The 288,358-nt window shown below is 43.5% G+C and overlaps 1 protein-coding gene across 9 annotated transcripts; it reads left to right on the top strand.

Moving 5' to 3' along the window:
• Positions 1-162,682: 162,682 nt before the first annotated feature.
• thrap3a (thyroid hormone receptor associated protein 3a) lies at positions 162,683-275,157 on the top strand. 9 transcript variants are annotated; one of them, XM_072548586.1, is made up of 12 exons: positions 162,683-162,813; positions 174,567-174,603; positions 237,069-237,246; positions 252,817-253,779; positions 255,851-256,519; positions 257,766-257,938; positions 260,019-260,127; positions 261,741-261,825; positions 266,322-266,518; positions 269,239-269,434; positions 270,406-270,555; positions 272,369-275,157. In XM_072548586.1, exons 3-12 carry the CDS (start codon positions 237,110-237,112, stop codon positions 272,612-272,614), a joined length of 2,925 nt encoding a protein of 974 aa, XP_072404687.1. In that variant the 5' UTR covers positions 162,683-162,813; positions 174,567-174,603; positions 237,069-237,109; the 3' UTR covers positions 272,615-275,157. The 9 variants fall into 9 exon arrangements, with proteins under 9 accessions (XP_072404687.1, XP_072404686.1, XP_072404689.1 ...); XM_072548585.1 differs by having other exon boundaries at positions 252,817-253,794; positions 266,325-266,518; XM_072548579.1 differs by having other exon boundaries at positions 162,684-162,813; positions 252,817-253,794.
• Positions 275,158-288,358: the final 13,201 nt, after the last annotated feature.

The following is a 288,358-nucleotide window of genomic DNA, read 5'->3' as shown; positions in this document are numbered from 1 at the left end:
CATGATAGATTTCTTGAACAGTACGTAATGGAACTGACAAGGGAGCAAGCTATCCTAGATCTGGTCCTGTGTAATGAGACAGGAATAATTAATGATCTTATAGTTAGGGATCCTGTTGGAAGGAGTGATCACTGTATGGTTGGATTTAGAATACAGATGGAGAGTGTGAAGATAAAATCCAATACCAGGGTCCTGTGCTTGAACAAGGGGGACTACAATAGAATGAGGGATGACTTGGATAAAGTAGACTGGAAACAAAGATTTTATGGTGGGACAGTTGACGAGCAGTGGAGGACTTTCAAAGAATCTTTTCAAAGTGCTCAGCCAAAGTATATTCCAGTGAAAAGGAAGGACTGTAAGAAAAGGGGTAATCTGCCGTGGGTGTCTAAGGAAATAAGAGAGGCTATCAAATTGAAAGAGAAAGCATACAAAGTGGCCAAAAAGAGCATGAAAAAAGAAGATTGGGAAAACTTTGAAGGTCAATAGAAAGCCACAAAAAGAGCTATAAAGAAACGTCAGATAGAACATGAGAAAAAAACTAGCGCAGAATATAAAGACAGATAGCAAACGTTTCTATCAGTATATGAAATGACAAAGAGTGGCTAAAGTAAATGTTAGTCCTTTTGAGAATGAGAAGGGGCATTTAGTTCTGGGATATGATGAAATGGCCGTGGCATTGAACAGGTATTTTGTGTCAGTCTTCACAGTGGAGGACTCTAATAACATGTCAGTAAGTGACAGAGAGGCGAAGGTAGGTGAGGACCTGGAAATAGTCATTATTACGGAAGAACTAGTGTTGGGCAAGCTAATGGAGCTAAAGGATAGATAAGTCTCCTGGCCCTGATGGAATGCATCCCAGGGGACTAAAAGAAATGGCAGGTGCACTGGCAGTAATTTTCCAAAATTTGCTGAACTCTGGGGCAGTTCCAGCAGACTGAAAAACAGCAAATGTGACATCGCTGTTTAAAAATGGAGGTAGACAAAAGATGGGGAATTATAGCCTGGTTAGCTTAACCTCTGTAGTGGGGAAGATGCTGGAGTCTATTATCAAGAAAGAAATAGCAAGGCATCTCGATAAAAATTGTCCCATTGGGCAGATGCAGCATGGGTTCAAGAAGGGCAGGTCGTGCTTAATTAATCTTTTGGAATTCTATGAAGCCATTACGAGTAAGGTGGACAACAGGGACCCAGTGGATGTGGTGTACCTAGATTTCCAAAAGGCATTCAACAAGGTGCTGCACAAAAGGCTGCTGCATAAAATAAGGATGCATGGTGTTATGGGTAAAGGGTTAGCACGGATAGAAGATTATTTGACTAACAGGAAGCAACGAATGGAGATAAGTGAGTTATTCTGATTGTCAATCAGTAACTTGTGGTGTGTGTCAGGGATCAGTGTTGGGACTGCAATTATTCACAATTTCTATAGATGAGTTGGAGTTGGGGGCCATGTGTAGTGTGTCAAAATTTGTAGATGACACTAAGATGAGTGGCAAAGTGTGAGAGGATAGTGAAACTTTGCAAAGGGATATACATAATTTGAGTGGGCAAAGGTCTGGCAGATGGAATACAATGTTAGTAAATGTGAAGTCGTCCAATTTAATAGGAATAACAGTAAAAAGAATTATTACTTGAATGGTAATAAGTTGCAGCATGCTCTGTGAGGGGGAACCTGTGTCCTTGTGCATGAATCACAGAAGGTTGGTCTGCAGGTATAACAGGTAATTAGGAAGGCAAATGGAATTTTGTCCTTCATTGCTAAAGGGATTGAGTTTAAAAGCAAGGGGGTCATGTTCCAGCTGTACAGGGTGCTGGTGAGGCCACACCTGGAGTACTGTGTGCAGTTTTGGTCTCCTTACTTGAGAAAGGATGTACTGGCACTGGAGAGGGTGCAGAGGAGGTTCACTGGGTTGATTCAGGAGTTGAGAGGGTTGGTTCATGAGGAGAGACTGAATAGACTGGGATTATATTCATTGGCATTTAGAATAAATATCTTATAGAAAAATATAAAATTATGAAGGGAATGGATAAGATAGAAGTGGATAGGATGTTACCACTGGTGGGTGAAACTAGGACAAGAGGGCATAGCCTCAAAAGTAGGAGGAGCAGATTTAGGACTGAATTGAGAAGGAACTTCTTCACCCAGAGGGTTATAAATCTGTGGAATTCCCTGCTCAGGGGAGTAGTTGATGCGAGTTCAGTAAACATTTTTAAAGCTAAGGTAGATTATTTTTGAACACTACGGGAATTAAGGGATACAGTGAGAGGGCGGGTAAGTGGAGCTGAAGCCATGAAAAGATCAGCCATGATCATACTGAGTGGCTGAGGAGGCTCGATGGGCCAGATGGCTTACTCCTGCTCCAAGTTCTTAAATTCTTATAATCAAAATAACTGACTTATAAACCATAAATATTGAATTCCCCAGTGAGACTGCTGCATTTCTGCTTCACCACAAGAATCATTCCTGGAGATAATTTTTTATGTCTGTTTAAGATTACTGACAGCACAAAAGCCTTTCCTACATGTAGCTCTGTTTCTTGCTGAAGTGCTTCCAGAGGTTAGTCATGGCTCACATCAACTTTAGCCTCCCAGTCTGCCTCGATCCCCTGCAATATGCCTACCAGCGTAACAGCTCGACTGCAGACACTGGCCCTGCACACATCCCTGCAATATCTGGATAACTACAACATCAGGCTTCTACTCATTGACTGTAGCTCTGCCTTCAACACCATTATCCCCTCCAGAATGACCTCAAAACTCTGATACCTTGGTCTCAGTTCCATCCTCTGCAACTGGATCCTCAGCTTTCTGACCCACAGACCACAATCAGTGAAGATAGACAACTGCACCTCCTCCACAATAGCACTCAACACTGGCACCCCACAAGGATGGGTACTCAACCCTCTACTGTACTCCCTGTACACCCATGACTGTGTAGCCAAATTCCAAATGAATGCCATCTCCAAGTTGGGAGGCAACACCATCTGGTAGGACAGCTACCTAACAATGGTGAAAGTGAGGACTGCAGATGCTGGAGATCAGAGTCAAGATTACAGGGTACTGGAAAAGCACAGCAGGTCAGGTAATATCCAAGGAGCAGGAAAATCAATGTTTAATTCACCTGGAACATCTCTGTCACCTCTCTCCCCTTCCTGGAACTCTCCATCTTCATCAATGGTGACCGACTCAACAATGACATTTTTTACAAACTGGACTCCCACTGCTACCTGAACTACACCTCCTCCCACACTGCCTTCTGCAAAAATGCCATCCCGTATTCCCAATTCCTCCACCTCTGCCGTATCTGCTCCCAGGAGGACCAGTTCCACCACAGAACACACCAGATGGCCTCCTTCTTTAAAGACTGCAATTTCCCCTCCCATGTGGTTGATGATGCCCTCCAACACATCTCATCCATGTCCCACACCTCTGCCCTCGAACCCCACTCCTCCAACCGTAACAAGGACAGAACCCCCCGATCCTCACCTTCCACCCCACCAACCTCCGCATACATTGCATCATCCTCCGCCATTTCTGCCACCTACAAACAGACCCCACAACCAAAGGTATATTTACATCCCCACCCCATCTGCTTTCTGTAAAGACCATTCCCCCTGCAACGACCTGGTCAGGCTCCCTAACAACCCACCCTCCCCTCCCGGCACCTTCACCTGCCCCCGCAGGAACTGCAAAACCTGCGCCCACACCTCCCTCCTCACCTCCATCCAAAGCCCCAAAGGAATCTTCCACATCGAAAGTTTCACCTGTACTTCCAGACATCATTTATTGTGTCCGTTGCTCCGGATGTGGTCTCCTCTACACTGGGGAGACTAGATGCCTTCTCGCAGAGCGCTTCAGAGAACATCTCTGGGATACCCGCACCAATCAACCCCACCGCCCCATAGACGAACATTTCAACTCCCCCTCCCACTCTGCCAAGGACAGACAGGTCCTGGGCCTCCTCCATCGCCACTCCCTTACCACCCGATGCTTGGAGGAAGAATGCCCCCATCTTCCGCCTCTGGACCCTTCAACCCCATGCCATCAGTGCAGATTTCACCAATTTCCTCATTTCCCCTCCCCCTACCTTATCCCAATTCCAACCTTCCAGCTCGGCACCAACCTCATGACCTGTGCCATCTGTCCATCTTCCTTCCCACCTATCCGCTCCACCTGCCTCTCTGACCTATCACCTTTACCCCCACCTCCATCCACCTATTGCACTCTCAGCAACTTTCTTCCCAGCCCCAATCCCCTCTCATTTATCTCTTCATTCCCTAGGCTCCCAGCCTCATTCTTGATAAAGGGCTTTTGCCCGAAATATCAATTTTCCTGCTCCTCAGATGCTGCCCGACTTGCTGTGCTTTTCCAGCACCACTCTAATCTTGACTCTGAAACTCTCTAACAATGATGAGTCAGTATACAGGAATGAAATGAGTGCTTGGTGTCGTGATGCAATGTTAACAACCTCTCTCTCAATGACAACAATAAATCAAAGCAAATCTTTTCTCACCTTCTTGGATCAGCCGGGCCTGGTGTTGGGAGCCAGTGCTTCCACCGCACAATGCCCTGGTGTTTTGGCCTGTCAGAACACAAAGCGACAAGAAATCATCAGCTGTTACTGGTGCCAGAGCCACATCAATTCTTATGTGGTTGCCTGGCCACCCCATATCAAAACCCCTCTCAAAATGGAGTGCCCTTGAAGAGATTGAGTCTGCCCAATGTAAAGTGCACACCATCGAAGTCAATGGAGAATATGTCCCATTTACCACTGGGAGCTCAATGAACTGTAGCTCAGTGATAGAACTGCCCATCTCTGGAAAAGAAGCTTGTAGGTTCAAGTCCCATTCCTAAGACTTTGGTGAAGACTCTCAGGCTAACAGTAATGACAGCTGCATTGTAAAGTGATTTTTTTTTCGGATGTAATATTAAACAAAGGATCCATACATCTCTTAAATAAGTTTAAAGGATCCTTTGGCATGATTCTGAAGAAGAATTGAAGAATGTTCCCATTGTCCAGACCAATTTTATCCTCAATCAGTTGTGTTTTACCATATTGAGTCAGAGATGTACACCATGGAAACAGACCCTTTGGTCCAAATCAACCATGCTGACCAGATATCCTAAACTGATCTAGTCCCATTTGTCAGCATTTGGCCCATTTCCCTCTAAACTCTTTCTACTCATGTACCCATCCTTTAGCGTGCCTTTTAAATGCTGTAATTGTACAAGTTTCCACCACTTTCTGTCGCAGCTATTTCCATACCCACCACTCTCTGCATGGAAAATATGCACCTCTTTTACATCTTTCCCTTCTCACCTTAAACCTATGCCCTCTAGTTTTAGACTTCCCTACCCTGGAATAAAGACCTTGGCTATTTACTGTATCCATGCCCCTCATTCTTATAAACCTCTGTGGAATCACCTCTCAGCTCCCGCACTCCAGGGAAACCAGCCTCAGCGTATTCAGCCTCTCTCAATAGCTCAAACCCTCCAACCCTGGCAACATGTTTGCAAATCTTTTCTGAACCCTTTTAAGTTTAACAACATCCTTCCTAAAGCAGAGAGACCAGAATTGAGCACTGTTTTCCAAAAATGGCCTAACCAACGTCCTGAACCACCACAACATGACCTCCTAATTCCTACACTCAGTGCATTGACCAATAAAGACAAGCATACCAATCATCTTCTTCACTACCCTGTCTACCTCTTTGCTATCAAAGCAACTACACTTCAAAAAGTACTTTGTTGTTTACAACATGTTTTGACTATCCTGAGCATGTGAAATGAAATGAATGAATGCAAATCTTTTCTTTCTTCTAAGGTCTAAGGAGCAAATGAGGAGCCTCAGGAGTCGTTCTGCGCTCAGTCTCAATATGTGAGTCTCAGTCTGACCAACAGCTTTTGCTAAATCTTGTATCTGGACAGTTCATCCTTTCAGTAGTTGAAACATGTGTTGAAGTGATACCTTCCTTCTACGTAGAACATAGAGTAGAACACAGTACAGGCCCTTCGGCCCTCAATGTTGTGTTGGCCTTTTATCCTACTCTAAGATCAGACTAGCCTACATACCCTTCATTGTATTATCTTCCATGTGCTGATCCAAGAGTTACTTGAATGCCCCCAATGTATCTGACTCTGCCACCACTGCTGACAGTGCATTCCACACACCCACCACTCTCTGTGTAAAGCCACTAACTCTGACATTTCTCCTAAACCTTCCAATTACCTTAAAACTATGCCCCCCTCATGATAGATATTTCCACCATTGGAAAAAATCTCTGGATATCCACTCTATACCTGTGCATGAACGAGTCTCACTCCGTCCTGAACACTTGGCAGAACATGGCAGAATTGTCTTGTACTTTCTTCCATTTAACATCTCTGTAGGTGATTTCGTGTCAACCCTGAGGGGTGCAGTTCGGAGTGACCATAGGACAATATTTGTGTTTATCTTGGTATCTCAGCATTTCATAGGCGTTCGCTTGGCAGTCTGAATGTGTCTGTCCACAAACCTACATCCCCTTAGGTAACATAGGCTGAAGAGGTGGAACACATACTATTTAGCAAATTGCTTAAAGACTCTGGAAGCAAATCCAGTTCCATTGTGACATACTATCTCAGGAATCACTTGCTCAGCAAACAGATCATGTCATGCTAAGATAATTGTCATCACTTTCAACTCTCTTACATTTCAGATAGAAGGGAGAGTCTTTCTGAAAAAAAATCTGGATGATAATTGACAACATTATTCATTTCCCAACTAACAAACAAGTTTAACGCTTTCTCTTTTGGCAATAAAATATATCGTTGACACTTTCTATTGACTAGTGCCTTTGACAAGATATTAAATGTTCATCCACACTTTTGTTTAAATTTCTCAAATACTTTTATGACAACATCTGCCTCCCGATACATTATGCAGTTGTGCACTTGTTGTGGATGTAGGCTGAGCTGAAGGGTTCATTTCCAGATGTTTCGTCACCCGACTAGGTAACACCTTCAGTGGGCCTCAGGCAAAGCACTGCTGATAATCCCTGCTTTCTATTTTTATGTTTGGGTTTCTTTGGGTCGGTGATGTCATTTCCTGTGTTGAGGTCACTTCCTGTTCTTTTTCACAGGCAGTGGCAGATAGGGTCTAACTCGGTGTGTTTGTAGTGGCTTTCTAAATGCTGGGATTTCACGGAGTCTGTTTCTTTCAGCTCTTCATGTTGCTGTATGTTGACGTATTGCTCCTCAGCATCTGATATCCATAGTGGTTCAGTAAATTGCGGAACTTTAGATGTGCAATTTCATAACCATTAGCTCCTTAGCTGTTTCTAAATAACATAACAATAGAAAAGCAGATACATGGGAACACTGCCACCTAAAAATTCCCTTCCAAGCCGCTCAACATCAGCTTGTTGAAATATACTGTTCTTTCAGTGTCCCTGGGTGAAAATCTTAGAACTTCACACTAAAGGCATTGTGGGGTTTCCACACAACATGGACTGCAACGGTTCAAGAAGGCAAGTCATCACCAGCTTCTCAAGAGCAAATAGAAATGGGTAATAAATGCTGAACCCTCACATTCAATGAATTGTAAATGAAATGGCCCAGTGATAGGTCTAACAATCAAGTTACAGTGATGCAGGTCTAACTGGTCATTAATCAGATGGACCTGTGGAACCAACCTACCATTGAAGTTGGCTCAGATTTAATTTGGCATCTTGGGGTCATCTCAAAGCCATAGAGGTACTGCTCATGTTGCATTCTCAGTTGGTTGTACATAATGGGCAAGTATACCTTGGATGAAGTGGCTAGTCAATATCCCAACATTAAAGAGCAATCCTTGCTGTCCCAAAGTGACTACATCATCTCTCACACCAACTCCCTGCAGCCTATAATAATTTGGCATCAATGAAAGATAGGTTTGGTGTCTGGGTCCACGCTGAAGAATAAAAATGATTGAGGGGGAATTCATTCCCCAGAGATCTATTACAATTTGCTCACTGTTGCAGCCTCACCAGTGTGGGCTGGTCTGGAACTCAGAACACAGACAGTGAAGGGATTATACTGTAGCCTCAAGGCATTGACAGAGCAAAGGGAGCTGGAACAAATCTAAGTAACACAGGATTGCTTACATGAATTAGTATTCCAGTGTTATAACAAATTACAAATGATCCAATATTGGGGTGATCAGTAAATTGATGATTTGTGGCTTTGGGAAATGGCTAATAAGAAACTATTAAGGTGCAAGGACACGATCACATACAGGGGGTCAGATGCTATCTCTTCATGATACTATTCAGCAACACGGCAATGTGCCATGATATTGTATCATAATCTGTACATTGAGTTTTAAAATAATGAGGGAATTCATGGACGATGGGGGGTGTAGTTTAGATGATAATTATAAATGAGACCAGTCTGTTAGAGAGGTATGAGGACTTTGAGATTATCTATCGGAAGGGCGTGGTGAAACTTGAAAGGGTTCAGAAAAGATTTACAAGAACTTTGCCAGGGTCAGAGGGTTTGAGGTATAGGCAGAGGCTGAATAGGCTGGAGCTGTATTCCCTGGAGCAGCGGAGGCCGAGAGGCGACCTTTATAGAGGCTTATAAAATCATGAGGGGCATGAATAAGGTAAATAGACAAGGTCTTTTCCCGAGGATGGGGGAGTCCAGAACTAGAGGGCATAGGTTTAGTGTGAGAGGGGAAAGATATAAAAGAGACCTCAGGGTTTAACTTTTTCCACACAAAAGATGGTGAGTGTATGGAATGAGCTGCCAGATGAAATGGTGGAGGCTAGTACAATTTAAACATTTAAAAGGCATTTGGATGGGTATATGAATTGGAAGCGTTTCGAAGGATATGGACCAAGTGCTGGCAAGTGGGACTAGATTAATTTAGGATATCTGGTCAGGATGGGCAAGTTGGACCAAAGGGTCTGTTTCCATACTGTACATCTCTATGACTCTGTATTACAGACCCACAAAATTTAATGCAGCCCAAACACAATTTGTTGTAAATATGGGCAACTCTCTCTTCTGTGTGAAAAACACTCAAAAAGCAAAGCTACTTACTGTGAATCCCTGGGGAGGTTAGTGACTGATACACTGACATCAGAGACCAGAGAGGATAACACCACTGCCTTTATGATGTAAAGAACTACAATGAGACTACATCAAGTGACTCAATAAAATAAGATGGGAGCCTTGATACGAAAGCAGCGCAGTGGCTCAGTGGTTTGTACTGCTGCCTCTCAGTGCCAGGGACCCAGGTTTGATACCAGCCTTGGGCAAATATCTAGGTGGGATTTGCACATTCTCCCCATGTCTGAGAGGGTTTCTTCCCATGGTCCAAAGATGTGCAGGGTAGATGGATTGGCCATGCTAAATTGCCCAAATTATCCAGGGATGTGCAGTCTAGATAAGTTAGCCATGAGAAATATAGGGATGGGGGTGGATCTTGGTGGAATACTCTTTGGAGGGTCAATGTGGATTTGATGGGCCAAATAAACTGCTTCCACACTGCAGGGTTTCTAATTTTCTACGACTTCTTGCCCAATGTTGAAAGTATCTTTATGATGTTTCCAAGGCCATTTTCCTTTGTGTTAGCTGTCTCCTATCTCCAGTTGTTTGACATCCATTTCCCTGGAATGTTGGGCCTTTCTCACCATCCAAGCTCTTTATAAACATCAGGCTTACGTCTGGCTGAGCAACTAGAAAGTGCTTCAGGTTGCTAGCAGCAAAATGCTGTCTCATGTGTCTCCTTCTTAAGGGAATGCCACCATTGAGGTAGCATGGATCAGAATGTGAAGATAGTAGACAATGGCGTTTCCCAAAGGTCAACACTGGGGCCATTACTTTGTTTTATTCATTCATGGGACGAGGGCCTCACTGACTAGGCCAATATTTATTGCCCATCCTTCATTGCCCAGTTGAGAGTCAACCACATTGCAGTGGCTCTGGAGTCATGTGTAGGCCAGACGAGATAAGAACGGCAGTTTTCTTCCCTGAAGGATATTCGTGGACCATCGACAGTGGGTTCATTAGACACTTAATTCTAGATTTCTTTTTCAATTGAATTCAAATTCCACTATCTGCAATGGCAGGATTTGAACCCTGGATCCCAGAATATTACCTGGATCTCTGGATTAATAGTCCAGTGATAATGCCACTAAGCTGTTGCGCTTCTCCCCACCCCCCCCCACCCCCCAATCCCTACATATAGTATATGTATTGTGTATCTGTATTCTATTATCATATAGAGTAGAATTTCAAAATTCACTGATATGTCAAGATTGGAGATGGGACAGACAGTGACATTGATACAAGTCAACTGCAAAAGGGCACAGGTTGATTGGATGGAGGGGCAGACAAGAGGCAATGACGCCATTCTAAAGAGTGTGCATAGACAGGGAGACCCTGAGCGCTAATGGGTATGCAACTTTAAAGATGGCAGGACATAGAGTCATTTGGGGGTACAGCATGGAAACAAATTCTTCGGTCCAAATCATCCAGGCTGACCAGATATTCTGAATTAATCTCATCCCATTTGCCAGCATTTGGCCCATATCTCTCTAAACTCTTCTTATTCATATACCCTGTAATAACATCAGGTGGCATCATAAAAATAAAGCCTTAATGGCCAATCAAGGCCTTCTGAATGTCCCCTCAAGTTGCTATTCCACGGAAAAGAATCTATGTTTAAAGGTTATAGATGGCATTAAAAACAATTTAGGTGGTGACATACTTTGAGCAAAGTTATTAAAGCATTTAGGACCCTGGGCTTCATGAAGGAGGTATTGAATACAAGAGAAAGGAAATTTAGCTGACTCTGTCTAAAGCCAGACAATGTCCAGCTCTGGTCGTTGAACTTCAAGGATTTGAAGGATATGAGCAAAGTTCCCTCTAAACTGGATGGCCACATGGCTGCACAGTTGCTGGAAGCTCAAAAAATGAGTTTGTTCTCCTTAACTTAAAGACAGAGGGAGTTCAGACTGAGGTGTACAAATTACAGCAGGTTTAGAGAAGATAGACAAAGAAATGCTGTTCCCAATCACCAAAGGTTCAAGAACTGAGGAAAATAGATTTAAGGTTTCGGGCAAAAGATGGGATGTGAGGAAGAATGTTTTACATAACTGTTGATAACAACCTGGTGCTCATTGTCTGTGAAGGTGATCAATAATTTCAGAAGGAAAATGGATGGGTGCTTGAGAGAAATAAACCTGCAGACTATGGAGATACAGGGTAGGGAAGCCATGCTTGGAAGAATTAGACCAGCTCTACTGATAATCATCATGGACTGCATGGGCTTCTGTTGTGCCACAAATGACTTGATCCTGAGTCTAAATATTTGAGCCAGACCTGAATCCATCTTTCCACCAAGGGTTGCCTTGTACAAATGCCCTGCATCTTCAGCGATTAATAATTAAAGTCTTGGGCATTGCACAAAAAAGCCAAGAGAAGTAACATTGGGCAACCAAAAGATAATTGTAATTATTTTTTAACTTCTTGTTAACAGTTTTGCTGGTTGTAAAAATATTGAACATGTGGCAAAGAAGCTGTTTGATGGCCAGACAAGAATCATCCAATCAGGTAACAGAGTTGAGAGTGTGGCTTTGGAAGAGCACAGCAGATCAGGCAGCATCCGTGGAGCAGGAGAATTGGCATTTCAGGAATGAAGGGCTCTTGCCTGAAATGTTGATTCTCCTGCGCCTCTGATGCTGCCTGACCTGCTGTGCTTTTCCAGTATCCCACTGTCGACTCTGATCTCCAGCATCTGCAGTCCTCACTTTCTCCCAATCAGGTAACAGTCCAATCAATTCACTGCACACAATGTGGTCTCCTCTACATTGGGGAAACGAAGTGTGGACTGGGTGACCGCTTTACAGAACACCTATGCTCTATCTGGAAAAATGACCCTGACGCGCCAGCCTGTTCCCTGGTTAATCTCTCCATCTCAGGCTTACTGAAGTGTTCCAGCGAAGCTCAGTGCAAGCTGGAAAAACAGCACCTCACTTTGCATTTAGGAATCCTGTAGCCTTCAGGTTTCAATATTGAGTTCAATAATTTTAGAGCCTGAATACTTTCCTCTATGTCCTTTTCACTGCTCCACATCCCAGGTTCTGTCATGACATGAGTGACTTCCAACACAGCCGACCCACATGCCCACCCACTCATCGCCTCCTGCGTCACCTCATTCACTCCTCTTCTTCCCTGGCAACAATCCTCCGGTTCCTCTCTCTTTCTCTCTCACACTAGCTTCCATCTCCACCTATCCACTCACTCCTTCCCCCCTCCCCCCCCCCCCCACCCACTGTCATCAAGATAAATACCATTTCTTTCCCAGAAACTATCAGTTACTGTTGAAAAGTCACAACACTAGAAGCATCAACTCTGCTTTCTCTCCACAGATCTTGCCAGACTCGCTGAGTTTCTCCAACAATTTCTGCGTTTGAGTTTTCCACCAAAACAAAATCAAAAACCGAAGTTGCTGGAAAAACTCAGCCGGTCTGGTAGTATCTGTGAAGAGAACTCAGAGTTAAAGTCTCAGATCCGGTGACCCTTTCTCAGTTCTGAAACATTAACTTTGATTTCTCTGCGCAGATGCTACCAGACCTGCTGAGTTTTTTCCAGCAACTTATGTTTTGATTTCTGTTTTAAAGCATCCGCAGTTCTTTCGGCTTTGATGTTAAAGAAAGTGCTTGCTTGTGATGGAGCATAGAAAGGCGGAGCTCCATCAGGATGGACACATTGAACAGCCAATGGCAGTTGTGTAAAAGCATGGCAGCGAAAAGGGTCATGTGATAAAACGTCTTGGGATATATCCAAGCGGATTACACAACCCGCGTGCCACCGTGTTGCCTTGGGTCCCTGAACTGCGCACGTCCCTAAAACATTTCGTATAAATTACAGCAAAGAGCTATTCTTTACACCGTGCAGAATAAATCATGGTGAACGGACTCGCAGTGAATCTCAATATCATTCCTTAGATGGCGTACACCATGCAATCGAACAGAATGTCTGACCTTCACTCCAAAAACCCCTAGAGCCCACTGTAAATTCTCAAAGTCACATCACAAGCAGACTAAATACCTCCTATTACATTAATACAAAAACACACACAGGCACAGTGAAAAAGTTCAAACATGAAACATAATCTTGGTGACCTTTATAATTCACTGGGGATTCATTTTTAGATCTAATGGTGACATTTGAACCCCAGGTCTGTTCTGTTCTCACTGTTCAGATGCACATAATGACTACTTGCCTATTTGTTTTGCAAAACCTGATCACTTGGCACCAGTTTCGTATTGCATTACGCTTAAGGGTTATGGTTGCTTTTTGATTTCTTCTGTCTGGAGAAAGGATGAAGCAGATCTTATCTGTTGGGTCTGACCAAAAATAACATGGACTGAAAAGACATTAGACAGCACCCCTCGATGTTTATATTTAATATATTACAGAAACTGGGTAAGTAATCTATAACTGTTTGGTACTTAAATCCTTCCATAGGCTATCATGAGGTCGGGTCAGATGAGATAACCACGTTGTTCTGTGTTCAGAATCCAAAATGGTCACTCAATATTAAAAGACCTTCAGGCTAACTTTATGGACTCTTGAGTAATGCTGAAAAAAAAGACAGATTTTGTCAATTTTTGTCTTGTACTCATCACGACAATTTACAAGTCAGAAGTGTAGCGCTGGAAAAGCACAACAGGTCAGGCAGCGTCTGATTCAAACAGAAATCACTTTGAATTGGTATTCTTGCCACTTGCCCTGATGACTGCAAGATAAAAGGCTTCAACCAATGTGTTTTTTTTAAGCATCACTCAAGTTCTGTAGCATTGAATGACTATTTCTGCTTCTGGAAACTTCTTTCAGTGATGTGTTGCAGCCAGGGTTTCACGATCAAATTCACGTTTTAAAGTTAATGGCATTTGAGTGGGGTTCCTACAGGAGAAGTAAGAATCTTGGTTAATCAGAACTGTGGTTTCACAGTTCCACCTGGAGATTATCTTTCTCTGTAGCTGTAGTACTGTATTCTGCATTCTGTTCTATTACCCTGATGTACTTATGTAAGGTATGATTTGTCTGGTTAGCACGCAAAACAATACTTTTCATTGTATCTTGGTACATGTGACAATTACAAATCAAATCAAAAGTTCTCTAGTGGCCTCACAATACAGCTACTGAATAGATTAACTGACCACCCCAAGGCAATAATCCAACTGGAGAAGGTGAAAAATGATCTATGCTCACTCATCACTAACAAGGTCATTTCCTGATTTTGAAAGATGCTTCCAAATCAATTTGCTTCGCTTGCACTAATTACATTGTCTGTAATTAACTTTGGAAAATAGAGAATTAAGTTGCTGCTAAGTTATACGTCATTGGTCAAATGCTAACTAATAGAATCATTTTAACCCAATTCACTACTTGGACAAGGAAACATTCCCACAAGATACCTTAAAAAACCTCATCCAATATTGATCTCAATTGAGAGTAGAATTGGGCAGAGTGTAGAATTAGTATGGCACTCAGTCCTGATGAGCAGAAGTATGGCGGTAGAGTAAGAGGTCATTTGGCCCCTCAGGTCTGTGCTGGCTCTTTGATAGTGCTATTCAATCAAGTGATAACATTAGCTTGTGACAGAGGCAATGCTACAATCCTAAGGGACTTTAATCTTCAAATAGACTACACAAATAAAACTGGCTAAAGTTCAGAAATGCATTTGGAACAGCTTCCCAGAACAGTATAGGTTGAGGGGTGACTTTATAAAGGTTCATAAAATCTCGAGGGGCATAAAGTGAATGGCAAAGTCTTTTCCCTAGAGTGGGGGATTTCAAGACTAAGGGGCACATTTTTAAGGTGAGAGGGGAAAGATTTAAAAAAGACAGGAGTGGCAATATTTTTAAACAGAGAGTGGTTTGTGTGGGGAATGAACTTCCATAGAAGTGGATGCCGGTATTGTAACATTGTTTAAAAGACATTTGGATAAGTACATGAATATGAAATCTTTGGATGGATATGGGCCAAGAGCAGGCAGGTGGGACGAGTTTAGTTTGGAATCATGGTCAACATGGACTGGTTAGACCAAAGAGTCTGTTTTCGTGCTATATGACTCTATAATATGTCATAGAACCAATCCGGGAACAGGTTATTTAAGATCTGGCATTTTGTAATGAGATTAGACATCTCATAGTAAGGGATCTTTGTGGAAGAGTGATTATGATATGTAAGAATTTGACATTGATTTGAGAGTAACAAGTCCAAACTAAAGCATTCGTCTTAAATAAAGGCAAGTACATAGGTGTGAAGTGAAGGTGGATTGGGAAATTAGATTGAAATTTATGACAGTAGATGGGGCGGCACGATGGCACAGTGGTTAGCGCTGCTGCCTCTCAGCACCAGAGACCAGAGTTCAATTCCCGACTCAGGCGACTGACTGTGTGGAGTTTGCACATTCTCCCCGTGTCTGTGGGGGTTTCCTCCGGGTGCTCCGGTTTCCTCCCACAGTCCAATGATGTGCATGTTAGGTGAATTGGCCATCCTAAATTACCCATAGTGTTAGGTGAAGGGGTAAACGTACAGGAAGGAGTCTGGGTGGGTTGCTCTGCGGCGGGTCGGTGTGGACTTGTTGGGCCAAAGGGCCTGTTTCCACACTAAGTAAACTAATCTAATAAACAATGGCAAGTATTTAAAGAAAAAAAAACCCTATAAACCAATAAGAAAGATAAATTATAAGAGCTTCTACAAGTGTGTAACATATACGAGAAAAATGAAGGTGGATCCCTTAGAAGCTGAGATGAGAAAATTACGATGGGTATTTCAGAAATTGCAGGTGGTCAACACATTTTTTTTTATTAGTTTCATGTTGAAAGATATAAACTAAAGAATGTGAAACCAAGGTTCATAATGGAGGAACTAAAAGGAATTAATATACTGTAGTTGAAGAAACGGTCTGGGGGAAACCCGTGGAGGTGGTGGTCCATGGCTAATGATGATCATAAAATCATAGAATTCCTACAGTATGGAAGCAGGCCATTCAGCCCACACCTTTGAAGAACATCCAACCTAGCCCCACATCCTATAACTGTAACGTTGCATTGCACGTGAGTAATCCACCTCGCCTGCACACCGTGGGCAATTTAGCATGGCCAGCCCGCCTCACCTGCTAATCTTTGGATGCTGGGAGGACACCAGAGCACCTGGAAGAAACCTACGCAGACACCGGGAGAATGTACAAACTCTGCACAGGCTGGCACCCAAGGGTGGAATTGAACCCAGATCCTTAGTGCTGTGAGGCAGCAGTGTTAACCACTATGCTGCTGTCTCACCCCCCAGACTATTAGCGTTGACAATTCATGAGATTCTAGAACTGTTCCAAATTTCCAAAATAAACACAGTTACCCAACAAAGGAGGGAGAGAGGGAAAAGACACTATTGGCCTGATATTATTTGTTTGTCAAATGCTGGAACGTATCATGAAATATCGGGTGTCAGAGCGATTAGATAATGACAATAGAATTAGCCTAAATCAACATGGTCTTATGAAAGGGAATTCATGTTCGATAAATCTATGAGATTCTCTTTGAGGACGTAGTTAGCAGGAGGGATGAATAGGAACTAGTAGATTTGATGGATCATTGCTCAGAGGAGCATCCTTTGATGGTCTGATGTTCGTGTGGTTTTCAGTATATTGCTCCCACACATGGCCAGTTGATAACGCTGTGGAAAGTTAGCCAGATTTACAAACCTGAGTGCCCACTCCCTCTAGTAAATCAAAGACAGATTAACCTCATTGTGCCCACTGGCAAAACAATCTTTAACCACACTGTATTAGTCACTTGTGGACCCCTTGAATCTCAGATCCTCTGAAAGTAGCCAGAGGGAAGGAGGTTGACACCTACAAGGTAAATATCATACATTAAGTAGATTGGCCATGCTAAATTGTCCAGTGCCCAGGGATGTGTAGGCTAGGTGGATAATTCATGGGAAATCATCGGGTCATGAGGGTAAGGAAGGGGCTGAGATGCTCTTCAGAGGGTCGGTGCAGACTCAATGGGCTGAATGCAGTTGTCACATCTACTTCCACCCCCACTGACGCCACTCACCTGTACACTGCCGACACGCCTCCCATGGATCCCACTGTCACCACCCACCACCCACCGCCCCCCCCAGAACCCCGGAGTGAGCATCACTAATGACGTCACCCCGGTCCCCCCACTACCACACCCACTCCAGTTGCAGTCTCACCCCCCACTCCCAGCTCCAGCCCTACACCAGGTCCTAGCTCCCAGCCCTGCCGAGTTTTCACCATCCCTCCAGACCTCTCCCCCACTGAGGACAAAGGTCAGTCCTCAGCAAAGGCCTCACCTTCTTTCCCTCCATTCACGCATCAACAAATTCAACACGTGTTATGACATCGAACACTTCTGTTACTGCCTCCGCCTCCAAGCTTATTTTTTCAATCAAGACTCCCACCCACTCTCCGAGGACCCCTTCGTCCACCTCTAACACACTCCATCTACCTGGACACCCCATGCTGGTCTGTTACCCGCCCTTGACCTCTTCATTTCCAACTGCTGCTGATACATTGACCACCTCAACCTGTCCACTCCCTTCACTCACTCTAACCTCTCACCCTCACAATGCACAGCCCTCCACTCCCTCTGCTCCAACCCCAACCTCACCACCAAACCAGTGGATAAAGTGGATGCAGTGGAAGTTTGGCACAATGACCTCTACACCGCTAAAACCAGGCTCCAACTTGAAGACACCTCCTCCCACCGCCCCCTTGAACATGACCTCACCCCCCCATCACCAAGCCATCATCTTCAAGACCATACACAACCTCATCACCCCAGGGGATCTCCTACCTACAGCTTCCATCCTGAGAGATCGGGAACCCCGCACTGCCCGGTTCTACCTGCTACCCACGATCCACAAGCCTGACCACCCTGGCTGACCCATTGTCTCAGCCTGCTCCTGGCCCACCCCGAATTCATCTCCACCCACATAGATACTGTCCTATCCCCCCTAGTCTAGGAACTTCTCGCACACGCTTGGGAGACCACCCATGCCCTCCACCTCCTCCAAGACTTCCATTTCCCTGGCTCCCAACACCTCATCTTCACCATGGATATCCAGTCCCTCTACACCTCCATCTGCCATGACCAGGGCCTCCAAGCCCTCCATTTCTTCATCTCCCGATGTCCCCAACAGTACTCTTCCACTGACACTCTTATTCGTTTGGCTGAACTGGTCCTCACTCTCAACAATTTCTCCTTCGAACCCTCCCACTTCCTCCAGACCAAAGGGGTAGCCATGGGTCCCAGCTATGCCTGTCTCTTTGTCGGCTACGTGGAACAGTCTATCTTCTGGAGTTACACCGGCACCGCTCCTCACCTTTTTCTCCGCTACACAGATTGGCACCACCTTGTGCTCCCGCGAGGAGGTTGAATAGTTTATCAACTTGACCAACAATTCCACCCTAATCTTAAATTAACCTGGACCATCTCTGACACCTCTCTCCCCTCCCTGCACCTCTCCATCTCCATCAATGGTGACCGACTCAACACTGACATTTTTTACAAACCCACCGATTCCCATAGCTACCTGGATTACACCTCCTCCCACCCTGCCTCCTGCAAAAATGCCATCCCTTATTCCCAATTCCTCCACCTCTGCCGTATCTGCTCCCAGGAGGACCAGTTCCACCACAGAACACACCAGATGGCCTCCTTTTCTAAAGGCCGCAATTTCCCCTCCTACGTGGTTGATGATGCCCTCCAACACACCTCATCCACGTCCCACACCTCTGCCCTTGAATTCCAGCCCTCCAACCACAACAAGGACAGAACCTCCCCTGGTCCTCACCTTTCATCCCACCAACCTCCGCATACATCGCATCCGCCGACATTTCCACCACCTACAAACAGACCCCATCACCAGAGATATATTTCCCGCCCCATCCTTATTCACTGTCTGCAAAGACTGTTCCCACCGTGACTACCTAGTCAGGTCCACACCCCCCGACAACCCACCCTCCCATCCTGGCATCTTCCCCTGCCACCGCAGGAATTGCAAAACCTACGCCCACACCTCCTCCCTCACCTTCATCCAAGGCCCCAAAGGAGCCTTACACATCCAAAGATTCCCCTGCACATTCACCAATATCATTTATTGTATCCGTTGCTCCCGATGTGGTTCCCTTTACATTGGGGAGACTGGATGCCTTCTCGCTGAGCGCTTTAGGGAACATCTCTGGGACACCCGCACCAATCAACCCCAGCACCCCGTGGCCAAACATTTCAACTTCCCCTCCCATTCGGCCAAGGACATGCAGGTCCTGGGCCTCCTCCATCACCATTCCCTCACCATCCGACGCCTGGAGGAAGAACGCCTCATCTTCCGCCTCGGGACCCTTCAGCCCCAGGGCATCAATGTGGATTTCATCAGTTTCCTCATTTCCCTTCCCCCCCCCCTACCTTATCTGAGTTCCAACCTTCCAGCTCAGCACCGCCCTCATGACCTGTCCATCTTCCTTCCCACCAATCCGCTCCACCCTGCCCTCCGACCTATCACCTCTACCCCCACCTCCCTCCACCTATTACACTCTCAGCTACCTTCTCCCCAGCACCACCCCCCTCTCATTTATCTCTCCACCCCCGAGACTCCTAGCCTCATTCCTGATAAAGGGCTTTTGCCCAAAATGTCGATTTTCCTGCTCCTCAGATGCTGCCTGACCTGCTGTGTTTTTCTAGCACCACTCTGATCTTAACTGAATGGCCTCTTTCCTGACTGTCAGGATTCTGCGATCCTCAGGCTCACTGATAACTGGCCTTGCTTCATCAGGTTGTAAGGATCAAATGTCAAGATGCTGAGCCTCCTGAGACACTAAGGTTTGGACATGTTGAGGAAGCTAGCCTTCTGCTTATAGGCCCCGTATTTCAGCTTGGATCCTGTGAACGGTATTGTTCTCCTTGTCTTCCCCTACCCCCACCCCAATCCAGGCTGTGTGAAGAGGAAACTATTGCTGCAAGTCATCTTGGCCCTCATCTTAGGCTCGGAAAGTGAAACAGTGAAAGCAGCACCCATGCCGATCTGACAGTTCACAGACACAGCTCTAAAGCAGTGGACAGGAACACAACCTCCGACATTGTGGAAGTAACCTCTCAGTATGACTGCTGTGAACAAAGCCTCTCATACAAGCAGACAAGAAACCAGCTGGAAAGGTTTCAGTATTGATTGGCAGATTTCCCTGTCAGCTCCAAGTATTGCTGCTGTGTTCCTGTTTACTGTCACTGATGAGTCCCAGGAAGGCCGGGAACCCTGTTTGAGTACAGAAACATTCTAAAAAGCGTTTTAATATAATTGTAATTGATCAACCAGCCTACGGAAACTGACAACCTGTCTGTTTTGAGGGAGTTGACCCTGCAGTTAAATACACTCAGAGCCTGGCCATATTGTGGTTAATGGTCCCACCTTCACACTAAAGCATCGCCCAGTGGAATAAGTAACCTCCTTAATCTTCCCACCAAAATCTATAATCCGTGTACTTTCATTAAATTATATTGCTATTTGCAAGGCCATTCCTTAATATCCTTTAATATTTTATTGCTGTCTGCATCAGTGTTTCTTAAACCCTGCAAAATGGATATCCTCACTGAACGTGTGAACAGTGAGGAACTGTGGGCCCAGTATAGCTCCTTACCAACTGGCCATCAATCTGAGTAACTACCCTCAATCCCTGCTGTCAGTTTCCTCTATTTAGCAAATTTACAATCCCATTTGCTTCCTATTCCTTGGTGCTAGTCATGCAATGCCTGAACAAAAAACATTTGAAAAGCAAAATAATCACATCTATCAAATTGAATTGATAAATCTGCAAGGAAATCACAAAGTTTAGGTGAGCCTGACTTCCCTTTTGGAACTCTGCCCTTTTGTATTTCTGTTCATGTGAAGATGCCCTGACTGCTTCTGCCACTGACATTCAGCTAATTGGTCTGTTGTTCTCTGAGCTTGATCTATCTCCTGTAAGTGTAAGAAACACAATTATTATCTACCAGTCCTCTGACACTATTCCCTTTTCAAATGATTGTTTATAAGTCTATCTTTTTGTTCATTGAGTTTAATATGTCACCATCCAGACCAAGGACTTAATCCTCTCTCTGTGTGACTAGTTTATCAATGATCCCTCCAATTTTCCAAGATGAATGCCTTTCTGATCTAGTTTTTTAGTGCCTTGCCCACGCTATTTGACAACTTTATAAATATTTCAGCAAACTATTCGATATTGTTGGTGTTAAGTTGTCACTATGTCTGTTACCTTAAACCTATGCCCTCCAGGTATAGACTTCCATGCCCTGGATAAAAGACCTTGGTTATTTACCTTATCACTGCTTCGCATGATTTTATAAACCTTGATAAAAGTGACCTCTCAGCCTCTGATGTTCTAGGGAATAAAGTCCCAGCTTCTCCATATAACTCAAACACTGCAGTCTTGACTGTAGTGATTGTAATGAGGTCAGCCAAGTGGACCTCATAAAATACGAGTTCCCGATTGGGGCTGTTAATCTGGTCCAATCAGGGAACCCTGGCTGACAGTCATAAACAGGAATGTGGGAAAAAAAATAAGCACTACCGCAGTTAGGCGGTAGTGTGGGGGTTATATAAAAAAATAAACAAGTGTTACACAGCATTGCCAAAAAAAACCAGGAGTGTTATGGGCACTAAAAAAAACAGGAATGTCTGATCACACAGCATTGCCTTTTGTGAAGGGCACTGCTTGTCACTGGCCACTCGGGTATTTGCCTATCTTGAGAGTTGGATCAGTGTGTGACTGTGCACGTGCAAGGACTCTCCTTGAAGGGGACTGTCCCTGTTGCTGCTTGGGGCCTGCCTCACTGCTGCTGCGTGGGACTTGTCTTGGGGCCCCTCCCCAGGACCTCCACCACTGCTGCTGCTGTTGCCTGAGGAGAGGCCTACCTCCACTGCTGCTGCTGCCAGAGGCCTGCCTCCACCACCACTGCCTGGGACTCAATTTTGGGGCTGCCTGGAACTTGCTTTGGGGACCCTCCCCAACAGGTCTGCCCCACTTCACTACGACCGAGGGCCTACTTGGGACTCGCCTGAGGCCTGCCTCCACCGCTGTTGTCGCCTGAGGCAGGTCTCCACAGTCATTGCCTGGGACTCTCCCAGCAACCTCCGCCACTGCTGCTGCCAGAGGCCTGACTCCACCAGCAGCAGCAGCAGAGGATGGCGAGCCCGAAGGTCGCGGGGCCCAGCCGCACCTACGCCAGGGTAGCCGCTGCCTTAGGCTCGGCTGTCCCAGCCCCGGCTGCAAACCACACCCCCTTCAGGCACCTCACTAAATGCCTGGGGGTCAAGGCCTATCCCCACCCCAACATGACCATCGAGGCCTGCAGCAAGGCCATGGCTAGTGTGGTCGGCCCACTGGCCATCGTCGCTGCGGCCCAGATGTATGGGAAGGCCGTATTTTTCCTTAGGACCGAGCAGGCGGTCCACCTGGCCGTGGAGAGGGGGCTCACTGTGGGTGGGACACATTTGCCCGTCGACCCTCTGGAGGTTACGGCCCAGAGGGTCGTGATCTCCAACGTCCCGCCCTTCATTGCCAGCGAGCTCCTTCTCCCCCACCTCACCACCTTGGGGGAGATCCGGTCAGGGATCCAACCGCTCCTGCTCGGTCTGAAGGACCCCGCCCTCCGGCACATCTACTCCTTCCGACGCCAGGTGTTTATTTGCCTGGCCCGGGAGGAGGTCACCGAGGGCTCCTTTACCCTCCTTCACGAGGGCGCGGCCTACCGCGCCTTCTGGACGGCAGACGGCGTGCGGTGCCACCTGTGCCGCGAGGTGGGGCACATCAGGAGAAACTGCCCCACCCAGAAGGCCGCCCAGCCCTCGCCAACGGCTGACGGTGGTGCCGCCGCGCCCACTCCCCCTCCCCCAAAGTCAACACCACAGGCCCCGGCACCGGAGCCTGAGCCGGAGGCTTCCGATCCTCCAGCCTCCGGCAGGGAGGGGGGTGAGCGTCCAGCCGGCCGGAAGGCGCTCAGGAAGGCGCGACGCGTCAGGCCCGCCCACGGGGAGACCACCCTATCCCCATCCCCGACACCCAGCCCACGACCTGCCCCGCCCCGGCACGACGATGCCCCTGCGGCCGTGCCAGCGTCGCCCTGGCGCGGGAACCCTGACCCCCAAACCCCTGAACCCGTACCCGACCCTGACCCCACATCTACCCCCCCCCCCGATGGAGAAACCCCTGGGGCTGCGACGCCTGCCCCAGGCACTGCAACACCTGGCCCCGGGGACCCCGAGCCCGAGCCCGAGCCCGAGCCCGAGCCCGAGCCCAGCCCCGCCCAGCCACACCCTGGCACTAACCTGGGGGGGACCACCGCTGCCCAATCTCCTGCAGCGACCGTGTCTCCGGGCCCCGGAGAGGGAACTGGGCCCCTGCCCCGCCCGCCATCACCTGATAAACCAGGGGCGGGGCAGGAAGTGACACGGTTGACCCTCCCCACCCTGGCCACACCCCCTGCCTTCCCCCAGCCAATCGTATTCCGGGAAAGGCTGGGGGGAGGGGCCTCAGGCCCCATGACCACCAAGGCGGGCGGGGAGGGAGAGGCCCATAAATCCCCCCCTGTCTCTCTGGGGAAGAGGGGCTGGCCCTTGGAGGGGAGAGACAGTCCTGCAGCGCGCCGGCGGCGCTGCCCCTCTCCAGGGGACGGGCCCACGGGACCCTCCAACGATCCCGCACCGCGGCCTGACCTGCCCAACAACAACGACGAGGGCTGCGGTGTGGGCGTCGACAAAGGACCCTTTACCGGGTCGCGGAGGGGAGGTAGGTGTTATCCCCGCTCCTCCCTCCCAGACTGTTTTTCCGGGAGCCTTGGCCCTGGGGGACGATCTTTTCCTGGGGGATGACCTTTTCCCCGAGGAGCCAGGCGTCCCGGTGTCGGGAGGAGAGCGGGGCCCCGAGCCTCCGCCGCCCGACGACCCGAACTCGGGGCGTTCCGGGACGGGGTGCGCCGAGGAAGGTACCGCCGGTGACCCTGGGGGTGGGGTCGCCGGGGGTTCGAGGCCTGTTGGCGGCGCCGGACCAGCCCCCATCCTCTCGGTGGGGGAGGGGTCGGCGACCGAGGGCGACCTCCCGGAGGAGGGTTCGGGATCTGTGGCGGACACCGGGGACGACGTGGACTCCGTCTGCAGTGACGTTTTTGAGTCCCAGGTGCCCCCCGCCGATCTCCCCCTCATCCCCCTCAAGGAACTCCGGGAATTTGTCGAGGAAACTCGAGGTCGCCGGGATAGAGCCCAACTGGCTTTCGACCGCTGGGGCTCTTACGAAAAAGTTTATTGGTCGGCCCACGCTGCTCGCCAGGCGCCTGGGCTCGACGTCAACGAGCGAAAGCGAGTCAGTAACTTCCTGGGGGCACTCCTGGTGAGGGCGAGGGACTCCTGTGCCCCTCCCTCGTCCTCTCAGTAATTGTATTTGTTTTTAAACTGTATTGGTGGTGGTAGCACAACGCTTCCGACATGGAGACGACTATAGCCAGCCTCAACATCAACGGCAGCAGGGAGTCACAGCGCAGATTCCAGACCCTCTCGGTCCTTCGGGACGGGAGGTATGCGGTGTGCTTCCTGCAAGAAACCCACACTACCCCGGGAGACGAAGCCACCTGGCTCCTGGAGTGGCGAGGGGGGGTCTACATGAGTCACCTCACCCGCAGATCTGGCGGGGTGGCTATCCTGTTGGCCCCGCATTTTCAGCCGGAGATCTTGGGGGTCAGGGAGCCGGTGCCAGGCCGTTTGCTTCACCTGACGGTTCGGCTGGGGGGCGCGGTGCTTCACTTGGTGAACGTATACGCTCCCCTGACCGGGCCGAGGCAAGCGAGCTTCTTTCAAGAACTGTCCGCTCATCTCGCTTCCATCGACGAGAACCAGTGTGTCGTCCTCGGGGGAGATTTTAACTGCGTCCTCGAGGGCAGGGACCACGGCGGTGCCCGCACTGGCTGTGCGTCGGGGAAGAGGTTGGGGGACTTGGTCAAGTCCTTCGACCTGGTGGACGTCTGGCGGAATCTCCATCCCGACTCCATCGCCTTCACCTTCGTGAGGCCTGGGGTCGGAGCGTCCAGAATCGACCGCCTGTACGTTTCGCGGGCGTACGCCTCCTGTTTTCCAAAGGCCTCCACGCGGCAGGTGTCGTGCACGGACCATCACCTGGTGTGGGCGGAACTCCTTCTGTTCGGTGCCAGGCTTGGCTCCGCGTACTGGCACTTTAACAACCTGCTGCTGGAGGACGAGCGGTTCCGGGACTCGTTTCGTCGTTTCTGGGCCGGCTGGAGAAGGAAGCGGGGAAGCTTCCCCTCCCTGAGGCTATGGTGGGACGTGGGCAAGGCTCACGTCCGCGTCTTCTGTCAGGAGTACGCGAGGGGGTCGACCAAGAGGCGGAAATCCAGGATCGTGGAGTTGGAGAGGGAGATGCTCGACCTGGAGTCACGCCTCGGTCAGCCCGACGCGGACCCGGCCCTGCGCGGGGTGTACGAAGTGAAGAAGGCCGCGCTCCGGGACCTGCAGCTCGTCGGGGCCCGGGGCGCGTACGTGAGGTCGCAGATCCAGCTCCTCCAGGACCTGGACCGCGGCTCCCCCTTCTTCTACTCGCTGGAAAAAAGGCGCGGCACCCGTCAGCAGCTCCTCGTGCTGCTGGCCGACGACGGGTCCCTCGTCTCGGATCCGGAGGGCGTCAGGGCCCACGTCCGAAACTATTACACGGCTCTGTTCTCTCCGGATCCGTCCAGCGAGGACGCTCGCAGAGTTCTGTGGGAGGACCTGCCGCAGCTCGGCCCGGAGGACGCCGGAAGGCTCGACGCTCCTGTCACTTTAGAGGAGCTGACCGGCGCTCTCGACCAGCTCTCGAGGGGCAAAACCCCGGGGCTGGACGGGCTGACTGTGGAGTTCTTCAGGGCGTTCTGGGACGTCCTGGGGAACGACTACGCACAGGTCCTGGGGGAGTGTCTAACTGCCGGACAGCTGCCCCTTTCTTGGCGCAGGGCGGTCATCGTCCTGCTGCCGAAGAAAGGGGACCTTCGTTCCTTAAAGAACTGGCGTCCGGTCTCCCTCCTCAGCACGGATTACAAAATCTTCGCCAGGGTGTTGTCTTCTCGCCTGGCCTCTGTGCTGGCCCACATGATTCACCCGGACCAGTCCTACACGGTCCCGGGCCGGAGGATACACGACAACGTCCACCTGGTCCGGTACCTGATCCATTTCTGTCGACGGGCTGGTCTGCCGAGCGCCTTCCTGTCTCTCGACCAGGAGAAGGCGTTCGACAGGGTCGATCACGAGTACCTGCTCGGGACTCTGCGGGCGTTTGGGTTCGGGACGCGGTTCGTCGCCCGGATCCGACTTTTGTACGCCGCCGCAGAGTGTCTGGTTAAAGTTAACGGGTCCCTGACGGCGCCCCTTCGCTTCGGGAGAGGAGTGCGTCAAGGCTGCCCCCTGTCCGGCCAGCTGTATTCCCTGTGCGTGGAGCCTTTCCTGCGCCTCTTGCGGAGGAGGTTGTCGGGGCTGGTTCTGCACGGCGCGGGCACGGGGGTGGTCCTCTCGGCCTACGCCGACGACGTGCTCCTCACTTTCACCGACCCGGCTGACCTGGGGAGGATGCGCGAGTGCCAGGCCGTGTACTCGGCGGCGTCTTCCGCCAGGATCAACTGGGCCAAGTGTTCCGGACTACTGGTCGGTCCGTGGCGGGTGGACTCTCTGCCGGAGGAGTTACGGGGGTTCAGCTGGAGTACCACCCATCTCCTCTACCTGGGGGTCTACCTCAGCCCGGCTGAGGAATCCTGGCCGGCCAACTGGCAGGAGCTGGAGGCCAAAGTCTCGGCTCGCCTAGGCCGCTGGACAGGACTGCTCCGAGTGCTATCTTACAGGAGTCGAGTGCTGGTCATAAACCAGCTGGTGGCCGCCATGCTGTGGTACCGGCTGGTCACTTTGGTCCCTCCTCCTGGCTTTGTCGCTGACATCCAGAGAACGTTGGTCGACTTCTTCTGGGACAAAAAGATGCACTGGGTCGCCGCGCAGGTTCTGAGTCTCCCTATTGAGGAGGGCGGTCAGTCGCTGGTGTGCGTCCGCACCCAGGTCGCGACGATCCGCCTTCAGACCTTGCGGCGATACCTTTACGTCGAGCCTCCTCCTAGGTGGTGCGCCCTGGCGACGTATTTTTTCCGCCAGGTGCGTAACCTCAACTACGACACGCAGCTCTTGTTCGTCGACCGTGACGGTTTGGAGGTCGCCCTCAAGGTGCTGCCTGTCTTTTACCAGGACCTGATCACTGTCTGGAACATGGTCGAATTGCGTCGCGCCTACCCTCCGGCTGGAGTAGCGGCTGTCGTCAGGGAGCCGTTGCTCAGGGATCCGCACCTCCGTACTCGCGGGTTCGAGTGGCTGTCGGAGGGGAGGGCCGTGGCGGCGAGGGCGATCAGGGTCGGGGACGTGCTGGGTGCCGGGGGCCTGGGCTGGATGCTGCCGCAGGACATAGCGAGCAGGGCAGCGGTTGACGTCCGGTACGTGGCCACCGCCATACGACGCCTTAAAACGGCGGTGCTCAGACCCGACGTAGTGCACCAGTTGGAGGACGCTCAGGTGTGCGGTGGGATCCCGTCCGCGCTCACCCCGGCCCGGACGGAATTTCACATTGGCCCCAAGGTCCCGTACTTCCCGCGAGAGCCTGTGCCCCACAACCTGAGCCGCCTCCGGAATGTTAATTTTGTTACTTTCAGGGATATAAAAAGGTGGGCCCTGTATTGACTGCTGCTGCACACCGTCCACCTCTTCTCCCTCATCCACTGTCCGGACACGCCTTGGCGTGCCCATTTGCCACCGGGCGGTGGGGATCCCCAGTGGAGGGCTCTCTACGCGGGAGTCCTCCCCTTTCTCTCGGGGATCTGGGGTGGAGGGTGCTGCATGCAGCAGTCCCCTGCAACCGCAGATTGCGGTGGTTCACGGACTCCCAGCCCAACTGCTTGTTCTGTGGCGCTGTGGAGTCCGTGGACCATGTATATATTGGGTGTGGGCGTTTGCACTCCCTTGTTTTTGATTTTCTTAAAAACCTCCTTCTCTGCTTTTGGTTGCACTTCAGTCCCACGCTCCTGATCTTCGGGCAGCCGCTAGGGAGGAGGGAGGGCAGGTCTGAAGACCTCTTTGTGGGTCTGCTCCTGGGTCTGGCCAAACTGGCCATCAACAGGTCCAGGCAGCGGGCCCTGGAGGGGGTCGTTAGGGCCGACTGCCTGCCCCTCTTCCGCAGTTACGTTAGGGCCCGGGTGTCCTTTGGAGATGGGAGAAGGAGCACGCGGTGTCCACCAACACCCTGGAGTTGCTCAGGGAGAGGTGGGTACCACAGGGAGTGGAGTGTATTATTTCCCCCTCCAACTCTATTTTGATTTAATCCCTTTCCTTTACTGTTTTGATCACACAGCATTGCCCTGTGGTTTGAAGGGCAGTGCTTGTCACTGGCCACTCGGGTGTTTTCCTATCTTCCTGGTGGTGGAAATTGAATAAAGATTCATACACCTTGTGTCTCTCACTGTGTCTCTCACCTGCACACACACACCATGGGTGCTGGGGAAAAAATAAACACTACCACAGTTAGGCGGTAATGTGGGGGTTAATAGGGGGAAAAAAAATTTAAGTAAAAAAACAAAAAAAGCAGGAATGTCCTTACTGTGAGCTGGGAGGCTCATGGGTCATCCTGAAAGCTCTCACTACGAGAACCGGAGTGTGGGTAGGTCATCCTCTGACCCTGAAGGTTGGTAGGCTGTCCTGAACGCCAGAGGTTAGAGGCCACCCTGAGGCTAGTCACCCCAAGAGCCAGATGGTGAGTAGGCCATTCTCAGCGCTGTCCTGAACGCCAGAGGTTAGAGGCCACCCTGCGGCCAGTCACCCCAAGAGCCAGGTGGTGAGTAGGCCATTCTCAGCGCTGTCGCCCCGAGAAGGGTTAATCAGGATGGGCTGTTCTAGAGATAGTCGAAAGGTGTGTCAGAGCAGCTGAGAGCCAGAAGGTGTGTAGGGGCAGGCTGAGGTCCAGAAGGCTTGTGGGCTACCCTGCACACTGTCGTCCCAGGGAAGGGGACGGGCTGCCCTAGAGGTGGCCTGAAGGTGTGCCAGGATAGCCCACTGGCTGGATGGTGCATCAGGTTGAGTGAGAGCCCAATGATACGTAGGGGCAGACCAAGAGCCAGAGGCAGGTAGCTGTCCTCAGTGCTGTCAACCCGGGCAGGTACCGGGGCGGGCTGCCCCAAAGGTGGTCGAAAGGTGCTGAGGGTGGTTAGTGAAGCCGAAAGGTGAGTAGGTCGTCCTGACCGCTGTCACCCTGGGCGGGTACTGGGGCGGGCTGTCCTAGAGGTGGTCAAAAGGTGTGGTAGGGTGGACAGAGAGCCAGAAGGTGGGTAAGGGCGGGCTGCCTTAGAGTGGCCGGAAGGTGGGAGGGATGGGGGCTTGCGGGGTCTGTATTGTCTGCACTGTTTATGTAACTGGATTAGCTTTTTATGTACAAATGTCATTGTCACTGTCTTGTCATATGTGAAACTGAGATTTGAGGTTTGTCCTCTTCTCCCTGTAAACTGGTTGCAGGGTAGGGTTTGGGGTCTGGCTTTGCTGCTCCTCTCCCTTGTAAAACTGCTGTTGTATACAGCTGTAAATGTTAACTGTTTTTTTGTAAACTGTGTTTTGTAATTTGTTTAATAAAATATTATAAACAGGAATGTCAGAGGTTCTGTTCACTCTGAGAGCCAGTTCTGAGCTAGCTAGGTCAGTGTCATGTACTATGCACATGTCAATAAAGGGTGACTTGCTGACAGGATACCAGCGTTTGTGGAATTATTTCAGGAAGCACTCCACCACAGTCTCTGAAATTACCCCGTGAGCTTAATTATTTTCATCCCTTTCTGTTTTGCATCCCCCAGTTGTACCTCTTACTTTATATTGCCCTTCCTGGTTCTCTCCACAAAATCTGATTTGATTTAATTTATTATTGTCACATGTACCGAAGTACAGTGAAATGTTTTGTTTTGTGTTTAGATCATAACATACAAAGACACAAATTTGTTTGGTGATTGAAGAGAGCGAGGGATACAAAGTTACGGCTGTGAAGAGGGTGTTCAAAAAGCAAGATTAATGATCGATTTGCAATTTGAGAGGTCCATTCAGAAATCTATTATCAGCAAGGATGAAGTTGTTCTTGAACCTGTTGGTACATGTGTTTAAGCTTTTGGATGGTCTGCCCGAAGGAAGAGGTTGGAAGAGATTCTAAGGTGGGTGGGACGGCCCTTTGATGACGTTGGCTTCTTTCCTGAGGCAGGGAGAAGTGTGGATGGTGTCCATAGATGGTTGTCTTGCGTGATGGACAGGGCTGGGTTCACAACGCTCTGTAGTTTCTGACAGTTCTAGGCAGAGCAGTTGCCGTACCAAGGCGTGGTGAGTCCAGGTAGAATGGTGTATCTATAAAAGTTGGTGAAGGTCCATATGGTCATGCCCAATTTGCTCACCCCCCTGAGGGTGAAAAGGCGTTGTTGTGCTTTCTTCACCGTCACATCAACGTGGGTGGTCCAGGCCAGATTGTTGGCAATTGTTATTCCTAGGAACTTGACACTCTCGTCCATCTCCACCTCCGCTCCATTGATGTAAACTGCACTGTGTCATCTTCCTTGCTTTCTGAATCAGCTCTTTAGTTTTTCTGACATTGAGGGAGATTGTCACCCAGCACTCTTAACTCTTTACTGTTTTCTGTTTTATCATTGTTTGATATCCGGCCTACAACAGTGGTGTCATCAGTGAACTTGTAGTTGAAGTTTGGATGAAATTTGGCCACACATCATGAGTGTACGGGGAGTACAGAAGGGGGCAGGGTACGTATCCTTATGGGACACCAGTGTTGGGGATTATCGTGGAGGAGGTATTGTTGCCTACTCGCATCGATTATGGTCTGCGGGTAAAGAAGTCAAGGATCCAGCTGCAGAGGACACAGCAGGGGCCTATGTCTTGAAGTTTGGAGATTAGTTGAGTTGGGGCTTAAGTGTTGAAAGCAAAGCTGTAGTCACTAAGTAGAAATCGCTGCAGGATTAGAGTTCGGGAGTGGGTTGGTCTGGCCCCCACAGGGGCCACGTCACTGCGGGGGCTGGTTTCCTTACAAGTCAGGTCTCTGTGGGGTCAGAGTTCAGGCCTTGGTTTCAGGTATCCTCATGGTTGGGAAAGTTGGGACTGCAGGAAGCCGGTCGGTTCACTCTAGGTCTGCGAATCCAGCATCGGTAATACTCAGATCTCGACATGTGTCTTCAAACCTGAGAGTAGATGTAAGAAAACGTTGTTAGTAATTGTTAGAGGTTTAGAATCCAAGTGTAAGAGCACGGAACGATTGTAATGAATGTGAGAATAAGATCTGCTGTAGAGAGCTCACAAATTGTCGTGCGTCAGCACCATCTTGAATTTGAACACTTCACATTTCTCTGGATTTAATTTTATTTACCAGTTGTCTGCGTATCAGCACTCCCTGTCCTTTTAAGATAGTTCACAAAAACATACTCCTAAGTTTTGCAACATTCTCAAAATTTTGAAACTGGATCATCGGGGAGAGGGGCGTTGGTTGAACTGTGCAGCAGATTAATGAATGAGAATGGAAGGGAGGCCTGTATTGCTATATCGCCTACCCTTCACCCAGGCAGAGGCTGGCACCAAGCGGCCACCAGTATCAAAAGATGGCAGCTGAAGATTCAAGGCACCTCCCTGACCCCGGGGGTCACAGTGAAGGGACTGGGAAGAGGGGGGAATGGGTCCTGGGAGGGAGACAGAGGAGAGGGGGATGATTTTGAAAATAGAAAGGTTGCAGTTTGAGTGACCTTTGTTCTACTTCTATCCTAATTTTTCTTTTTTTGGCTTACCTGACTACGTCCGACTACAACTCCCACCCAGACCTCCAACACCCCCAGACCATGGCCCAACAGTATCCCTCATAATCCCCCAGGCACAATAACCCCTTCAGCGCAGACCTGACACCCCCGTCAATTTGAGACTGGACAACCTATTGGATCTGACCCCTTCCCAGCACTGAAGCTAACATCCCCGCGACACAGCATTGAACACCATCCTTCCCACTCCCTCCCTTCCCCCGCTCTCCAGACCTGATGCCCCTTCCCCTCTCCAAACCTGATACCCTGCTGCTCCGCTCTGGACTCAAACCTTTGGAACCCTGGTAGCCTTTCCCTCTCTGAAATAACTGCACTGGAACTGGACCTCCCCATCCTGCACTCAGGACCCAACCTCTCATTCCCTGACTGGAAACCACTCTGCTCCTGCCTCAAGCACTGTGGGACCTGATAGCTCTTCCCCCAATCCCCTCAACTCCAACGCCCTCCCCCTCCATCCCATAATTCACTTGATTCCTACCCACCTGAGACCCTATCCCATAATCCACTTGGCTCCTACCCACTTGGCAATCTACTTGTCTAGAATGCTATTCCATTATTCATCTGACACTCTAACCTCACACTTCTTCCTCCAGCTCCTTTCAGTCATACATTCACCTTCCCAATCTGTCTCACCCAATGATATTGAATAGCTAGCCATCCCAGAATGGCGACCCAAGAAGGTCTTTCCTTTCTAATGTAGCCCCTGGTTTTTGAAACAGAGTCAACATTTCAGATCCAGTGATCCTCTTTCAGTTCTGTTCCGATGAAGGGTCACTGGACTCAAATCGTTAACTCTGATTTCTCTCTACAGAGGCTGCCAGAGCTGCTGAGTGTGTCCAGCAATTTTCGATTTTGTTTTTGATTTCTAGCATTCACAGTTCTTTCGTTTCCTTGTTATTTTAAAATTTAGTTTCTAGTTCCTGAGCCTTTTTTGAGAGAACTCCTCGTTGTTGTTTTTTTCAATAACGTGGGTGCTGAGCTGAATCATAGCTTCTGGACTGTCATCCCTATATCAAGTTTCTTTCCAGTTGCTCAGAGATATCCTTTGACCCAGTAGCAGGTTACTAAGCAACCTTCTGGATTCTGATTCGTGATTACAGAGGTCGCTACCTTCCTGTGAAGTTGTCATGACCAGCTGGGGAGGGGTGAACCAGCTCCCCTCTGTTAAACTGCTTGGGGCGGACAAAGCAAATACCAATGTTCTGTCCAGCACCAGGTTACACCTTTCCCAGTTAAAAGGTCATGAAATAGTTCACTTGATATTCCAAAATAATAAGCAGCCAATTGCAAGTTTTCCTCAGGTGAAAGAAAGCTGTTTTATTATCTGTTAATATCAGAGTTAAAAGGAATCCATGTCAAGTGTGCACATACACACACACTCACACTCACAGACATACACACACTCACAGACACTCCAACACACACACACACACATACACTCACAGACACTCCAACACACACACTCACAGATACCCCAACACACACACTCACAGACATACCCACACACACACTCACAGACACCCCAACACACACACATACTCACAGACACCCCAACACACAAACAGAGACATACCCACACACGCACAGACACTCCAACACACACACATACACTCACAGACACTCCAACACACACACTCAGACACCCCAACACACACACACTCACAGACATACCCACACACACACTCACAGACACCCCAACACACACACATACACTCACAGACACCCCAACACACAAACAGAGACATACCCACACACGCACTCACAGACACCCCAACACACACACACACACTCACAGACACCCCAACACACACACACACATACCCACACACGCACAGACACCCCAACACACACTCACAGACACCCCCACACACACTCACAGACACTCCAACACACACACATACACTCACAGACGCCCCAACACACACACAGAGACATACCCACACACGCACAGACACTCCAACACACACATACATACACTCACAGACACTCCAACACATACACAGACTGACAGACATACCCACACACACACTCAGACACCCAACACACACACAAACTCACAGACATACCCACTCACATGCACTCACAGACACCCACTGACATACCAACACACTCACAGACACACACCCACACCAACACACACACTCCCACTCATACACACTCACTCACACACACACACTCACTTACACTCACAGACACACTAACATACACATTCACTTATGTACACACATGCACAGATACACACATATACACACTGACTCTCTCACACACACACTCAGACATACCCACACACACATTCACAGACACTCCAACACACAGACACTCAAACACACACACAGACTGACAGACATACCAACACACACTTAGACACCCAACACACACAGACTCACAGACATACCCACACACCTGAACTCACAGACACCCACTGACATACCAACACACTCACAGACACACCCACACCAACACACTCACTCCCACTCATACACACTCACTCCCACTCATACACACTCACTCCCAATCATACACTCACTCACACACATTCACACTCACAGACACGCTAACATACGCACTCACTTATGTACACACGTGCACAGATACACACACATACACACGGACTCTCTCACACACACACTCACTCTCACATGCACACACATGTGCACACACATGCACTCACTTACACACAACGCTAAAAAGGAATAGTGTTGAGAACAGAAAAAAAAGTTCAAAAGGAAGATGAAAGAGCTACATAGTGTAAAATCCTTTGGGTGTCTGTGAGGGCTGGAGTTTTAACCTGGGACCAGAGTTGCTTGTTTGATGTCTTGCATCCTGAGCTGAGGTGAATATTTCAGTTGACCTTTGCGTTCTCGTTATTCTGATGCTTCTTTTTTTAATTAGCTCTGGCACAGGGCATGTTTCCTTCTTGAGGGGCTGAGAGAGCACTTTCTCCAGCTGGCTCTAGTCAAATTCCACCTCCCCTTCTCTGATGAAAGCAGTTCCCTGAAATACAGCCAGGCTGCATATTCCAAAGTCCGAGCTCATTGGTTTGAAGTTTGACAACTGAAAACCTCTCCAACATGTAAAACATATCTTACAGGCGCAGAGCAAAACAGGAGTTGAGAGTTTCTTGCCAGCTAGCTGGCTGGAGTTGTTAGCAGCGCCTTTTGATTAAAAAATTGTTAATTTCAGTTCAAATAATTTTGCTTATTGGTTTCTCAAAGCTTGAGCCAATCTGTGTGGTCAGCTGATTGCTGGAGCCATTTTAAAACAGCATGTTTTTTATTACCATTTTAGTCCAGAATATCAAAAACAAATGATAGAACTTGAAAATCAATCGTCCTTTTTTTTTGAAAAGTTATGCTTATTGTGGCATATTTATCTAATCCTCTCTGGCTACAACCTTCCTGTTCTGCTTCTGCCCAAGAGTGGAATGCCTCCTGCTTTGAGGTTCCCATCCACCCTCCCTCAGATGTCGCAAGTGCATTGTAGCTGTTGGGTAGGGCTAGTGTCTAATGGACATCCTTCTCTACTTCCTTAATGATAGTCACTATTAGAAGGATTACTGAGCGGTGCAGAAGTTATTCTATGAGCCAAACAGGTCCAGAGCAAGTCTATTTGAGTAAATAGCTTCCCAAGAGATGTTAAGTTAGATAATTACCTGCTTTGAGGGTGTAGGTTCATTGATGGGCTGCAATGATTCAAGAAGGTGGCTCACCATCGTTTTCTCACAGGGGATAGGAAAATTAATGTTGATTAAACAGTTCACGAGAAATAACAAAATAATAAGCAGTCATTTGAAAGGTTTCTTCGGGTTAAAAAAAGGCTGTTTATTTATATTGTTAATACCCAGAAATAAAAAAAGACTCAAAGTCAACTGCAAGATTTACCAGGATTTTTCCGGGACTGGAGGGTTTGAACTATAGGGAGAGGCTGAATAAGCTGGGGCAATTTTCCTTGCAGCATCAGAGCTTGAGGCGCGACCTTATAGAGGTTTACAAAATCATGAGGGGCATGGAGAGGGTGAATAGTCAGCGTCTTTTCCCTGGGGGTGGGGAAGTCCAGAACTAGGAGGCATAGGTTTAGGATGAGATGGGAAAGGTATAAAAGGGACATAAGGGGCAACCTTTTCACACAAGAGGGTATATGTGCATGGAATGAGCTGCCAGGGGAAGTGGTGGAGGCTGGTACAATTACAACATTTAAAAGGCATCTGGATAGGTACATGAATAGGAAGGGTTTAGCAGGATATAGGCCAAGTACTGACAAACGGGACTAGATTGATTAAGGACATCTGGTCAGCATGGATGAGATGGACTGAAAGGTCCATTCCCATGCTGCATAATTCTATGACTCCATCTGGGATCATACCCACATTTTGACTGCTGTAAATAAAGGGCAAGATGAGATTAGTGCTCACTTCACCTCAGTTTTCTTTCCCACTGTTGTCATGTCTTTGCTTACTCTGCTTTCTGGTAATAGCAAGGAGGAACAACACATTAAGTAACAACTGGTGACAATGTTCGATCAGGCAGTATGAGCTGATGGACCTCTATACTTGATAACAAATGAATAAGGTCAGTGTATGTAGGGTGCCGAGCCAAGTAGCAGCATACACAGTGAGTTAGCTGTCAGGCACAGAGCAGCAGGAAGGTGGAAATCATAACTGTTTCAGAATGAGGAAATGCTCCCCACAAGCATCAGAATCAATCATTTACATCAACAATTTGGAATTAAAACCATAATTTCTAAACTTGCAAATTAGAATAATCAACACTGAGGTGAACTGCAACAAATTACAAGAAAAATTAACATGTTTTAAGAATCCTGTTAACTAGACGTTAACATAGGTGAGTGCTTCGTCTTTCACCTTGGTAAGAAAATTAACTAAGTTATATATTACTTGAAAAATAAGAATTAAATGGGTTGAGTAGTGATTTTCAAAAGTTTATATAATAATCAACATATAGAGCAGCTAACAAACAGAGTTTTTAAATTGTGCTTTTAAGGAAATATTAAACAGACAGAAGAGATGGTAAAGGGGACAAGGGAATGGAGATTCTTCAGTATGCACAGGACTCCTTTCAATCTCAATGTTTGAAATGGGAAGCCCAACAAAGCAAGACTCATCTTTGGAATTTGTATTAGGGAAGCAAAAGTGTATTAGGTGAAACAAAATAGGGGATATCTTGGCAATAGTGATCATAACATAATGTGATTCATGATGATGGAGATATAGTTATGATGACATGAACCATGTTAATAAATTAGAAAAAGTTGGTTTTGTGGGACTGACAATATAATATGGAAGAATAAAATGGCAACGATATTGACAAACAATAATGTTGACCAACAATTGGAAATATGGGACTGAACCTTACCAGAAATCAGCTAAGTGTCAATTTGGTGAGTTTCATTGAGGCTTATCACTGTAATTCCTGCATGCTTTCTCACTCCATCTTCTCAAATTATTCTCATGGGGTATGAGGCCCCTATCACACCACCCATCATATTCTCCAACTCAGAATTACTGTTAGGACCTCCCAGGGTTGCTAGCACCAGCACTATCTTTAAAACCCAGCCATGCACCTGGTCAGGCATTAGTCAATCCTTGGTTCACTGCATCTTTCATTCTATTTACACTAGACATGTTGGACAGAGGCAAATTAACATCCTACTTGGTCCATGGAGATCTGGAAGTCCTGCTGGATGGTTGGGGGATTGGGTACATGTAGTCAGTGCCAATGGATCATGCTCTGAGGTTTGGCAGGCTGGAGTGGGCAGGGTATCAGCTCCAATTTTGTCATGTCTAATGTTGACCTGTCTGTCCACAAGCACGTCCCATGAGCTTGCTAGTGATATCCAGAAACAGCCTTGTCCTCCGGTTGAACAGAGCTGGGCCAGGGGTGACTCCTGTCTGAGTCTCAGCTAGTTCTGGTCTTTGTCTGTGTGTTCTCCTTCTTGAAGTTTGGCTTCTTCAGAGTTGGTCTCTCTCTCTCTCTCTCTCTCTCTCTCTCTCTCTCTCTCTCTCGGTTCTCCTGTTGTAAACCTTCCTTTCATCAGTCTTCTTTTCCATCCACTGGAATTTGATTGCTCAGTCACTGTGCACTATAAACTGATTCATTACCTGGGCCCATCCTGCAGAATGGATCATTGTTAATGCCTCTTGTATCTCGTCTCTGTTCTACATAATAGGACACAATGGGTCCACCTCCTGCTGAAGACATCCCAGCTTGGAATGTGATGAGTTCTCTTGTGATCCTGATAGAATACAATACCTAGGAAATACCACATTTAGGACAGTTAGTTTCTAATGAGCTCATTGCCTATCAGGGATGTGATCAGTAGCCTCTATTAATGAGGTAAACTCCTTACTGGGTATCACTAGTTTCTATGTAGTGAGTGGGAGAACAGGAAACTACATACCAATGAGGCAAGATGATACAATAATGACGATGTTCATGCCTGCAAATAATCTTTCACCATTCATGAGCAAGAATCTTGTCTGACTGTTCAACACTTGTTTGGAAGATTGCACTTATTGCTCTATACAGCGGGAAGCTAATCTCAGGTGATTCTCACAAATTCCTCGCCACTGCTCATGTTAGAATCATACAGCACAGAAACGGACCCTTCATTCCAATCAGTCCACGTTGACCGTAATCCTAAACTAAAATGTTCCTACCTGCTTGCAACTGGCCCATATCCCTCCATACGTCTTACTCATGTACTTAACTAAATGTCTTTTAAACATTGTAACTTTACCCACATCCACCACTTTGCCTGGAAGTTCATTCCACACACGAACCGTTCTCTGTGTAAAGACGTTGCCCTTCATGTCTTTTTAAAATCTTCCTCCTCTCACCTTAAAAAATATGCCCCTAGTCTTGAAATCCCTTACTCAAGGGAAAAGACACTTGTCATTCACCTTATCACCCTCATGACCTTATAAACCTCTAAGGTAACCCCTCAACCTCTGTCGGAGAAATTTGCCCCAATAGGTTAGAGATCTGTTTTCTCTTCCAGCAATATTGCTTGCAATAAACTGTTGGTCAATTTCACTTAGAGTTGTGTTTTGAGATCTCTAAACTATTGGGCAAGTTTCTCCGACAACCTCCTACACTCCAGTCAAAAAAGCTCTATGTCTATCCAGCCTCTCCTTATAACTCAAATCCTCCATTCCCTGCAATGTGCTGGGCTGGGAAGATTCCAGCCTTGGTTTTCAACTGAGTGCAGAAAAAATATACACTGTTCAAACTAAGCCCAAATAGGGTGCTATGAATAAATAAAGACAGATTAAGTGCTTGGTAAGCACATTAAGTGCATAGACAGCATAAGAAATCAGGTGGAAAGTCAAACAAAACAGCAAGATAAAGAATGCTGAAGGTAAATCACCAAGGAATGTAAAACAGGACTATATATAACAGCACATTCACTTAAGTATCGATGAACAAGATTCACTCATTTTTTTTTCTCAGGAATATTAATTTCAGCATCTGTTTTGAGTTCAATTATATACCTAAGGGCTTTTCCATGACAGCACAGTTACTGTAGAGATGGCCAGTTACGTTCTGAAGAGGCAGCATATCTAAATTGTTAACGTCTACATTTTGGCTGGCTCCTGTCTTCTGATCTAGATCTCAGATGGGCTGTGACATATTATCACCCACAAACAACCAACACCCCTCCAATCTCTCCAGCTATTTTTCCTGCTAATATTAACATCCAGTATAACCTTCTCGATAACAGGCACTAATCTCAAATCAGTACTCTACCCACAGTTGCTCCCTGCATTCGGTAGATTCAAAAACAGACGACCATGAAACGGGGTGGATTCACAATTTAATAATATTAAGCATGAGATTACATAGTGGACTAAATTATTTTTACACTTAGCAATCATTTCATTTTTTTGCCATATATATCCCCCAGTGAACCTGAAAGAATCTCTTACTGCTTAATTTGGCTTCATACTCAAAATACTCCACACTGGGCAACAGCATAGATTTGGCTTAGAGATCTCCCAGTATCTTGTTGTTTTGACAATCCTATTTCTGCTTTGGAATGAGCAACGTGAGGTTCCATTATTTACCATATGGTTCAGATACAATGCGATAGTACTGTCAAAAATCATTCACTGAGCAGTCTGTCAGTCGTGAGCAATTTTGGATAATTTATGGGTAGTCCAATCAAACTTGCAGCTCACTCCAAAGTATGGGTTTTATTGATGGGGTTGTCACACTTCTCTCCTGAACTCCGAATTTCCAATCACCATTCACTCTTGTGTTAATAAAGGTGGGAAATAAAAGCCTATAATTGTTACGCACCTTCCACGATATCAGGATATCTCAAAACTGCTTTAAAACCAATGAAACATTTTTAAAATAAAACTTAGTCACCAATGTAAAGTAGGAATCATCACTCTTTCTGATGAAGGCTCATGCCTGAAACCTCGACTCTCCTGCTCCTTGGATGCTGCCTAACCGGCGGTGCTTTTCCAGCAACACACTTTTCGACAGGAATCACAGCAGCCAATGTACACTAAGTAAGCACCCACAAACAGCAGTGAGATAAAGGGGCCAAAGACTTGTCTCAGTGATGTGAGTTGGTCTGGACGCCGAGAGGAAGCTTTTACTATTACCAAAGAGAGCTGACAGTTTTTAGAGCTTCAGGAGGTTTTTTTTCCCTCAGATGGGGTCGGGCTATGACCCATGGAGTCTTCCAAAACATTTGTGGGATTACGTCCAGGCTGCCTATGGAAAAGGTTTGGGAATTTTTCTGAAATTGGGGTTTATTAGGGTCATCGATGAAAATCAAAAGAGGCAATAACCTTATTCCAAGATTTATTAAGTCACCTTTCCAATTCTCTCTGGAATAATTTGGACTAGCTCCTTAAGCTGTCAACCAGGAGAGGGATGGCTTTACTGGTGTTAGCTGGTTGGGATCTTACATATAAATATAAAACATAGGAGCAACATGGCAGGGGTTATAATATAGGCAGATAGGTGACAAGTGGAGATCCTGCCCTTTTAGCATTTCTACCTCAATTAAGTTCATATTGACTAATGCATGGCCTTCTTCCCCCACTATTAATTGAGACACTTTATGTGTCCTGCTCCCGGTATTCACCCAGCAGTGGGCAGAGGACCCGCAAGGTGGAAAGATGGTAAAGTAAATCCTGTTGGGGCGGCTTGGGTGCTTCGAAAAAAGAGACTCTGCCCCATTCAAAGGGACTCACTGTCATGTCAAGGGACTTGACATTGGGAAAGAGCAGTTTGGCACCGACAGTCAATCCCTGTACTTGACCCCCAGTCCCCTCACAATTCCCTTCCATCATCACTCATCTATGGTCCCTGGATAGGAGCCTAACAAAGAGGACCAAAAGGAATCTGGGACCTCCTGAGGGCAGGAAAAGGAAATGGAGTCGAACGATCAGGCCCATGACCTATACCTTAACCTGTCCCGCATTCTCCTGGACAATACTACTCTGACCAACATATGGGGCAGTTCCACTCATTTCCCTCTCTCTAGGCCCCTCCTTCCCTCCCCACCTGAACAGGCAGACTCACACCCACCCTGTAACGGCAACCACCCACTAGTTGGCAGTTTGGGCAGTTTTGTTGGTATCATCCCTATTCCTTGATTGGGCCTAACAACCAATTTGGTTTGGAGTGTTTGATGAAAACCACTGGCGAGTCTTAACAAGGAAAGGCTCTTGTTTTAAACAAGATTTAGATTACTTCATGATGACAGTCAGGGTCGCATTACATTAGTGAGATCGCCATTCTTCCAAGGATGATGAAGGTGGTTCTAGATCCTTCCGGATCCAGAACCGTTCTACCCTTGCCCCACCCAAATCCTTGTGCCATCATCAAATTGGGTGGAACTTCATGCAGTCTCCAACTTTAACCCTTTCAGAAACATTACCTTATATAAAACAAACTTTTCAATCACTTTCAAGCACCTTCTTTCAGGACCTCAGGATGACCCTGAGTGGGGCTGGTGCCAGTCTTGATGGTCTTTGGCAATGCCCACCTCCACAACTGGGCATGAGTTCTTCCTCCAGAAACCAGCCAGTGGGTCTGACCCTCTTGATGGACTAGCACTCAGATATACTGAGAGAGCCAACCGTCCACCTGTACAGCCTCTGAGATGGATCACATCTTGCTCTGGGGAGTGTCACAGCTGATAGTATATGATGGTAAAGATGAGATGCAAGAGTAAGCTACTCAGCTCATTGAGAGAGCTCCAACATCCAATAAGATCATGGATAGTGCCACAGAATAATACAGTGTGGAAACAGGCCCTTCAGCCCAAACTGGTCCATACTGACCATGGTGACCACTCGGCTAGTTCCAACTGCCCATATTTGGCGCATATCCCTCTAAGCCCTTCCCATCCATGTACCCATCTAGATGTTTTATCGATGTTGCTATTGTGCTTGCCTCAACCACTTTCTCTGGCAGCCCATTCCATTTACGCCCCAGTCTCTGCGTGAAGAAGTTGCCCCTCGGGTCCTTCTTAAACCTTTGTCCTCTCACCTTAATGATCCAATAAAGGCTGTAACTCCATGCCCCCCACTTTCCACTCAAATGTCAGTCCAAACCAAACTTGAAAATATTTTATGTCCCAGCCTGCACTGCTCACAAGGGAAGATAATTCCAAAGACTAACTACCCTCATAGTGAAATGTATTCAGGCTAGATGGGAAAGCAGAGACCACAAGCAGGTCAGTCATAATCTTATCATAGCAGACTCAAGGGGCTGAGTGGCATCCTCCAGCTCCTCATTCATCTGTTCACATGCAGGTCCATCAGCTTCCTGATCCACCATCACCTCTTGATGCATTAAGACTCTCTTTGCACTTCATAGAATCCCTACAGTATGGAAGCAGGCCATTTGGCCCATCGAACCCCACCTCCGAAGAGCTTCCGACCCAATCTCTGTCGCCCCTGCAAGTCCCACGGCTAACCAACCCAGCCTGCACATCCCTGAACATTCTAGGCAATTTAGCATGACCAATCCACCTAACCTGCACATCTTTGGACTGTGATAGGAAGCCCATGCAGACATGGGGAGAATGTGCTAACTCCACACAGACAGTCACCCAAGGGTGGAATCGAACCTGGATCTCTGATGCTGAGAGGCAGCAGAGCTAACCACTGAGCCACCGTGCTGCCCCACTTGAACCTTAGCAATTAATGTTCTACACAAGGGGTGTGGGACTTTAGCCCCATGTACATACACTCGTACAGGGTGAACTAGAAGCACTATGCAATGGAAGCCAGGCACTACATATTGCATTCAGAAAGCACTCAGTTCCACGTCCGTCTTGATGATCATGTTGTGGAGAATGTTGAATCAGCCCCAACCTTTCCATTGACCATCATGTTGCGTACGTAAAAATGGGTCAGTGTGGAATTAGTCTGAGTAAGGCCGAACATCTCATTAACTGACTCACTCCTTTCCTCCTTCAGCACCTATTGTCGCTGTAAAAAAAACAGGTCACTGATATCAAGCATGTCTCTGGACTCCTTTCTGTTTGTTTACTGAGACAGTCTGACATACCAACTCGTCTAGTGAGCTCCGGCCTTGACAGCTTTATCTCAATTCGGCTCCAGAGTGTAATTAGGAACAGCTGGTGCCATCAGTGAATTTCAAGGTTTTTGTTTCCTTTCCTATTTTTCTATGTTTTCAGTCAATTTTCCTAGAATTCTGGTTTTAACTGTTCTGATTTTTCTCAGAATTCAAGATGTTTGGTTTTCAATGGCTTGTCCAATTCCAGAACAGTTCTTAACCTCTGGTTTTACTAACTGTTCTAGGAGTGTGTACAATTCAGTAACATGTCTAAACTGAGGCCTTGCCAGCCTCCTGTCTCCATTAAGGCCAATCATAAAACCTGTGTTCTTTAAACATAAAAGTCAGTGCTCCATCCTTCAGTATTGTCTAATGATGCCTCCATTAAGCTCCTGGAGATGGTTTTCTACATTAAAGGCACAATAAATATGAAAGTTCTTGTTATAGCAGTTAACACCTTTGTTGCTGGTGTTACTGTAGGGCATCCATTGCTAAGAGAGAATGTGATTTGCACATTGCAGTGGTGTTTCTGAGAATGATTTATTTTTGAGGAGAAGTCACTGAATCTTGCTGCATGTAACAGTTGCCTTCATCCTTTCCTAGCTCCTCATTCCTAGTTTATCACAATGTGCAGGCTTCATGTGATGCATTGCACAATTGTAGTTCTCTCTGGTCATGAACAATCTCATTTACAATTTATACAGCCACCACAAATCACAGGACCATTGTACATTTATACAATTAGACAAACTAATAAAGCACCAACTTGCACTTTTATAGTGTCTTGCACAGCTGCAGAATGTCTCAAAATACTGAACAATAAAATATGCTTTTGTAGTGTCGGCACTGCAGTACTGTATTCAGAGTCACAGAGATGTACCACACAGAAACAGACCTTTCGGTCTAACTCAATCATGCCGACCAGATATCAATCTAATCTAGTCCCATTTGCCAGCATTTGGCCATATTCCTCTCAAACCTTCCTATTCATATACCCATCCTGATACTTTTTTAAATACTGTAGTTGTACCAGCCTCCACCACTTTCTCTGGCAGCTCATTCCATACATGTACCACCTTCTGCATGAAAAGGCTACCCCTTTGGCCCCTTTTAAATTTTTCCGCTCTCACTCTGAACCTATGCCTTCTAGTTCTGGACTCCCCTGCCCTGGGAAAAAGGCTTTGGGTATTCACCCCAGGGAAAATACCTTGTCTTGGTGGAAGACAAACTTCAATATGACTGAGAAAAGGTCAAGTTGAAGTTTTTCTCTTGTCACTTATTAGGACAATTCACTGGAATGCCAAATTTCAAACAATCTCAACAATTTTGGCTCAAAGGTAGAAGACAGAGGGTGGTGGTGGAGGGTTGTTTTTCAGACTGGAGGCCTGTGACCAGTGGAGTGCCACAAGAATCGGTGCTGGGCCCTCTACTTTTTGTCATTTACATAAATGATTTGGATGTGAGCATAAGAGGTACAGTTAGTAAGTTTGTAGATGACGCCAAAATTGGAGGTGTAGTGGACAGCGAAGAAGGTTACCTCAGATTACAATTGAATCTTGATCAGATGGGTCAATGGGCAGATGAAGTTTAATTTAGATAAATGTGAGGTGCTGAATCTTGAGAAAGCAAAACTTAGCAGGACTTATACACTTAATGGTAAGGTCTTAGGGAGTGTTGCTGAACTTTGGAGTGCGGGTTCATAGCTCCTTGAAAGTGGAGTCGCAGGTAGATAGGATAGTGAAGAAGGCTTTCCTTTTTTGGTTAGAGTATTGAGTACAGCAGTTGGGAGGTCATGCTAGGGCTGTACAGGACATTGGTTAGGCCACTTTTGGAATATTGCATGCAATTCTGGTCTCCTTCCTATCGGAAAGATGCGAAACTTGAAAGGGTTCAGAAAAGATTTACAAGGATGTTGCCAGGATTGGAAGATTTGAGCTATAGGGAGAGGTTGAACAGGCTGGGGCTGTTTTCCCTAGAGCGTCGGAGGCTGAGGGGGGACCTTATAGAGGTTTATAAAATCATGAGGGGCATGGATAGGATAAATAGACAAAATCTCTTCACTGGGATGGGGTCATCCAGAACTGGAGGGCATAGGTTTAGGGTGAGAGGGGAAAGATATAAAAGAGACCTAAGGGGCAACTTTTTCACGCAGAGGGTGGGAAAATTATGGTATGTAAGCAGGCCATTCAGCTCAAAAAGTCCACACCAATCCTCCAAAGAGCATTCCACCCAGACCCATCATCCCTGTAAACCTGCATTGCCCATTACTAATCCACCTACCCTACAAATCCCTGAACACTTTGGGCAATTTAGCATGGCCAATCCACCTGACCATCTTTGGAGTGTGGGAGGAAACTGGAGCACCCGGAGGAAACTCACGCAGACACGTGGAGAATGTGCAAACTCCACACAGTCGCCCGAGGCTGGAATCGAACCTGGGTTCCCAGCACTGTCAGATAGCGATGCTAACCACAGAGCCACAGTACTGCCCACCCTAGCACAGCTAAACAAACCACATTATGAGTTCAGTATCATAGAAAGGAAGCTCAGAGGGTAGAGACAATACATGACATGGAGTCAGATGAGAAGGAGGGATGGAGTCCAAGGGAAAGGACAGGAAGTGAAGTGATGGCGAGGGAGGTTCCAGGTGGCTGTTGGTACTACCTGTGAGATCTCGGAGTTTGAATCCCTTAGCCCCTGACAATATGGGAAACAGTTTCTCGTTAACGCATTGAATGAGACAAAGAGTAAAATAGAATGGGGACCAGGGCAGCTTTGAGTGAGTGTGAGGTAGTAATGATGGAGAAAAAGGTTGAGAGTGTACGTGTGGCAGTGTTTGGCACTGAGTGTGAATCTCAGGCAGAGGAACATTGTGTGTGTCTAAAGACAACTGTGATCCGGGTGGAAATTCGAAACGTGGAAGATGGAACTTTAGCTGGAAACCAGAGCTGGTGAGAGTCATTGAGAACAGAGATGTGGCTGTGAAAGGAAACCTTAGCAACACCTTATCAAACACTAGGAGGGAGATCAAAAACAACAAAGTTGAACAAGCTGATAGATTAAAATGGAAATCTGGTTGAAGATAAAGCAGACACTCACCAAGTTGGGAATACTTGCATGAGAAGTGGTAGTGAATTAGACAGTCGATAAAAAGCAAAACAGTGTGAAAACTGGAAATCTGAAAGAAAAACATCTACTTCTACTCCCCTTCTGTCTACAGCATAAAAATGACCATTGTCCAACATCTTTCAGTTCTGAAGGAGTCACATCAGACTTGAAACATGAGCTCTGTTTTTCTCTCTCCACAGATGCTGATGAAACTGTGGAGTTTCTGTTTCTAGTTCAAATGTCTAAAATCCACAGTATTTTGCTTTATCCTCAGACCGGTGGTTTGTGGGTTCATCTGTGGACGGAAACCTGAAGGGTTTACACCTGAAGCTTCGACCCTCCTGTCCCTCAGATGCGGCCCGACCGGCTGTGCTTTTCCAGCACCATGCTCTCCACACTGATCTCTAGCATCTGCAGTCCTCGCTTTCTCCTAAATCTGTGTGAACCAACGTAGTAAGGATTAGAGTTAAGGTATATGGATGACATTGGGCTAGATCAGCCACCATCACCTTGAAAGAATGCCTCACCACAAATTTTCATGTCTCTACTGTTTCTCTGACAACTCAATTGTTTCCCAAAGACTTTAGCATGCGATCTGTTTGCCTTTGAGCATCTGATTTAGTTAGTGAGTTACCTTACACAGCAGAAGGCATGGTATATAAAAATAGGTCGGCCCCAATTCTAATTAAATGCTGATTTACCAGGGGAATCATTAACTATGGGAATGGCAAATAGATTCACACATTGATTGATGGACAAGTGCTTGGAGAGTTGCTGAACTTCAGTGTTTAAAATAGAATTTTAAAATCTATTTTAAAACCCATTAATCACTGCTAAGGTTTCTGCAGCTGTAGAAAGGGATCTCTCGCACCTTGTATCACAAGAGAGGTTGACTGCGGTCATTACTGGAAATTCAGGTACTGAAACCAGCAGGCCATGAAATCCTTAACTCAAACTCTGTACAAGTCCAGGGTACATCAAAAGATCACAAGTGCTTATCTGTCATCCTCAGATTCCCAACACAAAGTCTCCATTTTCTCAAACAGGGAGGCATGAGAAAAAGAACCCTCAGCCAACATCTTTAAAGTAAATTAACTGGTCATTTATCTCACCGGTGTGAACTAACTTTGTGGAAATTAACATTTCCTACATTAGCACAGTGACTGATATAGAGTGACGTTAACAGAGCAAGTTCAATTCCTATCACCGGCTGAGATTACTATGAAGGACTCTCGTTTTCAACCTCTCCTCTCGCTAGAGGTCTAGTGACCCTCAGGTTAAACCACCACCAGCCATCTCTCTCTAATGCGAGAGCAGCCCTATGGTGGTAAGACTGAGGCAACTTTAGATTTCCAAAGTATTGACTGTCACGTGTTTCAAAGATTGATGTCAACCTCCAAGGAACCTCAACCTCTCACTTAAACAGTGGCACCCTCAAACTACTAACAGTGGATGGATTAAACCCTAAATTTTCCAGATCACAATCCTTTACCAAACTGGATGGGATACACAGCAAAAGAATCCCAAGAGCTCACTACATTCAGGACCCTGTTTGGAGAGGACAGTTTCCAATGGATTCCATTTGTTCTCTCAGTTAGCCAGAGCCTATTCCAGCAGCACATGAAAAGGGCTAGAAAGTGTGTACCCAGTTGGTTGTGTTTGCATTGCTAACAATATCACGGTCATGGGTCAGAGAAAGGCCAAGCATGACCACAACCTTCAGTTTCTATAACAGAAGCACAACAACACAGTTTGGTATTTAATAGCACCGTATTAATGGCCATTGTCAGCCAGATAAACCTCCTTGAGTCCATTTACTCCACCCATGGAGATCATCCTGATTCAAACAAAATTGATGATGTCAAACATTATGCCAATCCCACAGGACAGAGAAGCTCAGCTCCCTTGCATTTTGGATTCCCATATCATTCCAGTTTGACCAATAAGTATCTCTGCTGAAAGATTTGCCCAAGAAGGATGTTCTACGTTTGGCAGGATGACCACCAATGCATCTTCAATTCACTGGTACTGTCTGCAAAAGTTCGCTTTTTGTAACACCACTTCCCTAGAAAGGTCAGGATTCTTGAAGTGGATGCATCTCAAAAAGGCCGAGATGTATTTTTTTTTAACAAGATGAGAATCTTATTGCTTTTGGTTTGTAAACCCTGTCATCTGCATAAACCAAATGTTCCACAATAGAGGGTGAAACACTTGTGCTAGTATGATGTTTCACGTTTACTTATTTAGCAATAAGTTCACTGTTGAAACAAATCATAATCCATGTTAGTGCCCTGCTGCAAAACACCCCAAGTGCGCTGTCATGTTTGCAACATCTACAGGACTTTCCAGTGAGATATAAGCCAGGTACCAGGATGATTATGAGCTGAGCAGATTATCTAACATCCATAACAGCCAAGATACTCCTCATGATCTACACATTGACACTCGACAATCCAAAGCTGAATGAATGATTTATTTATGAATGGATGATGAATGATTAATGAATTGTCACATATATCGAGGGAGATAAAGTGAAAAGTGTTCTGTCTCCACAATCTGGTGGCACCTTGAGGTACAAGGAAACTCTAGTTAAGTATAGTGTCATAGAGATGTACAGCATGGAAACAGGACCGAAGGGCCCCAGGACTTCTGCAAGGCCTACCACAGCCAGGAGTTGAAGGCATCCTTTATGTAGATAGACCAACAAGGGGCGAGGTCACATTGGATTTGGTACTGGGGAATGAACCTGGCCAGGTGTTAGATTTGGAGGGAGGTGAGCATTTTGGTGATAGTGACCACAATTCGGTTACATTTATTTTAGCGATGGAAAGAGATAGGTGTATGGGTCGAGAGTGTGGTGCTGGAAAAGCACAGCAGGTCAGGCAGCATCTGAGGAGAGGGAGAATCGATGTTTCAGGCATAAGCCCTTCATCAGGAAACCTGATACCTGATGAAGAGATTATGCCTGAAACGTCGATTCTTCTGCTCCTTAGATGCTGCCTGACCTATTGTGCTTTTCCAACACCACACTCTTGACTCTGATCTCCAGCATCTGCAGTCCTCAGTTTCTCCTCGGGCCAGGTTAATACCAAAGGGCAAGGGTAAAGCTGAGGTAAAGGCAATTATGATGCGATTAGGCAAGATTTAGAATGCATAGGATGGGCAAGGAAACTGCAGGGGATGGGCACAATTGAAAGGCAGAGCTTGTTCAAGGAATAGCTATTGCAGGTCCTTGATAAATATGTACCTGTCAGGCAGGGAGGAAGTGGTCGAGCGAGGGAGCCATGATTTACTAAAGAAGTTCTATCTCATGTCAGGAGGAAGAAAAAGGCTTATGCAAAGATGAGAAGTGAAGGCTCACTTAGGATGCTTGAGGGTTACAAGTTAGCCAGGAAGGACCTAAAGAGAGAGTGATGAAGACCCAGGAGGGGACATGAAAAGATGATCACAGATAAGATCAAGGAAAACCCTAAAGCTTTCTAAAGGTATATCAGGAATAAAAGAATGACTACAACAAGATTAGGGCCTGTCAAGGACAGTCGTGGGAAGATGCGCGTGGAGTCTAAAGAGATAGGAGAGGTGCTAAATAAATATTTCTCATCAGTATTCACACAGGAAAAAGATAAGGAGAATATTGAGAAACAGGCAATTGGACTAGATGGGTTTGAGGTTCATAAAGAAGCAGGTGTTAGCAATTCTGCAAAATGTGAAAATAGATAAGTCCCCTTGCCCGGATGGGATTTATCCGAGGATTCTCTGAGAAGCAAGAGAGGAGATTGCATCACCTTTGGCTTTGATCTTTATGTTGTCATTGTCTACAGGAATAGAGCCAGAAAACGGGAGGATAGCAAATGTTGTTCCCTTGTTCAAGAAGGGGAGTAGAGACAACCCTGGTAATTATAGACCAGTGAGGCTTACTTCTGTTGTGGGCAAAGTGTCGGAAAGGGTTAGAAGAGATAGGATTTATAATCATCTAGAAAGGAATACGTTCATTAGGGATAGTCAACACAGAGTAGGTTGTGCCTCACAATCTTATTGAGTTATTTGAGATGGTGACCAAACAGGTGGAGGAGGGTAAAGTGGTTGATGTGATGTATATGGATTTCAGTAAAGCATTTGATAACATTCCCCAAGGTAGGGTATTGTAGAAAATTGGAGGAATGGGATTGAGGGTGATTTGGCGGTTTGGATCAGAAATCGGATGGTTGAAAGAAGACAGAGGGTGGTGGTTGATGGGAAATGTCCATCCTGGAGTTCAGTAACTATTGGTGTACCTCAAGGATCTGTTTTGGGGCCACTACTGTTTGTCATTTTTATAAATGACCTGGATGACGGTATAGAAGGAGGGGCTAGTAAATTTGCAGATAACACTAAAGCCAGTGGAGTTGTGGGCAGTGCGGAAGGATATTGTAGGTTATAGAGGGACATACATAAGCTGCAGACTGGGCTGAGAGGTGACAAATGGAGTTGAATATGGAAAAGTGTGAGGTGGTTCATTTTGGAAGGAGTAACAGGAACAAGGAGTACTGGGCCCATGTTAAGACTCTTGATAGTCTGGATGAGCAGAGTCATCTTGGCATCCATGTGCATAGATCCTTGAAAGTTGCCACCTAGGTTGATAGGGTTGTTAAGAGGGCATATGGTGTGTTAGCTTTTATTGGTAGAGGGATTGAGCTTTGGAGCAATGAGGCCATGTTGCAGCTGTATGAAACTCTGGTGTGACCACACTTAGAGTATTGTGTACAGTTCTGGTGATTGCATTATAGGAAGGATGTGGAAGCTTTGGAAAGGGTTGAGAGGAGATTTACTCAGATGTTGCCTGGAATGGAGGGAAGGTCTTATGAGGAAAGGCTGATGAACTTGAGGCAGTTTTTATTAGAGAAAAGAAGGTTAAGAGGTGACTTATTAAAGACATCCAAGATGATCAGAGGATTAGATAGGGTGGATAGTGAGAGCCTTCTTCCTCAGATAGTGATGGCTAGCATAAGGGGACATAGCTTTAAATTGAGGGGTGATAGATATAGAACAGAATCAGAGGGAAGTTCTTTAGTCAGAGAATAGTAGGGGCATGGAACACCCTGCCTGCAACAGTGATAGACTTGCCAACTTTAAGGGCATTTAAATGGTCACTGGATAAACATATGGATGATAATGGAATGGTGTAGGTTAGATGGGCTTTAGATTGGTTTCACAGGATGGCACAACATCGAGGGCCAAAGGGCCTGTATTGCACTGTACTGTTGAATATTTAGATTAATCTGTTTCACTTTGGTCAGAGTCAAGGTGAACAGTTATAATTAGCAACTGTCAAAGATAAGCAACTACAAGAGCAAGAGACAATTGTTCAGGGATGATCTTACAATATTAAAGAAGTGTCCGAGAAGACTTGTTCATTTTGGTCAAAGATTGAACTTGGCATATCATGACAAGCCATTATCAAGGGCAAACAAGTCCTAATACCATGAACCTTACACCAGGAAATCATGTCCATGTTATATCTCAGACATGAGGATGTTGATTGTACAAGAATCAGGAATCTGCCTGATCAGAAGATGAATCAACTCATGAATGTATGTGTGACAATGACAAACATATTGATTCCAGTGGTGAAGGGAGCCTTTATACCCAGACAATGTTTTAATCACTTCTTAGACAAAAGTAGGAATTGATTTATTCACAGTGCATAGAGAGAACTACATCCTGTGGTGGTTTACTTCTCTCCATTTCCCGTTGTTCAACATCCTAGCAGCACGGTGAGTGCTGACACCATGACAGCTATTTTCAGCCTATTCAGTGTCCTGTATCAGAGAGTGTGTGACAACTACTAGTTTACACTGGCAAGGTCTTTCAAATCATGTGTACTAAATGGGCTGAGACATCGGCATCCCATTATCCACACTCTTTGAAACAAAATACTGATAGAACTGGACAGATCCTAGGACACTGTAACAAAAACAAATAACTAATAACAGAACCTCACAGAACTAGAACAGAATCTTACTGAAATCAAATCAAAATATTATTATCTGGAGTGACAGTGTAGCTCAGCAATGTTCAATTGTTCGAGCAGGACAGATCGTGTATACTATCTAATCAGTGACCACCAAGTGTTGAGCAATGACAGAAGATTTTCACATTGCATTGTTGCATTTTTGTACAACATTAACCTCAGAAGCCAAGTGTGAGCAAACTTGTCCAACAACCAATTGTCTCCCTTGGCTGAGAGACAGGAGACTCTTCTTCAAAGGAGAATGATTGAAAGAATATAAGAACTCAGAGCAGGAGTTCTGGCTCATCGAGCCTGCTCTGGCTGATCTTTTCATGGACCCAGCTCCACTTACCCACCCTCTCACCGTAACCCTTAATTCCTTTGGTGTTCAAACATTTATTTTTACCTTAAAAGCATTCAGCGAAGTAACCTCAGCTGCTTCACTGGGCAGGGAATTCCACAGATTCACAACCCACTGAGAGAAGAGGTTCTTCCTCAACCCAGTCCTTAATCTGGTCCTCTTTAGTTTGAGGTTATAACCCCTAGTTCTCGTTTCATCCGCCAGTGGAAACAACTTCCCGGTTTTTATTTTATCTAATCCCTTCATAATTATGTATGTTTCAATAAGATCTGCCCTTGTTCTTCCACATTCCAATGAGGAGAGTCCCAGTCTCTCCAACTCCGGAATCAACCGAGTGAACCTCCTCTGAAATGAAAGGGATACACAGCAGCTCTATGCAGGCGGGTAGAGATCCACCAAAACTGCTTACTGGGCAAAATCAAAAGTGATTTAGAAACACAAATACTTGGATATCAGCAAATGTTTCTCGAATATGCAGCCAGCCTCGATCATACTGTCATTGCTGACCATGGTGCTACATTGTGAAGGAACAGAAACCAGCATTCCAACCACGAGTGATGAACGTGAGGATGATCATACTGGCCAGTGGTAATGTGGAGTGACTACATCTAGTAACAACACAACCATGTCATCAAACAAGTACAACAGAGAACAACAGGTACCTTTCCAAATGGGCATACAATCTCCGGGAGAAGGTGGGATATCAACCTTCTGAAGCATTATATTCAAGTTTGAAATGTTAATCCTGTAAACTCTGTTCAGGGTGTTAACATAACAAGTTGATGGCATGTGCCTATGTATAACCATATATATTTGACTGGAATTCAGATAATCATAGAGCTGTACAGCATGGAAACAGACCTTTAGGTCCAACTCGCCCATGCTGGCCAGATATCCCAAATTAATCTTGTTTGTCTCATTTGGCAGCATTTGGCACATATCCACTGAAACCTTTCATATACCCATCCACATTTATTTTATCTTTGGAAACAGGGAGGTGAGATTTGTCTCACAGTCTATCCGCATACCTTTAAGAGACATGCTCATAATATCATCACTGCTTCATGCCATATGACCTGAGAGTAAAAGGATATCGTGACCCACCTTACCTCAGATCCCTTTAAGCATATCAATCTACACTTGCTGTGTTTTGGAACATAATAGCAGAACATTAGCCTCTTATGTAGTCAAGTGCCTAATGTTTGTTAATAAAATAATCTGATGATAAAATTCTTTGCCAATGAAAATAATAAAAATTAAAAGCTTGTAAATAATAGTTAGTTGTAAAAACTGTTTACTGGATTCAATAATTACACCCCGTTTCTAATGTTACAGCAGATAACATGAGTCAAAGAGAATGGCACTGGAAAAGCACAACAGGTCAGGCAGCATCCAAGGAGCAGGAGAATTAACGTTTTGGGATAGGCCATTCATCACATTCTTGATGAAGGGTTATGCCCGAAACATTGACTCTCCTGCTCCTCGGATGTTGCCTGACCTGTTGTGCTTTTCCAGCACCACTGTCTTCAACCCTGATCTCCAGCATCTGCAGTGCTCACTTTCTCCTATCAGATAACATGAATATTCCTGTATCAGGTAATTCACCCTATGGGAGGCAAATCCACATGAATATAGACTGCAGCAACCCAATACGATAGCTCACCAACACCTTCTTGATATTTTTAATCAACATGCTCAGTAATGCTATGACACTTGCTGGAGCAGGTGGGATGTGAACCTGAGTTTCCTGGCTCAGGGTAAGGGACATTGCCACTGCACCACAATAGCTCTGTCACCACCAGCATTAGGAATGACCCTCAGTTGCTAACCCAGCCAATGACCTCATCCCATGAGAGAATAAATAACATCTGTGCTTCCATTAGTTATCGCCAAGACAACAAACACCTGTATTTATGAAGTTCCTTTAACAAGATTAAACATCCCCAGGTTTCTCACAAAGCATAATTAAACAATTAGGAAAGAGATATTAAGGATGGGTGACCCTTATTTGGTTAAAGTGGTCAGGTTTGGAAAGTGGTTTATCGAAGGAGATAGAAAGAGGGCATTACTATACTTATGGCCTTTGATATGGCTCTGGTGGTCTTTTGATAAGGTATTGCACAGGAGTTTTATAAATGAAGTTAGACCTTATGGGATTGAAAGAGATATACTTGCATGGACTGAGAATTGCTTAATTGACAGAAGCAAAGAGTAAGAAGAGTATATAAAATTGAGAAGCATAATATAGGGATCATAGATTTAAGGTGAGGGGGGAATGTTTAAAGGAGATGTGTGAAGCAAATATTTTACACAGAGGATTGTTGGTGCCAGGAGCACACTGTCAGGGGAGATGGGAGAAGCAGTCATAGATAAAAGCAAATAGCAATGTTTAAGAAGCATTCCGATAGGCAGGGGATAGGGGGATATGGAAGAGTTCTTGTGGTGCAGTTGTAGGAGGCTTAGGTTCAAGTACAACCTGTTCCAGAGGTGCATTGTAATGTCCCTGATAGGTTGATTAAAATAACTAGATAAAGGGTAATATATCCAAGTTTGTTGATGAACGAAAAAAACACTATTAGAGGGATGAAGACCATGTGCAGGCTAATGGGATTAGATTAGAATCATATCATGGTTGGCACAGACATGGCGGGTCAAAGGTACTATTCTTGTGCTGTAATGTTCTATAATCCCTCAGGATGTCAGGCTGTTATGAATGGGATACCACAAGGATCAGTGCTAGATCCACAACTGTTCACAATCTCTCAATAATTTGGATGAAGGGACCAGCTATAATGTTTTCAGATTTACTGATGACATCAAGCACCTAGGTACAGCAAGCAATCTGGAAGGCAGTGATATATGATGGCGAAGGGATTTGAGTAAAGATGCTTTGGTGCAGTAATACTCCAAGTGAGGTCTGACCAGTATGTACACAGTCTTCACCCACTTATCCAAAGGACCATGTACTTACCATTAGAGGAGTACAGCAGAGATTCACCAGATGAATCTCTGGGATGGTGAGATTGTTTTACAAGGAAAGATTTGGGGAAAACTGATTGTGTATTCCATAGAGTCTCAACAATGAAAGGTGACCTTATTAAACTAACAGAATCCTCATAGGGTTTCCCCTGGATGGTGAGTCTGGAATCAATGGGATTTAATCTCAGTAGAAGGGGCAGGTCATTTAAGATTGAGATGAGATGGGATTTCTTCACTGAGGTGCTGATGAATCTCTAGAATTCTATACCTAGAAGGCTGATGAAGCTCAATCATTGACAAGAGAGTAAAGAGATCAAGGAATATGAAGATAGAGAGGGAAAGTGGCATTGGGAGAGGTGACCAGCCCTGATCGAATTAAATGGTGAATTAGACTTGATGGATTGTATTGTCTCCTCCTGTCCCCATATTGCTAGACAGCTGAAGGCATGTCCACCAAGCTGGATTCAAGTTAGTGGATTGTATATAGATGATGTAGAAATGGTACTTTATATAAGTGCTCTTTAGACATTCGGCTTGGGGGAGAAGAATTAAGTTTAAAACAAATTGTTCGAGCCTTTTGAGTCACTTGAGCAGTGCAAGATCACTTCAGGCCACTGCACACTTGGTCTGGACGATCTTGCAGTACTTGCTTGGCACAGTTGCTAAGCAACAGAACAGGAAAGGAACATTGCATTGTCCGTCTCTGTTTAAAACACTCATAGCAACCGAGCAAGTGGAAAGTATTCACTCAAATTGTCTCTGTGTCCCTCCCAGAGATTTCACAGCTTCAAACCACTGTAGTTACAGAACACTAAACAGTGAAACCTTATATTCTGGCTGACTTTGAGCAGTGACCCCTCCATCCCCAGCTGACACCCAGAATTTATGCAGTGCAGCGTAATGACTTTCAGACACTGTTGCTTCTATTGTTAATGTAATAGAGCAATTGCAACCACTACAAACACTTACTCCATTCTTTAACTATAATACATAAAGTCTTGTCAACCCAAGTTCAGCAGAATTTCTTGCCTTCAACTGAGTGGAATAGAAAGTGAATCAGGAATCAGAATACTAAAATAATAACCGCTATTTATTCAGTGTCTGGCACAATTCTGCAAAGTTTCAGGATAAAACCAAACATTTGTTTTTTGTAAAAGGACCCAATCCAATTCAAACCAAACACAGGAGATTAAAAATATATGACTGTTTCAAGTCATCTGATGACACTATGGATCGTGGACAGACTTACCCAGACATCTGAAACTTCCTGGCCAGGAGTCCACTAAATCCCTTGAAGGCTCATTGCAAGAATGTTAGTGGACATGGATCAGAATCAAAGCTGGGTGGAACATGACCTGTATCTAAGAACACTGCCTGATAGGTTTTTATAGCTCTTTTTGTGTAGGTTACTCAATAACAGGCCTTCTTCACTTGTCAGCTGAGAATGATTTAAAAAGGCAAGCTGCCTAGACAAGGAGATTCCATCTTGAAGCATTCCAGAAGAAAACAGCCTTCTGAGTGAGGGAGGGTGACAGAGAGAGAGAGGAAGGAAGAATAAGACACAGCCAAAAGAACTGTTGCTGTAAATCAGAAACAGCAATTGCTGGAAAAGCTCAGCAGGTCTGGCAGCATCTGTGGAGAGAGATCAGATTTAACTCTTCAGTTCTGAGGAAGGGTCACCGGATCAGAAACGTTAACTCTGATTTCTCTCCACGGTCGCTGCCAGACCTGCTAAGCTTTCGAGCAATTGCTGTTTTTGTTTGAAATAGCTAGAGACTGCTGTAAAGGAGCTGGCTAAAAAGGCCATGCTTGAAGCACCAGGAGTCAGGAATCATCTCTCTCTCAAAATCTGAGAAACCCAGCTACTTTTGCAACTGGGGAAGTCATCACTGCTGCTGGATCTGACTAAAGAGTTAACCTCTTTCCTTCAGTAACGAGGAACTCAAACAAAGGGCCCCAACCTTATTCCACGAAGATGTTCGGCTGATAAGTATTCTTTTATCTTCTCAATAGTTCTTTTAACCTCAATACCTATAGTTTCTTGTTAAAAACTGTCTCTTTATCCTCTGGGAGTCATCAACAGTACCTTGTAAGACATTAGCCTATAAGCTGGCTAAGCCAAAACATGACTGGTGTTCTGCTTTCTCCTGAATCATTACAAAAATAAAAGGAGGCGACATGATCTGGATTAGTTCACAGTTCACTGACCGTATGGTGTTTGTGGTGGTCTTTCAATGACCATTAATGTGGGATGAATTGATGGCCTGGTCTTGTTTGTCCTGATTATAAGGCAGGATGCTATGACACATAAACTGCCAAGCCCATTGGAACTCAGCTGGGCAACACATAAATTTGGTGAGTCCACCTCAATTTCCTTATTGAAGTGTGGTTAGGAGAGCCTCTGGTGCTGCCCTGGGTTCCAATTGGCTTTCGTCCTGCACCACAGTGAGATTGCAAGAAACCACATGCTCATAGCGTGAGAAAGAGACAGGCATATCCAGGGAAGGAAAGAGCGACCCACTCTGGGATATCATGCTGGACACATTCACCTCACAGAGGGAGGAGTTCACATCTCCCCCAGATGCAGAGTGTTATGAAGGTGGAATACTGTGCTGTTAAGAGAGCTAAAAGCTATCAGAACTACCTGACACAGCACCAAGTTTTCTGAACAAGATATGGTCGAACAGCGAGCTTAGCTCAGTTGCCTGGAGATGACAAAACAAATTCAAATTTGGCCAATCAGTTTAAGTTATGCCCCAAAATACCAAACTCCAATCAAGTTTGACTTTAGTATATTGACAGTATTAAAAACCAGAGAAACAATCTGATGCTTTGGGATATAAGACTGGGAAAAAATTGAACAGCTGGGGGGAGAACTGCGAAGCCATCAGCATGTACAAACCACCCAAAGCACAGCTCTTTTAAAGGTACCTTTATCTATCAATGACCTGTAAAACAGAAATCCCTAAGAAAAAGAAATCTAGAGAGGAAGATACAAAGGGAAGATTTGACAGCTGCCTGGTTTGAAATTTGAATTTTTGGTAAATCTTAATCAGGGGCTTTATCGGACTAGTATTATAGCAGGGAAAGTAAATGATACCTTAGAGGAAGGAGTTGTAAATAGTTGTTAGTTAATTGATAATTGATAGTCACAAGTGAGGTACTGGAAGACTGGAGGTTGGCTAACATGGTGTCACTGTTTAAGAGAGGTGCTAAGGACAAGCCAGGGAATTATATACTGGTGAGCCTGACATCGGTGGTGAGCAAGTTGTTGAAGAGAATCCTGAGGGACAGGATGTACATGTATTTGGAAAGGCAAGGACTGATTAGGGATAGTCAACACGGCTTTGTGCATTGGAAATCATGTCTCACAAACTTTATTGAGTTTTTTGAAGACATACCAAAGAGGATTGATGAGGGCAGAGTGGTAAATGTGATCTATATGGACTTCAGTAAGGCGTTTGACAAGGTTCCCCACGGGAGACTGGTGAGCAAGGTTAAATCTCATGGAATACCGGGAGAACTAGCTATTTGGATACAGAACTGGCTCAAAGGTAGAAGACAGAGGATGGTGTGTTGAGGGTTGTTTTTCAGACTGGAGGCCTGTGACCAGTGGAGTGCCACAGGATGAGTGCTGGGTCCTCTACTTTTCATCATTTATATAAATGATTTGGATGCTTGCATAAGAGGTATAGTTAGTAAGTTTGCAGATGACACCAAATTTGGAGGTGTAGTTGACAGCGAAGTTGGTTACCTTGGATTACAACAGGATATTGATCAGATGGGCCAATGGGCTGAGAAGTAGCAGATGGAGTTTAATTTAGATAAATGTGAGGTGCTGCATTTTGGGAAAGTAAATCTTAGCAGGACTTATGCACATAATGGTTAGATCCTAGAGTGTGTTGCTGAACAAAGAGACCTTAGAGTGCAGGTTCATAGCTCCTTGAAAGTGAAGTCACGGGTAGATAGGATAGTGAAGAAGGCGTTTGGTATGCTTTCCTTTATTGGTCAGAGTATTGAGTACAGGAGTCGGGAGGTCATGTTGCGGCTGTACAGGACATTGGTTAGGCCACTTTTGGAATATTGCATGCAATTCTGGTCTCCTTCCTATCGGAAAGATGTTGCGAAACTTGAAAGGGTTCAGAAAAGATTTACAAGGATGTTGCCAGGATTGGAAGATTTGAGCTATAGGGAGACGCTGAACGGGCTGGGGCTGTTTTCCCTGGAGCATCGGAGGCTGAGGCGGGACCTTATAGAGGTTTATAAAATCATGAGGGGCATGGATAGGGTAAATAGGCAAAGTCTCTTCACTGGGATGGGGGCGTCCAGAACTGGAGGACATAGGTTTAGGGTGAGAGGGGAAAGATATAAAAGAAACCTAAGGGGCAACCTTTTCATACAGAGGGTGGGATGTGTATGGAATGAGCTGCCAGAGGAAGTGGAGGAGGCTGGTACAATTGCAACATTTAAAAGGCGTTTGGATGGGTATATGAAAAGGAAGGGTTTGGAGGGAACTGGGCCGGGTGCTGGCAGGTGGGACTAGATTGGGTTGCGATATCTGGTCAGCATGAACATCTCTGTAAGCTATCCATAGCCTTCTTAAACAGTCTAACTGTAAAGTTTGACTCTTTGTCCCACTGAATCTCTTTGGGTAGCCATACTGTGTGAAGAAAGCACAGTGGCTCAGTGGTTCGCACTGCTGCCTCACAGCACCAGGGACGATTCTTGCTTCAGGTGACTGTCTGTGTGGAGTTTGTACATTCTCCCTGTGTCTGCGTGGGTTTCCTCCGGGTGCTCTGGTTTCCTCCCACAGTCCAAAGATGTGCAGGTTAGGTGAATTGGCCATGCTAAATTGCCTAAAGTGTTAGGAGCATTAGTCAGGGGTAAATGTAGGGTAGGGGAATTGCTCTGGGTGGGTTATTCTTCAGAGGGTCCGTGTGGACCTGTTGGACTGAAGTGCCTGTTTCTATACTGTAGGGAATCTAATCTAACTCCTCTACTGCCCTTTTTGCCTTGATACTCCATAATGGAATTGATTCCAGAAATCTGGTAGACACATCCATTATGGTTAACAAACAGTGGTTCCAACTGGGGGCTTGTTGTCAGGATTTGAACTGATTTCGACAGATTTGAATAGATTTGGGGGTACAAAACATCCCAACTGATTTAAACATTTGCAGGTTAGTGTCCTAGATCTTTAAATAAAACATAGGGGAGACAATTTCTTTAATTTTGGTGACTCGTGGTTGATTAAATTAAACGTGAGAGAAATAGCTCTTAAAATTGATGATGATTCTCAAATTTGCCAAGGACGTTTTGAAGGAAAGAGAAAGACCATACTTGTGGAATTAGCAAATAAGTTAGATTTGGGTTTAACCAAGGACATTAGTCAAGCTGAAATTGTGAGGGAATTACTCAAATACTTTGGTGTATCAGAGAAACAGACAAATGCAGTCGAGGTAGAAAACTTAAATTACAATTGAGGGAGAAGAAAGAGAGAGAGAGGAAAAAGAGAGAGAGAGGGAAGGTTCTCAGGTGAGCAAAGAGACAGAGAAGGGAGGGAGAGCCAAAAAGAGCAAATTAGTCAGCAAAGTCAACAGGATGGAGATTAAAAGAGAAGGTAGTGATATATAGAAATATGTCAAAACTCTGCCACATTTACATGAGAAAGGTGTTGAAGCCTTCTTTATTTCATTTGAAAAATTAGTTAGGCAGATGGAGTGGTCAAAGGATTTATGGTAAATGCTAGTTCAGACTAAACTGGTCGGCAGAGCTAGTGAGGTATTTGCCACACTGTCAGATGAGGGGTCAAGCAATTATGAAGAGGTTAAACAGGCTATTTTAAATGCTTATGAATTGGCATATAGACAACGGTTCAGAAACCCAAAGTAGGAACCAGGTCAGACTTATGTTGAGTTCAAAATAACTAAACATAGTCATTTTGATAGATGGGGGTGTGCCTTAAAGATAGATCAGACCTTTGAGGCTCTAAGAGGGATTATTCTGCTGGAGGAGTTTAAAAACTCACTTCCAGAGATGCTAAGAATTCACGTGGAGGAACAGAAAGTTCAGGAAGTGAAAAGGGCAGCAGAATTAGCAGATGAATACATTTTGGTGCATAAGACAAACTTTTGTCCTGTGAGGGATAGAAGTTGGGAGAAGGGGTTATCCTACACTACGAAACCAAGAGTAGAGAACACTGGTCAGAGTATACCACGGGTTAAAAAAGAAGCCCAAGAGGGTAGAAAGAAGGTGAAAGGCCTCAGCTGTTTCCACTGGACACGTAAAGTCACAGTGCTGGTCGTTAAAGAAAGGCACTGTGGGAAAAGATGTGGTAAAAGAAGCTAAGCCAGTGGCATTAATGAAGGTAGTAAAGGAGACCCCAATAAGAGCCTAGGCAGGGGCTGGGGATGGAGTTAGTACCTGATCTCTACAAAGAATTTGCCTCTGTGGGTAAAGTTTACTCAGAAAGAATATGAGGAAAAGGACAAGAGGTTATAATTTTGAGAGATACAGGATCTAACCAGGCACTGATACTAAGAGATGAGCGAATATGCACTTTTTCTGACCTGTTACTCGAGAGTGCGGTAATTTGTGGGATAAATGGACAGAAGTTCAGCATTCCCCAAGAAAGATCAGGTTGGAGTGCCAGCTCAAGACTGGGGAAGTAACAGTGGGAGTGATTGACAGTGTGTCAGTTCCAGGAATTTAGTTTGTTCTTTGGAATGACTTGGCAGGATCCAAGGTGGGAGTGACACTCCTTGTTGTGGAAAAGCCCAAGGAAGACCAAGAAACTGAAGAGTTAAAACAGAACTATTCTGATATTTTCTCAGACTGTGTGGTAACCAGATCCCACTACCATAAGTCACAGCATGAAGCAAAAACTTAAGAGAAATATGAAGGAATTGAGGTCAGTTAGCGGATACTCTGTTTAACATAATGGCGCAGGAAAACCCTGAACAGGCAGACGGTCTGGCAGAAGTGTTTAGTCCTGAAAGGCTAAAAAACTTGCAACAGCAAAACAAGACGATAAGAGATATATATGTGAATGCACACTCTGAAAAGGAGGCAGAGAATATACCGGAGGGTTATTAGCTAAAAGATAGAATCCTAAGATGGAAATGGAGACCACGGAAGGTTAGTGCAGAGGAGAAATGGGCAGAAGTGCACCAGATTCTGTTGGGGTAGCATACAGACAGGAGGTGTTAGGACATCACATGAACTACCTCTAAGAGGTCACTTGGGCATACAAAAAACTCAGGCTCAGGTACAAAAACATGTTCATCGGCCCGGAATGCACAAGGATGTGGTTAACTTTTGCCGCATGTGTCATAAATGCCAAATGGTAGGTAAGCCACAGGCGTGAACAAACCAGCACCTTTGTTGCCAGTTCCCGCATTTGAACAACCATTCATGCGGGTTATAGTTGATTGTGTAGGTCCCCTCCCAAGAACTAAAAGTGAGAACCAGTACTTGCTAATCATAATGCATGTGTTGACCAGATTTCCAGAGGCCATTCCATTTCGGAGTATCAAAGCAAAAAGGGTAGTAAAGGAGTTAGTAATTTTCTTCACATGGTATGAGCTACCCAGAAAGGTTCAGTTAGACTAAGGGTCAAACTTTATAGCTAGGCTGTTTAAGGAGGTTATGGAGTATACATCACTTTAAATCCAGTGCGCATCATCCTGAATCCTGGATAAGCCCCCCCAAGCTGTTACAACACAGATAAACTCCCTGCTTAATCTAAACCAGCAACACAGAAAAGATTTATCTTCTGCAGTAATCTGTGCAACTTCGAGAGGCCAAGAATGATTTAAAGTAAAAATTAACAACTTTATTTCTTAAAGTATAACAGAGAATAATTAACTAACAACTATTTATTTTCCGTTCTATAATGCTAGTCTGATAAAACGCCCCATTAAGATTTACCAAAGATTCAAATTTCAAAACCAGACATCTGCTAAATCTTCCCTTTGTATCTTCCTGTGTAGAATTTCTTCTTCTTAGGGATTTCTGTTTCACAGGTCATTGATAGATAAAGGTACCTTTAAGAGAGCTGTGTTTTGGGTGGTCTGTACATGCTGCTGGCTTCGCAGTTCTCCTCCCAACTGTTCAATTTTTCCCGGTCTTATACCTCAAAGCATCAGATTGTTTCATTGGTTTTTAATACTGTCAATATACTAAAGTCAAACTTGATTGGAGTTTGGTATTTTGGGTATTTTGGGGCATAATTTAAACTAATTGGCCAAATTTGAATTTGTTTTGTCATCTCCAGGCAACTGAGCTAATCTTGCTGTTCGACCATATCTTGTTCAGAAAACTTGGTGCTGTGTCGGGTAGTTCTGTTAGCTTTTAACTCTCTTAAAGGTGCAGTACCCCTTACACCTTTATAACAAAAGAGACATCAAAATCACATCTCCACAGGGTAGGGTGGGACATAGCACTGCCCCAGCATGTGGCTCTCAAAGCCTGGCAGTGATGTCTGAAAAATATTTAATGACCTCTCATGGATGGTCAAGGAGAGTGAAAGAAGCATTGGAGTACTGTATCTCAAACAGGCACAACCTACCCCTTACACTGCTCAGTATACTGCACCCATATCTCTTACCCACAGCATTCCTAACACTCAGGCCTTAAGCCTACCATTCTTTATCTACACCCCACCCACACACACACATACACATCCACCCACCCACATGCACACACACACATATACACAAACAACATATACCCACCTACACACAACCTTGCAAAACTACAGTAACAGTATTCAATATGACAGGCACATTATATAATTACACTCATACACAGACACTGACATTCTACAGGACAAGTGGATGGCAGCATGGGTGAAACCTTATATAGAACGTTGGCAGAGTTGGTCCATCAGGTCATGGGCACAAATACTGAAAGCTGCTGATTAGAATAATCCCTGGAATATAGGAAATTGGTTGTGGTTGTTGGAGATCAGTCATCTCAGCTCCAGGGCATCTCTGCAGGAGCTCCTCAGGGTAATGTCTGAGGCCCAACCACCTTCAACTGCTTCATCAATGACCTTCCCTCCATCATAAGGACAGACATGGGGATGCTCGCTGATGATTGCACAATGTTTAGTACCATTCGCTACTCCTCAGATACTGAAGCAGTCCATGTTCAGAAGCAGCAAAATCTGAACCATATCCAAGTTTGGGCTGACAAGTGACAAGAAGCATTCATTCCACACAAGTGCAAGACAATGATCATCTCCAACAAAAAAAAAGTTTAACCATCTCCTCTTGATGTTCAATGATATTGCCAATGCTGAATCCTTCACTATCAACTTCCTAGGACATACCATTGACTAGTAACTGAACTGACCTGGGTATGTGAATACAATGGTTACAAGGGCAGGTCATGGGTTAGGAATGTCATGACAAGTAACACCTCACCAAAGGCCTGTCTTTCCAAAAGCCTGTCCACCAACAAGTCAGAAGTCTGATGGGATGAGGACAACTCCAACAATACTCAAGAAGCTTGACACGAACCAGGATGAAGCATCCTACTTGTTTGGCACCATGTACAGTCATAGAGATGGACAGCACGGAAACAGACCATTCGGTCCAACCTTCCCATGCTGACCAGATATCCTAAACTCATCTATTTGCCTGTACTTGGCCCATATCTCTCTAAACCCTTCCTAGTCATATACCCATCCAGCTGTCTTTTAAATGTTGTAATTGTACCAACCTCCACCACTCCCTCTGACAGCTCATTCCATACACGCACCATCCTTTGTGTCAACAAATTACTACTTGGATCCCTTTTAAATATTTACCCTCTCACCTTAAAACTACACTCTCCTACCCTGGGGAAAAGACTTTGTTTATTTACCCTATCCATGCCCCTCATAATTTTATAAACATTTCAGGGAAAACAGCTCCAGCCTATTCAGCCTCTCCCTGTAGTCCAAACCCTCCAACCTTGGCAACATCCTTGGATAAACATTTTGAAATCTTTCAAATTTCACAACATCCTTCCAATTGCAGGGAGACCAGAATTGCACACAATATTCCAAAAGTGGCTTAACCAATGTCCTGTACAGCTGCAACATGACCTCCCAACTCCTATACTCAATGCTCTGACCAATGAAGGAAAGCATACCAAACACCTTCATCTCCCTGTAACTCGACTTTCAAGGAACTATGTGTTCAGCAACACTCCCTAGGATCTAACCATTAAATATATAAGTCCTGCTCTGATTTGCTTTTCCAAAATGCAGCATCTTGCATTTATCTAAATTAAACTCCATCTGCCACTCCTTGGCACATTGGCCCATCTGATCAAGATCCTGTTGTACTCTGAGGTAACCTTCTTTGCTGTCCACTACACCTCCAATTTTGGTGTCATCTGCAAACTTACTAACTGTACCTCCTATGTGTACATTCAAATCATTTATATAAATGACAAAAAGCAGTGGACTCAGCACCGATCCTTGTGGCACTCCACTGGTCACAGACCTCCAGTCTGAAAAGCAACCTTCCACTATCACCCTCTGTCTTCTACCTTCCAGCCAGTTCTGTATCCAATTGGCTAGTTCTCCCTGTATGCCATGTGATCTAACTTTGCTAACCAGTCGACCATGAGGAAGTTTGTCGAATGCCCTACTGAAGTCCATATAGATCATGTCCACCACTTTGCCCTCATCAATCCTCTTTGTTAGTTCTTCAAAAAGCTCAATCAAGACATGACTTCCCATGCACAAACCCATGTTGACTATCCATTAGCAGTCCTTCCCTTTCCAATTTCTAATTCCTATGCCTCAGGATTCCCTCCAACAACTTGCCCACCATCAATGTCAGGCTCACCGGTCTATAGTTCCAGGCTTTTCCTTACCCCCTTTCTTAAATAGACGCAAAACGTTAGCCAATCTCTAGTCTTCTGACACCTCACCTGTGACTATTGACGATCCAAATATCCCAGCAATCACTTTCCTATCTTCCCACAGAGTTCAAGGGTACACCTGATCACATCCTGGGGATTTATCCACCTTTATGTATTTTAAGATATCCAGCACCTCCTCCTCCCCTGTAATTTGTACATTTTTCAAGATATCACCACCATTTTCCCCACATTCTATATCTTCCATGTTCTTCGCCACAGTAAACACTGATGCAAAAAATTCATTTATATCCACCATTTTCAATATTCACTCCCTCCTCCATAGATACACAGTGGCAACAATATGCACCATTTACAAGATGCACTGTAATAATTCACCAAGACTCTTTCGATGGCAGCTTCCAAACCTGTAACCCCTACCATGTAAAAAGACAAGGACAGCAGATAGATAGGAAGACCACTTCCTGCAAAATCCCCTCCAAGCCACTCAGCATCTTGATTAGAGTAGTGCTGGAAAAGCACAGCAAGTCAGGCAGCATCCGAGGAGCAGGTAAAAGCATTCCTGCTCCTAGGATGCTGCCTGATCTGCTGTGCTTTTACAGCACCACTTTAATCTTGACTCTGATCTCCAGCATCTGCAGTACCCACTTCTGCCATCTTGACTTGGAACAACATTGTCATGCCTGTACCTCCCTTTCTCACAGTGGGATGGCTGTCCCTGCATCCCAAGGATTGCAGTGGTTCAAGAATGAAGCTCACCATCAGGGCAACTCAAGATGGCCAATACTGGCCTAGCAAGCAATACCCTAGTCCCACGAACCAATACAAAAAAGATATTGCCCGCATATTGGCATTGACCCATTTTGGCAGTTGGTCCTCCTAGCTGTCAAAGGTCTCATATCCTGACAGGGTCAGAGTTTTTAGACACATACAGAGTCACACAGATGAGATTCCCCTGTCCAGTGAAGGCATGTGACCTTATAGGACATGGACAATGGTGGTTTCACACTACCAACACCAGCTAGACCTTCACAGCACTGCCTGGTGATTTTCACCCCCTTCGCTTTCCTAAGGCTTGTTTCAAATCATTCAGCTGTCTTGTACCATTGTATGGTGAGAATAATAATGATGAGCAAATTTACTCAGTTTATCCATTAACCTTACCGAAAGATATTGACATAAACACAATGGGAGGGAATTTCATTTGGGTGGAGGGGAACTCTAAACATACGATATCAGCTCAGCCAGCCTATGAATACTGCTCCGGATCATCCTCTACTTCAGCAAGTTACTGAAATGGGATTTAGTAAGAGATTGAGTCATCATCACACATTTCTCACTATAACCCAGTGAACACCAACCTGTTAACACCCTGCGCTATGGGTCGGTGCAGAAAAACGATACAGTTTCCTGTTTTGTCAGCTTTCTCGTCCAGCACCCCAATCCTTCACAGCCTTCTCACATTTAAAATTAAATTCCATTGTCAGCTTTTGTTCAATCTTTGACAGCATTGTCCAATAGAAAAACTCGCCAGGCTAACTTAACATTTAACTTGTTTGTGATTCATATGAACAGTGTTGTTGTGAAGGATTGCTAGGATTTTAATTACCTTTCATTGTCCTCAGGATACTGGTTCAGATGCCATATCTAAGAACTGGTGTGTCCACAGCAGCATTCTTTCCCCAGTGAGTGCTATATTTAAATCAATCTCAGCCTGTATTACATAAAGGATTGCCCAGTGGTGGTATAGCTTGAAATCCTAAAACATCCCCACTACTTTGATGTACTTTCCAAGAAACTTTAAAAAGACTGACATTTGAATAGGACCTTTTTTGACCTCAAGAATTTTCCAGGATATTTTAATGTCAATGAAGTACCTCTGAAGTGTTTCCTCATTCATTCCTGATGAAGGGCTCCGGCCTGAAACATCAATTTTCCTGCTCCGGGGATGCTGCCTGACCTGCTGTGTTTTTCCAGCACCACTCGAATCTTACCTCTGAAGCGTTGTCAGGTAAGGAAATGCAGCAGACAATTTGCATACAGCAAGCTCTCACAAACATATTGTGACAAGGGTCAGACCAGGGGCTTGAAGTGACGCTGGTTAATGGATGAATCAAGTCAAAGGCACCAGGAGGAATTCTCCGGCCCCTCCATGAAACAGTGCCATGGATTGCATACCCACCTGAGTGGGCCAAAAAGCCTTAACCGAACATCTCATCTCAACCCAGATAATATTCAACTACCTATAAAAGGTACAGACAAAAAGCTGGCACGTTCAATATGTGAGCTCCCCTACCATTTCTCAGCTGCTCCTTCATGTGCTCCCTCTATGCTCTAGCAGGGCAGATTTCTAGAGCCATTACTGTCTGAAGTGAGTTCAGATGCACTTGGATATTGACAGTTTTAGTGACATAGGACACAGGCTTTATCAGGTTTTCTCTTTGACAAAGAGTTGGGAGGAGTTTTTTGCAGGAGGCAGGGTAGGATGAGGTATAATCAAAGTTGTTGTAGGAGACAGTAGGTTTGAAATAAATGTTGGTGCTAAGTCGGTTACCAGAAATGGAGAGGTCCAGGAAGGGGCAAAGTAACAAGGACCAGAGTTTAAATGAGAGCACAACAGGAATAGAGATCTTATCCCAGAGATTAATTGGCTTCTAAATGCTACTTGCTGATATGGTGAGTGATGACTCTCTGCCTGTCCTGAGGAAGGGTCACTTAACCCGAAAGGTTAACTCTGATTTCTTTCCACAGATGCTACCAAACCTGCTGTGCTTTTCCAGCAATTTCTGATTTTATTTTTGATTTACAGCTTCCACGGTTCTTTTGTTATTAATGTAGTAACTATCAATCCACTTTGTAATAATGTAATCTGAGCCTCACCTAGATCTGATCCAACTCTCTATTGATTGTGGCTCACGATGGCCAAATGGGAAGGCCAACAGTCACTGAACTTTCCATTCTTTTATTGCGGAGAAAAGATCACACAGTGCACATGAGAGGAATCATTCGCTTGGTGAAACTAGTTTCCGCAAAATTGACAACCAACTGACAAACGACCCATCACTTGTCCTCATATATCTCATCGGAAATGCTTCAGCACATCAAGGGCTAGCTCCTGCAGATAGCTTCATGCTGTTGGAAACTGCTCCAAGAAACATTCATGGAGTACCCAACTCTCTCTGCTGTACACCAATCCCACCCCCTTTGACTGTCTGTGCCAAGGCCACTTTTCCAGCCTCCTCCTTCACTTTCCCAATGTCAACAGGAGACCATCAGCAGCTATAGAGTGTGGCACAATTATCTCACTGGACACGAGCACTCTGAGGAACCAGTGCTACAGAGGTCTCACCTGTACAGATATCTGCATTTCACTCTGCTGACTTTAGAATGGGGGCACAAGGTGGACATCTTGGTGCGTGGGGGGAGCAGTAGATGGTAGATGGTAGAAGTTGCTGTTGGCAGTCCCCATTAAAAAATGGAGAATGGCTGAAGCCACACTCACCCTGCCAGAGTTATTGAGTCTCCAGGGCCATATTGGGCACCTGATAGAATTTTCACAGTCAGTGAAGGGCTGAGGGCATTTATTCACAACAGGAATGCAGCAAAGTCTCAGGAATATGAGCACAAGATCTCCTTCTTTGACAGAGTGTTCATCATCACATTCACATACAACAGTCTCCCGAATGGATACAGAAGCAGTGAACGCATTGATTGATACAGTCCAGACCATTGACTGCAGTGATGCTGTCTGAATGCATTCATAGACTAATCAGGTATTTTCCCATATTGACTAGCACGTTATTCCATGCCAGTAAAACCTGGGTCCCAGAATTAGGTGCATCACAAAATTCCTCTTCCTTATAATATTCACAGGGAAATGACAATCCAGACCAAGAGCATGTTAAAGATAAGAATTACAATCGGAAAATCTGTGCTTATCTTTAGAGTCTATTTGATATGTACACAATTAAGGTCACATTCAAATGAGGTCACATATCATCAAGCTTTGGTCAGACATTATTCCCAGTAGGAACACAAGTTGCCCTGCAGAATTAAATGGACGATCAGGCGATTGTGATGGTCCCCACCAGCAATAATATTCCATTTCTGGTTGACAAGCTGACTGGTGCAGTTGCCACCCCCACACTGATTGATGATGTCACTTCCACCCCCATCATGGCCACTCCCACAGCCACTTACGCCCCTCACAATTCCTCATGCATCACACGTGACATCATTTCCGCCCCTCACATCATCGCTGATGTCACACGCTCGGTGACCTCCGCCACCCCTACTGCTGTGTCTGCCACCACTTCTGCCCCCACCAACGCCACTCACCTGCATTCTGCTGACACGCCCCCCCACAGACCCCACTGTCACTATCCCCACCCCCCAGAACCCTGAGGGGAACACCGCCCCTGCTCATGACTCCACCCCCATTCCCCCCACCATCACACCCACTCCAGTTACCGGCTCCGCCCCCACTCCCAGCTCCACACCCACACCAGATCCCAGCTCCCAGCCCTGCCGAGTTTTCACCATCCCTCCAGACCTCCCACTCACTGAGGACGAACGATCAGTCCTCAGCAAAGGACTCACCTTCATCCCCCTCCGTCCACGCTTCAATGAATTTAAGACACGCCGTGACATCGAACAATTCTTCCGTCGCCTCCACCTCTGAGCTTACTTTCACAATCAGGACTCCCGCCCACCTTCCGAGGACCCCTTCGCCCACCTCCAACACACTGCATCCACCTGGACACCCCGCACTGGCCTATTACCTGCCCTCGACCTCTTCATTTCCAACTGCCGCCGGGACATTAACCGCCTCAACCTGTCGTCCCCCCTCCCCCACTCCAACCTCTCACCCTCACAATGCACAGCCCTCCAATCCCTCTGCTCCAACCCCAACCTCACCATTAAGCTAGCGGATAAAGGGGACGCAGTGGTAGTCTGGCGCACTGACCTCTACACCGCTGAAGCCAAACGCCAACTCGTGGACACCTCTTCCTACCATCCCCTCGACCATGACCCCACCCCCCATCACCAAACCATCAGCGCCAGACCATACAGAACCTCATCACCTCAGGAGATCTCCCACCCACAGCTTCCAACCTCATAGTCCGGGAACCCCGCACTGCCCGGTTCTACCCCCTTCCCATGATCCACAAGCCTGACCACCCTGGCCGACCCATTGTCTCAGCATGCTCCTGCCCCACTGAACTCATCTCTACCTACCTCGACACTCTCCCATCCCCCCTAGTCCAGGAACTCCCCACATACGTTCGAGACACCACCCACGCCCTCCACCTCCTCCAAGACTTCCGTTTCCCTGGCCCCCAATGCCTCATCTTCACCATGGATATCCAATCCCTCTACACCTCCCTCCGCCATGACCAGGGCCTCCAAGCCCTCCATTTTTCCTCTCCAGACGTCCCCAACAGTACCCTTCCACCGACACTCTCATTCGTTTGGCTGAACTGGTCCTCACCCTTAACAATTTCTCCTTCGAATCCTCCCACTTCCTCCAGACCAAAGGGGTGGCCATGGGCACACGTATGGGCCCCAGCTATGCCTGTCTCTTTGTTGGCTACGTAGAACAATCGATCTTCCATAATTACACCGGCACCACTCCCCACCTCTTCCTCCACTATATTGATGACTGCGTTGGCACCACCTCATGCTCCCGCAAGGAGGTTGAGCAATTCATCAACTTCACCAACACATTCCACCCTGACCTTAAATTTACCTGGACCATCTCTGACACCTCTCTCCCCTTCCTGGACCTCTCCATCTCCATTAATGATGACCGACTTGACACTGACATTTTTTACAAACCCACCGACTCCCACAGCTACCTGGATTACACCGCTTCCCACCCTACCTCTTGCAAAAGTGCCATCCCATATTCCCAATTCCTCCACCTCTGCCGTATCTGCTCCCAGGAGGACCAGTTCCACCACAGAACACACCAGATGGCCTCCTTCTTTAGAGACCACAATTTCCCTTCCCACGTGGTTAAAGATGCCCTCCAACGCATCTCGTCCACATCCCTCACCTCCACCCTCATCCCCTCCCCCACTCACCCATTGTACTCTATGCTACTTTTTCCCCACCCCCACCCTCCTCTAGCTTATCCCTCCACCCTTCAGGCTCTCTGCCTTTATTCCTGATGAAGGGCTTTTGCCCAAAACGTCGATTTTGCTGCTCCTCGGATGCTGCCTGAACTGCTGTGCTCTTCCAGCACCACTAATCCAGAATCTGATTTACCTGCACAGATCCCAGGTACAGGCATGACCACATTTTAGGGTTCCAGTTTCGAACTGGTGCACACGGTTTCGAATGAACCACAAACAACCCTCTCCTAAAAACCCCTGCTCCACAAAATCAGTAAATGAGAAATATGAGTCCCCACTCAGGGCTGTGTTGTGTATATCGGATTGCCGAATTCCAAAGGGTCACGTGTAGAGTTTGCTTCACAGAGTCCAATTTCAAATATGAACAGAAGTTGTCAACAATAAGTTCACAGTCATGTTTAATCATCCTCTAGGAGCTCTGGAATTAAACCCTGGAGCCCGTGGTCTCTTGCATAAGTCACAACCTGTTGTTTATTGAGCACAGATGCCAGTTAGTTGCCAGCTACCTCAGTCTTGCAGCCAATGGGGACATCTTTGGAAGGAGCTGAGTGGTTCAGGAGTGACGTGAGCTGCCCAGGAGACTGCTGTCACATCAAACGAAACACAAGCCCGTGAGGCCATCCCTCCAAGCAGCCACACATGTTCATCAATGTCAGATTTCCAGCAAATTAGGCGTTTCTCCTTGGAGTATTGCAAGTGCAACCATAAATACGTTTAAAATTAGTGGAGTAGACAACAGGCTTATTTGGTAGCAGAGTCAAAAAGAGTGGCTCTGAAAAAGCACAGCAGGTCAGGCATGACTGACTTGACACTGACATTTTTTACAAACACACCCACTCCCACAGCTACCTGGATTACACCTCTTCCCACCCTACCTCCTGCAAAAATGCTATCCTGTAATCCCAATTCTTCCGCCTCCGCTGTATCTGCTCCCAGGAGGACCAGTTCCACCACAGAACAAACCAGATGGCCTCCTTCTTTAGAGACCGCAATTTCCCTTCCCACGTGGTTAAAGATGCCCTCCACAGCATTTCATCCCCATCCCGCCCATTTGCCCTCAAACCCCACCCCTCCAACCATAGCAAGGTGCTCACCTTCCACCCTACTAACATTCGCATAAACCACATCATCTGACGACATTTCCGCCACCTCCAAACAGACCCCACCACCAGGGATATGTTTCCCTCCCCACCCATTTTCGCTTTTCACAAAGACCATTCTCTCCGTGACTACCTGGTCAGGTCCATGCCCCCTAACAACCCACCCTCCCTTCCTGGCACCTTCCTCTGCCACCACAGGAATTGCAGAACCTGCGCCCACACCTCCTTCGTCACCTCCGTCCAAGGCCCCAAAGGAGCCTTCCACATCCATCAAAGTTTTACCTGCACATTCACCAATATCATTTATTGTATCCCAATGCAGTCTCCTCTACATTGGGGAGACTGGACGCCTCCTGGCAGAGCGCTTTAGGGAACATCTCCGGGACACCCGCACCAATCAACCCCACCGCCCTCTGGCCCAATATTTCAACTCCCCCTCCCACTCTGCCGAGGACATGCAGGTCCTGGGCATCCTCCACCGCCGCTCCCTCACTACCCGACGCCTGGTGGAAGAACTCCTCATCTTCCGCCTCGGAACACTTCAAACTCTGGGCATCAATGTGGACCTCACCAGTTTCCTCATTTCCCTTTCCCCCACCTCACCCCAGCTCCAAACTTCCAGCTCAGCACCATCCCCATGACCTGTCCTATCTGCCTATCTTCCTTTCCACCTATCCACTCCACCCTCCTCTCTGACCTATCACCTCCATCCCCACCCCCAATTCACCTATTGTACTCTATGCTACATTCTCCCCAGCCCCACCCTCCTCTCATTTATCTCTCCACCCTGCAGGCACCCTGCCTCTATTTCTGATGAAGGACTTTTGCCTGAAACGTCGATTTTCCTGCTCCTCGGATGCTGCCTGACCTGCTGTGCTTTTTCAGCACCACTCTAATCTAGACTTTGGTTTCCAGCATCTGCAGCCCTTGTTTATAACCACATTCCTGATGGAGGGCTTACTCTCCTGCTCCTCGGATGCTGCCTGACCTGCTGTGTTTTTCCAGCTTTTTGACTCTGATCTCTAGCATCTACAGTCCTCACTTTCTCCTTATTTGGTAGCAGGATGTTTACGTATGTAAGATAAACATAAATACAATTTATAAAGTTATAAGCTATATTATGAATATATATCCAATATAAGGGATATACACAGAATGATTCCATTATAGAATGATACAGCACAGAAAGAGGCTATTTGTTCCATTAAGCTTCCCTCTGCTCCGTGGAAAGGTTGGTCACTTGGTACCACACCCTGTTCATTTTCCATGGCCCTATGAATGTTTTCTTTTGAATATGTAGCATTTTCCTTTCTGGAAGTTCTAGCACTCTGAGTGCACTCCAGACCACAACTTTATTTTAATGAACAGGGTCATCACTGGCCAGGCTAGAATTAATGGCCCGTTCCCTAAATACCCTGAAGAAGGTGACAGTGAGCTTTTAGAATGGCTGCACTCCATGTATATTGTGTAAAAAAATTGCATTTTCATGTTACCACTGGTTATTTTTCAAAAGTCCCCTGGTTATCAACTGGAAATGCTGCCTTTTTCATTAGAACGCAGAACAGTACAGCACAGGAATAGGTTCTTCGGCCCACGATATGGTGCCAAACATGACACCAGATTGGACTCATCCCTTCTGCCTTCCCTTGGTCCATATCCCTCCATTCCTTGCATATTCATGTGCTTATCTAAAAGTCCCTTAAATGCCCCAATCATTCGACCATAACTTGAAAACCTCTTTCAAATCTCTTCTAAGCTTTCTCTACTGTAAGGAGGCCCACCCCATCTTCTCCACTGGCTCCTTGGAACTGAAGTCTCTTATCTTTATGGTCCTGTATCCTCTTCAAGGTCTTAAAGTTGAAGTCAAAATTGAACTCAACATTGGTGAGGCAGCAATTATTGGAGCCATCCCTAACTGCTTGGGGTCAACCACATGGCTGTGGGTTTGGAGTCACGTTTTGGCAAGGATGGCAGATTTCCCTCCCTAAAGGAGGGTGGTGAACCATGAGGGGTTTTCCTGACAGTCAACAATGATTTCATGATTATTGATAGACTCTTAATTCCAGATTTTTCTTTCAGTTTGTAGAATTCAAATTTGACTATCTGCCATGGTAAGATTTGAACCCAGGTCCCCAAAGCATCATCTGGATTAATAGTCAAGTGATAATACTATTATGCCAATTGCCAGCTGTACTATGCTACCAGGTAAGGGTTGTGTTTAAGATAGTTAGCTGCTCCCAATCTTTTCTAAAACTTTGACTGTCTTTATCTCAGTTTCTCCAGAACAACCTTGGAGCTAAAATCCATCATCCCTGGAACTTTTACAAAGAATGTCCCCTTCACCCAGAAGGATCCTCACTGCTTTCATGAAATGTGGTGACCAGATCTGAAACAGGATACAATGATCAAAATGTTTTGGTCTAATCGGAGTTTTGTAAAGTTCACATAATTCCCCAGCTGTCTCATTAAAGCTGAAGATCTTGTATGTTTTATTAATTTTGTTTTCAGTATATACTGCCATCTTTAAAGACCTATGCCTCAGCATTCTGTGTCCCTGTGATTTAGGATCATGCAGTTTAATCTGCATTCTCTCTATCTCTTTTGCCAAAATGCATCATCTCATACTTCTCTGAATTAAACTCCATGTATCCGATATTTTGCTTGCCTGTAGTGTTATTGCTCTCAATTTGCATCATCCTCATTGTTTTCCACACCTCCAAGCTTTAGTATCACTGACAAATTGTGCCATTTTCCTCGGTTTTCTGATATACAAGTCATAAACATTAAAGACAGAGCAGGTGAATCACATTGATCCTTGGGAAACACAAATATCCTCCATTCTCTAGTTTGGAAAACAATAGTTTACCATGACTTGGTGAACCATCACCCACCTCCTCGTGAGTATAATCTTATTATAGAATCCCTACAGTGTGGATGCAGGCGATTCAACCCATCAAATCTACACCGACTCTCCAAAGGGTATCCCATCCAAATCCACCCTCCCTACCCTATAACCCTGTGTTTACCATGACTAACCCACCTTACTTACACATCCATGGACACTATGGGCAATTTAGCATGGCCAATCCACCTAACCCTCCACATCTTTGGACTGCGGGAGGAATCCGGAGCACCCAGAGGAAACACATGTAGACATGGGGAGAATGTGCAAAGTCCATACAGACAGTTACCTGAGGCTGGAATTGAATACGGTCCGTGGCACTGTGACGCAGCAGTGCTAACCATTGAGCCAGCGTACCACCCCAACTATGTCCCCATTGTATTGTGCCCACCCCTAAATCAGTAGTATATTTTATTGAAATGTATAGCATATTGAGATGAGTAAGTCTTACATTCATGAAGTATGGGTTATTGCAGTACTCCAGGAACGTTGTTGGACAGAACAAGATTCTGTGCATCTATAAGTCTTGTGCTCCTCTGCACAAACTGGTAAATATTGGTCTGGTATATAAACTTGGGAGATGATTAGGTTGAATCTTTCTGTGAGGCACGGTTTCTGCATGGATGAACTGCTGCCCTGCAACAAGATGTGAGAGCAAACATGTGAGTCTGTTCTTCAGATTTGCCAAAATTAAGTTAAGGCTCTGCAAAGAATCGCAGTGAAGGCAATAAACAGGATATCTCAAAAACAACTCACATATGTTAAGAACAGCTGTGTTCACAAAACGCTCAGTCCTAACACGGTCCACATCACCGTCACTTCACTACAGAGATATCATTATGTGTAATGTAATAAGGTCAGGGCAGGTGAACTGGTTCCTCTCTTTGACCCACTCCTGGATTGGTCATTACAGAGTTTGAAGGTTTTAAGGGGATGAGATGTTGTTAATTCAGTAAGTATTTAACTAGATGTAATTTGATGTAAAAAAATATGCCAACTAGATTCCTCAAGTTAAATAAGAAGCTTGTTTTATGACCAAAACTCACTCAGTTGAAGAAATCCAAAATTATTAATAGGTAAAAGTATATCCGACTTCCACAAAGTACACAAACACACAAAAATACACATTTCAGGGTCACAGATAAATGAAAGTGAAAACTCATTAGTTAAATAGGAATACAGTCAACTGGCAGTAGGAGTATACTTAAGAAGGAAATCAGGAGGGCAAAAAGGGGACATGAGATAGCTTTGGCAAATAGAGTTAAGGAGAATCCAAAGGGTTTTTAACAAACACATTAAGGACAAAAGGGTAACTAGGGAGCGAATAGTGCCCCTCGAAGATCAGCAAGGCAGCCTATGTGTTGAGCCGCAGGAGAGGCGGGAGATACTATATGAGTATTTTGCATCAGTGTTCACTGTGGAGAAGGACATAGAAGATATAGAACATGGGGAAATAGATGATGACATCTTGAAAAATGTCCATATTACACACGAGGTGGTGCTGCATGTCTTGAAACACATAAGAATGGATAAATCCCCAGGACCTAATCAGGTGTTCCCTAGAACTCTGTGGGAAGCTAGGGAAATGATTGCTAGGGATAGTTGTATCATCGATAGTCACAGTTGAGGTGCCTGAAGACTGGAGGTTGACTAACGTGGTGCCACTGTTTAAGAGAGGTTGTAAGAGGGGTTGTAAGAAAAAGCCAGGGAACTATAGACCGGTGACTCTAACATCAGTGGTGAGCAAGTTTTTGCATGGAATGTTGAGGGACAAGATTTACATGTGTTTGGAAAGGCAAGGACTGCTTAGTGATAGTCAGCATGGCTGTGCATGGGAAATCATGTCTCACAAACTTGATTGAGCTTTTTGAAGAAGTAACAAAAAGGTTTGATGAGGGCAGAGCGGTGGATATGTTCTAAATGGACTTCAGTAAGGCGTTTGCCAAAGTTCCCCATGGGAGACTGGTTAGCAAGGTTAGATCACATAGAATACAGGGAGAACTAGCCTATTGGATACAGAACTGGCTGGAAGGTAGACGACAGAAGGAGTTGGTGGAGGGTTGTTTTTTTAGACTGGAGGCCTGTGACCAGTGGAGTGCCACAAGGACCGGTGCTGGGTCCACTGCTTTTTGTCATTTATATAAATGATTTGGATGTACACATAGGAGGTACAGTTAGTAAATTTGCAGATGACACCAAAATTGGAGGTGTATTGGACAGCAAAGAAAGTTACCTCAGAATACAACGGGATCTTGATCAGATGAGCCAATGTGCTGAGGAATTGCAGATAGAGTTTAATTTTGATAAATGCGAGTTGCTGCATTTTGGAAAAGCAAATCAGAGCAGGACTTATAAATTTAATGGTTAGATCTTAGGGAGTGTTGCTGAACAAAGAGACCTTGGAGTGCAGGTTCATAGCTCCTTGAAAGTGGAGTCGCAGGTAGATAGGATAGTGAAGAAGGCATTTGGTATGCTTTCCTTTATTGCTCAAAGTATTGAGTACAGGAGTTGGGAGGTGATGTTGCAGCTGTACAGGACGTTAGTTAGGCCACTTTTGGAATATTGCATGCAATTCTGATCCCCTTCCTATCGGAAGGATGTTGTGAAACGTGGAAGGGTTCAGTAAAGATTTACAAGGATATTGCCAGATTGGAGGATTTGAGCTCTAGGGAAAGGCTGAATAGGCTGGAGCTGTTTTCCCTGGAGCATCAGAGGCTGAGGGGAGGCGGGGGGGTGACCTTGCAGACCTTTATAAAATCATGAGGGGCATGGATAGGATAAATAGACAAGGTCTTTTTCTTGAGGTGGGGGAATCCAGAACTAGAGGGCATAGGTTCACGGTGAGAGGGGAAAGATACAAAAGGGACTGAAGGGGCAACTTTTTCATGCAGAGGGTGGTACGTGTATGGAATGAGCTGCCAGAGGAAGTGGTGAAGGCTGGTACAGTTGCAGTATTTAAGAGGCATCTGGATGGGAATATGAATAGGAAGGGTTTGGAGGGATATGGGCCAAGTGCTGGCAAATGGGACTACATTAGGTTAGGATACCTGGTCGGATGAGCCAAACCAAAAGGTCTGTTTCCGTACTGTTCATCTCTATGACTCTATGACTTTATGCTCCTTTCATGATCCAAGGTGCCAGTTTAAAGATATGGCCAAGTGACTTAAGTGGGGCTGAGTTGACAACTTCCATTGATAAAAATCTCTTGGTTTCAGCAGGGTGGTTGCAGCAAACAGGGTGCAGTTTTTGAGAGAGATTTCAGAGGGAGAAGGATAAGCCTGTCACCTCTTTGATCCTTTAACCCTGCTGGGATGTTCCAAGATGGCTGTGATCAGGGGAGAGCCATGATATTTCTGCAGATCACAACTGAGCCTGTCTCTTCTGCACTTGGCAGCCAAGAGTGCTACTGTAGCTGAACGGGTTTTAAACTGAAAAGTTATATTTCCCACATACTGTAATAATTCCATCAGGTGGTTGAGTTGTCCCTACCCATCCCCTTCAAAACCCCCAGCCCTCAATCTCAGAAAACATCTTACGTTCCTTAACAAGGTAGATTTGTATTATCTTCCAATCAAGGTCAAAAAGTGCGGCGCTGGAAAAGCACAGCTGGTCAGGCAGCATCTGAGGAGCAGGAGAGTCGACGTTTTGGGCATAAGCTCTTCATCAGGATGAAAGGCTTATGCTCAAAACACTGACTCTCCTGCTCCTCAGAAGCTGCCTGACCTGCTGTGCTTTTCCAGTGCCGCACTTTTTGACTCTGATCTTCAGCATCTGCAATCCTCACTTTCTCCTTCCAAACACAGTGCCAGGGAATGTTTTGTTCAGGTGTTGTCTGACGAGTCCTGAGTTAGTATCTGTTAAAGTCTCCATATTGCTCTTGGAGTAATTCTTGAAGTTGTGGGCGGCACGGTGGCACAGTGGTTAGCACTGCTGCCTCACAGCGCTAGAGACCCGGGTTCAATTCCCGCCTCAGGCGACTGACTGTGTGGAGTTTGCACATTCTCCCCGTGTCTGCGTGGGTTTCCTCCCACAGTCACAAAGATGTGCAGGTTAGGTAGATTGGCCATGCTAAATTGCCCGTAGTCTTAGGTAAGAGGTAGATGTAGGGGTATGGGTGGGTTGCGCTTCGGCGGGGCAGTGTGGACTTGTTGGGCCAAAGGGCCTGTTTCCACACTGTAAGTAATCTAATCTAGTCAGTGTGAAAGTTTCCAGAGTCAAAATGAATGTCTCTTTATAGCCCACTTGGGAAACTTCCAGAGATTAACTTGACAAGTTCCAGAAAAGGTCTGGCAGGAGACCGTACAATTTTATATTTAAAAAATATTAATATGTGAAGCCCGTTGATTAAATTAACAATTTGTATTTAATAGCATATGGAGTCATACATCATGGAAAGTGACCCTTCGGTCCAACCAATCCATGCTGACCATGTTTTCCAAACTAAACTGCTCCCACTTGCCTGTATTTAGGCCCATATCCTTCTAAATCTTTCTCAATCATGTATCTGACCAATTGTCTTATAAATGTTAAAAACCACACAACACCAGGTTATTGTCCACCAGGTTTATTTGAAAGTGCAAGCGCTCAGATCACTGCTCTTTCATCAGGTAGCTAGTGGGATAGGATCATAGGACACAGAATCAAAGTGAGAGATCAAAGTGTCATACAACTGATGTAATGTATTGAACAAACCCTAGATTACTGTTAAGTCTTTAATCATGTCGAATGGGTTGCAGGTTTTGAGTCAGTAATATGTAAATCCCAGAATTTCTTTCAAGTCACTGTGTTGGATAATTTAAGATTTTATTTGTATATTTAAAAAAAAGTGAAATCTCAGCTCAGACAATGCATTCAAGGTGTGAGGTTAGAGTCAAGATTAGAGTGGTGCTGGAAAAGCACAGCAGGTCAGGCAGCATCCGAGGAACAGGAAAATCGACGTTTCAGGCAAAAGCCCTTCATCAAGAATGAGGCAGGGAGCCTCCAGGGTGGAGAGATAAATGGGAGGGAGGTGGGACTAGGGAGAAGGTAGCTAAGAGTACAATAGGTGGATGGGGGTGGGGGTGAGGATGAAGGTGATAGATCGGAGATGAGGGTGGAGCGGATCGGTGGGAAGGAAGATTGTCAGGTAGGACAGGTCATGAGGATGTGCTGAGCTAGAAGGTTGGAACTGGGATAAGAGGGGGGGGGAGGGGAAATGAGGAAACTAGTGAAGTCAACATTGATGCCCTGGGGTTGAAGTGTTCTGAGGCGGAAGATGAGGCGTTCTTCCTCCAGGCGTTGGGTGGTGAGGGAGTGGCGATGGAGGAGGCCCAGGACCTGCATGTCCTCAGCAGAGTGGGAGGGGGAGTTGAAATGTTGGGCCACGGGGCGGTGGGGTTGATTGGTATGGGTGCCCCAGAGATGTTCCTTAAAGTGCTCTGTGAGAAGGTGTCCAGTCTCCCCAATGTAAAGGAGACCACATCGGGAGCAACGGATACAATAAATGACATTGGTGGATGTGCAGGTGAAATATTGATGGATGTGGAAGGCTCCTTTGGGGCCTTGGATGGAGGTGAGGGGGGAGGTGTGGCTGGGGAAGGTGCCGGGAGGGGAGGGTAGGTTGTTGGGGGGCGTGGGCCTGACCAGGTAATCACGGAGGGAATGGTCTTTGCAGAAAGCGGATAGGGGTGGGGAGGGAAATATATCCCTGGTGGTGGCGGTAATGATGGTGAACAATGCAGTTTATGCAAAAGGTTTGTAGGGTGGAAGGTGAGCACCAGGGGGGTTCTGTCCTTGTTACAGTTGGAGGGGTGGGGTTTGAGGGCGGATGTGCGGGATGTGGATGAGATGCGTTGGAGGGCATCTTCAACCACGTGGGAAGGGAAAATATGGTCTTTAAAGAAGGAGGCCATCTGGTGTGTTCTGTGGTGAAATTGGTCCTCCTGGGAGCAGATATGGCGGAGGTGGAGGAATTAGGAATACAGGATGGTATTTTTGCAGGAGGCAAAGTGGGAGGAGGTATAATCCAGGTAGCTGTGGGAATCGGTGAGTGTGTTTAAAAAAAATGTCAGTGTTAACTTGGTCATCATTGTTGGAGATGGAGAGGTCCAGGAAGGGGAGGGAGGTGTCAGAGATGTTCCAGATGAATTTAAGGTCGGGGCGGAATGTGTTGGTGAAGTTGATGGAGGGGGTGGTGGGGGAGGGGGGAGAGAGAGGAGGAGAGAGAGAGAGAGAGTGTGTGTATGTGACTGTGATGGTGTGTGTGTTTTTGAGAGAGGGTCTGTGAGTGTGTCATCAGTTGTATAACACTTACACCTTTTGCTATAAATTCTGTGTCCTATGATCCTGCCCCACTAGCTACCTGATGAAGGAGCAATGCTCCAAAAGTGTGTACTTTCAAATGAACCTGTTGGACTATAACCTGGTGTTGTGTGATTTTTATCTTCTGTCCACTCCAGTCGAACACCGGCAGCTTCACATCATGACTTTTAAATGTTATAACTGACCTGCACCTATACTTCCTCTGGCAGTTCATCCCAATCTTCTAAAAACAAGCAGTCAGAAACTTTCTGAGACAGATGACAGGCTATTAGCAATCAAACCCTTCTTCCTACCTTGAAATAAGGCAGAAACTGAGGAAATCCTACATACAGCAGAAAGATAAATAATTAGTTATCAATTAACCAGGACTGAGGCCTTGGAGTGCAGGTTCATAGCTCCTTGAAAGTGGAGTCGCAGGTAGGATAGTGAAGAAGGCATTTGGTATGCATTCCTTTATTGGTCAGAATATTAAGTATAGGAGTTGGGAGGTCATGTTGCGACTGTACAGGACATTGGTTAGGCCACTGTTGGAATATTGGGTGCAATTGTGGTCTCCTTCATATCGGAAAGATGAGGGGCACGGATAGTGTTAATAGGCAAAGTCTTTTCCCTGGGGTCAGGGAGTCCAGAACTAGAGGGCATAGATTTAGGGTGAGAGGGGAAAGATATAAAAGAGACCAAAGGGGCAACATTTTCACTCAGAGGGTGGTACGTGTATTGAATGAGCTGCCAGAGGAAGTGGTAGACGCTGGTACAATTGTAATATTTAAGAGGCATTTGAATGGGTATATGAATAGGAAGGGTTTGGAGGGATATGGGCTGGGTGCTGGCAGGTGGGACTAGATTGGGTTGGGATATCTGGTTGGCATGGACGGATTAGACCGAAGGGTCTGTTTCTGTGCTGTACATCACTATGACTCTATGACTCTATGATGGAACTCCTGCCTGTTTTTCAAAAATGCCTTGGGATTGTTAACATACACATAAGAAGCCAAACTATGCCTCAGATTAAAAGAACTTATAAGTCGACTGAGTATTCAACATACTGAGTTATCTTTCAGATGGAGCTTTCAACTATAATGCTGAGATTCCAACTGATTATTCCAACAGCCTGAATACTCAATGTGGGAACACCAAAATAGGAAGGATCTGGGGTCTGCATACACTCTCTTCAAAGGATCATAATTTGGAGATATCGGTGTTGGACTGGGGTGTACAAAGTTAAAAATCACACAACACCAGGTTATAGTCCAACAGGTTTAATTGGAAGCACTAGCTTTCGGAGCACTGCTCCTTCATCAGGTGGTTGTGGAGTACACAATTGTAAGACACAGAATTTATAGCAAAAGTTTACAGTGTGATGTAACTAAAATGTATAATTTCAATGTATAATTTCAGCTACATCTCACTGTAAACTTTTGCTATAAATTCTGTGTCTAACAATTGTATCCTCCATAACCACCTGATGAAGGAACGGTGCTTCAAAAAACGAGTGCTTTGAATTAAACCTGCTGGACTATAACCTGGTGTTTTGTGATTTTTAACTTCGAAGGATCAGTCATCATAGAGAAGGAACTGAGATAGAATCATGTAATTTTTATTTTTGCTTAAAATGTTCTTTTCCTAAGAGAATCGCCGATGTTTAATGTACAAAGTAATTAAGCTGTGAAATGAGTAATTTATTAACTGCAGCTGAAACCCATAGCTCAAGGCTTTCCCATCTTTGTATATTGTTAAACTGAAGCCCCACAGATGTTGTATGCTTTTGGACTGAGAGGCCTATATGTGGTGATAAACACGTTTTTAGCTGGCAAGGGTTATACAGCTTACATCACTAGTTTTAAGAATTATAAATAAAAGTATCCAAGCAATGAACTGTTGTTTCTCAGCCTTTAATCAAGTCCTTGAGAAGCTAAATAAATATAGAAGGTTTAATATCTGATGTATAAAATAAGAAAGCACTCAACAGGAAAGTACACTTTACACTGAGGTAAACCTAGTTCTAAAATGATATGCAATCCCACAGTTACATTTATCACAAAGTGCTATCTTTAAACAAATGGCAAAAAAAAGGCTAAAATGGATTGCAGTTTGACCCATTGGAATACTACACGTAAGAGCGAATTAAATCAAGTTTAATTGATTGAACATTACAGGGTGGGATGGGGTTCGGCCTATTGAATGTTACAGGAATGTCTTGTTGCAGTTACACAGGGCCTTGGAGAGGCCACACCTTGAGTATTCTGCACGGTTTTCGTCTCCTAGTCACCATAGAGATGTACAGCATGGAAACAGTCCAACATATCCACGTCGACCAGATATCCCACACCAATCTAGTCCCATTTGCCAGCACTTGGCCCATATCCATCCAAACCCTTCCTATTCATATACCCACCCAGATGCCTTTTAAATGTTGTATTTGTACCAGCCTCCACCACTTCCTCTGGCAGCTTATTCAATACACACATCACCTCTGTGTTAAAAAGTTGCCCCTTAGGTCCCCTTTTCCCCTCTCACCCTAAACCTCTGCCCTCTAGTTCTGAACAGCCCCACTCCAGGGAAAAGACCTTGTCTACTTACCCTATCCATGCCCCTCATGATTTTATAAACCTTTATGAGGTCACCCCTCAGCATTTGACGCTCAAGGGAAAATAGCCCTAGCCTATTCAACATCTCCCTATAGCTCAAATCCTCCAATCTTCACAAGATCTGTGTAAATCTTTGCTGAACCCTTTCAAGTTTCACAACATCCTTCCAATAGGAAGGAGAGGAGAATTGCATTCAACATTCCAAAAGTGGTCTAACCAATGTCCTGTACAGCCACAACATGACCTCCCAACTCCTATTCTCAATGCACTCCTAGTCTGAGGAAGGACATTCTTATGATTGAGGGAGACTAGTGGAGATTCACCAGACTGATTCCCGGGATGGAAGGACTAACATATGAGGAAAGACTGGATTGACTGGGCTTGTACTCACTGGAATTTAGAAGAATGAGGGGGAGTCTTAAAGAAAATCCTATGGGACTGGACAGGCTAGATGTAGGAAGAGTGTCCCCGATGTCAGGGAAGCCCTGAACTAGGGAGTCACAGTCTAAAAATAAGGGGTAAAGCCATTCAGGACTGAGATGAGGAACCTGTGGAATTCTCTCCCACAGGAAGCTGTCAGGGCCGGTTTATTCAGATATTCAGGAGGGAGCTGGACACAGCCCTTGCATCTAAAGGGATTAAGGGGTATGGAGAGAAAGTGCGGGTGGGATACTGAGATTGCATGAACAGCAAAGATCATATTGAATGGTGGTGCAGGCTTGAAGGGCCAAATGGTCTACTCCTGCATTTATTTTCTGTGTTTCTACATTCCCTTATTGGAGGAGAGATGGTCTCGATGACTGGGTAGTCCAGAGCCAGGAGGATGACAAGTCTAAGGACATGGAGTAGGTCATTTATGCCTGAAATGAGGAGAAACTTTATCACCCAGAGTGTGGCGAGCTTGTGAAGAGCCAGAATCGATCGTCCTTGACGCCATTTTCTCCAAATGAACATGGAGGGGCATTACAACAGACTGAGGACATCCTGGGACACTGTTACTGAACTATGCCAACGGCTGGAGCCTGTGCCAAAAGGAGTGGGTTCCCGTCCTATCCCAATCCTATCTCAAGGTGACTCAGATGCTATTCCTTCCAAGGAAACACTGGGGATCTGTGTGGGATCTCTTTGTAGTCCACCTATCAAAGCTGTTCCCACACTGCTTCATCACATTTCCGGAGGACAGGGTGGCGGCGAGGTCAATGCTGCAACCGGGCCGTAGGACTTGACTACACACCTGGTTTCCCCCAATCGACGGGCCATTATAGACTGTACTCCCATTGGGCTAAGGGGACCATTTCATAATGCAACTGAGTTCATCTATAGAAAAGGGTCCCATTCTATCAATGTGCAAATGATTTCTGCTCAATGCTTCCACCTTTTAGCACTTTGGGAGCTGCCTTAATGCCTATACCTTGAGAGCATTTATGTTCCTGCTGTGTAGAGTAAAGAATCTCTACAGTGTGGAAGTGGGACATTTGGCCCAATGAGTCCACACCAATCCTCTAGACAGCATCCCCCCCCAGACCCACCCCTATAACCTTCCATTTCCCATGGCTGCACACTACTGGTAATTTACCTCGGCCAATCAACCTAACCTGCACATCTTTGAACTGTGGGAGGAAACAGCAGCAGCCAGCAGAAACCCATGCAGACACGGGGAGTATGTGCAAACTCCACACAGACAGTCACTGGAGGATGGAATTGAACCCGGGTCCCTGGTGATATGAGGCAGCAGTGCTAACCACTGAGACACCTTGGATAATGGGCTAGATGCCTTACAAGGATAATTACTGAGGGACAAGAGGTACTTTTCATGACCGTGGTTGATGACTCCATTACATATCCCACTGACTGAGGTGCACTATAGATATATTCTGCCAATTGGTCAACAAGTGCCATGGTGGAGCAGATGAATGGTTTGCAGAAGATGAGGTTCCACTGTGTGGATCAGTCTGAGGGAGCTTTACAGTACACGCCAAATAGATGTGTTTCACAGCCCGAGCATGCTGTGCCCGGTACAACTGCAGCAGGGAACGAGGGAATGGAATGGACACAGAAGAGCAGGGAGAGAGGGAGTAGTCATTTTCTTGCTCATCTGAGGAGGAGGAAGAGGACAGTGAGCAGAACGAAGATCACCTTGAGCATGATAGAATGCAGCAATACCAGGCACATTAGGATCTGACTGACTCCCCGTTTCAGTAGACACCATCAATGGGATCACTTGTCGTGCACAGAATTCTGAAGCCATCTGAAGGATTCCTGAAATCAAATGATAGAATGAGGATAAGCCTTTGGCTATTTCTGTTGGATATGTGGAAGATATTTATAAGTGAGTGAAAGTGCATAACATATTGGACCTAAAAATACAACTAGATATTTCAGTATACCCGTGCATGTGGATCTGTACAATTACAGCCTGATCTTTAATCCCTGTTTCTAATTTATAACTCCTTCTTAAAAGTTTTCAGGATGGTGAAATTAGTGGACGTTTGATCCAAGCAAACTGGTCTGTGTACACAGGGGTTCTAGGGATGTTCACTGTTTGTTAGGTACAAATATGGACAGTGGGTAGAATTTCTCAAACCAAAACATCATTGAATGGGGTATCAATGAAAAGGAAACCAATAATTTAAATGGATTTAAGACAAATTGTTGTATCCCTGGGTGAGGCAGGAGTGGAAGAGTGGGAGAGAGGAGAGAGAGAGAGAGAGAAGGGATTGGATAACATGGTGAAGGGCTGGGTGGATACTAATTGATCTGAAAAGGATACTTGTTGGCCTTATGTTCTTATAATAGTTTATAATCATAAAAGATTAACCAGCCTTTTATATGGAAAATCCTAGTCTGTGGCTATTTTGGTGATTGAGGCCTTCCTTTTATTTTCACAGGTACTGTAAGGTCACAGTTTCTGATCAGGTATTAAGAGATCTCCTGCCAGGACCTGTAACGTTAGTCTTCAGGCGGTCAGAGGGACTGAACAAAGATCGAATCCTTTCACTGATGTAAGGATGAATTGAATAATCTGTGTTTTGATTGATCACGTGGCTTTACTGAATATTTATTGGAGAATCAGTGAACTCAAATTAAGACCAGACTAAATGAATTATCATTTAGAATGTCTGTTACTTGATATTTTCTCAGGTTACTGGCAAAAGGCAGGAAAATGGACCGGACAGTTAGCAGACCAGCCATGATTGCACTGAATGGCACAGAAGACTCAGTGGGCCGAATGGTGTACTTCTACATCTAATGGTGTTAGATGAGAGCTGGGTTCAGTGATCAGTCCTTGACTGTGCTGGGGCTTGTTATACAAGCAATCTGTTTTGACTCCAAGAGGTAAATGCAGGTGGATATTTTGAAGTGTGCCCTCGGCTTCACTGTATGGGATGGTCCCATGTTGAACAATGATGAGGTACTGGGCCATAGTGGGCATTGAGGTAAGTGCAGCAGTGACTTAGAAAATTGTCTCAAAGTTGAAGGCAAATAAGATGAGAACGTGGGTGAAGTTGGATAAGCTCTGTGGCGATATGTCTAGGAATGTGAGGGTGAATGTCCAAAAGGTCTACTGTGCTACCTATGTGCCACGACAGGGTTTGGTTTATGGCTGTTGTGCCACAATTTGATAGTGAAGGGTAACACCAGAACACCAGTGGAAGGGTGCATTGCTGGGATTCAAAGATGGCTTCAGTTTCAGGCAACTGGACATGCTGGTAGTGACAGATACTTCCACCTGTGATGAATGGGAAAATCCAGCTAGCTCTGAACAAGAGGGTCATGGTACTTCGGTACTGAGACATATTTGGGACAAAACTGGAAAAAACCCAGTCAGCTTCATAGAGAGAAACCCTCCGTGGAACCGTACAAAACTGACATTTAGCTGTTTTCTGGTAAAATTCGGTCCAACAATATAATAGAGACACAGTAAGCAGAACAGTTATTAGCCACAAGATAACCAAGGAATTTATCATCATGGTATAAACAGAGATTCTACAGAGTTTGGAAACTTTTAGGATACAAGGTATTAATAGAACATTAACACACATTGCCATCTTTTAAAATTCTTTCATGAGATGTGGCCTGCACTAGCAAGGCCAACCTTTGCGGGCCATCCCTCCAACTGAAGAAATTGCTCCGTCATTTCAGATAGTATTGAGAATCAACCACATCGATGTGAGTATGGGGTCTGATGACGGCCAGACCTGGGAAGGATGGCAAGTTTCCCTCCCTATTTACACATGAACACTCAAACATATCAGTCAGGAGCAGCAGTCGGCCACTGGCCCCTCGAGACTGCTTTGACATTTAAGCTGATCGCAGCTAATCTATTTGTGGCCAACATTTCTTCCTAACTCAATAATATTTGATACCCTTGTTTGGTGGACTGGATCAGTTCTTATAACAATAGATATTAAGATTGCCAGCTTTATATTCTATGTTAAAAACCACATAACACCGGGTTATAGTCCAACAGGTTTATTTGGAAGCATTAGCTTTCAAAGTGCTGCTCCTTCATCAGATGAAAGCTAGTGATTCCAAATAAACCTGTTGGACTATAACCTGGTGTTGTGTGACTTTTAATTTTGTACACCCCAGTCCAACATCAGCATCTCCAAATCATTTATATTCGATAGTTACTAATTGAGGTTCTACCAGCTACACTGATGGGATTTGAACTTGATTAGCCTGGGTCTCTCAATTGCTAGCCCTGTGACATCACAACACTACCATCCATCCCATAATGCAACAGTTTTAATAAAACATCCCAAAGTGCATCACCAGAGAAGCATAAAACAATCAGAGAGTGAACAAGACAGTGGGATTCTATGATGATAGAGCATGAGATAAAATAAGATTCTCTTGATCAATGAGGTAGGTTTTAACGAGTGCCTTAAAGGAGGAAACTGAGAGGCCATGAGGTATCAGGAGGGAATTTTAGACCTCAGGACCCAGGCAAATGAAATCACAGCTCCTAACATTGGAGCAATTAGAATTAGGAATGTTCAAGTGGGCAGAATTAGATGAGCTTAGTTATCTTGAAGGCTGTGGAGTTGCTGGGGATTGCAGAGATGGACAGAACTGAGGGCGTGGAGGGATTTGAAAATAAGAATGAGAATTTTACATTCAAGAAACCGATGGAGGTCAGTGAACACAGGGCTGATAGGGACTACACATGAAGGACTTGATAGCATGGTTCTGGGTGGCTTCAAGATTATGGAGGTTAGAATGTAGGAGATCAGCCCAGAGCCTAAAGATAGTAAATCCTGAATGAGGTATACAGGGAACAGGATTTGGCGGGGTGGTAGGGAGTGCAGAAAACAATGTCTTCAGCCTTCCCAACATTTAATTGGGGGGGTAATTGATCCTCATCCAATTCTAAACGTCAGGTATAGACTGATTAATTTTGTCAAAGAAGAATCCCTACAGTGTGGAAACAGACCATTTGGCCAATCGACTCTCCAAAGAGTAACCTACCCAGACTCATACGCTATTACTCTACATGTCCCCTGACTAATATATCTAGCACTATAGGCAATTTTAGCACAGCCAATTCACCTAACCCACATACCTTGGGATAGTGGGAAGAAACCTATGCAGACACAGGGAGAATGTGCAAACTCCACTCAGACAGTCACAAGGCTGGATTTGAACAAAGGTCCCTGTTACTATGAGGCAGCAGCACTAACCACTGAGCCATTGTGGGTGAGCAGAGGGAGAGACTCATGGAGTAGAGCTGGTATCACCAGCTGACATGAGAACTCGAAATTCCACTGTCCTGAATTTGACAGGCTACATGTTCAACAGCCAGTGAGCAGAGTTCCCAAATTAAATACTGGAAAGATGGAAGCCATGGGAGTTAGATTTAACATGCAGGAGTTTCAGGGGCAATGGAGCAATTAGAAAATGCTGAAGTCAACAGTCATGTAGAGGAGCTGGTGTTGGACTGGGGTGGGTAAAGTTAAAGCTCACACAACGCCAGGTTATAGTCCAACAGGTTTATTTGGAAGCACTCGCTTTCAGAGCGCTGCTCCTTCATCAGGTAGCTGTGGAGCAGGATCATAAGATACATAAATTCTCTTCTCATCCTGCTCCTTCAACCTCCTGATGAAGGAGCAGTGCTCTGAAAGCTAGTGCTTCCAAATCAACCTGTTGGACCATAACCTGGCATTGTGTGATTTTTAACTCTGAACTCAACAGTGCATGGGGAAGGCAGCACCAACCTGTCTGTTGGGCTGCATGTGACTATACCCCTTCAGGAGTGGCAGCTTGGCAATTTCTGGAGGATATTTGGTCAATTACAATCATATTAAAACACTTTTTAGAACTTTTGTGTGTGCAAACAGGTTTCCCGGCCTTCCTGGGACTCATCAGTGACAGTAAACAGGAACACAGCAGCAATACTTGGAGCTGACAGGGAAATCTGCCAATCAATACTGAAACCCTCACAGCTGGTTTCTTGTCTGCTTGTATGAGAGGCTTTGTTCACAGCAGTCATACTGAGAGGTTACTTCCACAATGTCAGAGGTTGTGTTCCTGTCCACTGCTTTAGAGCTGTGTCTGTGAACTGTCAGATCGGCATGGGTGCTGCTTTCACTGTTTCACTTTCCGAGCCTAAGATGACTTGCAGCAGAAGCAGCAATAGCCTCCTCTCCACACAGCCCGGATTGGGGTGGGAGTAGGGGAAGACAAGGAGAACGAAACAGTTCACAGGATGTGAACCTCTCAGTGGTAATTTGTGCAATTATATCACAGTCCTCTGATTTCTATACTTACATTGTTCTTCTTTAGTGTAGTGTACTCTAGTACAGATGTACTCACTTAAAACCACACGTACATCTTCCAGCTCCATCCACAATTTATAGTTAGGTCCATAGTGGGGCCCATTTTTTCCCTGGTTATCCTCTTGCACCTAGTATAATTGGATTTCCCTTTATTTTAGCCATCAGTGTATTTCATACCCCCTCTTTGTTATGTTAGTTATTTTTTAAATAACCCCTTATAATTTCTGTATGTTCCTAGGGCTTCTGGTGTTCTTAGCCCTCGCAATGTATCATAAACTTCTCAGTTCTGCTTTATCCAATCCTGTACATTCCTTGATTGCCAGGCTTCACTGGAATTATTGGTCCCACACTTCCACTCTCACCTTTTTGCAAGCCTTCCAATGTTTAGCTCAGTTGGCTGGACAGTCAGCTTACAAAGCAATGTGATGCTTCCTGCGTGGGTTCAATCCCATGTTGGCTAAGGTTACAATGAAGTACTCTCCTCCTCAATCTCTGTAGGATTGAGCAAAACTCCCCATCTTCTACAGTACTGAACTTTTCTAACATCAAAAATACTGGACAAAAGCCTGAGCTCAGGCTGTAACAAATATATACAGGGCTGGGATGATTTCAACCTGGAACCATTATTCAGCCTGAAAATCTAATTTACGCCTTCAATCTAAGAGAACAATCAACAGACCTAACCCTCTAGACTGAAATTAACGTTTTCACTTTGGGCTACGCCAACCCAGACATTATGGAACCTATACATTAACCAGACATTTAAACGTCAATCAATATTCATTCAGTGAGATATCGGGCTTTCAACCTCAATTAAAATACAGTTACACCTGTTAGGAAGCCATTTGACCTTAAAGGCAACACCAGTAACACAATGACATTTGGTGTAAAAGATAAGACTCCCGTAACCTATATAATTGCAGGCCCCAAACTCACCAAAAGGGCTTTCCCTACTGCTATCTCCAGAAGAGGGAAAAGAACAGCAATTCCAAGACCTACCTGTATAGGCCTGTTCCACATCAGGGGAATTAATGGTAGCCAACCACGACCAGCAGACCTGAGAACCGACAACCTCCGAAAATCAGAAGGCCTCAGACACACCCTGAGGTGAAAACTGGTTTGCAAAAACCACCACAAAGTAAGGAAAACCAAGTCTATGAGTCTAAGTACTTACCCGATAAATCCAAAACGCATCCTACCGCATCAGCGGACTCAACCCAGAGTGAAGGCCTGCACCATCCAAAGTCTTCATTGAGGAACTGGATACGGCAAGCAGGAGCAGTCACCTGTACTTCAAAATCGCGGTTTTCTCCCCCCAGTAGTGAGCTTAAACTCCCGAAACCCCAAAGCATCCAGCCTAGGTAGCAAGGAAGGGAAGGTTGGGGTGACAGTGCAGGGACCTCAAACATAGGAAGCCTGATTAAAGTTTCTGTGATTAATACTTTTTTTTTAGTTTCTGACCGTGTTTAACCTGTTTTTAATTTGATAGCACATTTAATTACTGATCTTTGTATAATTGCATTAATTTCACTGTTTTATTGCATTTGCCTTTGTTTCTTGTATTATACTTACCTTTTTTGTATTTAATAAACATGGAGATTCTTTTGTTCTGAAACACCTGTCAACTGCTTTTTTCATTTCACGGATTTTGCCCGAAACGTCGATTCTCCTGCTCCTCGGATGCTGCCAAACCTGCTGTGCTTTTCCAGCACCCCACTTTTTGACTCTGATCTCTAGCATTTTCAGTCTTCACTTTCTCCTACATTCCCTAAATAAGTCCAGTGTCAGAACCAGGCATCTGGGAGTGATTCAAACCAATCAGCAAATTATGATCACAAACCAGAACTCTACACTTCTCCTCTTGCCTGAAGTGTGGTGGCCCTCAGGGTAATTCACCACCAGTTGTCTGTCTGTCTCTCTCTCTCCCTCTAATGAAAGAGCAGCCTTATGGCCTGGTAAGACTATGGTGACACAATCCATTCTCCCGTCAAATTAGTTAAAACCAACAGCACTAGCAACCACACCCCACGTTGCGTGCCCCCTAACCCAAAAGGATATTGGTCTCATTGTGGTTCAATGCCACAGTTTGGACTTGTACAGGTCTTACCACCCCCAGAAGTGGACCCATTGCCTCAGGCATCTATAGCCCTACCTACTTCATCTCTTCTCTCTTCACTTGCATTAAGCAAGGGGAGTCATCTTGCAGTTATAAGCCTTGGTTTTTTCAATTGTGTATCTAGCTCTCTGGATTCTTGTTGCAAGACCTAATCCTAGTCCTTTATATCAATGTGAAAAATGTCCTCTGTCTGTTAACACTTCCCCTTCAGGATGCCCTGCAGTTGTTCAGTAGCATCGAGGTAAAAACAATGACTGCAGATGCTGGAAACCAGATTCTGGAGTAGTGGTGCTGGAAGACCACAACAGTTCAGGCAGCATCTGAGAAGCAGCGAAATCAACGTTTCAGGCAAAAGCCCTTCCCTGATGAAAGGCTTTTGCCCGAAACGTCGATTTCGCTGCTCCTCGGATGCTGCCTGAACTGCTGTGCTCTTCCAGCACCACTAATCCAGAACAGTGTTCAGTAGCGTCATTGACCCTGACCCTAGGAGCCATGTCTGATGCTGCAGAAACACTAGGTATAAAGGACTCTTCCCTAAATTTAACCCAGGGGAAGAATTTATTGTTTTGTTTTGAAAAGCTCAAAATCTTACCTTTTGTTAATGCAACTTTAACGTGGACAAAAACAACTTAGCCAGTGCTTACCAATCAGCTCACTGCTTTGTCCTGATTTTACTTCCATCAGCTTTTTAAAATTCTGTCACAGTTCCTGTCTGGGTTTATTTGCTACTCCAGCTGAGCTCGATCCAAGCCTCATCCCTCAGGGTTTTATCAAGTTTCTTTTTATTTCAAAAATATACATTATTCATAAAAAATCTTTACACACAAACATAGTCGCTAGAACAGTTTGGTTTTGCACAGTCTTTGCAAATGGAGTAATAAACGAACATTAAAGTTTGACTTTCCCAACCGTTCCACAAACCTTACTTATGCAAGATAATATTTACATGTATTTGAGGCACTAGGAGGGTCCTATAACTTAATGGACCCCCATTGTTCCTTGACTGAAAGACCTCAGACAGGGGTCTTTCCCCACTGCACCTTTGCTGCAGCTGCCCCCAGCTTTAGTGTGTCCCTCATCACGTGGTCCAGGACCTTGGAATGTGCCAGTCTGTAACACTCTGTTGGGGTCAACTCCTTGTTTGGGAAGATTACCACGTTTCGGGCAGACCAAAGAGCATCTTTCATCGAGTTAATGGTCCTCCAGGTACAATCAATGTTTGTCTTGGACTGTGTCCAAGGAACAGATCATAGAGCACAGAGTCCTGCATCATAGAGCTGCTCAGGAAGGACCTTAACAAAAACCATTGCATCTTCCTCCAGACTTCCTTTGCAAAGGCACATTCCAGCAGGAGTTGTGTGACAGTCTCAATCTCATGAAACACAGAGTTAAAATGTAAGTTGAGCGAGATTACTCGTAGACAAAGATGAGAGTGGTCCTAAGGGAAGAGTACTAAACTGGGCCAAGGCCAATTATATCAAAATTAGGCAGGATCTGGGAAATGTGGATTGGACACAGCTATTTGAAGGGAAGTCCACATTTGATATGTGGGAGGCTTTCAAAGATAGGTTAAAAATAGTGCAGGATAGGCATGTCGGGTTGAAAGCAAAGGAAAGGAAAGGCAAGATTCGTGAACTGCGGATGACAGGAGAAATCGTACGAATAGCCAAGAGGAAAAGGGAAGCATACATAAGGTCCAGGCAGTTAAGAACAGAATGGGTCCTGGAGGAATATCAGAAGAGTAGAACTAGTCTTAAACAAGTAATCAAGCGGGCTAAAAGGGGTCATGAAATAGCTTCAGCGGGCAGAATTAAGGAGAATCCCAAAGTCCTTTATTCTTATATAAGAAGCAGGTAGCTAGAGAAAGGATTGGTCCACTAAAGGATAATAAAGGAAGGCTGTATGTCGAACCTGAGAGAATGGGTGAGATTCTGAATGATTACTTTGCGTCAGTGTTCACTGAGGAGAGGGACATGATGAATGTTGAGATTAGAGATAGAAGTTTGATTACTTTGGATCACATTGACATAAGTAAGGAAGATGTGATGGGTAGGCAAGAGGTGATTAAGGTGGACAAATCCCTGGGACCAGGTGGGATCTATCTTAGGTTGCTGAAGGCGGCAAGAGACGAAATAGCTGAGGCCTGAAGATATCTTTGTAGCATCCTTAAACACAGGTGAGGTGCCAGAGGACTGGAGGGTTGCTCATTTTGTTTCCCTATACAAGACAGATATTCCGGGTAACTACAAACCAGTGAGCCTGACGTCACTGGTGGGAAAGTTGCTGGAGAAGGTACTGAGGGATAAAATCTATTTATATTTGGAAAAGAAAGAGCTCATAGGCAACCCGGTTTTGTGCTAAGGAGATCGTGTCTTAACAACTTAATAGAGTTATTTGAGGAAGTGACCAAGTTGATAGATGAAGGAATGGCTGTAGATGTCATATACATGGACTTAAGTAAGGCATTTAATAAGGTTCCCCATGGTAAACTAATAGAGAAAGTGAAGTCATATGGTTTTCAGGGTGTTCTAGCTAGGTGGATAAAGAACTGGTTAAGCAACAGGAGAGAGAAAGTAGTAGTTGAAAGATGTTCCTCAAAATGGAGAGAGATGACCAGTGGTGTTCCACAGGGGTCAGTGTTGGGGCCACTGCTGTTTGTGATATACATAAATGATCTGGAAGAGGGCACTGTTGGTATGATCAGCAAGTTTGCAGATGACACAAAGATTGGTGGAGTAGCAGAAAGCATAAGGGACTGTCAAAGAATACAGGAGAATATAGATAGACTGGAGAGTTGGGCAGAGAAGTGACAGATGGAGTTTAATCCAGGCAAATGTGAGGTGATGCATTTTGGGAAGTCTAATTCTTGAACAAATTATACAGTGAACGGAAGAGCCTCGGGAAACATTGATGAGCAGAGAGATCTGGGAGTTCAAGGTTCATTGTACCCTGAAGGTTGCTGCACGGGTGGGTAGAGTGGTCAAGAAGACATATAGTATGCTTGCCTTCATCGGACGAGGTATTGTGTATAAGAGCTGGCAGGTCATGTTAAAATTGTACACAACATTGGTTTGGCCGCATTTGGAATACTGTGTACAGTTCTGGTCGCCACATTACCTAAAGGATGGGGATGCTTCGGAGAGGGTGCAGACAAGGTTTACAAGGATGTTGCCTGGTATGGAAGGTGTTAGCTATGAAGAGAGGTTGGGTAGGTTAGGTTTATTTTCATTAGAAAAAAGGAGATTGAGGGTGAACCTGATTGAGGTCTACAAAATCATGAAGGGTATAGACAGGGTAGATAGAGATAAGCTTTTTCCCAGGGTGAAGGATTCAATAACGAGAGGTCACACTTTCAAGGTGAGAGGTGAAAGGTTTAAGGGGGATACATGCGGCAAGTATTTTACACAGAGGGTGGTAGGTGCCTGGAACGCGTTGCCAGCAGAGGTGGTAGAGGCAGGCACGGTAGATTCATTTAAGATGCTTCTGGACAGATGCATGAGTAGGTGGGGAGCAGAGGGATACAGATGCTTAGGAATTGGGCGACAGGTTTAGACAGTACATTTGGATTGGCTCAGGCTTGGAGGGCCAAAGGGCCTGTTCCAGGGCTGTAAATTTTCTTTGTTCTTTGTTCTTTGAGAAATTAGGAAGACAAATGGTATATTAGCTTTAGTTACAGAAATAATGGTGTATAAGAGAAATAAAGTATTCCCCTCAAGATATTTTAAGAAGGTAGCCTAGTCCCAAATTTTTTCTTATTTTAAAGGCAGATGTGAAGTGGGTGTTCCACGTGTGATGCAGCTGGTCAAACCAATCAGCTTTAAGCAAAACAGAATTTATTTAAACACAGAAGGATGTTGTGAAACTTGAAAGGGTTCAGAAAAGAAAAAGATTTACAAGGATGTTGTCAGGGTTGGAGGATTTGAGCTATAAGGAGAGGTTGAACAGGCTGGGGCTGTTTTCCCTGGAGCATCAGAGGCTGAGGGGTGACCTTATAGAGCTTTATAAAATCATGAGGGGCATGGATTGGGTAAATAGGCAAAGTCTTATCCCTGGGGTCGGGGAGTTCAGAACTAGAGAGCATAGGTTTAGGGTGAGAGGGGAAAGTTATAAAAGAGACCTAAGGGGCAATGTTTTCATGCAGAGGGTGGTACATGTATGGAATGAGCTTCCAGAGGAAGTGGAGGAGGCGAGTACAATTGCAACATTTAAATGGCATCTGGGTGGGTATATGAATAGGAAAGGTTTAGAGGGAATTGGGCCAGGTGCTGGCAAGTGGGACTAGATTAAGTTGGGATATCTGGTCGGCATGGGCAAGTTGGACCAAAGGGTCTGTTACCATGCTGTACACCTCTATGACACTATGACTACTGTTGAAAGACAAACAAAAGAAAGCCGAATTAAGAATAAATTAACTACTGGAAAACTCACCTGACCCGAGACAGCTACTTAACTAATGAAGTGTTCTAATCCAGTAACATCCCATAAACACACACCTTGGCAAGAAGGTAAACTCAAACACAGATTCTTACAGGCAGGAGGGAGCAAGTTCCAGAGAAAGTTTTCAGCGAACATGAGACGAATTCTTTACTGAAGTTTACAACTCCCTTAGACTCACACATCTTGTGACTGCTACAGCTAAAACCAACTAGAAAGCACCTGAACTTGGAGAACTGGCCACTCCCCTTCCATTGTTAAACTAGACTCTTCAGCATCTCTGCCTTTATGACCTCTCTTCAAAAACAAAACAAGGACAAAATAACCTTTTTAAAGTGACAGCATCGTCACAAATTATACAGATCATTAGTGGTGCACTGCTGGGGTACTATGTGCAGTTTTGGCTCCTTAACAATTGACAAATGTGGCTGCACAAGGTAAAGTTAAATTCCTCTATAACTCAGCCCATTCACATCTGTATAAATGTCTCCAGCTCTACCACCATCAGAGATCTATCCCCTCTGCCAATCTTGGTCTTTTCTCATCCCCAATTTTAATTGCTCTACAACTGATTGCTTTGGAGAAAATGAGGACTGCAGATGCTGGAGAGTCCAAGTTGAAAAGTGTGTTTTTGTATCAAATTGTATCTGATAATGTCCTTGCGACACACTTGGCATGTTTTATTAGATTAGATTAGATTAGATTACTTACAGTGTGGAAACAGGCCCTTCGGCCCAACAAGTCCACACCCCCCCGCCGAAGCGTAACCCACCCATACCCCTACATCTACATCTCACCCTTACCTAACACTACGGGCAATTTAGCATGGCCAATTCACCTGACCTGCACATCTTTGGACTGTGGGAGGAAACCGGAGCACCCGGAGGAAACCCACGCAGACACGGGGAGAACGTGCAAACTCCACACAGTCAGTCACCTGAGGCGGGAATTGAACCCGGGTCTCCGGCGCTGCGAGGCAGCAGTGCTAACCACTGTGCCACCATGCCGCCCATGGTGATATATAAATGCAAGTAGTAGTTATTGTTGTTGTTTAGGAAAAGAATCCTTGAATCTTAACCCCATCTGGCCTGTATGTGACTCTTCACTGAGTGATATAAGTAAGTAACATCACCATAGTCCTACCAGACCATAGGCTGCTCTCACAATACTGAGAGAAAGCTGATGGTAGTCACCATGCCTCAGGTGAGGGAGAGGTTGAGAAGGAAAGTCCTTCACAGTAACCTCAGCCAGTGCAGGAATTGAACCCACACTGTTGGCATTACAAATCAGTAATCCAGCCAATTTAGCTAACCAATCCCCTGACTAATATTGACCAGCTACAAAGGCCAGGAGCTTTACCATCCAGACTGCAGTATTGCAGGAAGAACATCTACCATGATCATAGTTAATGGTGGAGCAGGCTGGAATGGCTAAGTGGCCTACTCCTGCTCCGGGTTTCTGTGTTTCAGGAAGAAAAGTCCACCACTACTGTCTCAGGAAATGGGTGAATCTCAGGAAATGACCGCACCACATTCCAGTAACGGATCGGAATAAAACCCCAATCCATTTGTAGACAGTTTCTTCATGGGAACATGAGGAATAGAAGCCAGAGTAGACCATTTGACCCCTTGAGCCTTTTAAACAGATCATGGGTGGTCTTCCTATGTTGTCCCTACCTCTTTTATATATCCAATATTGAGGAATCTATCAATTTGTCTTGAACATACTCAAAACACTTTTGCAGTGACAAATTCCCAACTATCCTCCAGCCTCTGGGTGAAGAACTTCCACCTCATCTCAGACCGAAACAGATGGTGTTCCCTAGTCCTGGACTCATGCCTGCCCCAGGTATAGCAAACATCCTGCCTGCAACAATCCTGTCCAGCATCTGCAGTCCTCACTTTTTCCCAACAATTCTGTGTGGTTCTATAAGTATTAGGAACACAGGACTAGGATTAGGCTATTCAGCCTCTCAAGCCTGGTAGGAACATGGGATCAAAAGTAGCCAATTTGGTCCCTTGAGCCCATTAGGAACACAGCAACTGGAGTAGGCCAGTCAGCTCCTCAAGCCTGTTCCATTATTCAGTGAGGTTATGGCTAATCTGTGGTCTTTGGCCTATATCCCCTAATAACTTGGCTTAACAAAAAATGATTCCAGATTTAAAACTAACAAGTTTGTAAGTTTGCTTGTTGAGCTGGAAGGTTCGTTTTCAGACAGTTTATCACCATACTAGGTAACATTATCAGTGAGCCTCTGGTGAAGCACTGGTGGTATGGCCCACTTTCTATTTATGTGTTTTGGTTCCTTGGGTTGGTGATGTCATTTCTTGGGGTGATGTCATTTCCTGTTCTTTTTCTCAGCGGGTAGTAAATGCGATCCAAGTCAATGTGTTTGTTGATAGAGTTTTGGTTGGAATGCCATGCTTCTAGGAATTCTCGTGTGTGTCTCTCTTTGGCTTGCCCTCGGGTGGGTGTGTTACCCCAGTCGAAGTGGTGTCCTTCCTCATCTGTGTGTGAGGATACTAGTGAGAGAGGGTCATGTCTTTTTGTGGCTAGTTGATGTTCATGTATCCTGGTGGCTCGTTTTCAGATGAGGAAGGACACCACTTCAACTGGGTCAACACGTCCATCCTAAGACAAGTCAAACAGAGACACACGTGAGAATTCCTAGAAGCATAGCACTCCCACCGAAACTCTATCAACAAACACATTGACTTCGATCCCTTTTACCACCCCCTGAGAAAAAGAACAGGAAATGATGTCACCAGAGGAAATGGCATCACCAACCCAAGGAAACCAAAACACATGAATAAAAAGCGGGCTACACCAGCAGTGCTTCACCAGAGGCTCATTGATGATGTTAAAAACTTCGAGGAGAAAGTGAGGACTGCAGATGCTGGAGATCAGAGCTGAAAATGTGTTGCTGGAAAAGCGCAGCAGGTCAGGCAGCATCCAAGGAACAGGAGAATCGACGTTTCGGGCATAAGCCCTTCTTCAGGAAACTCCTGAAGAAGGGCTTATGCCCGAAATGTCGATTCTCCTGTTCCTTGGATGCTGCCTGACCTGCAGCGCTTTTCCAGCAACACATTTTCATCACTGATGATGTATGGTGATGAAATGTCTGAAAATTAACCTTTCAGCCCAGCGAGCTATATCCAGACCCTCAACCTGACCTACAAATCTTCTCAAAACTCGCTAATACTAACAATTGCGTTTGCTTCAATGAAGTCACTTCGTATTCTTCTAAACTCAAGAATACAGGCCTGGTCTCCTCAATTTATCCTGATAGGCAATCCTGCCATCCCAGCTGTGAGACATTATTCAATAGAAATTTAAGAAGTTTTTCAGATGTATACAAAGTGAGAAAACACTCTGCTTAAAACACAGTGAATGCCAGAGAAATTCAGCAGGCCTGATATCATCGGTGGAGAGTTTATGTTTGCAGTCCAGGATGATTCTTCTTCAGAACGGACTCTTCTTACAAACATTCGGATCATTCTCCTCCAGCACGTAATAGTTTGAGATTTTTAAAAATGAACCTGGTTACAGAATGAATGCTATCTCTGAGGGTCTGTTAGCCCCTGGCTGTGCAGATACAGCTGAAGCACTTTGAAATGCTGCCTCAGTCATTAATGGGAGCCACATGTCACCTAATTGTTTCAGCGCAGGCCACAGCTCCAGCTTTTATTAGTTCAGCAGCTGTGCTGCGGTGAAAGCCAAGAGCTGGTGTGTGAAACCTCCCTGAGAGAGGCCATACAGTACTGGCGTGCTTTAAGCCTGGCTGGAGCCCAGATCCGGATCACTCTCCACCAGCCAAATAGCAAATGTTTGCCCTGGCTACGCAAACCACCATGTCTCCTGTCCCCAATATATTGCCAGTCCCACCGGAATCTGAACCTTTCACAAGTTTTACAGCATGTCATCGACAACTAAATTAGAGAGTCTTCTTTCACCAACTGTTGGCATAGTACCCTACATGTAGAAGACAATATCCCTTTAAGTACTTGAGGACTGTGCACAATAGATCACAAGACTGTGTGGTAGCAATGTTGCTCTACATCATTGCACCTTGGACGGGATATACAAATATCTATTGTATTCAGTACCATGAGCCCTGTATAAAACAAACCAACTGTTAAAATCAGTGCATTAAAACTGCAATTAATCTGGAATTCAGGTGCATTTACAGAGGTGGTAATCTTCTACCTCAAAAAGCTGAGGTAAATTAAAATTTTCAAATTTACATATGCTGCACACTAATCTGACTTGTATACCTTAGAACATTCAGTACGTTCACTTCCAAATACTCACTTCCAAGTATTGCTGCTTTTTAAAATTGTTTTCTTTTTTCTTCTCTGGGAATTGAGATGTTTATTAGGTTGAACTATTAAGGATACAGGGTAGCCATGATCTAATTGAATGCTGGGATTAGGGGCCTGAGGGTGAGGGTGAGGGTGTAAACCCACATATCCACAGCTTCCAGGCACATGGTGATTGTCACTGACACAATGCTTGATAATTGATTGTATTTTCTTTCTTCGGTCTGCTCTCTGTTGTAAATTCCGTGACTTTGGATCAGAGGTGCAGTCACAACCCATTTTATTACTGCAGAAGTTTTATTAACACAAGTTGCCTTGACTCAAAGCTCCAGAGCACTTTCTCAGTTTCTTTCACCTCACCACTTTCGTCATTAAGCCACTTTCTAAATCCCACCTCCATCTTGGTCTGCAGCCTCTTTCTTTGGCTTGGACATAACTATCTTTTGTCTGATTACATTCACATCAAATACCTCAGCAGATTTTATTAAGATATATAACTCCACCTTAGTGTTTGGCTGCAACCCCCAATGCCAGCCATGCTGGGAGATCTCAGGATTGCAGCTCCTGCTTAAAATGCAAAAGAGAAGCCTGGAATCCCGTGATGATGTTTCACTGGGGCAGGCACTGAGTTTATTGCTCTGTGTTTGACATGAAAACTTGGCTGACAGCCTTATTACATTGTGAAGCGAGGAACAGCAGAGGCCATGGCTGTGAGACTAATTTGGTATTTTTCACAGGATGAAGTTTGTAATATCTACATATACATTCTCCAAATCAGCAGCACCAAACATGCGATTGGTACAAGTGATTTGTGTCCTCTGTGTTCCTGGGCCGTGACTGTCAATACAGAGCTTACCCCAGTTCTGGAACTGGCCAAGAATAGATCTGGTTTATATTCCTGCTCCTTGAAGTGGGAAATGTTTTCAGTGAGGGGGATACTTAACCATTGCCACTTCCCAGCCTGCCAAAAACATGCTCTGACCAATGAGGCCTATGGTTGACCCTAGGCCTCCGCCAATTCTAGCTGATTAAAGATGACATTAAGGCTTCAGGTGGGGATGGGGTTAACTTGGACAGTGGGCCGATTGATCCTTTTCCAAATAATATGTGATTGAAACAAACACCAGCCCAAAGATGTGCAGGTTAGGTGGATTAGCCATTCGAAATGCAGGGTTACTGGGATAAGATGGAGGGGGGGAATGGTTGGGTGTTATTCTGTTTGAAGTGTCAGTGCAGACTCGATGGGCTGAATGGCCTATTTCCACACTCTAGGGATTCTATGTGAGCTTTTTTACAGGAGTGACACATTCACTCAGCGGTTAGCACTGCTGCCTCACTAGCATCAGGGACCTGAGTTTGCTGTCAGCCTCGGGTGACTGTGTGGAGTTTGCACATTCTCCCCGTGTCTGCGTGGGTTTCCTCCAGGTGCTCCAGGTTCCTCCCATAGTCCAAAGATGTGCAGGTTAGGTGGATTGGCCATGGGAAATGCAGGGTTATAAGATAGGAGGTGGTTGTGGTTGAGATGCTGCTCAGAGGGTCAGTGTGGACACAATGGGCCAAATGGCATGCTTCCACACTGTAAGGATTCTATGATTTAGCAAGGATTCCATGTAAATCAACTAAATAGGGTAAGTAAAGTGATTAATTGACTCGTAGAATAGGGACATTTGTGATAATTTGCTCTATTGTTTCTGGTTTTGTGTAAAACCTACTGCTAACTAGTTTTGCCAAACTATGATCCACTGATGAAATGGAGTAGATTACCCTATGTTCACTTGTGTGAAGCTTGCACATTATCTGGGATGTGCATTGGGTTTGGGAACCGCTACCAATACTACACCGCCATGATGGCTCTGTAACTGCTTTTCCATCCATTCACGAGATGAGGGTGTCACTGCCTAGATCACCATTTACTGTCCATCCCTAATTGCCCAGTGGGTAGTTAAGAATCAACCACATTGCTGTGGCTCTGGAGTCACATGTAGGCCAGACCAGGTAGAGTTGGCAGATTTCTTCCCTAAAGGACATAAGTGAACCAAGTGGGATTTTCTGACAATTCCCTAATTTTAGTTGTTTTTAAATTGAATTCAAGTTCCACCATCTGCCATGGTGGGATATGAACCCAAGTCCCCGGAATATTATCTGGGTCTCTGGATTTAACAGTCCACTCGACTGTCGCCTTCCCAAAACTTCCGAATACTACTCCCCTTCCTAGCATGCTGACAAGTTGTGCTTTTACTTTCTCTGACTTTGGGTATTTTATGTGTCACCCCTGTATGTGAACATATCAGTGAGGCATCATTAGACATCATTGAGCTTTCTTAAACCTCTGAAAAGATCTGGGAATTTTTGACAAGCTTCCCTGCCATTTTCCTCTTGTCGCACCACATCCATTCTTTCAAGAAAACTGAATTGAAAAAATTGGATTCCTGCTTTAAAAGTAGTGTCCCTCAATTCTTCAAGCCATAGGGAGACTTGTTGAGCTCTCATCTGAACTGACCTTTACTCAAAGTTCTGGGCTCCCTGGATCTTGCAATTTTATGCTCACTAGTTGAACATCCACTGATTTGAGCCATGACAAGTGATGAGCCAAACTGAAAACCGTGGCTCTGATATCCAAAGTAAATTCTGTGTTGAGATCTTTCACCTACAAGATGATAGTCTAGAATCGCATGAGCTGTCTTTGGCATCATTGACAACCGTTGGTTTGCCAAGCTGGTTTTCCTCTTTGGTCGCTTGGATCTTCTCTTTTCCAGGTGTTTCTTCTTTCCAGGAACTCCCTCTTTAACAGGTTCCCCCTCTCTGGTGAGGTAGTATCTCCAAGTTAGCAAGAGCACTTGAAGTGACCAATTCTTCCGCATTGATAGTGAGTGGCTCCACCTGCAACCCATGGTATTTGTGGTCTCACCTCCAGCCATAATGTGAATATCCTGAAATGGGTGCTCTTTTATCACCTGGGCAGACTCCTGAGAGGATGGTGGAAACATTGTGGGGCTTACGCATCCAACCAATTTGGGAGAAGTCTTGGTGTGGCCTTAAAGAATTGCTCAGTTCTGGGCCCTAACCTCTGCCTGTGTCATGGACTTAATCATTTGCTGCATTGTGAGCATTTCTGTTGACTGGAAAGAACCTGATAATTATTCCTCATAGGCATTTACGATAACTCAGTAAGATTGTTTTTTAATGCTCTCTACCCACAGCTAACCAGTGCTGGCCAGTGAGAAGTGACTTTAACTATTCTGCTCAAGGATCATAGAAACATAAATAGAACATGAGGTAGGCGGAGGATAAATTGAACAGGGATTACCTTATTGTAGGTCTCTCAGCTCCACAATTTTGCCCGAAAAGTCGATTTCGCTGCTCGTTGGATGCTGCCTGAACTGCTGTGCTCTTCCAGCACCACTAATCCAGTATTTGGTTTTCAGCATCTACAGTCATTGTTTTTACCTTTTAGACTGATCCCCTAACTCCTGCCTCTGGGCCACCTGACCCCATCTCTTAAAGGGGCAGCACACACCCAAGTACATAAATAACACCCCTTCCCATTTATTTAAATACTCCACTTAACAAACAAACAAATATCATTGTTATACAGGCATTGAAGCTAACATATATATACATTAGAAGGAATATTTACAAAAATAACATGGAAAAAGAAAATGATCCTTCTGCAGTTTACAATGATCAGTCTCTCAGGGAATGGCAATTCCTTAGAAAACTGTTTCCTTGTCTCAGGAACCTTTTCTAGTGCAGTCTCCCAGGCTTCTGTAAGCTTCTGTTGTTCCACAGATACGTCCCTGTCTCTGATTGTCTGTTGTTGCCCTGTGACGCTGCTGTTGTCTCCCCTCTGGGTATGGCCAACCCTGACTCAGAATCACATGACTTGGTCAACACCACTGGTCCCATCTGGACTGGCTCAGTATTTTGAGGGGCTCCCCCTGTTGGTCAGGTACGGTGGCCAGAAACATGTGACATGTTTCTGTGCAAGTTGAGGAACTCGTTGAGGTGCTATCCTAGTGACCCTTCCCCTTACAAAGCCTTTAAGGCCTGCAACAAGGCTTATACAAATCTCCCCACCTGACCATTTGTTGCACGGTGATAATGGAGCCAATCTCACATGTCTGGCTCTGTAAATTTCCAGGTACACTTTGAAGACTTACAGCATAAACTGTGGACTGTTGTCAAACATGACTTGTTTGGGGTTCCTGAATCTGGCAAATGTTTCATTCAGCCAATTTATCATTACTTTAACCAACTTCGTAACCACCACCACAGGCCACTTGGAGTGGGCATCCACGACCACTAGTCACATCCGTCCCGCGATATTGACGTGAATCCACTGTCACAGTGATAGAGGCCATTCCGTGGGGTAAGAGGCGATAATGGCGGCGCCCTCCCTACTGACACTCAAGTTTCACATGATCCTGCTTTCTCCTTAACACATTTGGCCATCAAAAGTAGGTCCTGGGTATCTCCTTCATTCGCACTACACCGGGTTTCACTTGGTAAATTTGTGCCGGCACCTTTCCTCTGAACAGGGGAGGAATATCAACACTCATTCTCCATGGTGTCGTAAGATGGCGGCAGACTGGGCTCTGAGCCTGGGGCTTCTCCACTCTGTCCATTTTTTGTTTCATTTCTTTACTTGTTTTTTTCTCTTTTCTCGCTTTTTTTTCTTATTCTTTTAATTACCTCTTGTTGAAGAGCTCGGTCACAGTAATGGCATCAGCAGCAGCAAGTGAGCCCAGTGTGGACTCGACTGGGCCCAGTGTGGACTCGAGTGAGCCCGGTGTGGGCTGGACTGGGCCCAGTGTGGACTCAAGTGAGCCCAGTGTGGGCTTGACTGGGCCCAGTGTGGACTCACTTGGGCCCAGTGTGGACTTGACTGGGCCCAGCGTAGACTTGACTGGGCCCAGTGTGGACTCAACTGGGCTCAGTGAGGACTCGACTGGGCCCAGTGAGGACTCGACTGGGCCCAGTGTGGACTCGACTGGGCCCAGTGTGGACTTGAGAGAGCCCAGTGTGGGCTTGACTGGTTGCTCAATGATTAGCACTGCTTGCTCAGAGTGTCAAGGACCCAGGTTCAATTCTAGCCTTGGGCAACTGTCTGTGTGGAGTTTGTACATTCTCCCTGTGTCTGCCTGGGTTTCCCCCCACAGTCTGAAGATGTGTAGATTAGATGAATTGGCCATACTTAATTGTTCATATTGTTCAGGCATGTGTTGGGTGCATTAGACAGGGGCAATGTAGAATTCTAGTGTAGAGGAATGTGTCTGTGTGGGTTACTCTTCAGTGGGTCGGTCTTGACTTGTTGGGCCAAAGGGCCTGTTTCCACACTGTAGGGATTCTAATTTTATGCAAAAAAAGATGGAGGTCAGCAGCACAGAGTGCCTGTCATACAGGAAATGGGTGAGCTTCTTAACTTCAAACACAAAGCCCAATCTTTCCTTTGCCACTTGGCTGTATCTCTCCTCCAACTTTGTTAGTGACCTCAATGGGAATGTGATGGATCTTTCCTCTCTGTTCAGTAAGATGTGTGAGAGTACAGCGCTAATCCCATAATGTGAGGCGTCACATCCCAACCACAGTGGCAAATTCACATCAAAACAGGTCAACACTTCCAAACATTTTAGGGCTTGCTTCACCTCTCGGTAAGTCTCCTCACATTCCAGTGTCCATTTCTATGGTTACCCTTTTCTCAGCAATCAATGCAAGGGTTTTAGCATGGTTGCCACATCAGACACAAACTTGCCATAGTAATTTACAAGTTCCAACAACAATCTCAGTTGAGAGACAGTCTCTGGCCTAGGGGTCTTTATGATAGCTTCCCCATTCTTTGGGCACCTTGTGTAGTCCCTTGGCACTAGACACATTATGAAGTCTTCAAAAAGACTCACGGTTCTCCCTTTTCACTTATATGCTGTGCTCCTACAAGCATTTTAGGGTTTCTTCATGTTTCTCAAATGTTTCTCTTTGGAGGAACTTTAGTATCATCCAGCTAACACTAGCGCCCTGGCAACCCACTCAATATTTTATCCATGGCTCTCTGGAACAGAGCTGGTGCTGACGTGATGCTAAAAAGAAGTTGCTTGTAGCGGAATTATTCCCCATGTGCCACTATTGTCCTTTGTGACCCCCATCTATAGGAAGGTCTGTGACAGATCCATTTTTGACAATTTCATTCCCCCATTCCAGTTCACTGAACGGGTCCACAATGAGTGGAAGGTGGTATTGATCCTCACTCAGGGCTGGGTTGACTGTGACCTTAAAGTCACCACAAATCCTCACCGCACCATTTATTTTTAAGACCAGAATGATGGGAGTGGTCCATTCAGTGCTGGTTACAGGTTCCAACACTCCCAGAGTGACCAGCCATTCCAGTTCCCCCTCCACCTGAGGCTGGATGGTGTATGGTACCAGATGGACCTTCCCTCTCCAAGGATGAGCTTCCCTCTTCAACCAAAGTTTAATTTCAAATCCTTTCATTTCCCCCAGGGTTCCCTTTTTATCTGTCCAAAATTTCTGGCTAACTCATATTGGAGTGCACCAGCCTAATCACCATGCACCAATTTAATTTTAATTTCTATAGTTAGGAGCGTCTGAATAAGCCTTTCACTATGTCAAGAGTGTGGTGCTGGAAAAGCACAGCCGGTCAGGCAGCATCCAAGGAGCAGGAGAATCGGGCATAAGCCCTTCATTAGGAATGAGGCTTGTGGGCTAAGGGGGACTGAGAGATCAGAGGCTGTTTGGCACAAGTGCCTTAGCTGTACTTTCATTCGCCCTTCAGTGGCACCACTTTTTCCATGTGTGTCCATAGTATAATCTTGGCAAGCTTCAATGGCAGCGGCTTTAGTTTTTCCCTGTACATTAATTCAGGAATCAGGGAATTAAGAGGGAGGTGATGTCCGAGTGATATTAATGTTGGACTGCTAACCTGCAGTCCTGGGTTTAAATCCTGCCATGGCAGATGGTGGAACTTGAATTCAATAAAATATCTGGAATTAAGAATCTAACAATGACCATGAAGCTGTTGTCAACTTTTGGAAAATCCCATCTGGTTCACCAAATGGGAGGGAAACTGCCATTTGTACCCAATCTAACCTCCAGACCCACAGCAATGTGGTTGACTCTCAACTGCCCTTTGAGCAATTAGGGATGGGCAATAATTAGGGATGGGCCTAGCCAGCAATGCCCTCATCCTGTGAATGAATGAACAAAAAAGACACAGCCACACCAGTATTGACTTCCATTTTTATGTATCTTCCTTTCTACTTTGGGAAGAATCCAGAGACAATCAGTCTCACCCCATATGGATAGAATGTTTATCAGGAACTCTGCCATCTCTGTACCTTTTGTTTCTCCCACAGATCCGGCTGACTCCTGGTCTCCTCCCTGTTGGCAGCATGTTAGTTATGCCTTGTCCTCAGGTTTATTTCTGACTCCTCCCTCCTGTTGTTTGAGTTATATCTGGCAATTTAGGGTAATATGACCCATGTGCTTACATCTGTGGCACTGAACTTCTCCAGTTCAACATGTTGGCTCCTTGTGGTCACTCTCGCCACATCGGTGGCATTCTACAGTTGGTACTACACTCTGTTGAGTTTCTGGAGTCCTGAAGAAGGGTTACACTTGTACCGTTGACTTCTCCACCTCCTGGTGCTGCCTGGCTCGCTCTGTTCTTCCAGCCTCCTGCTTGTCTACATTTGATGCACCTGGGCACCAACACCCAACTAGATTGCTTTGCTGACAGCTAACTCCATCGAGGCAGCAATTTTGAAAGCTGCCTTAAAATCCAGGTCCTTCCTCGTTAGTAGATTCCATTGGATGGCTTTGTGTTGGAAGCCACAAACCGAATGATCTGGCACAGCATCTCAGAGGAACCTTCTGAATTTGCGATGTTCGCTAACCTCCTTTACACACCCACAAATTGGGCGATGGACTCTCCTTGGTGCTGTACCCGTTTCTAAGAACAGAAACACTCTGTGATCATCAGTGGCTTTGGTGCAAAATAGCTTCCCAAAAATAAGGTATGTAGCAACTCTACTAATATTAAAGTATTGATTTTCTTCAAAATAGCTTGTTTGGAGAGGGTAAAAGTGCCATTTCGCCTGAGTTATGATGTAGAGCTCAGCAAGGCAGACCTGTTAGATTGCCGCCATCTTGGATCCCTCGCAAAATAACTTCCTAACACATTGCACAGCTCTCGGTATGACTTTTCTGTGGGGTTCCCTACTTGTACCAAACTCTTTACATTTGCAAAGGTCTTACTCCCCATAGTACTCAAGAAAACTAGTTCCTTTATATTGTCAGCCACTTTGTTTATCTTTATGTACATATTAAAATCTTCAATGTACAATGTCTAACTTTCTATCTCTTCATCAAGGTCTGATCACCTCATGGCCCACATTTTGTTTTCCTGCCAGCGGGACACTCGGGAATCTAGCAGCTGTTCCCAGCCCGAGTCGCCTTGGTAAACATTGTCTGTGCCAGCCACTCCCTCTCTGACATCTTAGCATCCCTTTCCTTGCTGGAATCAAATGCAGTCCATGTCCCCTTGCCACAGCTCTCTGCGATGATTTCAGCAGCTCCTGGGTGAGTACTCCCCTCAGCTGGACACAGCCTGAGTCCCCTCACAACTGTTTCCCTCAATGTTACCGCCACAATCCCACACCATTTTCAAAATCGGGGTGATGTCCTTCCTCCTGACAAACTACAAAACGACGTTTGCAGAGTTTGTGGCCGGATCCCACTCTCATCACCGGTTATTGGGTTTGTGGTTCACTAGAACCAGAAATAGAACACAAGGTAGTTGAAAGGTGAATTAGCACAGGGAATACTTCTTTGTAGGTCCCTCAGCTCCATGGTCACTCCTAGACTGCCCTCTAGCTTCTGCCTCTGGGACACTTAACCTGCTCTCTTAAAGGCCACCACATACCCAACTACACACACATTCTCACCATTCCCATTGTCTCAGCAACCTTCAGTTAAAAGATTCTGCTTTGAACTAAACAGCTGATTGAATCCCATGACAATGGATTCAAATCTGCAGTAATTCATCTACACACTGCCTCACAAGGATGTGGTCAACTCCAGGCCCAATTCCAAAAGGAAACACACTGATCTGTGCCTTTGCTCTTTCAGATGTAAACCTGATGTTGCCTGGTGTTATTGGAACTGTCGGCTACAATTCCAATTTCAGACCGCTCTCTGGAGGATCAGCATTCTCAAGCTTCTGGGGTTGGGGGGTGGGGTGGGGGGGGTGGGGGGTGAATGGCAGCCTTTCAGCTGGTGCTGATATTCTTTTAAATTCCTGTACCTCACTGGCCTGGATTAATTTCGGATTTTTCTCCTGGTTTGTTAAAATCTTCTCTGATGTTTGCTTCTGTTTCCTGAAATCTTCCCTCTTTAATCTTTTCTTCGTGGACTTTGATCTACAGCGTTATTTCACAGGACTAGTGAAGTCTTCCTAGATGTGCTGATACTATTGTGTGACTGTTAACTCTATAGACTCAAACTGCTTTGGGGGGAAGTGATAGCCTATTGGTATTATCGTTGAACTGTTACTCCAGAGACTTGGATAATGTCCTGAAGACCTGGGTTCAAATCCTTTTATGCCAGATGGTGGAATTTGAATTCAATGTAAGAAATTTGGAATAACATGTCCAATGTTGACAATGAATCGATTGTTGGAAAGAACCATCTGGTTCATTAATGTCCTTTAGGGAAGGAAACTGCCATCTTTATTTGCTCTGGCTTATATGTGACTCCACACCCACAGGAATGAGGTTGACTCTTAGCTGCCCTCTGGGCACTTTGGCCTGGGCAATAAATGCTGTCCAGCCAGTAACACTTCTTTCCATGAATGAAAAAAAGAAAAAGAAATACCCTCATGGTTTCTGCCTCCAACTGGGTCTGGTCATTGAGAATGGGGATTGCAATCTTTACAATGCTCTACCCAGCAAGACTGTCCCTACTCTGAGTCTGCTTCATCTCTATCTTTACCTTAGCTCAGAGTAACTTTCTTCACTATCAACAAGTCTGTAGACTCTTTATTTATACTATAATGCATAGAATACTGACCACAACTACAACTCCTCAATTCTTCTCCTCTTAGAATCTTGATCCCATGTGACTGTTGCTGGTAAGAGGTTCATCATCATGTACAACTACTTTATTAACATATTCATTCCCTGTCAGACCACAGCTTCTTGTGTTATGTTTTGCAAAACATATTTGTGAAATACCTTTGAGGGAAATTTTCATGGCATGTGACCTAAGGTTATAAGGCTCTCAGTCTCCATCTTACTGACCTCTGTTCTCATGCTGAGGGAAATATCTGCAGTACGCCTGAATTACTTCTCTTGAACCTGTACTTGTAAGTGCCTGGCATTGTCATGGAGATACTAGAAGATGGAAGTACAAGTTTGTGGCATTCTTCAGGACTATGCGCCTCACATCTTTCCCTTATGGTATGGCAACTAGCTTCAGTGTCACAATGTGGTCAGTCATCACCAAATCAGCTGCCCCTTCATGTATTGGAGGGCAAACATTTGACTATGGATTGGGCAGTGTTATCACCAAACTATAGAAGTAACATTTGCTGTGATTTTGTTGTGATCTACATGGACTTTAGCCAGGCTTTTATAAGGTTCCTCATGGCACACTTGATGAGAAAGAAAGACTCCATGGGATCTGAGGTAAAGTGTAAGTCCATTTCAGAGCTCAATGCCAGGGCATTTGTTGCTTGCAGTGTACCTTAACTTAAATGTAGGAAATACAATCACAGATGACAAAAACACTGACAGCATGGAATTTAACAAGGAGGATAGCTGTAAACTACAGGCAGATGTGAACAGACTGGTCCACTGGCAGTGAAGTGGCATATGGAATTCAACCCAGTAAAGTGTGAGGTAATGCACATCAGGAAACCTAACAAGGCCAGCCATATCATTATGAATGGCAGGACCCTGGAAAGTGCTGAGGATCAGTGGGACCTTGGTATACATATCCCAGATCTTTGGAGGTAGCAGAACAGGTAGATTTGCTGCAACTGGAATACTTTATTAGCTGAAGCATGGATTACAAAAGCAAGGAGATTATTCTGGAACTGTATAAAATGTTAGTTAGGCCATAACTAGCTTATGCGTGCAATTCTGGTCACCATATTATAGGATGGAAGGAACTGTATTAGAGAGGATACAGAGGAGATTTACCTGGGAAATGAGTTATGAGGAAATATTGAGCAGTGAAGATTGAGGGAGGTGTGGATAGAGATGTATATGATTAGGAGAGTCATTGGTCGGGTGGGTAAGAAGGCACCATTTTCATTAGTACAGGTGTCAGTAACCAGGGGACAGTTGCTTAAGGTAAGAGGTAGAAGGCTAAGAAGAGAGTTGAGGAGAATCAGAGGGTGTTATGACTCTGGAACTCACTGCCAAAAGGATGGCTGAGTCAGAAACTCTCAAAACATTGAACAGTTACGTTAGATATTCAATTACGTTGTCATAGTTCTGGGAAGATGGGCAAAGAACTGGAAAATAGGACTGGTATCATCAGCTCTTTGTTGACACACAATGGGCTGAATGGCCTCCTGTGATACTGAAACCATCTACAATATGCTATAAAAAGTCTTAAAAGCTTTTATGTTGGTTTTTAAGAATACAGCACTAAACTTTGTAAGAGCTTTATGTTCGCAATGGCTGGGGCACATCACATTTTAAAGCTAACAGCACATCAATCTGAATAGGCAGATGAACAAGAGCTGCTTTGGAAGTCTGAACTCTCACAAAGTACATGCAGGTTTTACAAACCACAATCCTGGCCTGGTCTGTCATTCTTCACCGTTAAATGACTAATAACAGAACTGAAAATTACTGCAATCAAACCATCCATACCAGATGGAAGTGTAAGTTAACTGAACATTACAAGCAGCTCTCTATGTATGTTATGAACAGCAACAGGGAAGGGTTCAAAGCTGGGAAATAATGAAAGATGCAATTGTTTTTAAGCAAAGAGGGAGTGGTGGAAAGAACAAAAGAGGTGGCATTACGAAATCCTGAGAGGCCTGGATAGAGTAGACATAGAGAAGAAGTTCCCTTAAGCTGGAGAGACTAGAATCTGAAATCACAGCCTCAGTGAAGGGACAACCCTTTAGAGCTGAGATGAGGCAGAATTTCTTCAGCCAGAGGGTGGTGAATCCATAGACCTCATTGCCGCTGAGGCTGCGGAGGCTAAGTCATTCGGTGTATTTAAGACAGAGATAGAGAGGTTTTTGATTAGTTCATGGATCAAGGATTACAGGGAGAAGGCAGGAGAATGGGGTTGAGAAACATATTCAGCCACGACCGAATGGCACAGCAGCTGAATGGCCTAATTCTGCTGCTATATCTTACGGTCTATGTGGTCGGGTGAAAGGTCAAAATAGATTTCAGAATGAAGGTCACCAGTAAGTAAACAAACATTTGTCTTGAGGAAGTAAAAATGTGGAAAGCAGGTTCACCACCATCTGCTATTGTCTGGAAGAAGCAATAAGAGCAGAGGTTGCAATCTGAAACTGTCAAACTCCTGTTAAGCACCTAACATTTCTTTTAGTCATTCACTGGATGTGGTGTCTTTGGATAGGCCAACATTTGTTGCCCCATCTCTAACTGCCTTGAGAGAAAGGTGGTGAGGTGCCTTCCTGAACCACTGTGGTCCATTTGAGGTAGATGTGAGGTGATGTGATGTGGTGGAATATACTGATTATCTGCCACGATCACACTCTGATACTTTTGTTAGCTCCCTGTAGCCTAAGGAAAAGACCTGGGTGTCACAACACTGAAGAATGCAACAAGCATCTATTTCAGCACCTGGTATCTACATATGGACATTACATCACAGGCACTTTCAGGTCTAGTCTCAAGCCAACCAAATCAGATATAATGCAGCGTGTTCCCCTCCTTCTCAGAGCTCTGTAAGAGGAGATGGCAAGTTTTATACCACTGGGTCACATGCCATAATGTGGTGATGAGACCGTGAGCATGTCTATTAAACAGAACATAAGAACTAGGAGCAGGAGTAGGCCATTTGGCCCTTCGAACTACTCTACCATTCAATAAGTTCATGGCTGATCTTTTCGTGGACTCAGCTCCACTTACCCGCCCTCTCACCGTATCCCTTAATTCCTTTATTGTTGAAAAGAATATCAATCTTAGCTTTAAAAACGTTTACTGAAGTAGCGTCAACAACTTCCCTGAGCAGGGAATTCCATGGATTCACAACTCTCTGGGTGAAGAAGTTCCTCCTCAATTCAGTCCTAAATCTGCTCCCTCTAATTTTGAGGCTATGCCCTCTTATCCTAACTTCACTTGCTAATGTAAACATCCTCCCTTCTTCTATCTCACCTTTTCCCAGTCTATTCAGTCTCTCCTCATAAGCCAACATCCTCAACTCCTGAATCAACCCAGTGAACCTCCTCTGCACCCCCTCCAGTGCCAGTACATCCTTTCTCAAGTAAGGAGACCAAAACTACACACAGTACTCCAGGTGTGGCCTCACCAGCACCCTGTACGGCTGCAACATAACCTCCCTGCATTTAAACTCAACCCCTTCACCAATGAAGGACAAAATTCCATTTGCCTTCCTAATTACCTGTTGCACCTAAAGACCAACCTTCTGTGATTCATGCACAAAGATACCAGGTCCCTCCGCATAGCAGCATGTTGCAACTTTTTAAGTTCAAGTAATTATCAAGTACTTATTATCCTTTTTATCCTTTTTACTTATCCTTTTTACTATTACTCCTACCAAAACATATGACTTTCACATTTATTAACATTGTATTCCATCTGCCAGACCTTTACCCACTCACTCAATGTATCTATGTTCCTTTGCAAAGTTTCTCAGCCCTCTGCACACTTTATTCTGCCACTCATCTTAGTGTCATCTGCAAACTTTGACACCCTACACAAGGTCTCCAACTCCAAAACATCTATATGCATTGTAAATAATTGTGGTCCCAACACTGTCCCCTGAGGCACACCACTAGTCACTGATTCCCAGCCAGAATAGCACTCATTTATCCCCATTCTTAGCTTCCCGCTAGTCAACCAATCCTCTATCCATGCTAATACTCTAGCCCAAACATCATGCATCCTTATCTTATGCAGCAGCCTCTTCTGCGACACCTTGTCAATCTAAAGGTAGATTGTATATCTGCTGTTAGATAGAACATGTGCTCTGACTTGGTTTCTGTTCCTTTGCAAAGTAACCCCATGATTGGCAATTAGTTCAGATTGCCTGGGTTGGTCACATCTTTTTGAAAGCTTCGCCACTAACCAGAGATATGTGGCTGGGTGTCTGACTGGCGCTCTCTGTCCGGTGTGTAGTTGTGAGAGTTCTCTTTCTGCTCGCCAATAGTGTTTCTGCTTCATTCGCTTCTGTCATTGAGGAGGAAAGCCCTGTTTCATTCTCACTGCCATGGGGATGATCTGAATCTCATGAACACAGCTATGATGCTGAGGTCTGTTCAGATACTAGAGAAGGTTTTAGTAATCCATGCTCTACTTATAAATTAACATTGTACTGAATTGTGGGCCCGTTATATGCTGTGAGATGTTTCCATTTTGTAGACTGTACCTTGCAGAATCACTTGTTGTGGTGTGTACCTTTTAAGATACATAATGATAATATGTTGGCACTAGCTCCTGTATTAATTTGCCATTTGGAGGTGTAAGATGTTGATAGCCATTCTCCCAGTCTTATGAATGATATGAACAGCCTGGTCACTTCCCAAAGTTAGTGTTTCAGTTTGCTGGCTGGATCTTGTTCTAGTTTGTGTTTTGAAACCAATGTTTCTCCGCATGTGTGGCCAATGTTCTTTGGTTCCATGTGTTCAACAGCTGTGAAAGAAACACTGGCAACCTCTGGGTAGGTGCAAGAAACTGCATCTCTGGCAGATCTTGCTGGATAGATGCACTTTGCTGAGCAGCAATAGAGTTATCTACCCCTAGAGCATGTGATTGATATTATCCTGCAACTGTTGTCCATCTTTTAGTCAGGAGACAATATTGAGTGAATGTTTAATAGTTAAGTGGTTAAAATCCATTACTGCTGCTGCCATTTTATTCTTGAAGTTCTCAGAAATGTGATTATATTGTTGATTCACTATCTCTCTCTGACTGTTGAAGATCTATAGTACACAGCCAACAGCATATTTGCTTATTTTTTACTTCAAGCCATTTGGGCTTCATTTGATGATCCTTTCAATATATTTTCCTTTCTCACTGCTAAAATGATTCCTTGATCAATATTGCAATCTCCCCTCCTCTTCTACACTCTCTCCCTACCTTGTCTGAAATCCCATAACCAGGAATGTTGAGCTGCCAATCCTGCCCATCCTTCAGCCAAATCCTGGTCACAGCTATGATATCATACCCTTACGTGCCCTTAACTCATCTTACTTATTCCTTAAGTTGCATGTATAAAAATATATTTCACTTTGCCTTGCTAAACTCACTTTTTACATATCGTTTCCTCTGCCTTCCAGATTTGCTTTTGAGTGTTTTAATTTTGAATTCCATCTCTGTTTTATTCTCCTCTGAATTTCTAGTGGGGATCCCTATCAATCTGGTTGAAATCCACCCTAAACAGCATTATCAAACCATCATGTGAGGATATTGCTCATTGACTCCAAATTTTTAGTTTATCATTGTCGAGGTAAGATATCACAATTTAAGCCTCCAGGGTAAGCACATGATAATAAATAATGTTTTATTTTTAAATTCACCAAAGCTTTCATCTCAGAACACGTAAATTGAGACAAATAATACTGACACACTAATCTCAAACATTAAAATACTTTGATTATGAGCAGCAATAAAACACATACATTCTGTCCATGATTTCCACTTTTCCATCCAAAATTTGGTATAAAAGTCAGATAATGGGTACAATATGGGGGAGATACAATATAATAATACACCGTTCCTTCAAAATTCAGCCAGAGCAAATGTAACATGACTTCGACCCAAAGCACAACTACCTTTGCCTTCAAGGATTTTTTAACCTGGCCTCAGTACCTCCCCTCTTCCAGCAAACTGAACAGGAGTAAATGGTACATTTTCAAGTGGACTGACTGTAACTGGCAACGTACCACAGGCAATCTTCTCTTGATCCTTGGTATTTACAATCTTTATTAATGCCATAGATCAGATGACCGAGCATCAAATCCCCAAAGCTGCTCATGTTTCACAAGTTGTCCGGCTGCAGAGAGACAGAGACAGGTTGGGAGAGTGGGCACATGTGTGGTAAAATGTGAATTTATCCCATTTTGCAAGGAAAAATATTTTTTTAAAACTGACTTTTGGAATGGTGAGAGAGTGGGAAATGTTTGCATTCAGAATGAATGCAACACAGAAGTTAAAATGTAAGCGCAGTTAGCAATTAGGGAGGCAAGTAGTAAGTTGGCTTCAATTATACAGGGCAGCGGTAAGACCACACTTGGAGTCTCTGTGCAGTTTTGGTCTCCGTAACTGATGAAGGACTAACATATCTGAAAGAGAATCTGACAAAGACCCACTAGATTGGTTGCTCAGATGACAGATTACCCAATACAGAGTGGTTCCCTGGGGTTAAGAAGAATTAAAAGTGAAATATATAAAATGCTAAAGGGCTTTGTAGTATAGACGCTGAGAACGTGTTTGCCAGTACACAAGGTCACAGTCTCAGAACAAGAAGATAGACATTTATAACTGAGATGAGGAAATAATTCGAGATTGAAAGAGCATTGGAAGTCTTTACCCCTGGAGCTATAGGTATCCTGTAATTGAGTGCAATCTGCCTGGTACTAAGGGAACCAATAACTGTGGTGACCTTTTGAGAATTAAGGCAGAAGATCAGCCATTCATTACCAACTGATGGAGTGGTCTGGAAGAACTCAATTAGTGACTCTTCCTCCATGTTCTTCTGATGAAAAGTCATTGAACTGAATCATCTTTATCTCCACAGATACTGCCAAACCTGCTGAGCATTTTCTGTTATTTCAGCTTTCCAGCATCTGCAGAGCTCTGATCTCCTGCTGCTTTTTGCGATCAGTTTGATTGCAGGTGTCTTGGATTGAAAACAGCAATTGCTGAAAAATTCTAAAGTCCCAAAAATTAAGCCAGAGCCAAAAACTGTAATGGTTGTAACAAGGTCAGCTGGGTGGACCTCACTGAATATGAGTTCTTGGACATAATAAAGAGAACCCAATGGCAAATGGAATGGGTTCAATACAACAGAGGTCTCAGAGGAGCATCAAAAGGCAGAGATGAACACAGAACGGAAATTAGGAAAGCAAAGCAACTTCGTGATAAAGTACAGGTGGCTCACATAAAGGAAAACCAAATGGATTTTTAAGAATATAAAGAGTAAGAGTAAAAATTAAGGCTCACTAGGAATGATAGAAGTAATGTGGGTGTGGGCTTGGTAAAATATGGGAGGGGTTATCAGGACCCTGGCAATCATTTTCAAATCTTCCTTGTGAGGCGTCAATGGATGGGGAGATGCTAATGTTGTACAGAAGGGGATTACCAGCCAGTCAGTATAACCACAGTGGTGGGGCAGTTATTAGAAAGAATTCTGAGGGACAGAATTATATCCACACTTGAAGAATCACTGGTCAGTCATGAATAGCCAGCATGGATGTTTAAGGGAATGGCTGTACAGAATTTATTAAATTTGATCACATTTTTTGCGAGACAAACAGGAATGCTGATGTGGGTCATGCATTGAATGATTTGGATTTGAGCAAGGCTTTTGATAAGATCTCTTATGACAGACAGGTTAAGAAGGTCAGAGTCCATGAAATCCAAGGCAAAGTGATATTGGATTGAAAATGAGCTGAGACAGAAATCAGAAGGTGATGATAGAGGGATATTTCAGTGACTGGAGTCCGTCTTTGGTGGGATCCTACACAGCTCAATGTTGGGGCCCTTAGTGTTTGTGGTATACTTTAGGAATCTGGACTTAAATGTCGAGAAATGATTAAGAAGTTCACAGATAACATGAAGTTTGGTACATAGTAAACAGTGAGGATGATAGCTATAAATTGCAGTAAGATATCAATGGACTGGTCAGCTAGGCAGAGCAGTTGCAAATGGAATTCAACCTCAAAATGAGGTAATACATTTGGGGATGGCTAAAAAGGCAAAAGATTACATTATAAATGTAAAAGATTCATGTGCATGCCCACAGTTCCCTAAGGATACCAGAGCAGATAGTTAAGGTTGTCAATAAGGCGTATTAGCCAATGCATTTTATTAGCCAATGCATTGAATATAGAAGAACAGGGAGATGATGCTGGAACTGTATAAAGTGCAAGTTAGGCCACAACTGGAGCACTTTGTATAACTTTGGTCACCAATTATTGGATCGATGTGATTATACTAGAGAGGGTGCAAAAGAGATTTACCAGGTTATTTCCTGAGCGAAGGATCGAAACTATGAAAAAAGATTGGATGGACTGGATTTGCTTGCCTTGAATTAGTGAACATTGAGAAGAGGCTGGATGAAGGTGTATAGGATTATGAGTGTGGTAGCTAGGGCAGAAGGGAAGACATTTTACACTGTTCGAAGGGTCAATATCCAGGGATAATAGATTTAAAATAAGATGTAAAAGGCTAAAAGGGGAGTTGAGAAGAGTGTTTTCAACCAGAGTGTGATGGGAGTCTGGAACTCACCACCTGAAAAGATGGTTGAGTCCATATCTCTCATAACATTTAAGCAGAATTTAGGTAAAATATTGGTACATTGGGCTGTTTACTATTCTGAAGAGCTTTAACAACAACCAGTTGTTCCGGAACAGTGACATGATCCAGTACATGTCAGAGATCAGGGATACCCTGGGGTATTAAATAGAAGATTGTTTTTACTGTAGTGGTTTACAACAGGAGAAGTAAACCTTGGATACTCATTAGTTTATGTTTGGTTCAGGATATTTAAGGATTGATTTTAGCTTAGAAACTCAGGGGTTAATACTTTTTGGGCAGTTTGGAGGAGACTTAACAGAGGTCATAATTAAATATAGTTTCTTTCCTAAAAAAAAGAGTATAGACAATTCAGGCACTTAGATGTAAAGGTGATATAGTGCATCTTCAAGTCTAGGAGTGTTTGATAAGAAATATTCAGATTATTAAATGCTCAGAATGTCCAAGCTCTCATTTTGTGAAGTGCTCATGTAAAAGACTTCACTGTTCACAGGAAAGAGCTAGAGAGAATCAACTATATTAAACTTAACCATTTGACATAAAGTGGTAATTTCTCTGAATTTGAATAATTATAAAGTGATGGGGAATAGATTGAAACTTTATTTCACAAGGTGCTTTAAGATTTGCTTTTTCACTTTTCTAGAGAACTTGTTTTTTTTGTTTTTTTTCATTTGTAGAAAAATTGTTCCATTATTAAAGAGACTCTGTAGTCGTGTGTGATTATGGGTTTGTGAATGACTATTAAATTAATTTAAAAAGAATGATTCACCAGGCCACGTTTTATTCTGTTTTTAGTGATATTGGCTGAGAGATAAACATTGTCGACAGAGAGAACACGAGACCGAGTGCATTCTTGAAATAGTGCCGCAATATCTTTTAACGTGGCATCCCAAATACATGAGGGCTCCAGTTGTACGGGAGTCTCTCCGTGCTGGAAGTTGACCGAGATGAAGTCTTTGTGAGTGAGCTTTGGACCTACACTAATCTGATTGAGAGGTTTATATACTTAGCCATTTCAAGGCAATAGCCTCAGGATATGTTACTATCAAAATACTTAAAAACACTGATCTATTAAATATCTTACTTAGCTTATTTAAACACTTATATACCAACTGTTTTAAAAAGCTCTATTGTCACATATGTGGAGAAGAACAAAGAGAGGTGTAAAATAGATTTATAATCAATTAGCAGCCTATTCTACATCACTGCTGAGCTGGAAGTCAATGGTAAAATAATGTTCAAACTTCTCATGAATGTAAGTTTGTTTTCTTCTTTCGATGTCCCATTTTTATGAAACACAGTAAAATCACAGAATCCCTACAGTGCAGAATGAGGCCATTTGGCCCATCAAGTCTGCACCAACCTTCTGATGAGCCTGACCCCTACCATAACCCCATAACCTCAGATTTCCCCTGGCTAATCCACCTAACCTACACATCTGTGGACACGATGGACAACTTAACGTGGCCAACCCACCACCAACCCACTGAACCTGCACATCTTTGGACAATGGGAGGAAACCAGAACACCTAGCAGAAGCCCACACAGACATAGCGAGAATGTGCAAACTCCATACAGACAGTCACCCAGGGGTGGTATTGAACCAGGTGCAGTGAGGCAGCAGTGCTAATGCAGTGAGCCACCGTGCCGCCAAAGTCCTAGCATCTGAATGCCTGGCCTTTGCAAACGCATGCAGGATAAATATGGTCATTGTTCCCTATGAGCAGTTTCACATTATGGATTTGGACAATTTCACTTTCTCACCACAGAGAAACCTGGCCTTGCATGCTTTGTGTGTGTATACAGATTTGCATTGACATTCAGGCAGTTGATCAGACAGTTCCAAGTGCTGATTAAGGTCTCCCTACCCATTCTTGTCTAATTGTTTATTTTTTTCTCTGCTTCCTGGACCATATAATAGAGAACCTGTATTCAGGAGGACACGCTGTAATCTGAGAGTGCAGGTGCTACATGCAGCTCCTGGGTTCAGGGCTGGAAATAGCCTTGGGCTGCACAGTCCCTGTTCAATAAATCAATTCATACTGTAGGAGCAAACTATTTGCCTGTACATTGGACTAGGTCAATCTGAAAGCATTTCTTTTATCTCTACCTCTTGTGTACTGTTCTACGAATAAACAAAAACATGAAGAGAATGGTGACATTGTACTCATGTCACTGTGTGACACACCGATATGAAAAGCTCCAAGCTCCAACTGAGCCTTCAGTGTGGCTTAATAAGTAACTTCTCAATTTATTTTTAGGCCATAACATTTCTCAGACCCACTGAACCAGCACAATGATTACAGCAGCATTTCAAATCCTTGAAAATTTCAAGTCGAAGCAAATACAATGAAATGCACCAAAAGCCTAGGGATACTTTGGATATTGTTTCACTTGCTTCCTGCCTGAACATGTCAGAGAGAAGAGTGCGGTGCTGGAAAAGCACAGCAGGTCAGGCAGTATCTGAGGAGCAGGAGAATCGGCGTTTCGGGCATAAGCCCTTCATCGGGAAAATCTCATTCTTGTGTGAGGTTAGATAAAAGACCTGGTGGAAAATGCTTAGGCCCTAAATTATTGAACTCAGAATTGTATAAAGTACTGAAGACTGCAGGAACCCCAGATGGAAAATGAGATGGTTATTGTTGTAAGATAAGGAAGCACAACACCCAAATAGTGCATTGCAAAGCTCCCACAAACATTCATGAGTTAAATGACCAAGCAATCTATTTAAATGGTGTCAGTTGACAGATAAATGTTGGATAGGAAATGTGATGAACTAGCAAGGCACTATTGATAATTCTTAACACCTACTGTATTATCCTGAATGAATTCAGTTGTGCCAATACAGACTAGGAATCCTAGCTGTGATGTTCATAACTTCTCTACCACATGGATCATTTGGATGTTTGCTGCAGTTTGTTTCAAGTGTACACTTAACCTGCACAGTACATTATTTGAGAGTTCACTGGAATCTGAAATCCCAGTTAGCATCAAATCCTACAGTATATCTGGGCTTAGAATTCCCAGGAAAGGGCTCTTTCAACCATATGTGCTGTCCAAGAATGAACTAAATTTCCAAAAGAATTGCGGATGCTGGGAATCAGAAACAAAAACAGAAATTGCTGAAAAAAGCTCAGCCTGTTTGGCAGCATCAGTGGACAGAAGTCAGACTCTAAGGCGACTCTAAGGCTCAGCAAATTATTATAGCTAATAATTTGGGTCTGGCGATCCTTCCTCAGAATTGAGCTTTTCCAGCAATTTCTGTTTTTGTTATAGTAAAGTTCCACCACTGGTAGAACACATGTTCTTAGGGATACTCATAGCTGTAATTTTGTGAACTGCGAATAGCGGCCAGTATCATAGAATCCCTACAGTGTGGAAGCAGGCCATTCAGCCCATTAACTCTATACCATAGACAATTCCACCCAGACATACCCACTACCTTATCCCTGCATTTCCCATGGCCTACCCATATAACCTGCACAACTTTGGTCTGTGGAAGGAAAGCAGAGCACTCGGAAGAAACCCACACAGGGAGATTGTGTAAACTCTGCTCAGACAGTCGCCTGAGGCTGGAATCAAACCTGGGTCCCTGGCGCTGTGAGGGAGCAGTGCCAACCACTGAGCCACTGTGCTGACCAGGTGTGATATATGACACCTGTGCAGTGCACACAGTAACTCCCTGAAAGCCATGAATAAACAAGCACTGGTGGGGAACTAAGATGGCGGCGATCTGAGAAGATCACACTGCAGAGCTTCGCATCGCAGCAGGAGCAGGACGGTTCTTTAACCCACCCAATCCAGGTCATCAGGATTTCTTGGGGCATTGGAAAGATTGTGGAGCCCCAAGAAACATTTAAAAATGGACTTACCTGTATTTTCAGCTGTCCAGAAATGCCTAAAAAGGGAAGAGGGACATCTGAGGCCAAGCCTGCAGCTCAGCCTGCAGCTGCCTCGGAGCAGATTACTCTCCAGGACCTGGAAATCTCGCGAGATGTTGGGGAAACAGATTGAAGAGAAACTGGCTCCAGTCTCTCTCATGCTGCAGAAGCATGAGCAGCAGCTGGGAGACCTGGAGAAGAGGACGGATGAGGTGGAGCACAGGGTCACAGTAGTGGAAACTGATGCCAGTTCATTCAAGGATGAGATCCAAGCCCTGAAGATGCAGGTTCGTAATTTGCGTGATCAAGTGGATGATCTTGAAAACAGGGGCAGGAGAAAAAACATTCGGATCATCGGTCTGCCTAAGGGTAAGGAAGGTGAGCGGCCTGCGGAATTTGTTGAAGATTGGCTTCCGAAATTCCTTGACTTGGAGACTGGTATGAGAGGATTGAAGATAGAGAGGGCTCACCGGGTCGCAGCGCGGAGGTCGGGTCTGGGTTAATGCCATCTTCCTTTCCTGGTGCAGTTCCATCATTACCGGGATAAGGAGAGAGTCATGGAGGCTTCCAGACTCCAGGGAAAGGATCCAAAGGCCCTAATTTACGAGGGGTCTAAGATCATGTTTTTTCAGGACTTTTCAGAGGCGGTGATCCAGAAACGAAAATCGTATGATGGTGTCAAGAGAAGATCGAAGGAGCTTGGGATTCATTACTCCCTGAGATATCCGGCAGTGCTCGGATCACCTTAGATGGATTCATGCATCTCTTTGACACATTGGAGAAGGCAAGAGACTTTGTGGACAAACTAACCTAATTTAAGCAATTGTAGTATGTATAAATATTGTTGCTTGGGTATGCATTTATCATTCTGTAAAAGAAATGGAGGAAATCCGGTTGGAGCTTTGTTTTTCCCCTTTTTTTACCTCTTTTGATAATAATTTGGTTCAAACTATGTCTGGCGGTGGTTAAGATGTACATTTTAAATTTCTAAGTTAGGACATACCAAAGGATGGGTGGGATATTTATTCTCCCTTTTTTAATAAAAGAATGTTTTTGATTCATATTGATATTCTATGGGGTGTTTATTCTTTATAGCTTGTGCTTGTGATGTGGTTCTAGCTGGGAGAAGTGAAGGCGGTTGAGATGGTTAGAGGCCTATTTACGGGCAGTTCGGGACGGGTAGTTGCTCCCTCCGGGCAGGGGGTGAGTTCCCCTAATCAGTGCTATTGGCACTTTATATGTTGGTTTGTTTTCTGGTTTTTGTTGCTTTTTATTTTTAATAATTTTGTATGTTTGTTAAATGTAGTGGTTTTAGTTTATGTAGTTTTTATATTTGGTGGACCATGCGACTCTAAGGCTCAGCAATTTGTGGTTTGGGTTCCTCCTCTCTGGAATTTAAATGTAATTGCAGAAGATTATAGCTAATGATTTGATTAAATGGTGTACCTGGAATATCAAGGGAAGTCATTCACCAATTAAGAGGAAGAAAGTACTCTTGAGTTTTAGAAACGAGAGGGTGGATATTGCTTTGTTACAGGAGACACATTTGGATGACAAGGAGCATCTGAAATTACAGCAGAATGGCTTTGACCAAGTTTATTTTTCATCATTTAATACCAGAAGTAGGGGAGTGGCTATATTGGTAAGGAAAAATCTCTCATTTAAATTGTTGGAATGTGTTAAGGACACATACGGGAGGTTTGTAATTCTTAAAGCCTTGATAAATGGGGAAGAATATGGCATTTTAAATGTTTATTGTCCCCCAGCTCATCCTCCTAAATTCTTGGTAGATGTTTTTTCTAAACTGATAAGTCTCAAGTCTCAGCACATCATTATAGGGGGAGATTTTAACTGCCTCATGGACTCCACAGTAGACAGGTTGCCTAAAGGTCCCTCGATACCCTTTGTACAAACTAAACAGTGGGGAATTAGGGTTGGTGGACGTCTGGATGTGTCTCCACCCTACAGGTAGGGATTTCACGTTCTTTTCCTATCCGCACAGATGTCACACAAGGATTGATTATTTTCTGACCCCTGCGGTAACCCTGGATCTGGTGGCATCCTGTACGATTGGTAATATTGCCCTGTTTGATCATGCTCCAGTGTACCTCATGGTTAAAATTAAGGATGTTACAGTGGATTCAAGGTACTGGCGAATGGACCCCTTTATTCTCATGGGCAGCAAGTTTGTGGAGTATTTCTCTAGGGAATTTCAGGCATTCCTAGACATTAACATAGGCTTGGTTGATAGCTGATCTGTTCTCTGGGAAACTGCTAAAGCTTATGCCAGAGGGTTAGTTATTTCATATTCCACAAGTAGGAACGGCAGAAGGGTGAGCAGCAATGTCTCCTTGAAGCACGGTTGAAGGCAGCCGAGAAGGCCTATTTTAACAGACCCTCGTTGGTCAAACTACAGAGGACTACGGCACTGCGGTCTACACTAAATTCCGTGCTCACGCAGATGGCAAAGAAGGAGCTGGCTTTTGCAAAGCAAAGGTTATACGAGCATGGTGACAAGCCAGGCAAATACTTAGCATACCTTGCCAGAAAGAGAAGTGCCCCACAAACCATTACAGCGATTAGGGAAGGGCCTGGGAACCTAACATGTGATTCTAAAAAGATTAATGTGGCGTTCCAGAGATTCTACTCTCAGTTATATCAGTCTGAGAATTGTGAGGAGGGGCAGGCCAAAATGGAATCCTTTTTTAGAGATCTGAAGCTCCCGGGTGTGACTCCCGAACAACACTCCTTTCTCAATGCCCCATTATCAGAGCAAGAAGTGCAGGAAGCTGTGAGGCAGCTTCAGAGTGGAAAGGCGCCCGGTCCTGATGGACTTCCCAGTGAATTCTATAAGGAATTTATAAGTATACTGTCAGGCCCGATGCTGAATATGTTTAATGATTCATACAGTCATGTTTGTCTCCCACCACCTCTGAGAGAGGCCAATATTTCACTTATCCTTAAAAAAGGGAAGGATCCGGAAGACTGTGCTTCATACAGGCCCATCTCACTCTTAACTGTGGACTTTAAGATCTTCCCTAAGGATCTTGCGTTAAGGCTGGAGACAGTGTTACCCTCTATTATTAAAGAGGATCAGATGGGCTTCATAAAGGGTCGCAGATCCTCCAATAACATTAGGAGGCTGCTTAACGTAATTCAAGCATGCCAATAGCAGTCAATACAGGGATTGGTGATTTCTTTAGATGCAGAGAAGGCATTTGACCGAGTTGAGTGGCCGTACCTTTTCTATACTCTAGACCGGTTTGGTCTGGGCGAAGTTTTCATAAGATGGATAAAGGTTCTCTACAGTGTACCTCTCGCTGTGGTCATTATCAACGGGGTACGATCAAGCATTTTTAATATTTCTAGGGGCCGTCGGCAGGGCTGTCCCCTTTCACCATTACTTTTTATGTTGGTGATTGAACCGTTGGCAGAGGCCATTCGTGGGGATCTCAATATATCAGCTCCAGAAGTGGGGTCAAAATTACATAAGATCTCGCTGTATGCAGATGATGTTCTAATTTTCTTGACAAATCCAGCAGTCTCAGTGCCTTGCCTGATACATTGCATTCACGCGTTCGGTGCTTTTTCAGGGTATAAGATTGATTTTGCTAAATCAGAGGCTATGCCTATGGGTGGTCTTATGAAAGAGTTGCCTCTTGAGAGTGACTATAGATTCCCATTTAGGTGGTCACAGGGGGGTTTCATGTATTTGGGCATATTCATTACTCCAGTTCTGGATTGGCTGTTCAAAGCCAATTTTACTTAGTTATTTGAAAAAATTAAACAAGATCTCCAAAGATGGGAGGCACTTCCAGTCTCATGGTTGGGTCGGGTAGCACTTATTAAGATGAATATTCTCCCTCGTTTGCTATACCCTATACGAATGCTCCCCCTGATTTTCCATAAACAAACACTCAGGAGACTGAACGGTTGGTTCAGCTCCTTTATCTGGCACCGTAAACAGCCCCTCATTAAATTAGCCAAACTGCAGTTGCCTCACAGATTGGGGGGAGTAGACCTTCCGGACATTAAAAATTACCAATTGAGCTCGCTTTTGACCTACATATGTGATTGGGTTTGTGGGGATCCTCTTTCAATATGGCTAGACATCGAAGTCTCCCAGGCAAGGTGCCCCCTTACCAGTTTGCTGTTTTTGGACAAGGTGAGGACAGTTAGGGGATATTGCCATAACCCAATAGTCATCAATACTGTTAAAGCATGGAGGGCAATTCGGCAGAGAGAAGGTAATATTGGCAAAACATCTTTGTTTATACCTTTAGTAGGTATGCCAAGTTTTCAACCAGGTATGATAGATTCAGGATTTAAACATTGGGCAGGTAGGGGTATATCTTGCATGGGTGATTTATTTGAGGGGGATGTAATGATGTCCTTCGATCAGTTAGTACGGAAGTATGAGTTACCTAATAGAGACCTCTTTTGTTTTTTTCAAGTTAGGGATTTTATTCAAAAAAAGACCACACTTTTGACTGATCCCTGCAGATCTGACATAGAAAGAGGGGTACTAAGGGCCAGGAGTATACTCTCTGTCAGTACTCTATATCACCAATTGGGGGGGTGCCACCTCAGATGATTCTGATTGACTCTGCAAGATGTGGGAAAGAGAGCTGGGTGTTGAAGTTTCTTCAGAGGCATGGGAGGATATTTGGGAGAATGCAAGGAAGATATCAATTTGCAATAGGACCCATGCTTTACAGTTGAAGATTCTCCACAGGGTCCACTTAGCCCCAGACCGTTTGTCAAAATTTAAACCATGGGTATCTTCAGCATGTCCCAAATGCAAGGTCTGTATGGGTGCTCTTACCCATTGTCTTTGGTCTTGTGTGACAGGCTTCAAACATATTGGAGCGCTGTGGTGGGTGCAATGGAGAGGATTTTAGGTGTAGGGGTGGACAAGGACCCTATTTCGCTCCTTTTGGGCCTACCCATTGTATTTCCTGCAGACTCACATAAGGAAAAACTTTTCAATATTCTTGCATTCTGTGCAAGGAAGAATATCTTGCTAGGTTGGATATCCGAAAACCCCCCCAGGCCTGTCGGGTTGGCGGAAGATTGTTATGGAGCATATTCCCCTGGATTTTCTCACAAATATGGTGCACCACAAAACTGAGAATTTTTACAAGACATGGCAACCCTTTTTGAAATACCTGGACACAGATTTATCTGCCACACTAACAAGGGCTTTTGTATAGCCGTAACAATTGTGTTTCATGAGTCCAATATCCAGGGAGGAGGAACTGTGAATGTATGAGTGTTTTGTTTAGCTGGGCTGAGTTATTACTATTTATTTGTTTGTTGTTAGGTATTTATTTAGTTAGTTAAATAGCTAATTTAGGTTTTTTAAAATTTTATACTACTCTATATATGTTTATACATTCGTATAGGAGGGTGGGTTGGGGATTTCTTTTATTATTTGCGTTTAGTTTTGTACTATTTTTGTACTGTTTTGAATTGCATTGCTTTGTATTTGTTGTAATATTTAAAAATCTATATTTTCTTAATATAAATATATTATGAAAAAAACAAGCACTGGCATTGCTATGTGAAAAAGAACACGACAAGCATCTCACAGGTAGGTGAATTTGCAAAGGCCAGGCATGCAATAGTCGGACTTTACTTCATGACATTTAAAACAAAAGGATACGGACAGAAAAAAAACAAAATTTACATTTACATAGCAGCTTGACTGTTCGTCAGAGAATCCCAAAGTGTTTTGCAAGCACTTAATTATTTTTGAAGTGTGAATGTATGAGTGCTTTGTTTAGCTGGGCTGAGTCATTACTATTTATTTGTTTGTTGTTAGGTATTTATTTAGTTAGTTAAATAGCTAATTTAGGTTTTTGTAAGTTAATTAAAATTTATCTACTCAAGCTCAACAACTCAATCAAAACCAAAAGGCCGAGCTTTTGCCCGAAACGTTGATTTCGAAGCTACTTGGATGCTGCCTGAACTGCTGTGCTCTTCCAGCACCACTAATCCAGAATCTAGTTTCCAGCATCTGCAGTCATTGTTTTTACCTTTTAACTCAATCAAAACAACCATACAACTCCAGGTTTCCTGCCACCATAACCTTCAATAGGCTCTTGAGTCACTTGGAAGATTTTATGTCCACTATTTCTGATCTTTCTTTTCTATTTTGTAAATGGCTTTCAAATCATTTCTCATGTACATCCTTTCAAGACTGAAGAGGTCAAGTTTCATCAGTCATAGGTCATACAGCATGGAAACAGCCCTTTGGATCCAAATCATCAATGTTGACCAGACATCTTAACCTGACCTAGTCCCATTTGCCAGCACTTGGCTCATATCCCTCTAAACCCTTCCTATTCATATGCCCAGATGCATTTTAGATGCTGTAATTGTACCATGCTCCACCACTCCTTTTGGTAGCTCATTCCATACATGTACCACCCTCTGTGTGAAAAAATTACCCCTCACATCTTTCCGCTCTTATCTTGATAATTGGCTCGACGGTAGAAAGCAGAGGCTAATAGTGGAAAGATGCCTTCTAGTTTTGGACTCCCACACCTGAGGGAAAATACATTGTCGATTCACCTTATCCACGCTCCAGCATTCCAGGGAAAATGTCTCTCCCTTTAAATGAAACCTTCCAATCTTGGCATTATGCTTGTAACTCTTTTCTGTATTCTCTCAAGTTTAAGGTCTTTCCTATAGAAGGGCAACCAGGATTGTATGCAATATTCTAAAAGGGCCTCACCAATGTACTGTACAGCCATAACATGACATCCCTAACTCCAATACTCAATGTTCAGACCAATGAAGACAAACATGCCTTCTCCACCAGCCTGTCTCACTGTGACTCCACTTTCAAAGAGCTATGCAGCTAGGTCTCTTTGTTAGGCAACACTCCCCTGGTTTACCTTACCAAATTGCAACACCTTGTATTTATCTAAATTAAACTCCATTTGCCATTCCTCGGCCCATTGGCCCGCAAGATCCCATTGTACTCTGAGATAAACTTCTTCACTGTCCACTGCACCATCTATTCTGGTGCCATCTGCAAATCTACTAACCACATATCTTGTATACACATCGAAATAATTTATGTAAATAGAAAGTCATAGAGTCATCAAGTCCTACAGCACAGAGACAGGCCCTTTGGCCCAAACTGCTCCATGCTGACCAAAATGTCCATCCACACTAACCCCATTTCCCTGCACTTGGCCCATATCCTTCTAAGTCAAGATTAGAGTCGAGCTGGAAAAGCACAGTGGGTCAGGCAGCATCCGAGGAACAGGAAAATTAATGTTTCAGGCAAAAGTCCTTCATCAGGAAAGAGGCTGGGAGCGTCTGGGGAATTTATCTCTCCACCCGGAGGCTCCCAGCCTCTTTCCTGATGAAGGACTTTTGCCCGAAACATCGATTTTCCTGCTCCTCAGATGCTGCCTGACTAGCTGTGCTTTTCCAGTACCACAGTCTTCAACTCTGATCTCCAACATCTGCAGTCCCCACTTTCTCCTAATAGACAGTAGTGGGCCCAGCACTGACTCTGGAGGCACTCCACTTGTCACAGGCCTCAGTCCGACAAGCACCCTTCCACTATTACCCTCTGCTTCCTACCAGCAAGCCAATTTTGTATTCAATTTGCCAGCTCCCCCTGATTCCATGTGATCTAACCTTCTAAAGCAGCCTACCATGGGGATCCTTATCAAAGATTTTACTGAAATCCATATAGATTATGTCTACTGTCCTGCCCTTGTCAACCTTCCTGGTCACTTCATCCAAGAACTCTGAACACGGCACGGTGGCACAGTGGTTAGCACTGCTGCCTCACAGCGCCAGAGTTCAATTCCCGCCTCAGGCAACTGACTGTGTGGAGTTTGCACATTCTCCCCGTGTCTGCGTGGGTTTCCTCCGGTTGCTCCGGTTTCCTCCCACAGTCCAAAGATGTGCAGGTCAGGTGAATTGGCCATGCTAAATTGCCCATAGTGTTAGGTAAGGGGTAGATGTAGGGGTATGGGTGGGTTATGCTTCGGCGGGGCGGTGTGGACTTGTTGGGCCGAAGGGCCTGTTTCCACACTGTAAGTAATCTAATCTAATCTAATCTAAATTTGTGAGGCATGATTTCCCACATACAACGGCATGCTGACTAGTCCTAATGAAACACTGTCTTTCCAAATGCATGTACATATCTTATCTCAAAATCTTCTCAAGTAACTTACCCATCCCAGATGTTAGGCTTACTGACCTATAGTTCCCAGGATTTTCTTTGCAGCCCTTCTTGAATTAGGACAGAACATTCATTATCCTCCAGTCTCCCAGGACCATAGGTGGTGGGAGATGGTGCAAAAATATCAGCCAGGGCCCCCACAATTTCTTCTCCAACCTCTTGCAGTGTTCTTGGATACATCTGGTCAGGACCAGGAGATTTATCCACCTTCATACATTCTAATGCATCCAACACCTGTTCTACTGTGGTATGGACTGTCCCCATGATATCACCACTAACCTTCTCAAGTTCCCAGGTAGGGCATTCCACGCCCATACCACTCTCTGTGTAAAGAACTTGCCTCTGACATCAGTCTTAAATCTATCACCCCTCAATTTGTTAGTTATGCCCTCTCGTACAAGCTGACATCATCATCATCCTAGTAAAAAGTCTTTCTCTGTCTACCATATCTAATCCTCTGATCATCTTGTGTGTCTCTATCAAATCTCCTCTTAGCCTTCTTCTTTCCAATGAGAAAAGACCCAAGTCTCTCAGCCTTTCCTCATAAGACCTTCCCTCCAGACCAGGCAACATCCTGGTGAATCTTCTCTGCACCTTTTCCAATGCTTCCACATCCTTTTTGTAATGGGGCGAACAGAATTGTACACAATATTCCAAGTGTGGCTGCACCAGCGTTTTGTATAGTTGCAGCATGACATTGTGGTTCCGGAAGTCAATCCCCCTACCGATGAAACCTAACATATCTTTCTCCCTGGTAAACACAGAGGAGAAATATTCATTGAGGACCTTGCCCATCTCCTGCAGTTCATCCCATACATATCCACTTTGGTCCTTGAGGGGCTCTATTCTCTCTCTAGTTATTCTTTCTCCTTTAATATATTTAAAGAACCTCTTTAGATTCACCCTAATCTTCTCAACCAAGGCTACTTTATGTTCCATTTTTGCTCTCCTGATTTCCTTCTTCAGTAAACTCCTGTATCCCCTTTATGCCTCCAGGGATTTCCTTGATCCAGCTGCCTGTACTTGAGCTGTGCCCCCTCCTTTTTTTCTGATCAAAGCCTCAATATCGCTTGTTATCTAGTGTTCCCTATTCCTGCCAACCTTGCCCTTCACCCTCGCAGGAACATTTCGATTTTGAACTCTAGCTATCTCACTTTTAAAGGCCTTTCACTTGCTGGCAGTCCCATTTGCCTGCAAACAAATTACTACAATCACCCCTGCAAGCTCCCATCTAATTCCATCAAAATTTGCCTTGCTCCAACTTAGATCTTGAACCTGAGCACCAGTTTTAGAATATAGAACATTACAGGACAGTTCAGGCCCTTCAGCCCTCGATGTTGCGCTGACCTGTGGAATCAAGAGTTTTGTTCCTCTTTAAATGACAAAAAGCAATGTACCCAGCACCAATCCTTGTGGCACACCGCTGATCACAGGCCTCCAGTCTGAAAAGCAACCTTCTGTCTCCTACCTTCGAGCCAACTTTTTATTCAATTGGCCCTCTGGATCCCATGTGACCTAACCTTACTAACTGGTCTACCAGGGAGAACCATGACAAATGCCTTGGTGAAGTCCATATAGATAATCTTCACAAATTCTACATTTATCAATCTTCTTTGTCATCGCTTCAAAAAACTCAAACAAGTTAGTGAGACAGTATTTCCCAAGCACAAAGCCATGTTGACTATCCCTAATCAGTCATTCTTGCAAGAGGATTCACAGTAGGATTAAAATCAACTAGATAAAAACAATGACTGCAGATGCTGGAAACCAGATTCTGGATTAGTGGTGCTGAAAGAGCACAGCAGTTCAGGCAGCATCCGAGGAGCAGTAAAATTGACGTTTCGTGCAAAAGCCCTTCATCAGGAATACAGGCAGAGAGCCTGAAGAATGGAGAGATAAATGAGAGGAGGGTGGGGGTGGGGAGAAAGGAGCATAGAGTACAATAGGTGAGTGGGGGAGGGGATGAAGGTGATAGGTCAGAGCGGAGGGTGGAGTGGATAGGTGGAAAAGAAGATAGGCAGGTAGGACAAGTCATGGGGACAGTGCTGAGCTGGAAGTTTGGAACTGGGGTGAGGTGGGGGAAGGGGAAATGAGGAAACTGTTGAAGTCCACATTGATGCCCTGGGGTTGAAGTGTTCCGAGGCGGTAGATGAGGCGTCGGGTGTCGGGTGGTGGTGGGGTCCGTTTGGAGGTGGCGGAAATGTTGGCAGATGATTTGGTTTATGCGAAGGTTGGTAGGGTGAAAGGTGAGCACCAGGGGTGCTCTGTCCTTGTTACGGTTGGAGGGGTGGGGTCTGAAGGTGGAGGTGCGGGATGTGAATGAGATGCATTAGAGGGCATCTTTAACCACGTGGGAAGGGAAATTGCAGTCTCTAAAGAAGGAGGCCATCTGGTGTGTTCTGTGGTAGAACTGGTCCTCCTGGGAGCAGATACGGCAGAGGCAGAGGTATTGGGAATACGGGATGGAATTTTTGCAGGAGGTAGGGTGGGAAGAGGTGTAATCCAGATAGCTGTGGGAGTCGGTGGGTTTGTAAAAAATGTCGGTGTCAAGTCGGTCGTCATTAATGGAGATGGAGAGGTCCAGGAAGGGGAGAGAGGTGTCAGAGATGGTCCAGGTAAATTTGAGGTCATTACCTTTCCAAATAAGGTAAATCTTGTCCTTCAGAATCCCGTCCAACAACTTGCCCACCACTTACGCCAGGCTTACCGGTCTACAGTTCCCTGGCTTTTCCTTACCGACTTTCTCAAATAATGGCTCCACATTAGCCAACCTCCAGTCTTCTGGCAGCACAGCATGGCTGTCAATAATACAAATATCTCAGCAAGGGGCCCAGCAATCTCTTCACTAGCTTTCCACAAAGTTCTGGGATACATCTGATCAGGTCTGCGATTTATCAACCCTTGTGCAGCTCCAGTACCTCCTCCCTGTGATATGAACTCTTCTTAAGACATCACTATTTATTTCCTGAAGGTCCCTAGCTTCCATGTCCTTCTCCACAGTCAAAATTGACGTGAAATAATCATTAAGTACCTCACCCATCTCCTGTAGTTCCACACGTAGACAGCCACATTCACCTTTAAGGAACCCTTTTCCCTCCCTTATTAGTTTTTTGCCCTTAATGTACTTCTAGAACCTCTTTGGATTCTTTGTTTGTTTCCCAAAACTACCTTATGTCTATTTTTTGCCATCCTGATTTTCCTCCTGAGTATACTCCCACTGCCCTTATAAACCTCAAGGCATTCACTCGATCCCAGCTGCCTGCACCTGACAATGCCCTCTTCTTTTTCTTGACCACAAACTCAATTTCTCTAGTCATCCAGCATTCCCTATAACTACCGGCCTTTTCTTGGACTAACAGGAACATGGTGCCCCTAGACTCTCATTATCTCATTTTTAAAGGTATCTCACTTCCCAACCATCCATTTGCCTGTGAAAGATCTACCACCAATCAACCTATGAATGTTCCTGCCTAATACCATCAAAATTGGCCTTACTTCAAGTTAGAGATTTTTTAATATTACAATAAACCAACAACAACACAACTAAAAAAAATGCAAACTGAACACGATTACACCCATGTAAAACAACAAGGTAAACAAGTGGACAGGAGAAAAATAAAAATAAATAATAAACAAAACAGCTCAGCGTAACAAAACGGTAGCTCTCGATCTTCGAGAGCATTAAGTAATACACATTAACATGTTTGTAATTCTTCCTCTTAGGATATTAGATTCATTAGACAAGATCATCATGGCTCTATAAAAGCCCTTAGTAGAGTGGCAGATAAGTCTGTATCTTGGGTTGTAAAAAGGGCTGCCATGTCTCAGACAAATCCACAGTTTTTTGGTGCACCATGCTCGTGAACAAGTCGAAAGGGATATGCTCCATGACTAGCTCACAGCAACCCGATAGACCCAGAGGGTTTTCAGACACCCAGCACAACAGAATACTATTCCTAGAGGTAAAAGTAAGAATATTAAAATATCTAAGTAAGGTATCCTGGGCAGGCCCAGGAGAAGAGAAACCAGGTCCATCTCCAATTCGGGCCCTAAGATCTTCTCCATCTCACGTAACACAGCACTTCAATATATACGAAGCCTACGGCAGGACCACAAGCAATGAGTAAGGGTGCCTGTAGTCATTCTGCATTTGGGACATATTAAAGATACTCCCAGTTTGAATTTTGAGAGATGATCTGTGGCCAAATGGGCCCTATGAATAGTCTTCAACTGCATGGTATGGGTCCTATTACAGATCGAAATCCTTCTTGTCTTTTCACAAACATCCCTTGTCTCTGAGGAGATCTCAACCCCCAACTCTCTCTCCCTGTCCTCACAAAGTTGCTCAGCCTCGTCTGAGGGGGCCACTCTTCAACAGATGATAAAGGGTGCTGACAGAGAGTGTGTTGTTAGCACTAAGCTCTCTCTTCTCTATATCGGATCTGTTAAAAGTGTGGTTCTTTTTTAAATAAAAACCCTGATCTTAAAAAAACAGAAAAGGTCTCTACTAGGTAGTCCGTACTTGTGGGGTTAGTTGATCAAAGGACATCATTGTTTCTCCCTCAAATAAATCACCCAAGCAGGACACACCCCTAGCTGCCCATAGTTTAAACCTGGAACCCATTATTTCTGGTTGGAAACCTGACATACCAATACCATTCCTTACCTTAGGGCTATGGAATGAGGCTTTTTTACCTTTGATCAGACGCATTGCCCTCCATGCTTAACAGTATTGATAATTATTGGCTTATGACAATACTCCATAACCAACCTCACTGTGTCTAAGAACAGCATAAGAGGGCACTTTGCCTGAGAAGCTTCAATATGTAACCATTTTGATGGTGAGTTCTGACAGGCTCAGTCACTAACATTGGAAAAAAGAGAGCTTAATTGATAGGTTTTAATATCCAGGAGGTCTACTCCCCCCCAATCTATGGGGTAGTTGGAATTTGGTTAGCTTGATAAGGGGTTGTTTATGGTACCAAATAAAAGAGCTAAGCGAGCCTTTAAGTCTCCTGAAAGTCTGTCTGGGAAACATCAAAGGAAGCATTTGCATGGTATGTAGCAAATGAGGGAGGACATTCGTTTTAATAAGAGCTATCCGAACTCGCCAGGGTATAGGAAGTGCCTCTCATTTTCTTGTTTAATTTTCTCAAACAAATGAACAAAGTTCACCTTAAATATCTGATCTAGGATGGGAGTAATGAATATACCTAAATAAAGAAAATCCTCCCTGCGACCATTTAAAAGGAAATCAGGACTCAACCTCGGCATCAGGTATTTCCCTAAGACTTCCCATAAGCATAGCCTCTAATCTTGTAACCATGATTTGGAGATGCCATTGTTGGACTGGGGTGTACAAAGTTAAAAATCACACAACACCAGGTTATAGTCCAACAGGTTTAATTGGAAGCACAGTAGCCTTCATAGCGTCGCTCCTTCATCAGGTGATAGCTGAATTGATCTTATAGCCCAAAAAGGCGCCAAACGGACTGCTGGATTTGACAAAAAGATAACATCATCTGCATACAATGTAATCTTATGTGACTTTAATCCCAGTTCTGTGGCAGATATGTTAGGGATGGCCTCTGCCAGTGACTCAATCAGCAACGTAAATAACAATGATAAAAGGGGACAGCCTTGTCGACTGCCCCAAGAAATATTAAAATTACTGGATCGCACACCACTGGTGAGAACCGAGGCCAGAGGATCACTCACACAGTTCATAAAAACTTCATCAAGATCAAAATGTTCTAAAGTATAGAAGAGTTTCGGCCATTCGACATGATCAAATGCTATCTCTGCATCTAAAGAGATCACTAGTCCCTGTACCAATTGTTATTAATGCACTTGAATCATATTGAGTAATCTCCTAACGTTATTGGAAGATCCTCTTTGACAATGGAAAGCAGCATAATTTCCAGCCTTAATGCAAGGGTCCTAGACAGGATTTTGAAATCAACATTTAAAAGTGAGATGGGCCTATAAGAAGCACAATCCTCCAGGGTCTTGCCTTTCTTAAGAATAAGCGAGATATTAGCCTCTCTTTAGGATGGTGGGAGGCAGTCATGACTGTACGAGTGGTTGAAGTGTATTAAACATTGGCCCCTTCTGGGTGCCTTTCCGCTCTGAAGCTGCTTCACCGCCTCCTGCACCTCCTGCACTGACAAAGGGGCATGAAGGCAAGACATTTGTGCAGGGGTTACCCCTGGAAAATCCAGGTTCTTGAAAAAAGACTCCATCTTAACCTAACTATCCTCACAACACTCAGCCTGATATAATTCAGAGTAAAATCTCCGAAATGCTGCATTGGTCTTTTTGGAATCGCAGGTAAGGGTCCCAGTCCTTTCCCTGATTGAGGTAATGGTTTGGGAGGGGTGGGGGGCATTCTTTTTTCCTGGCAAGGTGTGCTAAATACTTGCCTGGCTTATCACCATGCTTAAACAATCTTTGTTTTGCAAAAGCATGTTCCTTCTTGGCTCTCTGTGTGAGTGTGGAATTCAATATGGGCTGAAGTGCTGTGACCCCCATATAGCTTAGCCACTGAGGGTCTATCAAATTACGCCGTCTCGGCTGCCCTCAAACGTGTCTCAGGTAAGTGTTGCCGCTTTCCCTTCTGCCACTTCCTACAGGCTGAGTAAGAAATAATTATCTCCCTGGCATAAGCCTTAGCAGTTTCCAAAGAATGGATGGGTTACTGGCTGAATCTGAATTAATGGCTAAGAAAGATCTGAATTCATTAGAGAAATACTAAATGAACTTATTACCCTTAAGTATAAAGGAATCCATTCGCCAGAGTTGTGAATCTGTTATAGTGCCCTTAATCTTAACCAATAAGTATACTGCTGCGTGGTCAGTGATGGTAACATTACCAATCGCGCAGAATGCCACCGAATCTAAGAGTACTGCAGGGGTAAGGAAGAGATCAATCCTAGTGTGGCACTTGTGCGGATTAGAGAAGAAAGTAAAATCCCTACATGTGGAGTGGAGCCACCGCCTGACATCCATCAACCCTCATGCCGCACAAAAATCCATTAATTGCTTAGATTGCAGAGAGGGTTGGGGGAACCTTTGGGCATTCTGTCTACCATGGGATATATGAAAGGCAACTGAAATCTCCCCCTCTGATAATGTGCCGTGATGCAAAATTACTCAATTTGGAAAATGCACCTACCTGAAATTTAAGGGGGTATGCCAAGGGATAATAAACATTCAAAATACTGTATTCATCCCCATGTTTCAAAGCTTTGTGGATTATAAACCTCCCATGAATCTCTTTAGTACAACCTAAAGAGACCACGACCCTACTCCAAGTATTAAAAGACAAAAACTAAACCAGATCAAACCCACCCTGCTGTAATTTCAAATGTTCCTTACCATCAAGGTGCATCTCCTGCAATAGGGCAATATCCACCTTCTCCTTTCTAAGACTAGAAAATACCTTTTTCCTTTTGACTGGTGAATGGTTCCCCTTAATGTTCCAGGTACACCATTTAAGCACATCATCAGCCATAACACTCTGAAACAACATTTGAACTCCAGAGAGGAAGAACTCGAATTACAAATCACTGAAAAAAGACTCATAGAGCCTAAAAACTACACAAACTAAAACTACTACAACTAACAAGCTCTCTAAACTTTCTAAAACTACATACATACAAAACCAAAAAACGAAACGAAATACACAGCACCAATGGCACACAATAGGGGAATTTACCCCCTGCCCATTGGGGGCACTTACACATCTTCTGCCCCACTACAAATATGGCAGCCAGAGCAGTTAACCACAAAAGCCAGGCTTGAACTGCCCTTAGGTAGGCATTTAGCCATCACAACCATCTTCATAACTCCCTCCAGCTTGAGCCACACCCCAGACCTAAGCAAGAAAAGGCAGAAAATAGTAATGTTGACAAAAAAGTTAAAAGTGAGTACTCTATCCACCTCCGACTATAATTTAACACTGGTTAATACCAGAAAAATCCAACAAATTTTCTTTAAGAGAAAAGAAAAATGATTACCTATATCCATTAAAGCATCCAGCCTATTTTAACGTATCCACAAAGTTTTTCACTTTCTCTGGAGAGTCAAATGAGCATGTGGATCCATTGAAAGATATATGGAGCACTACTGGGTACCTTAAAGAATATTGAATCTCGAGTTGCCTTAGTCTTCTCTTGAAAAGACTGCCTTTTCCAAATCACCACCGCTCAAAAGTCCTGACGGAACATAATCCTGGAGCCTTCAGGAACTAAAGCTGTCGAGTCTCTCCCTTGGGTTCTGGAGGCTTCCATAACTCTTTGTCTGTCCCTGTAACTGTGAAACCGCACAAGGACAGGGTGAGGGCGCTGCTCCGAGCCTGACCCACGTGCCATAACCCAATGAGATCGTTCAATCTTCACCCACCCTGCTTCAGCATCTAAGTGAAGGAATCACAGCAGCCAGTTCTCAAGAAACCTCACTGGCTGACCGCCTTCCATCCCCTCCAGCAGACCAACAATACGAATGTTCTTCCTCCTGCCCCTATTCTCGAGGTTGTCAACTTGTTCAGTTCAAGTGTGGACCTGTTTTTCAAGGGCTTGGATCTGCACCGTAGAGGAATTGATTGCAGTATCTGCCACAGCGGGACTTACTTGATCCTTTCCTGTGTTTTGTCGTTTCCACTCGACAAAATGGGACTAATAAAGATTTTACAGCTCTTGAATTTTGAATAAATGGCTTAGGTGGGTGGGTTAGAGCACCACTTTGCCTGTGCTGTGATGCAGAGCCCAGCAAAGCAGACCTTTCAGATCGCCACCATCTTGGATCCCCCCCCACAACTATTTTTTATACAAGTAGAATTATGATCACTTGTCCCAAAGTATTCCCCCAATGACGCCTCAGTCCCTTGCCCTGCCTTGTTTCCCGGCAGTCTGTCCTCTTCACTGATACTTTGACAAGTGGGGAACATCTTTGCAAAGGGACAAAAAAACTGCAGATGCAGGAATCCAAAGTAGAGAAGCAGGAGGATGGAAGAGTGATGCAGCCTGGCTTGCTGTGTTCTTCCAGCATCCTGCTGGGGAACATCTTTGTAGCATTCCTGGCACTTGTACTTCTCCTGAAATCACAATGACTTTCTCTGACTTGCATTGTGCTTCTTGGGCTCCGCTTGTCAAAGTTATCTGTCTCTGCTTAGGCTGGACAGGTGTAAAAGGCAAAAGTGAGGACTGCAGATGCTGGAAATCAGCATCCTGATGAAGGGTTTTTGCCCGAAACGTCGATTTTCCTACTCCTTGGATGCTGCCTGACCTCCTGTGCTTTTCCTGCACCACTCTAATCTCGACTTAGTCTGGACATATTAAGCATCAGGATTACAAAGGTTCTCAAGCCTTTTTCAAGTTAGCCTGAGCCAAATCAACCACTCCTGAAGTGGGTACATTTCCTTTTCTTCTCCCTCCCTGTATACAGCACCTCACATTGGACTGCATTAAATATCATTAGCCACTGTTATATTTTGTCCAGCTCAATTTTTAAAAGAAAGGTGAGCCAACTCTTCTATTTCTGTGGTCGTGAACATTATTTACAATTTGACCATTTATATTCAGCCCATCTAATTTTCATGTACAGTAAAAGTCACATTATCCGGCACCTATCCCACCAGAAAGCTCCACTAACAGGAACCTCTGGCACCATTGCCACTATATAAAATACCAATAGTTAGTCAGAAGTGTTTGTAAAAGGAATGGCAGAGGGGTGAAGTGGTTTTCCCCTCAGTGTTTATGGTGTAAAGGGTCAAAATTGGAGAGCCTCAAAGCAATTTGCAGCAAGTATTAGGGCATCTTTTCACTTGATTCTGACTATTACTACAAACTGTGAAGGTTAACTGCAAATATAAAGACAAATTAAGCCTGACTTCAAATCTTAAATTCACTTAACTATCTCATATTTCTCAAACTCCATAGAATCGTTCTGCAGTTAATCATCAGTATGCATCATAAAGATGCCCACCAGTTTCCCTTTCTGATATTCAGAGAATATTGCTGTGTCTGCTTTAAGCTACCTACTTTCAGCAAGACAGATCTAACTGAGAAATAGGCAAAAGTGAGGAACGCAGATGCTAGGAACCACAGTTTAGATCAGAGTGGCACTGGAAAAGCACAACAGGTCAGGTAGCATCTGAGAATCAGGAAAATCGACCTTTCGGGCAAAAGCCCGTCATCAGGATTAGAGGCAGGAAGCCTCCAGGGTGGAGAGATAAATTGGGGCAGGGGAGGGCTGGGGACAAGGTAGCAAAGAGTACAATAGGTGAATGGGGGAGGGGATGGAGGTGATAGGTCAGAGGGGAGGGTGGGGGAAGGTAGCAAAGAGTACAATAGGTGAATGGGGGTGGGGATGGAGGTGATAGGTCAGAGAGGAGGGTGGGGGAAGGTAGCAAAGAGTACAATAGGTAATGGGGGTGTGGGTGGAGGTGATAGAGAATAGACAATAGACAATAGACAATAGGTGCAGGAGTAGGCCATTCAGCCCTTCGAGCCTGCACCACCATTCAATATGATCATGGCTGATCATTCCTAATCAGTATCCTCTTCCTGCCTTATCTCCATAACCTTGATTCCACTATCTTTGAGAGCTCTATCCAACTCTTTCTTAAATGAATCCAGAGACTGGGCCTCCACTGCTTTCCGGGGCAGAGCATTCCACACACCCACCACTCTCTGGGTGAAGAAGTTTCTCCTCATCTCTGTCCTAAATGGTCTACCCCGTATTTTTAAGCTGTGTCCTCTGATTCAGCACTCACCCATCAGCGGAAACCTGTTTCCTGCTGCCAGAGTATCCAATCCTTTCATAATCTTATATGTCTCAATCAGATCCCCTCTCAGTCTTCTAAACTCAAGGGTATACAAGCCCAGATGCTTCAGTCTTTCAGTGTAAGATAATCCCGCCATTCCAGGAATTGACCTCATGAACCTATGCTGCACTTCCTCAATAGCCAGAATGTCTTTCCTCAAATTTGGAGACCAGAACTGCACACAGTACTCCAGGTGCGGTCTCACCAGGGGCCTGTACAGCTGCAGAAGCTCCTTTTTGCTTCTATACTCAATCCCTCTTGTTATGAAGGCCAGCATGCTATTAGCCTTCTTCACTACCTGCTGTACCTGCATGCTTGCTTTCATTGACTGGTGTACAAAAACACCCAGATCTCTCTGTACTGCCCCTTTACTTAAATGGATTCCATTTAGGTAGTAATCTGCCTTCCTGTTCTTGCCACCAAAGTGGATAACCATACATTTATCCACATTAAACTGCATCTGCCATGCATCTGCCCACTCACCTAACTTGTCCAGGTCACCCTGTAATCTCCTAACATCCTCATCACATTTCACCCTGCCACCCAGCTTTGTATCATCAGCAAATTTGCTAATGTTATTGCTGATACCATCTTCTATATCATTTATATATATTGTAAAAAGCTGCGGTCCCAGCACAGATCCCTGCGGTACCCCACTGGTCACTGCCTGCATTCCGAAATGGAGCCGTTTATCACTACCCTTTGTTTCCTATCAGCCAATCAATTTTCAATCCAATCTAATACTTTGCCCCCAATACCATGCGCCCTAATTTTACTCACTAACCTCCTATGTGGGACTTTATCAAAAGCTTTCTGATGGTCAGAGAGGAGGGTGGGGGAAGGTAGCAAAGAGTACAATAGGTGAATTGGGGGGGGGGAGGAGGGAGGTGAGGTGAGGGTGGAGTGGATAGGTGGGAAGGGAGGTTGGCAAGTAACTGAGAAATACCATATCCTTACTACATCATTCAAACCATAAACACATCTGTTGAATTTTAGTAGCTTCCTTCTATAACATCTGCTTATTTAGACGATTTCAAAATACTTCATTTTGAGACTTTTCACTGTGAAGAAATTCAGGGTTTTTATTGACAGGCTTGTATTCCCAGGAGTATGTTGTGAAAAGAGCTAAGAAGATCTTGGTGATCACTTCTCCTAGAGTAGGGGCAGAGTACCTCCTCCGAACCATGAAACACCTATATGTCCTTTCAAGTAGTCCTTCTTCAGTGCATTACTAACCACTAGATGAAGCTGGTTATCCCCTATCTCATACCATGAGTATGTCTGTATACACCAAATTATTTCCAACTCTTATCAATTGGTAAAAGAAGAAAGTTGTCTTCTTCCTTGGTTGTAGACAATAACATATCTCAATCATAAAGGCTTCAGCTTCTCATGGTATTCCCACACTGCTCCACAGTCCCTGTTCTTGTCAAACCTCTACTCATCCTCCTATCTCATTCTAGAGAATGACTGTAAGATCTCCCCTCTCCCATGATCAGAATTCACAAGTTTGGGGCTATGTTCATCCTAGGTCCACTTTCAGAGTTTGTAATGTGTTTTCTTCCATTCCTTGCAGACCCACATCTTGCACATTTGGCCAATATTTTTAATTGTTGCTGACTTTTCCTTCTGTCTCTATAACTGTGGCATTCCTCCATTTGCTGGCCCCTTCTGGCATATATTATCTTGGCGCCAAAGTTTGGTGGTTGTTAATTGGGCAAGTAGTCCAATCCTGCATCTTGTATCATTTTGTTTTCATTCAGTCAGCCCTCTAGCTGCCTCATAATTGTCCATCATGTGTGTGTAGACAAGTTGTATGGGGCCTTATCACTTTCTTTGACCCGTTCAGATTCTCTAGCAGAGAGATCTGTGCCAATTAACCTGGAGGAGTGATACAAAATCATTTGTTACCATGCTGTAAAATTACTGTTTTTTCATCACCATCTATTGCCTTACTTAATCTTTTCTACTTGTTCTGCCCTCTTCTTTGGTAAAGTTCCATGTCCCATGAATTAAAACTTACTTCCAATGGCTTTATACAATGCTGTAAAGCTTGCTGAAATTTCAGCCTTAGATTATTATCGTTCCCCTGCATGCAGGGAATTCAGGTGCTCAGAATAAAGTGAAACTATTGTAGTCCCTTACCAAGTTATAATATACTGATAGTATTATAAGTATAGGGACTTATTAGGGATAGTCAACATGGCTTTGTGCATGGGAAATCATGGCTCACAAACTTGATTGAGTTTTTTGAAGAAGTAACAAAGGATTGATGAGGGCAGAGCGGTAGATGTGATCTATATGGACTTCAGTAAGGTGTTCAATAAGATTCCCCATGGGAGACTGATTAGCAAGGTTAGATCACATGGAATACAGGGAGAACTTGCATTTGGATACAGAACTGGCTCAAAGGTAGAAGACAGAGGGTGGTGTGTTGAGGGTTGTTTTTCAGACTGGAGGCCTGTGACCAATGGAGTGCCACAAGGATCAGTGCTGGGTCCTCTACTTTTTGTCATTTACGTAAATGATTTGGATGCGAGCATAAGAGGTACAGTTAGTAAGTTTGCAGGTGACACCAAAATTGGAGGTGTAGTGGACAGAGAAGGAGGTTACCTCACATTACAACAATGGGCTGAGAAGTGGCAGATGGAGTTGAATTCAGATAAATGCGAGGTGATGAATTTTGGGAAAGCAAATCTTGGCAGGACTTATACACTTAATGGTCAGGTCCTAGGGAGTGTTGCTGAATAAAGAGATCCTGGAGTGCAAGTTCATAGCTCCTTGAAAGTGGAGTCGCACGTAGATAGGATAGTGAAGAACACGTTTGGTATGCTTTCCTTTATTGATCAGAGTATTAAGTACAGGAGTTGGGAGGTCATGTTGCGGCTGTACAGGACATTGGTTAGGCCACTGTTGGAATATTGTGTGCAATTCTGGTCTCCTTCCTATCGGAAAGGTGTTGTGAAACTTGAAAGGGTTCAGAAAAGATTTACAAGCATGTTGCCAGGGTTGGAGGATTTGAGCTACAGGGAGAGGCTGAACAGGCTGGGGCTGTTTTCCTTTGAGCGTCAGAGGTTGAGGGGTGAACTTATGGGGGTTTACAAAATTATGAGGGACATGGATAGGATAAATAGACAAAGTCTTTCCCTGGGTCGGAGAGTCCAGAACTAGAGGTTTAGGGTGAGAGGGGAAAGGTATAAAAGAGACCTACGAGCCAACCTTTTCATGCAGAGGGTGGTACGTGTATGGAATGAGCTGCCAGAGGAAGTGGTGGAGGCTGGTACAATTGCAACATTTAAGAGGCATTTGGATGGGTATATGAATAGGAAGGGTTTGGAGGGATATGGGCCGGGTGCTGGCAGGTGGGACTAGATTGGGTTGGAATATCTGGTCAGCATAGACAGGTTGGACCGAAGGGTCTGTTTCCGTGCTGTACATCTCATTCATTCATGAAGGAATTTTTGGATTTCTCTCAAAAAAAAATTGATATGGACTGTATTTCCCAAACATTTGCAGTGAACTTTCCGCATGGTTTGCCCTTGCCAGGACAGATATTAATTTACAGCTTAGTTAAAAACGGAAGATGCTGGAGAGAGAGCAAGTTCATGTTTTGAGTCGAGATGACTAAGTGATTAGAGTTCTGATGAAGAGTCATCTGGACGGAGACATACACTTGCTCTGTCTCGATGGATGCTGCCTGACCTGCTGTGATTTCCAGCATTTTTTGTTTTCAGTCCAGATCTGCATCTGCAGGAATTTACTCCTTAATTTACAGTTTATTTGGTCTGTTAAGAATTTATGAAGCATCTCATCTATTACTGCATGATTTTTGTCAAATATTCCATGGCTGAAGGGACTTGCTGTGTCCAAAATGTTCATATGTCCCTAAAATCTCTGTGGATAAATTCCTCCCCATTGCCAGTTAGAAATGTAGCCAACACACAGTCCAGTCCCTATCTATATTTCTGGTGCCTTGTCCATTATTACAGTTTGCTCTTTACCATGGGTAGAACCCTCCCAGCCTTTGAGCAGCATGAATGATGGCGAGATGCTTTGAAGAATGTAGACAGAATGAAAAAAATACAGTCTTGACGTTGAGAAAAATATAGTCAATCTTTCTGTTACGATTTCAATAACTAGATTAGGATCTTGTTAAATAAGTGGTCATGGGTCCCATTTGCATGCATTAACACCTTATTATTAGGTAATCTTACCTCATATCTATGCAGCGCATCCATATTCCAGTGAGAAACTAGGTAGTGCTAATTCCTGATGTGGAAGTCTTACTGGGCAGTAGTAGCTTATCAGTGTCTTTTCTAGCCCTACATGTGCATCATCATTTCCCAGCATCTCAGAGCACACGCAGTGGGCAGTGATTACTACCACTCTCCAACCACTGACATTGACTTCAGCAAAGCGTTAACCTCACCACATCATGGTGACTGATCTCACTTAAAACTCAGAACACACCAGTACTTCACTAGTTCACCACAACTTTACATCCTAACGCTCCTGCTAGGTCACCTCACACACTGGGATATACATTCATCTCACACAATGCCTCTCTGGTCTCTTTTTTGGACTTGAAATATTAACTCCCTTTCCCTCTCTTTGCAGATGCCCCAGACCTGCTGAGTTCCTTCAGCACTTTCTGCTTTTATGTCAGATCTCCAGCATCCTGCAGTATTTTGCTTTGATTCTTATTGATTAGGTGCCCTGTTTCTGCCAATCCCCACATAGGTTTATCACGCTGCCTTGAATGGATCCAGTGACGGGAGTCACTATCATCGCTGTCACATCGCACAAAGGCAACTCTGATGCCTTGAAGAGAATTAAAGGAGTCAGCAAACACAGGAACAGCAGCAACCCCCAGCAGTTTCTGAAGCTTTGGAAAGGCCAGAATGTACCGGTCTTGTTGGCATTTCCTGTTGATGACCAAAGATCAGTGTCAGCACAGACCAAGGGTGTCCTGGGGTGCAGCAACAGAACTGTGTCATTAGCAAGAGCAGCTCTTGTGGTCTGGAGGGGTTGCTGGTCATCCCTTCCCACTGACATCAAATGCTTTAAAGTGGATGGCTCGTTCTAAGTATCCCCCAGGAATCAGTGTAGAATCTCACATTCCTCAACCCGTAAATCTATCAAAGATATAACCAATTCAATTTATGCCGGATCACGCCACTTTATCTTGTTTCCACATAACAATGTCTGCACTACAGCTGGGACAGCAGGATTTGCAAGGAAAAGTACAGCATGTCAGGCAGCATCCGAGCTGCAGGGCAATCAACATTTCGGGCATCAGCTCTTAATCAGGAAGGGCTTATGCCCGAAACGTCGATCCTCCTGCATCTCAGATGCTGCCTGACCTGCTGTGTTTTTCCAGCACCACACTCTCGACTGTAGTCTCCAGCATCTGCAGTCTTCACTTTTTCCTATCAGAGATTTGCAAACTGTGCTGGCTTCTCTCTAGTGCAGAGTTATAGTTTGTATACATATTGTGTCAAGAGCATAATATTACACTACTGCTGAAGTCATTAACAGAAAAGGCTCTGCTCAATCAATGTTAGCACTGTTAGCGCATTTGGAAGCTCTGCGTTGGATGTCCTGGAAGCTGCATATTCTTGGTAACTCACAATTCCTGAGTCATTCAAAGAGCCGAATGCCATATGAGGACAGCTCCTGGGACACAAGGGCTCCACTCTCCAACCATTATTGAGGACTGGTTAAGAAACACCCTTCCTGAGACTGAGCATTGATACAACACAGCCCATTCCTTCACCGAGGCTGTCATAGAATAAGCAATGGGGGTCCTTAAGATGTAGTTCTGGGCTTGGATTAACCTGGAGGCATTTCATAATACACTGCAGATAGTGTGTGTCTCATAATCCAGGCAACTGGAGCAGGCAATCAGGGAATCTGATGGATACTGAAGAGTTGGGAGCAGTCTTTCAAGTGGGACGGTGAAAACATTGAACAGGTGGGCTAGCACTTTCACCATGCTAAAACAACAAGTGCAACAAACTACCAGATACAAATCCTAATTAGTAACCACTTTCAAGTGGTATAAATTGAGAGAACACATCACTCACTGATTGTAAATTTTAAATCTAAACTTTTTGAGTCAACACTCAGACTTTCCCACCCAGAAGGGTGTGAATGTTTTTATTCATGCGTGGAATGTAGACATTGCTGGCTGTTCAGCATTTTATTGTCCATCCATAGCTGCAATTGAAAAGGTGGTAGTGAGCTGCCTTCTTGAACCACTGCTACCCATCTGCTGTAAGTTGCCCAATAATGCTGTTAAGGAGGGAATTCTAGGGTTTTGACTCAGCAACAGTGTAGGAACAGTGATACATTTCCACATCAGGATCATGAGTGGTTTGGAGTAGAGCATGCAGGTGATGACATTCCTTCATATCTGCTGTCATAGAGTCATAGAGATGTACCGCATGGAAACAGACCCTTCAGTCCAACCCGTCCATGCCGACCAGATATCCCAACCCAATCTAGTCCCACCTGCCAGCACCCTGCCCATATCCCTCCAAACCCTTCCTGTTCATATACCCATCCAAATGCCTCTTAAATGTTGCAATTGTACCAGCCTCCACCACATCCTCTGGCAGCTCATTCCATACACGTACCACCCTCTGTGTGAAAAAGTTGCCCCGTAGGTCTCTTTTATATCTTTCCCCTCTCACCATAAACCTATGCCCTCTAGTTCTGGACTCCCCAACCCCCAGGGAAAAGACTTTGCCTATTTATCATATCCATGCCCCTCATAATTTTGTAAACCTCTATAAGGTCACCCTTCAGCCTCCGACGCTCCAGGGAAAACAGCCCCAGCCTGTTCAACCTCTTCCTGGAGCTCAGATTCTCCAACCCTGGCAACATCCTTGTAAATCTTTTCTGAAACCTTTCAAGTTTCACAACATCTTTCCGATAGGAAGGAGACCAGAATTGCATGTAATATTCCAACAGTGGCCTAACCAATGTCCTATACAGCCGCAACATGACCTCCCAACTCCTGTACTCAATTCTCTGACCAATAAAGGAAAGCATACCAAACGCCTTCTTCACTACCCTATCTATCTGTAACTCCACTTTCAAGGAGCTATGAACCTGCACTCCAAGGTCTCTTTGTTCAGCAACACTCCCTGCTGTCCTTGTCCTTCTAGATGTAAGTGGTCGTGGATTTGGAAGGTGCTGTCTGAAGATGTTTGAAAAATTTCAATAGTGCATCTTGTAGATACTACACACTACTGTTCCTATGCATCGATGGTCAAGGGAGTGGATGCTTTTGGATGTAGTGCCAATTAAGCTGGCTGCTTTGGCCTAGATGGCATCAGGCTTTTGTTGTTGGATCTGCACCCTTCCAGGCAAGTGGAGAGTACTCTACCACATTCCTAACTTGTGCCTTGTAGAGTTAGACAGGCTTTGGGAAATCAGGAAGTGAGTTACTCACTGCAGAGTTTAGATTACTTACAGTGTGGAAACAGGCCCTTCAGCCCAACAAGTCCACACCGACCCGCTGAAGCGCAACCCCTATTCCCCTACATTTACCCCTTTACCCCTTTACCTAACACTATGGGCAATTTAGCATGGCCAATTCACCTGACCTGCACATTTTTGGACTGTGGGAGGAAACCGGAGCACCCGGAGGAAACTCACGCAGACACAGGGAGAATGTGCAAACTCCACACAGTCAGCCGCCTGAGTCGGGAATTGAACCCGGGTCTCTGGCGCTGTGAGGCAGCAGTGCTAACCACTGTGCCACCATGCCGCCCACCTCTGCCTTGCTCTTGTACCCATTGTGTTTATGTAATGAGTCCAGTTGAATTTCTGTTCAATGGTAGCCCCAAGGATGTAATTAGTGGGGGATTCAGTGATAGTAACACCATTTAATGTCAATGGGCAGTAGTTAGATTGTCTGTTCGGAGATGGTAATTTGTGTGGTGCAAATGTCACTGGCCATGTGTCAGTCCAAGTCTGAATACTGTTCAAACCTTGTTGCAATTGGACATGGACTGGTTCAGTGTCTGAAAAGTCATGAAAGATACTGGATATCATGCAATCATCAATGAACATCCATGAACATCCTCAATTCTGACCTTACAATGGAGGGAAGGTTATTGATGAAGCAGCTGACGATGATTGGGCCTAGGACACTATCCTGAGGAACTCCTGCAGATGATCTGAGATGACTAACCTCCAACCACCACCACCATCTTCCCATGTGCCAAGTATGATCCTAACCAGCCTCCTGATACCCATTGATTCCCATTTTGCTAGGGCTCCTTGATGCCACACTCAGTCAAATGCAGCTTTGAAGTCAAGGGCTGTCACTCTTATCTCACCTCTAGAATTCAACTCTATTGTCCATGTTTGAACCAAGGCTGAAATGAAGTCAGGGGCTAAGTGACCCTGGCAGAGCTCAAACTGAATTCGAGCAATTCAATCAATGTGTATGTTCCAGATTGAGATGATTAGGGAATATGGGAATACAGCAGGAAAGTTGAATTAATTAGTATGCTTAGCTACAGGATGTTCTAATTGAATAGCACAGGCTCAAGGGGCCGTATAGTTTACCCTTCTCCTATTTATTTTGCTCAAATCCACTGTCAGCTTACCGGTGGTGAATGGCGCCCTTTTAATGATTAAGTCACAAATCACTATCCTGGTGTCCTTTAGCTCCCTCCAATAATAAGGAGTACAAATCGGGATTTGATTATTTTAAGTCCTTATTAGACACCAAGTACACCTGATCCCATGTACCTTATGTTTCTTCTATCTTACAAATAATAATTGAACTGGGAATGCAAGGCAATGCCCCTGAGTGAATTACAAATTTCATTTTCTAGACACCAAAAAGAAAGGGAGTAGTTCTGTGCCTCATCTCAGACAGCAGGAAGCACAATCACCTAAATATCATTACTCAAAAACACTTTGAAACATAAACAGTTCCAAAAATGATGATCTTGACAACAAACTTATGCCAACACATTTCAGGAATTGAATCTGTGAACGATCCCCCCTTGACATATCCTTTCCTTAGCAGCACACTTGCCTCTGAGTCACGAAGACTGGGGAATTTGAGTCCGGCTCGAGAGGTTAAAGTGCAGCCTAATCCCTGACAGAATGTTACACTGACTGAGGTAGACCCTGTTTGCATTCTTAAGTGCATTCAATGGAGACGTGTCAGTGTTTAAAGAAGACCATCAGAGATCTATCTAGTGATTTGATTTAATTCCCTACAACATGGAAGTAGGCCATTTGGCCCAACAAGTCCATACTGACTCTCCAAAGAGTAACTCACCCAGACCCATTCCCCTGCCCTTTATTTACCCCTGACAAATGGACCTAACACTATAGGCAACTTAGCATGGCCAATTCACCAGACCTGCACGTCTTTGGACTGTAGGCGAAAACCAGAGCACCCAGAGGAAACCCATGGAGAATGTACAAATTCCACACAGACAGTTGCCCAAAGCAGGAATCAAACCCAGGTCCCTGGCGCTGCAAGACAGCAATGCTAACCACTGAGCCACCATGCCATCCACTGAGACACTGTGCCACCTACATGATATGGTTGTGAATATTTATTCTCAGTCAACATTACTAAAACAGTTATCCGGTCATGTCTGCTTTTGTGACATGGGAGTGCAATTTGGTTGCCAACTTCCCCACATTACAATGTTCCCAGTGAAACGTTTTAGAATGTGAAAGGTGCCATGCGTTTGAAAATTCCTTCTTATGTCTTCAGCACAAATTCCATCAATCAACTTTCTCTTCTGCTTCATCAGCTTCTTATATGCCTAAAACTCTTCTTCAGTGCAAGTTGACACGTTTGATCCAACGGTACTAAATATTTGAGAGATTCCTTAAGGTACAGAAGAAGCCATAATGATAATGTAACTGGATGAGTATCCCACCACAACAACTGTTGAATTTAAATTCAAGTAAATTTTAAAAATCTGAAATATTTACAGCGATCAAGAAACTATGAGATGAAGAGTTTATGCTCGAAGCATCAACTCGCCTGGTCTTTTGATGCTGCCCGACCAGACTGTGTTTTTACAGCACTACACTCTTCCTGTCAAAATCCATCTAGTTCACAAAGGCTATGGGTCACTAGTCAAATGTGGGTCATGCCCACTAAGTACAGAAGGTGTCTTTCCTTGAAAGACAATGTGATTGGTAATTAGGGATGGGTAACAAATGCCAGCCTTGCTAGTAATACCCTCTCTTCATGAATGAGTCAAACAAAGATACACATTCTCCGGTTTCAATCCTGTTCCAACAGTATACAAAGTGGTTGACGACTTGATTTTTTTGTTTTTTTATTTTTTTAGAAAGTGTGTCATGGGTCATCAATGATTCTAGACTTGATTTTCTTTACATTGCAGCATATATCATTTATTTTGAATTAAGTTGCTTTAATTATTGTACCCCTTTAGCTTGCTTCGAGTGTATAAACAATTACTGGCTTAATCAGTCCCAGAACAGCAACAGGAACACCACCACCTTCAAGTTCCCTTCCAAACCACTACCATCCTGATTTGTCGCTCCTTTAGGGTTGCTGATTCAAAATCCTGGAATTCCCTCCCTGATGGCATTGTGGTTCAACCCACATCAGGCAAACTACAGCAGTTCAAGAAGGAAGCTCACCACCGCGTTCTCAAGGACAACTAGGAACAGGCAATAATTGCTGTCCCAGCCAGCAATGCTTATATCATACAAATGAATAAAAAAAAGTTGCCCAATTCTTCAGAAGCCATGTGTAGAGGATTGTTCTTAATATATCCTCAGAAACCAGTCTCCACTAACCTCAGGGTGTCTTTAAAACAAATAAACTTTGAACAATCTAATGTCAAAAAAAATTTTCTGTATTGAAAATATTCTCTTTCAAAGAAAAAAATGTTAAAAAAGCTGCTCGTGAAATAATCTGCTATAAAAACAAGCAGATATTTATTTCACTAACCATACCAAATGCAGACAATTATTTAATAATCTCTTAAAATGATCAAGCATAACGTTTATGCAACGCTCTGCTCAGGTAAGTGGCTCTGAACGTTCCGAAACTCAGACAAACATTCATAATGTCTGCAGCCATTGTAACGAGCCATTTCAGCTCATAGCCTTTTGAAATTGCAAAAACAATTCACACTTATTTTTCTTAAAACTATACCAGACGTCCAGATCCTTAAACAAAGTGGTCCAAGAGTAGAAACTGACTGTATTTCTTTTCCAACTGACAGCTTCTAAAGATTTTATTCATTTTCAAAGGACTCTGGGCGTTGAAATCATTCTGAATTATTACTGTAGAAATCACAATCACTGTTGTAAATACACATGTTTCTTCCAATACAGCATCTGAATAGCAAAATTGACTGTTTTTTTCTAATTTCAAAGCTGTCAAATTAAAAAATCCATTTAAAAATGGTGTTTTCTATTGCTTCCACACTTGTGACTGAGGTCACCCTGTGGATTAGGCCTCCTCTAAGATGCTGTGAACCATGCATACATACTGAATGATCAGAGCTCCACTAAAACTGTGGGGGAGTTTTAAACTGCCCAGCCCTACTATAGAGCTGGCAGGAGTGCAGTGTGCAGGTGGGTCTTCTGAACATATATCTTGTGCTGGCGGAAATTGGCAGGAATGGAAATGGGGTCTTGAATCCTATAATCAAGATGGCAGCAGCATGGTGGGTAGGAAGTATTCAGGCTCCTGAGCCCATCTGCTTCTGATCACCAGGGCTGCCCCCACATCATTTCTCAAAGATATTCATAACTTTGGGGTGGCACGGTGGGCTCAGTGGCTCAGTGGTTAGCACTGTTGCCTCACAGTACCAGGGATCTGGGTTCAATTCCTGCCTTGGGTGACTATCTGTGAAATTTGCACATTCTCCCTGTGTCTGTGTGGGTTTCCTCTGGGTGCTCTGGCTTCCTTCCACAATCCAAAGATGTGCAGGTCAGATGAATTGACCGTGATAAAATGTCCATAGTGTTTGGTGCATTATGTAAATATAGGGTAGGGGAATGGGTCTGGGTGGATTACTTTTCAGAGGGTTGGTGTGGACTTGTTGAGCTGAAGGGCCTGTTTCCACACTGTAGGGAATCTAATCATTTAACATCAAAATTCATCCTACATTCTTTTAGCAGCTTTGATGGAGAAAGGATGTTTCAGGAGGCTGCTACAGCGGTGAAAGTGGTGTGGTCTGTTTCTCAGTGGCCATCGCAGCTGTGTGCTTGTGGGTCCTCCCGAGTGGTGGTCTGCTTGGCACCTTCAGCAATGAGGTGGGTTTGGCCCTGGATCAGGGGAGTCCAGAACTAGAAGGCATTGGTTTAAGGTCAGAGGGGAAAGATTTAAAAGGGGCCGAAGGGGCAACTTTTTTACAGAGGCGGTGGAATGAGCTGCCAGAGGAAGTGGTGGAGACTGGTACAATTAGAGCATTTAAAAAACATCTGGATGGATATATGAATAGGAAAGGTTTATAGGGAAATGGGCCAAGTGCTGGAAAATGGGACTAGATTAATTTAGAGTATCCGGTCAGCATGGAAGAGTTGGACCGAAGGGTCTGTTTCTGTGCTGTACATCTAAGACTATGCTATGACTCTTCTGCAACGTCTTCCAGTCCAGGATTCCAATGGCTCGGCATGATGGTCTGCTTCAGCGCAACATCCTGAGAATCAGCAGCTTCAGTGTTGGCTTTCTGCAGCGGTGGAGAATGCGGTTCATGTCTTCTCCTCGAGCCTGGGAACCCATGAGCCATGAAATAAACAAAAATGGACTTTGTCTTAATATAGGCATGGCAACTTACACTTTTCACTTGGTAAAACTACAAGTGACAATAAATTACTATTCCATTCTATTCATTATTGGATTCCAGCTACCATTTTCAAAGGGCTCCTACATTGTCCTGACTTGGTTAAAATTGAGGCAATTAGCCTTTAACATAATGGTGTTTTGGCAGGAAGTGAGTGGGTCAGTCGTAAAATGGTGCGGATTGTCCTGAGGTCTGATGGGACGTTAGCTAGGCTACATCTCTGTTGAAGTATGAACAGGCCCTGATCCATACTCACTAATCCATACCTACAGGCCTACAGCTTCTGCAGTGCCAGTTAATGGAATGCTTGTTGCTACAGTGTCATAGTCTGAGGGGAAATGGTGATGCTGTGATAATGTCACTAGACTAGTAAAATGCCGTTCTGGGGACATGAATTTGAAACTCACAATGGCAGATGTTGAATTTAAATTCAACAAACATTTTGACTTAAAATCTAGCCTAATGGTGCCTGCGTAACCACTGTTGATTGTTGTGAAAACTTGTTATGGAAGGAAATCTGCCATTCTTACTTGGTCTGCCCTAGACCCACAGTGATGTGGCTAACTCTGAACCATATTCTGTTCAATTGGGAATAGGAAGTAAAATGCTGGCCCAGCCAGTGATACACACATCCCATGAATGAATAATAATAAAAAATTAATCATTTTCATTCCTGCAAGTCTGTTGTTAACTGGAGGCAATTTGAGCCTACACCGAGGTGTGACTGGATGAAAAATGAGACAGTAATATTTACAAAGCAGGGCTGAATTAAACTTAGGTGTAGTGATAAAAGGACACCATCAGCAACCAGATAGTATCCCGTTCCTAGTTTTGTTAGTATTAATTTGGGCTTAAATATAAAACCTTAATTACTGCATTTGACAAAGAATCCAATCAACTTTTGTGGGATGCTGTTTGGATTTGCCATCATGACCATGTCCTTTTCTCAGGAGAGAAAAAATCCTTTCAACTCCTTCCAAAACATGAAAGAAGCATAAAGAGCATCTTTGTGGAACCAACACAAGTTTAACAAATTGTCCAACATTGCTGCTTGTAGACAATGACTGACTTTATTCCTCAATTATTTTCTCCACCAGCAACTGAGACACTGTCAAGCTCAGGAGAGTAGATATAACTTACTGGAGTCAGATATTGCATTAAAAGCTATGTTTTTCATAGAAGAACACACCAAGATAAATCACAGGAAGGTTATCAAACTAAATTTGACATTAAGCCCCTGGCAACATGGTGGCTCCGTGGTTAGCAGTTTTGCCTCACATTGCCAGCGACCTGGGTTTGATTCTCACCTTAGGTGACTATCTGTCTGTATTCAACCTGCGTCTGTGTGAATTTCCTCTGGTTGTTCTGGTTTCCTCCCACAATCCAAAGATGTGCAACTTTGGTGAATTGGCCATGCTAAATTGCCCCTAGTGTTAGGTGCATTAGTCAGTGGTAAAAGTAGGGTAGGGGAATAGGTCTGGGTGAGTTACTCTTTGGAGGGTTGGTGTGGACTTGTTGGGCCAAATGGCCTGTTTCCACACTGTAGGTAATCTACGATGTTTAGCTAGATTACCCGAAGCTTGATCATTTCTGAAGAAATCATATTGGATTTGAAATGCCAATTCTGTTTTCTCTCCACAGATTCTTCCAGACCTGTTGAGCACATTCAATTATTATAAAGATAGTGTTTACCAAATCATAGAAACATTCACAAGGTTGTCAAGTCAAGAATTAGGTCAATTTGAGACTGAAAAGATCTTAAAATGGCAGAGGACATGACTGAGATACGAAATAAGAATTTATAGAACATAGAACATAGAACATTACAGCGCAGTACAGGCCCTTCGGCCCTCGATGTTGCGCCGACCTGTCATACCAATCTGAAGCCCATCTAACCTACACCATTCCATGTGCGTCCATATGCTTGTCCAATGACGACGTAAATGTACTTAAAGTTGGCGAATCTACTACCATTACAGGCAAAGCATTCCATACCCTTACTACTCTCTGAGTAAAGAAACTACCTCTGACATCTGTCCTATATCTATCACCCCTCAACTTAAAGCTATGCCCCCTCGTGCTCGCCATCACCATTCTTGGAAAATGGCTCTCCCTGTCCACACTATCTAACCCCCGATTATCTTATATGTCTCTATTAAGTCACCTCTCAACCTTCTTCTCTTCAATGAAAACAGCCTCAAGTCCCTCAGCCTTTCCTTGTAAGACCTCCCCTCCATATCAGGCAACATCCTAGTAAATCTCCTCTGCACACTTTCCAAAGCTTCTACATCCTTCTTATAATGCGGTGACCAGAACTGCACACAATACTCCAAGTGCGGCTGCACCAGAGTTTTGTACAACTGTAGCATAACTTCATGGTTCCAGAACTCGATCCCTCTATTAATAAAAGCTAAAACACTGTATGCCTTCTTAACAACCCTGTCAACCTAGGTGGCAACTTTCAAGGATCTATATACCTGGACACCGAGCTCTCTCTGCTCAACTATACTACCAAGAATCTTACCATTAGCCCAGTACTTTGCATTCCAGTTACTCCGACCAAAGTGAATCACCTCACACTTGGCTGCATTAAACTCCATTTGCCGCCTCTCAGCCCAGCTCTGCAGCTTATCTATGTCTCTCTGTAACCTACAACATCCTTCGTCACTATCCTCAACTCCACCGACCTTAATGTCGTCTGCAAATTTACTAACCCACCCTTCTACACCCTCATCCAGGTCGTTTATGAAAATGACGAACAGCAGCAGACCCAACACCGACCCTTGCGGTACACTACTGGTAACTGGACTACAGGATGAACATTTCCCATCAACCACCACCCTCTGTCTTCTTTCAGCAAGCCAATTACTGATCCAAACAGCTGTATCTCCCACAATCCCATTCCTCCGTATTTTGTACAATAGCCTACTGTGGGGAACCTTATTGAATGCTTTGCTGAAATCTATATACACCACATCAACCGGTTTACTCTCATTTACCTGTTTGGTCACCTTCTCAAAGAACTCAATAAGGTTTGTGAGGCATGACCTACCCTTCGCAAAACCGTGCTGACTATCCCTAATCAAATTATTCTTTTCTAGATGATTATAAATCCTATCTCTTATAATCTTTTCTAACACTCTACCAACAACCGAAGTAAGGCTCACTGGTCTATAATTACCAGGGTTGTCTCTACTCCCCTTCTTGAACAGGGGAACCACATTTGCTATCCTCCAGTCTTCTGGCACTATTCCTGTAGACAGTGATGATTTAAAGATCAATTTCAAAGGCTTGCAATCTCCGCTCTGGCTTCCCAGAGGATCCTAGGATAAATCCCATCCAGCCCAGGGGACTTATCTATTTTCACATTCTGCAGGATTTCTAATACTTCTTCCTTGTTAACCTCAATCACACCTAGTCTAGTAGCCTGTATCTCAGTATTCTCCTTGACAACATTGTTGTTTTCTGGAGTGAATACTGTCGAAAGATATTCATTTAGTCCTTCCCCTATCTCCTCTGACTCCACACACAACTTCCCACTACTATCCTTGACTGGCCCTAATCTTACTTGTCTTCTTTTATTCCTTAAATACCTATAGAAAGCCTTAGGGTTTACCCTGATCCAATCCGCCAACAACTTCTCATGTCTCCTCCTGGCTCTTCTCAGTTCTCTCTTTGGGTCTTTCCTGGCGACCTTGTAACCCTCAAGCGCCCGAACATTTGTTTTCACTAAAGTTGAAGATGTTGCCAATGTCACAGTTAAAGGAAGAGAAAGGCAGATTGTGTTTTGCTTTTAATTCACTTTTGGGATATGGACATTATTGGCTGACCAGCAATTTATTGCCCCTCTCTAACTGCCCTTGAGAAGGTTTCTTCTGCCTTCTCTAACCGCTGCAGGATAATTGCTGTGGGTTGACCAATTAGCCATAAGGGAGGCAATTCCAGGATTTTGACCCAGCGACAATGGAGGAACAGTGATATATCTCTAAGTCAGGACAGTGTGTGGCTTGGAGGGGAACTTGCAGATGGTGATGATCGATTAACTTGATTGAATTCATTGAGATATTAATGAAGGTTATGCAGTAGTGTTATGCAGATGGACATTTGACAAAATACCACACATTAGTCTTATTAAGTCCAATAGCAGCAGCCTGAATTCAAGATTGACTGAGACAGAGATTAAAAAAAAACTGCAGATGCTGAAATCCAAAATAGACAGGCAGTAGGCCGGAAGATTACAGCAAGCCAGGCAGCAAAGGGAGGTGGAGAAGTCAACATTTTGGGTGTACCCTTCTTCAGGACAAAGATAAGGCAGAGAATGATGGTGAATAAAAATAAAAGAAAATTCTGGAAATACAAAGCAGGGCTGGCAGCATCTGCAGAGAAAGAAAGATCTGATATTTCAAATTGTGATGCTTCTACATCATTGATGATCTGCTGAAGTACCATCAACATATGTGAAGTTAATTCTTTCAAATTGACCTGCTTACTATTTCCAGCACGTTATATTTTGCTTCCAGATTTCCAGCATTTACAGAGTTTTGATTTTGCAGGAATGGTTGTTTATATTCAGATTGCAGAGACAATGCAGTACCAGAATGCCCTTTTGGAGCTTTCAGTTCAGTGCTCACACTCCATCCCAGGCAGTAGGAGGCGAGAGATGCATTCTGGGGGATGTAGTCCTCCTGCGTGCAGCAAGACTACATTTCCCAGCAGGTGCCGCGGCCGCGCACGCGCAGTGAGCGGCGGCACGGTGAGCAGTCGGAGCGAGGCGGACACGCGGAGTGGGCCGGACAGAGCCTCCCAGCGACCAACCGACCAGAGACGGGCGGTAGGTGCGAGCCGGGGGGATACACTGCGCGGCAGGTTCCAGCCCGAGACGCCCATCGATGCCGCACGGAGTGGGCGCTGGGGCCTTGCGAGTGCGTTGCCTGAGCGCGGGCTCCAGAAGCAGCTTCCTCCTAAGGCCTGGGGCAGAGGGCCTGCGCTCCGGCCGACAGCCTCGATCTCCCCTGGATGTGCCGGAGTGAGTGAGGAGGCTTCTGCTGAAATCCGGCCCCCCCGGGGGGCCGTAGCCGGATCCCAACGACTGAAACGCGCACAAAGCCCCCGGGGGGTGGGGAGGGGAGGGGAGGGGGGTGGTGTAGCGGTGGCTGGACTCTGCCCCACATTCCCCGGTGCCTTCCTCACCAACTTACCCACTTCCCGCTCGTTTTCTCTCCGGCCACCCCCGCAAATCCACCCCAACGCACTAACCCCCACTCCCCACCCGGTAACTAAGCCCTTTCCCTCCCCCGCCGGTTCCTTCTCCCCAACCTTGCTGACTCTTTCTCTCCCCCCCCCCCCCCAATCCATTCCTAGCAACAGCCCGCCCCCCGAAGTAACCAGCCCACACCCTGGTAACCCCTGACGCTGCTAACTCTTCACCCCCACCTGCAAACCTCAAACCCCTATGCAGCAACACCCCCACCCCAACCCCAACCCCAACCCCAACCCTGATAACCTCCACCCCAGTAAATGCCACCACCCTGTTAACCCCCCCGCTACCCCCCCTGCTACCCTCCCTGCTACCCTCCCACTCTACTAACCCCCCTGCTTCCCTCCCAACTACCCTCCCACCCTGCTAACTCCCCATCCCCACCTAATACCCCCACCCCGCAACTGCTTAAACCCCCTCCATCTTGTCTCTCACCCACTCTCCCCAGACCCTCTCTTCCCCTGCCCAGCACCTTCTATTCCACTAACCTGGATCACTCTGCTGCCCCATGCCCAAGTACACCCCCCCCCCAAAAAAACCAGCTGGTTTGCCCACCCCTCAAAAACCAGGACACCTCATGCCACCCCTGATTGCGAGCTTCCCCCACTACCGAGTATTTCCCTTCTCCCCCATTAAGCTGTACCTTTCCTAAGCTGAGAGCTGTCATTTTCCCCTTGCTGCAGTTCATGGTGAGCTGCATGTATTTAATAATTAACTACAAGTTGATTGACTGGGTTATTTTTCTCAGTCTTGTCTTTTCACAACACCTCACTGTCAGACCCCTTTGGCATTCTTGGGTTCCCAAATCTGTTAAATTTATTCTGGCTAGATTTTGCCCACTTTGCACCTAGAGTGGGCTTTGTTTGCTTTTTGAATTTAGATTGCTGCTACAAAGAAGTTCTGTGCACCTATATCATTATCTGACAATAGAGTTCTGTACTTTAGTTGCCCTGCCCTATTGATGTTTGTAGTGATAGGACCTTGGCCGCTGCTTCAATGTGTGATGCTTAGAATTGTGCGAATAACCCAGATACAGCCTAATCGCTGCTTTACAAAATGCTTCACAGAAATTGAATAAAGCAAATATTGACACAACCAAAGAGGGAGGCTATATGACCACAAGATTGGTCAAAGAGATACTTTCTGAAGAGAAAGTGATAGAAAGGTTGAGAGAAAAATCTAGAACTTGGGGCTTAAATTGTTGAGGTGGTGGCTGCCACTGAGTGGTGCAAGATGAGGTACTTCACGAAACACATAAATCATGGAGGAATCCTTGCAGGAATTTGGTTTGCTTATCAACTTGTTTACTGTCCTGCAACTGTCAAAAGCTTTGCATTTGTGTGTAAGATAATCCTAAGTCATTGTTTCTGCACCACATTTTAAATTGTGCCATTTAATTTCAAATGTCTCTGTCTAATTGTCTATTAAAAACATCTATTTGATTGGTGCCCTTTACTGATCTCAGTAGTTACATTGCTGTCTTCGTGGTGCTGTGATCTGATATAGGGCTGAGAACCATGATTTCTGCTTCTTTTATCTTTTGAAGTGAGTCCTGTTGCAAGTGTGTGAAGGCCGCAGTTGAGGATAGGATTTGAGCATTTTGGTGTCACTGCCCTATCAGTCGTACATCCTGCCAGTAAGCAAACACCTTTGACTGGTGTGGGCAACGGTCAATTGGATAAGGTAGGAAAGGTTGTCCTATTGGCGAGGTGTGAGAAATAATCAAACTGGACTGTGCCCAGTTTGCAATTGGCATGTGATATTCTCTTCTATCATTTGTTGTGATCATCTCCTGTTTTTCTACGGGGATGAAGGGAATTTCACTGCCTGTTAAAACATACGACGGATTCTGAAAACAAAATGGTGTTGTTTGGTGGCACTGCTGTGTACACTGTTTCAAATGCTTTCCAATGTGTGAAAGGAAAGCAAAACAGTAACAGTTAAAGTCATTGCTTTAAATTTGCATTTCAGTTTTCGTCAAACATGTTTTTTGGGATCAGTAAAACAACATCTATTTCCTGCCTAAACATTAACTCCTTTTGCTATGTATTCACTTCTTAGGACCTCAGGGTCAGAGATAGAAATCATGCAACAAGTGATTTATGTGTTACTTTTCTAATGTCCTGTATTACTGCATAATTTGTGCTTTTGCTGTGCCTTTTATTCCACAAAGCCTTTATATCCCAATTAGACTGACTGCACCTCTTACGCTGTGAATTCCAGGGTACTGACACACTCGAAGTGATGCAGCTCGTGCAGTTGTTGGACCTGTTGTTTTCAGTCTATAGACCATATCTAATACCAAGCACCAATGAGCTAGAGGTCTAGAGTTTGGCTACCGCCAGTAGACAAGGCTCCTGCGCCTGACTTCAACTCATAGCGTAGCTCCCTGTACTGCATTAGCTTCCATGGATCAGTAACTGAATAGGTCTGAGGGAGGATGTGGAATTCGCTTAATGCCTCAACCAGGATCAACCTGATCCTAAATATTCTTGGAATTTGTGACTGGTTTGTTGAGTTAGAAATATGATTAGCTTTTGAAATGTTGACAGCATAGCTTTTTCATAGATTTACAGCTCTTGTCTGTTTGACATTGGGCTGTTTGCTGGGTTTTTAGTTTGAACCGAGTTGCTGATATTTGCCTTGCTTCTCTTGAATTATGCTGTTGTAAGATCATTTATTTCATCAGTGTGTAAGGGTCCCCTGATGTTTCTTTGGGAATACAGGGAGGTTCACTTGCTTTATTCACTGCTGTTTGCAGATCTGAACACAAATCATGGGTCATGAACAGATATTAAAAGGCACCATTCACAAAGGAGCAGGGTATTTTTGCAGTGATCAAGGGCATTAACCCACACTGTAGCAACCACGCTGAAAATAATTATCAGGTCATTCATATCAAAGCTGTGAGATGTTGGTGTGTACAAAATGGCTGCTGCATTTTGTTTTGCTTCAATTCAAAGTGAATCACTTTTCATGGATCAATTAAAAAGACCCCTGAGAAATTTAGAAAGGTGATGAATGACTGCAGGATTCCTCTTTCTCCTGTCTCTCCTTTCTGTGCTATTTTGAGAAGAGGATTCTCCTTAGTGGGTGGCACAGTGGTTAGCACTGCTGCCTCACAACGCCAGAGACCCGGGTTCAATTCCTGTCTCAGGCGACTGACTGTGTGGAGTTTGCACATTCTCCCCGTGTCTGCGTGGGTTTCCTCTGGGTGCTCCCGTTTCCTCCCACAGTCCAAAAATGTGCATGCTAGGTGAATTGGCCATGCTAAATTGCCCATAGTGTTAGGTGCAGGGATAAATGTAGGGGAATGGGTCTGGGTGGGTTGCGCTTCGGCGGGTCGGTGTGGACTTGTTGGGCCGAAGGGCCTGTTTCCACACTGTAAGTAATCTAATCTAATCTTGAGAACATAGAAGGAAAATATTACAAATGTGAATTTAAGTAAGTTTAAGACTATTTGTTGGCAAACAGTGGATTCTGAATCTGAAATAGTTTTCAAGCTAGTGAGACACATGAGAAAGTTCTGAACACTGGTAAAGCCTTTGTTTCATTGTCTTTAAGATGCTTTTCTGGAAGAAGGAGTTATTATGAGAAGGTTTCCTTCAACTAAAAGATGTTGGGCACAGACATTTGTTTGCATTGCAAAGGATCTCTTGTAGAGTTTCTCAAACCTTTTGCTTCTGAGGCTTTCCATCTTATTAGCATTCCAGGAATTTTTTTTAATGTATAATAGAACATCTGTATTTAGTCTTACTAAATGTAACTTTTTGATAACCAGTGCAGTATTGAGGTGCAGCGAGTGGAGCTGGAAACTTGAAGTAAGAATGAATGTCACATTTTTGTGTCATGCCAAATAAGTCTTTAAAGCCTACACCATGGTGTTATAGAGTGGAGCAGTGTTCTGCTTTGCTGGTGCTCATTATTTGTTGTAAACTGAAGATGGCAGACAATTGGAAACTTTTTTAAAAATAACGCATGTTGGGGTTTATATTTTTGAGTAATGTCATTAGGTATATCTATTGCATGAGTGAGTTAAAAAAACTATTATGTATTGGAAATTAGGTGCAATTCCACTTTTCCCCTGCTGTTGAATTTGAGAAAAACATGAGCTAGGCCCATAACTGGCATCCACCGGAATAAATGAGTGTGAAAGAGAAAGCATGTGGTTTGGTGACACTGCTCCTCACTGAATGAGTTGAAGAAACTCATTTTTTGATTTTGATAACTTGGTTGTTGGCACAGTTGTGATATCTGATTTTCTGCACTCAATCCCCATGTAATAAGCATAATGTTGTCCTCCAACCTGACCCTATCCCATTTTTACTCTAGTGATGGAGAGGGATAAGTGTGTACTACAGGGCAAGAGTTATAGCTGGGGGCAGGGAAATTATGATGCGGTGAGGCATGACTTAGGATGTGTGGATTGGAAAAGTAGATTCCAAGGCAAGAGAGTAATTGATATGTGGAACTTGATCAAGGAGCAACTATTGAGTGTCCTTGATAAGTACGTACCTATCAGGCAGGGAGGAAAGGGTCGTGTGAGGGAGCCGTGGTTTAATAAGGAATTGGAATCCCTTGTTAAATGGAAGAGGGCGGCCTTTGTAAAGATGAGGCGTGAAGGTTCAATAGGGGCGATTGAGAGTTATAAGGTAGCCCGGAAGGACCTGAAGAGAGAGCTAAGAGCAGCAAGGAGGGGACATGAAAGGTCCTTAGTTGGTAGGATTAGGGAAAACCCTAAGGCTTTCTATAGGTATGTTAGGAATAAAAGAATGACTAGGGTAGGAATAGGTCCAATCAAGGATAGTAATGGGAAGTTGCGTGTGGAGGCTGAAGAGATTGGGGAGGCACTGAATGAATACTTTTCGTCAGTATTCACTCAGGAACAGGACATTGTTGTCGATATGAATACTGAGGCACGAATAAGTAGAATGGATGGCTTTGAGATATGTAGAGAAGAGGTGTAGGAAATTCTGGCAAGGGTGAAAATAGATAAGTCCCCTGGGCCTGATGGCATTTATCCTAGGATTCTCTGGGAAGCAAGGGAGGAGATTGCAGAGCCATTGGCCTTGATTTTTGTGTTCTCTTTGTCTACAGGAGTAGTGCCAGAGGACTGGAGGCTAGCAAACGTGGTTCCCTTGTTCAAGAAGGGGAGTAGGGATAATCCTAGTAACTATAGGCCAGTAAGTCTCACTTCTGTTGTGGGCAAAGTCTTAGAGAGAATTGTAAGGGATAGGATTTATGCACATCTGGATAAGAATAATGTGATCAAGGATAGTCAGCATGGTTTTGTGAAGGGCAGGTCGTGCCTCACAAACCTTATTGAATTCTTTGAGAAGGTGACTAAGGAGGTAGATGAGGGGAAAGCGGTAGATGTGGTATATATGGATTTTAGTAAGGCGTTTGATAAGGTCCCCCATGGTAGGCTACTGCAGAAAATACAGAGATATGGCATTGAGGGTGAGTTGGAGGTTTGGATTAGGAATTGGCTGGCTGGAAGAAGACAGAGGGTAGTAGTTGATGGCAAAGGTTCATCTTGGAGTGCCGTCACTAGCGGTGTTCCGCAAGGATCTGTTTTGGGACCATTGCTGTTTGTCATTTTTATAAATGACCTGGAGGAAGGGTTAGAAGGTTGGGTGAGCAAGTTTGCGGATGATACGAAAGTCGGAGGAGTTGTCGACAGTGAGGAAGGATGTGGCAGGTTACAGCGGGATATAGAGAAGCTCCAGAGCTGGGCAGAAAGGTGGCAAATGGAGTTCAATGTAGCTAAGTGTGAGGTGATTCACTTTGGTAAGAGTAACAAAAAGATGGGGTACTGGGCTAATGGTCGGATACTTGGTAGTGTGGAAGAGCAGAGGGATCTTGGTGTCCATGTACACAGATCTCTGAAAGTTGCCACCCAGGTAAATAGTGCAGTGAAGAAGGCATGTGGCATACTGGCTTTTATTGGTAGAGGAATTGAGTTCCGGCGTCCTGAGGTCATGCTGCAGTTGTATAAGACTCTGGTGTGGCTGCATCTGGAATATTGTGTGCAGTTTTGGTCGCCATACTATAGGAAGGATGTGGAGGCACTGGAACGGGTGCAGAGGAAGTTTACCAGGATGTTGCCTGGTATGGTAGGAAGATCCTATGAGGAAAGGCTGAGGCACTTGGGGTTGTTTTCATTGGAGAAAAGAAGGTTTAGGGGTGACTTGATAGAGGTGTACAAGATGGTTAGGGGGTTAGATAGGGTTGACAGTGAGAACCTTTTTCCACGTATGGAGTCAGCTATTACAGGGGGTATAGCTTTAAATTAAGGGGGGGTAGATATAGGACTGATGTTAGGGGTAGGTTCTTCACTCAGCAAGTCGTAAGTTCATGGAATGCCCTGCCAGTAGCAGTGATGGGCTCTCCCTCTTTATGGGTATTTAAGCGGGCATTGGATAGGTATATGGAGGATAGTGGGTTAGTGTAGGTTAGGTGGGCTTTGATCGGCGCAACATCGAGGGCCGAAGGGCCTGTACTGCGCTGTATTCTTCTGTGTTCTATGTTCTATCTCTAGTTGCTGTGTTTGTAAAGTGCCCAATAAACTGAACAACCAGATTAACCACATGTGAGTCGAGAGTGGGGTGCTGGAAAAGCACAGCAGATCAGGCAGCATCCGAGGAATATAAGAATCGACGTTTCAGGCAAGAGCTCTTCATCAGTAATGAGCTTGTGAGCTGAGGGGATGAAGAGATAAATGAGAGGGGGGTGAAGCTGGGGGGAAGGTAACTGAGAGTGCAATAGATTGACCACATGTGAATTATACACTGCCTGTTGGTGAGGTGGGCTGCAGATTGAAACTGGATGAAATCTGTTTCACTTGGTTATGTAGGCAGATCTTTTGTAACCTTTCGCTTTTCCACCTGTCGAATAACCTGCTCAAAGCAGGCCCTTCAGCCCATCTTGTCATTGCTGTGTTTGTGCTATACTTAAGCCTCCATACACTCTTTCCAGTGCCTCGTGTATGTTCTTAATTAGTTGAGTTGCTGTCAAATTCGTCATTCAATAACAATTCAATCAGCTGTGGTCCTTATCTGTTTGTGGTGCAGATGTGGTGTCACATTTGAGGGTTATCTTATTCTAACTACAGGGTGACCCCTGTATCCGCAGAATCATTTTCCGCGGTTGCAGTTACCCGTGATTTACTAAAGCCAGAACATATAGGGAACATTCCGGAACCAGGGACCAGGAGGCTGCTGGCAACAAACATTTCCCATTGAATGGGTTCACTCCTATCCATGGTTTCAGGCTCTGCGGTAGGCCCTGGAGCATACCTCCCCATGTGTATGGGAAAGGGGGAGGTGCACTGTATATCCACTGTACTTTCTCTTTACCTGCCCATATTAACCATTGATGGTGTAGAAAGCCAAGTTATGAACAGTGGATTTTGGAAATAGTGTTTGTTGCATGTTTTTATTCTGATAGTAAATGCATGTTTGCAATAACATTACAAAGGGCAACAGAAACATCTTATTTACTGTGTGCAGTTTTCTGATCTGAAGCCATCGTTTAATGGCCTTTGATTGGAGTGATTTCATACTGAACTTTGAGAGAGCTGAAAGCATCCTAAACCCGCATTATAGACTGAGCAAATTCAGTAGTTGTAATTTGAGATAAGTATTAAACTGCTGTAGAGCCTGGTGATAGCTGATAAAATAACCTGGTTCCTCTGATATTGACAGATGTGCAGATCTTGTTAATAGCTTAGGTCTATCCTTATTCTTCTGATGCAGAGTACCTAGTATAGGTGCAACTATTGTTGTTTCCTACCATTTCCACTTTGGAGTTGGAGTAGTGTGGTGTTGGTGTCACTGGGCTAGTAATTCGTGCTTTTGGGGCTTGGGATAAAATCCCATCTTGGTTGATGGTGGATGTAATTTAAAGTCAATTAATAAAATCTGGAGTTTCAAATTAGTTTCAGTAATAGTGATCATGAGACCTATTATCAATTGTGTTATGAATCAGACCAGACCCCTCAGAATATAGTAAGAAGGTAGCAGTCTAGACCCAACTTTTTCTTATTTCAATGATAAATGCAATTCCTTATGCAATTCGATTGGTCAAGCGACTCAACATTAAGCAAAACACAATTTATTCAAACACTATAGTTAAAATAAACAAAAAAAGAAACTTGGAATAACTTAACTCCATTGGAAAATTTAACAGGATACTAGATTATTGTGCTGCTAAATAGTAGCTAATTCAATATAGGAACAGCCCATAAACAGACCTGTGGCAAAATGACAAATTCAGAAAACAAACTGTCTCACATGCAGTTCTCCAGTCCAGGAGGAAAGAACATCAAAAGGCAATTCTGAGAGAAAACTCCAGAATGTGTAGCAGCAATGAACAATTCACTGCCTTTCCCCCTGCTGAAACCCCAACAACAACTGCTGAAAGCAAAACTAAAAATCCTGGATCTGAGGGCTTGATCACGCTTAATCAGACGACTTCTATTGTTCCAACTTTTTAAAAAAATCTGAGGCCTCTCAAATAGTTTAATTTCTCCTAGACTCCCATAACATGCCCCCCAATATTTCTTGAAAAGAATCGAGGACAAAACACACCCCTTAAAGCTACAATATCATGACAACTCAATTGTATTTTCTGTTCATACTCTATAGAGTACAACCTTGACTATCTGAACATCAATCATCTGAATTTCGGGTTATCCACACAAAATCCCAAGGTCCCGTGAAAATGCTATCCATTATCCAAACATCCGTTATCTGAACTCTGTTATCTGAACAAAATACTCTCTGCCGGTCTCATTTGGATAATCGAGGTCGTTCTATACTTAGGCATTAAACCAGGGAGGTGTTGGCTAAGCTACATCTTTCATGAGCCAGCATCTTCAGGTGGGGTTTATCTGTGGAGGCAAAGTGGAAATAGCTAATCTCTGTGCATTCTCTGAATTTGCACTGGAAAATAAGGAAAGTTTGAATAATATCTATACTTCAAAGTTGGGTTGGTTAGCAGATTAGCGAGATTAGCAGCCTCTAACTAAGGTTGAATGGGAAGAGAATGTGAACAGTTTCTCACCCAGTGTTTGAACATCTCTACCTCCCTGGGATTTCAATGAAATATAAGAAGTGCATGAGATTGCAGCATCCTGATTTGAAATGTGAAACATCCAGCAGAATGATGATAGACTATGTTTAGAAAAATCTATGTCTGGATGAACCTTTTATGAGCTCTGCTACATGTTTAAATCCCGGAGGAATTGGTCCATCATTGCTTGTTGACAGCAAGTTGCAGTGTTGAATGAATTGAATATTATGCACAATGTGTGTCTACTTGTGATGATAATATGCAACTCAACTTAAAATTTTCATCCAATTAATGAGATGCATGTCTCAGGATAGCATTGAATATTATGGATCTATTCTACTTCTCTGAAGACCATCTCACCTGTTTATAGTTTGGGTAATTGGCTGCATGAGTAAGGAAGTACTTGAATAATGTGGCTCCTTTCGTACCGAGTTCCAAAGTGAATTTGAAACAAAATTTTGTTGTCACGATTCTTATTCAGGTAGATGCTGTGGCCAGTTCTCCACACAGCTAAATCTCTCAAAGTTAAGTGACCGACCTAATCTGTATCTTAGTGTCTTTCACATCCACTTCTCTGAATTGATCACTATATCCTCATTTAACACCTATCAGCATTCACCAAGTACAACCCATCTAGGTTTGACATTTGCCTCACTATTCAAGGAGAAAGGTAAAAACAATGACTGCAGATGCTGGAAACCAGATTCTGGAGTAGAGTGGTGCTGGAAAAGCACAGCAGTTCAGGCAGCATCCGAGGAGCAATAAAATCGACGTTTCAGGCAAAAGCCCTTCACCAGGAATACAAGCCCTGAATTCCTGATCAAGGGCTTTTGCCCGAAACGTTGATTTTACTGCTCCTCGGATGCTGCCTGAACTGTGCTTTTCCAGCACCACTCTACTCCAGAATCCTATTCAAGGAGAAAGAACTGTCTTATAGTAGTACTTTTTGTGACTTTGAAGCATCTAAAATGCTTAACAGACAATATACTTCATGTAGTCACCATTAAAGGTTTGTGATTTATTTGTTAATATCATTTATTTTTGAGTTTGAATGTTTCAGTTTGAATTGTGGAATTTGTATCGATGTTAGAGTTTAATGATTAACATGCAAGTATTTCTGTAGACATAGTGATTTCATTTACATGGTGGGAGAGAGAATCTTTTGAGAGAGAATGGTTTTGTGTTTATATTGGAAGAGGTTTAGGAGTGAACAAAGTAAACAGTTGTGCATTAGGCTCCAGAATGAGGATCAGGAATTGGTCTTTTTCTTTTGATTAGGGAAATACCTGGATTTTTGTTTTAGTTTTAGTTTGGGCAGTTCGACAGAGTGCTTGGCTAAAGGTAGCTGTGTTAGAGGTAGTTGCTCCTGAGAAAGGAAGTGTAGTCAGAATTGTTAAGAAATGGATCATCTCAGTGTAAGCCATTTAGTAAAAGCTCCAGAACAAAAGTGTTTGATTAAAATGTTGAAGGTGTTGGTTGAAGCTGGCTAAGTTTAAGCTCAGTCCCGAAGGCTCTAGGAACAGGCTGTCTGATTCTCAAGACTAGGAGTTGAAGCCACAGTTAATTTAAGACACATAGAAGTATTAGAGAAGAGAATCTCTTTAGTGTGAATACTGTAAAGAGGTGCTTTTTGGATGAGTGGGATTATACTTTTTATCATATGTTTCAAAATCTTTGTGCATGTTATATACACCTAGTTTGCTTTGTTTTGTTTTGTTATTGAGCCCATATCTGGAGCTTCACCTGCTTCTGTCTTAGTGAGAGTCCAACTCATTAAAACAGGACAAAAAACAAAATATGATCTATTCAGCCTGATTTCAGTCTGGGATCTGACTCATCCAGTAATGACATTAACTGGGATCATAACCAATATAACAAGTGCAGCAGGCAGTTAGCACACAGGTGTTTTCATTATGAGCATTTGTACAATGATTTTTAAAAAATCCATTAGTTCAGAGATGGATATTGTTCAGGACTCTTTGAACTTTTACATAGACTGGGACATAGAGATTGGGCCTTCGTTTTACATCCTGTACTAATGACAATGCTTTCAGCAATGCAATACCTCTTTAATAATACACTGTAGTATCAGTTTTGATGTTGATGTCACAACTGACAGTGCCAAGTGGGCCAAGCTAATACAATTCAATGGAACTGTCCCTCTTCCTCCCCTTCACTGCAGTGTCTGTGTTTTTAATTTGCATGCCATGTTGCTACCATCATACTAACCATGAGTTTGTGTTCTTTGGCAGGTTGCTGTGGCATCCTGAGATTGAGCCCTGTTAAGCGGTAGGTAAGCAGCAGCCAATCATTAATGTTAGGATTGTTGATTCATACCAGCGACTGGAGGATTTTAAATCCGAATATTGGTGACTTGTTCCACCACAAGAATCTCTGGTTTCTACAAGGAATATTGCATGCATGTCCCCACCATAAACTTGTTTGGATCACCTCTGTAGTATGTTGGAATTCATTTCTGAAAGATCTGACATTGACATTATTAACTTCATTTCTCGTCTCAGACTGTGGCCTTTTTAATGTCCCAATAATTAGAAATGTACTTTGAGGAATACTGATGCTTGCAATTGTGATTGAATCTTTTTGTGTTGCTGTTTATAATAGACATAGAAGCGAGTTGTATTTAGCTAATTTGCACAATGTAATTTCATTGTAGACTGGGTCGTTGATTGCTATAATTTTAGGGTCTGTTATTATTCATTTAATGGTAAAGAATGGAAGATTAGGCCAGGATTGTGGTTTATAAAACCTGCATGTACTTTGCTAGAGTTTGGAGTTCTAAAATAGTTCTTGCTCTTGTGTTTGTTCAGAGTGATGTGCACATTAGCTTTAAAATAGAATAGAGCCATAAAGTTGTATAATGTGGAAACAGACCCTTCAGTCCAACCCGCCTGTGCTGACCAGATATCTTAAATGAATAGAGTCCTATTTGCCAGCATTTCATCCATATCCCTCTAAACCCTGCCTATTAATACAACCCTCCAGATGCCTTTTAAATGTTGTAATTGAACTATGGTTTTTCCTTCCCAGGTTTGGGTGTAAAACGTTGTGAGGGCAGATACAGTACAAGTTAGATCTACGACAAATCAAGATCTCTGCTATCAAGATATCTTTACTTTTACAACAATTATAGCAGGCAGCAGCAGGAGGAGTAACTGGGATATTTTCAGGCTATGAGCGGGATACTGCAAGGCTCACTGATTAGATATTAGCAATTGATAATCTATACTCAGTCCTTTTTTTTAAGCTTGATGACAATACTAAGGTAGATATAAACTGGGTTAGAATTCAACAGACCTACCTATTAGATAAGTCTGGAAGAGGTTGGAAAGAGCTGTAGACAGGTGTGTGCGCAGAAGAACGTGGCACGTGGAATGCATCATGAAGTGTGGAGGTATTCATTTTAATTATATAACTAAAGCAGTGTGTCTTTTGAATGTTGAGAGTTTGGGGAAAGTTTGCATTCAGAAGTAACTGAATGTTGTAACAGACAAAGGGAGATTGGGCCTAATTTTAAATTATGATTGATTTACCTCTCTTAGGTCTGAGACAGTGAAGTATTGTTTGATTTACTCTTTTCCCTTTTTATCTCCTATCAGCTACCAAGGTAAGCAAGAGTGTGTTCACCAAAACTTGGGTTTTGAATTCCAAATTTTAGACAAAAACTACCCACAACAAAATCCTTGAAGGTGAAATCAAAAATAGGGGGTTAATTTTTAAAAATGCAAAATTGGCGGAATTGCCATGCAGCTTCATTTGCACATACAAGCAGTCAAGAAATTAAGGAATGCAGAATCAAAGTTATAAGTTACAGATTTTGGTAAATGCAGAGGCATTGAAAATCAGTTCATGTGAGTTACAAGTTTCCAGAGGTCAGTGCCCAGTAATGGTTTCTTCAGTGAGCTGTTCTTAGCGGTGAAGTGTAGGCTTTCCAGCTAACCGTTTAGAGTTAGACATAGATGGTTTGACGTGGACAGCTAGCTCAGCCTTAAGTCCTTCTGTCCCTGGACAGATTAATAGAAATTGATTAGAATCTCAGAATTGTATATTTGTAATTGAACAAGCTCTCATTTCACTCATGAGATTTCATGTACTGAGGGCCCATCTTGTTGTGTTAATTGGAATTGCATTAAGCTAACAGCTCCTTCAGCTTATCCATTTTGACTGAAGAAGCAACTAAAATAACCCATTTTAACAGAATGGATCTTGGGGTTTTCTCTTGACTGGAACTAGCTGGAAGCAGATGGCTCAACTCCAAGCACTTTGTGTTAGCTTTAGCTGAAATATCTATACAATGCAGGGGTTTCTGGAAATAGGATTGTGATTTGCCTTAAACATTTTTGAGTGCAGCAAGGTTGGTCATTTTAACAGGAAAGAATGCAGTTTTTCTGTGGCATTTCTGATAGACGTTCTGACCATGACAGTTGCTTGTATATGAACCTCAAAGTGGATATGTATTAAATTAAGAAATGAGGAAGACAAGTAGCGTACTGCCTGTTGTTATGAATGGATTGGAATTTTTTAAGAGTGAGTTTATACAAGGACTTTGTCACACTTTGAGTACTGTGTGCAATACCACAGGTTCCTTATCTGAGGGAGGACATAGCCTGGATGTGATGTGCTGAATGTTTATGGGGTTGAGTGGGATGAGGGGAGATTGAGCAGCCATGTCTGTTGTTCCTTGGAGTTTAGAAGAATGAGAATTGATTTAATTGAAACATTACATTCTTAAAGGACTTTACATTTAGAACTAATGGAAGGAAAAAAAACAACTTTTTTCAAAAATTGTACACACCAGAAAACAGTGGATGATCAGTGATTAGGTAAAGTAAGGAAAGGTTAATAGCTTCTCAAAAACTAAGAAGCATGGTGGTATTGCTTGGAAGTGGAATTGAACAGAAAACTTGCTGAGTGGTGGAGTAGGCTAAGAGCTAAATGTCCCACTTCAGCTTGACAGCTACCCAGTACAGACTGTGGGGTTAAATGTTGCTTGTGTTTTCTTTGGAAATGGAAATTCACTTTGACTAGAACAGCCACTGGGAAGGAAGTTTCCACTGACTGGTGACCACCTTGTCTGCACCCTTCCCCTTCCTGGGTCCAGGGTTATTGTCAGAATTGTGTTGGACTGAGAATAGTTCCACTTCTGCAGCTACCTCTGGACATGAAAAGAATGCTATTTTGTGGGAGTATTGTTCGGTAATTGTACATTTTGAAATTTGCTCGGTTTTTAAAAGAATGCGCTGTGAGCATGAGAGGTAGTCATTGTAATGCAGTTTCCGAGTAAATCATGATTAATGCAGACCGGTTAAAGAGCCAGTTAGTCTCTTGGTTTGTGGTGAGAATGCTATGAGGAACTAGGTACCCCAGTCCAATGTGATCTATTCACTGATGACCACAATGCAGGTAATGTTTTAGTAGATTAAGTGGAAACTCCCAACATTTCTAAGAAGAACTTTTCTCATAAATGTAAAACTAAAATTTTGACAAAGCATATTCACATCAATGTCTATTGTATTGGCAGTCAACATACCCTCCTAATCTTTTCAGTCACTGGAGAGCTGAAGTACCTGACCCCTTTTTTTTGTGTAGTTGTCCACATTCCTTAACTTGAAGGAAGAATTTAGAGGGAATGCCTGCAACAAATTCTGTGGTTGAATCTGGATCCCAGTCCAAAGCAAGCCACATTCTTCAGTTCTTTAAGCTCAGAATTCAAGTCTGAAACATGTTAGCAAGTGTTATGTTTTTAAGAATTTTTTTCTGCCTTTCCTCTGTTTCAGACCTTCAATCTTGCTGAAGTATAATTGCACTGCCAGCAACAATACTTCACTGGCCAGACTAGAGATATTTTCAAATCAATCTGTTTGGAGATTATTACACACCCTTGGTCATACTGGAAGCTGAGTCCAACCTGTGATGTATTATCAAAAACATTGTATTTGAGTAATTTCCTGCCTTCTGAACAGACCCGAGCATTGGGGCCATTTGGAGAGCCCAATCAGCAGAAACTCTTTAGAGCAATTGGTCTCAGGTCAGGACTTGAACTCAGTCTTCTGTTCTGTGTGACCCTGTCTCACATACAAACAGTCCCTTTCAACTCTACCCCAGATTCTTACCCAACTGGACCCAAGCTTTTGCCAAGTTAAATTTACTCACTTTGAAACCATTGAGAGTATCTGTCAAAATTGCCAGACCCTCAGAATTTGAGTTAAGACAAGAGCTGTCTGTTGATGGGGATGCTGGGCAATGTGTTACATCTGCTATCTCCTTAAGCAAAATACGAATCGAAAGTTTAACTTCAAAATGGAAGATCATTTGCTTTCTGAATTGAATGATAAATATCAGAATTTCTTGGGCTGTTACTTGATATCCCACTTTACTCAAGTAGCTGTGAGGGAGTCCTGACTATAGGGTTTGTTGGAGTAATGCAGATTATTTGTTTATTTTGATGTAATAATTTCTCTTTCTGTGTAGTGGGAGTAGAAGCACTTTTCCAAATGTTAATGAGTTGGTTTACTCACTTGCTGTTGTAGGTCTGGGGGAATTCCTACACCCTCCCTACCCGATCTTTGGAATCTCTCAACTTTCTACCCAGTTCTCCCAAATCATAAAATCAGTGGCAGCTATGCTGATGCCCACTCCAGGGTTCTATCTAAATTAATCCCAATCATTTCCCTTTTCACTTCATTTTACAGAGAGGAGTATCCAGATAAGGCAACATACATATTGATTGCGTGACCATTACAATCAGCGAGCATCAGCAGTAAAGATTAAACCATCTGCTGTTACACAATGTATGTTCTTAACCTTGTTATTGGGCTTCCCATAATGAATCACTTTTCACCTTGTTAAACTGACCTTACGTATTGAATGCTTCTAATTTTGTTAAATGGTTCTTCATAATGACTGCTTTTCCACCTTGTTAACCCATTACCCTTGCCTTCAGCACCTCATTGTTAACTGTAAGTTTTTATCTGATCTGCATCAAGCTCAGAAACTCAGAACTTAACACTTTCCTTACCTGCTTATACCCTATACATATTCTCATTCCCTCCTTTATCATCTCATGATAACCAGACTCTGACAGCCAGTATTTAAGCAAGTTATTGAAACACAACATACACTGATTATAACAAAACTTACTAGTCCATTACAGTAAATAGAGTTTGCAAAATCTGCTCGTGGAAAAAAATTCACCATAAAGTTCTTAAATCCACCGTCCTTAGTGATCACTGCAAGCCCTTCTGCTCCCGTCTGCTGTTAAATGTAACAAAGCCAACTGGCTGTTGTGATGTTAGGCTGATCAGTGAACCTTCATATCCCCTAAATGATCAAAAGACAAGGTAAAGCTCATGTGGTTTAATTCTGGATTAGTGGTGCTGGAAGAGCATAGCAGTTCAGGCAACATCCAAGGAGCTTCGAAATCAAAGCGTACCAATCTCCTCTCCACGGTTGTTAGCTTATTCACTTTTCATGCTCATGACTGGGGAGTTGATTGGATCCGTTAGATCAGGTTGTGGAGGGCAGTGGTCCGAAGGTGTGCTTACCTGTGAATGGAGAAACTCTAGAAAGTTATTAGCTACTGAATGTATCTCTGCATTTCCTCTTTCGTTCCTTCCTTACCAAGGTGGATGTCAGTATGAAGACAGTTACACATTTAAATACACTAAATTGTGTCTGCCTGTTTCAACATTCTTAGTCGTCTTGAAGTCTGTTATTCTGTTTACTATTTATGACATCATCAAATTGTTTTACAATCCGTAAACTTCTAAATTGTACTGTCAAAGCAATTCAGTCAATTATAAACAACAATCAATAGTCCTAAAATCAAACCCTCAGGGGACCCCATTCAGGTTATTCAGAAATAATTTTCCTTTAACAAATTGATACTTGGCCAATGTGAAAGCTGTCAGGAAAAGTATTTCCAAAATTTGGAACAGCAAGAAAACAACCAAATGTTTCCTGTGCTTTAGCAATTGAAGAAGCAGTTTTGGTTCAGATTTAAGTCTCAAATATTCGTGGAAAACAAATGCTGAATATTTTAAACCATGTTTCCCAAATGAAACTTTCCAAATAAAAAGTCAGAATTACAATGGCAACTTTGGTCGAGATCAACATTCTTTGAATTTGCAATATAAAGGGGGCCAATGAAATCTTAACACTGATTAACAGAACTGAAACAACTCAGCCTCAAGTTCTAATATTCTCGAAAATCTTAACAAAACATCAAACTCAAAATACACTCTTATTTTTGTGAACGCTCTGCATTAAAAACACAACAGCAGCAGCAAAGGTATTTTAATACAGTACCCTCCTCTGGCTAAAGCATGACCACTGACTTTTTTAAAACATCCATTGTGGATTTGAAGCAAATCAGGGGCTCAATGTACTCAATCAATTTGTTTTAAGGTTGCAATTTTGATAATTTTAAAAAGGACATAATATTGTACAGTTTCATTGTAAAAACAAAATCTGCCCCATTACATAGCCCACAAACCACACTAAATTGAGATCCTGTTTCAAACAAGGCAAAACAGTTACTTAAAAGGATTTTCCAAATCAGTATTTTAACAAACCAAAATTTTTAAACATCAAACTCAGCATGGCACAATTTAGATTGAAACTTTCCTTTTTCATCCCAAGTACTAGTACAACCATAATTTCACCATTGCTCATTTGTATTTTTTTTTGCATCCTCTCACTGAAATTACACTTTTAAAAAGAGAAAGCCCTTGCAGCAGACCACATGGCTCTGCAATCAAAGCCACGCTCTCCCCCCAGAACAAAACTCGCAGAGCCTCAAATTTTGCCACAAGGGAATCTTAACCCCTTTCTCACTTTATTCCTCACAAGGGGCTCAAGCCGTTAAACACAGGGGGCTTGAGTCTTAAATTAACCCACCCAGAGAACTCGAAACTCAAATTAGCCCACCCAGGGGTCCCGAACCCCAGTACTATGCAGAAGATTCAAATCTCTGCCTGTCAGTGTGCTTACAAAATTGTGTCTCTCGACTGAACTGGTTACCGTTCAAGGAATCTGTAGAATAGAGAGCGATTTGAGTGAAGGGACTATCTCTGGCATACAGGAATATCGAGAGGGACAAAGGTTTAAAATTTTACTTGTGGGCCTGTCTGTCTCGAGATACCGATGTTCCAGGTGGCCGCTGACACCGTCCAATTGTAACCAGTCATTTGGATCCTGCTGACTACGCCAATATAGTCATCCTGCTTCCCCCCTCAGTCGAAGCAAAACACTCAGAGAGACAGTATAGTTTTATCTCCTTCATCTTTATTCCGGGCCCTGGAGGGAGAGAGAATGATCACCCATGTGCACGTGGATTCCCGATCTTCTCTTGAACAACAGTTTCTTAATGAACTATATAGTCATTTTACAGGGAGGAGCATCCAGATAAGCAACATACGTATTGGGTGAACATTACAGTCAACGAGCATCAACAAGAAAGATTAAGCCATTTGCTGTTAAACAATAAATGTTTTCCCCTTAACTGGCATCACATAATGAATATTTTTCGCCTTGTTAAACTGACCTTACATACTGAATGCTTCTAACATAGTTAACTGGCTCTTCATAATGAATGTCTTCCCACTTTGTTAACCCATTTCCAATACCTCCAGTGCCCCGTTGTTAACTAGCAAATCTAAATAAAATGAGAAGTGTGCCAATCCTTTGCTATTGGGCCAAGTTTGTGATTTTCTACAGTGAAAGTGCACATTAATCAAACTTGTTCCACCAGCGTACAATTATGTCTTAACTCTACTTACCTGTCTTTGGTCCTTATCCATTAATGTTCTCACCTAGTAAAAGTCATCAATCTCAGCTTTGAATTTCTCAATTACCTCCAGTTTCAGTTGCTTTTTTTTTAGATGAGCAGGGATTCCAGATTTTCACCAACCTTTGTGTGAGGAAATACTTCCTGACATACCTTTGATGGCCGTGATCTAATTTTAAGATTGTTTCCTGGATTCCCTCACTACAGGAAATAGTTTCTTCGCTACCAGACCAACTCCTTTCATCGTCTTCAGCATCTCCAGTACATTTAACCATTAATCTTCTCTACCTAAAAGACTAATTCATGCAACTTTTTCTAACCCTTTTCGTCCCAGTATCATTTTGGTGCATCTGGGTTGCACCCCCACCATGGCCTGTATATCTTCCTTGTGATGCCTGAAGATTTACAAACTTATCAAAATTAGTTCACGTAGAGCTTTGTACGGTGTTTCAACTGGCAGGAGAAGTGTGATGGAAATTGAGTCCCACTGCTTCACAAGCCATATCAAAGTTTAAATTCTTTTTCAATCACCAAAAAATAGTAACTGGAACAAAGCATACTTGTACCGGGCTTTTCAATAAACGCAAAATAGCATGTTCACTACAGGCAAATGTGTTTCGAGCAAGTGACGAACTAATTATCAACTAAGCCCCATGTGAATTAACCCCCAATATCCTCCTTCATCCCAAACACACACACATTATACACAGAAGGACCAAGATAATACATGACTCTGCAGGGTCATTGTGGATGGGGAATAAAAATATACAAAGAAAGATAAACGTCTCTAGGTGGGGGGGGGGGGGATTTAGGCAGCAAAATTGGCTTAACCCTTTGGAGTTTTTTTAAAAGATTCTTTTCAATGGAATTTGATTGCTGACAGTTGCAGAATAATAGAAACGTTTCAGACGAGATTTCAGATGAGATGGAAGTAGGAGTGCTGATATTTGTAATCTTCAGGTTTCTTCAAACCACTTCACAGAGAGATGGAGCATGCTGTGTTCAGCTCTAAGCTCTGACTCTTACTGACTGAGATGGTATTGCTTGTCTTTGTAAACTTCTCAAGCAACTGCCCAGTTCGTGCAGAGAAAACATCCATCACTTCAGCCCAGAGGCTGTTGCTAGGTCACAGCTTGGTCCGTGAGGGCATTCCAGGCATATTTGGTCAACAATTAATGCAATAAGACCCCACTCCTATCTCATTTTCAATGCTTTTCTGGACGCAGTTTTCCATGGGTGCTTATCTTTTGTAAACCATGAATAAACTACTTTCTCTTGAACCTTTTGACTTTCCAGTTCTAAGCAATCACTTGCTAAATCCTTTGCAAACCTAGTAATGTCCAAATATGCCCATATTCCAGTTCTCATAAAACATAAATGCATTCCCTGCAGCAGCTCCATAACACAACTACTTTATGCAGAGGAACCTTGATTATCCAAACGAGATGGGTGGGCACTGTTTCGTTTGGATAATTGATTAATCGGTTAATTGATTCAATGCCTTTCCTCTGAGGCTCGGAGTATTCTATTAAGTCTGGTCACTGTTCAGGAGACTGCAGCACAGCATACCGTGTGTGAGACCCCCCCCCCAAAAAGCCCTGTCCAACACCTCCCCCCACCCACTCCTAAACCATGCCTAACATGGTCCCCCCTCCACCCCCAAACCAATACCTCCCCCCGCCTGGCCCAAACCCTGTCCAATACTGCCCTCCTATCCACCCCCAAACCCCATCCAACACCTCCCCCCTGCCCACTCCCAAACCCCGACCAACACTGCCCCCCTATCCACCCCCAAACCCCGTCCAACACCTCCCCTAGCCCAACCCCAAACCCTGACCAACACTGCCCCCCATCTCCCCCAACCCAGTCCAAAACTGCCCCCCCCAACCCCATCCAACACTGCCTCCCACCCACCCCCAAATCCTGTCTAACACTGGCCCCATCCACATCCCAAACACTGCCCAGTACCATGCCCTTGCCCACCTCCCAAACCTCGTCCAACACTGCCTCCCGTCCACCCCCAAACCCTGCCTAACACTGCCCCCCAAACCCTGTCCAACACCTCCCCTCCCTGTCCCGAAATACTGCCCCCATTTTAAACCCGAAATACTTCCCAATACCGCGTCCCCTCCCACCTCCCAAACCTCGTCCGCCCCCTGCCCCTCTCTACAGGGCAGCTGGACTGGACACCCAACAAGACTGCTGATGCTGCCTTTGGCAAGGGGGGGAGGGGGGAAAGAGTCTCCAAATAGCGTACACAGCCCCACACACAACTTTTCACTGCAACATTTTGGCAGGTTCCACCTTTACCCTTTGCAAGACAGTGTTGGAGAGATTATCTGGGGAAGGGAGTTGTTTTGGGTACATGTCTATGTAGGACCCCAGGGAAAGTGTGGGGAGAGAGAAAGGTGGGTGGGGGTGCGGGTCAGTAATTTAGAGATCGTGCCTGCGCTCCCATCAGTCCAGGACTGTTCTCCGCAGCACTTCTAATCACTCGAAACAAAAGACACCATCAGTGTTGGACACAAGTCTTGGTGAAAATGTTTCTGTCAGGACCTCGAGATATCCTTTGGATTTTTTTTTCACATAATTGGTATTCGGATAATCGAGGTTCCTCTGTGTTTTCGGCCTCTTGCAATAAAACTAACCTTCCTAACCTTCTAAACGAATTTTTCACCTGTCTACCAGCTTTTAGTGACTTCTGCTTTTCTGCGGTTGACATCATCATTTAGATAATGCTCTGTTTTTTTTTCTTGCATCCAACTTTGATGACCCTCTGTTCTTCCATATTAAATTCCATCTGCCACACTTATGCCCATTCACTCAACTTATCCATGTTTCACATCTACTTTTTGTTCCTTCCTGTTTTAACTCCATTGTCAACCTTAAATATGCCTCCCTTCCTTCATCTTAAGTCATTTACAAATATGGTGATAAACTCAGGCCCCTGTAACCACAAAAGCACCCTCTCCAACAGAGCTCATTGAGGTATTTAAGGCATACTAATATCATTAGAAATAGGAGTAGGAGTTGAACCTTTTCCACTATTCAAGAAAATCATGACTGATTTGATTGTGGCCTCAACTCTTTACATCTACTTCTCTCAAAATTCTGTTGTTGATCAAAACCTTGATTAATTCAGTCTTGAATATATTTAATGACCCGACTTCATCTTCTCAGTGGGACAGAGAGTTCCCAACACTAATGATCCCTGGAAAAGAAAAAAAAAATCCCTTTTATCCCCCTTAAATTGGAAACCCCTTACCTTAGAATTGTGCCCCCTAGGTTGGGTCATTACCTTAATAAATCTGCATTTCTTTCATTGTGCTTAACATACCCAGCATGTCTGACTATGACGAGGCTAACAGGTCATCATTCAATAATTATGTTCTGGTAAAGCATTTATTGCTTTCTGACCATTCTTTGTGCAACTGGTCCAGTCAGCATGCTTTTGATTGTGTAACTTTAATGTAGCACATTGAAAAGAAGTAGTTGACTAAGTGTTACTAGACCCTGTAAAGGGAACCTGCAGGTAGGAAAACAGGTCATAGCTGCAGTTATGGTGCCTGACTCAAATAGAGGGTTGTCTTTGGTTTCTGTAGTTAGGATCCAGTTGTATGTTATCTTGCTGCAAGCCAATTACTTTGGATGTGAATGTCTGATATAAGTCATTGGTTATGGATGAGGCATAGTTGTATACATCCAAAGCATGGATGGATATCCCGCAGTTTGTATGAGTAGTGTAATATAGGTTCAGTACTAGTCTTTCGTTTTTTCCCCCTTTTGTTCAAACCCAGTCTAGACAGAGGTGAAAGAGTCTGATATTGTCCCAGTAGGAAATCTGCACTCTTCCCCCTAATTGTCTTGGTCAAACAACATACAACCAACTTACTGGGCAATTGAAGAATGTCTGTCTACTGTGGTAGAGCTTGCGTCACCTTAAGGAGACCTTTGCTGTGTAACTATAACTTAGAGTCATAGAGATGTACAGCATGGGAACAGACCCTTCGGTCCAACCCGTCCATGCCAACCAGATATCCCAACCCAATCTAGTCCCACCTGCCAGTGCCCGGCCCATATCCCTCCAAACCCTTCCTATTCATATACCCATCCAAATGCCTCTTAAATGTTACAATTCTACCAGCCTCCACACATCCTCCGGCAGCTTATTCCATACACGTACCACCCTCTGTGTGAAAACGTTGCCCCTTTGGTCTCTCTTATATCTTTCCCCTCTCACCCTAAATCTATGCCCTCTAGTTCTGGACTCCCCGACCCCAGGGAAAAGACTTTGTCTATTTATCCTATCCAAGCTCCTCATAATTTTGTAAACCTGTATAAGGTCACGCCTCAGCCTCTGACACTCCAGGGAAAACGGCCCCAGCCTGTTCAGCCTCTCCCTGTAGCTCAGATCCTCCAATCCTGGCAACATCCTTGTAAATCTTTTCTGAACCCTTTCAAGTTTCGCAACATCTTTCCGATAGGAAGGAGACCAGAATTGCACGCAATATTCCAACAGTGGCCTAACCAATGTCCTGTACAGTCGCAACATGACCTCCCAACTCCTGTACTCAATACTCTGACCAATAAAGGAAAGCATCCCAAACGCCTTCTTCACTATCCTATCGACCTGCGACTCCACTTTCAAGGAGCTATGAACCTGCACACCAAGGTCTCTTTGTTCAGCAACACTCCCTAGGACCTTGCCATTAAGTGTATAAATCCTGCTAAGATTTTCTTTCCCAAAATGCAGCACCTCGCATTTATCTGAATTAAATTCCATCTGCCATTTCTCAGTCTATTGGCCCACCTGGTCCAGATCCTGTTGTAATCTGAGGTAACCCTTTTCGCTGTCCACTACACCTCCAATTTTGGTGTCACCTGCAAACTTACTAACTGTACCTCTTTTATGCTTGCATCCAAATCATTTACGTAAATGACAAAAAGTAGAGAGCCCAGCACCAATCCTTGTGGCACTCCATTGGTCACAGGCCTCCAGTCTGAAAAAACAACCCTCCACTACCACCCTCTGTCTCTACCTTTGAGCCAGTTCTGTATCCACATGGCTAGTTCTCCCTGTATTCCATGAGATCGAACTTTGCTAATCAGTCTCCCATGGGGAACCTTGTCAAACGCCTTACTGCAGTCCATATAGATCGCATCTACTGCTCTGCCCTCATCAATCCTCTTTGTTACTTCTTCAAAAAACTCAATCAAGTTTGTGAGACATGATTTCCCACGCACAAAGCCATGTTGACTATCACAAATCAGTCCTTGCCTTCCCAAATACATGTACACCCTGTCCCTCAGGATTCCCTCCAACAACTTGCCCACCACCGAGGTCAGGCTCACTGGTCTATAGTTCCCTGGCTTGTCTTTACCGCCTTCTTAAACAGTGGCACCACATTTGCCAACCTCCAGTCTTCCAGCACCTCACCTGTGACTATCGATGATGCAATTATCTTAGCAAGAGGCCCAGCAATCAATTCTCTAGCTTCCCACAGAGTTCTCAGGTACACCTGATCAGGTCCTGGGGATTTATTCACCTTGAACCATTTCAAGATATCCAGCACTTCCTCCTCTGTAATCTGGACATTTTGCAAGATGTCTCCATCGATTTCCCTACAGTCTATATCTTCCATATCCTTTTCCACAGTAAATACTGATGCAAAATATTCATTTAGTATCTTCCCCCATTTTCTGTGGCTCCACATAAAGGCAGCCTTGCTGATATTTGAGGGGCCCTGTCCTCTCCCTAGTTACCCTTTGGCCTTAATATATTTGTAAAACCCCTTTGGATTCTCCTTAATTCTACTTGCCAAACCTATCTCATGTCCCCTTTTTGCCCTCCTGATTTCCCTGTTAAGTATACTCCTACTTTCTTTATACTCTTCTAAGGATTCACTCGATCTATCCTGTCTGTACCTGCCATATGCTTCCTTCTTTTTCTTAACCAAACCCTCCATTTCTTTAGTCATCCAGCATTCCCTATACCTACCAGGCTTCCCTTTCACCCTCACAGGAATATACTTTCTTTGGATTCTTGTTATCTCATTTCTGAAGGCTTCCCATTTTCCAGCCGTCCCTTTACCTGCGAACATCTGCCTCCAATCAACTTTTGAAAGTTCTTGCCTAATACTGTCAAAATTGACCTTTCTCCAATTTAGAACTTCAACTTTTAGATCTGGTCTATCCTTTTCCATCACTATTTTAAAATGAATAGAATTATGGTCGCTGGCCCCAAAGTACTCCCCCACTGACACCTCAGTCACCTGCCCTGCCTTATTTCCCAAGAGTAGGTCAAGTTTTGCACCTTTTCTAATAGGTACATCCACATACTGAATCAGAAAATTGTCTTGTATACACTAAACAAATTCCTCTCTATCTAAACCTTTAACACTATGGCAGTCCCAGTCTATGTTTGGAAAGTTAAAATCCCCTACCATAACTACCTTATTATTCTTACAGATAGCTGAGATCTCCTTACAAGTTTGTTTCTCAATTTCCCTCTGACTATTGGGGGGTTTATAATATAATCCCAATCAGGTGATCATCCCTTTCTTATTTCTCAGTTCCACCCAAATAACTTCCTTGGATGTATTTCAGGGAATATCCTCCCTCAGCACAGCTGTAATACTATCCCTTATCAAAAATGTGACTCCCCCCTCCTCTTTTGCCTCCCTTTCTATCCTTCCTGTAGCATTTGTATCCTGGAACATTCAGCTGCCAGTCCTGCCCATCCCTGAGCCATGTTTCCGTAATTGCTATGATATCCCAGCATGCTGTACCTGTCCTGGGCTCTCAGTCAAAATCACTTACAGCTTCAGAGTGAGGTTCTAGAACTAGTGTGGAATGGAGGCTTTTACTGAGAATGTGAAGCACATATGTCAAAGTTGCTCCATTCATCTGGTAATGCACAAATAGGAGAGTGTGTTCTCTTTTTATAGAATGCCATGGTGAGTAGCAGATCAACTGCTCATACTAAAAGATTTATGTTGAGTTTGGATATGTAAGTTATGAGTTTTTTGCCAGGCATAAAATGGACTGCTGTCACCTGGAACAGTTTATGCATCTTCTGGTGACCAGCTGCTCACGAGTGTTGGCAGTCCTTAAAAGTAGTGCAGATGATTGAGAATTTTTTTTCCATCTCTGCCTTACTGTCGCTTCTATTTCCTGTCTTAGCTTTTATTTACAATGAGTGCAGAGAAGTTTTAGCAACTTTTGAGGTGTTATATTTTTTGGACTTTGGAGTGTAGCATGAAAAGAGCATTTTCCTGGTTGGAGTCATTAGCTTTGTCTTTTTTTATCTTGTTGCACTCTTCTTCAGAAGATTGAAGGCTGGAATTTATTTCAACAATCATCTTGAGAGCAAGGTAGTTTATAAAAGTCAGTTCATATCATATCACAGTCCCAGTACTCTTGTCTGGAGTCTTTTTCTTTTTGTCTCAGTTTGACCATGACGCAGTGGTTGTATTTTTTTTATTTAACAAGTTCCTTGTGTTTTGGCACAGTGTGGTAATTTAGTTGAACTCTGGACCGATCATCCATTCTAGAAATGGCCACTTAACCCTTTGCTTTGTTCCTCATGAACTGGTTCATTGAGTCCATTTCAAAATTGACAGCTGCTTTGTCAGTGGAATTTTTATTTAAACATTTAAAAAAAATGCTTTCTGACAGCCTGCAGCCAGTTGAAAATGAGCTAGCGCCTCTGAAAGAGGAATTAAACAAGAAAAGTCTCTCAAATTTGTTTTATTTTGTGTTTTTTACATTCCACTTGGTGAGCTATTCTGCATATTTTTCAATTCCATGTGTCTGTTGTCTCTACCTTTTGTCTTTCCTTTTCTCATCACTCGTTGTTTTCCCCCGAGGACTCCCTCCTTCCAGCTCCCTTAGCCTCGTTCTCATGGTTCTACCTGCACTATTACTTGTGGGTGCTGTTATTGTTTTATCTGTCTCATATACGTTCACGTTCTGTGCAGCACCTTGTCCCTCTTGTTTACTTGCTAGCTGTGACCTGTACATTGATCATGGACACGCTGTTTCTGTAGGCATGTTAAATGAATCCGGTTTACCTGTGGCTTTCTCTGGCATTGACAGTTTTGTGGATTAGGGTTTGATTCTGTAATCGTTTAACCCTAAAGCACTGCATGATGCTGAAAATCAGAGTGGAATTCTGTTTTTGTGCAGAGTTGATATCACTTTGCAAAACCTTTAGTGATTGATCTCAAACTGGGTTGTTAAGCATCTGGCCTCTGTTTGTTCTGCCTCCTTGATGTTGCTGCCATCAAGTAGTATGCTATGGCATGGTGCCAGGTACTCTTGACTCAAGCTATCAGGTTGCTTAGTAGCCAGGCTGATCTGCATCTCCTGGTGTTGCAGTGAAGTAGAACTCTACTAAGTTTTTTTCAAGATAAAACTAATAGTTTAATGAATGAATAATTACTGAGTGAAATGGATGTTTGTACTGTGGTGAGCACCATGTACAAGTGGTTTACATGCTTCCATTATGAATTTATTGAGTTCTTTCCTGGCTGTTTGTGTTGACATCTGGTTTGAGTAACAAACTTGGCACCAGCAATTGCTGGAACTCCATAATCAGCTCTGAGTAATTTATTTTCAGGATGGTGATAACCTTTATTCTCCTGTGAGACCCTGCAGTATTCATATTCGTTTTACCTACAGTTCTGTTCCCCACCCTGTCTTAATTTTTGTCAATTGTCTTCTGACTTGGTGAGGAGTTGGAGTTATCAACCAACAGGCAGAGGTACTGAAGCTGAGGCATACTGTAAACTTCAGGACTGTACCCCTGTCTAGTGTGATATCACCAATGATGGCCCCTCAGTCAGGAACTTACCTTTATGGCCAATGTATTATTTAAATAGCATGAGTCAGTCTTAACAAGCAACCCTAGATTGTATGTAAATTGGATGCCATAATCTTCTATCACTGTAATAAAAGGTTGACATTTTATGTCTGAATCAAGAAGGTATGTGGTGTTGAGTGATAGTGAAGGTTGATGTTCTGATTTGTCTGCTGCCTTGTCCTGTTGCTCTAGTGCATTGTAGATTGTGCACTTTACTGTCACTGTGTTCTGGGAGTGGGGGGGAAAGAAAGAGTGCAAGTTGAAGGTAATGGATAGGATGTCCATCCAGTAGGTCTTGTCCTAAATGGTTCTGACCTTCTGCAGAGTTGGAGCTACATCCATTCAATTAATTGGAGACAGTTCCATCCCATTCCTGGTTGTGGCTTATAATTGGTTGACAGGGTTTGGAGGGTCAGCAAATGAGTTACTTGTCTCAGAATTCTTAGCCTGTGACTTGCTCTTGTAGCCACAATATTTATTAGCTGATCCAGTTCAATTCCTGGTAAGTCTAGGTTACACATTCTGAGAAATAGTGTTGTTAAAGTATTCAAAGTTACTGTTTGGTGATGGTCGTTGCTTATTACTTATATGTCAGATGTTACTTACCACTTAGGTGGAAAGTCAAACTAAGCAGAACCCAAGTCTCAATATTATTCTGGTCATCGTACTTCATTTGAGAATTGCAGTGGAACTGAACAGAAGAGTGTGAGAAGGGACTTAGCCGGGTGACTGCTGAGTGAATGTTTCCTCTTGTAGGGAAGGCTGAACTAGGGAGCACAGTTTTAAAACCATGGGTTAAACAGAAATACTTATTTTACTGAGTCTGAGCTTCCTTCGAGAGCAGTGGAGGCAGGATTGTTGAATATTTTTGGGCAGGTCTTGACTAACATGGAAGTTGCGGGTTTTTGGGGGTAGGCAGGAATGTGGAGTTAAAACAACAACTAGTTAACCATGATCTCATTGAATGGTGGAGCAGGCTGAAGGGGTATGATGGCCACCTTCTCCTCCTCTGTGTCTCTCCCCACCCCCCCCAAAAAAAAATTAATATGTTCACGCGAAGACTGCATTCAACAGTGAACGCCTCCATTTCTAGCCCTGTGAAAAAGAGGTAATTGAATTAGTTGATAATGATTGGACTTGGGGCACCTCCTGAAGGGGCTCTGAAATGATGCCCTGGAATTCTGATGATTGACTTCCAACAACTTGATCATTCATGAGTAGTTTAATTGTGAGCATGTGCTGTTTCATGCCACTGTCCATCTAAACATTTTGTCACTTTTTTTGCTGGTTGTGCAATAATTGTTGGACTTGGATTTATCCTTTTTCTTCCCACTTTATTGAATTGTAATAGTGTAATGTTTATATATATGAAGATCGTTTTTTGGAGTATTGAATTCAAAATAGAGACAATTAAGTGTTAAGTTACTTCCGTGAACATTCATTTTGAAAGGCCAGAGATTCGTCAACAGTGACCTATATTTGCTGGAAACCTGTGGTGTTATTGGCTAGCTATTTTAGTTGGTTTTTATTTGGTTGGCAGAGTAAACGGAACAAAGCCATTACTTTTGTTTTTTGGTTTAGAAGAATGTAGAGTTAAACAAGGTTTTACAAAAACGTTTAGTTCTGAAGAAAGTTCAGAAACCAGTTTAATTTCTCCTTTAAAATGAGTATAGGGCTTTTACTGTATCAAAAGGTTGTAAAAATTTCAAAACCAGGAGAGTGATTAATAACAAATCTGCAGGTTATGCAGGCAGCCAGGTTTGTGATACACTCCTGATATCAGATGTATAATGGAGTCATTGAATTATCTTTACTGTGCATGGTAAGAAGAAAAATGGAAGGTGTACTGAGGTCAGTCAGATGGTCCTCGTTGAATAACTTCCCTGGTTGGTCCACTCAGGGAGCCCTGGCTGACGTATGTAGACAGGAATATTGGAGGTTCTGTTCACTCACTGAGAGCTAGCTCTGAAGAAGCCAGACCTAGATTAAGTACTATGCATCTGTAAATAAAAGGTGACTTGGTGATGGGATACTGGCTTCTGTAGGGTTATTTCAGTGGCAACAAGAGAAAAACTACACTCATGAAGAAATTCATTCACAGCAGTTGTCTGTGAGTTGGGGGGTAAGCATTTCTGGCAAAGTATCATTTGGGAAGCTTGACTTGTTTGATTCTGCTGTCGAAGACTAGACCCAGTATGTGGCAGGAGTACTTTTTTTTTCTTTCGGGCAAATGATGTTGGGGCAGATGAAAAGCAATGAATAATTCTGACAGCTTGCATTAAAAGTATGTGAATATAGTTTAGTGATAAGCCAACACATTGACTAAACCAAAAATAATTCTTGGTTTAGATCTGAGGTGTCCAGTAATATCATTGATTTGGATAGAAAACCATAGTCTAACGTTGTTATCGGGGTGAGATATTCTTCCGAGGGTTGGTAAAAAGTTGATGGGCCAAATAGTGTCTCTTTGCACTGTAGGGATTCATGATTCAACTTAATGAACATAAGCAGCTCAGTCAATGGGTTATACAGCTAAGCTATTCTTCATGATAAACATTGTGATGTACTCTGGCTGTCCCTGTAACTTCTCCAACAAGGACTGATTCACTTACCACGAAAAGCAAATGGATTGCCAAAATAATCAAATTCTCAACTCATAAACACCCAGCAATCTCTGCCTAGAATGTGATCAGTTGAGTTACCAATTAAACTTGCTTGCACCCACTTCTGTTAATTCTCTGGGCAGTCAATTCCTGCTGAATTTGCAAGAGTGAAACTGTAGATCATTCTGATATAATGTGCATTTCGTTAACACAAATAATGAATTGGAGACACTGTTTCTAAATGCACATTTTTCAAACGTGTAAAACAATTACATTGTCAATGCTTAAATCATGCTGTAGAAACAGCACTTTTTCTATAATGCGGGGTTGCACAAGAACGCAACCGTCGCATTGTAGAAGAACTGTCTGTATTCTCATTTATCAAATAAGTGTCAGCTAGAATATGCAGGAATATCTTTCAGAAGTCCTCATTACTTCAAGTTGATTTGACTATCAATGGAGTCACAGGTAGATAGGATAGTGAAGAAGGCATTTGGTATGCTTTACTGGTCAGAGCATTGAATATTGGAGTTGGGAGGTTATGTTGCGGCTGTGTAGGACATTGGATTGGCCACTTTTGGAATGTTGTGTGCAGTTCTGGTCTCCCTCCTATTGAGAGGATGATGTGAAACTTGAAAGAGTTCAGAAAAGATTTACAAGGATGTTGCCTGGGTTGGAGGATTTGAGCTATAAGGAGAGGCTGAATTGGCTAAGGCAGTTTTTTTTCTAGAGAGTCAGAGGCTGAGGGGTGACGTTATAGAGGTTTACAAAATTGAGGGGCATGGATAGGGTAAATAGACAAGGTCATTTCCCTAGGGTGGGGAGGTCCAGAACTAGATTACATAGGTGTAGTGTAAGAGGGGAAAGATATAAAGGGGACCTAAGGGGCAACGTTTTCACACAGAGCGTGGTGTGTGTATAGAATGAATTTCCAGAAGTAGTGGTGGAGGCTGGTACAAATACAACATAGGAAGGGTTTGGAGGGATATGGGCCAAGGCTTGGCAAATGTGACTGGATTAGGTTAGGATATCTGGTTGGCATGGGCAAGTTGTACTGAAGGGTCTGTTTCTGTGCTGTACATTTCTATGGCCCTATAACCGTACTAAAGTTATTGAAACAATTGCTAGAGCAGTAATGTGAGGAATTCAATTTGTACATTGGAGCTAATCTTCGCATCTTGACTGCCTCGGCCTAGCATCCAACTGCATATGCGTCTAATATTTTCATCTAATACTGTACCCTGACAGAGTCTTTAATTTTTTATGCAACCAGTTACTGTCTGCCATTGGGCTTATTTGAAATAAATCTCATTTCACACCCTTTTACTTTATTTTGAAGTCATGTTCAAGGATTGTGGAGCCCACTCTCATCTGTTCTACTCTTACTGTCTAAGCTGCCTTCCAACAGCATTTTAAAATTTGCTTTGCCATGACTTATAGACTATTGAATTTGTTGGCTATTACTTCCTGCCCCTTTGATAATTGGGATCTAATTTAATTTTGTGGCCGTTACAATATAGTGAACGCAAACTTCTTGAACTGTGTACAGATTTATCGTAAGCTGGTTTAGCCATCAGTCTGCTTCATTGCATGAATAATTTTTACCTTTTGTTTCTAGTTTTTAATATCCCCATGTAATAGAAGTGAGAGTTAAACTGCGTGGTGTTGTAACTTGAGTGGTTGCCTTGTGTGAGAGCTGTTGTGAAGAGGGAGTGGGCCAGTGCTGAAGACCAAGAAGCTGGGCATCTGTGATTGACTGTTGTCTGCAGCTCTGATGGCAGATCAGATGGTAACAGGCGTTGCAGATATAACTTTACAGTCCTGAGGCTAGCTATAAATATGCAGTAGTTTATTGTGGCTACTTGTAAGTTTCTTCTCATCACGATCTCTTGGAAAGGTAAAAGTCTTGTGGAGCATTTTAAACCTTAAACAGTCCCTGTATATTTTTGTTTGGTTTACTCCTTTTCTAAAGGCTTTGACTAGGCGTGGTATTTCCTCATTTCGCCATTTTTGGTAACCACCTGTCAAGTCTACCTGGCCAAGAAAGTAAGCTTCTTGTTTGGGCATTACATCTTTTGAATCCAAAAGATTTGGTACAGCTTTGTTAAGTTAAATTGCTTACGGTTAGGTTTCATTGTGTATTATCATTCACATCTTCGTGTATTTTTATTCCAACCATTGATTAGGAGAAATGTCTTCAATGTTGTAAAATTAACTGCCTCCTTGGGTCAGTTGCCTGTTGCCACTCAGCTTGTATGTGAGGATTGAATACTGGAATGGGGCACTGAACGTGTGAAATGCTGCATCAGTGTCAGCCAGCATCTTCAGGGAGGAATTGATTACATGAGGAACAGAACAACTTGAAGATGAGTACGCTGTTCCACACTGTGATGTGTTTCACTGGACTCAATAGAATTCTGATTTGAATATTTGGAGCTTGTCATTCGTGTCTCTGGTTAGTCCTGACATTAGTCAGAGAGCACTGAATAGCATAGAGGTGATTCCATTCTTGCATGTGTTGTAGTACCATGTTAATGATGAGATTTAAGGTTCACTATGGAAGAAAGGCAGGGCAGCAGATCTGGACTAGAAGTTAAGATTGGAATTAATGCAAAATGGGTCCTCCCTTATATGAACATAGGGACTCTACTAGCATAAACACTATCGATTCTCTGTCCAGTACCCAAAGGTATATTTTGAATTTTGTTTTGGAGCATTATTGATGCCATAGTTATGCATTGTATTATTGTTTATAACTATCTTGAGTCTCTGATTTGTAATGATTTTCTCTCTGTTTAACAAATTACGTTCTGATGAAAACCAGAGGACGTTCTGAATATTTGATTGCTGCTTCTGTCTGCAATGTTCAATGCCCCAGTGCCGCTTCCCTCAAACAACCAGACCTAATGTCTCATTGCTTGACATTGCCAGATATTGGTCGTTGAACTGTTGCTAGCTAATCTACCTTTTATACAAGGCTTGGGACTAACATGAGGCATGTGCTAAAAGGCCTAGAACAACTATTACTATTTCAAAAAAAAATTGTTATAAAGACATCTCCTGCCAATATTCTTGCTTAATGCATCTGGAAAATAACAAAATTCTGGGGTAATTACATGCAACTGTTGGCTATCAAAATTATAGCAAATCATCAAAATATTGAACTTAAATCATTGTTTTGGCTGGGACCCATTGGCCTCTCTTTGCAATTGTGCTGTGTATTTTCAGGAAAGAGCACTTTCTTTTTCCCCCTGTCAGTTTTCTCCCTTTGTTCTATCCTGAACTAGTTGACACTTTACAACTGGGTAAAAACAATGACTGCAGATGCTGAAAACCAAATACTGGATTAGTGGTGCTGGAAGAGCACAGCAGTTCAGGCAGCATCCAACGAACAGCGAAATCGACGTTTCGGGCAAAAGCTCTTCATCAGGAATAAAGACAGTGAGCCTGAAGCATGGAGAGATAAGCTAGAGGAGGGTGGGGGTGGGGAGAGAGTAGCACAGAGTACAATGGGTGAGTGGGGGAGGAGATGAAGGTGATAGGTCAAGGAGGAGAGGGTGGAGTGGATAGGTGGAAAAGAAGATAGGCAGGTCGGACAAGTCCGGGCAAGTCAAGGTGACAGTTACTGAGCTGAAAGTTTAGAACTGGGGTGAGGTGGGGGAAGGGGAAATGAGGAAGCTGTTGAAGTCCACATTGATGCCCTGGGGTTGAAGTGTTCCAAGGCGGAAGATGAGGCGTTCTTCCTCCAGGCGTCTGGTGGTGAGGGAGCGGCGGTGAAGGAGGCCCAGGACCTCCATGTCCTCGGCAGAGTGGGAGGGGGAGTTGAAATGTTGGGCCACGGGGCGGTTTGGTTGATTGGTGCGGGTGTCTCGGAGATGTTCCCTAAAGCGCTCTGCTAGGAGGCGCCCAGTCTCCCCAATGTAGAGGAGACCACATCGGGAGCAACGGATACAATAAATGATATTGGTGGATGTGCAGGTGAAACTTTGATGGATGTGGAAGGCTCCTTTAGGGCCTTGGATAGAGGTGAGGGAGGAGGTGTGGGCACAGGTTTTACAGTTCCTGCGGTGGCAGGGGAAAGTGCCAGAATGGGAGGGTGGGTCGTAGGAGGGTGTGGACCTGACCAGGTAGTCACGGAGGGAACGGTCTTTGCGGAAGGCAGAAAGGGGTGGGGAGGGAAATATATCCCTGGTGGTGGGGTCTTTTTGGAGGTGGCGGAAATGTCGGTGGATGATATGGTTGATGCGAAGGTTTGTAGGGTGGAAGGTGAGCACCAGGGGCGTTCTGTCCTTGTTACAGTTGGAGGGGTGGGGTCTGAGGGCGGAGGTGCGGGATGTGGACGAGATGCGTTGGAGGGCATCTTTAACCACGTGGGAAGGGAAATTGCGGTCTCTAAAGAAGGAGGCCATCTGGTGTATCCTATGGTGGAACTGGTCCTCCTGGGAGCAGATACGGCGGAGGCGGAGAAAGGGTACAGTTCCACACGTATCAGTTATCCTCTGGTTACTACGACTACATGGTTGAATGCTAGAAAGCTATGCCAACACTGAACCAGATTCTGTCCTTGAATGATGTCCAGAGCAGTCCCATTCTGTCTGAATATTGATAAGATCTGCACTCCATTAATATAAAGAAGAACCTCACTTTCTGTCTAGCAGTCGTCATTACCATACATTCACTGATGAGTATAATTGTCCACCTAAGAAATTCCACGTCACTGGTCATGGGTTCTCTGGGTCCTTGTGTGGCTGATGAGTCTGATCCTAAAGCTACATCCCTGACCTTTGATAGAAGTCTATAGATGAAATTTTGTCTCACTATAGCTGATAGACTGTACCACTGTTTCTATGTTGGATGATTAATGGCACTAACTGCAGGAAAATGGGCCTAGTATGCTTAAAGCAAATTTATGGCTAGTTGAAGTTTGATGTGATCATTACAAGCAAATCTTTCTGCTTGGTCTGATGCCCAGATAAAGAGTGAAAGCTTGTGACCTTGTTGGACACCGGGTCAATGTCGTTGTGAAGGGGAAGCAGTCCAGATGTGAGAGATTGAGAATATTTGGTTTCTTGGTGCTAGTCCTTTTTTGACCTGAAAAAGTACAACTCATAACCAGAGCAGTGATGAAGTGGGAAGATGATTGGCTGGGATGAGAAATTCTGTTGTTTGATAGAATTCTGTCTCTTGCAGTGTGTGAAATTCTACCATCTCAAATGTTCATAAACTTATGAACATACTGATGTATTATGTCTTCCATATGTTTTATAGTCCCTTGCTTCACTTTGCATGTACATAATCCAATAAGATCATGATCTGTGTTTAGTGTGAACTTTTGCATTTGCAAATACATTTACATTGAATGCTGAGATCAGTTTTGAGATTTTATGCAAATATATTGTCGACAATAATAAAAAAAGAAAAACTGTGTCTATGCATTTGAAGTCTAATAATTCCACCTATTTGAAGTGGCTTTGAAGCACTCATGTTGCATTAGAGGTCAACATAGTGATATCTAATTTTCTACCCCCTCACTCTGCAGTTTCTGCTACTTGGCAGTATGGGTACCTGATTCTTCATAGCAAATTTTCAGATCTTTTTGTCTTATTCCACTCTCACCCTTGTTTTCCTGAGACCAATACCAGCAGGAAAAAAGATAACAAGTGAATATACGAGCAGTTATCAAAGGCTCAGACCTGTACTGCTATCTTATTCCAATGTGCCTGGTCAGTACTTCAAAACTCTCACTTATTACATATCCTTTCATTCTAATATCCAGTTTTTGTTGAAAACTTCAAATGACCTATATTGGGAAGATTCGTATTGCTCAAAGAAAAATGCTTCGTTATGCTTGACTCCAGTTTCAAGCTTGCGTACCTTGTTTCATTTTTCTCCACCAGAAGAAATAGTTTTTCTATACCTACACTATCAATAGCCCTTTATTATTTTATATACTACAACTTGATCCCCTAGGGTCTTTTAAACTCAGGAGAATACAAGCCAAGTTTGTGCAACATGATTTAGTACTACAAGCCCTGAAATCAGATTGGTTAATGTGTGTACCCTTTTTGATTTGATTGTATCCTCCCTGAGGTGTGGCACTCAGAATTGCATGCAGTGCTTCACTTGGGGTATGACTAAGCTCTTTCCATAACTGCCTGTCCTTTGTGTTTGGGATGAAACCCAATATTCCAGTGAACATTATATGAAATTTAACAAGGAAGTCGGGTGATGTATTTCAGTGCAAATAATGAGACAACAGAAAGTAAATGATAAAAGCTTTGAAAAGGCAGAGAGAGCCAGAGAAACTTAGGTACAAATCCAAATGGTTTTGAAGTTGTGGGGCGAGTTGAAAAAGCCACTTATGTTTATAAAGCAATTTTTGTTCAAGGAATTATCAATAAAATAGAAACAACCTCATGTGAAATCCAGTTATGTCATTGGTTAAGGCCACAGTTACTGCAGTTATAGTTTTGTTTGCTTCAGTTTAGGAAGGCTGTCAAGATTATAGGGAGCATGCAGAATAAGGTCTTTAGGATAATAAAATGAGAGGACAAATACAAGAGAGACTCAAACATTTGGAGCATGAAGGTTAAAATGGGCTCTGACGGAAGCACTCAATTTTGAGAGCTATTTCCAATGGCTTTTGAGTAGGTGTTCCAGTCTTCATTAAAGGAATGATGGGAGAGGTTCAGGAAATGTTTTAAAATTGTGGACGATACTACAAATTAGAGGAACCAGGATCCAAAACATTTTGTTTTTAAAATGATGGACACAGATTTGGAAGGGAAAATGTTAAATGATGGGGGAAAGATTTAGGACAACGTGAGAGAGTTTGAGTACATTTGCAGTCTTGACAAACCAAATGACAGTCTGTTTTTCTGATGAGATTTCTGGTTCTACAGGAAAGTCTCAACCTATATTTGTTAGATCTGTCTGAGCTCTTAGGCAGTACAGTGCATTTGGTAGCTATCCTACATTCTTACGTTAAAGCATTTGTGTTTGTATGTGTATTCAATAACTTAACAACTTGGTGTCTGTGAAGGTTGGAAGGATTCGCACATTAATTTTGTGCAATATTTTATGCAATTGGAATATGACTCACTGCGAACACAAAATCGCCACCCACGAGTGGATGCATTCAAAACTGTCCTTGTCATGTGATGGCTTGCTGCGAAGTTAGGACCGAATACTGTGGCAAGTGTTGTTTTTTAGATCAGATATTGAATGGGGTCCTGTTGCATCCTTGGGTGGGGTTCTGAGAAGCTCCCAGTATATCCTCATGAAGACGAGCAAGGCACATTTCCCAGCTGACCTGGTCAATATTCATTTCTCAACTAATAAAAGTACATTGTGTGGTCATTTATCTTACTGTGGAAGCTTGCTGTATGCAAACTGGTGGCTACATTACAACTGTGAGGATGTGTTAAATAAAGTGCTTCATTTTTAGTCATTTAGGTTTGGGACACTCTGAAGTTGCAAAAGGCACTGTGAGTGTAAATCCTTCTCCTTGCTCAGTGGCACTGAGCATTTCTATTTGCCGAAGGGGAGTACAAAAGGTGAATTGAGAACAGACTGGTAATGTGAATCATAAGGGGCTGTGAACCTTCTCAGCTTTGGGACTGTTAAGCTAACAGTGACGCACTGAACACGCCTCATTAGTTGCAAGGCGTCTGGAACATCTTTAAATTGTAAAGGCAAATACTTTATTAAAATGGTCTCCGTTTTATTTAGCAGGATTTTTAAAAATCCTTCCTTCACTGTTTGCCCAGCTTTCAAAGGATGAGCCACTTGTGTCTGTGGAGATGAGAGCTGCAAATAGCAGTTGTCACTTTAATAAGTGTGCCTGCCTCTCTTGGAATCTGCTAAACCCTACTTGGCTCTCATTGCCGTTTTCCAGTCATGTTGAAGTTACTGATCCCCATGGGAGAGGCAGTTCTATCCCTCTGCCAGGAGAAAGCTTCCAAGCACATTACCGTGGAAATTAACCAACTGTGTGCTTGTGTTAAATAATTTTAAGTACTTTCTGGAGCTGATTTCTCATCTCCTTCCTGCTGTCCTTTGGAGACTATGAACCCTGATTCACAATCCCTTAATCAGGTTGCTCCCACTGGCAGTTTTTTTGGATGCTGGATGCAGTTTTTCCTGGTTGGTTGTCACGGAAAATCCTAAACAAGTCATTCTAATGATTCTTAGTTCTGTTGGCAATCCTGCAAGATGTCAACATGAGTTGTAGTGGTTCAAGAAGTCTTGCCATCTTGTCAGCTTAATTAGGGCTGGGCAATAAATGTCTATTTCCATGACCATACTTGCCCTGAATGTCCAGAGTGATTGGCTAAATGGACTTTATTCAGCATCAACTCCTTGTCCCCAGACTGTGACTCTGGATTGGTTATTGTCATGCAAGTATGTCTGTCAAACTTGACCTAATGACCAGCATGCCACTCATAATCAGTAATTGAAATCTTGCTGATTATTCTTCTGAGCTGGGAACTTGACTGTGTACTACAACAATAATGGGAGGAAGCATTTCTGTGGTGGCTTCAGCTGGTGAAGTCTTTGGTTATGGAAATCTACATATTGACCAATTAAAAGAATTGTTTGTACTTCTGGCAGATAAACCTTGATTTATTTTTAACTGGTTGTACTATTTTGAAGCAGCTCCACGCTAGTTACTCTTCTCAATAACTTGAACATTTTACTGGAATTTTGCCAAACTGTCAGTTTGTTGTTACCTACATCCTGGTGCTGTAGAAATTCATTGTTTCAAAGTAATTGATTTCAAAGTGTGGAATAACCTGTAAAATGGTGAAGCAGGTGATGTGAAAATAAAGGTTAGCAGTTTAATTACAGGAATTGTTGTAATAGTATTTTCAAATCTGATTGCAAATTGAATTAGCAATAACGATAAGTCTCTTGCTGAGTAAAAACATTGAAGTGAACTCGTTGAGACACATCAGCATTGTGTGACTCAAGAAAAACATCAGTGATGTGATCCACAATCTGTTGGACCCCAGAGTGGAGCTGCATAACCCCCATCTAATCCTTCACTAGCACCATGTGTGTGGATTCTGAAGTATTGCCCACCTCCTCCATTACTTCCACACACATCACATTGACTATATGCTGACTGAAGGCTGATCGCCAACTTGCATGCATGATATCCTGTTCCTGATCTGTTTTCCATCTCAAGTGTTTGAGACACCAATTCCACTTCAGCCTTGCTGTGTGTTTGCAGATTTCTCTAACCCTGGGAACCTGCTTATACCATCTGATTCTGCTGTGCATTTTTTTCCCTTACCTCCTTCACCTTTAGATCCTTCAATCATATTGCCTTTAGATTCTGCCTTTCTATTCAGCCTTCTCTATTTCCTATTTTCAGGTCACCCTCACAAAAGTACTATTGGTACTACTTACCCTGATTCTGACTCCAGAGTCCACTTTATGAACATCAGGAATGTATTATGATATGGAAGATGCTCTTTAAGACCCAAGTAGGTAGTTATTCTTGATAAAGTACCACATAATGTTTAAGCATTAGGTTTTTGTGGGAGGTGAGAAGAAAGCTTGCTTGCATCTTGAACAAAAGAATATTCCTTTTATCATTCTTGGTGAAAGCTACTAGAAATTTTTGATTTGTGGATTCATTGGTGACTAACTAACATTCTTGCTGCATGAGTCCCCACTTCCCATTGCTTAATGGAAACATAGTTTTGTTCTTGCTGGTTGTGAAGACCGGATGCAAAGTGCTGAAACTTCTCATCCCCAGTTTTCAATGAGCTCGGGTTAATAGAATGAAATGCTTCACAGTTTGGCACAAAAATTGTGGGAAAGGGGCTACCTTTGAGTGTAGTGTTCTCTGTACTCTACCCTAAAATCAGCCAATCTTCTGCCTGCTATTTAAAGCCTTGAGGTGGGTTTATTCAGTAATTGAAACAACTGGATTTTGCTTCCAGTTCTCATATTAGTGTATCATCTTTCCTGTTCGCAGTTTGAACCAATAATAAAATGTATACAGCAGTATATCAATGACCAGCTCCTCTGTCAATATGTTAATTTGGAGTTCATGGTTTATTTGAATCTTTGGCAATGTTAGTTATCTTTTAATTGAGGTAACTGATCCACGCTTTATATTTCTTTTAAAATTCCAAGTACTGTCATGCATCATGGAAACACTTGACTATAACTTGTGGCAGAATTTTATGCATTTTAATACATAGTGCAAGATTCTAAATTGGTATCTAAGATACTGGGCATCATGTTCAGGGCAAGGCTTTCGTGAGGTAGGCTGTACAGTGAGTTTATCTTGTATCCAATGCTCCCCATCAACTCTGGCTCATGTTAAATGTGTCTCCATGACTTGTGGGAGAGTCTGCATTAAGAACTAACGAACAGTGCATGTTTGTGTCTCAAGCTGCCTTTTGCTGGAATTGTATGATGTAGAATTCTACATCATACAATTGATATGATATAGAATCATAGCACTGCAACCTGCACGGTTCATACTAGAATTTTTGTGTGTTACAGACACAGCTGTATCGTTGGGGTCCTATTATCTGTGGTGTAATGTGCATGGCAGCCCCCACAACTTCATCATTTACTCATACCCTTCACAGTGTATGCATCTCTCTCGTTGTATCCTAGTCATTTGCAGTTTTGACCACATATGTTTTACTGCTATTCTGCTTCATGCAGTCCCATTTTCTTCTTTACCTTTTCTAGATGGTGCGTGATCAAAATAACAGGTCTTTTGGCATCTGTCTGAGAAAAGATAAGTTGATATTCCATTTGGGTCCAAAGTTTGCTTTTGTGAAAGTATGAGCATCCAGTAAAATAGAAATGGGGACACTACTTCAGATTAAAGGATCACCCTTACATTATATAATGTTTTTCACAGCTGTAAACTGTTGCAAAGCATTTACAGCTAATGCAACACTTTGCAGTGTAATCACTGTTGTAATGGAGGAACTGTAATGGAGTCACCAATTTAAACACAGTAAATGAATGGGAATTTTTGTGTGACGTTGATTGAAGGATTGCTGTTGGGTGAGAAGCCCCTACTGTACTTGCCAGTAGTGTCATGGGATTTACAGAATCTAATGGAGAACACAGCTAGTGCCTGTTTAACAATTCAGATGACAAATGTGTGGCAGCCCAATCAAGGCAATAGGGTCGGATTGCCAAAAGGCAAATTTCGGACAATGGCTTTTTGTAAGTTACAAACAATGTTGTGAAACTTGAAAGGGTTTAGAAAAGATATACAAGGATGTTGCCACGGTTGGAGGATTTGAGCTACATTGAGAGGCTGAACAGGCTGGGTCTATTTTCTCTGGAACGTCTGAGGTTGAGGGGTGACCATATAGAGGTTTACAAAATCGTGAGGGGCAAGGATAGGATAAGTAGACAAAGTCTTTTCCCTGAGGTCAGGGGGTCCAGAACTAGATGGCATAGGTTTAGAGAGGAGCAAGATATAAAAGGGATCTATGGGGCAACGTTTTCACGCAGAGGGTGGTATGTATATGGAATGAGCTGCCAGAGGAAGTGGTGGAGGCTGGTACAATTGCAACATTTAAAAGGCGTTTGGATGGGTATATGAATAATAAGGGTTTGGAGGGATATGGGCCAAGTGCTGGCAGGTGGGACTAGATTGGGTTGAGGTATCTGGTCGGCATGGACATGTTGGACCGAAGGTTCTGTTTCCATGCTGTACATCTCTATGACTCTATAAATGTAGGTAAAACTGGGAGATGCAGTTGTAAAGAATCCTTTGGAAAATTGGAAGGAACTATTGGGATCCTGTGTTGAGAGAAGACAGTGTTCTGAGGAAATGAATAATTTTCGATTCTTGTATCATTCTGTCTCAGGTGTTCACTTTCTCTGAATTACTTGCTTTTTCTTTTCCACATTGCAACACATTATCCTCACCTCTGGAGGCAGCCTTCCTGGCTCCATTTAACTTACCACAATGTCAGTAAGCATCATCTAGATTTTGACACTGCTGCAATTTCTTACCGTCTGTTGAAAAACATGTGAAAGCTTGAAATCTCAGAATGCTTCCTGTGCACCAAACATCAAAATCCAGGCACTCTAGGTGGCTCCTGGGGTTGGGTGTGGTCGAGCAGAATATGTTTATAGTGTCTAATCTGGTGTAGTGTTAATTCGGATTTGATCAAGTTGTGTTGTTTTGCTCAGCTATGGATACTTCAGTGACTGGAGTCTAGTGAGAGTTGTTTCGAGCCCCACTACAGGTTTTGAACCTATAATGTCATCTTAACTGTAGTGTTCTATCGAACATGTTTAGTTAGAGTTGCTGTCTCTAATAAGACGTTAAACAGTCTTTTGATATTTTCCAATGAGGCTTTGTTCATTTGCATACTATATGTATATTTTTAAATTTGCAGAGGAATAGGAAATAGTGTTATCCTGTTCAACATACCCCCCTCTCCCCACCATCTGCATCATGTACACGTCTAGTTATTTATCATGATCTTGGGTTCCATCCCTCTCTGATTCTATGTCTCTCACTTATAGGGGAAAAGCAAAGTACTTCCTCTCTGTTGTTCCCACATTACATTAATCATTATATGTAATTGATGTCTGAGGTAAAGATGCTACAGAAATGCAAATTCTTTTAATAATACCTGCCTCTGATCAAGGATGATCAATTTTTTTTAAAACATCTCTTCCTTTGACAAGCTGACTGTTTCAGTCTAATTTATACTCCTGTCAAGTGCTTGGGATATATTTGTATTAAATATGCTGCTTAAAGACTAAATCATGCTGGAATGGATGTAAGAGTCACTTTCAATTGGTCATCTCAAGTTTTATCTATTTTATTTAATCATTTCCTTAAAGTCATGTGAGGTATTCCAACTTGGTAGGATTGGAAAGTGAACTGAAAATGTGTTGCTGGAAAAGCGCAGCAAGTCAGGCAGCATCCAAGGAGCAGGAGAATCGATGTTTCGGGCATGAGCCCTTCTTCGGGCTCGTGCCTGAAACGTCGATTCTCCTGCTCCTTGGATGCTGCCTGACCTGCTGCGCTTTTCCAGCAACACATTTTCAGCTCTGATCTCCAGCATCTGCAGTCCTCACTTTTCTCCTCAAGGATTGGAAAGTGAGTCATCCAACATTTCCTGTCTCGGAGACTTGTCAGTTGCACAGTGTTGGTGACCGTGCCTTTAGGTGAGCCTTGGACATGATGTCTTTCCTTGGTGAATAGGTTATGGATTAATTACTCCCTGGGCTCACATGGGAAGAACAGGCTCTCTGGTTAATGTTGTAGAGATCTGGGCGGCACACTGGTGACTGTGGAGTTTGCACTTTCTCCCCGTGTTTGCGTGGGTTTCTTCCAGGTGCTCTGGTTTCTTCCCACAGTCCAAAGATTAGGTTAGGTGAATTGACCAAACTAAATGGCCCATAGTGTTCAGGAAGGTAGAGGTTAGGTATAGTCAGGGGGAATGTAGAGTAATAATGTGGGGGAATGCGTCTGTGTGGGAAACTCTTCGGAGGGTCGGTGTGGACCTTTTGGGCCAAATGTTCTGTTTCCACACTGTAGGGATTCTGTGATTCTACGATCTGCTGGCAGCTGTGAGACTTCATCTAATTGATGGTTAGTACCTTTGTATGGTGAAAGAAATGACTGGAATGTAGTCAATTGAATGGGAAGTGGACATTCATTTTGTGTTGTAATGAGTTAAAGGTTTAAGTGGAAGAGTGTTCAATCAATCCCAAGTAACTCAGGAGCTGGAATGTTTGGAAAACTAAGTTAAAAAAATTGTCTTGCTGACTGGGTATTGTGCCTTACTTGTGTGCCATAATAATTGATTCACTGTGTGTCTGAAGTTTTTGGGATTTCTGCAGGATATATAGACAGTTCCCTGGAAGCTCAGGCAATAACAGCTGGTTTGAATTGGGGATGGTGCAATTTTTAATGAGTATGAATATTGAGCCTCTTCACAGACTGAATCGTCAGATTGTCTTTTTGAATAAAACGTGCTGAGTGAACAGCCTCTACCAGACTGTGTCCTAAGTAAAGTTTTGAATTTGATGCATTCTCTTCAAGGTGATTTTAAAGCAAAGCTATCTGGTGAACTTTGCTCTAATGCTGCAGAATGGCGTCCTCTCTCTTGATACTTGATTCCTGTTAATCATTCCTTTGTCTCTGATTCCCTTTGCATGAAGAATTTAATCTCTGGTCTCCCTCTTTTATTATTCTTAAATAGTTGGATGATTAGAAATTGCTGTTCTTCTGCTTTAAAGCTCCATCAGTGCATATGCCTAAGTGAACCTTGGAGGTCCTCATAGCAGCTAGCAAAATTAAAGGGAACATAGTTCCCCACTCATAAGGAGTCTTGTCCAAGTGCAGCATGGTAGCAAAGTGGATATTTAGCTGAATTATTGATGTAAAGACCTGCACTGTTGTTACTGAAACAAGAGTTCAAACCCCTCTCAGCAACTGTGGAATTTAAATTCAGTTATATTAATAAATCTAAAATAAAGCTAGTCTTCGTGAGGATGATGATGATGATGAAAGTACTGGATTGTTGTAAAGTTCCATTAAATTTTAGAAAAGGAAATTGGCCTACATATGACTCCAGACAATGTGGTTGATTTTTAACTGCCCCCTCATCAAACAGTCAAAAACATGTTGCCTAAGAAAACTGGATAGATTAGTGTATGCGTTCTTTCTCTGAATGCTGCACTCATGATTTGCTTTAATTCTTTGCTCCTCTGTCAATTTTGATTGGTTGCAGATTTTCTGTGTTCAGCATTCACTCTTAGCCCCTTCACCTTTGGTCCCAGAGTCAGTGAATGTGGACAATGGCAAAGGTTTATTCCAGGCAACTCATTTTTGAATTAATTGATCCTACAATATTCTCAACGTAGCTTTATGGTGTTGATTTGGTTTGTACTTTATTCTGATGGATCCTTATCTCCATTTCTGTCAGGGGCAATGGCAAGGGAGTGAGGTAGATGTAAATTGGTAACTCCCTTCTCATTCCCCACTTTTTTTCACTGAGGGATGGGAAATCAAATCAAATACATCTCTTGGCCTGTTTCCTTGCTCCGGAAGGTTGAACCAAGCGACAGCACAGAGGTTCCCCTCTGAGGCTGCTTTGCATTGACGAGGTTCTTTGGTGACAGTCTCAAAGCTGCTTGATTGATGGGAATTAAGGCTAAACCTTATCCTCTTGTGGAACCCTGATGATGGAAGAGGAGGGCAGGGATCAATTAGTGATCAGGTTAGGAAGTGCAATTAGTTTATTTTCTCCCTAGTTTTTAAAGTCTCTTATCAGAGATTAGCTAACATAGATAGACCAAGATTGAAGCTGAGAATTTGTCTTTTCATTTTCTGACTAGTCCTGCAGTGCTTAAGAGTAAAGAGGTTGTGGAAACAATACTGTAATAACTTATCAGTTGGTTATGGGAACTGATTCACCTCTGTCTCTTAATAGACATTGGTTGGAAAAAATTGCATAATTTTGATTTAACAGCTATTCCACAGGATAACTTCTAAGGTACTGTTCTGGCAATGATACTTTTCACTTTTTAATTAGTATATTTACTTTAGTCATTAAACATTCCTTGCATGAACTTCATTACAGGACAATGTATTGAGTTACTTAAAATTTATAGCAGATTTAAGGTCGTTGGCCATATGTTATGGTAGTTATGCTTGTTAACCTCTTTACTGCGAGTCTTTCAGGCTGTTTTCTGAGTGAGAGAGGCCATTCTATCCATAAAGCTACTCTTCTGTTCCTCTCTACTCTGCTGAGCAAGCCTCAAGTTTTGTATTTCAGAAAATGGTCTGGAAAATCCCTGGGTTAGGCACAGGAATTTGATCGGTCAGATACTGTGAACTCACCAGTGGTGGGTAAGTTGTTGGAGGGGATTATGAGGGATGGGTTTACATATATTTGGAAAGACAAGGACTGATTATGGATAGTCAACATGACTTTGTGTGTGGGGAATAGTGTCTCACTAATCTGATTGAGTTTTTTTTTGAAGAACTGGTGAGCTCTCATGGAATACAGGGAGAATTGGCCATTTGGATACAGAACTGGCTCGAAGACGGAGGGTGGTGGTGGAGGGTTGCTTTTCAGACTGGAGGCCTATGGACCAGTGGAGTGCCACAAGGATCGGTGCTGGGTCCACTGCTTCTTGTCATTTATATAAAGGATTTGGATTTGAACATAGGTATAGTGAGTAAGTTTGCAGATGGCATCAAAATTGGAGGTGTAGTGGACAGCAAAGGAGGTTATCTCAGTACAATAGGATCTTGATCAGATGGGTCAATGGGCTGAGGAGTGGCAAGTGAAGTTTAATTTGGATAAATGTGAGATGCTGCATTTTGGGAAATCAAATCAGAGCAGGACTTATACACTTGATGGGAAGTGTTGCTGAGCAAAGAGACCTTGGCGGGCAGGTTCATAGTTCCATGAAAGTAGAGTTGCAGGTAGATAAGGATAGTGAAGAAGGCGTTTGGTATGCTTTCCTTTATTGATTAGCTCATTGAGTATAGGAGTTGGGAGGTCATGTTGCGCTGTACAGGACATTGGTTAGGCCATTTTTGAAACTGTGTGTGCAATTCTGGTCTCCTTGCTTTAGGAAGGATGTTGTGAAACCTGAAAGTGTTCAGAAAAGATTTACAAGAATGTTGAGGGGGAGGTTTCAGGTGAGGCTGTATAGGCTGGGACTGTTTTCCCTGGAGCATTGCAGGCTCAGAGGTGACCTTACAGAGGTTTACAAAATCATGAGGGCCAGTAGGATAAACAGACAAGGTGTTTTTCCTGGGGTGGGGGAGTCCAGAACTAGAGGACATAGGTTTAAGGTGAGAGGGGAAAGATATAAAAGGGGCCTAAGGGACAACTTTTTCACACAGTATGATGTGTGTATGGAATGAGCTGCAAGAGGAAGTGGTGGAGGCTGGTACAATTACAGCATTTAAAAGGTATCTGGATGCTATATGAATAGGAAGGGTTTGGAGGGATATGGGTCAAGTGCTGGCAAATGGGACTAGATTAATTTAGGATATCTGGTTAGCATGGACGAGTTGAACCAAAGGGTCTGTTTCTGTGCTGTACATCAATATGACTAAGTAACCAGGCTTATGAAAGCAGAGCAGTGGATATTTATTTGGACTTTAAGGTGTTCGACAAAGTTCCACATGATATCTAGGTAAATATGACTAGATCACATGGAATCCAGGGAGAGCTAACTACTTGGATACAAAATTGGCTTAAAGGTAGGAGGGTTATTTTTCATGTGGTCTGTGATCAGTGATGTGCTGAGTCCACTGCTGCTTGTTATTTATGTAAATGATTTAGATGTGAATGTAGGAAGAATGGTTAGTAAGTTTTTAGATGACACCAACATTGATGATGTAGTGGACAGTGAAAGAGGTTAGCTCAGTATAGCAGGACCATCAAATGGAATTTAATTGAGATAAATGTGAGGTGTTGCACTTGGGTAAGGCAAATCAGAACAGGACTCAGACCCTTAATGGTAGGGCCCTGGCAGTGTTGCCGAACAGAGTTCTTAGCGTGTAAGTTCACAGATCCTTGAAGGTGGAGTCACAGATAGACTGTATTGAAGAAGACATTTGGTATGCTTGCCTTTATTGGTTAGTGCCTTGAATGTAGGTGTTGGAAGGTCATGTTGCAGCTGTACTGGAATAGGTTAGGTCACTTTTGGAGAACTGCATTCAGTTCTGGTCTCCATGCTGCAGGAAAGATGTTGAATTTGAAAGAATTCAGAAAAGATTTACTGGAATGTTTCCAGGGTTGAAGGGTTTAAGCTATAAGGAGAGGCGGAGTGTCGGAGGCTGAGGGGTGACCGTATAGAGGTTTACAAAATTGAGGGGCATGGATAGGGTAAATAGGCAAAGTCTTTTCCCTGGGGTCGGGGAGTCCAGAACTAGAGGGTATAGGTTTACGGTGAGAGAGGAAAGATATGAGACCTAAGGAGCAACCTTTTCACACAGAGGGTGGTGTGTTGCATGGAATGAGCTGCCAGAGGAAGTGGTGGAATCTGGTACAATTGCAACATTTAAAAGACATCTGGATGGGTACAAGAATAGGAAGGGTATAGAGGGGTATGGGCCAAATGCTGGCAAATTAGACTAGATTAATTTCTGACATCTGTTGGGCATGGACTGGTTTAACCGAAGGATTTGAATGTAAATTCTACTGATCAGATTTCTAATTTCTCAATGCTTCACTGTCTGATCCAGCAACAATCTACATCTATTTCCAAATTTTTATGTAATTTATTAAAAGACTGGTTTCCAATATTTCAAGGAAAACCAGAAGCCAAGGACTATGAGCTTCGAGTTAACTTACTGTCCACAAGATGGAATGTGTTTAACTTACTTTGATTGCAGGAGATTCCATACCAAGAGTTTAATTAGGCACCGAATATTGCAAATAGTCATATACCCGCCAGAAAATAGACAATCAGTGGATTTGCTACAAACCTAATCCAACATTATTTTCAAATGTCCTTCCAAAGAGCAACAGTCAGCATCAGAATAATCTTATCTATAGATACCGAAAATAGAATGTCAGTTGCGTAGTAAGATAGTGCACAAGACAGATCCTTTCTACATTGCCTTTATTTTTATAAAGGTTCAACTTGTAACAGAAGGTGCTTGGGTAATTTATAGGTGATGGCGATGCAACACTGCATTCTTCACCTCTTTTCCTAATGTACAGGGCCCTAACCAGTCTGTGGAAGACATGTTGAGAGTGGATCGCTTTTTGTGTGTCGATGTATGCATATGTCAGTCACTTTGAAAACAAAACCTAAGATGCTAATTTTTTTTCTGGTGCCAATTTATGTACTATGGTGAGTTGGACATTTGTATTTTCCTTGTATATTGTAGCTTTTTATGGTGATGATTACTGACATTGAATAATTCTTAGTTCTGCTTCATGCAAGTCCAAACACACCATTTGTCATTAATGTATCTTTAGAACTACGTACAGAGCCAGCAATGCTTTTTAAAGACATACTTCTCATTCTCTTGTATATATGTTTGTATTGGCTGCACAATTTCCTTACCACAACTCTGCCTTTGGTTTTATTAAAATTCATAATTTCTGTTGAAAAAAGGACTTGAATTCAACAAAGTACAGTGATCTGATACTAGTTTCATCTCGGCTGTAAGGCGGAGAAAATCTGTTGGAGATTTTGAATACCTAGCATAATTCTGTTTGTTTCTATATTTGTGCCACAGACTTCTAATATCTATATTTAATAAAGGCCTTTGTTCTCATTTGTCTTTCTCTCTTTGTATAGTGAGAGAAGCTCATCTCTTTTCACATTGTTTGGTAGTTTGACCTAAGTCTATTTGTTCCCCATTATTATGTTTTGATCATCTTGGCTTTTAAAATTTTTTGGAGAAACTCTTCACACTTCACGAGCATGGCCATGACTCCTTTGAGAGGTCTCCCTGAACGAAGGAAACAGTCCTTCCTTTATACAAAATCTTTATATCACAGTTAGTCATGCCCACAAGACAACCCCCAGCCACTCCCTCACAGTCACATGCCACTCAAAACACAACGTAGTGTTTCTCAACTCGTTTTTTTTCTGCTAACCTTTTCCGCTCCATTCCAGACAATTCACCATATCCCTTTGTAATTACCCATTTTTAATATAAGCACAGTTGTTTCTGACTTAAGTTGCTCCCTCTCAAACTGAATTCTAAATTCTACCATGCGGTGGTCACTATTGTCTAGCGATATTTTATCAGAGACCATTTATCAGACCTGCCTTATTAAATATTACCAGTCCAAAAAAAAGACTGTTGGATCAGCAACATATTATTCCAGGAAACTGTTCCAAAACACAATATGAATATTTCCTTGTGGCTAGCATTGCCAATTTGATATTCCCAATCTATATGAAGATATGAATCATCTGCATGGTGATTCATATACTGCATTTTACATATGTCCTTATTGTCTCATGATTTATTGTGTCTTACAAAACAACTCCTGTAACAGGGCCTATTGACTACTCCCACCAGTGTCAATCTTTCCTTGTTGTTTCTTTCTTCCACCAAGATGCAATCTGATTCATTGGATCCTCCTAACAGCATTGTTGGCCAGAGCCTTTTAATGGTGGAAGGGGTCTTCCTCAGAATGATTTCCATGTGCTCTGCATCTGGGCTATAGCTGCTAACATTTCATTCTGCGTTAATATTTATCCTTCAACTAACTTTTAATTTATTGTCTGGTCATCACATTGGGATCTGTAATGTGATTGCTCACCTTTGACTGTGAATAATTGTAATGACCTGAGCTTGTGAAAGGTACCATATGAATTCAAGTTCTTTAATAGAAACATTGTATTTATACAGATCTATGTTATGTTAATTTCTAATAATCCATTGACTAGTGAGGGTGGGTTGGTGGGGTTGGGAAGTAAGAGGTGAGTATATGTGGACTGTCACTTTGCTTAACTGCTCTCTGCTACACTCGATGGGATCTGACATTGATGGACAAGTGCGAAGATATGGGACAGCTGATCCTGTCTGGTCAGCAAATCATTGCCTCATGGTCACTCAATCGTGCGGTTTCTATGGTATCAAAAATAATCAAAAGCTGTGGGTGCTTGCAATGCCTGTTATCGCCAAACTCAGAATGTGCAAGTAATCCTTTGGGTTCAGAAATAAACTGGCTTAGTTGAGAAGAGAATATTTTATAGAAATAGTTGCAGCTGCCTGGGGAGATTGAAGTTGTGTTGGGTTAGGAAAGAGAGCTGTTGTGTTCTGAAAATGTTGCAGTGCAAGTGGTGTGGGATAATAAAGAGCAAGTTACAAACCAAAGCAAGCAGTTACCAAAACACTTTGAGAAAAGATTTTAGTGATTTAACATGAGAGCATGAAACAAGACACGTTTTTTTCCTCAAAACTTGAAATACCTCTGGCTGAAATGCTGTCCATTGTCATTATGCAGACTATTTTAAAATCTGGGAATGTTTCTTAAAGTTATTGCAAACTAATTTATTTGTGGGGTTACCGCTGCAATAAAGGTCAGCAGATCCATTTTCAGTTTACTGTGTTCATCTCACGAGTTGGACCAAAGGGTCTGTTTCTGTGTTGTGCATCTGAGTGTATGTCAGAACATCCACTTGAATGTCTACTCATCCTGATGCCCAGATACTGCATGCCTCTCCTGATTCATACCAGGAATGTGGCATCACTAGCTGGGCCAGCATTTATCACCCAAGCTCGTTGGTGGTGAGCTGCCATCTTGAACTGCTGTAGTCCATTTAGTGTAGATGACGTGAGAGAGGGATTTACAGAATTTCAACTTAGTGACACTGAGGAATGATTTCCAAGTCAGTATGGTGAGTGGCTTGGAAGGGAACTTGCATTTTTCCCATGTGTATGTTTTCCTTGACCTTCAAGATGATCGTGGTTGGGGGTTTGGAAGGTGCTATGTAAAGAGTCTCATTGCATTTCGATAGTGTATTCTGTAGGTGGTACACTCTGCTGTTACTGGGTAGTGTGGAGGAAGTGAATGTTTGTGGAGGCAGGGCCAGTCAAGCAGGCTGCTTTCTCCTGGATGGTGTCACATTTCTCAAGTTTTGTTGGAGATACTCCTCCAGGCAAGTGGAGAGTGTTCCATCTCACACCTGCTTTTGCCTTCTAAGTGGTGGGCAGGCTTGAGAGAGTCAGGTGATGAGTCATTTGTTATAGAATTACTAGCCTCTGACCTGCTTGTCTAGTCACAGTACTTATGGTTGGTCCCATTCAGTTTCTGATCAGTGGTAACCTGAGGATGTTGATAATGGGATAGTCAGTGATGGACATGCCTTTGAATGTCAAGAAACTATGTTTAGATTCGTTCATTGGAAGTGGTTATTGCCCAGCAGTTGTATAATCTGTTACTTGTGTGTCAAAAACATGTATCAGAGGAAGTTGACATTTTTTTGAGTTAGGCCATGTTTGGATGCTTGCTGTCTTCATGTGGAATGCCAAAATATCGTGTCCCTAAAACTGTCATCGTATTACTCGAATTTCACAAAGTGCACTAACATGATACCAGCTTTACCTGGGCTGTTAGGCTGGGAATATTTGTTGGAGCATAATTCTGTCTATTTCTGTAATAGTGTATGACTTCTAATATCCATATTCAATAAATGGCCTTTGTTCACTTTTTTTGTGTACTTTAAAGTCATATGTGCTGCAGAGTGCAGGCTAATCCTGCAGCAATATATCGGACATTTCTCTAATTCCTCTTGCAATATTGGGAACACCGCTGAGCAGAGATGCAAAATGTTCCTTTGAGTCTGGTTATGTCTTGCCGGTATCTTTTCGAAAGGAAATCCTTTCTGCCATTCTCTCAGTCTAATGGAATTGTGATGTATGAAAAGGTGTGCTGCGTTTCTGGGTGAAAAATATGTGCATTGTTTTACTTTTTGTTACCACATTGGTTTGATCTAAATTGATTGTGCCAATTGTTCAAAGTACGTTTTTGTCGTTTTATAATTGCTTTTTCAAATAAAAAGTCAATTTCTTCAGAGACAACGGAGAAGAAATTTTAAGAGTTAAATCTACTTCTCTGAGGTTGTCCACTGGTGAGCTGATCAATCACCCCTCATAGAAATCATCCAATCCCTACAGAAAATAGGAGCAAGAGTAGGCTGAGTCAGCTGCTTCATTCTGTATGGTCAGAGCTGCTGCTGTACCTCAATATCGTACTCTTGTGCTCTCTCCTGCCCTTTGATGCCTTTGTCTAGAAAACTATCAATTTCATTCCTAAATGTATTCAGTGACGTGGCCTCCATGTGCTATTGTGGTGGAGAATTCCACAGAGTTCTGAAAGACACTTTGTAGCTCAGGTTGAGGTTCTGGATGTAGATTTGCTTGCTGAGCTGGAAGATTCGTTTTCAGATGTTTCATCACCATACTAGGTAACATAATCAGTGAACCTCCGAACATAATCAGTGAACCTCCGGACAAAGCACTGGTGGAATGGCCCGCTTTCTATTTATGTGCTTAGATTTCCTTGGGTTGGTGATGTCACTTCCTGTAGTGTTGTCATTTCCTGTTTTTCTCAGGGGGTGGTAAATGGGATTCAAGTAAATGTGTTTGTTGAAATGGGTTCGACTGCCATGCTTGTAGAAATTCCTGTACGTGTCTCTGCTTGGCTCGTCCTAGGATGGATGCGTTGTCCAAGTCGAAGTGGTGTCCTTCCTCATCTGCATGTAAGGATACTAGTGAGAGAGGGTCATGTTGTTTTGTGGCTAGTTGATGTTCATGTTTCCTGGCGATTAGTTTTCTGCCTGTTTGTCCAATGTAGTGTTTGTTACAGTTCTTGCATGGTATTTTGTAAATGACATTAGTTTTGCTTATTGTCTGTATAGGATCTTTCAAGTTCATTTGCTGCTGTGTTGGTGGGTTTGTAGGTTACCCATGATGCCAAGGGGTCTGAGCAGTCTGGCAGCCATTTCCGAGATGTCTTTTATGTAGAGGAGAGTGGCTGGGGTTTTTGGACGTGTTTTTCCTCCTTGTTTGGGTTTGTTGTTGAGAAATTGGACTGTTCATTGGTACCTGTTCTTTTTGAATACACTGTATAAGTGATTTTCCTCTGCTCTTTGTAGTTCCTCTGTGCTACAGTGTGTGATGGCTCATTGAAATAATTTTCTAATGCAACTTCGTTAGTGGTTGTTGGGATGACTGCTTCTGTAGTTCAGTATTTGCTCTGTATGTGTTGTTTTCCTGTAGACGCTGGTTTGAAGTTCCCCATTGGCTGATCACTCTACTGTGACATTTAGGAATGGCAGTTTTCCTCCTCCTCAGTGAGTTTATTTGCCAGTCAGGGTATTATTGATGGTCTTAAAGGTTTCCTCTAATTTGTTTCATTTAATGATGACAAAAGGAGTCATCCACGTAACGAACCCAAAGTTTGGATTGGATGGTTGGCAGAGCTTTGTTTGAGTCCCTGCATTACTGCCTCTGCTGAGAACCCTGATATCGGAGATCCCACGAGGGTTCAGTGGTTTGTCTGTAGGTTTTGTTGAAGGTGAAATGGGTGGTAAGGCATAGGTCCACTAGCTCGATGATATTGTCCTTGCTGATGAAGTTGGTGGTGTTTGGTGTATGTGTCTTTTGGTTCTTCAGATAGTGTAGTCAGTGTTTCCTTGGCCAGATTGATGTTGATGGATGTTAAAAGGTCTGTTACATCAAAGAAGACCATTATTTCATCCTCTTCTATCTTGGTGTCTTTGGTCTTCAGGAATTCTTGGGTGGAGTGGATGGCGTGGCATGAGTCTTCTAAGTGTTTTAGTCTTTGGTGTAGCTCCTTGGCCAGTCTGTAAGTTGGTGTTCCAGGTAGCCAGAATATGGGTCTGAGGGGGCTTCTGGTTTGTGAATTTTGGGTAATCTGTAGAAGTGTGGTGTGTTGGATCTGTCTGGTTTCATTTTTTGGAAGTTGGTCTTATTTATTTCTCTAGATTTCCTGAAGTTTTTTTGAGCAGGACTGTCATTCGGTTCTCATGGCAACAGACCATGAATGGACAGACACAGTACAACAAGCCATCGACATTTGGCAGCTACAAGCACAAAATAAAAAAAACTAGACCTGCAAAAATAAAACTAGATAACTTACACAAAATAACAACATAGACAACACAGAAGCATGGACTTAAAAAAAACCTTTCTTAATGGACACTGAAAAAGCGATCTAAGTAAGAGGATTAAATTACAAGATTCTAGATGTGGACAAGAAAGATTTGTTAGCAGCATTAGGCACAACACTGAAAGACAACCAACTCTCAGAAGAAACCCCGCAAACCACAGGTCTGTGATGGGGTATGGAGAAAACTGATCATGGATAGTTAGTGTTTGCAGTATGAACAGTTGTTTTACCATATCTCACTCGTTCTCATCCTTGCCAATGGAGGTTTGCTCTTTTATATAGAGTTACACCAAAAGAATTAGTGGCTAGAATCTGAACTGTTAAGGTGGTCTATTTATGTCACAGTTGGTTTATGATTGCGGTATACATAATGCATCAACTATCTGAATCACTCCATCAGGTTCCAGCCTGTAATTCAATACTGTGTATGATCCTCAACACAGGAAAGAAAATCTGCACGATCACGAAAGTGTACTGAGTAGGTTATGTTAGTCATTTCACACAATTGAGGGTGCCGATAAATCTTATCCCTTCCTTGATTCCCCACTGGTGACATCTTTATGAAGAAGGGGATTTGTGTCTGGTTTAAATGATGAAACACATTCCATTGCAATTGGCGGTCCTGACCACCAGGAATGGCATTTTGCTTGGAAGTCTGTTGCTGGTAGGCATGGCAGAAGTCAGAAATTTGATCTTGTTCCATCTCTTAGGAGCCTGATAGTTATATGATAAAACCATAATGAACTTATTGATGAATCATATCATCAGTCCTCATCAGAGTTAGTCTGCTACAAACCTAGACAGAACTCAGGTGATGGATGGTTTTGGAAACTTGAGGTTCAAGGCTTTTCTCCCACCTCTATTTTACTACACAAGTCACTTCTCTCATTACGCCTACATGTTTTCTGATCAGCCTGTTCAGTGATGTTATTACACACCTTTGGAGCAAGTGGGATTTTAACCCAGGCCTCCTAGTTCAAATGCAGGGACACTGCTCATCCATGCCAAGAGCCCTCCCTTCAAATTACTCCAATACTGTATCTCTTGACCCCTCTAATTTAAAAAAAATTGTAAACAGTGTGTTTGTTTCAACATACTATGCCTGCAAATTGCTTAAACATGCATTATTTTAAATGGGACAATTTGAACCGTTTTCACGGTACTTTTCAGGTAATTGTGCACATGCCACTTTGGAGGAAAAATTGACTATCCAAAAGTAAAATATCCTGAAGGACATTAAGTTAAATTGAGATTCCTTTTAATCAGTGAGTCACAATCTGGAATGCATTGTTTGAAAGGGTGGTGGCAATGCAAACAACAGTGTCTTGCACATATTTAACTAACTCCCTCTTCAAATGACAGAAATTGCAGACCTTTTGGGGTGGGAGCAAGGCTGTCGGACTAATTGTAGAAAATATTGTGCAAGCTAGTGGAATGCTGGCGTGTAGGACTGGAATATAAGGATACAGAAGCTACTCTGCAGTTATACAAAACCCTGGTTAGTCTCCACTTGGAGTACTGTGAACAGATCTGGGCACCACACCTAAGGAAGGATATATTGGTCTTGAAGGGAGTACAACGTGGTTTTATAAGAATGATATTAGACTTCAGAGCTTAAATTATGAGCACGAATTATACAAATCAGCTCCATTTTCTGTAGAATTTAGAAGATTAAGGGATGATCTGATTGAACTCTTGAAGATAGTAACAGGAAAAGACAGGGTAGGTAACGACAACTATTTCTTGTAGGGGCATAGTCTGAGAATTAGAGCAAGACTGTGAAAGAGATATGTTAGGAAGCACTTCTACACACAAAGGGTGGTAGACATTTGGAACTGTCTTCCACAAACTGGAATGGTTATGGGATTAATCATTACTTTTAAATCTGAGTTAGATAAAGTTTTGTTATGCAAAGGTATTAAGTAACTTGGGTCAAAGGCAGGTATGTTAAGCTAGGTCACAGATCAGCCATAATCTCATTGAATAGCGAAACAGACTTGAGGGTCTGAATGACCTCGTCCTGTTCCAGTAGTTTAGGTGTGTCTTTCAGAAGGAGGTACATTAGACCAAGTGTCTCCTTTGGTATTGTAACTTTCTATGATCCTAGTCCATTTTAGATCATGACAGCAGCAATCTTATCACTTCTCAGCATTTCTTCAGTGAGGGTCATTCTTCATTTACATAATCTTTCTTCATCATTTGATCCCTCCATCCCCTCAAACAATCTCATTGTTTTCTTCTCTGTCCATTACCTTTTTGTACAGTGGCAACTAGAACTGCATGTAACTTTTTCCCACTTACCCCATTTTAAGGTTTGAAAACTCAAAGCTCTGTGAGAACTGAGTGGATTGTAAAGACTCTTGAGGAGGAGGTGCCATTGTTGGTCTGGGGTGGACAAATTAAAAAATCACAAAACACCAGGTTATAGTCCAACAGGTTTATTTGGAAATACAAGCTTTAGGAAGACTGCTCCTTCGTTAGGTGGCTAGCGGATAGGATCATAATTTATAGCACAAGATCAGTGTCATGCAACCAAGGACAAACCTAGATTGCTGTTAAGTCTTTAATCATTTAGAATGGGTTGCAGGTTTCAATTCATTAATTTGTAAATCCAAGAACTTATTTCAAGTCGCATTCCTGAGATAACTTAAGGTTTTATAGAAAAAGTGACATCTCAGCTCAGATAATGCATTAAAGGTGTGAAGTTAGAGTATGTCTGTATCCCAATCATGAGTCAAACTGGTTCTATTTCCAAACTGTCACATGAATTGACAGCCTGCAGGTTGTGTGGTTTTTGAGCAAAATAGAATGTATCTGCAAATACAAATTCACCCCATTTGGGGGGGGGGCGGGGTGTGTGTGTGTGTGTGGGTGTGTGTGGGTGTGTGTGCGCGCACATGAGCATGATGGAGTTTCAGCCTGTAACAGAGTATGCAGGTGGATGAGAGTGTGGAGGGTATGTGTGTATGAGAGAGAGCGTGTGTATGAGTGTGTGTCTGCATGAGTGTGTGAATATGTAAGGGTGTAATGTATTGGGGCCACCTGTAGTGTGACATGAACCCAGGTCCCAGTTGAGGACATTCTCATGGGCATCGAGCTTGGCTATCAGCTTCTGCTCAGCCACTCTGGTTTGTTGCCTATCCCGAAGTCCACATTGGAGTATGGTCACCTGGAGATCCGAGGCTGGATGTTCCTGACTGCTGAAGTGCTCCCCAATTGGGAGTGAACATCCCTGTCTCGTGATTGTTGCGCAATGTCCATTCATCAGGTGTCGTAGGGTTTGCTTGGTCTTGCCAATGTACCATGCCTCTGGGCATCCTTGCCTGCAGCTTGTGAGAGACAACGTTGGTCGAGTCATGTGAATACCTGCCGTGTCCGTGGTGAGTGGTGTCCCTACATGTGATGGTGGCATCCATGTCGACACTCTGGCCTATGAGAGCAGGAGGTGAGACATGAGACCTGGGGGGTGGGCAGAGCAACATGGCAACTGTTTCTGCCTCTGAGCTCACCATTCCAAAATGTCAGGGTTTCCACCCTCCACTTTGGGAAGACCAGTGTGGTATTTGAAGTGTGGTTACACCAATAATTTGTGAACTGGCAGGTTATCTCTGTATTGACCTTTGAATTCATCCTAATAGCTGATCTTGAATTGCTGTCTGCCATCGAGCATTTCACAAGAGATGCCAGTCGGTTTAGCTTTGAGGTCTCTTACTGTAAAGATATTGGGATGGTAAAAATGTCCATTTACTGTACTGTCTAAGTGCAATTGGTATTTCTCATTTCTTCATGGGTTTAATTGGTTTCTATTCCTATTACCTCAGACTTGATATTCTGACATAGGTGAGAGTTTCCATGGCTAATTGGATTGTAATGCAATTAAGATACACTATACTGAATATGGGCCCTCAGTGTTACATTGTCTAAAAGATATGTCTGACATATTGTAAAAATCACATTTTCCACCTCCATGTACTGTTTATTTTCTACTGCTCATCCTAACCTTATTGTAGGGATACCTGACAACTGAATCATGACATTGGGGATTTGACAGTCTCTAACTTTAGAGGATCAGCATTAATAGACTACAACCGATTCTAAATGTTTATTAAGGTCCTGTCTTAAATAAGTATGCAGCTTTGTTAGACATATAGTGTGGTGTATTGTACGTTTTTTTTGTTTTGTGTTGTTGGTGAATGATCTCATATTCGAGGGCATTGTAGTTCTGTTGTAGAGCAGTGTTCTACTGCAGTAATGCAATTAAATATTTTCTTGTATGCTGCAGAAAATTCATTTGTATGAGAATTAACAGGTTATAAACATGGATATATTGTCCTTATTCCTGCATTGTTACCTCTAGACTTGACTGCTTCAGTGCAGCTGTGGTTTTTCTCTTACATTCCACCTTCTGTGAACTTGAAGATCATTCAAAGTTTTGCTACCTGTGCCTTTAACAGCAAGTGTTGTTCCCCTTTCGCCCTGTGCTCGTTGGTCTATGTTGGTTCCTGGTGAAGTCTTGATTTTAAATTCTCACTGTTCTTTTCAGCTGCTTCGTGGCCCTGTCCCTCCCTATCACCATAATCTTCCAGCATACTTGTATAGTCGTTTCTGGTATAATATGTGTTTCTTCAATGTGAATCGGCTTTAATGTGATTGAAATTTAGACCGTTATTTGTCGAATGTGAACTTTTCTTGTCTGTGTTGGCAATAACCCGATTCTGGCCCCATTAGTTTAAATGGTGCAGCAATTGTGAGATTTTCTTATAACATGAGATCGCACACGAACAGAACTATCGCATTATATCAGAACTGACTGTATTCTCATTCTGGCCCCTTGCTCATCTTCCATTTTAGTTGCATCACCATTGGTAGATGTGTCCTTAGTTGGCTAAGTCCCAAGCTTTGGAGTACTCTCCCTAGTCATTGGCTCTCTACTCTCCTCCTTTAGGACACTTCTTACAATCTGTCTCTTTGACCAAGTTATTCATCATCTGACTTATTATCAGTGCCAAACTTTTGTTTTATAATGCTCCTGTTAAGCAGCTCTAGATGTTTCATTGCATTAAGGATTTTATATAAATAAAAGTTGTGTATTTACTTGCCAAAGTAGTGGAATGTTCTAATTGTAGATGTCTAAGTTTTGTTTTAGAAGAATGTTTATCATAGAATATCTCCCTTAACGTGTCACTATCTCTAATCATGAACAGGGGTAATGGATTGCTGTTTGAGGGGTGTATTATACAAAGATGGTGTATTCTACTGCAGTAACTATTAGTGATGTTATTCTATATGAAGCATAATAGTTCAGGTTGTCAGCTGGTTTGATGAAAATTTCTGCTTTTTGAATTTATATTTTACTCCCTTGTTAATGGAATTTAAATGAAAGCACAAGCCTATCAAAGGCTTCCTTCGTTGTCAGCTGTATTGGTGCGACTTGATATATCGTTTCCAGCATCATGTGGGACTATTCAAGGAAGAGAAGAAAGTGTTTCTAGTCACTGATGGAAGTCATATCCAACACAAACAAAGATAATTGTAGCTACAGGAGACCAATCTCAGTACCAGAACTTTGCTGCAGGAGTTCCTTAGGGCATTGTTCTAGGCCCATTTATCTTCAACTGCTTCATCGTGATGTCTTTCCTTCCAGCATAAGGTCAGAAGTGGGCATGTTTGCTGATGATTTGTGTTCAAAACCTTTCTGATATCAAAACAGTCTGTATTCACTTCAGACATGGACAGCATTCAGGGTTGAGCTGATGTAACGTTTACACTACACAAGTACTAGACCACAACTGTCTTCCAAAATGAGACAATTTAACCTAACTATCTTCCCTGATATCCTTTAGATTGCCATTGCTGTATACCCCACCATCAATGTCTTGGAGGCTTCACTGATCAGGAACTTAACTGATCATTAAAACTAAATACTGGTGCAATAAACAGATCAGTAAGGGCACTTATAGCGCAACAGTGGTGTTGGAAGCTTTGAGCCAGAAAACCTTGGGTTCAAGTCTCATTTGTTCCACAGGTTTGTCAGAACAATATGAACAGGTTAGTGCTTGAGGATTTTGTGCAAGAAACTCACCTGACTGCCCAAAGCCTGACCACTGTGGACAAGGCATGAATCAGAAGTGTGATAGACACTTCCCTTTTGTCTCGATGAGTATAGCTTCAGCAACATCCATGAAACTGAACACTATCCAGGATAAAGCATCCAGCGTAATTAGCACTTTGTCAAACACCTTCCCCTACTAGCTCACATTGATAGTGTGGATAATCTAGATGATGTACTGCAACAACTTGCTAATGTTCCTCAAGAGCACATTCCAAACTTCCAGCTTCTACCACCTTGAAAGTCAAAGGTTGCACATGCATAGGAGCACTGCTACCTACAGGTTTCCTTCAAGGATGCTCAGGAGTACATACTGGTCTTGTGTTGAATTAATGATTTCTTTGAACACCTACTGCTCATGTATATTATTAAATCTCATCAATTTATTGTGTTTGGTTTTCCTTCATCTCTTCAAAGCTGCACTTGGCTAAATTTCAAACCTTAACGGTTACTTAGGTGATCATATACCTTTAATTAGTTGACTAATTGTGGCTTATTAATTATCACTGAACATGTGGACCCTGCAGTGAGGAAGTGATCTGTGTTTCATTCTGTTGACTGGGATCATGGCTCATTCAACCCTATCATACTCGATGGATTTACTGTAGCCTGTGATTTTGCTGGAGTTTTGGTCCCCACTTCTGTTTTTGTGTTGGGGTACAACTTCTAGATTGGCATTTGGAGGACAAGCAGATGGAGGGTGCAACAAGAAATGGGTGTCCCATTAGCGAAGCATGGCAAGCTGGAAAGGTAGAATTGAGACTTGACTGCATCAAAGCTTATTCTATATTGTTGCTGAACAACTGTGGTACTGTTCAAGAACTCCACCCACAGTGTTGTATAGCAGTTTATTGTCACTTGTATTTATGAAAGTATAGTGAGATGTGTACAAGCCGCCATAATACAGTGCTATTTTGTATGTGTAGAATGAGTGTGTCTCTCCTCTACCTCCTTTGAAGTTCTTGAATTTCGATATTTTATAATAAACCTGTTAAGAGGTGTTCTTACACCTCTCTGGGTGAGGCTTGGACCTGGACCTCCTGACCCAGATGTAACGTTAACAGATTATATGAGAATATCTCTCTGGACATTAATATTAAAGGATTGAACTGCACTATCTTTGTGTAGGGATGGCAATCATGAAAGAATGTGGATGACTATCCATTGTAATTTACACTTCACCTCGCCAGTCATTTGCTATTATTCCCCTGCTATTGTCAAGTTAAACTATCACTCAATTTCTGTCATTCAGAAATGCTTTCTGGCCAGGGGAATGTCACATCTGTATTGTCTTGAGGAACCACTGAGTCAGGAAATCGCCTGCATAACAATTCCCCAGGATTAGGGTATTAGCATTTGCATTATCTCTGAGGATGACCTCATCCTGCCATTGTACTTGGGGTAACTTGGAACTATGAGTAACATGGGTTGTCTTGAGTGGCATGTGACTGTGGCGGGGGTGGGGGGGAGCATTACCTTATTTGGATGCTCCCTGTAAGCAACTATATAACTCCTTCAGAATCTGCTGTTCAAGAGAAGACCAGGAATTCATGTCTCTGTGCGCATGAGCGACCATTCTTTCTCCCTCCAGGGCCTGGAATAAAGATGAAGGAGGTAAAGCCATGCTGTGTCTCTAAGTGTTTTGCTTCGACTGAGGCGGGAATGGGACAACACAGGGACACTACAACTGTGCCACAAAGACCACAACTTCTTACACAACTCATTCTTTATTGTTGCTCAGCATCTATGGTACTGTCCCAGCACTCCACACATAGTATAGGGTAGGTATTGAATTAAATTGAGAACTTAATGTGCCTTAAACTCAGACATGCAGAGTCACTGGCTGTGGTTTGCCACCGTATCTTAAGATTTCTGCATAATTGGATCCATTGTTTCTGTTCACATGGAGTTGATGATACAAACAGATGATCGTGCTGTCAGCTTGCATTACAGCTGTCTGTTGGACTTTGGCTGTGATATTTGTAGCTGGATAATCCTGAAATTTAACCTGGGACATTTATAGCTATAAAAATTCAAAAGTGATTATGCTGCCTTCCGTGTGCCATCTGGCTGGAGGACAGCTGCAGGCAGCTTGAATTCTCTGTCCATCTGAGATGTTCGACTCTGTTGCGCCTCATCTCTGTGAGAGTTGGTTTTCGCACCTCAGCCAGGAATAGAAGGTTGATATCCATATAACCTGTTCTGAGAATCTTTTATTAATATGGGGTTACTCATGATCGGCAATAAATAACAAGGATGTATTTTAATCTCCTGAAAGCGTAATGTCACCTGGACACTGATGAAGTTGCTATCTCCTTTCACAGTTCTGTCTCTCAAAACGAGAAAGACTTGCATTAAGTATCACCTTTCATAAGCTCAGATACCTGGAAACACTTGACCGTGTTTGATTTGACATTTGAGGTACTTCTGAAGTGTACTAACTATTGTAATGTAGGAAATATGGAAGTCTGTTTGTGTACAAGTGCTCTCAATTTGGTAGGATAATGACTAAATGTTGTTTCATAGAAACATAGGAGGTAGGGGCAGGAGGAGGCCATTTGGCCCTTTGTGCCAGCTCTGCCATTCATCACGATCATGGCTGATTGTCCAACTCAGTAGCCTAATCCTGCTTTCTCCCCGTAACCTTTAATCTCATTCGCCCAAGTGCTCTATCTAGCTGTGTTTTGAATATATTTAATGTTTTGGCATCACCACTTCCTGTGGTAATGAGTTCCACAGGCTCACTAAAACAGATCAGTATAGGGTACTTATAGCACAATGGTGTGTCTCCAGCTCTGAGCCAGAAAACCTTGGCTCAAGTCTGACTTGTTCCAGAGGTTTGTCAGAACAATCTGAACAGGTCAGTTAAAATATCTGAACAGGTTAGTGCTTGAGAATTTTATGGCAAGAAACTCACCTGACTGCCTTTTGGGTGAAGAAATGTCTCCTTATCTCCATCCTAAATGGTCCATCCTGAATCCCCAACGTGGGGAGCATCCTCCCTGCATCTGCCCTGTCTAGTCCTGTTAGAGTTCTATAAGTCTCTATGAGATGATCATCCACTTGTACCTAAGGACCTTGCAGTAGCCATCATCAATCTTGAGGCAACAGTTGAGACACTGGACACTATTTAGGAAGCTGCTCATTGATTTGATCCTCTTTCTTGCCCACTCTTCCTGGAAGAGATGACAAGGGTTACTCTGCTTTTCTGTTCTACTCTTGATGTAACTTGCTGCCGTGGGTCACGTAGCCCTGACTGTGAAGTTGTATCTTGCTCTAGTTTCTCTCCATCTCCTTCATAACTTTGTTGAATTCATTACATCCTTGAGACCCACATCTTGCTCCATGGACTTGATTCCCTGTGAACACCCCAGCTAACCACTCTGCCCCTGCTGATAACCCAGTTTTATTGATATTGTTAATTGTTCTGTCTTTAGGTGCTGTCACCCTCGACTTTAAGTCTGCTGACATCATTCCTCCGCAATCAAGGCCATTGCCTTTGCGCACAACAGCCCTGTCTCTCTTTTCCACCTCGTTTGATGTTTTGCAAATATATATATCCTCTTGCAAACCTGTTCAGAGCTGTTCTTGCACATCTCTGGAGCAGGTGGGACTTGAACCTGGGCCTCCTATCATTTTCAGCTATAAGGTGGCAGTATCACTATCACTTTGTCACACAAGCCAAAAGCCCTTGAACATATTGGCATCTTTCAAATTTGTACTAGACTTGCCTGGAGCTCTATTGTTTGAACATCTCCAATGAAGTTTCTACTCATGCCATTGTACCAAAATCGCTGTTATCAAGTTGCAAATTGCGTGCTGTTGTTACCATAACAAAGATAAAATATCCCTCCTTATCTTTCCGAACTTGTCAGCTGCCTTAGCCATGCTTGATAACATACTTTTCCTCCTGATACTTCAGTTATGCACGTAAGTCATCAGCATTTGCTTGATTCCATTGTTATCAACCTTACAACCCTCAGAGGTATCTGCACTTCCCTAATTCTGCCACCTTGTTTTAATTGCTCCTTTGGTGGTAGTTTTTTTTTGCTGCCTGATTCTAAATTCGGGAGTTGCTTCCCCTCATCCTCTCTGGTACTCCACCACTCTTTCTTTAGGATGTTCTTTAAATTTATCCAATTTGTTTGACCATCTGCACCAATATGCCTGATGACTTAATGTCAAATTTTGCTTCGTTAAACATTCATTTTATTATATTATAGATTGTGCATATATATAGATTGTTGCTGGAAATGACCCCCACTATTACTAAACACATCAAGACAAGCTTTGTTCCCAACTTGTAAGCTGGTGGTCAACCCCAGTCATGGTTTGTAGATAGACGCGTGGGAAACATGATACATGGAACTTCAACCAGGGCCTCTGCTGCAATTTACTCACTGTGGTGCCTTTGTTCTTTCTAGTGGGAATCAAATCAGTTCAGCAGTTCCATGCAGACTAGTGCTGTATTTCCTTCACCTGCTTTATAAAGCATTATAAGTCCAAGCACGCTGCCACCTTATAGCTGTAAGCTTTAAATACAGTTATGTAAGATGCAACAATTTTTGGTGCATTCTAAGATTGACTTCGGACATAAGTTGATTGGAAAGGCATTTCATTATGAAATAATAATCAATGTAGTTGACTCTGTTTGTTAAGTCGGTTTAAAGTTTAGTTCACTCCCTGTTTCCAGGACAAGTTGATTTGCTGGTCAGTTCGCTCCTTTCCCCAATAACAGTTGACATGGCTAGTTTTGTCAGTTTATTTTCCAAATGCTTCTCATGAATATCTTGGTTCTTAACTCCGGTTTTTCCCCTCTTCCCTTTGAATGTTATAATTCTGGGTATGGTTCTGTGGGACTGTACTGCACTTCAACGAAGTGGGAATCACTCATATCTGAGTGCATCAGAGTTTATAATGCTTTGGCGTTTATTTGCTGCTCATAGCCAAACTCGATTCCGATCCTCACTGGATCGTTTTGAGCATTGTTTGAGTCTTTTGTTGTCCCTCAATTTCTGCCCTGATAAGATCCGCTTGCTTGTTGCAAACCAGGGCAAAAACATTGGAGGCTTCAGGTTGTATTTAGTATTGAGCCAGAGACTACTTATACCAATTGTTGAAACCACATACCTGTGGTGCTTGCTGCATCATAGGAGTGTGCCTGAGGGACTCTAACTTTCTCGGTATTTTCAGCGACAGCTGAAATTGGGGCACATGTTTTAGAATTGTGTTCCAATTTTAAGCCTTTGCCTCTCTTTATCAGTCACTTATGTTCTCTCTCCAGCCTATTAGCTCCAAAGCCACTTATCCTATAACTGTAGGAACTCTTGAGATTGGGGCCAGGAATGCAAAACAAAATTGTACTACCATTTTTATATTAAAAATTATAATAATCCTGCAGCACTGTTAGAAAAATGTACATTCCTCAAGCTATCCCTGCTTCTGGTCCTCCATTCCAAAGAGATTTGTAAATGGCGTTGAATTGGCGGTCAATTACGCAATAATTTGAAGTGGTTTGGAACAAAATGTTTCAGATTGCATTGACTGCAGCAAGTCTTCACCTGCCAATTGATCATTTGCTGATATATTTCTCAATCCCATTCTTCTGTCCTCTCCCAGGCACCTGACTCTCCTTTGTCTAATTTGCTTGTTACCTCTTCAAAGAATTGTCGCAGATTTGTCAGGCGTGACCTCCTCTTGATGAAGCTGCGCTCACTCAGCCCTATTTACCATGCACTTCCAAGTACTCCGCAATTGTATCCTTACTAGTGGACTTTAAAATCTTAACAACAACTGTGGTCAGGCTAACAGGCCTATAGTTTCCTATCTTCTCTCTCCCTCCCTCTTTTTAAACAGGGGTGTTATATTAGCCATTTTCCAGTCCTTTGGCACCCTCCCTTGACTCATGATTCCTGAATGATCACCACCAATACCTCTACAAACTTCGCAACTACCTCCTTCAGAACTGTGGGGTGTAGTCCGTCTGGTCCGGGTGATTGGCTCACCTTCAGACCTTTCACCTTCCTCAGCACACTTTCCTTAGTGATGGCTGCTACATTCACCTCTGCTTCCTGAATCATGAAGCTCTGGTATGCTGCTGGTCCTGCATCCTGTAAAAACTGGTGCAAAGTACCTATTCACTTCCTTTGCCATTTCTTATGTTCCCTATTGCTACTTTTCCAGCCTCATTTTCCAGCAGTCCAACATGTGCTCTTGTCTGTTTCTTTCTTTTACAGATCTAAAAATTCCTTTCTAATGTCTTACAATCTTTTATATTGCTAGCTAGCTTACCCTCACATTTCATCTTCTTTCCCTTATTGCTTCTGTAGTTACTGTCTGCGGTTTTATTGCGCACCTTCCTTGTGCAACTTGCCATAGTTCCTGCTTGTTGGCTTCCTTTGCACGTGGAGCAAGAGAGAGATGCACACACTTGCACGGTGGCTGTTTGACTGTTGGCTGTAGGAAAAGGAATGTTATTGTGTTACAGTTAAAATCTGATTTTCTGGGGTAAACATGGGCCAACCTGCCGACAGAGCAATTTGTTTTGGTCAGGAACAGAGAATATTCACGGGAACTATGTGCCTCAGTCCAGCTAATCAAACACAGACTCTACTTGGCAGGACTTAAGGCTACAAATAACCTGTAATATTGCAGTTAAATTATCAAAGTATGTAATGTGCCAAAACAGCAGTACATGGGGTGTGAAAATTCATGAGAAAACATGCGAGGCCAGGATTTTATCCAGTGGGATGTGCAGTGGTCTTCCAGAATCCTAGATTTTGAGTTCTTGGAATTCAGGGAGCACTTGTTACATTTAGGATATGGTGGGCCCTATATAAATGTCAGTTCCTTATTTTAGATAAAATTATAAAGTTCTGATGTGCAGTTCTGCCCCCTCTTGACTTTCCTGGTTTGTCTAGTATATTATGTTGCCATTCCTGAGTTTGGCAGTACTGACTTTTTTTTAAATTAATGATCAACAAATGTACAGATAATTCCTGCATCTGCCTGACATTTAGATCCTGTTGTGATGGATCACACTGCTGGGACTTGTCGCCATGGCAAATTTGTTCTTAGCCCGTAAGCAGCTAATGTAAACAGATCCCTGCTCATGGTCCTCCGGACCATACATTCGCCACATTAACTCAGGGAGCCTTCACAGTAAAGTTTTGTCCGCAAGCAAAACAGGCTTTTAAAAGCATAACCCTTTTACTACACTGAGATGTGGTGCATTTTTTCTAACAAAAAAAAACTTTTTGGGGTTGACATTTCACTTCTTCTGTTGTGGAATAACCTTTTCCATTAAGCTTGTATTGATGTAGTTGGAGAGTGGGCTGGAAAGAGTGGCCAAGATGCTACTTTGCAAAAGACAGCTGAACCAACAGCACAACTGGATAGTCATAAGTTTAATGGTGGAGACAGATTTATCATCTAATTTTAACTGTGTACTTTTCTAAACAACAACAACTTGACCTGCCCAGTAAGCCATCTCTGACAACCTGTCATCTCATTTCATCAACAATCATCACTGAGATGTAAAAGAAATCAGAGCAGTGGAGCAATGAAGTTGAAGTTTGTTTCAAGTGGAAGGTGCCTCAAATATGTTCTCCCTGGAGTGTTTCTGTCTCAGTCATGGAGATATGTTATTAAAGGAAAGAAGGTGAAATAAATGGACAATCTAGTTTTCCATTGTGTTGGATGGAGAAGGCCTATTCACTGGAACAGCAAACACCGCATTCCCATTGAAGCTCCAGTTTCACAGTGTAAGCACAACCCTATGCTAGCCATAAAATTATCCTTCAGGACCTCCTATTACTCTGGAAGCTATACACGTGAACCTTGCCAGAGAGATGACAGATGGAGTTTAATTTAGATAAAAGCAAGATGTTGCATTTTGATAAGACAAACTAGGACAGAACTTACATAGTAGGTGAAAATGAGGACTGAGGGTGCTGGAAAAGCACAGCAGGCTAGGCAGCATCAGAGGAGCAGGAAAATCAACATTTCGGCAAAAGCCCTTCATCAAGAATGAGCCTGGTAGGCCCTAGGGAGTGTTGTCGAACACTGGGACCTAGAAGTGCAGGTACGCAGTTCTTTGAAAATGGTGTTCTCATGTAGACAAGGCAAGGTAAAGAAGACATTTAGCATGCTTCCCTTCAACAGTCAGAGCATCGAGTACAGGAGTTGGGGTGTGATGTTATGACTATGCAAGGCATTTGTAGGCCACATTTGGCGTACTACCTACAATTCTGGTTGTCATGCAATAGGAAGAATGCTATTAAACTGGAAAGGATGCAAAAACAATTAACAAGGATGTTACAGAGACTGGAGGGTTTGAGTTATAAAGAGGCTGGAAATACTGGGACTTTTTAACCATGGAGTGTAGAAGGCTGAGGGATAACCTTATAGAAGTTTATAAAATCATGAGGGGCATGGATAACATGAATAACCAAGGTCTTTTCCCTAGGGTAGAGAAGTCTAAAACAAGAGGGCATAGGTTTAATGTGAGAGGGGAAAGATTTAAAAGGGACCTGAGAGAGAACGTTTTTACATGGGGTGCTGCTATATGCAATGAGCTTTCAGAGGAGGTGACTGAGGCAAGTACAATTGCAACATTTTAAAAGACATTTAGACATGTACGTGGATAGGAAGGGTTTAGAAAATTATGGGCCTAACGCAGGCAAATAGGACTAGTTCAGTTTAGGAAACTTGGTCGGCACGGATGAGTTGGGCTGAAGGGTCTGTTTCTCTGCTGTGTGACTCCATGGTATTGTGGCTTATTTGCAAGTGTTTTGGATGATCAACATTAGGGTTTGCTGCCATTTACATAACTTTGGTGAGACCACAACTAAGGGGTGTTCAATGCAGTTCTCATCTCTCTACCTATAGGAAAATAAACTTTGGAATGTATGCAGTGAAGATTTGCTAAGTTGAGTGAGGTTGTTCATCTTCAGGGCGATTCAGTGGAATTAATCTATACTCACTGGAGTTTAAAAGAATGAGAGATGATCTCCTTTGATGATAAAAGATTCTGGGAGGGTTTGGCAGGTTAGATGCGGAGAGACTGGTACACTGGACATATTCGAGCTAGAGTGGCATAGTCTCAGGACAAGGGGTTAATTTTTGGGCTCTGAAAGAATCAAGGTGTGTGAGAGTTGGAGGGAGTGAAATAGAGTTGAGTTGAAGGCGAGCGTAGAATGTTGGAGCAGGCTTGCTGGACTTTATGGCCTACTGGTCCTATTTCTTACGGTATGCAGATCTGTGTACGCACTGTACTATGTAAGAGCTACTGAACTACTACTTTTTCTCTGCCAGCATTACTGCACAAACCCAACTGCCCAGGAAGAAGGTCATAGGCTTAATTTTAAAGGGCAAAGAATTTGAGATGTGTAACAGTGAAGTGCTAGCTATCTCTAGCATGATTTATTACCCAACCCCCATACATGGTTCACATGGTGCATTCTGGCTGATATATTTGTTGTGGAATGGTCTAGTAAAATTATTTCACTGCAATATGATTATATGGAACAGGAGAAAAGGCAAAATACTTAGCACTTCGATCAGTTTCAGCAATGCATCAAATCTGCCCAGTTTCTTTATTTCTTTGCCTCCATTTCTCTTTCTTCTCTATGCACACTCATTTAATTTGCTAATGATATAAAGTTGGGTAGAAATGTAACTTCTGAGGAAGCTTCGATGGGGTAAGGGAGCATTAAGGGAGTGGGCAAGAACATGGCAATTGACAAAAGATGTTGAGAAGTGTGAAGCTGTCCACTTAGCAGAAACAATATAGAAAAGCAGATTGTGTTTTATGTAGTGAGAGCTGGGAAATGTTAATGTTTAGAAGGACTAGGATGTACTTGTGCATGAATGTCAAAGTCAACATGTAGGTACAGAAAGCAGCTAAGAAACCAAATAGTCTGTTAGTCTTTTTTTCCACACTTAAGGGTTTGGAGCGCAAAAGTGAACTTACCATCGAGATAAGTTACCGTGAACTTATCATGTCGGGCATTTGTAAGGTCACATCTGAATCACTGTATAAGATTTCATTTTCCTTAAGAAAGGATATAGCTACTTAGAAGTGCAACCAGAGTTCACTAAATCAAGGGGAACTCTCAAAGGAAAAAAAATACTTGCGTTACAGAGTCATTGAGTTTTTTTATCACAATGATTGGGAGCCTCAAAAGCAAAGCTCTTCACTTGACTTGTTCCTAATCTGAGGATTGTCCAAAGAGAAGTGATTGAGTGTCCCAGGTCTGTCTGTCTTACGATTCCACTGAAACATATGCTATTCTTAAGGATTCTGTCAGGGAAGGGGCTAGGAGGATATTTCCTCTGGCTGGGGAGTCTATAACTAAAGATGACATTCTCAGAATAGGAGTCAGACATTTATGATTGAAATGACAGATTTCTTCAGTCAAATGCTAGTGAGTTTTTAGAGTTCTGTACCCCAGAGAGTTCTCATTGTTCTGTCTTTAAACATATTCAAGACTGAGATTGGCAGATTTTTGAATAGCAAGGGAATTGAGAGTACAGGGATAGTGAGAAAGGATGCTGAAGATCAGTCAAGATATTGAGTGATGGCCTTAAGGGCCATATGGTCAACTCCATTCCCTGCTACTAATGTTCTTTATCATCTTACTTTCTATACATCCTTTTCCTCTTTCCTCTTCTCCATTTCTTCTTTTCTGCTATAGTTTAATTACTGGTATTTCTCTTAAATGGTAAACATTACAATGGCTCCAGTATCTGGAGTTGAAACTTGTAGCTCAATTGTTTGGTAGACAGCTAATATCCATTTGTAGTGTTGCTTTGTTTGCAGAGTGTAATGCATTATCCCATGCTGATCAGTGCCCCTGTAGACACATTGGAAACTTGGAATTAAATGAAATCTCAAGTATTCCTTGGGTCCTTCCATGAAATGTGGCGAATTCCAGTTTCTTAAAGACACTTTAAAAGCAGAATTCTGAGATTCTCTAACTCTGAAAATAACTCTCAGAAGTTTAAAGTAAGGTAGGCCAATGGGATCATTTATGTGAAAATGATTTCTTGAGGTTACAGACTTAATGATTATCTGAATGATGAAGTGGATGAGGGCACTTTAGGGATGCAGAATTGAGTTTCACTGAACTATAGGCCTGTATCTGAGTTTGATCTTTCCTGATGTTTTGTTGCTAGAAATGTGGCCATCTCCCCTCTCCCTGTCGGATCAGTGCTGGGGAGAGTTTTCTGTGCCATTCTCTGTTAACTGAATAAGAATGGAACTCTTACCTGGCTAAAGGGAGGAGATGTAACCTGGAAATCCTTTGTTTGCAGCAACAGTGGAATTTACTTTGTAGTTCAGAGATTGACCTTTTTTAAAGTGTGAAAGCATATTGGCTGTTCGCTGGGTTGTGCTTCTAATCAAAGCAGGGGCTTTCCATGCATCATGTCAGAGTTAAAATAAAGGTGTAGTTTTTGTGTTGTTCTGTATCCCAGGAAAAAATTAATTCTGACAATAAGTGTAAGGCTTTGTGTCAATGCTATATCTTTAAGAGGTGTATTTTTGTCTTGTTTTCTTTCATCAAGTACGGTTGAAACAGAGTTGCTCAAAGCCAAACAAGTAAATCATTTGTGAGGCCTTAAGTTTTTTAGTTTTAGTTTTCAGCAGTTGCTGGGATCATGAAGCTGGGTGTGGATGCTCTTGTTCCCCTCTGTTCCAACTAAAAACTGGGGTTCTCTTCCTGCTGCTAGAATTGCATGTGAGACATCTGTTTTACTGAATTTGCCTTTGCCAAGGGTGTGTTTATGGGATATTCCTATATTGGAACAGTTAATTAGTAGTTAATGCATATTATTTTGTTAAGCATTTCGATGGAGTTACAGTTAAGCCAATTCTTTTATTTTTATTTTGTCTGTATTTTGACAGTAGTGTAAAAAGTGTTTTTTTTTGCTTAAAGTAGAATAGTTTGACCAATCAAACTGCATCTGGAACTCAAGCTTTACACTTGCCTTTAAAATAAGAGAAAGTTAAGGTCTAGGCCAACTTAATATATTTTGAGCAGGTAGTTTGGTCTGTCCATGCCAACTTGCAGCATTAGCTTAGTCCTGTAGTCCTTGTTACAGGGTACTGGGGCAGTGGTGAAAATTGTCCCATCATTGTGAATATCAAGCATATTATTAACAATATTGCATGCTCAGTGGTGAGCTTGGTTCCTTGCATCAGCAGGAATGTGGTTTAGATGTCACCCTTGGATAGAATTATGAGCATCTGAGGTACAGGAGGCATTCAGGCTCTTTCCACACTTTTAATCACTCCAGATTCAATTCTCCTCCAGCAAAAAGCGCATCAATCCCTTCACCCTTTTACTTCCCATGTGATTGCAGAAAACGCAAAGGTCTCACATATACCAATGCTGTTCTCCCACACTGCCCTGCAGTCAAAGGTTGCAATGTTCTCTTGAAACATAATTGTATAAGCTTTTCTGTAAATTCCAACTCAATAAATTCATTTTTTTGTTACGATATTGAGGTTTAATATGTGCCGCAGTTGTAGGGTCCAACTTTTGTCAGTGAAACGGGAATGAAATTGGAGAGGGAAAAAATGTAAAACTAAAAGAAATATCAAGTTGTATGACATACCATTCAATCCAGGTGCTCTTGTTAAAGCTGGCTCTATTTGTTTGCATGCTTTTATCTTTCTCTGGTGTCCTCTTGATAAGTTTCTGCATCTCCTTTTTGACAGGTACAAAGTGACAAGCTCACTTTACCACATCCACGTTGAAAATGTCGAAAGCCACGGGTTCAAAGTCCAGGTCGCAGTCATCTCATTCGAGATCCCGTTCTCGTTCTCGCTCCCGGTCCTTTACGAGGTCCCGCTCGCGTTCTCGCTCCCGGTCTCACTCTCGAAAACGGAAGTACAGGTGAGAGAATTTCTTGAGATGATTACATCCTGATTTTATGAAACTAATACTCTCTGATTATCACTGGAAAGATATCTTTCCAGTGCTCTGCTCTGGTAAAATGTATGATTCTAGCTGGTTAAAATCCAACAATGCTGCCCCCTACGTTGAGCATCCCTAGCGGCCAATGATAACCGCGTTTGTCTAATTCTGTACATTCTCAGTTGTTTCCAACTGAGAGAAGTGTCCACTTCATCTCCATATTTCAACTTGTCACTGCCAAACATAGTGTTAACTGTGGCTCAATGGTAGCATTCTCACCTCTGAGCTAAATGTTGGGTGTGAGTCCAATCATAACAGTTAAAATTAAAAAATGGATGAGTTGTTAAGACCAGGGAAGGAAGACTAGAATAGTTCCTGTCTTTTCCCATTCTCATTTAACTGCCAATTTTTCTTTGTCACATAGACTTGCCAATCAGCGAGTGTTTAAGTATTTAGGTGCGCACACAGACAAGCTTCTCTAAGTTCCTAAGAAAAAGTACATTGATTGTATTTAACACTTGAACTAAATAAAATGATTTTTAAAGTTGCTCCACCTCTCTCTCTCTCCTATGCAAGAGTACACATGCAAGTTAAAGATGGGAGGGCAGGTAGTGCTTTTCAAAATTCCAAATACACCGGGATTATAAACTGGTGTTGTGATTTTTATCTTTGCCCACACCAATCCAACACTGACAACTCCACATCAATAAAAGTTAGAAGTTTATAAATGTTATCTATTGATTTGGGTGCTTTCAGATAGGGCTTAGTGACCTTTGGATTTATCATAGAAATGATATAAAGTTGTCTGTAGGCATTTTATCTTTTCAAATGGCATCAACAGCTGCTGATTTAATTCTGACCACTTCCCATATTGTGCAAATGATCAAATGAAAGGCAGCACTTTGAACTTGCAGGATGGCGAGAAAGAGTGAGAGAGAGAGAGACACATGTGAGGTTGCTTTTTTTGGCATCTTCCTGTTTTGTGCCTTTGAGTAAAATATTTTCTTTGCTGTACATTTATTTGATATTAGTTGGATAATTACAGAATTGATACAATGCAGAAGGAGATCACTTGGGCGATCATGTTCACTCACACCCAATCCTCAATGAGCTTTATGACTTGGTGTTGTCCACCTACCTTGGCTCATACCCTTGCACATTGTTTTTATTCAAATAATCATTTTATGCCCTCTTGAATATCTCAATTCATTCTCCCTCTCCCACATTTCCATGTAGTGCATTTCAGACCCAAACCACTTGCTTACTCCCACACTACATTTGCAGCATTTGTAAATTGCTTGAAATTTGTGCTTGCTTTTTTTCTAACCTTTTGTAGGAGGGAGCAATTTCTTCCTGTCTCCTATATCCAGACTCCTCTTGATTTTAATCACTCCTATCCCTTGCTTTCAGTGTGAATCATGTGATACTGAAGAATCTAATAGACATATATGTGGTATTCATGAGTTGCAATATGTTATATTCTCAGGCACGTCAGTGCCCGGGCTTATCAAGCAATTCAGTTAAGAGCAGTATATTTTCAATAAATTATTGTGCTTCAGGTGATCTTAAGGAAAATGGAGAATGAGACTTTTACGCCATCAGGTCACATGTATGATAGTGATGATATCATGAGTATGTTGCATAAAGCTTTTCCAGAATGGGAGACAGAACACACAATTGACTTAAAAGGTCAATTGACTGCTAAGGAACAAAGTTTTTTCCTGGTGCCTCTCAATCAGCACGACTAAAACTGATTATCAGGCTACTTAGTAGTGAGAGCTTATTTTGTACAGATTGATTAGTGTTTCCGCAAACAATATAGTTTAATATAGTAGTAAAATAGCAGTTACACTAGAAAATTATTTTACTGGCTACGTTTGTTTTGGCAAATCCTGGAACTGTATTATATAATTGCAAATACTTTGTTGTATGAAATGGGGGAGAAAAGCATAATCTTTTTCATGGATGAGGCCAGGGACTCTTCAACCTCAGATTGAACAGAGGTCACTCCAGAATATTGAAGGTCAAACAAAGATTCAACTTTGGGAAAGTGAGGACTGCAGATGCTGGGATCAGAGTCCAAACTTGTGGCGCTGGAAAAAGCAGCATCCGAGGAGCATGAGAGTCGACGGTTTGAGCATAAACTTTTCATCAGGAATGTGGGGGGGAGGAGAGTGAGTACATGAAGGTAGAGGGTGATGGTGATAGGTTCCGCTAGGGTGGATGAAGGTGGGGGTTACGATAAGTGAATGAAGGTGGGGGAAGGGGGTGTTGGTTGCAATGGGGGATGAAGGCGGGTGAGGGGGTGATGGTTGCAATGGGGGATGAAGGTGGGAGAGGGGGTGATGGTTGCAATGGGGGATGAAGGCGGGTGAGGGGGTGATGGTTGCGATGGGGGATGAAGGTGGGAGAGGGGGTGATGGTTATGATGAGGGATGAAAGTGGGGGTGATATTACGATGGTGGGGGTGACGGGGGAGGGGATGATGGTGGGGGGTGATGGTGGCACTGAACCACCCCACCACCCTGTGGCCGATTGCTTCAATTCCCCTCCCACTCTGCCAAGAATATGCAAGTCCTGGGCTGCCTCCACTGCCAAATCCTAGCCACCTGACAACTGTCGGCAGAACACCTAATCTTCCTCCTTCAGACCAACCAACCACACTGATTTTATGTCAATTTCACCAGTTTCCTCATGCCCTGCCCCGCCCCCCCCACCTTATCCCAGATCCAACCCTCCAACTCAGCAATGCCCTCTTGAACTGTCTGACTTGTCCATTTTCCCTCCCACTATCTGCTCCACCCTCCACTCCAACCTATCACCATCAGCTCCTATCTTCATCCACCTGTTACATTCCCATCTATCTTCCAACCAGCCCCACTCCGTCCCATTTATCTCTCAATCCCTTGGCCACCCCCACACCACCCCCATTTGCCCCCCCCCCCCAACACACGTTCCTGATGAAGAGCTTATGCTTGAAACATTGACTCTCCTGCTCCTCGGATGCTGCCTGACCGGCTGTGCTTTTCCAATGCCACACAAAGATTCAGCTTTACCAATTAGGTTTAAAGGAGAAAACTGAGGATGTGGCTTGAACCTTCAGCTTTCCTCTGACACTTAAACAGAGCAAATGACGCTTAGCCAAGCCCAGCATCGTACCATAACTGTTCCCATTGAAGCATGCTTGCTTGATAATCTTGAAGGTGAAATCTAAAAATGTATAATACCTACAAAGCCCAAATTTCAGATCAATCCCAGAAAATTAGATGACTGTCTGAGCAGGATTCCTGGATGGGCATCAGTTTACCCCCAGCCGACATGGGTTGCACGCTAACCAAAGGCTGGTAGGTTTACATACTTGTTTATGCTTTCATGGATGTCAGTGTTGCTAGCAAGACTGGCATTTGTTGCTCCTTCCTAATTGCCCTTGAGAAGGTGCTGATTCTTGAATGACTACAATCCATGCAGTGTATGTAACCCCCAATACTATTAGGAAGGCAATTCTAGGATTTTGACCCAGCAACAGTGAAGTGTGGCAATTTATTTCTAAGTCAGGATGGTGTGTGGTTTGGAGGGAGCTTTAACTCATATCTGTCACCTGGCCTGGCCTACATGTGACTCCAGAACCACAGCAGTGCGGTTGACCCTCATCAGCCCTCTGAAATGGCCTAGCACGCTACCACTACAGGTCTCAAGAAAGAAATGAAACTAGATGGACCACCTGGCATCAACCTAAGCACAGGAAATGACAACAGCGAAAATAGCCCTGTTCACCTTACTAATACCTGGAGGCTATTGCCAAAATTGGGAGAGCTGTCTCACAGACTATAAAATGTGTTGCTGGAAAAGCGCAGCAGGTCAGGCAGCATCCAAGGAGCAGGAGAATCGACGTTTCGGGCATGAGCCCTTCTTCAGGAATGAGGAGGGTGTGCCAAACAGGCTAAGGTAAAAGGTAGGGAGGAGGGACTTGGGGGAGGAGCATTGGGAATGCGATAGGTGGAAGAAGGTTAAGGTGAGGCTGATAGGCTGGAGAGGGGATGGGGGTGGAGAGGTCGGGAAGAAGATTGCAGGTCAAGAAGGCGGTGCTGAGTCTGAGGGTTGGGACTGAGAAAAGGTGGGGGGAGGGGAAATGAGGAACCTGGAGAAATCTGCATTCATCCCTTGTGGTTGGAGGGTTCCTAGGCGGAAGATGAGCCGCTCTTCCTCCAGGTGTCGTGTTGCCATAGTCTGGCAATGGAGGAGGCCAAGGACCTGCATGTCCTTGGCGGAGTGGGAGGGGCAGTTAAGTGTTCAGCCACGGGGCAGTTGGGTTGGTTGGTGTGGGTGTCCCAGAGGTGTTCTCTGAAACGTTCCGCAAGTAGGCGGCCTGTCTCCCCAATATAGAGGAGGCCACATCGGGTGCAGCGGATGCAGTAAATGATGTGTGTGTAGGTGCAGGTGAATTTCTGATGGATATTGAAGGATCCCTTGGGGCCTTGGGGGGAGGTGTGGGCGCAAGTTTTGCATTTTTTTGCGGTTGCAGGGGAAGGTGCCGTGAGTGGAGGTTGGGTTGGTGGGCGGTGTGGACCTGACAAGGGAGTCACAGAGGGAGTGGTCTTTCCAGAACGCTGATAGGGGTGGGGAGGGAAATATATCCTTGGTGGTGGGGTCTGTTTGGAGGTGGCGGAAATGACGAAGGATGTTCCGATATATCTGGAGGTTGGTGGAGTGGTAGGTGATGACAAGTGAGGTTCTGTCCTGGTGACGATTGGAGGGGCGGGGTTCAAGGGCGGAGGAGCGGGAAGGGGAGGGGATGCGGTGGAGAGCATCGTCAGCCACGTCTGGGGGAAAATTGCGGTCTTTGATGAAGGAGGCTATCTGGGTTTTTCGGTATTGGAATTGGTTCTCCTGGGAGCAGATGCGGCGAAGGCGAAGGAATTGGGAATATGGGATGGCGTTTTTACAGGGGGCAGGTGGGAAGAGGTGTAATCTAGGTAGCTGTGGGAGTCAGTCGGTTTATAGTATATGTCCGTGTTGAGTCGGTCGTCCGAGATAGAGATGGAGAGGTCTAGGAAAGGGAGGGAGGAGTCTGAGATGGTCCAGGTAAATTTGAGGTTGGGGTGGAAGGTGTTAGTAAAGTGGATGAACAGCGGAGGAAACGGTGGTTGGGGGGGGGCCTGTGTAGCTGCGGAGGATGGACTGTTCCACATATCCAATGAAGAGGCAGGCATAGCTAGGGCCCATGCAGGTGCCCATGGCTACTCCTTTGGTTTGGAGGAAGTGGGAGGATTGGAAAGAGAAGTTGTTCAGGGTGAGGACCAGTTCAGTCAGTCGAAGGAGGGCGTCAGTGGAAGGGTACTGGTTGGGTCGGCGGGAAAGGAAGAAGCGGAGGCCTTTGTGATGGGGGATGGAGGTGTATAGGGACTGGATGACCATGGTGAAGATAAGGTGTTGGGGGCTGGGGAAGCGAAAATCATGGAGCAGGAGGAGGGCGTGGGTGGTGTCCCCAACGTAGGTGGAGAGTTCTTGGGCTAAGGGGGACAGGACCGTGTCAAGGTATGCAGAGATGAGTTCGGTGGGGCAGGCGCGGGCTGAGACAATGGGTCAGCCGGGGCAGTCAGGTTTGTGGATTTTGGGCAGGAGGTAGAAACGGGCGGTGCGGGGTTGTGGGACTATGAGGTTGGAGGCGATGGATGGGAGATCCCCTGAAGTGATGAGGTTATGGATGATCTGGGAGATGATGGTTTAGTGGTGGGAGGTGGGGTCATGGTCAAGGGGACAGTAGGAGGAGGTGTCCACGAGCTGGTGTTTAGCCTCAGCGGTGTAAAGATCGGTGCGCCAAACTACCACCATGCCTCCCTTGTCGGCCGGTTTGATGGTGAGGTTGGGGTTGGAGCGGAGGGAGTGGAGGGCTGCACGTTCCGAGGGTGAGAGGTTGGAGTGGGTGAGAGGGATGGACAGGTTGAGGTGGTCAGTGTCACGGCGGCAGTTGGCTATGAAGAGATCGGGGGCAGGTAAGAGGCCAGCACGGGGTGTCCAGGTGGATGGTATGTTGGAGGTGGGAGAAGGGGTCGTCAGAGGGTGGGCGGGAGTCCTGGTTGGAGAAGTAGGCGCGGAGGCGAAGTCGGCAGAAGAATTGTTCGACGTCTCGCTGTGTGTTGAATTCGTTAATCCGGGAGCGTAGGGGGATGAAGGTGAGGCCTCCTGTCTCACAGACTAGTCAAACAACATCCTAACAGAGTCGACCTGATGAAGGATCGACGCTCTGAAAGCTAGTCCTTCCAAATAAACCTGTTGGACTATAACCTGGTGTTGTTATTTTTAACTTTGTGCTAAATGGGACAGACTTCAAAGGATTCAAAATGGGCAACCATGAGGGCCATCAACATTAAAGGAAATATATTCCAATACAATCTGCAACCTCATGGATGACCATATGCTCACTCAACCATCACCATCAAGCCAGGGATTAATCCTGGATCAGTGAACAGTGCAGGAAGATATGCCATGAGCAGAACCAGCCATACCTAAAAATAAGAGGTCAACCTGGTGAAGCTACTAGACAGGACTATTTGCATGCCAAACAGCATAAGCAGCAAGTGATGGACAACTAAGTGATCTCACAACCAGCAGATTCGATGTAAGCTCTGCAGCCTTGAACGTCCAGTCATGAATGGTGGAGGAAACTCCACAAATATCCTCAATGATGGAAAAGCCCAGCACGTCCGTACAAAATGGTAAGTAACATTTGTACCATAAAATGCCTGGCAATGACCATCTCCAATAAGCGGGAGTCTTAACTACTACCCTTGATATTCATTGGGGCTACCATCACTGAATCCCCCCACTATCAACACCCTGGGGTTACCATTGACCAGAAACTCAGCTGGACTTGTCATGTAAACACAGTGGCTACAAGAGCAGATCAGAGGCTTAGCATGCTGTGGCAAGAAACTCACCACCTGACAGAGTCAAAATTCTGGAATTTCCTCCCTCAGGGCATTGTGGGTTAACCGACAGCATATGGACTGGAGTGGTTCAAGAAGGCAGCTGTCTGCCATCTTCTCGAGGACAACTAGGGACAGGCTTGAAATGTTGGCCAGTCAGTGATGCCCATGTCCCAAGAGTGAATATAAAAGAAAATGAATACATCTGTTAGCCTTATGCGTTTAGGTACTGTTTAAGGATCTTTGGTGAATTTCTACAGTGCATCTTGTAGATTGTACACGCTTCTGCTACTGAGTATTAGTGTTGGAAGGAGTGAATATTTGCGGATGTGGTGCCTGTCAAATGAGCTGATTTGTCCTTGATGGTATCAAATTCCTTGAATGTTGGAGCTGCAGCCATCCAGGCAAGTATTCCATCACACTCTTGACTTGTGCCTTATAGATGGTGGACAACACTTCAACCCCAGGGCATCAATGTGGACTTCAACAGCTTCCTCATTTCCCCTTCCACCACCTCATCCTAGTTTCAAACTTCCAGCTCAGTTACTGTCTCCTTGACTTGTCCGACCTGCCTATCTTCTTTTCCACCTATCCACTCCACCCTCTCCTCCTTGACCTATCACCTTCATCCCCTCCCCCACTCACCCATTGTACTCTATGCTACTCTCTCCCCACCCCCACCCTCCTCTAGCTTATCTCTCCATGCTTCAGGCTCACTGCCTTTATTCCTGATGAAGGGCTTTTGCCCGAAACGTTGATTTCGCTGCTCGTTGGATGCTGCCTGAACTGCTGTGCTCTTCCAGCACCACTAATCCAGGATTTGGGGAGTCAGGAGCTGATTCACTCACTGCAGAATTGCCAGCCTCTGACTTGCTTTTATAGCTACAATGTTTGAATGAATGCTCTAGTTTGTTTTCTGGTAGGTTTCAGAAGTAGCTTGCTATAAATGTCCTGGGCCAATGATTAGACTCTCTTGTTGGCAATGGTCATTACCTGGAACTTATCAAACCCAGCTTGAATGTTATCCAGGTCTTGCCACTTTTGGACAATGTAAGATTTGCTGTCTCTCTTTCGCAAACCAATTATTTATACTCAGAAATTCAAACTGAACTCAGATTCTGAGTTGGCCATGGGAAAGATGTCTGTAAAAATTGGATTGCTCGTCTAGAAATGTTACCATTATATCATTGTACCTAATTAATTATAGTCAAGCATGCACTCGAAATGACATTTAATTGGGGGCGATTCCATGAGCAATTATTTGTATTCAGAAATTCCAGTTTAAAGGACAAACTTGATGAAATTCCCTTTCAGCACTGAGGCAGATAAGCATGTTTTGCTAGAAGCTGCAATGAATTTGGTACTTGCCCTAGTTGCACTCTGACTTAAGACCAGCCAACTCTACAAATTGGGACTTTACATTAGAATCTACCTTTGTGTGGAATAGTACCATATCGGACTGCATTCACAATCGATCCATTGAGTGGTGCATTTTTTTTACTCCTATCATGTCTTAATTGGTATAGGTTTTGCCCCTATGCTTTACTGAAATTGCATTAACAAACAGAATAGCCAGCTGTTAAACCAGGGCTACTCCCATTCCTCTGATCCCTGTGGACTCAATAGGAGCAAGTGACCCAATTGCAGAACAACAGAAATCTCAAGTAGATTAAGACTAACCAACGCACCAGCTGCTAAATACTTGGAGCTGTCTAGGGCTTGATATATAGGCAGCTAAGTGAAATCCGTTCTTTCCATAGTAAATGAAATCTTTTGGCTAATTCACTCTGACTCTTGTTGGTAGAACCGGTGCCAGAAATAAAGACTTTGAAAAAAATGTTCAATCCCTAACTGGCTTGTGTTCCGAACAGCCGGCCTCTTCCTGTGAGAGTTAGAGCTGAGGTGAGCTGTTCACTTGATACTGGTAAAATGGATTTAGCAGGCAGGCTGTAGCAGTGTCATTCCTCGCAATGTGGTTGATCACCGGGGCACACATTCCTCTCAATGAAAAGCTACGCTGGGTAAGCAGTACTATTCAAACTTCTCAATCTGTTTTTTTGCTTCTTAATTTGTAATTTATTTAGCTGGAGAGTTTCTTTTCCCTCTGTTACCCTAGGGACAGCTTTGTAGAACAGCTAGTTTAGCTGCCAGCACAGCTCCTGTGTTAGCTTTTAAAATTTGTTTCTTTCGTGTGTTTAAAATGCTGGTAATTTGGAGTTGCATACAACTGAAAGAACATGTGCCAGATGAGAAGTATCTGTTCACTTTTCTCTTTTTGAGTAACTTGAAATAAGATTAACAAAACTTGATATTTGTTAGGAGATTAAATGTTTTGAGCTTTAGCAGATTGAAAACTTGCCGCACCTTTTGTTTCTGATTGATTGATTGTTTTCATATTTAAGAGGCCGCAGATGGGGTTGAGGGAGAAAAAGAGAGACCGGGAGGCTTGTTCTGTTAACTGCAGCTGCGGCTGAGGAAAGCGGGAGGCCTTTTCTGTTAACTGTTGATATGCTGTTTTGTCTGTATCTGTACTACCCCTCATAATCTTTGTTAGCTTGAGTCATTAGAAATAATCTTCAGAGCTCTGGCTTGGCTATACTGTGTTGCTGATCTCGCCATGCTACCCTAACTGGGTGGAAATTAATGTGGGGAAGTTAGGGAGACCATTTCCACCCCAGTGCATATCTCCAGGTTTTGTTACTGTTGCAAGGTTCCTGGTGTTAGAATTATATGAAAGGAAGGTTTGGAATCACTTTCTCTTCTCTGCCACCCTTGCAACCCTGAGTCAGTTTCTACAAGCCCTGAAAGATTCCTCCTAATTGGCATTGTTTTGTCAGTATTTGCCTCACTCTTGAAACATACAACGTTCATTGTTTGGAATGACATGGATAAGATTGAAACACAGTGAAAGATACTAAAACTCTGAGAACCAATGGAGGTGTTTGGTGGGATTGGTGATGGGGTACAGTGGGGAGAACTATTTGGCAATGGTATTTTTGAACAGGATATTGGTGCTGTTGACGTCATCATTGTGCACCCATGTCACTTAGGAACTACCGGTTGTCGTATCTCTGTTATTGCTGTCTGTTTCCCTGCAGCTGTTCTGCCAGCTGCCTTGCTAAGGGAAAAGACAGTGGGTGACTCACTGAAGCCTCTTGCTGAACACTCCTCTGGGCCAGTGGTTTCTAAGTTATTTGAGGTATCAGGCTGCATTGCAAAATGAACTTTAGAAGTTAAAGAATGAGACTGTGCGGCATCACCAGCAGTGAGGTTACACGAACTGCATCTATCTAAGTTGTGATGGTGAGGAATCCTCCCCATATATATGCCTGTGGTGCCCAGTGCAGCAAATGTGGAGAATTCAGTCATCCTGAGAGCTTCAGGATGGGATTAGAGAAAAGAATCCTGCTTCATTCTGCATGGCAATAATTAAGTATAGAGTCATTACTAAGAAAATAACATCCAGAGGTTATTCAGCCCCATGATCCTGCTGGAGCATTGAGTTGGATTGTGGATGATCTGTATCTCAACTCCATATCTTTTAACCTAATAACAGTCTATTAATCTCAGTCTGCAAAACTTCCCAGCATTCACAACGTTTTGGAAGTGTTCCAAATTTTCACTATTCTTTATGAGAAAGTCCTTAATATTTTATACTAATGACAGGATTCTACCTAATTTTATGATTGTTTAATATTATTCTGAATCTCTACTAGAGGAAATAAGCTTCTGTACATATCCTATCAACTCACTTTATCATTGTAAGGCATTCAGTTAAATCTCTCCTCATTTCCTAAATGGACGATCATGAAGCACATTCTCTTCTCATAAGTTAACGCTTCAAGTAGGAGTATCATTTAGTCTCAACATTAGCTTGCGCTCGTTCTCTCTCGCTGTCTCTCTCTCCCCATGGATGCTGTCTGCTGTGATCTCCAGCATTGGTTGTTTTCAGTGAGTATCTTTTGTCTTGGCCTGTGTGCTTCTAATGAGCATAATCAGTTTGACCAGCCAGAAAGCTACCTGTTACTTTCATAAGAGAGTAGCTTGTACAATGTAGAAACTAACTCTGTAAGTCACCCTACTGGGTCCTTGCACCTTTCTGAATGAGAGGGACATTATTAAAGACCATTGTCTGTATTCTGTTATCCTCTGAGACCTCAAGTAACTTAAAGCATTTTTTGGGGGGGCAGTCCCTTTCCAAATAAGCAATGCTGAACTCAGCTCAATACTGGACCCTGCTGGTGAGGGAGTACTTCTCAGACAGAATATCAAACTAAATCTGTAGCAGAGTCTTATTTCCTGATCCGTTGTTTCCTTTTTAGTTAAGCAGTTGACGGAGTTTTCAAAAAAGATGTGCAGGAACTCAACCATCTGATAAGTTCATTAATTGTGTTTGCTAAGATTTGTACCCAAGATTGAGAGGCACAGTCCCACACCTTAGGAACTGTCATGACTATGACTATTGTGTAAATCAACCATGTTGTAGAGGGGTTTGCTCATTGGATAGTGGCTGCACCCTGGGGCCCTTGCTTGTTTCTGTCTGTATTATGGCTGCTGCCTGGTAGTGCTTTTGTAAAGGTTCACGGTGCCCCTTCTTGCTGGCTGTTGTTACTTACATGGCCCACTGAGGCTGTTGCCAGTGGGATTCCTCTTATAGCTGGCTCAGAGTCTGGATAGAATTGATTACACTGCTACTTTGTTCAGCGCTCTCTCGCGCTCTCTCTCTCTCTGTCCCCCCTACCTCCCCAGCTGTGGGGTGCGAGGCAGATGTATCACAAATCCAGTCAGAAGGCAAGAGGTTTTGAGCAAGTTTCTGAAGGTGAAAATGCAGATTTGGTGTCCCAGTCATTCAAACCAAAGTGGGTGAAGGGTTCAGGGAAGTGGCGGAGATTGCATATGAGGGTAGTAACAAGTTATGGATGAGTAGAAACTTAAGAACAGACATTTATGTCAATTTTTCCTCTGTGGAAAGATTGTGTGTGGCTGGGGGAGTTTTTGAGGACTGAGAACAATTGCAGCATGTTCAGCACAATTTGTGATGACTCAGATACGAAAGTTGTCTGTGTCCAAATACAACAACTCCAGGACAGTAGGCTCAGGCTGAGAAGTGGCAAGTAACATTTGCACTACATAATGCCAAGCAATGATCACCTCAAACGAGAGAGAATCTAACCATCGCCCTTTGGCATTGTGTTATCACCATCGCTGAATCTCCCATGATTAGCATGCTGCGTATTACCATTAACCACATACTGAACTGGATTATTCAGTTAAATACTGCGGCTACAGCAGGGCCGAGCCGAAGAACCCTGCAGTGAGTAATGTGCCTCTTGATTCTCCAAAGTCAGTCCACCGTCTGCAAAACTAAAGTCAGGAGGTGATGGAATACTCACTTGCTTGGATAAGTGCAGCTCCAACAACATTCAAACTTGACACCATATGGGACAAAACAGTCCCCTTGATTGACGCCACATCCACAAAGATTCATTCCCTCCACCACTAATGCACAGTAGCAGCAAGATGTTTATGAGCAGTAGCAGCATCAATGCTGGAGGTGAGTGTTTGTTCTAGCAGTGTGTCTGGGGCTTGTTGGATGGGCAGTCCCTGATAAAAACCATGGATGTCAGTATGGCACGGGGAGAGGCTGCAAACTAGATGGGCATCTACAAGATGCCCTATAGGATTTCACCAAAGTTCCTTAGCATTCCAAATCCAAATACTACAGTTTAAAGAACAAAGGCATCATATACAAATATGACGAACACGTTCCCCTCCAATCTGCTCACCATGCTGGCTTGGAAATATGTGCTGCTTCACTGTTGTTGGGTCAAAATCTTGGAGATTCCTCCACAATAGCCTTGTACTTAGAACAAATGGATTGCAGCAGTTCAAAGTGGCAGCTCAGCACCGCCTTCTCGAGGATTCTTGGGATGGCTTGCCCATAAATCCCTGAATGAATAAAACAAATTCTGAAGGTAAAAGCACAAATAATAAATTCAGTGGCGTGGAGATGGGTTGGGTAGAGTTGGAAATAAGCAGTTTTGGTGATAGAACGCAAATCAGTGAAGGCATTAAACTCTTTTAACATCAAAATTGCATTGATGCCTCCTAAAATATCAGTTAGCGGCATTTCACAGACAGATTGATCAGTTGCACACCAATACTGGCGTGTTTTGCTATCACAGTGTCTGCCTGTTGCTAACTATTCCACTCCTTTGCCATATCATTCATTTTGTCTCAATCCTAATGAGCCTTTTGGAAAAGCAGCAGAAATGTTGAACTACAAATAGTTTGCCCAGAATTTTGATTTAATGTATGCACTAATATATCAAATTGCCATCTTCATTTGGGGGCTGATTGGAAGTTCATGTTCTTTTAGCACTTTATCTTTTATTTCAAGTTTTACTTTGTATATTTTTACATTTTGTGTTAATACATCAACAACATTTTGAATAAGTGCATATGTTTAACCCAAATCAGAAACTTGAACATAATTGATGAGCACTGAAACGGCCAACTCATTAACGGTTAGGATCATAAATCCCTCATACAGGAGCCACCCATTCATTCTGCTATGTCTGTTGAGGAACTTTGAACTATCCAATTAGTCCCGTTTCCCAGCGAGTTGTTCAAGTAGCCATGCATGTTTTTCCTTTTCAAGTATTTTGGTTCCTTTTTGCAAGTTGCAGTTGAATCTGGTTCCAGTACCCTTGCATACAGTCCTTTCCAAATCATTCACTGTCTGCTTTAATTGAAGGCTTCTACCAAATCATAACTCTGTAAAATCTGCTCACTCCCCTGTTTATTTGGCAATAATCTTGTCTTCTGATTACTGACATCCATTCTTCCTTTTAACTCCATCAAAGCTTCTCAATCTTTTACCAGGATGTTTAGAGATGGTCAAATTGACACTAAATTACTCTTGTTGGGAGTTTGCTAATCAGCCTTTCCGACTTCCATGTACACATCAGCTGTCCCTGCTGACCACTTCACAAGGTTCCAAGCTGTGGCTCTTTCTTAATAAATGTTTCTCTGGTTTGAACCTGACTGTAGAACAACAAGCTGCTCGTGAGATAAGACTTCTTGCTTGAAAGGGATGAGATGAGGTTGATTAATTATAATGATGTCACCCTCACCAGTGTGAATGTTCCTTCAATTTATACGGGAGGTAGGGCATTCTCAGAGTTCCACAATAAAGGTTTTGCATTTGAATAGCACCTTTTACAATCTTGCGACATCAGAAAGCACAGCTAAGGCCACACACTTTTGAAGTATAATCACTGTTGAAGGAAACAAAGCAGCTATTTTACAAAAGCAACCTCCCATGAACAATAATTTGATAGTGCCGGATAATTATAGTTGAGGGACAAATATTGAGCAGGCTGCCTAGGAGAATTTCATGTCAGATCTTCAAAGTCATGCCGTAAGATTTTGTACGTTCATCTGAGGAACGGATGGTATTGAGATTTATTGATTCATCAGAAACCAACACTTCTGGTTAATCTGATGTGGCAATCCGTATCATGTATGTTTCTGATGCAAAATAGCACTTTAATCCAAAGCTTCTAACTGATGTGAGAAGGCTCCTGCTGAGCCAGAGCTAGCACCAAAATCGTAAGGAATAATTCAACAATTTTGGTGATTTTTGTGGAGTGCAAATATATCGGAAAAGACTGGTGTGAATAGATTTTAGCTTGTTTGCTGAGGAACCCAGTCCAGTGCGGCCCGATATCACTGTGCCAAATTGACCGATCATGGTGAGTAATGTCAATACACTACATCATTCAACCAGTTGGTGGCAAGGCAATTCTTAGCTCAAGCTTTGAGGTATTGTGACCATCATGTTGGCGTAACTCTACAGTTTCTTTTTGAAAAGATATGGTTTAAAACCTTACACAATCTTGACAATCCAGAAAGATCCCAGTTTGCAAATGCCAGTCTACACCAAGTTCCCTATCCTTGACTAAGGTCGTTGCTAGAACATTAATAGTCTTCACCTGATGCTGTGTAACCACCAGGTGAGACCAATAATCTGGAAAACCTGACCATGTGGGGGACCACTAAAAAATGTCTTTCCAAACATCTGATTCTAATATCATTGCAGAGGAAGAGGAAAACAAAAAAAACACAAGTAACTCTGTAGCCTTCTGCGACTCTCTGAAATCCCTGCATCCATCAGTTATTGCCCAGTTCTACATCTGCCATTTTTGAGGCTGCACCCCCATTGGTGTCAATGCTGTCAGATTTCTAAATCCCAAACTCTAGAATTCTGTCCCTAAATCACTTACCACTATCCACCTACACCAAAACACACGCACCCTCAAATAAAAGCTGTTTCTTGACTAACTGGTCAATCATTTGTCCGCATGTGTTCTCTCTTGTGGCTTGATAAGAGAATTGTACTTCGTAGTGCTTCTTTTGACATGGGGCCTTCAGGTGCTTTAATCGATTTAAAAGTGTTGTGAAATGCAAGTTGTTGTTTTACTGTCACCTGTAATGGGATTGTTGAAGGGCTACAGTAGAAAATGTACCCAACTGCCCCAGAAAGTAAATATTTCATTGAAGTGACATTTTAATTCGTCTTGACGTGATTTTAAAATTTTGTTTCTGTTTTGCTTTTTAGCCCAAGGTCTCGCTCCAGGTCGTACTCTCCTCAGCATAACCGGGAACGTAACTACCAACGGGAATACCAACCCAGGGAATTTCGAGGCCATCGGGGCTACAGGCGGCCCTTTATCCAGCGCCGAGGGCGAGGCTATTATCCGAGAGGTAACTGGAATAACCGTGGGGGTTATGGCAACTATGGCAGTTACAACCATTATGGCAATTACCGACCCAACTGGCATAACTACCGCTCAACCTACAGCCCACGGCGCGGCCGGTCCCGTTCGCGCTCACCAAAGCGGCGCTCAATATCACCGAGATCGAGGAGTCGCTCCAGATACACAGACAAATCATCATCAAGCCGGTCAGGAAGGTCGTCATCTTCCAGGTCTCGCTCCTCGCCTCACCGCAGTCACTCAGCTTCCCCTAAACGAAGGAGCAAGAAAACCAAGTCTTCCCAGAAAGAGGCAGCTGTTTCTAAACCCCCAGTCCAGGAGGGAGAAGACCAACAGAAACGGTCATCTGAGGATGGGCAGGCCGGTAATGGCAGTTCTGAGGCCCCTGCCGGCCTGGCCCCCAAACGCAGTGACTCCTGGAAAGGCCTAACTGCTTATGACACCAGCCCTAAACATCCCAGTCCAGCCCCACGTTCTACTGTAGTGTTGAAGACCAGTCCGGCATTGCATTCCAGCCCAAGCCAGCAGAGCCCCTCGTTGGCGGGCACAGCACGCCATGCTTCACCTCATGGGAGCCCTGGGCAGATGAGCCCACAGAGCCGCAGCCCGACCAGACCGAACGCATCTCACCAGAGCCCACCATCACTCAGCTCTACAATTCGCAATGTGTCGCGGCAGGCCCCAGCTAACCACAGCCCACCGGTGGGCCTGACACAAGGCATTGCACAGAAAGAGGAAATAAGGCCAGGAATGTCTGGCCTGTTTGTGGAACAGACGGCCCCAACTATCTCTTCATATCTAAAGAGGTATGTTCCGAGAAGGTCAGTATTAAATCCTTGATTTCTTTCTCGTTTCTTTTGTTTGTTTGGAAGTAAAGAATTGTGTGAAGAGCACTGTTTCAAAAATTGTCAGAAATTCCAGGCTGCTAATGGAATCAAGTAACGGATAATCTGGATATTCCAAAGGTGAGAATTTGAGACTCTTGGGCAGATTCTACACATAATGTATGTGATATATCCTTTCAAATAGTCTGAACAACTCGATAGCCGAGAATTTAATATCTTTTGAATGCCTGAGATATAATATAATATTGGGTCAAATTCAACTGGTCTTATCAATATTATGTGGAAAATCCTTACAGAAGTATACCTCTGCTTTCACCTGGGGCTTAATCTTCTCAGTACTGACTCAGCTGGTTTGGGAAGAGGTTTTTGTTAATTCCTTTTTTCCTATATAGCAATGTACCTTAAATTGAAAATTTCCAAGCAGCTAACTGGGATGCGTGACTATTTGGGTAAAAGAGTACACTGGAATCAAACTACATTAGTGATCTTAAATAAAGCATAGCCTGCATTTTAAAGGAAAAGCTGGTTATTTGAGTTGCAAGGACATCCGTTAACAGTTTGGTGCTCTTAGTGGCATGAGCTCAAGTCTGACATCCCATCTAAGCTGGTGTGAGTGCATGCACCTATCGAATTGTCTTTGTCTTTGCCCCAGCAAGAGTGGTTTTGGACACCTATTAAAGTTGCCACCTGCAGTGATTTGATTATGTACTTGTCCCTTATGCTTCAGTCATCAGGTGAACAAAGAATAAGACATGAACATGAAAATCTTTTTATACAGTAAATATCTTGGGCCCATTATGTACATGCTTTCAGTTTGCCTTAGTGCCTCTCCATGATGATGATGCAGCTGGGTTTAGAAATATAAGAAGTAGGAGCAGGAGTAGTCCATTTGATCCATCAATCCTGAACCGAGTAGCTGGATCATGGCTGATCTTCTACCTCAGCACCATTTTCCTGCGTTTTCTCCATATCTATTGATGTCTTTAATATGTAGACATTTATCATTCGATTGAGGATGCCATGGATATTTTGGCTGATGCTTTTTAAGATTTGTGAAGACCCCTTTTAAAAACAACTGTTTTTATACATGGACCAGCACGTTTGATGAGTCTGATTCTAGAATGCTCTTTCAGTATCTAACAACCGTCAATGTCCATTCCTCCTTGCATGTTTGGTTAGAATTTCCTCCGAGGTGGGGACTGTCTCATATACTCTTGCTCTGCTGCAAATATATGGTGTTTAATGGAGGACATTGCCCTTAGCTTTACTTCCTTATTTCCCTCGGTGAAAACGTGTTAGGGAACTTTTCAGCTGTTAGGTCATTGGGAATGATCATGGAGAGATCTTCGTAACGTTATCCAGTAAATGCATAAAGGATCTGCTGCTAATGTACTGTGTCATAAGACCAGTGTTGTTGAGCATCAAGTAGAACTCAGGATGACACGTGCTTCACCTCAGCACCTCATTGAACCCAAAGCTGGAATCCTTAAAATTGTACATAGATCATGTAACTCATTGACTCAAAACAGTGTGCAATCTCATGATCTCAAAACTCTGAAACTCTTAATAGTCAGTCTTTCCTCTTTGCTTTATTCCTAGTTCCTTTTTAAAATCAAAGTTTTTGTGTCCTAATCTCTACATTTTCATTGCTATTTCAAACCTTGATGTCTTGCCATTTGGATTATGGCCTTTCACCTAAGTTTCTTGATGGAAAGTACCTGAGTGGACTTCTCATGAGAGTCCTAGCTTCAGCCTTGGGTAGAAACAAGACCTTTTGAGATGGACCCTTGCCATAAGGTCTTGTTCGTTTAAGCACAATCCCCTGATTATGTAATGCGTTGCATTTCTTTTTTTTGTGTGTGTGTTTCTGTCTTTTTTTTTTGTTGAACCACAGGTATACAGAGGAACAGAAAGCTAAAGTGTTAATGCAGGATAGGGTGAATGGAAGAGAAAAGGATGTGAAAGGAACAGATTTAGAAAAAGAGAAAGGGAGAGACCAGGCCAGTGCTTACAATAGGCTTTCTGCTTGCAGTGTGGTGAAAACGGAGTTCCACGTGAAAAACGTTCCAGAGAAAGGCAGCCGTAGCAGCCAATCCCCAAAACGGTTCAAGGGTGGAGTTGCCGAGGAGTTTGAAAAAATCTCAAAAGCAGAGATGCGTCACAAATTTGACTATGATGAAGAGGAGGTCGAGGAACATGACAAGGACTACCCAGCCAAGAACCAAAAGGAATATGGGTATGAGGATGAGCTCAAGTACAGGAGCAAATTAATTGCAAGTAAAACGCAGGAGCGATATGATGAGGAGGATGAGGAGGAGGAGGAAGATGATGACAATGATAGACCACGCAAACGGGAAGAGATAAATTTCTTTAAGCACATCGCCATCTCCAAGGAGAAGTTTAGAGAGGTGGAGGAGGTGGAGGAGGAGGAATTAATGCCTGAGAAATTCAAAAAAGAGGAGCGATTTCTATCAAAGAAAGCTGACGGGAGCAGATATCGGGAGGTGTCACCTGCAAAAACGTTAAAGTATAAGGGAGGCCGAGCAGAAAGCCCTCCTCCCCCAAGGAAAAGCTCCGATAGCAAAGAGCAGGAAGGCGTGGCTGCTCAAGAGGAAAGCACCCCTGTGCTTAAACCAACTCATCGTCCAACAGAGGTGACACTGAAAATGGATTCGTTGCAGTTTGGCGATGACTCTCTTGGGTAAGAATTGGATTGAATGCTGTATGTTTGTTTTGTCGAGTTAATGTTTGTTCCGACCATGACTGATGCTTTTGCAAAATCAGACCGTTTCACCTCTTTCTATGCTACCAGAACAGTGAAAGACTTTTATATAAAAAGAGAGGCATTCTGAACCCTGGAAGGGCTGAGGCTATTTATTGTCAACTAACGAGTTGTTCAGCTACATGTCCCAATTGATTTTACAGAGCATGGAAACATTTCACCCCTCCCAAGGGAGAAAAGGAGCCTTTCCAAATCATTTTAATTATGTAACCCAAACGTAGGAGCAGCTTGATGTTCAAAAATGTGCCCTTCAGTTGACAAGGCACATGGCAGTGGTCCAGTCAGTTCAGTCCCATTGAGTTATTATTCCTCTTTGCTGCTAAGCAGTTAATATCAGTACCTTGAATTAGCAACTCATTGGATACCACTTCAAGTAACCACTTGTGAAGACTAAACTTTGTCATTGCCACATGATGATTTGCAAGGATGATAAACGCCTCCCCCCCCCCCCCCCCTCCCCCCACCCCCTCAGGGAATTATCGTTGGAAACTCAGCCTACCGCAGTTTGGTATAGCAACAGTGTGGCTGTCTGCAGATTAATATCATCCCCATAAAGTAGAATTCTATATTTAGAGTTGACATTGAACACTGAGATTTTCTGAGAACTGAGACTATGATCTTGAAGCCAATCTCATCTCAGCTCTGTAATTTGTAGTTGATTATTGTGTAATTATTTAGACCTTTAAATGTAAGTGATAAATGATAATGTATTGCACTTAGCACATGGGTCCTTTTTGTGTTCATATTTCCATCACTCTTGAATTTTCTTGCCATCTTTTACTCCAGTGCAGTGATGAATAACGCCTTACAGTACTTAGCTAGTGACTGCATTTCATGTTATCATAGTAGCGAGTATTTCTTTCCTCTGTGAAGCATGTTTACAAATGCACTTTTCTGCAAAGTTTACTGAGCACTTTTTAAGAGTTCTTTTTTCTCCTCAGCAAAATTGACTTAAAATTGGAAGATATATATTTTACCTAAATGTGACAACCAGTGTGCTTGTGTTAGTCATTGCTGCATGATGCGAAGCGAAATTCCACGAAAGTCGAGATGATGTGAAAAGTGAGGCATTAGTAATACTGAAGACCATGCTGCATTGATAGGCTTAGAGCGTTACCTTGCAATGGCCTTTCATAACAAGGAGCTCTTCATGTTATCTTTCCAGCTCTGCCAACATTCTGACCCATGAGCGACGCCTCTGTCGCGACCTTGTTCACAAACCCAAAAAAGATCAGGAGTTTCGTTCTATCTTCCAGCATATTCAGATGGCACAGTCTCGACGTAGTCCCTCTGAGCTGTTTGCTCAGCATATTGTGACTCTGGTTCACCACGTGAAAGGTACGTTAGTAACAGTTACTGCTTGGTTAAGTTTTTACATCTTGTTCCTGTGGCTGAGGCACGTGTTGCAGTTGTGCATTTTTATGTGCTTCAGTTTGTAGGTATTTTAGCATCTGTAAAAGTCACTCTTGGAATGAATGCTCATCTTGTATATTGAATGCTGATGAAACAAAGTAATTCATGATTTTTCTTGGACCTTCATTACAATGCCAGTTGTGTATTGATCCCATAGAATTTAGATGGAACCACTTTGCCAAGATGTGTTTGGCAGCATTTAATGCATCAATGTTATTTGACTCAACTGTTCTGTGTAGTCATGGTTTCCACAATGTCACCAGTCCTAGTGTCAAGATGTTTCTCCTTAATTCCTTGTTAGTTTTATAAGTAAATATCTCATTCTTATTGCCCCTGAGAACCCAGATGGAATAAGGCCCCTTCCTATCCACTTGCATTATACAAATTCTAATGAATTGAACTACTCACTGTCTATGAAACAAATTGTTCTAATAATTCCTGATTCTTAAGTCAGTGAATCTGTGTGCCCTCTCCCTTTTGTCTAATTTCTCTTCCAACTTTCATGCATTCAGTATTCTCCAGTTAATTGGTCAATAAATGAATGCAGTCCATTTAGTACCAAATACAAGCAAGAATGATGTAAACGTTCATCAAGTTGTGCAGTATTTATAACAAAAAGTAAATGTTGGGAATTTCAAATATAGCTAACCATTTGAACTGTCCTGTGTGTGAATTGAGCATTTTCTTTCTTGCTGGGTGTTCCCAATGGTTTCTGTGTTTGTTTCAGATATCTACCATCTGCAGTGTGTTTTGAATATTTTTTGCCTTCAAAGCATACTGACAGTCTGCAGAAATCTGATTATATCAGTTAAATTGCCTCTTGATTTTTTTTTGCTGATGTTTGTATATAGATGTGACTAAAGCCAATGAAGTGATATGTGATGTAAGCTTACTCCAACAAGTGATATTTTTCTGGAACTTAACTCACATCGAAACTTTGCAGGTTATTCCCTGATTGTGGGTTTACAAGGAATTTAAAATAAGATGCGGGTAAATTCACGACGATTGTCTGCTGACTGAGTCACTTGACCGCTATAATTAGTGGAGTTAAACTGTTAGTAGTGGTGATAACTACCAAATATTTAAAGGAACTTCATCGTCAAAATTGCCTGAGTGAAGTTGATACATTCTCACTGATGGGTTCCGTGTTAAAAATGCAATATTTGTTGGCTTACTGATCCTGAATGTTGACTTTTGATCACTATCTATGTGATGGTCCCGTCTCTGAACCTTACTGGCAATGTTGACAGGTGCTATTGTATTCTGCTGTCTGGCCGTCTGACAATTCCACCGTCAGCCATGCTGTGCACTGTCCAGGTCCTGTAACCAAAAGTAGTTGAAAGCTAATGGAGATTTGGGCCTATCAAACCGAACAAATACGTTGTGAAAAGGAAATAAAAAGTGATAGCGAGCAAACTTTTGTTTTCCAAAAACAAAGCAAATCAGGACTGGATGAAACTGAAGAAGAGGTGGGGGTGGACGAGATGGAGCAGGGGAAATGATACAAGCTCTTCCTTTTAATGCCAATCTTGTGGAGGGCAGCAGATGATTGACCAGTTGCTGTATGCATTTAACTAGCATTGTTTAAAAAGTTAATGTTTTTCCTGTTCACTCTTCATGCAAGTGTAAAACAGTTTGTTTTTAAGCTGATGGGTTGATCTGTTGCACATACACTGGGAGTGAATGCAGTGCTGCACAAGAAAATTGTTGATGGTTGCACTCACACACCTTGTAAAGGTGGTGGTGAGGAGCTTCTCTCAGAGCTTGACTGGTAAACCAAGCCTCAGTTACGGAGATAAATCCATGTCTCCTGTGCTATTTCAGCATCTTTGAAATTATGTATTCAGCTATTCCCAAAAGTTGTCAGAGTTGAAGTACAACCAGATGTTGCTTTGCTTCTCTCCTCTGGGTTATATTCACAGTGCCTAATTTTTAATCACTGTAATTTTTTTCTGTAAACTATATGATTCCTCACTACTAAGTCTTTCTTCTCTGGCACCAACAGAACATTACTTCAAGTCTGCAGGAGTCACATTAAATGAACGCTTTACAATGTACCAAAGGAGAACCGCCGAGCATGAAGTGCCCAGACAGAAGAGCCCAGAGATTCATAGGTACCTGGTTTGGATTTTTATTTGACAAAGGGGTTAGTAAACTTGAGTGATATAATGCCAGGGCTATGTACGCACAGGTTCATAAGTTCAAATCCTGATTTCAATGCTTGTTGATTAATTTGACCACCTAGCACATGGTGCAGTGAAGCTCCAGTCTGCTGTTTGGCTCTTGGATTTTGACCTTTTCCATTTTTTTTCTCCTCACTGCAGCATGTCTCTGGATCAAGGCAGTGAAATTTCCCTGGTTTCTATTGATGCTGCTCTGTAGTCAGTTGCTGAAGTACAATTAGCAATAGAATCATTGTAAATTCTCCTGTATACCCACAACATCACTACTGCCAGACCAATCTGAGGCACTTTACTTCCCTTTTTTTTTTTACTGAGCTCTGATTTTGTATCAGATTTACCTGCTGGCACTTGGCTTTGGGGGTAGCACTCTTGCCTCCAGGTTAGGAGCCTTTCGGTTCAGTCCCATAATTTAAGCGCAAAATCTTAAGTTTGCAGTACTTCGGGACTTCTGTACACTCCAAGGGCTCAGCTTTGAAATGTGACGTTACACTGAGACCCCTACCCTCTTTAGCAGGTTGTGGAAGATCCTGTAATTCTTCGCGAAGAACATTTTGAAGAACGTAGATGTGCTTCTGTCTTAATGTTGATCCCTCAACCAAGATCATGAAAATGACGTAACTGTTTTATCACATTTGTTTACGGGAGCTTGCTTCACATAAATTGGCTGATGTGTTCCCTTGCATTGCAACCATTTCAGAAGTACTTTATTGCCTATGATGTGTTTTAAAGTGCCATGGTCACGAAGCTGTAAATTCGACCATTTTCTCGCTGCGTTCCCAATTTCAACTGGATTGTCTTATGGGGTGGCACAGAGAAGGGTCACAGGATCTGCTGGTTAGTTAGACAGGAGTATTTGTAGTTTAAGAGAACGTGTTTATCTGCTTTACCCACAGTACAAGTTTGGAAAGTTTAAGTAGAAGATGGGTAACATTTTGTTTACTACTTAAAAGACACAGTTTCTGGATTATTGTTTAATTGACGAGGTATTATAATTTGCTTTGGCTAACTTAAAACAAGATGGGAAAGTGAGTAGCACAGTCAGTTTGTCCTTTCATTCCTGGAACTAGGTTTGAATTCAACCCACAATGATGAGATTAAAGTTTCTCTCTGTCTGTTGACTTCCAAGGGTTGAGTGTGAAGTGGGTTTTGGACAGTCTGTATCCACTTCCGAATGGACATGAGCTTCCAGCGCAAAGATGTCCCTAACTCTGTATTAATTGGAACTAATTTGATGATCTTGCCCAAATGCTGAGAGGACAATGCGTGTGGAATATCTAAATGCCATGCTGATGGTAGCAAGAGCTCGTCAGAGATTTGAAATTTAGGTACATTGTATAAAGAGCGCTTTACGCTGCATCTCGCTGTGCTGCATCTGATATGGGAGAACTCACTGCTGAATACCGAAGTGGCAAAATGTTCTACTCTTTTTGGAAGCGGCTCTTATCTCGTTGACCTCAAAATTAATGCAGTCCCCCTCAGACCAGACCTTTAAAGACACTGCACCCTTAATGTTCTTGGTTCTGATGGTCGTTTCCATTTTTAAGGCGGATTGATATTTCACCCAGTGCTCTAAAGAAACGTATGCATCTCCGTGATGAAATAAAGAACCAGAAGGAGAGCAGCTACAAGGTAACTTGCTTGTGGACTTACTAATGCTGTGTTTGTGCTTTTATTGCATGAATATTGGGTAATGTCTGTACAATGACAAATGACTCTTTTGTTTTTGTTTGGAGTTTCTCCTATCATAAGTTTGTGTTTTTCTTTTAAGGCCCCCAAAACAATTGTTCTAAAAAACTGAGCTGCAAAAGTGTTTAATTTATTAAGTTAATCCTCACCTCTGTGACGTGCTTAAAAGTATGGCAGATGCTGTCAGAGCCTGTTGAGGTGAGCTTGAGACACTGGGAGACATTTTTGGAAAAAAAACTTTAGGAAAATGCAAACATATATAAAAAAATGCGAGTGGCTGATGCAGGAAAACTTCTTTTCTGACTGAGCTGTAAGTATTTTGGATTTTTTCTGAGGAAAATATTAATTTTAAATATAGTTGCCATTTTTAAGAATGCTGTGTGTCATTTCTTGTGCTGTGAGGTTACTTATATTTACTTGTATTAACAGGTTGTCTTTGACGGGGTGGGGGGGGGGGGGGTGGTGCGGTGTTGTGTTAAAATTAGGAAGTTGAAATATTCTGCTCAGTTTGCTTGGATACCACATATCTGTTTTGAAAGTGATTTTGAACCTCATTTTGTGCCAGAGCCTGCAGTTGGAGCTAAGAATTCATTTCTAATTTGCAGACCAAAATCTCCGAATAACGTATAGCGGATTGAATCTGAGTAAGAGAGTTAGTGCAGTGATTAGAAACTGTCCTTCTCCTCTTGCCATACTTGGAGGGAAGGTTTATTTGTGCCCTTTGTGTAAAATGTTTGGGAGTTTCACCTTCCCTCTTCTGAAATCAGTTCTGTGGTATCGAATGTGTCAATGACGTCTAATGGTAAATGTCTGTACTGCCGTAGCCATTGTTTTAAGTCAAGAACTGATGAATTGAGCAGTTCTACCTGTTGGACCCTATCTCAGCTGTATGTGGAGATTGGCAACTCAGGTCTGTGACATTAGGTGAACTAAAAATAAAAATACACCTGGATTCAACTGAGCGTAATGCTCAATCAAAATTATATTTCATCAGGCCAGTAGGCATTAGTCACCTGATAATATATGGCATTGAACTATTTAATCCACCTGCTCTCTGTTAAGCATGCCTGACAGTTCTGGTGTTGACTGCATACTATATTACCACCATCTGGATCTGTGTTCAGAGTTAATGGCAACTTCAATTTGAGACTCAATGAAATAACATGTGCAGAGTAAATTTTATTTACACTTCTTTCCTATTTTCTTCTGGCCTTTCCCTGACCCTATTATAATCTGCAGCATTTTCAATGCTGCTGTCCATGTCTTGTTCACTCACTGTCCCCTGTCTTGCTGACTTGTACTGATTGTGCCTTCATTTCGAGAGCCTCCTCCTCACTTCAGTATTCTCTGTTGCATCCCCGAAAAATCCTGTTGAAATACTGGCCAATTAATATTTGTGATTTTAATTGTTCCACCATTGACTCCCTTGCATTCAAGTGTTTTGACCTTCATCCCTGAATTCGTTTTCTGAACTGGTGTCTCCTCCCCCCCCCACCCCACCCCCCCACCGCAACACCACCGCGCACATACACACGCGCGCACACACACGCGTGCACACACCCCCCACCCCGCGGCACCTCTTTCAGGATGCCCCTTAGAACCTACCTGATGAATCAAGGTTTTGATTGCCTATCCTAATGTCTCCTCATGTCAGTCAGTGTCAGAAATGTTTCTTTTTATTGAACATGCTCTTGTTAAGCAACTTGAGCTGTTTTGCTATGTTATAGTTACTGTGTACAAATGAGTTGTTCATTCTTCCCTCCTATTTACTTAACTCTTCCCCACTACTCCTCTTCTACTCCAAGTGCTGCAATTCTAGAACATTCCAGAAAAATTTGGAATGTTCTGGGGCAATGATTTGACGAGTAATTCTTTTTCATTTTGAAGGTTGATCTGGTGTCTTGTATATATTTGAGTAATCTGTTAATGCTCATATAATTCAGGCACACACTGATGCCCCTTTGGTGAGGTAACAGCATGTTAGCACTCGTGAAATAACCCTATTATCTTCAGGAGGGGAAGCGGAAAAAATAAGGCTTTTTAAAAATAATGTTATGACATTTAGCCTGGATACAGTGTTAGGTGGAGCCTACAAACTTAAGTCTGCCCAGAACTAATTTTCCAGATGTGTTGCACTTAATTCTTTGTTTGGAAACTTCTCTGACAGACACAGTTGCATTGGTCATTTGTGTTAGAACATTGCCTTAGTGGATGTAAGCTATTATACTCTCACAATGGGAGTCTTTGTTAGAGGGCCAAGGCCTTGTGTTTTAAGCATTTGGACTCTCAGCTGCTTCTAACACTTTGCCAGAAGCTGGCTGCTATCCAGTTGTAGCGTTGTGCTGGTCAGTGTGCAACTTTCCAATTGCGTCATTTTAGAGCGAGAAAAAATTGCTGGCCTGTTCTCACCAACTGAGATTGACTTTTAAGGGTTATCCAATGAGCTGCTAAAACAAAGAAAGCAAATTGAACCTGATGGGATGTGGTCACCATGCTAAGTGCCCAGGTTCTTTCTATCCAAGGCCAGCATGATCGTTTGTCACTCGCTGTGGTTACCAGGAATGCTTCACCCATGGTGAAGCATAATTTAAAAACCTCAATCCTCTCAATGAGAAATTTCCCCTTCATTCAATATCAGCTTATGTCCTGTTCTCCTAGATTCTCCCAAAAAGGGAAACAGCCTTACTATCTACTCTGTCACACCCTCTTAGCATTTTAGATGCTCTTTAACTCTAGGGAATCTAGGCCCATTGTACTCATTTCTCCTTGTAAATTAATTTCCTCATCCCTCAAATCAATCTGATGAACTTTTGTTGCCACCCTACAAGGCAAGTATGGAAAAACAAGCTGTCCATAGTTCTGCAGGTGTGGTGAAACTGAAGCCTTGTTCACTTACAGCAAGACCTCCTTCGGCTTGCGCTTCAATCCCTTTGCAGTAAAGGCTGAATTGTGTTCTTGATTGCTTGTTTTACCTGCATGTTAACATTTTGTGATTCATATCACTGATTTCACACAAGCTGCAGGGAGAAGGCAAGCATTCTGCCTGTTCCATTCCTAGGTCTAACATCCACCATAAATGGTAGTGACCAGTATAGTTTTTTTTCTGGGGCCCAGGTATGACATTCACCATAAGAATGGGGTATTGCCATAAAGTAGGGGTCACTTAGCCTACAAGCATCCTGTTCTGCCTAGGATTTTTCCGTCTAATCCCTAAACGTTGCCACTTCACTCCTTGCTGAAGTGCAAAGTAACCGAACTGCAGTTTGTGCTTTAGCCCATTGCTATTGCAAAAGGCAGCAGCCTGAACCAACAACCGGTGACTGTCTGAAGAAATTATATTCTTTATCTTTAATTGTTTCCTTCCTTCTCCCTCCCAAATCCTGTTTACTACCCTCATAAATCGCTAATTTTGTCTCCTAGTCACTTCCTTGTTTTTAAGTGGTGAATTTGTCTCGCTTCTGTCCTTGTTTCCCAACAATGGTTGATGTGTGTAATGAACATGTTGGAAAAACCCTGCAGTGATTTTAAACTATTAAACTGCTTCAGCTGGCTACCTGAATCCAAGTTGGGGGTGTGAGAACAAGAGATTGAGAGAGGTGAAGACATTCCATTTATGGAGCAGGAAAATCAGGAGGTGGTAATGAGCTGAGGAAATGACAACCCAGACACAAACTAGGGGATACCCCCTTCTCATAAGGGAAAAGTTGACTTTGGAGCAAAAGAGAACATGTTTCCACTCTCCGATTTAGTGGGAGGAATGTCATAGGCAGGGTGGATGTGATTAATCTGGCCATGTTCACTAAGCTCAGTCTTTGGCTGACTATCTTGTTCTCGTGTATTAGTTCCTTCACGTCAGTGGGTGTTCAAACTGCCCTGGCGTCATCGACAGGTAGTTATTTTTTTCTCCTCAGAAATTGTTCTGCTGAGTACAGGAGTTGGAGAAGAAGGAAAGGATAATTATGGTGTGTAAATAGTGACGTTGATTTCAGCCACATGCTTTAAAATGGAATGTTACATTTGTGTTGGGATGCCTGTGTGTAATGTGAGAATTCCACAGGGATGCTGACCAGTGTTAAATCAGCTTGTTCTTCCGGTTGAGTTCAAAAGTTAAAGGAATCACTTAGAAGTGGAAGACATATCCTTCAGCAGCACTAAAAGCATTTTCTCAGTTCCAGTTATTGTGTTTGTTTGTTTGTGTGTGTGTGTAGTATATAATGTGTGTGTATATACACACACACACACCCATGCATTTCAGGTATACTCCAACAGCCCTGAAAAAAGGTAGATTGTACAAATGCTATTATCTTTTTACAAAAGCATGGAAATGTGAAACCACTTTGCTGTCTTTGAGGCGACTCTTTGGGTTCTTTTCCTGCCTCTCGTCAGCCAGACTTCATCTTAAGTCTGTTTTCTTGTTTCTTATCCGCAATGCTTTCTAGCAGGGAGGAGGGAAATTAAAGGATGAACCTGATGACCTTCGCCTAGATATTGAGCACCGAAGGAAATATAAAAGCAAGGAAGGAGAGCATAAAAAAGATAGTTCCAAAGATTCAAGGGATTCCAGCCATTCACGTGAACGGTCAAAGGAAAAGTCTGGAAAAATTCCCAAAGCTTACAAGGAGTCTAAAAAGCACAGGTAATGTTCTGTATCCTTTGTCGTGCTGGGCTGTCTGCCTCTGCTGGTTATCTTAGGGTTTTCTTTCTGGTAGATAGTCACTATGGGCCCAGGCAGAATACCAGATTACACTCTCGCTATTTTGTTACCCTCCCTTGTACAATTTCTGATCTGTTGTTGAAGGAAGCATTCAAAAAGTGCTGCAGTATTGATGGTGCACAGTCTGTGCTGGTGGAGAAGGGAGTGGATGTATATGCTGCAGATTAAGCAAACTGCTTTGTCCTGAATGATAAACTGCTAGCATGTTGGAGATGCCATCATCAGCCAAGTGAGCAGCACTCACGATGCGTGTCTTGTAGATGGTGAATGAGCTTTGAAAAGTCAGGCGGTGAGTTACTTAGGATCATGGAGATTTACAGCATAGAAATATACCCTTTGGTCCAACCCATCCATGCCGACCAGATATCCCAACCTAATCGAGTCCCACCTGCCAGCACCCAGCCCATATCCCTCCAAACCCTTCCTATTCATATACCCATCCAAATGCCTCTTAAATGTTGCAATTGTGCCAGCCTCCACCACTTCCTATGACAGCTCATTCCATGCACATACCACCCTCTGTGTGAAAAAGTTGCCCCGTAGGTCTCTTTTATATCTTTCCTCTCTCACCCTAAACCCTCTAGTTCTGGACTCCCCAACTCCTGGGAAAAGACTTTGTCTATTTATTCTATCTATGCCCCTCATAATTTTGTAAACCTCTGTAAGCTCATCCCTCGGCCTCCGATGCTCCAGGGAAAACAGGCCCCAGCCTGTTCTGCCTCTCCTCCAACCCTGGCAACATCCTTGTAAATCTTTTCTGAACCCTTTCAAGTTTCACAACATCTTTCTGATAGGAAGGAGACCAGAATTGCACACAATATTCCGACAGTGGCCTAATCAATGTCCTGTACAGCCACAACATGACCTCCCAACTCCTGGACTCAATACTCTGATCAATAAAGGAAAGCATACCAAACGCCGCCTTCACTATCCTATCTACCTGCGACTCCACTTTCAAGGAACTATGAACCTGTGCTCGAAGGTCTCTTTGTTCAGCAACACTCCCTAGGACCTTACCATCAAGTGTATAAGTCCTGCTCTGATTTGCTTTCCCAAAATGCAACACCTCACATTTATCTGAATTTAACACCATCTGCCACTTCTCAGCCCATTGGCCCAGCTGGTCAAGATCCTGTTGTAATCTGAGGTAACCCTCTTCGCTGTCCACTACACCTCCAATTTTGGTGTCATCTGCAAAATGACTAACTTTACTTCTTATGCTCACATCCAAATCATTTATGTAAATGACAAAAAGTAGAGGACCCAGCACTGATCCTTGTGGCACTCCACTGGTCACAGGCCTCCAGTCTGAAAACCAACCCTCTAGCACCACCCTCTGTCATCTACCTTTGAGCTGGTTCTGTATCCAAATGGTGGCTACTTCCTGTATTCCGTGAGATCTAACCTTGCTAATCAATCTCCCATGGGGAGCCTTGTTGAATGCCTTACTGAAATCCTTGATGCAGAATTTCCAGAATCTGACCTGTTCTTGCAGCAATAATATTTGTTTTTGGTTTAGTTAAATTTCTGGTACAACAAGCACACAAAATGTAGGAGAAACTCAGCAAGTCTGTGGCAGCATCTATGGAGAGAGAAAAGCAGTCAGCCTTTTGAGTCTCTCATATTTTGTCTTCAGGATTGGCCAGGTGATACTTGGTTATTTGAGGAGTCTTCATTCTAAAGAAGTCATATCAGACTTGAGTTTCTCTCTCTCCAAAGATGATGCCAGACCTGCTGAGTTTCTCTAGCATCGCTGTTTCAGATTTCCAGTATCCACAGTATTTTGCTTCGATTTAAGTTTCCGGTGAATGTTAGGTCTTCATTGTGTGAAAGGTGGAGGAATTCAATGATGGTAATCCTGTTTGTTCGTTCTTGTGTTTTTGTGAATGATAAGAGATGTTTAAGATACTTCTGTTGTTGACAATTGTGCTTGCCTGGTATTATAGTGCAAATGTTACCTGCTACTTACCAGCTTGAACCCTGTAAGTTTACAGATCTTGTTGCACACAAGTTGCGAATGACACTGAATACTGTCCAGTCGTCAGTCAGTATCCCCATTTCAGATCTCATGGTGGGAGGATCGGTGAAGAAGCAATGGCAATGGGTTTCACAGCCTAAAGAGTTTTCCTGTTCTTGACCAGAGGAAAATGTTTTAAAGGTAACATGGGAGGTCGGAGTCCCAGGTGGTTACGCTGTCGTGGCATCTTGGATTTCAGAGTAACTGCTGATCTTGCCACATTGCTGTAGTGATGGCAGAAGCCTTCTGATTCACTGCCACACAGAGGTACACAAGGTTCTCTGTTTGTCTCTTGTGCCAGTCCAAGCCTGTTTTCTGACCCAGTGTTCAGTTCACCCCTCTCAGCACTGATTTGAGGTTCAGTCATGTCTGTGGGATAGTGGTAATTGGTTGGCAAAACAGCATTGTTTACATGCCAAAGGAAGTGAGGATATAACCTGGCAATTATGCAACATGCCAGCTGACACTTGGTCATTTGAGGATGAACAGATTTGGATGTGGTATTTGAGTTAGCGCCAACCTGTCTCAAACTAATGTGCTGCCACTTGAAGGCCCAGGGTGTCACGCGAATGTGGAGGTGTTGTAAAATGACATTTTTATTTCTGTGCAATTTTCTTTCGAACAGAAAGCGCAAGAAAACCAGACCAAGAACCAGCTCATCATCCACTTCATCTTCCTCTTCATCTCCGTCACACGAGGGAAAAGATGAGCAAGAAGAGGGAGTGGGCCGGGAGGAGACCTCAACTGGCTTTAACAAAGCTCGCCTTGGAACGAGAGAGTTCACTGGCCCACCAACACGAGGCAGAGCGCGTGGAATCTTTGTAAGCAGAAAGTGAAAACTGATGCTTTGTGCTGTCAATCCCTCAGATGTTTTGTTTCCTGATTTTCAGTTGATGTTTTATTACATGAGGTTGGGCAGCTTGTTAGTTCTAGGAATCTGTGATGATTTGTCCAGATTATATTGATATTGTTTTGGTGCTACATTTGGTGGTAAAAGTTACTGAACCCAGCACTGGAAATACTTTGAAGGTTACTGAACTGTACTATGTTCATAATATAGCTTGTGTTTGTTTTTCAGAAGTGGAGCTTTATATAGTCCCTTCTGTTTTAGAATGCAGCAGGGACAGATTTCAAATTGGGCAGACATTTCTGGATGGCAACATGTGATTCTTGGAAGAGACCATTTTTCTTGAGCCTTGGCTCGCTATGGATCCTGAGTTACAAGGCTTTATTTGGATCTCCTGTATCAAGATTACGATGCTTCCATCCAGAATTTTTTGTCAATTGCCCTCTCGCCTCACAGCTTTAAACCTCCAACCTACGGCTTGTATAGCATTTGCTCCTAACTAATGTGGAGATCTCAGTTAGAATTACAGTCTCCAAGGTTTGGAAGTGGCACTGAGCAGCTTCAGGGAGAGGATTGGCTAATTCTGAATTTATTGATTTGAGTCTTGGACTCTATCTCTCTCTCTCTTTCCTAGTGGAAGGCCAAGCCTGGTGGTAAAGCTTGGTGCTTCTGTCTTTTTCACATTAAAAATATCACAATTGAGATTTTGGTGTATGGGAATGTCTTGCTGGCAGTGAAGGAGCAGTTTTGTGGGGTGGGAGGTTTTTGGCTTGAGGTGTATTGCCAAGTTAGCATGGAGTGAGTGTCCTGTGCTGTCACCTTGGCATGCTGAGTAAGCAGACTTTCCATTCTCCTTCATTTGTATTTTGCATCAAGGTCTGAAAATGTAACTCATTAAAGTTGAATACCTGTCCCAATTACACCTTCCTTTTTATGCTAATGCAGCAGTTCAGAATAAGAGGAAGAGGATATGGCAGGGGAGCGTTTCCTGGTCCCAGCAATAGCAGTAACCCCGGTAACCCAACTTTCCAAAAGAGGCCCCGCGAAGAGGACTGGGATCCCGAGTACACACCAAAAAGCAAAAAGTACTATCTGGTACGTGTCCACAAGCATCCAGAGCTCAGGTGGTTTTATCTGTGCTGGAGGAAGAAATGTCAGTGAGCTTCCAAGAGCTATTTTGTAACCAGACCAGGCTCAGCCAAGTTCCCTAATGGCTCAGCAAGTTGATCCAGTGAACAGTCAGGCTGTGCAGAGCAGGCAGGCTCCTGGTCTTTCTAATGAAGGTGATTCTTGACCTCAGCCCGGTATGACCTGGCTCTAATTATACAATTATACCTCAAGAGCAAGGGGAGCACACCTTAAAATTCAAGCTAGGTCATTAAAAGGTTGATGTCAGGAAATAATTCTATACATGCCGGATGATGGAAATCTGGAACTCGTCAAAGATGGTGTTGAGGCTGAGGGACTAGGTAGAAGGAAAATCATTTGGAAGTTTCAAAAATCTGATTAGTAGGCAAGGGTCGTGTAAAGGAGTAGAACGAAGGTGATAAGGAGAGTTGGTCAGTGATTTAATTGAATGCTGAAACAGGCTGGAGGGGAAAGAATGGTCTCCTCTTAATCCTGTTGATTTGTGACTTCAATGTCATGCTAAATCTTGAGGAAGAGGAGTGCGGGCTTTATGGGAATTGAGAGCTTTCATTTGTTCCTTGGACTTTGCACCAACATCTCACCCAAAGGCACTAGACTCTCAGCCCAGATAGGATATGGAAGCTGAAATTGGTTTAAGGGGCCCGACTGATTTTTTGTTTGTCCTGTAAAAAGGAAGGAAACAGTCCAATGCTGAATGTTTAGGAATGCATATTTTGGGGAAGTAGGGAGGGAGAGAGAGAGAGAGAGAGAGAAATTAGTTGTCCTCCAGCTGAAAGCAATGGGATATGTTCAATGCCCATTGTCTTTCCATCAGAATTTGAGGTGACCCTGCCTGATCTGGAACTGAAGGGGCAGCAGTTTTTCTTTTGGGAATTTGTGAATATGGACACCAGAAAAAATTGCTGCCTTTTACTTTGGGAGAATGGCTGATTTCCAGTAGTTTTCGTTCACTATTTTTATGGAGAGTGAATGCAGACTTCAATTCAGGAAACTATCCAGATACCTCTGTTAGAAGATCTTATTAGCTACCAATTGTTGGCATCTTTCCTTTGGGTACATGTTTTGCTGGAATTAAGGCGTTTCATTTATTATAGCAGCTTTCGCTGACTCAGGACTTCTCAAAGTGCTTTATAGGCAATGAAATAGATTGAAATGTACTTCCTGTTGTGCTGTGGGAAATCTAGTCACCAACTTGCACAAAGCAAGATCAAACCTCTAGCATTGCAATAAAGACTAATTTTTTTTTGTAGATGCTAGTTGAATGGATATTGGTCAGGTCACTGGAGAGCATACACCTGCTTCTGAAGCAGAGCATCGGCTTCCCAGACAGAACTTTACATCCATCCTAGAGGGTAGATGTAGTCAAGGCATCCATTTAATGTCTTATCCAAATGATAGCATCTCCTGCAAAAATGCATTGGATGCCAGTCAGTGTTCTAGTCACTGGAGTCAGGCTTGAACCTGAAAAGTTTGAACTTGGAGGTAGAATCTCTACCAAGGCAACCAAGGTTGACCCCTAATTGCTGTCATGCTAACCTTAGACCCAGATTGAATCCCCATCCTCTGACACACAATGGGTCATTGTGGTGACCCTGGAGAGAGGAGATTGCACAGACTATAATTCCCCACACCAGTCCTGTGGTACTTCTAAAGGTTTACTTTGAACTGTTCAGAAGATCAGTTTGTGGAGTAGATATCTGACTGGACTGGACCATACGTTTTAATGTAATGTTGTTTCTTTCCTTCTGTTTCTCTGCAGCACGATGATCGTGAGGGAGACGGGGACAACTACTGGGCAAATAAAAGGGGCCGTGGCACCTTCCAGCGAGGAAGGGGTCGCTTCCTATATAAAAAGTCCAATACCAGCCCCAAGTGGACACATGACAAATATCAAGGCAGCGGGCAGGAAGGCGTAGAAGAGGAGGAGGAGGAAGAGGAGGAGGACGGACAAGTTGGCAGCATTGCAACCCAGGAAGAGAAAAAGCTGGGCACTATGGAACAGTAGTGCCAAAAGGGACTGGGCCTTCCTCTGGCGTCTCTGCATCAATTTGAGCATAGAGTCTGGTCACTAGGATCAGACTGAGAGAGATTTCTTTGTCCAGATCTCCATAGGGTTTACAACGTAGTAGGTTATTTGTTGTGGTGGGGGTAAAGGCAAAGAACCCTTTGGGATTGAAAGGACCAAAAACACCTGTCTTTAATGCGACTTACAAATATGTATACGCCCCCAGGTGTTGTACCTGTCTTGTAAGACATCCCATTAGCTGACACCGAAAAGCTACAGGTCGTCCTAGGAGTGCAATTCCCCTCACCTGGCAACCCCCCCCCCCCCCCCCCCCCAAAATATTTTGAAAACTAAATTATGAACATGTATGATGGTGCGACTTGAGTACTCCCTGATAATTACACTGCAACCTGATTCAGCTTGAAATAGGAAACTGCTCCGAAAATGTGGAACTGACCAAGAAATGAGAGTACTCTAAGTCTCACCCCGTACAGCAGAAGGATCCTCTCCCCCAAAACTGAGCCCCGGATGTTTCCGCATGCTTCTTTTAACAACCTGGATTTTAAGATGCTTTCACATTTTGAAGCTGGCTTTAGAGCTGAACAAGTTTCCAGGATCCTTAATAATTTCTTGCCCCTAGTTCCTTTTGGGATCTGCCCATCTACATATTTGGTTGCGACGCTTGGCTTGTGCTTTTTCACGGATGTGATTGATGGCAGCAATTGTTTCGGTATTTTTGTTTTTAAGTTGTTTTCTAAAAAAAAACGCAACTGGCAATGCAGCTTGGGCCTCTTATTGTGTTTATTTGTTGAGTGGAGGGAAAGATGGTACTTCCCATTAATCTGTCCTAAATTTTCAAGCAAAGAACAGTCCACGTTAACGACTTTAAATCCCCCTCTCCCTACCCCTTTCCAATCTCTCCAATGGACCAGACTAAGATCTTTTCAAAGGTTAGAAGTCTCTGATGGTTCGGGAAATATATTCAGTGATAGAGCTCCTGGATCACAGTTGAGTTGGTTGGTCTCACCATGTTTTGGTGCCAGGTCGTTAGACTGAGCAGCGAATCAGTCTGCATTTTTGCTCTTGATCACAGTCTTGAAACCTACACTCTAAAGCAAATGTGTTTGCATTCGGGTGAGAACAGGCTTGACCTTTACCAAGTTGATGGAGGGAAGAGCTTGATGGGTGGAGAGGGGAATTACCAATCGAGAAGGAAACAAAAGGCGGTGTATACACTATTTGTACCAAATTTTAAAATCTGCATCAAACCTCCACTGTTTTCCCCTCTTATAGGCCACTGTTGGCAAAGACAATTGCATGAGAGGAGAGGCTAGACAAGGAATAGAAAAATGAGGTTCGCATTACTGGAGAGTTCATTTGGCCTCAGATTGCCCTTCAAACTTTGGCAAAATAAAAGACTCAAAGAGATGGAATGTAAAATAATTCCATGAAACATGTATCAGTATCATTTATCCTTGCTTGCTCATTCATGTGGCAAAAAGTGAGTATCAAAGTGAGTACAGTCTTGAATAACAGGAAACATTTGCAACAGTAATGCCTTTACTTAATTTCGACAAATTGGAATTTTGTTACTGTGCATGTGGACAAAGCAAGCCTCCTATATAGACAAAAACTGCAGTGGTTTTTACCCTTTGGAGTTTTGCAGTTCAGTTGACCCCATCTACCTTTGGCAGATGCCCTTCTTTATATGTTGTCACTTGACTCTCAAATAATCTTCTTAAAACGCAGTCCTAGAAAGCACAAGAGCCCCAATCTAAAGCCAGAACATTAAAGTTATACTCCTTCTCTACTGGCCTTAATTCTTTCACCTGCCATGTGAACCATTCTGTTGAATGATGTCTCTGTAAAAGCTGTCAGTAGCATGACTGGGAGATTAGTCAATTGCAAACAGGGAAAGGGATAGGAGTGCAAATATCAAAACAGGATTGTAAATTCTTTGAGTTTTATTATTGTGAATTTCTTTGCATTGTCTGAATTCAAATGTTACATTGCTTATTGCTTTAGATCTTGGGATTAATGTTAAAAAAAAGATATTGGATAAACATTAAAATACATTTTATATTGACAATCACATATCTCACTTCTTCTCCATGCCTAGCCTCCCCTATTCCTCTCACCGCATCTTGCTTGATCTCTTTAATTTGTATCTTTTTAACGTGTATTAAAAAGTTGAAAATAAGTGGCATGTGCTCTTGACTGCAATAACTATTGAATTTTTTTATACATGTAGAAGTAAGTGGATTTGAGGGGAGGGGAACACATTGGGAGGAGTATAATGGTTGCACTATTTTTGTAAAATTTTGCTGAACTGCCTTATCACTTAAAATTGTTAAAATCCATTCTTGTCCAGAATTTAATCGATTTGTATTTCTCCAATTATTTGTGTTCCATTCGTTACCATGGTTTCTTCTCTCAAATATCATTCTGTATTAACTCTGTTCTGCCCCCCCCTCAAACTGTAGTCTTGCTGAGGTTCGAAGCATTGTGTTCAATTTTTAATTAAATTTCTGTGCCAGCGTCAATTGTTGTGAATTTCCGTTATTGGGTCTGCTTTGTCTCAATTCTCATTCATAGTGGGGCATAAAGAAATTTTAATGTATCGTTATTGGCCAGGCACAGTAATTGCCCAACCTTATTTGCCTGTTCAGAAGGTGGTAGTGAGCTGCCTTCTTGAACCATATTTGGAATAGGTAGACCCCAAAAACATTAAGGAGAGACTAGAAAGGCTGGATAGGCTTGGGACCTTTTTCACTGAAGTGTAGGAGATTGAGAGGTGACCTTATGGAAATTTAAAAAATAAAGAGGGTATAGATAGAGTTGCCTTTTCCCTAGGATGGGGGATTAAGATGAGAGGACAGAGATTTTAATAAAGACATGAGGGGAACATTTTTACAAACGGTGGTTGATGTGTGAAATGAACCTCCTGAGGAAATGGTAGATGTCGGTACAATTATAATGTTTAAAAAAAAATTTGGATAAGTACGTGAATAGGAAACGCTTGGAGGGATATGAGGCAGGTAGGACTAGTTTAGTTTGGGATTATGTTCGGCACAGACTGATTAGACTGAAGGGGTCCGTTTCCATGCTGTGTTACTCTATTACCCAGCGACACTGAAGGAATAGTGATATTTCCAAGTCAGGATAGTGATTGGTTTGAAGAGGAACTTGCAGGTTCCCATTGTATCTGTTGCCCTTGGCCTTCTAGATGGTAGAGCTTGTATGTTTGAAAAGTGTTGTCCAAGGAGCTTTGGATATCTGCAATACATCTTGAAGATGGTACACTGAGTGTTGATGGTGAGGGAGTGAATGTTTTTGAGTGGTGCCAATCAAATTGGATGCTTTATCTTGGTGGTGTCATGTTCCTTGGCTGTTAGAGCTGCACTCATCCAGATGAGTGGGGACTATTCATCAAACTTTTGACATGTGCCTCATAGATTGTGGGCAAGCTTTGAGGAGTCACGGAGTGAGTTACTTTCTGCAGGATTCCTAGCCTTTGACACGCTCTTGGAGCCACAGTATTTGTATGATTGGCCGAGTTCAGTTTTTGGTCAGTGGTTTCCAAGATAATGGGAGATTGTGATGGTAGTATCCTTAAATATCATGGAGTGATGGTTAAATATTCTTTTGTTGGAGGTGGTCATTGCCTGATGTTCGTGTGATGTAAATGTCATTTACCACTTGTCACCCCAAATGTGGATATTGTCTGTGTTGCTGCATTTTTAAAACTCTCTCAACACCAGGTTATAGTCCAACAGGATAACCATCTGAAGAAAAAACAGAACTTCGAAAGCTTAGTCCCTCCAGATAAACCTGTTGGACTATTAGCTGGTGTTATGTGATTTTTAATTTTGTCCACCCCAGTCCGACTCCAGCTCCTCCAAATGATTGCTGGATTTTGACATGAACGTTTTTAGTATCTGAGGAATTGCAAATAGTGCTGAACATTGCAATTATCTGCAAACATTCCCGCTTATGGCCTTAGAATGAAGGCGAGGCACAGTGGCTCAGCAGTTAGCATAACTTCCTCATAGCACCAGGGATCCACTGGGTTCAGTTTCAGCCTTGGGCGACTTGTTGAATTTGTACATTCTCCCCATGACTGCGTGGGTTTCCTCCGGCTGCTCCCATTTTCTCCCACAGTCCAAAGGTGTGCAGGTTAGGTGGATTAGCCATGGGAAATGCAAGGTTATATGGCCAGGGTAGATCATTGGGTGACTCAATGTGCGGTGTTCCGCAAGGATCTGTTTTGGGACCATTGCTGTTTGTCATTTTTATAAATGACCTGGAGGAGAGGCTAGAAGGTTGGGTGAGCAAGTTTGCGGATGATACGAAAGTCGGTGGAGTTGTTGACAGTGAGGAAGGATGTGTCAGGTTACAGCAGGATATAGATAAGCTGCAGAGCTGGGCAGAAAGGTGGCAAATGGAGTTCAATGTAGTTAAGTGTGAAGTGATTCACTTTGGTAACAGTAACAAGAGGATGGGGTAGTGGGCTAATGGTCAGATACTCGGTAGTGTGGATGAGCAGAGGGATCTTGGTGTCCATGTACACAGATCTCTGAAAGTTGCCACCCAGGTAAATAGTGCGGTGAAGAAGGCATATGGCGCACTGGGCTTTATTGGTAGAGGAATTGAGTTCCGGAGTCCTGAGGTCATGCTGCAGTTGTATAAGACTCTGGTGCGGCAGCATCTGGAGTATTGTGTGCAGTTTGGTCGCCATACTATAGGAAGGATGTGGAGGCACTGGAACAGGTGCAGAGGAGGTTTACCAGGATGTTGCCTGGTATGGTAGGAAGGTCATATGAGGAAAGGCTGAGGCACTTGGAACTGTTTTCATTGGAGAAAAGAAGGTTGAGGGGTGACTTGATAGAGGTGTACAAGATGATTAGGGGTTTAGATAGGGTTGACCATGAGAACCTTTTTCCAGGTATGGAGTCAGCTATTACAGGGGGTATAGCTTTAAATTAAGGGGTGGTAGGTCTCGGACAGATGTTAGGGGTAGATTCTTTACTCAGCGAGTCGTGAGTTCATGGAATGCCCTGCCAGTAGCTGTGGTGAACTCTCCCTCTTTGTGGGCATTTAAACGGGCATTGGATAGGCATATGGAGGATAGTGGGCTAGTGTAGGTTAGGTGGGCTTGGATCGGCGCAACATCGAGGGCCAAAGGGCCTGTACTGCGCTGTATTTTTCTATGTTCTATGAATGGCCTGCTTCCACTCTGTTGGGATTCTATGACTGTTGCTACAGCAGCTGTTGATTGGTGGGCCTGAGGAACTCCTGCAGCAAGGTCTGAAGCTGAGACGACTGCTACCTTTCTGCTGGTTGAGTCCAACCAGTGAAGAGTTTTCTCTGAATTCCCATTAACTCCAGTTTTGCTAGGGTTCCTTGATGCCACACCCTTGGGTGTAAACCTGGCAGTCAAATCTCAGGTCTGGCATTTGACTGTTGTCCATGTTCGAATCAAAGCTGCAATGAGTGGTCCCGGTGGAATATAAGCTCAGTGTCACTGAGTGAAGTATTGCTGAACAAGTTGCTTGATAGTAATGTTCAGTGCACGCCTTCTGTCCATTGATGCAATGCTAATTTAATCCATTGATGCACAGTCTCCAAAATAACGCATTTTAAAAACACTTGCTATCCAGGTGTTGCCATGGTAACAGTCCAGTTAAAATTCATTGAATGTAAAAATAGATCTCTGCATAAATCCAATTGAATTCAGTAAATAGTTGCTAAAATGTAACTAAAGTGTCAAATAGCAAAAATAAAATACTGCAGATGCTGGAGATCTGAAATAAAAATAAAGCGCTGGAGAAACTCTGGTCTGGCAGTATACGGGAAAGCAGCTAATGTCTCAATTCTGATGTGACTTCACTGAATCTTCCAGCAGCAACATCACAGGGGTTACTGTTATGGATTTAACCTGTCCAATGCAGAAATTGATAAAAAGCAGTGGTCAGTAGCATTACACATGGTCTTCAAATGGTTTGTTGTGAATGAAGAAGCAAGAACTCTGGTACCAATTAATCCTGAAAGTCTGAAAGGGCAATAATCAAATGTTTCCCCAAACAGAAATTTTCTTTAAATCTCAAGTGGCACAATACCAGGTTATCATCCCAACAGCTTTATTTGAAATCACAAGCTTTCAGAGTGCTGCTCTTACAGATGAAGTCAGAGATATACAGCACAGAAAGAAACAGACCTGTCCAGGCCGACCAGATATCCTGAACAAGTCTAGTCTCATTTGCCAGCACTTGGTCCATATCCCTCTAAACCCTTCCTATTCATATACCCATCCAGATGCCTTTTAAATGCTGTAATTCTATCAGCCTCCACCACTTCCTCTGGCAGCTCATTCCATACAAGTACCACCCTCTGCATGAAGTTGACCCTTCGGTCCCTATCAAATATTTCCCCCCTCACACTAAACTTTAGTTCTGGACTTCCCCTACCCAAAGGGATTCATTTAAAAGGTATCTGGATGGGTACATGAATAGGAAGGATTTAGAGAAATGCTGGCAAGTGAGTCTAGATTAATTTAGGATATCGAGTAATTTGGACTAAAGGCTGTGTTTCTGTGCTGTACAATTGTATTCATGATTTGGAGACGCCAGTGTTGGACTGGGGTGTACAAAGTTAAAAATCTCACAACACCAGGTTATAGTCCAGCAGGCTTATTGGGAAGCACTAGCTTTCGGAGCGCTGCTCCTTCAATCAAATGATTGTCACCCGAGGAAGGAGCAGTGCTTCAAAAGCTAATGCTTCCAAATAAACCAGTTGCACAAATTGGTTTATGATCTGATCAAACCAGTTTGCTTTGGCACTGGGTAGCCCGACTAAATATTTTTGAACTGAGATTACAGTCAATAAAACTAGCAGTTCAAACTTTTAAAGAGGAAACTCCAGAGTGAATTAGTATAACCATCCATTGAGTTCTGAGCTCTCCTATAATGCAATTTTATCTCCAATGCAGAGGCAACAGCTAACATTCATATCATACAGTTTATGGTAGGGAATGAGGTTTCTCCATATATAGGGATGAAATAGTGGCTTAAAATTTGATCACATAGAGGGATTTTGAACAGGGTTTGTAATGAAATAGAGGCAGAGCTACCTAAAAGAATGTTCTAGATAATAAGGCTGGGCGGGTGTTGCTTCCTTTAATAACAACAGCTTCTATTTCTATGGTACCTATTGTGTAATGAAACATTCCAACATTGTTCTAGAACAAAATATGATAACAATCCAGTTAAGGAGATTAGATCAGATGACCAAAAGCTTAGAGTAAAAAATTTAATAGATAACATTTGTATTTTTGTAACTGGCAAAAATGTCCAGGGAAACAGGTGAACAGTCAGCTTAACCTGGGTCTTCAGGACCGTCTTGAGAGCATCCCTTCATACTATGCACTCTCCTATTTCTACTGTTTACCTTTCACTGCTTTTATGATGATCCAAGACCACACAAAAAGCTGGAAGTCTCGGTATGGCTTATAATCTGAAAGTGCTGAGATTCACATTGACCCGTGTCCTCCAGACTGAAACTTGAACGTTGATGTTCAACTAAAGTATACACAGTTCTGTCATCTGTGTGGCATGATGCAATCTACACCCTTGTGATTAAACAGCTCCAGTCTTCATTGAACACAGCGATGTACAAGCATGGTGAGTAAGGCCAGGAGGCTGGTAGGCTGTTAGTCCATGTCATCTACCATCATATTGCTCCTGTTGTACACGCTCGCTAAATATAGGCAAAGTAAAGATACAATTCTCATTGCACTGCATCTTCAGGCCATCAATTATTGCCTCAGAATACTGACAGATGGCTTTGCGGCAGGGTTATCCAGTACGTCAAGTCCAGACCAACACTGACAGGCGGAGAGAAGCAAAAGTTTCCATTGCGAGCAAGGATTCTGCCAGGTGCAAAGACTGCACACTTGAAGCCAGCAGGGCTCCTGTAGGTCAGATAGAGTTCCTCATCAAGGGGAAAAGGATTTCACTCCCTCAATTCTAACCTTTCTGTGACTGCCAGAGTTACACAACTTTGTGCAATATCGACAGTGGTTTCTGAGATATCTTTTTCTTAATTTGTTCTACTTTTTTAAAGAGTTTCAGGTTGTAACTATTTATTTAAGAGATTCTGTTTTTGCTTTTTCTGAAATTCTGATTGGAACACTGGCACAGCAAGATCCAGTGAGATCTTGACATATGGCAGTTAGGCGCACAAAATGTTTGCAGCTGTAGTTGCTATCTCCATGTGAAATGCTGTGTCCAACACCAAACCTTCGAGCGCAGGAGGTTCTTCGGAGTAAATGTCACCAACAATCTGTACTGGTCCATCCACATTGATGTTACAGTCAAGAAAGCACACCAATGCCTCTGCTTCCTCAGAAGGCTAAGAAAATTCAGCATGTCCACAATGATGCTTTCTAATGTTTATAGATGCACCATTATCCAGATGCATCACAGCCTGCAAGAAATTACGGAGAATTGTGAATACAGCCCAGTTCATCACGAAAACCAGCCTTCCATCCACTTACTCTGTCTACACTTCCCACTTTCTCGGGAAAACAACCAACCTAATCAAACACCCCTCCCACCCTAGTTATACTCACATCCACCCTCTTCCATCAGGCAGAAGATAGAAAGGTTTGAAAAGATGCCGACGGTTTCAAGAACAGGTTTATCCCCGCTGGAAAGGTACAGCTGGTCATGCAGCATCTGAGGAGCAGGTGAATCAATGTTTTGGGCAAAAGCCCCTCATCAGGAATGAGGCTTGTGGGGCAAGGGGGGGGGGGCGTGAGAGATAAATGGGAGAAGGTGGGGCTGTGGGGAAGGTAACTGAGAATGCAATAGGTAGATGGATATGGGAGTGAAGGTGATAGGTTGGAGAGGAGGGTGGAGCAGATAGATGGGGAGGAAGATGGACAGGTTGGACAGTTCAAGAGAGCGGTGCCAAGCTGGAAGGTTGGATCTGGGATAAGGTGAGGGAGGGGAAGTGCGTAAGCTGGTGAAATTCACATTGATCCCATGTGGTTGGAGGGTCCCAAGGAGAAAGATGAAGAGTTCTTCCTTCAGGCATGGTTTGTGATGGAGGAGGCCCAGGCACTGCATGTCCTTGGGGGTGTGGGAGAGGGAGTTAAAATGTTCAGACATAGGGTAGTGGGCTTGCTTCTTGCATATTTCCCAGAGATGTTCTCTGAAACATTCCGCAAGTAGGCGTCCTGTCTCCCAAGTGTAGAGGAGACCGCATTAGGAGCAACAGATACAGTAAATGGTGTGTGTGGAAGTGCAGGTAAATCTCTGACTGACGTGGAAAGCCTTCCCTCTGACAGTCCTTGGTTCACACCACTCCCTGCCCCCAAATCCCCAGGTATCTTCCCCTGCAACCAGAAATGATGCAAAACCAGCCATTACACCACCGTCTGACCTCTATCCAAGGCCCTAAGCAGTCCTTCCAGGTGAGACAGAGGTTCACCTGCCTTTCTCCAACCTAGTTTACTGCATCAGGTGCTCCCGACATGGTCTTCTCTACACTGGGGAGACCAAACACAAACTTAGGGAATGGTTCACCAAGCACCTCAGCCGGGTCCGCAGGGGCCGACCAGACCTCCCAGTCAAAATCCATTTCAATTCCCCTTTCCACTCCCTTTCCAGCAGGACCATCCTTGGTCTCCTCCATTGCCAAAGCAAACCACAGCTCCTATTGGAGGAACAACTCATTATCTTCTGCCTGGGCAGCCTACAGTCCAGAGGACTCAACATTGAGTTCTCCAATTTCAAATAACCTCCCTTCCCATCCCTCAACTCCCCAGCCCCTCCATCTCCCTTCCACCAACTGGTTTCATTCTTCCCATTGACCAACCAAATCGTACCCTCTACCTTTCTTCACTTATCTCTACCTCACCACCCTGCCCACGCCTCCCCATTTATCTGCAGCTCCCCCCACATCCACCTCCAGTCCTGAAACGTCGACCTCTCCACCTGCTGATGCTGTCTGACTTGCTGTGTTCTTCCAGTCTCCTGCCTGTCTACTTGTGTGTCCTCGACATCCTGCAGTGCTGCAGTGAATCACAGCACAAACTGGGGGGACAATGTCTCATCTTCAGACAAGGCACTTGAGGCCTTGATATTGAGTTCAATACCATCAGACTGCAAACCCACTCCATTTCTTCCTTTCCTTTTAGCTTTACTTGTTACATTCTCTGTCACCATGTCCTCTCTCCAGTGGGACCATCTGATAGAACATAGAAAAGTGCAGCACAGAACAGGCCCTTTGGCCCACGATGATGTTAATCCTAATGTAAAATATAGTAACTTAACCTGCGCATCCCTCAATTCACTGCTATCCATGTGCATGTCCAGCAGTCGCTTAAATGTCCCCAGTGACTCTGCTTTCACCACCACCGCTGGCAACGCATTCCATGCATTCAATACTCTCTGTGTAAAAACCTACCTCTGGCATCTCCTTTATACCTCCCTCCTAATATCTTCAAACTATGAGCTCTTGTACCAGTCCATCCTGCCCTGGGGGGAAGAAGTCTCTGGCTCTTGATTCTATCTATTCCTCTTGTTATTTTGTACACCTCGATCAGGTCTCCTCTCTTCCTCCTTCTCTCCAGAGAGAAAAGTTCGAGCTTATTCAACCTTCCTTCATAAAGTAAGCCCTCCAGTCCAGGCAGCATCCTGGTAAACCTTCTTTGCACCCTCTTCAAAGCCTCTGTATCTTTCCTATAGTAGGGCGACTAGAACTGGACACAATATTTCAAGTGTGGTCTCACCAGTGACTTGTAGAGTTGCAGCAAACCTCGTGGCTCTTAAACTCGATCCCCTTGTTAATGAAAGCCAAACTATATTGCTTTCTTAACAACCCTATCCACTTGGATGGCAACTTTGAGAGATCTATGTACTTGCACACACAGATCACTCTGCTCCTCCACACTGTTCTTTCCAATTTGGCAGTTAGACACACCATTGTTCTGCCATTCTCACATTCTGATCACTTAATCTACCATCAGCACCCTTTCTCCCCCAGCACTCCACACTATTGCATAAATGCTGCCTCCTCCATACTTCATGTCAGCTCTGATGAAGAGTCATCTAGATTCGAAGTGTTAGCTTGCTCTATCTCCACGGATGCTGCCTGCCCCACTGTGATCTCCAGCAATTTTTGTTTCACTGCAAACATAACCCCTTTATTCAAGAAGGGACCTAAGGGGGAGAGGGTGGTGCACGTATGGAATGGGCTGCCAGGGGAAGTGGTGGAAGGGATCACAATTACAACATTTAACAGCTATCTGGACGGGTACATGAATAGGAAGGTTGTAGAGGGATATGAGCCAAATGCTGGCAAATGGGACTAGATTAATTTAGGAATTTTGGTTGGCAGAGATGAGATTGATCAAAGGGTCTGTTCCCATTCTGTACATCTGTATGAATCTATGTAGGCCAGTTAGGTTGACATTTGTCATGGAGAATGAGATGAATAGAGTCCCACAAGGATCTGTGCTGGGCCTCAGCTACTTACAATTTATGGCAGTGACTTAGATGAAGGGAATGAATACTTGATAGCTAAATTCACAGAGATACAAAGATAAGTAGCAAGTATGCTGTGAAGGAGATACCAGGAGATCTCAGAACAATATAGATAGGTGAATGAGTGTGAGTTGGCCGGTGAAGTGTAATGTGGCAAAATGTGACATTGTTCACTTTGCCAGGAAGAACAAAAAAAGCAGAGTATTATTTAAGTGGGGACTGACTGGAATTCTGACAAGCAGGGGGATTTCAATGTTCTATTGCATGTTAGTTTGCAGGAACAGCATGTAATCAGGATGGCTTAATGGATGCTGTCTTTCATTGTGAGAGGAACTGAACAAAAGGATTTTCTCCTTCTGTTATACATGGCATTGGTGAGACCACAGCTGGAGTATTGTGTTCAGTTTGATGTATTGGAGATAGTCCAAAAGAGGTTTATTGGTTTGATACCAGGACTGAGTGTGTTGCCTTATGAGGAAAGGGGGATTAGTGGTGCTGGAAGAGCACAGCAGTTCAGGCAGCATCCAACGAGCAGCGAAATTGACGTTTCGGGCAAAAGCCCTTCATCAGGAATAAAGGCAGTGAGCCTGAAGCGTGGAGAGATAAACTAGAGGAGGGTTGGGGTGGGGAGAGAGTAGCACAGAGTACAATGGGTGAGTGGGGGAGGAGATGAAGGTGATAGGTCAGGGAGGAGAGGGTGGAGTGGATAGGTGGAAAAGGAGATAGGCAGGTCGGACAAGTCCAGACAAGTCAAGGAGACAGTTACTGAGCTGGAAGTTTGAAACTAGGATGAGGTGGGGGAAAGGGAAATGAGGAAGCTGTTGAAGTCCACATTGATGCCCTGGGGTTGAAGTGTTCCGAGGCGGAAGATGAGGCGTTCTTCCTCCAGGCGTCTGGTGGTGAGGGAGCGGCGATGAAGGAGGCCCAGGACCTCCATGTCCTCGGCAGAGTGGGAGGGGGAGTTGAAATGTTGGGCCACGGGGAGGTGTGGTTGATTGGTGCGGGTGTCTCAGAGATGTTCCCTAAAGCGCTCTGCTAGGAGGCGCCCAGTCTCCCCAATGTAGAGGAGACCACATCGGGAGCAACGGATACAATAAATGATATTAGTGGATGTGCAGGTAAAACTTTGATGGATGTGGAAGGCTTCTTTAGGGCCTTGGATAGAGGTGAGGGAGGAGGTGTGGGCACAGGTTTTACAGTTCCTGCGGTGGCAGGGGAAAGTGCCAGAATGGGAGGGTGGGTCGTAGGAGGGTGTGGACCTGACCAGGTAGTCACGGAGGGAATGGTCTTTGCGGAAGGCAGAAAGGGGTGGGGAGGGAAATATATCCCTGGTGGGGGGTCTTTTTGGAGGTGGCGGAAATGTCGGCGGATGATTTGGTTTATGCGAAGGTTTGTAGGGTGGAAGGTGAGCACCAGGGGCGTTCTGTCCTTGTTACGGTTGGAGGGGTGGTTCCTTGTTACGGAGGAAAGGGGGCTAGTTTTCACTAATATTTAGAAGAGTGCATGGTAATTTGATTGAAGTGTATGAGGATCTGGAATGGCCTTGACAAGATGGATGAAGAAAGGTAGTTACCTCTTCTGGGTCAGTCCTGAACATATAGGGACACCCTTGGACACTGTTTAAAAATTACAAAGTGACCTTTTAAGACAAAGATGAGGATAGTGCAACTTTGGAACTCTGCCTCAGAAGGCAGCATTAAGCATTTTCAAGGCAGTGGTAGATAGGTTCATGTTCGGTGAGGGAGTCAAGGTTTGTCAGGAATGGATGGAAATTTGATATTCCGAATGCAAACAGATCTTATTAAATGGTGGAGCAGCCTCAACGGGCCAAATAGTATACTTCTGTTCATATTTTGTACGTTTATATATACGTTTGGGGCAGCACAGTGGTTCAGTAGTTAGCACTGCCTCCTTACAATGCCAGGGAGGCAGCGTCAAGTCCACCCTTGGACAATTGTCTGCATGGAATTTGTACATTCTTCCTGCATCTGCACGGATTTCCTCCCACAGTCCAATGACGTGCAGGTTAGGTGGCCTGGCTGTGCTAAATTGCCCATAGTGTTCAGGGATGTGCAGGTTAGGTGGGTTATCCATTTAAAGTGCAGAATTACAGGGAATACGGTTAAGGGCGGATGGGTCTGTGTGGGATGCTGTTCAGAGGGTCGGTGCGGAATTGATGGTCTGATTCCACACTGTAAGGTTCTATGTTCAGAATGTGTTCCAGATGCATTAGTTTGTGACAGTATTGTTAGGGGTGGACACTGCACATTCTGTGTGGGGATAAAATCGTGTCTCCATATTGAGGACATTGTAGCACTACAACAGTAGGAATTGGGATAAATCTAGCAACTCACAACTGGATATTTATGAGGCACTTTTGAGGCATCAGCAGAATTATACTCGACCACAATCTGACTGTGGTTCATGTTACCCAAGTCTTGGAAGGTGCCATCTACCGCACTGTCAATTAGCACTAACCTAGAAACAACCTGTTCACTGGTCCCGAGTCTGGGTTCTGCCTGGGCTACTCCACTGAGTCTATTTCAGCCTTAGTCCAATGATTGACAAAACAACTGAAACCCAGAGGTTGGATGGGAATGACTTCCTCAACCACACATGTGCACTTAACCATATGTGGTATCAAGGAGCTCAAGCAGAACTGGAGCCAGTGAGAATCAGCAGGGAAAATTCCTCACTGGTTGGAGTTACATCTGACATAAAGGAAGATGGTTGTGGTTGTCATCTGAACTCACTATAGGAGATGCTCAGGGGAGTGTCTTTGGCCAAACCATCTTTCATTAATGACCTTCCCTCCGTCATAAGGTCAGAATGTGGCTGTGATTGTGAATGATTTTATTGTCACATATATCTCGGGAGAAACAGGGAAACGTGTTTTGTCCGGCGCCATTTTGAGTTACAAAAGGAACAAAAAGAAATTACTCAGATAGTGCACATCTTCATCGGCCGTCCTCCCAAACATGGCTCCAGGGATTCCACAAGGTAGGCCTCAGGGAGTCCCCGCTGCAGGCACAGCAACGATAATGCCAATGTCCCAGGAGACCCGGGCACTGCCGAGAGTCCCCACTCTGGGCACCGATGCTGCTGCAGTCAATAATCTGACATCAGCACCATTCCTGATTTCTCTGATACAGAAACGGTCTGTGTTACTCTGCAGCAAGATATGAACAATATTCAGGTATGGATTGGTAAGTAATAAGCCACACACAATCTCCCAGCTTGGAAATATATCACCTTTCCTTCAGTGTCACTGGGTCAAAATCCTCATATTCCTTCCTTCTCAGCACTGTGAAGTACCCACACCACATGGATCACAGACATTTATTGAGTGTTGGGAAGTGGGGTAGAGTTTTTGTGGATTGGAAGGCAAGATGTTGGAATTTGATGTTTGTAAAGCGATAGGGGAGAAGGGTGCATGGTCCCTTTAAAAGATGTGTTTCTTACCTCCCCTATGCTTGGAGATTTTAAAATGAGTATCTTTAGGCAGCAGCTTGCCAGTTGGCAGGTGCTTGCATTTGTATCAAAAGGCTATATCATTAGCAGTCAAAGCAGCATTTTTACCATGACAACAGGCTCACAAATTTAGCCGATCAATTTAAACCACTCCCTTAGCCACCAAAAACCTAATAAATTTAAATCTGATGGTTTTGACAACCTAGAACCAATCCAACTATAAAGATATTGATGGGTTTACAAGGGTATAAAAGATGAGGGCATTTGAAAATTAGTGGGAAGTAAAATGCTATCTGAAGAGGTTCCCACCTCAGCTCTCAGAGTAGCCATCATCTGACTAAAAGTACAGCGGCACTCTTAGTTAATATTTAACACAAGAATTCAATGGAGAGAGGCGTTCCTGACGTAAGAGCTCAAGGGTGGAGGTGTTCCTGAAAGAAGATCAGCAGAGAGGGTGCGGAGCATATGGAAGATGGATCCTGGCTGTATTTTGAGACACCAAATTCTTTTTTTATTATTGTATTTCATTTAAGTGGGGCTTTTATTAACAGCATACCATTGGAACTTAGTTTTGTTTGGGAATAGTTAGTAGTTAGAGAGGAATTGTTCAGTTTGAACATGGTTCTGTTAATTTGTTCACTGTTGGGAGTTGGATAAATAAATGTTTACTTGTTGATTATAATTTGGAGATACCGGTGTTGGACTGGGGTGTACAAAGTTAAAA

Source organism: Chiloscyllium punctatum, chromosome 27 (genome assembly GCF_047496795.1).
Source record: "Chiloscyllium punctatum isolate Juve2018m chromosome 27, sChiPun1.3, whole genome shotgun sequence".
In the NCBI taxonomy this organism is placed as follows: domain Eukaryota; kingdom Metazoa; phylum Chordata; class Chondrichthyes; order Orectolobiformes; family Hemiscylliidae; genus Chiloscyllium; species Chiloscyllium punctatum.
The sequence above is the reverse complement of the archived record's forward strand: the minus strand, read 5'-3'. Positions and strand labels throughout refer to the sequence as shown.

Coding starts and splice junctions, on each gene's coding strand:
- thrap3a (XM_072548579.1), top strand. CDS start 237,110: ATGTCGAAAGCCACGGGTTCAAAGTCCAGGTCGCAGTCATCTCATTCG. Junction 261,826..266,321: donor AGAAGGAGAGCAGCTACAAG/GTAACTTGCTTG, acceptor AATGCTTTCTAG/CAGGGAGGAGGGAAATTAAA. Junction 269,435..270,405: donor GCAGAGCGCGTGGAATCTTT/GTAAGCAGAAAG, acceptor ATGCTAATGCAG/CAGTTCAGAATAAGAGGAAG.